Genomic DNA, 225,171 nt, shown 5'->3' with positions numbered 1-225,171 from the left:
TTCGCCCTCTTCTTAAAATTTATCTGAAACCCGTCTACCTCAAATCAACACGGTTTACTTAGCGGAAGAAATATAGGTATAGCATCGGATTCATCCGGCAAAAATCAGTGTAGGTACAACTGGTACAAATGGAGTATCATGTGGATCTCGCTGGAATTGTATCTGGAATGGTCGGGATGAATGTTGTGTGGTGAGGGCGGTGGCCCGGAGTGGGGAAATTAAGGTTAGATCAGCGGGGTGTTGAGGATTCCGGGCGGAACTAATTTTATTCAATCAGTGGAGCGAGCGGTTGGCTCGTTGGGAGGTGACGGCCACGATTCCCGGAGAGAGGAGGAGTGAGGCTATTGTGCTCTGCTGGGACAATGATACCCCCAGCAAGGTTGATGCTCTGCTGTCCACCAAATCTATGTCGTTTAACATAATGATAAGGACTTGTCTATCGCGTGGAGAGTTCTCTGGTTCGCCACCGGGACAGGAACTGCATACAACTGCCGACGTTTCGATGTCCGACTCGGCCATCGCCCTCAAGACCTATGAATGTCGAGCGAGAATTTTCCTCGCTTAAATATAGTCACTCTGGTTGTCAGGTGTCTGCTAATTGGTTGTCTTCAGCGGCGCGCTCTGATTCGCTAGCGTGTTTGTGATGATTTCACCTTGCCTTTTTGTAGATTAGAGAAGAAGATGCCTATTCCCTTCCATCTATTAGAAAAAAATACTGTCTTCCTCCTCATAAGTATTTGATGAATTTTATATCCTTTTTGATGCCAGTATCTTTCCCCGTGGGACGCTCACACATGGATATCAAAAGATGCCGCTGTATTTAAAGAGAGAGGGAAAAGTGAATGGCTTACCTCCTTCGAGGGTTTCATTTCATTAGCACCGAACCATTGTGATGGAAGACCACGTCATCCCGTTTTCAAATTCTCATTTTGACTTCAGTTGATTATCTTAAATTAATCACAATAAAGTTTTATATTCCCTTAATCGGGATAGCACTCCAGGGCTTGGGCGTTTTCGATTCCATTTCTTCGTAATAAGTTTGGGATTGCTTGTTTTGCGATAATTGGATTTTCAGATTCAAGTTTGTTCTCCGCTCCCTCTCTTGAAAAGATTCACAAAATGTCCATTTCAATCAATGGTTTTCTTTTCCCGTCCGAGGGCTGTTTTCGCTTGATCGATTCCCTCCAACCTTCCCTCTTAAAAATCTTTTCCTCATTAACCTTACCTTTCTTTGCTTTCATATCTTTCCCCACCAACGCCTGTGATCCTTTACGAGTATAATCCTCTTTTTTCTGCACTGGAGACCTCTCACCAGTGGTGCAGCTAGGAATGAAGGCTGGGGGGGGGGGGGGGGGTTTTGGTGCAACTAATCTTTGGGGTGTGGGGATATTGCATACCCACCAGAGCAAGTGGGAGTTGCGGGGGCCCTCCTCCTGAAAATTTTTAAGAATAATGGTTCTAAATGGCGAGTTTTACCGCTTTATGAGAGACATTTGAATAATCCTAACACTATTCTATAAGTAATACTAATCCATCAAGTAAAATGGATTAAACTTTAAAATTTCTCTTAGCTCTGGGGGGGGGGGGGTTTATCCCCCAAACCCCCCCCCCCTCGCTGCGCCAATGCCTCTCACCACTCTGAAGATATGTTCTCATGGAGTAGCGGATCCAGGATAGGGTCAAGGGGGGGGGGGCTAAATATGGGATAAACTCCCAGAAGTATTGCGGGTCCGAACAAAAATGACCATTTTATCTAGTATAAATTGGATGTCTAAAAGATGGATGCATTGGATGTACATAGATCCGCCACTGTTCTCATGTATTTTCAGTTTTTTCTCTTGCTGCGTCTACTAACTATATGGGCCTTTACTATCTCCAGGAATCACCAATCTTTTCAGCTGTCTACGCCCAAGCCTCCGCACGTAGCATCTGATGAATTGTTTCCTTACTTCAATACTTGTATTCTCGGCAGCATTTTTTGGGTTTCACCGCGTCGTGGTTGCGTTGGGGACAACAGTTTCTCCTGCATTCCAGCAGGCGTCTTCAGGTCGAAGTGATAATGCCGTGTTTTGGCCGCCACTATATAGGCAGCCCCGTGGTGTATGTTCTACCTGATTGGTCGCCTTGCGGAGAACATATACAATATAATCAGGGAGAACATTCACCACGGGGCTGCCTATATAATGGCGGCCAAAACACTGCATAATCATTTCGACCTGAAGAAGTCTGCTGGAATGCAGGAGAAACTGTTGTTCCCAACGCAACCACGACGCGGTGAAACCCGGAAAATGCAGCCTGCATTACCAGCGCACCGCGGAAGCCTTCGCACCAACTTGTATTCTCAGCTGTAAGAAGATGTATGACGTGGAGATTCCTTTACATTTGGTAACGGCTGGTGTCTTTAGATCTGCATCTGTATAATACCCTACGAGCCACCTGTAGGGTGTTTGGCAGGGGGTGATCAATCACCAGCATGCAATAGGATTCCCACATGCTCACCACACGGTACAAAAAACGTTACGCATGCTAACAAATTATACTACCACATTCATGAAATGGCAAAACATGCCAACTAATCATTAAGGTTATCTACGAATAAAGCTAGAACACACAAAACATGCCGTTAGAAATAATAAGAAAATTCAGAAACATGCATTTATGTATACACAAGTTAGTAGGTTGCATTATAAGTCATCTAATCAATTTGTGAGTTCTATTGCTGCCGTTATAGTCTCTTATTGATCTTGGAATAAAAGACATTCTGACTTCAGCCACCCCCCTGCAAACGCCTATTGGAGCGGCTGGTGGAGTAGTATGTAGATGTACTTGAAACGATGCCTCAGCCCTTATCGTGGTCAAAGATGGAGCCGTGGTGGAATTAACGATGTGGCGAACCTTTAATATCCCACCCAACCGCCACTCGAGGTCTCAAGAGGGGTGTGGTGCTGCTTTAATCTAAACCTCTTTCTGGAATCCCCTCCTTCCCTTATCTTCACACCCTCCACCCCCTCTTAATGCTACCTCCTTAATGTTTCCCTGTTATCCTTTTCCCCTTCCCCTCTCTTCTCCTCCTCTTTGTATGCTCGCGGGCTTGAGGGAGGATAATCGATTTGTTTACATGCGCCTCCGCCCGCTTCCCCCCTTCCAGCCAGCCATGGCCATACCACTGTCCTTTGATGCGATTTTCTTTTTTTTCTTTCATGTTTTTCCCCTCTTCCCATGTTTCCCTCTTTCTCTTTGCCCTTCCCCTCCTCCCACACGCCCTGAGATGGAGCGATGATCCCATCAGCAGCCCCCCTCGCGGCTGTGTCACTCACGAAAATAGCATCGTTTCGCGCGAATCGAGTGAAAAAAAAGACACTGAAAACAGAATGAGAGTTGTAGAGTACGAGTCCTCTCCTCGAGTTCGTGCCAGTGGCGAATGCAGATGGGGGACGCGGCGGCACCCCCCCCCCCCCCCTTGAGGGTCCGCCCCCCACATTGCCCAATATTGCAGAACCACAATTGTAACTTTTTTTACATCATAAAATAGCATTTTATGATAGGATGTCCCAATGCATGCTCCCTTTTGGTTTGGCCCCCCAAAATTTAGCCGCCCAAATCCATGCTCTCTAATTCCTAATGAGTTAGGACACAGCTTAAGCCCAAATATTGTCCAAAAACGTAGATTGCTGAATCACGAAAAAAAAACACTCGGAAACATCGCCTCCATATATTTCACTCCCCTTGGTCCGTATGCGTTGGACAAGCGAGCGACGGAGTGCGTGTGGTCACTCACGTTTCGCGCTCTGTTTCGTATTTGTTTTTATGTCCCCTCATCTCGTTTATTTTTATCCTCTGCGGTCTCTGCGCTTTTTTTTTGGGTCTGAAGTCAGCCACTGATGTGGTGCTGGCTGAATCGGACAGGTCCCGATAGGGACAATTTTTATGTCATCCATTTTTTATCCTCTTGTCACATTGTGTGCCGCATGGCTATACGTGTGGAAGGAAATGTCATTAATTTTTTAACTGTCACAAGGTTCGTGTTTAAATTAAGAGAAATGATAAAAATGTCTGTGTCAGGGCATTCGTGTTTTCAATTTGGATGAATTCGTTGAAAATTATGGGTCATATTCATTACGTTTTAGTGGCTGCATTTCATGGTGGTAATGATTTTATATTTCTGTTGAAAGGGTTAACTGTAAAGACCATGTGTCCAACAGCTTGACACCTAAGGTGAGGATTATAGTGTGATATAAATGAGCCAACATCGTACCTCCCTTTCTAGAAACGGTAGGTGAACTACACATTTTTTAACTAACATTAATAAAATGTTAGTTTTTCGAAAATTATGGCGGTGTTTTCCTCCTTAATTGTGTCGAAGGAAAGGTTTAGACAATTGCAAGGAATATTGAATGGTAGCTATCTAACTTAGATTCTTTATTATGGACTCCTCCCTTGTCTTTATCCGTCGATACTGTACCTAACATCATCATTAAGTCAACAATGCTAAGATTTATTACGGGCTAAGATTAGACAATTATAAGATTTGTTTGACGCAGCTCTCCATTCCTCTCTCTTATCCGCAAACCTTTTCATAGAGACGTATTTCTTCTCTTTTATGCCTTTATAACCTATCCTATATAACTCATTCGGTGCCGTCCTTTGCCCTTCATCCCTTCCACCTGTCCTACTGTGATTGTTTTCATCGGGCCATCATATATTAAGAGTCCTATTTAGACGTCTTCCCTTTTCTCCCATTCCTCTAAGCACTATCTCAATACTTACTCGGGCGATCCATTTTTATCTTAATCATTCATCAATGGTACCTCATTCATAATGCTTCTACTCTCTGCACCTGTAAACTTCCAATCCTCGCTCCAATGGAAAAACATATTCCATATTTAGCATATTATAAATTGTGTCCTCACTTCTACACTTGTTCCTCACTTACATACTCTATATATATGCAATGCTATGTAATTATATTTATGAACAATTTCAGTGATAAATACCTTTTATGTTGAATGGGGTTTTATTCTCTCCGTCGAAATTCGTCACTCAGCTGGCTGTATATTTTGGTCATATCCGAAAATCTGTTTGCTGATTTTGATGCAGATTGCATTTTGCAAATGGCGGCTTCGGTAGTGAGTTAGTATTTTAATGCTATCTCGCTGTGGAATCACTCCAACCTCCACTCCACACAGGTTGCGAAGGCACGTGAGAGTGAATTATTTGATCGATTAACGGGCAGGCGAGAAATTCGAGTGATGTCGGACGACAAGAGCCGATTGATAAGCACTAGAATATTCACGGACGAATTCCTCGCTCCTATACATTCTGGCTCCAGGAATGAACTCTAACAACTCATCATTACCTACTATTTTTTGGGTACTCAGGCTAATCTGCATTTCTCCTCATTGTTTTTCGGGTTAGCTGCGTCGAAGTTGAGTCCAGATGACGTTTCGTGGCCTACGCTGCAGACGTATGGTCACACGTCCTCATCGGGCTCCTGGGTGACCGGCGGCAGCGGCGAATTTTATACTTTCTATGTGCCACAAGAGAGTACGAAAGTTTTTTTGGACAAAACATTGCCTTTACTTTTAGATGTCACATATTTCTTGACAATTGGGGTAAAAATAATAGTGGTGGAACCATTATTTGCTTTAAACTGGAGCAAAAACCAAATCAGGATATTCCGCGGCCGGGCCGGCCGGCTGCGTTGACTTTTTATACATATCCCATCATTAAAAGCAAGGTAGCAAGTTGGAGCAAGATTTTTCTTTTGGATCATTTAGTCAATATTCAGGTCTTTCTTTCCATATGAATTTTACGATCGAGTCTCGTCGCCCTCATAAAGTTATTTTCCACTTTATGTCAAAAATAGTCCAAAAACAATGCACTTTTGAATGTTTAATTATTATATGAAAAATTGATAAAAATAATTAAACTATCCCTTATAATTCTTAGAAAAAGTTTATTCTCTTACAAAATATGCGTTGAAATTTATGGAAAACCATATTAACGGCTCACTAGCGAAAGTAAATACTCGATTTTTGCAGAAATTCAGAATTGAAATTTTTTATAATTTTTTCTCGTCATTAACGGCTTCTAATGATTTAATGGGTGAACCAAATATTTAAATAGCCATAGTTCCTTGATCCTTGGACATTATTCTATTGGACTGTACCATTTTTGTTTACCAAAAAAATTGTGAAAATTTAAGGTTTTGTCACACTTTTTTCGATTTCCGCCCACTGTGCGCTGGTCACATCAGGAAGGAAACATCGTCATAGGAAAAGCAATGGAGAGAAATGCAGTCCAGCGCGGCGAAAGCAGAAACTATGGCAAATTATTGCATCTACAAAGCGGAGTAGGAGGATGTTGGTATAAGCATCTGCTTATACCAACATCCTCCTACTCCGAGGCGAATTTTTTTTCAAAGCATTTTTTTCCTTTATGTTGTTATTAACACTACCGATATTTAACCCCGTTTAATCAAATAATCAGTATATCGATGGCAAAGTTCTAACAACCTGTATCTCAAAAATAACAACTTTTGAGGAGAGCAACAAAATTATTATTTTATTGTACTTGTACGCTGAAATGAAAAACATAAAGTTCATAAAACTGAAAAAGAAGCATTTATAAATGCAAACTAAGAGTTGCTTTTGCTTGTATTTTATTTTTTTAATGTTAATACACTTTGTTAAAGATACCTCTTTCAAACCGGCCGAATTTGAGATACGTGTTGCTAGAACTTAGCCAGCGATATGCATGGTGATAAAATTTGTTTTGTATCAAGGCATTTTAAGAAAGTAGTGCTTGCGTGTTCAAGGTAATAGAAGTTCGTGATACATATGTGTCTTCCTTGGAGGATTCTTGGCAATCCTGTTGCATGATTTGGCCTTTAAGCTTCCTTGGCTTAATAATCTAAATTGAAGACATTGAAGCGCCGGCCTCCAGGTTTCCAGTTGTGTCCAGTTCTGTGGCGTCGAAGCAGTTGTATTTGTGGGCGCCACAAATTCCGCTGATCCAGTGGATAGCAGGATGTAGTCGATTTATCTCATTTTCCAGATTATGGGTACCAAGTTTTGAAGCCGTTTCTTGAGTTTTGACCGCTCAGAGGTCAAACGCGTGGCTTAGTTAGATGCTTGTTTACACTTGCAACTAGTTTGTTAAGCCTTTTGGGTGAAGCAGATATTTATACGTAGGTTAACCAAAAAAAGAGAACAACTTAGGCATATTATCATTCATTATTTATATATATTTTCCAAGTTCGTGTATTCAAAGCATCTCCATTTTTATACTTTGGGAAGGGAAAAATGCTAATACTCTAAATTAGTATTTTTATCTCGACCTTGTTTATTGGCCTAATTTAAGATAAAGCTATGTGGCAAAAATTCTGATATCAATTCGAAGGTTTTCGTCATTTCAGTACCGACGCACGTTGTGCGTAAACGGTAAATTCAATTCCTCTGAAATGCAATAATAATATAACGAATATTAGCCTAATATGTTTAAGTGAGGCACTTATCCTATAGAATCTCGTTTCATATCGTATAGCTTTCGAATACATCTCTCTACACTTCCTTGAAAAATATCCAAAAAACCAACTTTTGATATTTTTTTCGATTTTGAGCCATTAAGCGTCGTCGCTTGCTTCCTAGTTTCGACATTTTTTGATTAAATAACGTGACGGTGATTCTCCGATACCAATTAGTGGTGTTCTTAATAATGAGTGAGCATCTGTATGTGACTGTCATTATATATATTGTGTTCATTAAATTCTGCCGTTATTTGTTGATTACATAGCTAAAAATCAGTGCTTTTCGAAATAACTCGGTGGAACCACTGCACAGAGAAAAAATACAACAGCATTGCATGTTCCGAAGCTATAATTTTTGTTCTACCTGCCCAGGTTTTGTCATAAAAAATCCTTCACTGCAATAAGTCAATGACCTGATTATAAGAATGAAACCCGGGTAGATATGATACAAATTATGACCGTGAAACGTACAAATTAAATGCATCATGTCACAATATCTCGGGTAATTCCGACATAGTAATAAAGTTTTCCCAAGCATTGCATGAAGCAGGTAACTTTGTATAAAGTCAGGTGTCCAAAGTTAGGTACACCAAGGATGAAATTTCATATGAAAGAATTATTTGGTTTTGCCGGAATTCGAACCAGGATCTCCAGATTGCCGTAATGGTATGCCAGCAGAGCTAGATGGTGAAACTGGTAGAACACATTAACGGAATTAGGATGATCCGGGTTCGATTCTCGGGTGAGCCTAGTTGTTTTTTTTACCGCGGGGTCGATTAGCCACCAACCGTTAACAAATAAAATGAAATGAGTGGCTGCAGCGCATTGTTGCATGTTCCTATTAGCATTTGTTAAAGCCCTTTATTGTTCGGGGGAAAAACGATTACCCATATTACCTATCTGTTTGGCAAAATATCACTTATATCCAATTATTAAAATTATGCCTATCATAAAAATATCCCTGGTTTGTACATAATAATGTTATGTCGTTGATATTGCATATCTGGTGCAGCGTATCGCTTGCCACCGCGCGAAATTACATCTCGCAGATTTAATTTCGTCACTCTTCTTCAATTTAGAATTTTGCTTCCATTATCATTGCCGGGTAAAATTTCCGCCCTTATGCCCCGCTTCAATATGCGAGCTCTCCCGCAAAATCATCATCCCGCATTATGACACATAAGCCAGTGGAGTGTGCTTCATTTTAACGAGGTTTCGAGATGGGTGGAAAATGCCTCCATTAATCGGACCGTTTTCAAAATACGTGTCTCGATTGGTCCACGTATTTCGCTGACACTCACACACAGTAACGTGTGGCGAGAGATGGAGCGTGTGTGACTTTCATTCAAGATGAAGTTCGATGATTAATGACGGTCGTACTTATTTTTTTTTTCGTCCGTGGGAATTATGTGTATGGAAACGAACGTGAAATGGTTCTAATCTGGCCCTCTGGAGTAATGCCATTTTGACGGGAACGTCAACTGTCGTTTTGGTGGATTAAACGATTCTCGTGGCGTTAGCCCCTCCCAACGCCCACTCCTGCGGTATCGCCGACAATCTGGTGTGTTCAGTGTGGCGGTTACGTGATTTAAAAAGTGTCGGGAAATGTATAAAATATAGCGTATAAATCTCTGCTGGCCGACCGCGTGTTCAGCGTTGCTCAACGATTAATTTATCTGTCTTCAGCATTTATCTGGCCCGGTTAGTCGTTGGCGTGTTTCTTTGGCTTCTTACTCTCCCCCGAAAAATATGAAATTTTACGAAACATGGAATCTACTAGGGACATGTAACGAATGCTTTCGCTGCTAATTTTTATCTGTATGAGTTCTTTCATCACTTAGTACGTAAACGGAGTGAATTTGAGTAATTAACATCACATAAGTCATGTAATTGGATGAAATTATAACCCTTCTTCTCCTCCGATTCTGTATTGTGTTCGTATTTTTCTGGTAGAGGGAATATAATGTGGATATTTTTATAAAATTTACGTGAAAAACATTTTACATTTATATTTTTATCTGATGCATCCACATTCTTGTAAATAATTCACCCTTTGATGGTAGAAAATCATCTCATTATTCAAATATTCTTGTCGAAAATCTTATTAATATTCCAAAAAATAATTCATTGGATATATGTTTCGCTTGGCCCTATTTTCAACGTTTTTTGACGCCATGGATAATCATTTACAATTCAAAATCAAAATTAATTTAGTCCATTTTTTTTTTGTATTAATCGATCCGGAGCCATTTGTTTATTTTTTCATTTCCAATATCGATGTTGATAATTTTAATCATATAAATACTTGTTCAACAAGTAGTAATAGGCTTTTTCTACGATCAGAAGGGTTATTAGCCATATGATGATGATGATGGCGTGACGTGGATTTGATAAAGTAAATACCGCCCTCCCCACCCCCGAAAAAGCCCGCTAATAGTATGAAAATAAATGGAAGCCCGGGGTGTACCTCAAGGCTCCATCTCGTCACCCGTCCTCTTCCAGTCTTTCCCGTGCCTGGACAAACCTCTCCCCCGCTCACTGCCTTTGTTCTCCTGGACAGTCTGTGAGCCACCGCTCATTTCATGCATTGTTGACCTCGACACTCCGTTATGAATCCGTCCTGGCCATTCCGGACCGTTTCACGTTTTCAGCACGGGTCGATCGCGAGTGGCACGTGACGTCGCCGCGGTGCATTTGGGAATTCGGAGTGGAAGGGGTGGTGGAAGGTGGGAGGGGGTTGTCTGTGCACGTGGTGGTAAAGTGACGCGGACGGTGTGTACCGTAGGGTGACTTTAATGCAATGTTTCTACTCCTTGTCCGAGTAAATATGAACAAGAGCACTCATGGTGTGTGCGCAGTACAAGGGGTGGGCGAAACGAGCACTTTCCTGTATCGAACACTAATGATCCTGGTACATTTCCGAACCAAGTACTGATTAGCGATTACTTGGTACTCGCGATTCCACGTACACTGCGAATTCTTTGCATTTACTATCCCTACCTGTATACACTTCAAGTAACGTTTCCTGTTCTCCTTTATTCCCGTGTTTCCACTGACTATTTCTTGTACTCTCTATTCCACGAAAATTTTTGGTCCCACGGATTGATGTAATTGTCGATTATGTTTGGTTTAACGCAAGATATATTTTCCGGATGAAAGAAAAGCATCTCTTTTCTGAAAAAATATTTAGGTTCCCGACCTGAAGAAAAAACAATGCTCTTTGGTTCTATATTAAAATTTTGGTAGCGAGGTTTTTCTTCGCATCGTCTGAATCAGCCTTCAGCTGCCAAGCAGCGAAAGATTAGTATAAATACGGTCACTTTGTTCTTCTGGGGTCTTTCGGTATCCTACACTATTGGGATAATGTGTGGCTAAGGTTAACAGCATCCATTTAATATTAAAGATATTTTGTAGAACTACAGGAAAACGGAAAGGGTTCTGAGTTTAGCAACAGTTGACCAACATTGATTAGTTAATTCAGTCGTCAGGATGGCCGAGCGGTCTAAGGCGCCAGACTCAAGAAATTCTTGCCCGCCATGTGGGTCTTGTGAATTCTGGTCCTCGTAAGAGGGCGTGGGTTCGAATCCCACTTCTGACAAACTTTTTATACCTTCGTACGTCTTTGTTTTTTTATTATGTATGTCGTTTAATATTTTCCCATTATTAAAGTTTGCGATTGCATTATTGCGCATGCGATTGCAAATTTTATTTTGGCATTATGGAAAATTTTCACGTTCTTAGGAATAGACGAATCGAAATACATTGCAGCAAATATCTTCTGGCTTCTTTTAACTGTGAAAAGTGACGGACCAGAAAAACGGTAGAGGGATGACTAATATTTCATCCACGGATTAAATGAAAACATTGAAGGAGTAGAGATTTTTTATAGATCACGCGTACATGATGAGCAAACTCTTAACTTCTAAGCTATGTATCATAACTCTCCCTTTACATAAGCTCCCTCCGTACTTGTTCTCATGTATCACGAATGCCACCGGCGAGGAATCAATTGTCTAGAACGGAGTTTGAACCCAAAGTTCCCAAGAAATATAATGAAAGATACACTGTTGTATATCCCCTAGACATAGTGTAATGTCGAAAACTAGGTCGGTTAAGTAAATTTCTGTGGAACTTACATCAGTGTATCTTATTTCAGCTGGTAATTGATCACCCCCTGCCAAACACCCTGGAGGTGGCTCGCAGGGTATTTTGTAGATGTAGATTATGTTTGCTGCCACCAAGTTCCACCAAGTATCGCCTACCAGCCTTAAATTGATCAAAATTCCCAAGTTCACGCCAGTTTTTCTACCGATTGGAACCACCAAGGCCTCTTTTTGCTGCCACTACCGAATACCATAGACCTATTGTATTTTGTGTCTTAATCCTTCCCAACCCAGAGCTACTTCAGGGAGAAATAAAAAATCAAGATTTTTCATTTTTAAAACTTGAAATTTTTCCATCAAATCATGTTTATCATGGTAGCTAAATATTTCGCCATTAAAATTTACACCGCAAAATAATGTGTAGTTTTGATATTCACCAAATAGGGCTGAAAATTTATACATTTTTTATGTTGCTCACAAGCAACATTGGGTTATTAAGGGTTAACTCGTAAAGTTGTGGTGACATACTATGGTCAAAATCGATTTTTCTGCCAAATGTGATGCATGACTTTCGCACCGACCTCTCCTTGTGTCAACCTTCTCCGTGGTCGACGCTTCAGCTATCCCGTAAAGCGCCACAACTCATTTGCCTCGCAACCGCGTGAGAGTCATTAATAAGGGAGGCTCGGACGGTGGTCCTCTTCCTTGCATAATCATGCGCATGCTTCAGTGTCCGTGACTCGTTCCTCCCCCACTGCCTGGGTGAGGGCGCCCTTTCTTTCCGCCCTCGTAAACCACCATCGACCGAGAGAATGCCTCGACGCGAATAATAATGGGGAAATCACATCTACATAATTCCTTCCGAGCCACCTCTTGGAGTGGAGTGCTTTCCCGGCGAGCAGACTGCGTGAAGAGTTCTCGGAATCGCGGCCGGCTATGGAAATGCATTTTTGCCGATATTCGGAAAACCGACTTGGCCATCGAGACGTTGGCAAAAATGCAGTTCCCGACCCGGTGGCGACTCCGAGAACTCGTCAGCCACCTCTAGGGTGTTTGGCAGTGGGTGACCAATTATATGCAACAGCATTCCCACATCCACTCCTTCAGCCAGTGGCGTAGCCAGGGGAGGGGTTCGGGGGTCCGGACCACCCCCCCCCCCCCCCGAAATATAAAAACACAATTATCTTCCTTCATAAAAGAAAGCAAAATATTGAAAATTCATGAATTTTAAAAATATTTCTTTACGAATGAAGTTTTTTCGATTATGAAAAGTGTTAAGATTAGTTTAGAACCCATTACTTGTATGCTGCATGCTGGTGATTGATCACCCCCTGCCAAGCACCCTAGAGGTGGCTTGCAGGGTATTATGTAGATGTAGATACTTAGTGCTCTGTTTTTCAAAAATTTCCTTCCCTGGTTTTGGACCCACTCCCGAAAGAAATTCCTAGCTACGCCACTGCATTCAGCCATTTTCTCATGACTTAAAAATCAAAAAAATGCGAAAAACTGCGACCCACTTTTCAAGAGCTAGTGACGTCAGTGGAGATTTAGCTCATTAGCTCTTCCTTGGCGGAAGTAATGACTCACTAGAGCGTTAATAACAGAATACCACCTGAGATGAATGCGCAAGGACGAGGAGTGACGGAGAAGTGGTGAGTCGCTGGGAAAAAGTTATTGACGTCATTAACTTATCGGGGGAAGGGTTAAGCCCGTCGATTTTTCGCCACGAGGTAAAAAGCAATACAAAATATTGGGGATCGGTTTGTTGTGGTGAATATAGTGCTGGCTTCTCAACTTGTGGTTCGGGGTTCAAATTCCGTGTTTGATGGTTACTTTTTCAGAGATTTCCCGATCCCTTTTTCAGTTATTCGTGTAAGGACACCTCCAAGTACAGCACTCCGTCCGTCGGATTGGACGTAAAGCTATGGTCCCCTTGACGCCTCTCCGTAAGAGCAGGCTTATGTCGGCACCGTGTTCTCTCCACCCTTCTTATAATATCCCTTCCTCATGGCCTAAGTTGGAGGAGAGATTAATTTGCTTCAACAGAATTACGGCTCCCGCTCCATATAATAATTGCTTGTGGTTTAAAAAGTTAAATAACCATCCGCTATTAATTCCGACAATTATAACTCATTGAGAGTCTATTTAAATGAAAGATCGTAGCACTCTTCCACAAGATTTTTTAATGCGTACAACGCGTTTCGGCTCACTGAGCCATCATCTGGTACAACACACTGCAAAACTTATGAAAATCTCCTTTATACCCTTGAGAAAGGGGGGTTGGGGAGGATTTGACATCTTTGAAGAAGGGGGTGGGAACAGGCGTACAGAGTAGAGACAGTGGGAAATGATACAACTACGGGATGTGGGGAACCCACGTTGGACGGAGGACTCTAGTCATAACTGTAAAATAACGACACGTGGGGAAGAACCATAGAAAAACGGGAGGGGGGTCGAGAAGAGTGAAAAAAGAGGGGGGAGTTAGGGTAAAAAGAGAGGCTGCGTGTCTTTAGAAAGGGAGAGGAGTAAGTAGCGACGCAGGAAAAGAGACGGGGGTGAGGAGTCCCTTTAGGTTAGCTGAGAAGGAGTGAGAATTATCGGGGGTACCGGGAGGAAATTGCCAAATATTGTGGAAAAGTGCTACGATATTTTATTTAAATACGTCAAACTTAAATAAATAATAAATAAATAATTTTATTACTCCACACACAAATTACATGACAATAGTAAAATTGAGTAATTTTAGGTAGCCGCGAAGGATAACCTGTTTGAGGCTACCATCCAAAATAATAATACATTATGCTTTACATAAAGTGTAGCTCATTTTGTGTTACGTTGATAATCTATACTAACAAAGATTAAGTGCGCGCATGAAAAAACAACTAAAGTAGTATTTATAATTCGTTAATTCATTTACATCAGTATTTTATAACAGTATTTGTTCTACACTTTCTTTAATGAGAAGCCAAGAATGTGCATTTTGCAAAAACTTTTTCAAAGACTTTGAAATTAAGCATGACTGGGGTAACAAATTAAAAACCTTTGGTCCTACGTACAAAAAAAATCGGTTAAGATGCGTTTGGTGGGGACATGGAGCAGGTAGTCCGAAGATGGGCGTGGTACACCCTCCGTTGGGTCTCTAATCCCGAACCCTTTCCTCGACGCGTTAGCCCTCGCTGCCCCATCTCTTGGACCCTCACAGCGGGGGGCCTTACTCCCGGAAACCGACCGCTGTGACTGCAATTTGAAAATCATTCAATCAATCCAATAATAAAAAAATGATTGCTTGCATCGTACTCCCGTTAATCGTGCGATCAAGTACGTCTTTGAAGCGTGTTTCTGCGATGAAAAATAACGATTTTGTTAACTTACCTAAACACGTGGCTGCGGACCACTGGAAAATGGCAACAGCGCTTTGGAATGGGCAAAAGTAGCGGGTTGTTTGAATGAGTTACGAGCATGATTTGGCCATCTGCTACCGCTCATTTGCACGCCAAGGCTTTAGTTAATTTGCCTACAGTTCCTCATAGTCACCAATAGATAACCTGCGTCGAGATAAAGGGTCAATTATTCCATAAGGCGGATACTTAAGGGTTAAAGCAGTCGAACTACTTCGAAAAGTCGAAAAATACCCTAGAGGTGGCTAGGCTGTGTGAGTTTTAGACGGTGACTGCGAGTCCCTTTACGTGTTTTATTATTACGTAAATTACACCTACCAGGGGTAACATGAACCTTGTCCCCTTGACAGCGAATACTTCAGAGTGCGTCATCAGAACCGAGGCTGTTATTATTGACCACAATTCACATATTTCAAACCTCATGGCTCATCTACATCTACATAATACCCCGGAAGCTGCCTAAAAGGCGTGTGGCAAGGGGTGTTAGGACACCAGCCGTCTACGCATGCAAAATGAAGTGCTCTAGGAAGTCGTTACTATTATTTATTAAAGTCCTTTATGGTTCGGGGGAAAATTGAATTCCCATATCTATTCGTTCGGTAAAACATCTCTCTTAATTTATCGCTTCTATCGGACCTGGAGATATTGTTCGGCTCTAATACTATTTTCCCCGTGTCGCTCTTAAGGACATCCATTCTCAATTGTTCAAGTAATCTTAGCCTTGCGCTCAGCCACCGAGTTCCCAGCGGCTCCCAGCCTAATTTTCTTAACATCAGCGAAACGCTATCTGTACGTCCGTAGCAGTTTTTGACGAAACGCGTTAAGAAAGATTAAGCGTTAAGAACATCGTTAAGAAAGAGCGCTGTGTTTCGCATGATCTACCTTTTCTGAATCCGTGCTGACAGCCATGGAAGAAGTGACGTCTGTCGAAGAAAGTCATGATATTGCTAACGACGATATGCTCAAGTATCTTGCTTATGATCGATGTTAATGAAATTGGACGGTAGTCGCCTGGGTGATGTCTGTTTCCCTTTTTAAATATGGGTGTAACGCTTGCAATGTTCCCATCTAGCGGTAACTCTCCTTCTGATAGAGACTTCTTGAATATAATCTCTAAGTAAGGTGTGATTTGTGGAGCTTACTCCTTGAGGAAACGCAAGGGTATTCCCTCCGGACCCGGAGATTATCTATTCTTAATCGATTGTAGTTGTTTCGTAATCCCATCACGCTGTATAGATATTTCTTCCATCGATTCCTCTCTACATGGGATTTCTAAATTAAATCGTCAGTAGTGTAGACACTTTCGAAGTGGGAGCTTAATGTGCTAGCTTTGTCAATATTTTTGGTGACAAGTTCACCATCTTTGTCAAATAACGAATCAACGGTTGAGTGTTATACCTGAAGCTTTCTCGAGTATGACCAAAATGATTTAGGATTTTCTTCGAGTACTTCTTCTTGTACTTTTACTTGAACTTAACTTTGCTTGAACGTTACTTAGAAGTACTTTTCTTGAACTTTCGCATTGATTTCTTAGTTATTGAACGTTTTGCAGCGTAATTTTTTTTTAGCTTCAAGTGCCTTCAATTTATTTCATGACGTAATGGACTGTACGCGTTGTATAGTTTTCTCTGCTTCCAAAGTTCCCTTCTGACGTTGTTGTTGAATTTATTATTTAATATATGAATTTTGGTTTTGAATTCCAGCGTACAGTTAAAAATATGAATAGTTTCTTTTGCTCTCCCGTATAGTAGTTTTTTAGATACTTGTTTTTAGAACTTAGCCATCGCTCTGCATAAGTTAGTAAGCTACAAATCAAGTCATCTAACCTATTAGTGAGTCCTAACACTGCCGTTATAGTCTCTTTTTGATCGTGGAAAAGAAGATATTATGAATGAATCTGTCCTCCAGCCTATATCACTTAATTTATTCATATATTCGGATCTTCTGTAGTACGTTGGCGCTCGTAATATATGGCTGAGTTCGTCGGAAAATACACTGCTCTTCAATTTATCATATATTATTATAGTATTTTACCGATTAAGGTAGGTTTCCATGGAGTACTTAATAAGTGATTTGGAAACCCCACTTTCCGTCCAGCGCTACCATCTTTAATTCACTGTAAGGCCTACTCCTTTTCAATCTATTTAAAAATCCTATTCTTTTCCTTTCCCTCCCTCGTTTCTCGAACATTATACCCTCTAACAACATTTTCAACATCCCCTCCGCGCTAAGTATTCGCTCCATCCATACATTCTGACTCCTCCTTATCTCATCCAAAAGCTGCCTCTCCTCGCCAGCATATCCAGCACTTCGTCGTTCCTTTTCCTCTCCGTCCATTTTACGTTCTCCATTCTTCTCCATACCCACATCGTATGTGTATCATGCAACAGTCACCCAAGGCTATCGTAACGACTTTTCACTTACCTGGCGGTTCCTCTTTGCACGCGTTCTAACTCTATTTTTTAAGCTTATTTCAAGAGGACCCCAAACACTGGCAGCGTATTCTAAATGGAGTCTTATGAGGGCGAAGTAGCTAATTTCTCTCACTAAAATGAAAAAGGCACGTGTGGATCTTTCTTGTGTGAAAATAAAATAAATGCGGGACAATCATAAAAATCTAAAAATGAGACAAAGTAAACTCTTCTGGGGGAATCGAATGAATTCAAACGAAAAATATTGGGCGAATATTTAGACGTGAACCCTAAGCCTTTCCGAATATTCGTAAGAGAGGTTCAGGGAAATAGCGCTGTTATTAAATCGCTGTAACAAATAATGGTTGAAAAACCCCAGCCAAACACCCTAGAGGTGGTTACACTGACAAGTATTCTTTGAATTTGTCACACATAAATGCACTCATTTACTACTCAGTCCTCTTTCAGCCATTGTGGCGAAGTTCTTTGTAGACATGGACTCTAAAGCGCTAATAAAAATGCACACCATTAATGACCATCCAGAATGGTCGTGCAATTTGCATTGTACAGGGAGGGTAGCAGGAATGAAGGCGATGCCGGAAATTCCGGTCTGGACTCAGCCTAGTGACTGTCGGTCAGGACTAGCTTTGGTTTCGACCAGGTAAAAAAATTGGCTGGTCTCAAGGATAACTCAAAAGCTTACATAATTTTTCCATAGGCATATGAGACAGTAATTCATACAATGAACTTTAACCGCCTTTATCGATATTCTGAGCATTAGTCGGTACAGTACAATAGTATCAATACTGTACATTGATACTAACTAATGTTACCCGGATCCTGGTGAGATATCGATCGAATAAAAATCTAGTTCTAAAAAACTAGTTCAAAATTCGCGAGCCTAATTGCTTGGCGCTAATCTAGGTGCTTGGCCATGGGGCCCCGAAGGAAAAAGATCTACTGGAAAAAAGGTCTACTGTCATTATTTCAAAGGCAGGGAGTATCAGATTTCAGTAAATTAAAGTCATTTAGATACATCTACATAATACCTAGCGACCCACGTCTAATGTGTTTGGCAATAGGTTATCAATCACGACCAAGCAGTATGCAACAGAATTCCCACATGCACATCAAATGGTACACAGATCGTGAAGCATAATAACGAATTATACCGAAAGTCCCGAATCGCAATCTAAATCGCAACTAGTTCCAAGGTAATAACCCTGGCTGAGGTCAATATCCGTAGTTTAATAAATAAGATTCCCGATTTCCACCATTTTACTCATCGTACGAAGTGTAACGTTATTATTGGAGCAGGAAGTTGGCTAACAGATGATGATCAGACAATGAGATCCTCCCAAAATCGTTCACCGTTAATAGGAAAGATAGAATTAATCGAGCTGGAGGCGGAGTATTTATACTCTGTAAAGAATCCAATCGTCAACCCAGCGGTAACCGTAACTGAGACCAGCGTGGAATCTGTGTGGTGCTCAATTAGTTGCCCAAAATCCAAAACCATATTAGTATGAACGTATTACAGACCACCAACTCAGCCTCAGGAGAAATTATTCTTGATTTATTAGCGACAAATATACCTCATCAGGTAATAAACGTGAGCACACTCGAAGGAATGGGTGACCATAGTGTATAACTACAAAGCTTTCTCTAAATACTGCTGAAAATTTTAATGAAGAACGTAAAATTTTCATTTTTAAAAGATCTCATATTGATCGTTTTAAGATTCACCTGGTAATTCTTTCCCCGCGTTTCAAGAAGCAATAATAAAGTTTAATGTTGAGGGTACCTAGCAAGGGCTTGTTGAGCTCGTAGCTTCTGGAATACGAAGCTACTTCCCAAGTAAAATAAAAAAAAGAAGGCAGCGAACCGAGATGGTATGATGCGGAAGTGAGAAAATCATTGAGGCGACAGAGAACGAGCAATGCTAAAATTAAAAAAGTCGGCATGAGTTTATCCGATAATGAGCGCAAGTTAATAAATGAACAATAAAGTTGTCCGAAGCCGCCACGTACGAAGCGTTCAGGAATGCATTCACGAATTTTAAAAGAAAAACGCTGGTAGAGGAGTTACAGGATAACCCAAGAGAATTTTTGTCTTATGTCCGGGAAGTGCAATGTAAAACGATCGATTTTCTCAACTTTTTTATCGATCAATAAGAAATTATAACGGCAGCAATAGACTCATAAGTAGATTAAATGACATGTAGTGTAGCCTACTAACCTATGTAAAACTTAATGCATGGTGGTGATCGATCACCCCCTGTCAAACACCGTAGAGTTGGCTCGCAGGTTATTATGTAGATGTAGATGAATACATCGTATTCAGCTTATTAATGAGATACGAGGGTCATTCAGTAAGTTTTTAGAAAAAGTTATAAAAAGAAATTATATTGGGTCAATTGTTTCATACTTTTCATTATAGTCTTCTAATAGCAATATAAATTTGTCAATCATTTTTCCAAGCATTTTAGGCCGTCTTGAAAATTTGGAAACATGCATTAATGTTTACATAAGTTAGTAAGCTACAATACTAAAGCATGTAATCTATTTGTGAGTTCTAATGCTGTCTGTACGGTCTCTTATAAATCGTGGAAAAAAGACATTCTGAACATGTCTGTTCTACAGTCTATCTCTTTTATATTACTTTAACGATTCGATATGTGTAGTATGCTGGCCTTCGTAAGATATGCCTACCTTCGTCAGAAAATACATTCCTCTTGAACGTATCTATTAGGTTAAGTTTGTTTTTCAGTCAGCGGTCTCATAGAGATTTCCATTCGAGTCTATCGATGAGGTATTAACACTAACAAAACTGACGTAAAGAATTTTAACGTACCTGGCAGCGTCTCTTTGAATGGATGGTAATTCATGGGATGCATTTTTGTCAACACTTAAGATTCCTTATCAACAAGGAACTTTTTTTTTCTTTCATTTCTCTGGAGAAAATACGTAAAGGTACTCGCAGTCACCGTCTAAAACTCACACAGCCTAGCCACCTCTAGGGTATTTTTCGACTTTTCGAAGTAGTTCGACTGCTTTAACCCTTCAGTATCCGCCTTATGGAATAATTGACCCTTTATCTCGACGCAGGTTATCTATTGGTGACTTTGAGGAACTGTAGGCAAATTAACTAAAGCCTTGGCGTGCAAATGAGCGGTAGCAGATGGCCAAATCATGCTCGTAACTCATTCAAACAACCCGCTACTTTTGCCCATTCCAAAGCGCTGTTGCCATTTTCCAGTGGTCCGCAGCCACGTGTTTAGGTAAGTTAACAAAATCGTTATTTTTCATCGCAGAAACACGCTTCAAAGACGTACTTGATCGCACGATTAACGGGAGTACGATGCAAGCAATCATTTTTTTATTATTGGATTGATTGAATGATTTTCAAATTGCAGTCACAGCGGTCGGTTTCCGGGAGTAAGGCCCCCCGCTGTGAGGGTCCAAGAGATGGGGCAGCGAGGGCTAACGCGTCGAGGAAAGGGTTCGCGGGATTAGAGACCCAACGGAGGGTGTACCACGCCCATCTTCGGACTACTTGCTCCATGTCCCCACCAAACGCACCTTAACCAAAAAATCTTTTAAACAAAGTCAAATTTGGTTGTGGTAAGGGCACACTCATTTTACTCAGGGTAAAGGGAGAAAGCAGGGACTGAAATATTTTAGAGTTGCCACTTCTAGCATAAAAACATCGTAGGACCTTATTAATATATATATGCCTCAACGGAAGCAAACGCAAATGAAGAAAAAGTGGGAAGGATCTCTCAAATCTGTCTTTTTTCAAAATAATACGTACAATTCTTTTTTGTAAAAATACGGCAGGTTTCAAGGAGTTTAAATATGCCTTTTATATATGTTTATACTTCCACCAATTGAAGCCTGAATCTGTTGAACTCATTGAGAGTCATATAAATTTGATCGGAAGGCCACCTATGAGGATATCCTTATAATTTGACGGCGCACTAAAATAATGGATGCATAAGAAAACTCATTGAACGAAATATTTTTGTTCTGTTAACAAATCCGTAAAAGAAACCACTGTAAACTCTACTGTCGACTGTTGGTGATCCTCATTTGAAATTCTCGCCTTTCCCGAGAGTCTCGACGGGTGTCGAGTAGTCTTGATGCGTCGAGTCTCGTCAAGACTCTCGATCCAGGCGAGATTCTCGCCGCGCCGAGAGTCTCGTCCCAACCCGCCGAGAAATGAAAGTCTCGTCTCGACCGCCGAGACGAGACTCGCACAGCACTATTTAATGACCATTGTTGTCAGTCGCCTCCTCAAGCATGTGCCATACCATAGTAATAACAAAAGAGTAAGGGCACATCCTTGAAGGACGTGTAAGATCCAGCCTATAGCGTGCATCGCTTCATGCAACTTTATACCACGACACATTTGGACTGAGATGCATTCGAGACTCGGAGGCTGCGCGCTAGGCTTAGATACCTCGAACAATTGAGAATGGATATCTTCAAGAGCGACATGGAGAACATAATATTAGAGCCCCACTATATTTCCAGCTCCGACCGAAGCGATAAATTAAGAGAGATATTTTGCCGAACGGATAGATATGCGAATTCCTTTTTCCCCCGAACCATAAATGACTTTAATAAATGCCAGTCGTAATTTCGTTAGTGCATTTCCTTTTTATGTGCAAATGGCTGGTGTCCTAATACCCTCTGCCACACACCTTTTAGGCGGCTTGCGGGGTAATAAACCAAAATTTCCCAATGTTTAGTAATTAATGTAGCATATGGAAATAAAATCTAATTGCACTTTGTCACAATTATTTTAGTGCGCACTACGTTAACAGAGACACAATCTGGTGTGTTACGCCTTAAAAAAATTGTGGATAAGTTCAATTACATTTTATTTTATGCCGATATATTTATAATTATGAACTTCATCACACCTGAATAGGTTAAATTTATTTTTGTGGCAAATCCATGCAAGGTTAAAACAATGGAAACAGAATGCAATGAGTCTCCCCTAGCCTGTGACGCTATGAATTTAATTAGTCGAAACACGTTAATTAATTACGCGGGGAGCTAGGTGGTTAGTTCTCCCTCGACACCCTAAGGAAATGGAGAATCTGATTCTTGCTTGCTTGCCCCTCTGTTCACAGTTGCTTGAACTTTTGTGTTCTGCGAAATGTTCGTAAATTCGTTTCGCGGGCAGTGATGTGTGTGTTTCGAATGATTAACTTCCTTCCTTGTACCCAGCCAACTCACTGGTCTGAATTCAGAAACATCCCTTGGATATGGAGTGAAGACCCCTTTTGAAGTCACCTGTTGGCGCTCTCAAGGGCCAAGATTCCAGAAGATAATTCATTCCGACCTTATTTTTGAGCTAATTAAGGTGCTTTTTGTCCACTGAGTGAGTTCATATAATGGTGTCGTTCAATAAGACCTGAAACAATTCAATGATGATTAATTCTTGCTTGCAATTTGTTACGTTCTGACCTAGCACATTGAAATAATTTCGTATTTAAATAGTAATATATTACCGTTCTCAATGGAATATGGGTTTAATATGCGCACTAAACGGTTATTTGAGTGTTCATGCATTCGTTTACATGGAAAAAAGGTCACATGATTGCTGTGACGTAGTAATCTATTGTTTTGCGTATTTCGATCATGCAATGTATGCAGCGTCGTCAATGTAATATTGCGTCATACGTGGATTACGTTGACCCCCGATGAGATGCAGAGGCTGGAGAAGTGTTGATAGAATCATTTTTCTCGAAGAAAATGCTGAAATTAGTGTTAGAACCCGAGATTTTCATAAATGAAGAGTAGGAATGCAGCAGAAAGTCAGAATAACGACGTGAAGAAAGGGTTGGAAATTTGACTGTAATTGAGCGTGGAGCAGCATGGTAGCGTAGCTGTGGCAACGAGGAGACGTGGAACTCTCTAATTGTCTCTGAAGGTATTCGAGGAATATCAATGCAGTAGAGGCGAGCGAATAGATCCCTTGGTATTATGGAGTAATAAGGTATGATAGGAAGCATCTTAGGACAGAAATATTTGGTTTATTGTGACTTTGTATACTATTGTGATGACATAATCGGAAAAATAAATTAATTACTCTTAATTTATATTTTTGTTCTATCTATATAGTATATTGAATCATATTTTATGAAATAAAAGAGAAAACAAATTTAATGGAAAAACTATGACTGAAAATAACCTTGTGGCGCAATAGACTACACAAGGAATTCTTCATCTTGTTCGCCGGGAAAAACTTCGATCCTATTTAAAGACTACACAGTTTTTTACATCTGCAAGTACCCATATTACCCGAAGCCCTTATATACTACCCCTTCCAAATTTTTTGCCGACAGCAGATTGCATTAAATCATTTAGTTAACAATTGTGCGACTTCAATAAGAGCATTGATTTCCACTTATATCAAGTACCAGCATGGGAATAGCTCAGTTATACTTACTACGCTAAAATGTGAAACTTACACTAATTTTCACCTCATAATTTGAATTATTGGCCGCTCGAGGGTAGTTTTCTCCGTACACATTGAATATAAAGTCGTCGTAAATCGCAGAATATTCGCAGAAGACAAATGAAAAAGACAAAAATAGAAAGAGTACTTCATTCTAAATTGGAACTAGTCCACTCGGTAGGAATTTGAAATGCACGGTTTCAAAGCATATCTTAAGGGATCTTATTAGGGCTCTTTCTCCGATTTTTTCTCTATATGTATTACCTAAAGCAGCATTTCTGCGCATGGTGTCAAATTACATTCACGAGAAGGAGAAACAAGGACAATCGGTCATATCTCTTGCTCGGGGAAAATATTTCCAACTTTAACGACTTAAAATACTTGGGGGTTAATTTCACATACAAACTTGATCATATTGATCAGGTGGTAGGGAAATCGTTTAAAACTCTCAATTGGATCATGAGAAATATAAAAGAGAGTAATAGAGAAACCAAAGAAATGCCCTACATGACTATGGTTCGGCCTGTGTTAGAAATATTCTACTTCAGTGTGGGATCCCCATTGTGAAAATTGATCTTTAAAGCTTGAAAAAGTTCAGTGAAAGGCAGCCAGCTAGGGAATCATAGAAGGGAACAGCTATGCTAAGGTGTTTAGGATGTAAACCTCTAAAAGTGAGAAGAACCATAAATAGGTTATGCGGGGTGTACAAAGCCTTTTCTAAAGAACGGGGTTGGAAAGAAATAGGTCTAAAGCTGGACTCACCCTTCTACGTAGGAAGGAAAGATCATAAATTCAAAATTAAGTTAAAAAACGGAAAATAGGTATTTTGAAAAATAAATCCGTCTTACATAGAGGGATAAGGGAGTAGAATGACCTACCTGAAGTTATTTTTAACATCTTTCCCGCAAATGCGAAAATTTTTAAGAATAAGTGCTCATCATGTATTGGTTAATTACTCTGTGGTTTATAAAGGAGTGTTTTAATTTGGGATAATCGGGTCAATGTTCATTTTTTAGTTGTATGATATCTAGAATCAATCTATTATTTTTTACTATAGGTGTCTTTTCTGTTTCTTACATTGTTATTAGATAGATAGATGTGTTATTCATTTGTGTAAATACAATGCTGCCACCAGGAAATAGCCTACTTCCAGCAATGTGTTGTAAGTAATAATAATTTTAAAATGGAATTTATGACTTTGAACTTTATTTTCTTTAATTTTTATTCGTGCAGTTTGAATCCCGGTCCTGAGGATTTTTTTCCCCTGGCAGTTAAAATGAATTCGTGTTTAAGCTTGTTTGGAATCTAACTAATAACTTCAGGCTTTACTTTGTGAAACCTCTCCATATTGGAAATAAAGAAAGAAAAACTTTGTAAGGTTCACAGTGAACCTTACAAAGTTTTTAGCTTTCTTTATTTGTTTGGAATCACCTTGTCACGGTGATACCACCTTGAAAAATATGTTTTTAAGGCCAAATTGATGCACCGTATACCCGTTTATGTATGCACTAACGTGCATTTGATTCCCTATGGTCCCTTGCGTGAGCATAAACCTAATCTCCCTGTTTGCCCAACCTGTCCCTCGTGGCTGCGAATAATCAATCGAGTTGTTAGGGTGACTAGGGACTCGGGGTTCTGTTGCTTGGGGTCCCCGATCGATGAAGAGGGGGTGTTGGGGTGACAGGGTGCGTCCAGGGTACAGGGAAAGGAGTTCGACAGTGTCCCCCTTGATGCACAGAGGGCGGTTGACGACGGTAACCAAACCCCCCACCTCTCCACGTCGTTGTCTGTCACTCTCCGCGTCACGGCAAGTTCACGTGAATAATTGACGGCTTGTTTTGGTCGACGCTGGGATGCCAAGTGTTGCGCCCTGCGGAAATGCCTTATCCGAATGAAATCGGACGTTTCACGAACTTCTCCTCGATTCTCTTTTGAACGATTCTCTTTGCTTACTCATCATTCTCTTTTGAACGCCTCTCTTTGCTTTGGTTTCTGCGAATATTTATGTGTGCTATATAAATGCGTAAACGCGGCTTTTGCTAACAATGCTGACGAGTCCGATAGTGATTTTTCTGTCAACTCTTTCGTTTTCATTTTTCACAAATTGTCAGAGAAATCAATGCACAAGTAAGGTGAATGAAGAAATTCTCTCATTAAAATGTCATTCAATTCTAAAATTTTTATGAATCAGCTCTGAGGTGTATTTAAAAGAAGCCAATTTTTAGCCGCCTTCCCCTGCTCCTGCGACGGAGAAGAATGAAAACATGAAGTTATTTATACAAAACAAACCTTCGTATGCATCCGTCTTCTTTGCATTAAAAAGCCTCAAATGCTTAAGTTGCGTATTAACGTCGCTAGGGCTTTCGTGAAAGCTGAAAACTAAGTGTTTTCTAACTTCTTGTCGATCCTGCTTCAAAAATTAATCCGCGTTTTCTGATCCATTCGTTAAATATTTAAAACAAACCACGGTTTTCATCTTCTGCGAAGGTACCTAAGTCATTACTTCTATTTGACATCATGAGTAGATATATTGCTTTATGAAATATATATTCATAGAAAAAGAAGCAACAGCTGAAGAGCTTATCCCGAAAGATGTGCTTCGAAACTTTCATCTAATATTCCTACAAAGTGGACTAGTTCCATTTTAGAATACAGTACTTTTTCTATTTTTGTCTTTCTCATTTGTCTTTTGAGAGTTATTGATGGATTTATATTAAAGGAGTTAAATTGAATACAATAGTTCAAATTCAAATTTCCAAGTTCTGGGGTATTTTTCATTCATAGGTCTAATGAGAATTTTCAGAGTAAGAATAATTGAGGGAAAAATTAAATCCTTGCATTGCATCAATCATTGCATGGATGATATCGCTTGTAATTATCCCATCTCAGAAAAGAGATCCTTTTGCTCAGGAAAAACTTGTACGAGACTCTTAAATCGCATTAAAAACTCACAATTTCTGGTGAAGTCTTTACTTTGGTGTCCAATCTCATCTCTTCCTCATTGTAGAAACTACTTCGAATGTTTATTCACGACTCAACAAGTTACTTCCCCTCTTTTCTCTCTCTTTCATACCCCCGCGTTTTATTCTTCTGTTTTTTAGTAATCCAGATTTATTGACTCCAGCTTCATAACATTCGCGGCTCACGAAAAAAGGAAAACAGACTTTATCTTCTTTGGACCTCTCCTTTGTTGACGCTCATAGGCCTGTATTGCTTGCGCAGGTGATTGTGTACGCACGGACGTTTTTATTTTTCTTTACCCTCCCGCCTGTCTTTTGTTATCCCCCCTGACTGTCGTTTGTCCGCCGAAAAGCCATGTGCCCGTCGTCCCTTCACCTAAAAACACGGCAGTGAAAACAGAAGACTGGCAAACATCGGAGGCGCACCGCGTTCAGGACGGACGAGAAGGGGAAATAGTCTTTTTAATCTCAAACCTGAGAAAGTAATTTTCATTAACACCCGCCAGTCTCCCTTTTCTCTCTTAATTCTTCGATGATATCGAGCATCGGTCGGTAAAATGAAAACAACCTTTCTCTGCAAACGTTTCGGAACATATTATATTGCATCGTCGGGACTAGGTACATACAAAGAATATTTTAGGTGACAAAAAATTTAATGAAACTGTCAACTCGCTCGCAAACAAACATAAATACCATTTAAAGTTACTCTGCCTTGTAATTTATGAAATGGTATATTATCTAACGGTTCCAATTTTAAAACAAAAACAAATGTCATCATGATTGTTAGAATAAGCAATTATATAACTTGTATTTTATGATGATATGCAATGTCCTGTATGTCGACTTATAGATTTCCTTTTTAACCCAGAGAATGCATTTCACTGCACATTGTAAAGAGTACATCATATCTTGTTAGAAATATTATCCCTGAAAAATTGTACTTATTCAATACAGTAGCAGTGCACTTCTGTTAATCAACAAGGCTATTATTAATTTCCCCAGGTATAATAATTCATTTCAAGCTTTTCGTCTCGTTGTTAAAGGTCCTAATAACTAGTCTAAGCAGTATCAAATCCGCAATATCGCGTCATTATCAAGTGTCCGAACCAAGATAAATTTTCTTAAGAATCATTAATTTAGTGTTTAAGGCAACAACCACGTCGCTTCTGTGTGCAAATAATGAGGTAGATAAGTAAACACGATAACTACGGCGAACATTCATTCAAACATTCATCAGATTCAACTCATTTTGCCTGAAGGAATAATACCGAAATAGCATAGACAGTTCATTCAGACTTAATCTGGTGGACTTATAGTATATTAGTAAATGGAAGGTTACTCAAAAATTTCCACAGGTGCCTATTTCAATTTCTCTACACGTCCGTTTAAAATCATTTTTATTTGTATTATCTTCTGGAGATGGCACTTGAATAACATAAAAATGCATTGGAACCGGACAGGAAGTAAAATTAAAATTTTTGCCGTTAAATTTTTATTTAAACGAAAAATTATTATAAGTATATTTTTATGAATGTATTTGCACGAATTTTATAAATATATTTTTCAGCCATTTTTCCAAATTTTAGAAGCGTCTATCTTCTATATTATTTCTATTGTATATATACCTTTTTCTCAACTTGTACGTAACCAAACTCTACAAATGAGGTACCAAAATGCACAGAATTTATCAGAGAACATGCGACGGCATATCTTACTTCCTAAATATTGCTATTGTTTCCTAAAATTGGTTTTTAAATAATTAAAAAAAAGAAAAAAAAACGGGAAATATTCTGGACGTTAACGGCGCACAAACTGATACATTTGTTCATTGCAACAATATCTCGCATTCTTTAAATAACTTTTATCAAAATGCGGCTGATTCCACATTCAAGTCTCCTGTTAATACGTTAAGTATGAGCCATCATGTGCGTTTAACAGAGGATAGTGTAATTACTTCCAATGTTGTGTTTAAAGAGGACCTCTGACCTCAATTTGTGCATGGACATTCCAATTAAATTTGTAAATAAGACCCAGCATTTTTTCTACATTTTAAAATTAGAAACGCGCCTATCCCTAAGTGGACCTGCATTGAAAAGAGCGGGGGAAGCCCGCTGGGAGCGGGCGCATCACGCTCGTATGTCTTAATTTTATTTCGTCGTAACATATTCCCCGAGAAAGCTGTATTTCTTACCTTTTTGAGCGATCGATCAGGCTTTTCTGCGTAAATTTCAAGTGAGGTTTGCCGTTTCAGCTTGACGGTATACATTCAGTTTTTTTTTATTCGGTCCACTGGTCGGCGGACCCCATATTCTGTTTTCTCTCCGCGGGACTTTTGGTCGTGATTTTTGGCGGTCGATCCCCTTTCGATCCATCGCCGCCGCTGCGATGGGATTTTCTGTGGCAGCGGCCAACCCCTTAATAATCGCGGTCTTCTCTTCCTCATTTCATTCGCTTGTGTGCCTGCGCGGTGCGTGGTCATGTGTCTGATTTACGGGCGAACCGCGTTCCGCTCCGGCTGAATGATGGATGGCTGGGATGTTGCCATCGGCGGTCGTGGAATCATTGCGAATCCCTCCCTCTCTCTTTGGAAATTCCCTCTCTCGCACATCCGCGTTCGCTTGTTTTTTCTCCATGTGGCGGGCGGATTAAGAAGGCGTACGACCTATGGGGACTACTTTGTTTAAAAGATTTTTTTGTACGTAGGACCAAAGGTTTTTAATTTGTTACCCCAGTCATGCTGTATTTCAAAGTCTTTGAAAAAGTTTTTGCAAAATGCACATTCTTGGCTTCTCACTAAAGAAAATGTAGAACAAAAATTGTTATAAAATATTGATGTAAATGAATTACCGAATTATAAATACTGCTTTAGTTGTTTTTTCATGTACGCACTTAAGCTTTGTTAGTATAGATTATCAAGGTATTAACACAAAATGAGCTACACTATATGTAAAGCATAATGTATTATTATTTTGGATGGTGGCCTCAAACAGGCTATCCTTCGCGGCTACCCAAAATTACTCAATTTTGCTATTGTCATGTAATTTGTGTGTGGAGTAATAAAATTATTTATTATTATTATTATTACACAGAGGAGGCCCTGGGGTCGTGCCGCAGAAACGTTTGTCTCTATCATGGAAGAGAAAATGAATTCGTTGAGGTAAAAATGGAACAGTTGTGTCCACCATTATAGTGTACTGGCAAAGGGATGCGTAAATACTACTACCTTTCAGTGACTGAGCAAACACGTAAGCTATTTTTTTAGGTGTGCACGGTGAAAGATTGATTTCTGTCACCTCTTCCATCGCTTTTCAATAGGGTGGTTTCCTATTATTTTTTATTGCCTAAATCGAAAGATTATTACTCCTGGAGTACATATTTCACGCTTTTAGATTTTTAAATGACGATATCCATTTTTCGCGATTAAATGAAAAGTGGAAATTTTCAAGCGCGCGAAAACGCGACGGCTAAGTAGGAATGATGGGAAAAGTCCGTGTGACGTATTTCTGGTTCCCGGAGCCGCCCTGTGAGGTGACCTTCGGGCGAGGCTTTAGCGCTGATACGACGCAGGCTGACATCAGGTAGCGCTTGGCTTAAATAAGGATTATTAATATCTTATCAAACGAAGGAAACTTTCCGACCATAGGCAGTTTTAATAGGTGATTATTAAGACATGTTTCCCTGAGCTCTATGCCTCATGCATGCATTGGTAATCTCGGACGATGTAAAACTCCTATCTGCTCGTATAGAAAATAGGTCCATGTGACGTCACGTGGAGTGGCATCGCATGGGCGCCAATCTGGCCTTTTTCAAATGCGGTTAAAATTGACCATTAACATTCGTCTAAACTGGGATTTCTAAAACCAAATAATTTGTATATTATGAATACACTAATGGTGGGTAACGAATCGCAATCAATGCATTTCGTTTTCCTTGATGAAGGAAACTACCCTATTGGTTTTCAAAGATTTCCGCTGCGAAGCGATGAGTGGAGGGCCATCGATTTAATTTCAATATTTGCTTCATGTTATTTACAATCGCGAGGAACAGTGTTGAATAGTTTTTTTATTGAATAGATCACTTTATCAAGAAAATAATTTTCGATCAACATCCCTGAGAATTATTTATTTATCTGTGAAATGCTTTTAGAGCATATATTATGATTAAAATTCCTGATTATAGCCAATTTCTCCCCCAGATTCGGATCGCTTTGATCGTCAGCGACCTCTGTAAACCCATTTCCATGCGCGGTGAGTGACAGCTCATGTAGTACCCAAAAGAAGTACCCTCTGTTGTTATATTCGTTAAATATGGCATCGAGGAACCACGAATATTACAATAGAAGATTCTCCAGTGGGCTTATACATAATGTTTCATTTTCAATTCATTTCAACTCAACACTATTTATTTCCCTTGCTGCCAGAGTACATAAATATTGACATAGAATTTTAGTTTCAGTACAAATGTATATCAAGGAATCTATCATAGGAAATATTTCTCTTCGTGGTTTTTTCTATAAATTACTAATTATATATATGCATTTTGATCATGTGGCCGACACGCAAAAAATAAAAATAATCTAAAACTATTTTCTTACTTGATGGCTTATGGTCCGGCATTCGCACGAGACGATTGTTAAGCGAGGGAAGTGGCAACAGAAATCAAGATATTGAAGTTGTTTCGGGTTTCCCACTGAGCGAGGCTCTCCATCTCTACCGGTGTTTCGATTGCCTTGTTGTCCATCGTCATCAGGGCTTGATGTAGCCAAGCTGTTGTTAAGTCCTGATGAAGATGGACGACACGCCGACTCGAAACGTCGGCAGAGATGGAGAGCCTCACCCGGTGGGAAACCCAAAACAACTTCAACATCACCATACGCCGTTCAAGCCTCAGATCTTTCTTAACAGAAATCAACCTTGCACTGCACACAGTTAAAAAATAGCATTTGTGTTCGCTTAGTAATGGAAAGGTAATTATAGTTCTGCATCCCTTTGCAAGTATGCTATTGTTGGACCGCTTTAATTTTACCGTAATGAATTCGTATTCTCTTGCCTGAGAGTCCTTTTGCACCTTTGAATAATTAAATTAAAACTCGTTTCTGCCGTTACTGGAGCGATCGTTGTTTTAAACAGTCTTTTTGTGCCTCTGATTTTTTTAATGGTAGGGATTGCTTATCTTTTTTACGTACAATAATGAATATTTGACGGTATGAATTTTTAAGTTTTCTGACACATTTTTCGCGTGAACCTTTCACAGCTTGATTGTGCTGACTCTCATAAATAAAAGACAATTTGAACGATGAAGAGCTTCGTGAACGGAGAGCAGGTAAACATTTTTTGAGCGCGAATTTCGCACGTAACATTCTCTCTGAAACTGTATCTTTTCATCGCGTTTTCATCCTGCCCCTGAATTTTTTCGTTTATTATCTTCGCTTGAATTTAGAGCACACTCTTTCCCTAATTTTATGGTGTGTAAAGAGTGGTATCCTCTTTGAAAAGAATGCGTTTCGTTGCTTAATAATTATTTGTTTCTCTTTCGCAGGTAAGAGCATCGGGGACACTGCAGTCAGCCCGAAAGTACCGTGTGGGAGGACGCCTCAATGTCATGTGATGACATTTTCGCCAAGGTTGGCTTTAACATAGGATTGAGGCTTTCAGCCCGTTGGGGTTTTATTGCAGTCTTTTCTCCCTCGCGTCGTCATCTTTGATGGACGGCGAGAGTCCAACATCTGGTACCATGATCCAAGGTACAATTTCCATGGGTTGTCAGGAACTTGAATAGAGAGGTCTGCGCATTGTCCCGGAAAGCAATAGGAATGTGTTTCCATTCCCAGGGATATTTTTTCTTGAGGTAAATCGTGTGAATTTACTGCTGCAGGGTCGAAATATTACATACTTAAATGAGTAATTATCATCTTACATGGGAATCAGATTGGTGTGCTAAGAAAGTGTTTTGGATTCCCACCCCGCGGGCTCGAGTTCAAATCCCGGCGGTTGCAGAGAATTTACAGAGACTGCCGTGTCCGTGCTTGAATTATGTCTGCAGGATATTTCAAGCGCAACACTCCGTCCGTCGGACGGGACGTTAAGCCGTGGTCCCCTTGGCGCCTTTCGTTTAGAGCAGGCTAATGCCGACGCCGGGTTTCTCTCCACCCTTCCTTACCTACCCTTCCCCTCATGGCGCAAATAACCTCAGCTTTCAGTGATCTCCTCCTAATACTATACAGTTTTCCTGCATCATATAGTGTTAATTGAACTCCATAACTTTAAAATCAATTTTGTGTCTGCGCTATCGTATAAATTCGCTTATCAACTCTTTATCTTTCTTCAACATACCGTCACTCTCTTTTAACGGAACATCACAGGAAAATATTTCTGTTTTTGTTGAACGGAAATATTTTACTGCAAAATTCTCGTAAATTATACTACAACTCGGAGTGAACCCGTGCAACACTAAGCCTACAGTGTAATTTCTTATTTCTAGGAATTGATGGTATGGTATTTGGAGGAGGCGACCGACAGCTGAGATCATTTACTGCATGAGGGAAGGGTATGGAAGGAAGGGTGGAGAGAAACCCGGCGTCGGCATTTGCCTGCTCTAAAGGAAAGGCGCCAAGGGGACCACGGCTTAACGTCCCATCCGACGGACGGAGTGTTGCGCTTGAAATGTCCTCCACACAACAGTCAAGTAGGGATCGGGCAGTCTCTGAAAATTCTCTGTCACTGCTGGGATTTGAACCCGAGCCCGCCGGGTGGGAAGCCAGCACTCTGGGAATTGATAGACCTTTTACTCACCAAGGATGAAATTCACCGTGAAAACATCATTTGGCTCGGCCGGGATTTAGTAACGTCATTCTCTTTATTTTTGCGAGTGAAGTAAAAATCATACCGAACATGTATGAGATAAAGAATGATTCATTGACAGTTATAGATTTTTTTCTGCTACCTAAAACTTTGGGAAATCTGTGAAAAATGTAAGTATTTTTTATTTTAGCACTCCGCTCCTCTTGATACTAAGTGAAATATGAAGTTGGGATGAAAATTTCGGAGCGGGGCACGTTAAATAAAGAGCCCATTTTTATCAGATGCCCTCGTTACGTCTTCTCCTCGTCCGCCCACGCGGGGGCGCTGTTCCTGCCGCAGATTCCCTTCGGACCCTCGCCGAGCAATCTCTCAAACCCAACATCCATCCATACACCCACGCTACCCCTCCCAAATACCCACCCACCCCTTCCGCCCACCTCCTCCCCCGTTTATCTACCGACCAGCGTATCTCCACCTGCCACGAGAAGGACTTTATTACTTACGGAGGGAGGGAGGGAGGGATTTTTGCGTCCCCTTCGCCCACGCACATTCAAACAGTACTCCCCCGCGAGCTTTTATGTCCAAGGTGGTTAAAAAAAAATCCCATCAAATTTTCTTTGTATATAAAAGATATTATATTTTTTGTGGTAGCCATTCTGGGGACATCTCTTTCACGAATCACGCAGGCCTCCCTACTCCCTCTTGCATTGAACTTCATTTTCTTTTCAATTCACTGGGCCAATTTGCGCCCATTCGCGCCCAACTATGAATTTGGTGTCTATAAGTCTAAGTGTATAAAATAAGTCTATCAGAAAACTGCTTAAATAAGTATCTTTGTACGCAGTCAAGCGCACGGAAGCAAAGTTATGTAGTACACCAACGATCGAATTCACCGCGGAAAAAATCATTTGTCTCAGCCGGAAACGAACCCGAATATCCCGATTACCGGTCTGGTGTGCTAACAGCCGTCCACCAAGCCGTCTTCTTCCAAAGCCATCTTCATCTATTTATATTATTAAATCTCTTTCTTTGCTATTTGCTATTATTTTTGTCGTAGGTAGCAATTGTTAGATCATTTTGTTAGTTTTTGTCGATCTAAATTTGAAGAGAAAGTGAAAACACGAAGCACGATTTTTCACTTGTTTAGTGTTAATTTCCCTAGCTTTCGAATGGAGAAGAAATAAATTATATGGAAATCAATGCTTGTTTATGATTAAAACACAAATGGTAATATCCACACTATTTTATTTAACACTTTACCGACCATGGTTTCGACACTTTGTGTCATCTACAAGGTGAAACCATGGTCGGTTAAGTGTCAAATAAAATAGTGTGGATATTTCCATTTGTGCCTTAATCATGGATATATCATTATTCCACAAAATTAAGCCTGAAACAATTTTATAATGCTTGTTTTTTCGTGTATTGATGGGAAATTTATTTCTCTGTCCGGTAGTTCGTTCGAGTGGGTGGAAAATGACGTCAATAATTGCAATAAGTTACGTCGGCTATATTTTTATAGACATGGAAGCGGTTTTCGTGTTTGCTTCCACAACGCCCACTGATTCTGATTCAAAGGGTCATCTCCCGCGGGTCTTTATGTGCCCGGCGAATGAAAAAATAATTGGCGTCTGTTTATTTTTGATAAGGTCACTTAATAAGAACAGAAGTGGAGTCGGCTTGATAAAATCATGTTTCGTTATCATGATGACCTGGGCTTGAAAAGAGATATCTTAAAATTTTATGAACTTGTGCAGGTGTGCAAATCAGTATCTACAGGTTCATGTCAGTGTGCACCCATAGTAAATCTGGCCATTCAATCCATAATGTTTAGCTAAACTTAAGATTTTTCGTATTTAAGGTTAGAGTGAGAGAATAATCCTAAGGATTATTGTCTCACAAAACGTTTCTTCTGCCTCCGAAGAATATTTGTCCCATTAACTACGTACTTATGGTTTTTTTGTCATTGAACATATTTTTCTGGTCTCCTGTTCGTTCGTAATTACAATCTTATTGTGTTTAAATTGATTTCACGCAAGTTGACCTTTTTTACCATAAGCAGTTACTTCCTTCAATTTTAATTTAGTCTCGCTTGTTATACGATTGTGAGCTAGAAAAATTTGCATGGCAATCGTTTTATCGTCTTATATCACATTCCTGTACACACTACTACGTAACTAATATTTTCAGCTGTTATATATGTTTATTTTTGCAGTGAAATATGCATTAGTAATTAATTCCCTTTTTTACTCATTCGTGAGCCTAATTTGTTGTCTAAGATGGATACGAATCCATGGGTTAGAAAAATATTGAAATTTCAAAAGATGAAGTTGTGGTTGATTGGTAATTTTCTCAGTTAATCACTATTTATGATATTTACTTCTCTAAAATATTTTAAAAGCATCATCTATCGTCATTTTGATTACTTTATTAAAAAAATAAAATTTAGAAATTTTACATTCAAACTTTCAGCAAGATAGTTCAAACTTTTAGAAATGGTTTGAGAATAATGTGGGATGCAGTGAAATATCCATTTACCAACTATTCATGTCAATTAAGAAACTTAAAAATCACTTGTTCCTCTCATTTGGACACGTTTAGGGTATAATTTTTATTTGTAATTTCTTTTCATTTGTGCATTATTTAATTCCGAGTGTATTTTACAAAGTATATTTACAATGTTCGGCGTGACATATAACCTCGGTTTATTTACATGCTTTCCTAGATATTCAAACATTTAGATAGTATGGTCTAAATTAAATGTGGGTTGCATTGAAATATTCTTCTAAACAGCTATTAATGTCAATTGGGTAACTTAAGAATATTTAATGCCTGTCATTCAGATACGTTTTATTTTATTTATTTAATGTCAATACCTATTATTTACACGTATTTGTCGAGGATATTTTGAAAAGAATATTTATAATGCTAGTTGGGACAAATTCCCTCGCATTAATATGCTTTCCCAGAATTCTTCCTTCCCATCTAAGTTTGCAGAACAAGATGGGTTATTTATGTCATATTTATTGGATTATCCGGAGCTGCGTTTGACGTCAAGCGAGTGGCCTACGCATCTTCATTACGCATGAAGGAGTTGAAAAAAACATGGACCCGGGCCGCGTGAAGCGCGGCTTGTTTGTATCCCTTGGCGAGATAAACCCCAAAATAAACTTCGCCGAGCATTTTGAATGTGTACCTGCGCCTTTTTGTCTTCCCGATCCTCCCTCTGTCCGGAGATGGATCTTATATGCCGTAATCCACGAATTTCAGGGGAACTCGTCCCATTCTATTTACTGGATTACCTTTTTTTACGGGGAGATTGCGCCACAGAAATTACGGTTATGTGCCGGGGAAGTGTTGCGGAAAAGTTCATGAAAAATTAAACTCGATCGTGAAAATTCGTTCATTTAGCTCCCATGCTGTAAGTTTTGAGGTTTTTTTCACGAAATCTCGTAGTTGTGATACTTGAGTTTCATCCGAATATCTTTTCAGGCCCTCGGAAATGCTACATTTGAAACTTACAGTTGACAAGCAAATTACTTTGACAAGGTAAAGAACTTTTCAATTGAACGAAGTAATTGCTTATAGTTAAACGAAGGCGCATCTCAAGGTATGTGAAAAATTAAATTTGATAATTAGGTACCATAAACTAACTTGAAACCAGCAAAATATGTTTAAGACGGAAAAAATGTAACAAACCGAAAAAAATGTGTTATACCAGGACAAATATTATTCGGGGCAGTGTCCCTTGGCAATGCTCCAATTGAAATTGACAGTTTACTAGCTAATAAATTTGACAAGCAAAACTACATTTCAATATAAGGAAGTAAATGCGTATAGCAAAATGAAAACATATTCCTATGTGAACTCCATTTAAACTCAGTATGGTAGTTACTATAAACTAACTAGGAACCAGAAAAATATGATAATTACCGAAAAAATACATGTGGTCATGTTACAAGGAAAAACTATTCTTCGGAACGAGAAACCATTTTTTTTAAGGAGGATGATGCCGTAGAAATGAAATGCCAGTGGTGCGGTTAGGTCGTCAGGATGAGTCTTGCTCCGCTGTCATGCGTCTCCCGTGTCAACGGTAAAGGGTGGACCTCTCGTAGTAATTGCAGGCTTGGGTCTTTTACGCCGCGATCCCCGATCATTATCTCTCGCGGGCCTTCTGCCGGACGTGGCCGGACCTACCTCTGGATGGGTGCTGACGCTGCTGACCCTTGTCATCTGCGTGGTCACCTGTTTCACTCGGACGCTACCCTCTCCACTACTTCCTTTACTTTACGAAAGAAGTGAGCTTTTCCCGGTGAAATGGCTGAAATTCTTCTCGGGTAGCCACCGGGTGAGTAATTCCATATCCAACGTTTTGGCAGCTCGCTATGGTATCTTCCTCAAGGGTGATGAGGAGAGGTGATCCTCTGTTACCCTGAAGACGGTAACTGTGAAGGCTACCAAAACGTTTTTCAATTTTTTTCGGTGAATTTAATTGGGGCGATGACTACATCCAACGTTTTGACAGCTTACTCTGCTACCGTCTTCAAGGCTCTAGAGAATTGGAGGAATTTTTCTCAGGTTTTTAAACGGGCATCTCTCTCTGCTAACGTCTTCAATGGTGATGAGGAGAGGGGAGATCTCTGAACCCCTGAAGACAGAAGCAGAGTAAGCCACCGAAACGTTTAGATGAACTCATTCACCCGGCTGAAAACCCGATAAATTTTTCTGCAATCACTTTACGTATCCTATGACCGTCTCTCTCACTAAACAAGAACGGTGTTTTGAAGGAATAATACTCTGTTATTTTATGTATTTGATTCTCTTGATATATTATCTATTTGCTTGTTTTTTGGCCACTGTCAATTTGCAATATTGCTCTACGTGGGCATTTTTAATAAAGTAATAAATTAATTATAACAAGGTGGCGAAAGGCTTTTAATCTGATCAATGCTGAAATAAATAAATACCAATAACTCTAATTAATACTGAAATAAATAAATGTCAAGATGACCCTCTTCAGTGGGTAGGGAAGTTACGCAGTAGAAAGGCTATTGAAGTTGGTGTTCCATATTTCGTCCTCGATAAAACGAAATAGAAAAAAAGTTTGTCAGAAGTGGGATTCGAACCCACGCCCTCTTACGAGGACCAGAATTCACAAGACCCGCTTGGCGGGCAAGAATATCTTGAGTCTGGCGCCTTAGACCGCTCGGCCATCCTGACAGTTGAATTTGAACGTGATTTTGGGGGTCTACGAACAACTCGTGGCGGTATAGGCCCAAATGATGACGACCATTATTACAAGCTTCGTAACTTATATATATAAAATATACTTGCATTTTGCTGGCCTATTGTTTAGATTCCATTATGTCGTCATTAATCAAATAAAATTATGATTTTCATTATAAATATTATATTATTTGTTACGCGAAAAGTGTTAAATAGGTCCATATTTCTTCTCAAATATTTTTATATCGATTTTATTCGGAAGCTGAGCTCTTGTAGTAAATAAATGGTCTCGTAACTTGAGAAAACGTAGGGTTGCTAAGTAACGGGTTTTCATTTTTATGTTTAAACTCAATAAAAGCTGGAACATCAATAATAATTCATAAGAAAAATACTTCATCTTTTTCTGTGCGTCTGCCTATTCATGATACTAAAATTAAATATTATAAATTATTATTTACGATTTCTCTTAGAAATATGGCCAGTCCAGCCGTTTGCATATTCCATATTTATATGGTTTTACTCCTATTGCGAAACATTTATTTTAATTTATGGTAATTTTACAATAAGGATATTCACATGTTTGACAAAGGAAATAATTGCCAGTTCTCTTTGGATTACGTTCATACTCGTTACACATATCAAATGAATATTATATCTTTCTGTAATAGAAGAGGTGGTGGCTTGGCGGAAATAATTCATCGTTGGAGGTGAAGGAATAAAAACTTTGTTTTTTTTTTACATGGCGATTTATTTTGTCCAACCATGGTTTCGTTACAGCGTAACATTTTCGATATTTATTTAGAGGTTTTATCAATCGAGGTTTCCATTATATTTCTGGATACGTTTCTGAATAAATTGCCTAATTCAAAGGCTCTATTACGAGAAAAATTATTCCCTCCCATCGGACAACGTTTTTATGTCTTCATCTTCAGTATTGCTTATGCCGCTCGCTCTTATCTCAATTTTTGTAAATTTTTGAACCGCTCAGTGCGGTTTTTGATGCCCGGGTCATTACTTGTATTCGCCCAATTATCGTTTTAAATATCCTCTTATTTTACCTTCGGAAGAGGAATTATATTCCATATTAACCCTTCCGTTACACTGCGGGGTAACTCAGTAACCCCAAATTATGTTGATGTATTTTTTGTGTTTGTTGATGTATTTTTTAATTTTTTATTTTGTCCCTTTTATATTTTTTGTATATTTACATCTACCACTTTGTCGTTATTTAGGTGACGAATGATTTTTTTAGACTTAAATTGTTTTTGAAAACGTTAATTACCAAAACAGTCGAGGCAGGCTGAGCGTCACATACAAAGTTTTGTACAAATTAATAATGTGGCTAGCATCGACTATCGACATATCTATCCGCGAAACATTTACTTAAGTAAGTTAGTATTAAATGCACTTAAAAGTGTATTGAATGAGGTACATATTCTGTTAGTAGGTACATTCATACAATAATTCGTATTCACACTTCTTATATGGAATGTCCTTTTCATCCTCACTACCCTATCACGCCCTTTGGTATAATTTTTTTAGTCTAAGGTTTCGTAGTTAGTTAACTTTTACTTGCACCACTTCTTTTTTACGCCAGGCGATTCGGATTTCGATGTGCTATCATCGTCATCATCAAGCGTAAATTAAAATGTGAAATTATTAAATTGGTATGAGTAAAAGTGAACTAATTAAGTAACCTCACAATGGAATACCGCAAACAGTTAAAAGTTTGTTTTTTGAGCCATTTTAAAACAAAGATCTATTCGTTATTTAGTGCTTTTTTTCTACACATAGATCGATCCTCGGAATGGTGCGAGGAACTAAATTTTAATTGGGATCGAGCCGACTTGTTCAGCGATATTGATTTTTCTCGCGGATGGTGAAGGGTCCCGGAGAGGCGAGTGAGATTCGCTGGGACTTTGGGAGTTGAAGAGAGGGGAGTGGAGGAGGGGGGGATCACGTGGAGGGGGGAAGGGGGTAGGGAGGGAGTAGGTGACCCCTCGCGCTGCCTTGCGCGCTTTGACCCCTTCTCGGGTCCCGGATTTCCCGATCTGACCCCGGCTGGCTCGCTCCCGTCTCCAGTGTGGTCTCTATGGGGATCTGAAAGGTGTCAGACGTCAAGGGGAATGCATATAGGAGGCCCGATTACATCCCACAGAAGGCTGATTTCTGATGCCACCTCGGTCGCATTTTGATCGGCTTTCAAATATGTCCGCAGCGCGGTGTTGAGTACAATGCATGAGGGCTCAGGGGAGCCCTTCGAGGATACAACGCACCGGGGCCGGGAACCAAGCCAGTGGCTTATACGCCCGATCACACGGGGAGGGGGAGGAGAGGAAGGGAAAAGGAAAGAGGCGCCGCCGCGATAGGAGTCCGTCGACGCCTCTGGGAAAGGAAAGGACGGGACGAGGGAAAGACACCTCAACGCTATAGAAGCGAATAGGGCCCTACTATTAGCGAAACCAGGCAAAGCCATTAATATCCCTACGATTTTGGAGAATTTTCCTATAAATGAGGAAAATCCATCGATCAAATCGTTGGATCGTTGGTGTTGAGTACAATGCGATCCAATTTTTTTTCATTGTGTTTCAGTATTGTTTTGGTAATTTATTTATATATTTTCATACCACCGAAAACAGCTCCAGTTGGCCTTTACATCGGGGCTTTTCAACAATTTTCAACAAATACACGTTCACGAACAACCGTGCCCTGGATAGCGGAAACTTACCCTGGCGGGACGCGAACCCGCAATCTCTTGTTCGGCAGTGAAGTCTTCTCGGAAACCCGAGAAAACTTCACTGCAATTTTTCGCCGGGAAAGAACCAAAAATTATATATATATATGTTGTTCGGCAGGTGAGGACATTACCCCGCCGCCACCGAGGCCGGCAATTGTTCGGAATAGTATTGAAGATTTATGAATTTGATAAATAAAATCATCCTGAATGTAAATTTCGGTTGACATTACTAATAATGGCTTCTTTCCAACCACTTCTACTATTACTTACAGAAAGATAAAATATTCATTTGATATCTGTAGGCATACTTAAGTAGCGGGGCATCCAATTCTAGGCGCCACGAATAAAACAAAAGAGGATCCTCAAGACGGCCTCTAAATGTGCTGTCACGCACAACACGTTTAATTGGGTTTACAAAAGTCGCCACTCCTGTCGCTTACGCACAAAATGATCCGAGTTTCACGGGGAATTAAGGTACAATCAGTGGCGCCGACTCCATGGGGCTTGAGGGGGCCCGAGCCCCCTCAAAAATTCGTTATGGGGGTGAGGAAAAAATGTGTCAGGCTTTTCGATTTTCCCCGGAGTGTCCAGGTATCGAGATTCGAGTTTTCAGGGTTTAATGTTGATCATATGACTCTTCTAAAATGCTTAAAAACCTTATAACTCACTACTTATAAAATTTCCCGCGGCCAGATCCCCGATTTGGGCCCCTCCAATATTTTTCATAAGCCGGCATCCCTGTCCGAGTTTCACGGAGAATTGAGGTGTAATTAGGCTGTTATTATTATTATACATTGCTGCAAGTAGACTATTGCCTGGTAGCAGCAATGGATGTACATGAATAACAAATAGGTGCATACCAAATTTCTATCTATCCAATATAAAGTTTAGAAACAGAATAGACACCCATGATAAAAATAATACACTATTTCTAATCTCATACTACTAAGAATTTAACATTGTCCCGATGAACCAATTTCAAACAATCCATTGTATGCATAAACTCTAATGTAATAAAATTAAAAAATGAACATTGACCCAATTTCACACTCTCCCTTTTAAACCAATATGTAATTAACCAATAAGTGATGAACACTTCTTCCTAAAAATTTTCGTTTTTGCAGGAAAGATCTTAAAAATAACTTCAGGTAGGTCGTTCCTCTCCTTTATTCCTCTATGTAGGAAGGATTTTTTCAAAATGTCTATTAGCCGAAATTCATACAAATGATGATGCGATCTATCAATTTCATGACTTTTAAATTCTATTCCTGGCAATTACGAACATTCTACTGCAAAATATTGGAAAAAATTGGATCGCATTGCACTCATCACCGAGCTACCGACATTTTTGAAATCCGATTAAAATGCGACCAAAGTGGCAACAGAAACCAGCCGTCTATGGGATGGAATTGAGCCTCCTCGATGCAGTCTTCTTGATATTTGCTTTGGTCATATATGTAACTAGTAAATGCGTTCTGAGGGTGTGGAAAAGATAAGACACGATTTCTCGGGTGGCCGGGAGAGTATGACTGAACTTCAAACGCTCGTTGAAATGGAGATTTCTATGCCTTTTTTTTCAATTGAGAAATAAAAATAAAATTGCAATTTAATGATATTGATTTCCTTCCTTCGTCGAGCATCCATCATACTCGACTGCAATATTCCGATTACTCCGCTAGAAAGTCGACCCTTCGGCCATTAATCCGTCAAAAACGTAGCATTGGAAATTATTCGCCAGCAGCCGAGTTTGTGTTAGGTATGTTTTTGTGAATATTGTTTTTTTAAACTCTATGTGCAAAATGTATGTATTCGTTTCCTTTTCATATTTTTGTGGCTATTTTTATCTCGAAGATCTGCTGGTCTTTAGAATTCTCACCAATACCTTTTGTATCCATCCGCCGTTGTCGAATCCTCCAACACTCCCTATAGACTGCGCTTTTCAAGCTCTCAGATTTCGCCTCTTTCCGATTCTTTTTTGTTTATTTTCATCTTTTTTTTCGTGGATTGGGGAAATCAAAAACTCTCGCTGGAATTCGAGGTCGTGGAAAATTTTCCTCCGCTTTCTTCCTCTTATTATTGCTCAAGACTCTCCGCTGATAACTTAGCAGTGCGTTGGTTCTCGAAATAGCATCTACAGATTCAGTCTTTTTCGAAGAAATTGAGGCGAACTTCAGGCGGCCCGTGACAACCCGGTCGCGCGTGATAATTATCTGTTTATTTTTAATAGACTGTTTAATGGGCATCTAACGTCATAATTATCGGTCAAACTTAATGTAAATAAATTATATATCATGTATCAATACTCAGACCTCGAATGAAACATCGCCCTTGAGGTATATGTATACCTTAATCCTATTAATTAAACTGTTGATGCTTATTAGGAAATTTATACATAATTTAGGAAACGTGCGATTATATTTTATTTCAATTTGTTGAACTCCCTCTATATTTCGCCTGAATCGGTTGAATCTAAAATACACATTCGTAAAACAGTGCAAATTCATCACCAAATAAATCAATATCATTAAGTTACAATTTTATTTTTATTTCTCAATTGAAAAAAAGGCATAGAAATCTCCATTTCATATCGCATTTTCAAGGAAAGCCTTTGTTTTATGTAATTCAAATATAACGAATCCTTGGGATGGAAACAAACTTATGATATATATTTTTTCCTTCTCTGCTCTCCTCGATCGTCGAAAATATGGATAATAATCTGCGGTATGTTTTTGCCAATTTAATTAATAACCTCCCAACATTTTTATTCTGTGTAATCCTCGGCTTTGAAAATATAGAAATATCGGTGTCTTTATTTTCATATCCTTTTCTTTCGATTAGAGACTGATATTCTTACTTTGGTCTTGCTTAGCACGTTTGCATGATGTTGATCTGCCTTGTTAGAATCTTATTTTGGTTTCAAGTAAGTGTTCATCTCCCCCTGTCGTTAATACTTAGTGAAATACGCTTAATAATTTCTCACAAATGGCTTTAAATCGCATTAGGGTATAGTTTTCCCCCACATCCATTTCCGTGGGGGATAAAATATTTTATACGCTCAAGTTAGCTATCTCCAGTTTCTGGTAATATAGCCTGAATACTATCAAGTTTCAGGTATTCCTAAATAGTTCCATGAAATAATTATTTGTTCATCTGTGCGCTGCTTCTTCTAGACTTCGCTATCAATACTATTACCATGGTTACGCAAGATCCCACGAGTAGTGAACGATAATATTTGGGTAGAAAATATGAGTCGTAAAATAATTGATAGCAGAAACTTACATCAGTGTTAACCAGATTATGACTTCGGAATTATTTCGTCATCAAGAGATAAAAGAACTGGAATGGCCCAAATAGATGAATGGATGTAAAAAAAATTAACTTATGGCCACTTCCTCCGTGCGAATATTGGGGCCAAGCTTGTTATTTCTATCGCAATCTGGTCGAGCCCTCAATTTTTTGCCACAGAGACACTCCTCCTGCACCCATAAAAAATAAAATCATTCAGATTTGCCCAAAACGTTTCCTGATAGCGAAAAAATCACATCGCATGCTTCGAAATACTTCGTATTCTATATCTTAAGATATCTGGAAAGTGGCATAAGTTCGCGGAGAGACCCCACATTCTTATCGCCTCGTGCGAGTCGGGTCAACGTTTGCTTAACGGCCCACGAGACGCCAACTTATCTGAGGTTATATGTCGCGCTTTCGTTCAGATCTTATGTGTGACTTACTTATTTCCTTTTTCTTCAGATGTCTTAAGTCTATGCACTCAATGGTAAGCGAGCCGTTGGACACGAAAAGTGGAGTGGGTGTTTATTTTTCTTGTGTGCATATCGGGTTTATTATGGAGGCACCCACTCAAAAGGTCGTAAAACATTGGAAGATTATCCATGGGATTATTTTTCCACCTTGGAAAAACTCATGCGTTTTTTCACTATTACCTTAGTAATTTTTTAGTAATTCCTTAACATTGTTGTACAGTGACGTTTTTAATATTTATAATTGAAATTATATGGTTTGAATTGTAAATTCTTGTATCCAAGTTTTCGCAGGATACAATCAGGCCCGTGCTGTTCCGCCGGGATACCGGGACGTATCCCGGTGCAGCCTCCAGCCTGGAAATCTTTGGCGCCCTCCTGTTCCGAAACTTACGCATTTTAAAGTCGGAATACCAACACTGAGAAGTTAACTTGATTTCAATTATCGATGGCCAAGTTCTAACGACTCGTATCTCAAATTCGGCCGGTTTGAGACAGGTATCTTAAACAACGTGTAATAACATTAAAAAATAAAATACATGCAAAGAACAACTCTTCATTTGCAAATGAATGCTTCTTTTTCAGTTTTATGAAATTTTAGTTTTTAATATCAGTGTGCAATTAAAAGAAATTAATCGTTTTTTTTTGCTCTCCTGAAAAGTTGCTATATTTGACATACGTGTATAGCAGAAACAATGCATTCATGTCCAAGACTTAAAATAAAAATTCCTTACATTAAAATACGTCCTACCTCAATCGTTTTATATCTCCATATTTTAATAAAATGGATTTTCAAGCACCAAAGCTATTGGTGGTTTCAGTTGATTGAAAGATTTCACAAGTGAATTGTATCGTCTGGAAGCATGAAATATAGACAGCAGTTATCTACTCACTTGAAATCACTTTGATTTAAGTGCACGCGGAATGATGCCGCCACTTAACCCTATTAGCCTAAGTAGATAGTTGCCTCGTGATGTATGCTAATTTAAAACTATCTTGTCTTGCTTATATATGTAATTTCCCCGCTGCAACAATACGCATCGTATAGTCTATACAGTGACGTCATGGAAAAATTAGCATTGCGGGAACGCAGTTTCCTTAACTTTCTTTAGAAGTGAAACATTACTCTGTGTGTTTTTTTTTAAGTAATTATTTATACTTCTTACTATTTTTTGTATTGTCTACAAATTTAAAAATTAGAAATTTTGCGACAACAAAATTTATAAAAGTGTTATTTGACTATTATTTCTTTTTCTGACCAATGCCGGAACGGCTTTCCGGCACAATGACACCACTGAGCTTATCTCATTTTTATGGTGCAGTTTATTACATCTTCAGGGACATCAATTTCTTCATTCAAGATTTTTACAGCGTTTTATCTCTTTTGAAATAAAATTAATGAAAAGGAAAAAGGAGTGTGTATGCCGTATAAATTCTACACCTTATCTTAAGCGTCACATGGTTTTCCACGGTATACTCATTTTTAGTCGAAGTAATTATAAATAATGGATTGACTGTATTCCCATTAAAGTATATCATGGTTTCGAGTGAATTTTTTAAATTCAGCTGTGCAATCGGATTTTCGCATCAAACCTTTCCAGGCACTCCTTTTAAATTTGACGCATTTTAGGATTTGTTCTTGATTTTTTTAAGTCTCACTTAATTTCCGTTCGTGGTCTTCAAAAAATTGTAGCTTTAATTGAAAATGTATTGTAACCGGTTGTACAAAAATAATTTAAGTAGGTATTTTTAGAAAAATGTCAGTTAATTTTAATATCTGCTAATACGTTAGAATTACACCAGATTAAGCCTGAAGAAACTCAATGTATGTATAGTGTTGTTTAAAAATATGTTGATCTGTTTTGGTCGTCGGATTTAAATATTAAAGTTTTTTACATAAATCTGGAATATTCGGACTGCAGTCAGTTCTGAATGCATATGCAAGTAATTGCATGCATAAGTTCCAAATACGTAAATACATAAATATGATATCCCGTGAAGGGATTTATCGAACTCGTAGGCACATGTGATAGGTCAACTAGCGTTTGTGGGTAGAAATGTATACCTGTGTATACTACGTAAGCAGACTAAAATGCGCTATAGGCATTTCGTTATTGCTCAAGATTACGATATCTTGGACAAAACCATTATTTCATTCTGAGTTAGCCAAGTTTCGGAAACAAAAAAATCTTTGCTGACAGTAACTATGCTACAATTGCCTCGTTTATCCTTGAAAATATGGCCTCAGAAAGAACTATAACGGATTGGAGTAGCAGAGGAAATCGTTTCGTCACCTGCGGAAACATTCGAGTATTCCGCAGCACTTGTATTTTTCGCCAGCGTGTTTCCAGGGATAACGAGGAAACTTAGTTTAGTTCCAGTCAAAAGGGGATGCTTTCATCGGCGTCAGCGTAGTAAAAACTTTAATATTATGGGTCCCGTTCCATCTATCATCGCGAAAACGGAGGCTTTGTGCTCAGCAGGATTGCCTGGAGTGACTGATTTACTCATTCGACGTCAATCCGAGCGTATTCGTGTGGAAATGTTAGGATGCGAAACCATCTCGTTCACCACCCCTGCGGGAAATACTCGCTAGGCGAGCGAAGTCGACGTTCAGTTCTTCTTTTGTCTTCGCAAATCGATGGTAAAAACGAATGCTCCTCGATAGCTCTGGGCGAGCTGCCAAGTGACGGGCATTATCCACCCGTCATGAAGAGAAGCATTATATTTTTGCGGGAAGCCCTATTATTGGTCGATCGTTACAACTGTCGGCGCATTTGACTGAAGGGAATCCCGTGGAATGCTTCATCTCCCAACTCCATTACTTTTTCTCCCTTTTTTACCCCATCTGCGATTGCCTTTCACCGCATAACTGACTATGAGTCAATGCTTTCTAAATCAAAGGAACACTACTCTTAGGAAAACTCTTAATAATGTTGTGAAGAGCCTAAATGAAGAGAATAAATGGGAATTTTGCCAACCATATTTTACTCATTATATAAAAAAAACTTTGCTCTTTTGATCTCCTGCTTAGTGCTTTTTAAAGTGATCGGCTAAGTGAGTAAGCCTTTAATTCTTAGTTTAACTAATATTAAATTAGTTATCTGTATAATTTTAATAAGTATGTAAGGGATCAAAGGAATGGCGACTGAAGAGTCTGATCTTGATTGTAGCTATCTATGGTGCGGAAACGTGGACACTAAGGAAGGTGGACGAGAGAAGATTGGAGGCGTTCGAGATAAGGGTGTGGAGAAGAATGGAGAAGGTGAAGTGGGCGGAGAGGGCGAGGAACGACCAAGTCCTGGACATGGTGGTTGAGGAAAAGCAACATCTAAATGAGATACGGAGGAGACAGAAGGATGGAGCGAGTACTTAGCGGGGAGGGGTTGTTGAAAACGGTGTTAGAGGGTAGAATGTTAGGGAAACGAGGGAGAGGAAGGAAGGGAATAGGATTTTTAGATAGAATGTAAGGGAGTAGGTCTCATAGTGAATTGAAGAAGTCAGTGCTGGAAGGAAAGGGTTACTCCTATTTTTTTACTTATTACTTCTTTAGGACCCCATGGAAGTCTACCTTAATTTGTATAATAATAACATAAATAAAAAATGCCAACTCATCATTATACTTACTGATCGTGAGTAACATAATTCACGTTATACTCTGCATCAGACATGCAAATTTTAGTTATTTTAATGCGGAATTAATATGCGTGACGCTTAAAATAAAATAAACGAGGGTTGGGTAAGCGAGGGAGAGGAAGAAGAGTTTAGGATTTTTAAATATAACGAAAGGGAGTATTCATTCTTGCGATTTTAAGAGGGAAATCAATGAAGGAAGGAGATACTGATAGAATACTTCTTAAATATTCCATGAAATCCTACCTTTAGCGGTAGAATACTTCCTTTAATGTGAAGGATTGATGAGGCTCAGGAATCCCTCATTTTTTATCTGGTTTGCAATAAAAATATCGGTATCGACTTAAAGTTATTTGAATATCACACTGCTCTTGTCCACCATAAACATACTCCTTATGACCTGTTTGAATTTTAAATGCTTTTACGAAGTTAGTTAAAAGTCACTTCTTGTCTTGTTCTCATAAGTCCAATGAGTTCTTGCGGCGTTCATGTGCCCGTAGAATTGCGACATAAAACGCGGAATTTTAAGACTTGCACAATATTTGAAACCGATGAACTACTTTCCAAGTGGTGCGAATAGGAAAATAAGTGCTAGTATTATCATTTGAGCGATATCAGTCATGATGTCGTTTCTATATTAAAAGAAAAAGATAGCTGACTCTTTTTTGTTGGAAATTAATGATCTCAAAGCCCTATTGTAATCAATTTATGATCCAATATATCTTTACAAAACTTGGAAGTTAACTTCTTCAAAATAGCACACATTCCTTCATTGGTTGTGGAAATTATTTACCCAGAACCTTGGTTAAATAACTGTGTAAGTACCCATTTTAATTATCATATTCAAAGAGTATATTTTCATTCTGATAGTCGATCGTGTGGCGAAAAAATGATCTCTATAAAATGAGGGGGGACCTGCATCACGTGTCTGCATAAAGTATCTGGGCGAATCCCCGGCAGGAGGTCATTAGGTCAACAACGGCGCTCGAAAAACGTGACCGGCGATAATGTTGGGCACTGCCTCTCCACTGCTTAAATCATGCCCCCCTCCCCCCCCCACTCAACCCCCCCAGTCCGGAAAGTCAAGAGGGTCTTTGATACATGCTCGCCCATTGGATGTCACTCTGGATATGGCGGCGATTATCCAGGAACTTATAAGCCATAAAAATGCCTTCTCTCTCTCGAGTGGTTAATGGGCTTCGCGGCCGTTTCACCTTGTTATAAGCCCGGCTTACTACTCTTGGATACCGCATGCTCCCGTTTTTATTCTTTTCCCCCCCTCCTTCCCCAGACCTGTGGGGCTGACATTATGGGGATAACCAAGGGGCAGCCCCCGGCTTCTCCCTACCTCTCCCCTGCCGGCTCATGCGACCCTTACTGTCCGATTAGTTCATCATTTTCGCCGCTGGCGCTACTTGTGCACTCGTCCGACGTCAGCCTTGCGATTGCATCGGAAGTAATGCGTCTTGGTGATTCATTGCGATAAACCACGTTTTTTTACAGTCTTTTCCTGCAGCGGAGGCCAGTTTTACTTATGGTATATCGTTGATCGAGTGTTTAGGAGTTGGAAAAACTCTCTATTTCGGTTTAAAAGGAAAATGGTGGGCAAAAGATGTATCGTGCCAGGTTGTACCTCTGGGTATGACTCTAACTTAGAAAGGTGCAGATCTTTTTGGTGTCAAGGGAAGAAAGACTACGAGCTGAGTGGCAGAGGTGCATTCCTCGTGATAATTTTATCGTCAAGTATCCGCAAGTTGTTTGTGAAAAACACTTTATTGAATCCGATATTCTTCGTGAGAAGATTATCACGGACAACGAGGGAAACGTCGCACAGTTGTCCGGATCGCGAAAACGTCAGACAAAAATCAGATTTTCGTTGGATGTCTTGAAAAATTGCTCCCTACAAGTTATTTGGCGAGCTATTTTCATTTATGCAGTTATTTTTACGAAAAAAACTATTATTTCATGCGATATCGTGGAACTTTAACTTATTAACTGGCTAATTGTAACGCTGACTGCATAGATAAACGGTAATCATGATAAAATATGAAAATAAATGATAATTAGTTGTATAGAATGAGTTAATATTCTTTCAAATTAGTCAATAAACAAAAAAAACGGCTAAAAGTAGGGTTTTTTGGTGCATTGACTTACGTTAAAGAGGTACGATTTCCAGATTTCGAGAGATTCTTCTGTATGGACTAAAAAGTAATTACTAAATTAGTGTCAAAATAGTATTTAAGTGACTCTTTTATTCTCATAAAAGCATGGTTAATTCCTCATAAATTTACAATTATGTATTATAATTGTTCAGCATCAGATTCTTCTGAATCCCTCCCATCCTCCTCTTCTCATTCACTCGAAGAATTTTGAGACTCTTGCAAGACCAAGAGATCACGAACCTCCTGCGGAAGATATTTAAGGCCCCGGCATTTGTTTAGTTCAGTTCCTAATGTGCTAATAAAAGGATCCGATATTAGGATCAGTCTCCGGAAAATATCCTCATTAGTTTGAAGTCGAGATATTTTTATCGCGTGATGCTCGCGATATATTCTAATGTCTTTATTGCGAGATTCCTGGGCCTCCTCCGACAGTTCTCCAATACAAAGAAGAGCCGACTCGATGTCATCTGCACCACTTTGTGCACAGTGGGTGGCATAAAAAACCAACCATAATGTCTCACAAAATTTTCCGCTGTATCTATACAGAACTTTTTTAATTTTACTGAATCAATCAAAAATCCGCAAGACAAAGACCTTAAAATTGTTGAGAAGTGAAAGATTAACTCTTCCTCTACTCCTGAAAATTAATTAACCATGTTATATCATGTGAAAAATACTGCATAAAGCAATAATAAAAAGATGTTATATTGCAACAATGAAAAGAAAGCATTAAAAAATATTGACCCTCGCCAGTAATTTCAGCCGATAGGCGAGAATTTTTGAAAAAGCCCCTAGCTGAGTTTTCATCACTGGATGTACCATATTTTGGCTTCGGCACATCTACTAAAAGGCCCATTCTCTTTTTAAATTCGTTGGTACCAATTAAAAAATAAGACTACTAGGACAATATCCCAGGGGACCCCATATCACCATTAGAATACAAGGAAAATACGAACCTGAGGTGCTTTGAAGGTTGCGAAATGCAATATCAGGAAAATCAACAATTTTGTCAAACCAAGTGCAATTCCGCTTCAAGTGCGATTTAAAAAATATGGCAAATGCTGGAATGCCAGCGAACTTATTCTTAGTGATATCCTCGAAAGGAACGACCTTTCCTTCCCGTGCAGTGAGCATCGAGAAATGATGCTTGCTGCCATCATTGTCCAGTTTTTTAATTTAAGGATGAGGCAAGCTGCACGGGTGGAGAATGCCGAGGTTGGCCGAGAGTATGCCTCCAGAAGGAGAAACTTAAGTTTTTGAAAAAATAAATGCTATTCATTTTAGCCTTGTAGAAATATCTTTTTTGATCGTTCACACCATTATATATTGTTTAACCATTCCTTTGCTTGTAGTGCCTGTAAGTATAAGTATGCCGTGTGTTGCTTTCCAGATGCTGAATCTACAATTACAGTTATCATAAGGATTAATATTTTCAGTTTATAGGAATTCATATTGGTATTTATCCAAGGAATGGAGCAGCTAATACAGCAGTGGCGAAACAATGGGGGAGGCGTGAGGAGATAGATAGGAAAAAAATTAACGAAAAGTAGAAAAAAATATGATTTTCGGTGGGTATTGGAAAAGAAAATTAATTGGCCTGAGCAATGGAACTCGAGAGGTAAATATTCGGTCTTAAGTTTTACTGTTGAGAGGACTTACTTAGCAGTTGCGCTTGTTACAAATAATCAATGTGAAAGCTGTAGCGGCAAAGTTACGCGAAAGCTTTTTGGCTAGGTCGGCACTCGTTTCTCCTCAACTATCTAGGAATAGTAAAGGGAGATTACCATTGCTTCTTTATTGCCGCTTCATTTACTAAGTTTTCAGCCTAATACTTCTGTCCATGCTATTGAGTACCTTACCGATATTCTCCGTTAACACTTCGCAGTTTTTCTTCCATTGCAAGGTAATTTCGACCGATGTCCTTTTCAGGTGGGTATATTATCTTCACACCATCGGCCTATTGGTCTTAAATGGCTCGCGGAAATGGGATCTACAAAAAACACACCTATATTATTTATCCCCGTGGGATTAAGCATTCAAACACCCGATTTCGTAGGCTATTTTATGACCGTTTACGGAAGCTACTGCACCAGTTTTCACGAATAAAGCTATTTTATATTCTTTAAAACTGAAGCGCGTAAGAGTGAGTACATGCGCGAAGCACGGCTTACAAAATTTTATAAATATAGTCCATCAAGTTACCTCACAGCCATATCAACCCATGTAATACGCCCGGAACGACCGGACGAGTGTACTGCTAGCGCTTGACGGCCGGTATGGGAACTAATCGGACAGTAAGGGAACGTACGTGGAGCCGCGGACGCCGGGGGCTGCCAAGGGGTGTACAAATAGGACGATCCATTGAACCTCGTAGAAAGTTCATTCCTTTTGCCGCTTCGATCGCTTTTTAAACGGTTTTCAAAAACGTCAGCAGCGCAGCGGTGAGTACCTACTGTGCGATCCATTTTTTTTCGTTTTTCAGTATTGCAATTGCAATTGCGAGAAATTAGATTGACAAGCAATGAATTTGATACATAATAATAACATAATAATGTAAGTATATCTTACGCCATAACGTTGTTTACATTATTTAATTGTAAATAATTCAGGGCTTTGGGCAGCCTCAAAGGTAACTACTCATGTTATTGAAGTTGTTTCGGGTTTCCCACCGGATGAGGTTCTCCATCTAAAGCCCTGAAGACGATGGACGACACGCCCATCGAAACGTCGGCAGAGATTGAGAACCTCATCCGGCGGGAAACTCGAAACAACTTCAACATCATCATACGCCGGGAAATCTTCAGATCTTTCGTACCTACTCATGCATCGAGACTGGCTTCCGTATATTCGAGCCATTTCTGATGTTGCTACACAAAAACTGGAATGTATATAGCATAGTATATATGTACACAAGGAGCATTTCATTTATGGCAGTTGGTGAAGAAATAAATAATTCTTGTTTCTTTTTTTATAATACATGAAGCTATATTGTATATACACTTGACATAGTTACAACAGATTGAGACGTTACGTGGTGGAAGTACGACATATTTAAATAAAAGTTGGCAGCACTTTTCCACAATATTTTTATGCGTACGGCGCATTTCGGCTCATAGAGTATCATCTAGTACAACTGGCACAAGGTCTTGTACCAGTTGTACTAGATGATGCAAGGGATACTTGGTTGAAATGTGTTACTCAGGGTTGCGCGAATGTGGAATCCCGCAATTGGTATTTAGAGTAGTACTCATTACTTAAGTGAAGTGATAGAACTGTCTTTATTCCATCTATTGTATGCAATATAATTTTAGAACTTTATGCATTTGCATCAAATCCAAAATCGGTCTAGGAGGCCTTTAAATTGGATTTATAAACAAAGGTTTAAATTACAAAGTGCAGCATAAATACTCATTAAATAAACTTAGATATCTAGTGTTGTATCACTAATGTGACTGCCTCATCCGGTCTTTAATGGACAATTGTTTGCGGTAAATAGGGAGATCGTGTAGTGAGACAGTTCTGCGGGTGTTGTAGACATGTCTAAATAGTTTCTGTGATTCGTTTCATAAAATGCAGATCAAAGCCAGTGAAATGGTTGCAACGCGGTGGCAGAATTGTTGGTAAATGGCTTTCGACATAGTTGCCCTTGCATATCCTACTCTCTCAACCGAACGACCACGAAGCAATTTCCTAACCCAAGAACCAAATTTGGTACGACACTTCCATGGCAACGAACCTTATTTCTTTACCTCAAAGTTTTGTGTCTGTGGACGTAAGCGCTGACTGAGTTCGCTCTCTTGTCCAATTTAGGAGAATGCTCCAGTGCTATGGTGGTGGTGCTCCATGGGATATCGCGGACGACTTGGGTCGACTTTCGCGGCGTTTGCTTCGACCTCTCGTTTAGGTCATCTGATGGGCCGAGACGACGCGACGGCGCCATTCATTTGCGAAGCGGCGATATCTCAAGCAGCGAGTCAGTCTCTTTCTCTTGAAAGGCCGCGATGGGCGATGCGCTATGTGGAGCTTCGATATAAATCGTCGTGCAAGCTCAGGTCAGACATTAATTCGATTTCGGTGACCCAGTCACATTATTCAGTATTTCCCCACCATCTCTCCGCTGACTACCAATCATGCTGCTGTGAGCGTGAAGGTGCACCAACGGAGATCACGCGATAAATAGTTAAGAGAGAAAATATTTTCATGTTTATAAGAATGATGATTGTATTGCGCTCCTTTGCCTGCCATTGGATGGAGCGAGCTTTTCGTTTGTTTTGTTTTGATTGTATCTTGTTGGTGGTGACCAGAGAGTGCGTATTGTTGCAGACTCTCAGGAGTATTTGTCGAGTCAACTTGTGTATTTAACCTGCATTCGCAATACAGTCCACTAATTTTAATGATAGGTGATTTTTTTCTCAGTTTTTGCGTACACCTTAATGGGATAATATTTGGTCCTTCATTGACTCCACTCGTGATCGTTTTTTAAATCCGGTGAGAGAATTTCACTGTCAGAGTAATCAAAATTTTGTGATGGATGACAGCGTCGTTAGTAAATAAACGTTGCTACTGCTAATTCGAGAGCATTGGTCATTAATGTACACAATGAAAAAGGTGGGGCCAATGGCGCTTCCTTGTGGGACACCTGATATCACTTTGACTATACCATAGCTAATTCCGTCAAAAACCACTTTTTGTGTACGATCACTGAGAAAGTCGCGTATCCAGTTTACTACTGTTTCGTAAAATCCGCATGAATGAAATTTGCATAAAAATATGTCGTGAGGTACCGTGTCGAAAGCTTTCTTAAAACCATTAATAATGTGTCAACTTGTCTTTTCAATTCACCAGATTTGAGAACGCCGTGAGAAGAAATGTGAAGAATTTTGTGCCCATTGATATTGTGGGAGTGTGTAGAGATGCATAAGATGTCAGGTGGAAGGATCGGCTGAAAGAGAGAGTGCATGCATTGGAGGTAGCAGCGTCCGTCTCCGATTCGGCCAACGGGATGGGAGGACCGTTAGCTCGCGTCCTTACGTCATTTGACCACCACCGCCCCCAGTGCGTCGGATGCCATTCTCTCCCTGCTCCACCCGGCGCTCATTCCGTCGGCAGTGAAGGAAGTGACCCACTCCTCGGGCTTTGTGTACAATGCGGGCGTGAATATTTCTCGGTTCGTCTAGTGTGGCGAGCGGAAAACGATTTGTAAAGACTATGGGCTGTAAACACAGCGTTTGCTTGTGGTTTTCTGTCTTCCAGCAAGTTCATTTCGTTATCATCATCATCATATTTTATTTTAGCTTTAGGGAAAAAGTACAAAAAAATTTAGTGTCATCAAAATCAAAGTATTGAAGGTATTTCGTAGAGACAAATGAAAGAAATAAAAGAAGAATTTTTCATACAAAGGTAATTACATGTATATAAGGAATGAGGAAGTTTGGTTCCTGCTAAGACTGTCAAAGCTTTACAGAAGGTGCTCTTGTTAAATTCATTGATCGGGTATAAGTTCAGTGAATTGAAGAACATGAAATAACATTTATTTCATGCTGCTCCTATGTTTTTTTATCCAAAAGACATTTAAAATAGTTAACAGCAGATAGTTTAAGATAGTTTAAAAATACAAAATTTAACATATAATTTTCAATTATATGTTTCATATAATTTTTTATACAACATGAGTATCAGTAATAATTTCGTCGTAGAAAGGTTAATTTCAGGAGATGAGCTGTGGATAAAAATGCTTTCCCTCACAAACATTTTACATTTATTTGGTTCCTTGATGACCAAAGTCTCAAAATAAGTATTTAATCTACCTCAATGAATTTACCCGAAGGTGGGTTTGTGTAGTGAGGGTAGAGCTCATCCTAGACTACACAATAGGGGTGTGAAATTGTACGCAACCAGGGCCAGTTGGTGTTTTAAGGTGCTAACTACCTCAGAAGCCGAATATATAGTCTACAATAACCGCTAATTATTGATATTAAAGTATCCCACTTGTTAGCGCAGGTTTCCATGGAATACTTAAGCAGCATTGTTGCAGCCTCCCTTCCCTTCATATCACTAGTGGTATGTTCCTTCATGCTACTGGGCCTGAACCAAAATGGTGACCCAAACTATGGTTTTCTTAGTAGGGTGCATTTTTGGTGTAGATTCATTTGTAAACAAAGCATAGATAAATATCAGTTAGATGGCGCAATATTTGTCCCTGTCGAATCGCATACAAATCATGCATTGTTGTATCCAAGCATAACTATCATTTTAGTGATTTATGTCTGCCGCACTCGTGGTTGCCCGGTGGTCACGCTCCGTCACGGGCGGTGAACTGGCTAACCGCTCTCCCCCGTGCCGCCGGCCGGTAGTTTAGTTCCGACAGCGCCCCAAACAAATTGGGCAAACTCCCTCGCCCGGTGTGCGGCTCCGTTTCCGGCGGGACAATCATCGGTTAGCGGCCAGAGTTGAATGCCATAAATCTCGCGGTATATTCCCCGTTCCATATCCTCGAAATTTCTCATTCTCAAACTATTATACCTGGCTCTACTCTACTTCCTGGTCCTCTATCGTTATTGCTTTCAGATTTAACTTCGCTCGAATTTTATGATAAAGGGTTTTAGATCGATCCAGTTGATGAGCAAATCTCACCCCGGCTTAATGGAATCGCATAAGTAGCCGCATAACCGATGATTAGGGTCGAGAGATGCGAATCTTACGGATGAATAAGCTAAAATTAGGATTGTTAACCGAATTATTTATCCGAGTTTGTGAAACTTATCGAAGTCATAACTTTTCAGTGCTATTCCTTCCATGTGAAAATTTTCTTTTGAAAATATTGGGAATTAACGTATCGCTTTGCAATAATCATTATCTTGAGGACTTTTTGAAATCCGTCCCAACCGACTGGGAATTTTGATTGAAATTCCCGCGAAAAGGCTCCATAAGTTATGTTTTCAAGGACGGACTTGTACCTCAACTATATGCTCCCCTTGCTACCATGTTTTGGTTAAAGTCATAGCTTGGTAGCCTTTATTTCCCATATTACGGGACACGGTGGGTGAAGAGAGGCAGCTTCTAAATGAGATACGAAGGGGACAGAAAGTATGGAGGGAATGAGTACTCAGGGGGAGGGGATATTGAAAACAGTGTTAGGAGGTGGAACATTGGGTAAAAGAAGGAATGGAAGGCAGAGAATAGAATATTTAGACAGAATGATAGGGACTAAACCTTATTGTGGAAGGCCTTTTAGGGCAGGGAGACTGCCGGAATACTTCTTAATAACTACATGCAATACGATTCGATGCTTTCCCGGCCAATTATGTGTGTAAACTGGTCTCAGAATTTCCACCGGGTTAATTCTTTCACATCGCCCGGGTCGATCTCTCATATCAAAGCTTTCACTGAATTTCGATTGTTCCAATTTTGTCGCTCTTTCAAGCCAAAACAGACATTTGGGGCTTAGTCATGTCATTATATTTACCACCCGACCGAATGGTCTCCTTGTAACTTTACTTTAATAATAATAATTATGTAATTTTATATTCCCTGAATTTTGGTTATCTCTTTGATGGTGCAGCGTTAAACCTAAGCCTCAAGTTATTGGCCGATATGAAGTATTTTTTGCCGTAGGCGTTTGCAGAAGCCCTCCACGTTATACGGAACTGAATACGAAAATCTCCTCAAGGATCCTCTGCCGGATTTTGAGTTCCTCGTGGGAGCGGTGCGATATAGTCGTAGCTTCTAAGCTATGTAATACCCATTTCCACTGTCGTGTACAGTAAAGTGTTTGATAAAAACCGATTTGAGCTGAACATGATTATTTTGCCGTTAACTCTATTCTAGTATGTTCATGAAATGTGATTGTAAATGTACGAATTTTTGTCGGGTATTGCGGTCGGGTTCAATTGGTATCACTAATGGTCCCCAGTACTCAATTTGCAAAATTTCATGCATGGAAAATTACCTTATTTCACCTCAATGACCCTGCAACGCAATTAAAATGTCCCCGGAAATTATATTCAGCTTCTCTCTTCCACGATGAGATGGATGGAGAATTATTCCGACTTTTTCGCTCTTTCTAGCCAAAACAGACTTTAGAGCCAATGTCATGTCATTATATTTACCACCCGACCGAATAGTCGACTTGTAACTTTACTTTAATAATAATAATGATTATGTTATTTTATATTCACTGAATTTTGGTTATCTCTTTGATGGTGCAGTGTTAAAACTAAACCTCAGGTTATTGGCTGGCCTAAAATCTATTACTGTGATGGGAAATAGTATCACACCGTCAGTTTTTCAACTATTGAAGGAAATATTTCGAAAATTAAAAGTAATTTCTTCCCTATCTAACAACTTATCGCACCAAAGGTTTTCAGATCTTTCTTTTCAATAGTTAATGAATAATAAAAATTACCTTAAAATATTCATCTTTAGACCATTATACGGAAAAAAAAAGTTCCGTATTAATATATTCTTTATAAAATCTCGACATTTTATGCCAAAACGGTTTACGAAAATCATTGGCCTTATTTTATTTCATCAAATATGTACATCATTTCCATCAAAGGGTAGACTTTACGATAATTATCCGTGTGTAAACATGGTAAGACATAAATCAGCCTGTAAAGCCATCACCACCCTAGAATTTCGTTTCTAAAGTCCCTCCGGATTTTCTTTCCATCATCGACGGCTCTCCGAAATCTCTCTTTGAGGAACGCCGAAATGAATTCCACCGAGCCGAAATGGAAATCCCTAAAAGAGATGTCGGAGATTTGGGAAATCCAACGGAGAGAGGAAAAAAAAAGGAGTTGAGGTTTGCGGAAGGGAGGGGAGTTATTCGCGCGCCCGTCCTTCGATTTGGCCTTCCCTTCCTCTTCCCACATTGGGTTCTCGACTTTTAATGGGATACTGGGTCGACTTCCCACGCGCCCCTGTTTCTTGGCCCGGGCCCATCAGAACCACGGCCCAACAAAACCCATTTTGACTTGCGGAAGGTCGGTATCCACGAATATTACGAAAGAGGAGCCTTTAGTTAGCCTCTATATATTTGTTGTCACCAAGGAGGTTGTAAATATATATACAAATACCTCGCCGGCCTAGGTGGCGGAGGGGTAAAGTCCTCGACTGCCAAACCGAAGATCGCGGCTTCTAGTCCCGCCTGGGTAAGTTAAGCTTATCCAGGGCATGGGCCGGTGTGAATGTCCTTCATTTGTCAATTGTTAATTCCCCATTGTAAAGGTGCTGTTTGTGGAGTAATGGAAATAAATAAATAATAATATCTGGAGGCGCTGTTTCCAAGTTTTTAGCGTGGTCAAAGTTCCGCCATCTTGGTTTGATAATTTTTGGATTCAGTCTCCGACTGATAAAAATTTGAGGTGGCTTAGTTTTGTTCTGAAAATGAACTACATAAATGGAAAAATGCTACCATAATCACTAGTATATCGCTGGTGATTGTCATCGGATTTTTCCCATCGTTCGCGATAATTCTATTAATATATAAACTCTGTGTCTGTTAGCCACTTTAATGGTGGGGATATCCTTGGAAATATACTTTATTACAGCAATTTTTAGATTTCCGTTTGCTATAATAACATTAAATTCCAGCATAAGTGCAGGTAAGTGACTAGTTTACTCTCGTAAAATTTTCAGCTGGTTGTAGAACGTAACCGTGGTGATTTTTAGCTGGAAAAAGGTGTTTGAGCCATAACTTCGCGAAGCCTGCCAATGGAGTAAGAAAAAAAGGTTTAAATTGTTCGTTCCATAGTTTATTTTAATGTATTAACGAGTTATGACCAAAAATTTCACAAAAATTGGAAAGAATTGACCCTATTGGGATTGTCAATATTTTGGTCGAAATGGGCGTGGGCGTGGGCGCGTCCTACCCAAGCACACCCGGCCACACTTCGCTCCAAGCTCGGAACCAGTGGTGCCCCCTCTAGATATTTATATCCTCCTTGATTGTCACCGACTGCACATTTAACCCATTTCCGCATACCGTAGCCATGTGTCTACACCCTACCGCGTTGGGAAAGTGAGGCTCTTGATGAAAAATTATGCATTATTTTGTTTTCATATTGTCACAGATATGCTGCTTAAGGTTTTATCAAACAAATACTATTCTAAAATGTGCATGAAATGTGATTGTAAATGTACGAACTTTTTTCGGGCATTGCAGTCTGGAGCAATTGGTATTTATGATCCCCAGGACTCGATTTGCAAATTTTTTGGCAAAATTTAATGCATCGCAATTACCATATTTCACCTTAACGACCCAGCAGCAACATTAAAATATTCCAGAAATTAAAATATAAGTTTATTTTTTGAAGCTGATAGAAATAATATCGCTCGCTTAAATAGAATATTACAAATCGGAATTTGATATGAACGCATATTGTCCGTAAATAAGCTGCAAGTACAAAAATAGCAGAACATTGAAAAGATGATTTTTAGCTTTCTCTGAGGATTAAATCCTTTTTCATACTGGCAGAAAATAATGTTGGATTTGGAGACCGTTACCGCCCAGTATAAGCAATGTGGCCATGGGATATTCTGAGAAAACTGTTGGATGAATGCATTATAAAACATTTAAAAGTATTACTTAAGACAAACTGTGGCAGCGAAGCACCATATTTTTTTCCAAATCGCAAGCAGGCATGTTTTTCTCGTCAGAAATGGGTTAAGCGGGTTTACAATAGTCGCCGCTGAGGGACAAAGCGATTCGACTTTCTCGATTAAATAAGCTGCATTTTATTTTATTCATTTATTTTTATTTTATTCCCAAACGGCTTATATCGGCCATTTTATATCGGGGTATTTAAAAAATTTAACAATTGAACATACACAAACAACTAAATCCTGAATAGGGGAAATCAACTCAGGCAGGACTCAAACTCGCGACCTCTTATTTGGCTGGCGAGGACTTCACCACGCCGTCACTGAGGCCGGCAGAATTTGGATGTTAACCAAAATGTACATTCATGATTATGTGATTTATCAAATTCATAACTCTTCAATACCCCTCCCCTTCATTATAAACACTGTACTGCAAAATATTGGAAGTACAGGCATCCCCCAAGTTACGTAAGAGATGCGTTCCGGCAGACTCTGCGTAAGTCGAAATTTACGTAAGTCGAACCTTTGCGTTAGTGCTTCAGAGATTTCGATCGGTGCGGTGAAATTCTCAGCGGAGAAATGCGCGGTAAATTCTCGGTGAAGTTTCGTTCAATTCTCTGCGATATTCATGAACTCTACCGCGTATTCTTACGTTATTAGATACAAAATCGATAAACATTAATATAGTCTGAGAGTTGCATCTCGAGCATTGCCAATCAAAATGGGTAATATTATTCCCAGAGTTGACCGATCGCGTGGATTCGGGAAAGTACGGTATCTCAACGCTAAATTACTAAACTGAATACTTAAATTGATTCATTATGTTATACTGCGATCTAAGGGCCCAAAGAATGCATTGTCTACCTACCTATAATCATTATATCTTCTGACTTTTATATATAACGTTGATCGATGAATCTGGTGGTTTCACTGTCACAGTAAATACACGTAGGAGGAGTGTCTAGGATTACTAGCAAATAACTCACAAAAATACCAGTAAATAACTATATTCTTAGATACATTCACGCACACATACACTCAATCTTTCACGCACGGAAACATACTTTCATTCTCTCATATCTCAGTAAAATAACAATAAAAATTTACTTCGCTGGAAACATCGAAGAGTATTTCCAAAGCACAATAATTAAAAGTGAGCTTTTATTCAGCCAACTCCGTCATTAACGTGCAACAAAGTAAGTGGGGAAAAGCTTTCAATGACGCAATATTCATTTACAGATGCACATAATATGAGAGAACGAGAAAATACAGCTTAATAAAATCTTCCGCCAGAAACATGTAAACAATTACGCAATTAATATCGTGTGTCAACTTTTTCTTAACTTTTTCGCGGCGTTCATTGCCAACACTCAAAATTTCAATGCCGTTACGTGGGTACTAAAAAATTCTTTTCCGCGATAAAGATTTCTGCTTGAACTTCATTTTCTTTTAATTCCACGGATGGAAATGTCAAAACTTAAGAATACAATTTTTAAATAGTTGAAAATCGGAGTTCGGGTGTGCATGCTGTATAACAAGTTGTATCGTACAGGAATGAGCGCAACCACATCCATCGCCAGAACTGCAAATTTTCACGTTGATTGCTGACTTGGGATTTATAAGCGATTTTTCTGCAGAAATTAATGAAAATTCCTTCGAGGAATGATAAGTATGGGTCACTTTGTTATTTTTAGCACGTAAAAAACTCGATAACTAATCGATATTTTTTCTACCATAGTTTGTACGTGCGAATATCTACTTCTTCGCGCTCGCATTCGAAAATTAACGTAATCATTTGAAATACGGCTATCACTTACGTAAGTACGGATTTACGTAAGTCGAGACGTACGTAACTCGGGGGATGCCTGTAAAGGGATCGAAAAACGCCCTTCGCCTCGCTGCCGTCATTTTTGAGAACCGATTAAAATGAATGCGACCGAAGTGACAGCAGAAATGAACCTTCTATGGAATGGAATAGTGTCTCCTCTATTCTGACCCCTTAGTCGATAAAGAGAATATGCATAAATCATGATGCGGTTTATCTGCGGGCACTTCTTTTTGGGTATTTTTTTTAGGATACCTAAGGTTTTACCAACGTGCTATTTTGATCATTACGACCATGAATATTACTCTTGGGGATTATGCAGTCAGCTAATGAATGTGACGTTACCCAACAAGCATTTCAATTGGTTTACAAAGGTCGCCAATCATTCGCCGACGGCATAGCGATTCTAATTTACGGTAAAGTGAACTATAATTGAGGCTTTCAACCAAAATGTATATTTTAGAGTGCATTAATTATTTATCGCGTACATTTTTCCCGCTATTAATAAATTTAAAGTCGATGGCAACTTTTCACTAATAGTAGTAGTATTTGAATTTAGAGTGCGTCGACGGCTAGGTCATTTCGCACCACTGTCGTGTCATTTAATTACAAAACGTATGTAGAAAGAGATCCATTGCATATGATGTCTTTGTACAAAGAGTGAGCGTGATTAGACTTTATTAAAAATATTTATTTCTCTGAGGAACTGAAATGTATAATTTAAGTTGGTAGGGTGGTCTCCTAAAAGGGCTTCTAGGTCTCCCCCTAGATTATTCCGTCTTCGCGCTTCGCGGTACTTAACACATTCTATCATGAAATATCTAATACTTAACGGGCACCTACAATCATCACATTGGGGAAGTTCCTTCTCTTCAGTAAAGAGATACGCATGGGTCAAAGGGCTGTGCTTTTCACTAATATTTTGACCGATATGCTGGAACGGTTTCAATACATTTTGCATTTTTTTCATCTGAACTTTTAAGTGATTAATATGTTATAATTTTACGAGGTTAAGTCTAAAACAACAAAAATTCTCTATTTGCTATGCTATTCCTCCCGAGGGTAAATACTCGATTTCGAACGTAAGGAATAAAATAAATAGCGGTGAACTCAGCGCTGCCCTGTGGACTTTTTTGAAAACTTATTAAAATGTGAACGAAGGGGCAGCGTGAATCTAGGTTCTGCAGGGACGGAGTCGGTCCTCCTCCATATGAACCCCTAACTGCAGAAAGACATTTTGGCTAACTTTTCAGGAGAGATAAAAAACCTTAGTAAACTACATGTATAATTTTTTTAACGTTTTTGTATTATATGACTAGGAATGTGGAACTTGAATATACTAATAAAGTAAGTAAAATATTTTAAGAAAGCTAGCTAGAGATATTTTTGTATTAAGGACATGTTCATTACCTGCCGTAAACAAGAATTTTTTAAGTAATTTCATGGAGAATAATCAGTGTGAAAATAAATAATTTTGTAAAAATTTATTTTAATGTAAAAAGCGTCATTATTTCAATCATTTCTCTGTATTTTAATGTGTAGAAAGTCCTTTTTAGGTTTTTCGGAATTTTCTATCTTTGTCAATTTTGTTTTTGTGTACCAGTTCAACATTTTACACACTTTTCAAGCCCCCGTACCACCATCACCTTCATGATGGAGAAAAGTTGTACCTTCCTAGGTGCCAATAGGTGCCTTGGACAGGAATACAAGGGATACAGGATGCAAATTAGTTGAACTGGATGTTAGTTTACGCGTCTGCCTCGGCTAGCGGGCAAGCTGTTTACCGCTGAAAGGGACAACTCAATATTGAAGGCGTTGTCATGGTAGTAACAATTCGCGGACATGTTTCCTTTTTAGCAAACTTTGAGTCTTTCACCTAGCTAGAACTTAAAGGGAAAAAAAAGAAGAAGAATTATTCAACTTGGACATGATGTCTTTCCGCAGTTAGCGATTCATATATAGCGAGTCCTCCCTATGCTTCCCGATCCGTTCGGCATTTTGATGTGATTCTGAGGCGACCTCCCACGTGCGGGGCCGGCTTCTTGACCCGGTCGTAGGAAAACCCATTCTGCCTTGCGGAAGGTCGATCCTGTCGCAGCCATAAAGCTGGCATTAATTCTCTTCCTTTTTTGTTGAGCACAGGCCTGGTTTTATCGGCCATGCGATTTTCATCATTACGACTCCCACGCTAGCCTCTCCTTACAACTTCGGCCTCGGCCGAATAAATGGCGGGGGGGATCCACGTGTTTGCCGTGAAACGAGGAGAGCCATTTACATACCTGCTCATCTGCATTTATGCATCGTAGCAGGACTTTTGAAGAGGGTTTGGAAGACATCGGGTGTGGAAGTTAGGTTTTTTTTAGGAAGGAAGTAGGTTAATTTTAGGATTTTTGGAATATTTCATCAATGTTTTTTGCTCAATTTAGGTTTTTTGCATATTTTATGAAGGTATTTGATAAATTTTGTCTAGGTTTTTTTTTAATATTTGATTAAGGTTTTTGTCGTATTTTATTTCGGTTTTGGGCATATTTTATTCATGTTTTAGCACATTTTAGGATTTTTGCCGAATTTTGGGTTTTTTAAATATTTAACTTAGTGCATTGGAATATTTTTATTTAAGTTCAACAGATGCAGGCGTTATATGATGGAAGTTCGACATATTTAAATAAAAGATGGCAGCACTTTTCCACAATATTTTAATGCGTACGACGCGATTCGGCTCACAGAGCCATCAGATGATGTGTAAGTGATGTCTCATCAGAAGTCTTGTACCAGATGATGGCTCTGTGAGCCGACACGCGTCGTACACATTAAAATATTGTGGAAAGGTGCTACCAGCTTTTATTTAAATATTTTTATTCAGGTATTTGATAAATTTTATTTAGGTATTTCAAAATTTTAATCTTGGTTTTTGTTGTATTTTATATGGGTTTTAGGCATTTAGGTATTAGGGTTTTTTGACACATATTACGTTTTTAGCGTACTTTATTTAGTTTTTTTGCATGTTTATTCAGTTATTTGATTGATTTTTTAAAGGTTTAAAATTTTTTTATTTGGGTTTTTGCCATATTTTATTCATGTTTTGGCATATTTAAAATTTTTTGCTTATAATAATTATGTTTTTGGTATACTTTTTAGTAACTTTTTTGGCACATGTTTGGTTTTTTGCACATTTTATTTTTTTCGCATGACGTTTATCGCTGATGCGGCTGATACCGATAATGGAAAAACACTCGTCTAATTACTGAAGTAGATTTTTCTTAAACTTTGACATCGAACCGTCAATAGATTTTCCTAAAAATATTTTAACTTACTAAACCTATCTGATGGAATAACCAAGATTTTTATTTTTACACAGAAATTTTAATTTGTACTCGCACAACGCGTTTCGTAACACCGTGGATTATACGGGTGCTGACATATGACTATACCACAGAATAAAGTTTATGTCTAAATTAATTAGCCTCCATTATTCCATCGTGAATGTTCAAAATTTCTAAAAAGTTACTCCTGAAGTACTCAATTTAATCTTGATAACCTACCTCTGTTTCGGGAAAATTCCAAGGCGTGGTAAATACGAATTACGGATTTCTTAAATAATAACAATAGTAATAATAATGATAAATGTTTTTCGCTTGAAAATCGCGAGGCACTAGGGTTGAACCTTTAGTAACTTGAACTTCTAAATCGCTCCAATTCTGTTTCAATGATTTAATGATTAATTTCAGTGATAAAAGTTAAAAATACATATTATATTACGCTGTCAAGCAATTCTTTTTCTACCAGTGTAAATTCTTCAGACCTGGAGGTAGCTATTTAAAGATGTACTCCTTTCATCAGCGAACCAATCGTGTCTTCACGAGAATCGAGCGGAGGAAAATGTATTCCTGCACAGACTCGTGTGATAAATATTGTATCTACTTACCTAGAATAGAGCTTTGCAGTAAAGGAGAAAACTTGTGGGTGACGAAGATACCTAATTGACTTCAGATGACCCGTGTGACGCAATAGTGAAAGGAAGATCATTTCTATTTGGCTAGACAGCTCGACGTTTGTGCGTATATGCATTTGAGATCCTCCAGAAGACGTAAATGCATGCCTATGGTTTCGAAAGTGAAGTGAAATCCTATAGCGAGCCATCTTAGAAGGGGTTTGTGTATTCAGCCTTAAAGGAAGTTGAGATCATTGACATAGATATTTTTTGCGAGCGGCGTTGGATGCTAGGATTGGTAATTGCACAACTGTGAAATGGTCGAGTGCCTAGTTTCTTAATAGCGCAGAAGTTTTATGATAGGATATATTTTTGAACCGGAGAAATATTGAATGGAATCCACATGATGAATGTGCCGTGCAATAACTTTCCTTGCTCGTGCCATCCACACGTGAACGGAAGAATTAATGACTTCCCAGAGGAAGTTATCCTTTCCTCGGTTTTACCAGCCATTGATTTATGCACCGATGTAAGTACCATGCTTTAAATAGATGCCTAGATTTGATTAAGAGAGCAGTTTCAATTCTTTCCTTTTCTTTTTAACTAGTGCATCAGGTAATTTGGAGCCATACATTTTATATTTTAAGTGAAATTTTGTAGTTCAAACTTAATTAATTTTCTATTTTTTTGTTTCCTTATTTTTCCAAGTTCATTGACTTTTTTACTTAAGGTTTCAAACATCCATTGTGTAGCAAATATTTACGGTATTTTCAAAACCGTCTTCTGATTGTAATTAGTTAATGGGTCCAAGGGCCGAAAACGGCATTTTTATTTAGGTTATTTGCGTTTAAATTGTATACTTTATTCATTCCATTATATTACATATTATATTAATTCAATTTTGCTATCGATAGTTGTGATGATAACGATCGATATTCAGCCACGGTTGTGACCAAATAGCCGAGCTTTTCCCTTCTAAATGTGACTTTTTCAAAAGAAAAGTAACTCCTAAGTTCAAATTTTTATGACAAAAGAACAATTCTTTGTTAGATTAAATACTGCACGTCTTATTTTAATATTTTGGGAAATGAGACTAAAAATTATTACTTCACCAAAACTCCTTTTTGACCACTTTCCGCTACTCTTTAGTAACGTGGAGTTTGCTTGGCATACACGTGGCTTTACGGTTGGCTCCGACGAAGTTCGCTTAGTAATTCTTCCAAAAGTTGTGGAATCTGAAATAGTTGACAAATCCAGTGAAAATCAATGCCGTGTAAGCGCTGAAGTGTAGAAAAGTAACTTTGCGATCCTCAGACATGAGCACAATATGTTTAGTGCAAGGCATGACTACAAGCTATGGCTATGGAGTCATTTTTGTTGCACTTGTGGGGGTACGTTTGAAGATATGCAACTTGTGTATGTTTTGTTGCCAAGGTTTCGTTTAATTTGTAGGAGAGGTTTGCTGAGAAGAGATGGTATGCTTCTCTTATGTAAAATAACTCATTTTTACTGATTTCAAAAGAAATAAATTTTGCGGAAAGACTCGTGATCGACGTTACAGTAGGTGTACTCTCTTTTTCGGCGTTGATTTTATAAAATATACTGATTTCCATCTATAAAATATACTGTTTCATCTAAGATGAAACCAGGATTACTTGGATCCACTGCGCATGCGTCATGAACTCGTGGTTGCTATTCGTCATGGTTTGGTGACTCGTCAAAAAATCGTCTATTCCTATGATTTCGTTCATTACGGACGATTTGAAGCATCGAATCATCGTTATGAATAAAATCACGTGAACTGAATCCACAAAATTACCCGAAGATCTCAATTTTATTTTTTATGTACTGGTGACGTTTCTTTTCAATATCTTTACGTGTTTACGTTGTGTTACCAAGGTTTTGTTTTGATTGGAGGACTGGATTATTGGAAGGAGATGAAAGACTACTATTTTGGAGTATAATTCCGTTTTATTAGTCAACATAAATAATGCGGAAAGACACTTAATCGACGTTGCAGTAAGTACCCATACTTGTCCCACTGAGTCAACGCCACCTAAAGTAAACTTAAAGTAACTTTAAGTAAGTTTACTTTACGTGGCGTTGACTGAATACAGACGCGGGACGAGGATTGTTGTACGTGCGCGTGGGATGGTCATTGGATGACGGAGGCAGGGCTGGTGGTCGTCTTGTGCCGAGATGACCACCACCTGCCCCTTCTCTTGGGGTCACGAGCGCTAAGTAAGAGGTCAGCAGGACCAGACGGGCCGATAATGTAGTCCCCTCGACATCGGGAGAGAGAAGTAGAAGATATGTGGGAAAATGGGGTGAATCCGTGAAGAATTTAATAATTTAAATGATAAAGAAGATTTAATCTCGGCTCCTAAAAAGTAAAAAATATTTTTTTAAATCTCCTCATATTGATGAGAAGGTGCTGGCTGAATAAGCTATCCTTATCGTTAAATACTTGTGTCACACGTTTGCTTCTGACTGAGGAAAAGCACATGGAATGCATTTGCATTTTTGTGTGACAGGAAAGATGTCTTATATTTTCAAGAAAAACACGATTTGTGTAGCGCTCATGAAAGTTTCATCTGATATTTCTCACGGTAACGCAGAAAAATAGTGGAGAACAGTTCCAAATTGAACTAAATCTCAGTACTTTTAAATTTTCTGGGGTCTTTGTCCTTAAGACTGGTTTTATTAAGCACCTTTTGAATGCATATTGATTTCTACTGTATTGTCCGAAAGGAATCTAGCATGAAATTAATATCAGTTTTCTTACCTCGGAAGCCGAATTACCAACGATGGATGAAGAAAGAAAGAAATGGCTGGTAGAATAGTGCAGGTGAAGAGGGCTATCTACAAAAAGAAGAATCTTCCTACAGTTGAGAATACAAGCATAGAAGTAAGGAAAAAATTATTCAGATGCTACATATGTAGTATGTTTCTCTATGGAAGCGAGGCTTGGAAGTTGACAGCAGCAGAGAAGTCAAGAGTGGAAGCATTCGAAATATGGTGCTACCGAAGAATGATGAAGATTAAATGGATCGACCGTATGAGTAATGAGGAAGTACTAAGAAGAGTGGGAGAACAGAGAAGCCTCCTAAAAACCTTTAGCAGGAGACGGACAACTTAGTTGGCCACATTTTGAGGCATGATGGCCTGATGAAGACAATCGTTGAAGGACAGGTGGAAGGGAAGAAGGGCAAGGGACGGCCGCGAATGAGTTACATAGGACAGGTTATAAAGGGTGTTAAAGAGAATATACGTCGCTATGAAAAGATTAGCGGATTGGAGAGAGAAATGGGGAGCTGCGTCAAACCAATCTTAGGATTGTTGACTAATGATGATGAATGCTTAAATATATAATAAATATAAATTGCAAGTAATTAACACACATTTTTTTGTTTTTTTTTTCGCGATGTTTTCACGAAGTTTTTTACCGCCATGGAAACGTGAGTGAACATGCTAGTGTCATACTTTTATTCCACTAATTACCTAAATTTACATCAATATAGTGATGATTACCGATTTCGTAAGAAAATAAAAGGCCAACGATAGCCACCCTACCGTAAAACTTTTTTTGGGTCTGAAACTGCTTCAAATCTTGTCGCAAAATATAACTAATAACCTGACGATGTAACTAAGTTACGAAACCCGGGTCGTGCCCTTAATTAAACAATCAGTGAACCTTACAAAGTTTTATTTCCTTAATTCCAATCTTGTCGCAAAACTAAGAAAACAGGTTTTTTTAAGCCTGCTTTCCCCAAAATCAAAAGTAAAATAAACAATGCTTCGTAATGACGACAAAAATGTAAACCTACCCGAATAAAAAATGAAAACCTGTGTCCTGGTTCACTACGTTGAGCCACGAAAAGAAAAAAAGCTACGGTCAACTTCGACTCTTTCGGCCAAGGTAGTGTGTACCCGCTTAAGTTAAAATAAGCGTGATGAAAATCAAAAGAAAAGTTCCGCTCACATTTACGGTAAAATTTATGGATTTTTTTTTCGCGCGATGGACTCTCTTAGCGCCGCTAGGAGAAAAATGTTTGAAGGAGGAAGAGTAGTCGGCTCTCAAGCAGTGCGGCTGGCGTTTTTCTCTTATTATTTTTAATTCGGCGAGTGCGCCAGCGGTGTTGCCGGAGCAAATTTTTTTTCACCGGGTCAACGAGGAAGGACCGAGCGTACGAAAGGGCTTACAAAAAGTCTCGTATTAGCGTATATTCTGGATGTGCATCGTAAATTGCTCGGAGGATACCCGTCACGCTGGAACGATTGCAAAGGGGATTACACCGTTCACGGACACGCGATAACGTAAGAAATATGTTAATTGCCTCCCCTTCCGGGAAAAGTCTAATATATATATATGCCGTTCATACCCGCATTTAGAGGCAAAAGTTTCGCCTCAATGCCTTCGCCATTATGAGTATCAAATGAAAACGTATCAAGCTCTCCTAATTGTCTTATATTCTACTATATCAACCAGCTTGTGTGGTTAAAGTTATCTCTTAATATTTATGTAATATTATTAAAATTGAGAGATTTTAATTTACGGAATATGATAATGAAATAATAAAAAGCTCATATTTATCATGTTGTTTTCGAGTAATCCTTATTCTGTCGACAGTTAAAACATATCTGTATGTTTAAATCATATCTATAAATTGGTATATTATTCATAAGAATTGCTACCACATTAATCTATTGACTTTTTTTATATATCCTATAGCTTTGTGTATCCAGGTAGTTTTACATCTCTGATTATTGTGCCTATAATTTGCGGTTACCAAGTTAATTGTTCGTGACACAATAAGTGAGTTTGGCCCGAGAGTTTTTTAAATGCCGTGTGCGGTAGGGTGGGCCGAAAAAAGTTTTTTTCCTGATAAAATTTGCCTTGTGCGGGAAAGTTGCAAAATGATATCAGGAACTTTCCCACAAAATATTTTTCGAATCGGATGATATTATCCACTGCCGCCGGAGCTCTAAATTTTAAAATTTTGCGAAAAATCGGGCTGATTTCAGAATCAAACGGTTATGAAGACTAATTTTATGCAAATATGGGATTATGAATAATATTAAAGAGTGTCTACATGTTTCTAGTTTACGAAAATGAAATTTGAAGTTTTTTTGACAAAATCTATCGCTCAAACAACCAACAACAAAATTATAGCATAGACCACCCATGCAACGCAACAAATTTTTGCCTACGTCGAGCATCGTTTCGAAAATTCCAGTTTTGGGGCTGAATTTCAGATAAAATAACATTTATTTCGATTGAATTTCATTTTTTTTAAATAAGTCATCATATGGTAGTAAATAATCCCGCAAAAAGTAATAAGGTAAATTATTTTAAATCAACATCAATCATAATGACGAATAACGTACCTGTGGAGCTATTTTCTACGTGATATTCAGCCAAGGCTGAGAGGGAGCATAACCTGAACACCAAGCGTTTCGCTATGAAACCACCCAAAACTCACCACGAGGAAGTGGCTACCACCGAGGTCCTGCCGTGTCCCCCTAACAGCAGCAGCTCATGTTAGACTGTTAGGTACGTGCATGTAGTATATTCTACCTCTGAAGTATACGGTCTTTGATTTTTGAAGCTTTAAACTAACGTAATGGAGCGCTCAAATTTGTAAAAAAGATCAATTTTTTCGTTCGGAAGAAATATTTTTTGTTAATTTCGGTTTCGTTGGGATAGCCTTTTGCTCTTTAATTGAAAATTGACGGCATTTATTTTTCATTTCGTTAAAGGAACTCTCATCTCTAGCTTATTTTTCTGGTCAAATGCGTGTTGTATGTTTAAAAATGTGCTTCCAACATGAATAATGCATTTCCCGAAAGCCTAAGCAAGCGTCCTGTGAGGCTATGTGTCTCGTCCGTTCAAATTGAGCGCAGCCCGCCTGTTGTGCAGCTGATAGCGTATAAGGCTGCAGGGAGCATTATTCTCGCTCCATACGAGAAATTATTTACTTTTAAAGCTGTGAGTATTCCGTGACTCTCATTTGAGGGAAACGTGGTTGCTCTCTGACCTGATAATTTTTTGCTCTTTGAAATATTTATTATTGTGATGTGTTAGGAATATGCGTAGTGGATAGACAATCGGAAAGAAAACGCGCTTGCAAATTTTCGCAAAATATTATAATCGCTAATATTCTCTCGGTTTAGGTTGGCTAATTGTGAAGAATATTGGTTTACCGGTACAGCTTCTGTGCGATTGGCGAGGCCATGAATGAGGATATTCCATTTCCCCTCCTTCTTAACACTCTTCACTCTAAATAGGTTTTCAAAATAGAATCCTTCCAATTAATTCTCTCTCGAGTATTGAACATGTCTCCCTGCTCTTTAAATGTCTTTCATCATACTCGCTTATTTAAAGTCAGGGACGCCGAATAAGTTTACTTCCTTCTTGCGCCATGTCCTTCTTGAACTCTCTCGGAAATAATATAAATAGGTCAATTACATGCTGAATATAAATATTGAATTCCTTCTCAATATAAATTTTTACCGCGTAAAAAATAAACAGTTGGACTACATTTTTCATGGTTACAAATTTCTTTGAATGACGATTTGGAGGAACATTTTCGTAAGATCTAATGAAACCCTCTGCTTTCGCTTTTTCGCGGAATTTTATATTTTCTTTGCTAATTTGTATGTTCAAACATTTTTCGTTGATGGGCCAGTTTGAATTCATTAAATCCCTACAGTTTCTGGTGTGGAATGAAGCGCTATAAATTGAATGGCGTGGAAATCATCAGTAGTGTTTGGATTTCGGTTTCTTCGGGTATATTCTTATGAGTAAATTTTTGGTTTGTTTCTGTTAAACAGAAAATAATATTGCAATTTTTTAAAAATGAAATGTTTATATAGCAACATAAAAAGAAAATTATCAACATAATAACAGATAAGTGTTGAGAAGAATTTTAACATAACGCATGTCATATTAAAGATTAGATTTAACATAACCCATTGACGTATAAAGAAAGACGCACTTACATATTTTCGTAAGGACTGCAGGAACGTTTTTTATACATTTCGTACGCTGACTGCGGAAAAACGTTATTAAACGTTTTACCATTGCACTCTTACCTCCTTCAGTTTCCCATATGTTTTTTGTTAGCCGGGTAGAGTCCAAGTGCACTTTCCCATTCTGTAGGGATCGCTAATGCAGCATAGGTCACCCCGACCATCCCAGAAAAACAAAACGTTTATAAACGTTCCCGCAGTCATAACGTTTAATATTACTATCGCAGGTACGGTCAAGTTTGGTTTACAAGGAGCTTTTTGCTAATGAGTATAAGAAAATTATGTTAGTATAAATTATTTTATTAGAAATTGTTTGTATTCATGTCAAAATTAAAAAAAAACTAGTTGTACGTTTCCACGAAAAAAATTTTAACGGGTATTAATAAAGGCCATCTTTCGGTTACTAATACACTTTGCTGAGCGAGAATAATTTTGGGGAAAATAGTTGGAGCCGAAAATCATTGCAATTCCGTCCCAGCTTCTCCCTATACGCCCTCACGTTTCTTTAATGCATCGCTATTCCACGAGTGGAGCGAAGCCTGTTTTTTTTTTAAGGGTTGATGATGGAAGAGGTACAGAGAGATTTAAAAAAATAGGTTCTCGCCGGGTAAACGTGAGTCTTATCAAGTTAATTGCTCCTGATTTATGACTCGTGAAACATTGAGGCACCGCGTGGTACAGACACGTCAAATATTTACTCGCCCGCGTAAACGCTCTTTCGGCAAAGCGTACGCTACGGTGATTAGAGCGAAGGAGGGCTCCGTGGCGGCATATCCAGCCGAGTTTCGAGCTGGAAAAAAATATCAGAATGTATGTCCGGTCATACCGGACCCTAATAAAAATGTGTCGACATGGGTTATGTTAAATACTAATTACATCGTTTTTTATCTTGGTGTGTAGGTCTGAACGCCCTTAGGATTAAATTCAAAATTTTTGGCAGACGTTTCCTATTATTTTTATACCTTCTTCAGGGCTTTATTTCCAATGAATATGATATGTTTTATTACAAAAAAATCTTTTTTTTAACTCTGAAGAAGGTATAAAAATTTACCGAAACTTTGGCCCAAAATTTTGAATTTAATTCTTAAATATATACATTAACGTTAAAAATTGAGGAATAGAAGGATCAACAATGAACAACTGCGATTATGGATTTCCACCAAGTTACGCCCGATAGGATTAATTAAATTGAATGAATTAATTTAAAAATTGAGGTCTAGAGAAAGAAAAATATCGCCTTAACTGATTATATTCTTCTGAAAACCTTTTTACGTTTATAGAATTTGGTGATTTTCTTTTTCTGTTGCTATGTGAACATTCCTGGGGACATCATCCTAGAACTTAAATAAATGTATATATATCCTTCTATCTTATTCAGGTGGGTGAATGAAAGGATTGCCAATGATTGCATTATATCTTGAGTTTAGTCAGCGTTTCTCTAAATTTATTTACAATCTTCAGGACTAGGAGGCGAGTACTCTCGTAGCAGCCAAAATTTGTTGTCAATTTGTTATTTCTTCTGATGTAAAAGATTTCATTTTTGAGGTACTGATATGAGTTGATAATGGTGAACTCAATACACTTTAAAAATTTAGAGATGATAGCTTATGAAAGATTTCGTTCTTTCCAGTGAATTATTGAAATGAAAGTTTATCTCAAAATATTTTTTTTCTGTTTGGAGAAGAGTCAAATATGGACGAAGCTCTGCACTTTATACTCTGATATTTTAAAAATGATATCGTGAGTTTAATTTAAGTAATCCGTTACCAAAAAATGCAAAATACGGCCAGTCAAGAAGGAGGTACTATCCGTTGTCTTAACGCCAAGTTTCTGGCAAACATTTGCAGGTAAATGTTCTGCACTCTTCTTTTTTTGGGGGTGCAGTGCCTTTGGATGTTTGCACAGCACTGCAAGAGACAAGGTTGTAAGGGCTCAAATCGACCCTTCCCTCTCATCGGCGCGAAAGGAAATTAAAATCGCGCCGTTTCGAAATTATCGACTCTATCCCTCCGTTAACCTCTCTCTCCGGCTAATTAGTCCACGAATTCGAAGGGAGCCGAATTAAAATCGCCGCGCTGAGTGGCATGCGGACTGGATGGTTCGAGGGACGGAAGAAAAACACCAAGTCCATCGTAGGAACGCTAATTGCTTGATATCCTTTTAAAAACGACCCGGGAGATGCCTTTTCGGAGTAGTGGTGAGGACGAAATAACGGCAAACATATGCACGGGGCTTGGATGGATGAAAAAAATGCATCGCCCCCGAGAATGATAGCGACTTCTTTGGGTTTTCGTTTTGTTCGTGTTCTGGTTGATGCACGCACACTGCGTGAAGTTCACGTGGCGTATCCATTCCTCTTTGAGCGAAATATTTCCCTTAAATTTAGGGGAATCGGGACATCGGTAAAGTGACCCAAATAATTGCACACACCGTGCAGACAGCTCACTATAGCGGGTAGAAATATGTATGATTTATGCTCAATCCGTGTGAGGCCAGAATTTGTCAGGATCATTAAAAATTACCGCTTGCTTTCAATATTTACCGGAAGTATGAAAAGGAAGACTTTCTTCTCATGATGCGTGAGCGAAATTGACTCGTTGATAAGACATTTTAAGGTCCACACGACCTCATATTTCTTACCCGATGGCGAATCCGAGAAATTTTCAATCATATTATCCTCCGGGAAAGTGCAAAATCGTATATTCAGTATACATCTTATCGTTATGTTCAATAGGTGCGGGGGTATATTGCTTTGAAAAGTTAATTCTCTTTGTCTATTCTGGGTGAGATGTAAGTGAATTCAGCAGCATCAACAGTTTTTTATGAAAATCGAAAGTATCTTCTCACCTTTACAGCAGCTATCCCTTCCTTGCTCTAATTATCTCGTTATTCAGGCTGGCATTACGTTCTACGAATCTTTTTATTCAGGCCGCAGCGAGCTCAGTGGGTGAAAACCCCACCGAAATGTTTGATAGACACACGCATTGGTGTACCTTCTCCAATTGAAACATCCAAAATTCATTCCCATTGGCGAGGCATCGGTGGTGCATTGGTAGATTGCTCGCATAGCACACGGACGGCACGGGTTCGACTCCTGGCTGATGCAAATTTTGCCTTGCAGTGATCCGTACGTCTCAGAAAATGCTGCGCTCAAATTTTCAAACCTTGTTGGCGCGTAGTGACCGGTATTAGGTATTCCTAACCGGCAATTGGGTGATCCTGGTTCGAATCTCGGCTTAGTCAAGCGATTTTTTCTCTCCTGCTAATCCGACTGTCATGTGTTCGAGTCTCGCCTGGATAAGTTTTATAGGCATTGCATAATAATCACGTGGTCATTTGGTTAAGACAGTTGAGGGTATACTACAGGGCACAGACCTGTGAATGGTACACTTACGGGATGGGAAGGTAGTGAAATCCGCCATTTAATGCAACTAGGCTACGTGTGGACATAATCCACAACTCCAATGTTAAAACCAAAATTAAAACGCTATGATTTTTTCTGAAGATCAACTGCAAGAAAAAGTGTGGAAAAAATTCGATCCAAGGCATGGCTGTCTGTGCTTGCAAAAACTATAATTTTCGACATCCTCGCCTGAAATCCTTAAATTTTTAATGTTATTGTTACAATCCCAAAGTCCTTTAAGACAGTTGAAGGGAGTCACGCGTGGGGAGATAACTCGTTTTAAGGTATGAGGAAGGATTCTCGGAGACGTGTTTTAGTCACGTTTGCATTCGTCACCTGGTCACTCCAGCGTGACTGGGCGTGACGAGGGGAAACTGCAAAACGAAGGGGTGTGCTACGCTTGGGACGACAACGGCGAATCTTAACAGTTGTGGTCAGGAGCCGTTTGGAGCCTATCAACCGAAGAAAGAAATATCAGCCATAGTTTTATTTGGAAGGAATCTGATTTTTTCACCGCTTTTTGATACCTCTTTTCGTGAAATGAACAAAGTAAATAGTTATTAAAATGATCAGTTACTCGGTGTTTTAGATGAGATACTGAGGAGATGGTAGGTATGGATGGAAGGGGTACCTATCGGAGAGGGGATGTTGAAAACAGTGTTAGAGGGTAGAATGGTAGGTAAACGAGGGAGAGGAAGGAAGATAATAGGATTTTTAAATAGGATGATCAGTGACGTAGCCAGGAATTTCGTTCGGGGGGAGGGGTCCAAAACCAGGGGAATCCGTGGGAAAATATTTGGGAAACATTGTACGAAGTAGAGGGTTTAAAACTAATTTTAACAGTTTTCACAATCGAAAAAAACTTAATTTCATGGAAGTCTTAAATGAATTCATGATTTTTCAATGTTTTGTTTTCTTTTGTGGTGAATCAAAGTAATTGCGTTTTTAGATTTCCGGGGGGTGTCCTGACCCCCCTCGCTACGCCACTGAGGATGATAGGCAGTAGGCATAAATGTGACTTTAAGGGGAAAGTGCTTGAAAGGAGAGGAGATAAGGCTAGAATACTACGTAAATACTCCATGGAAACCTACCCTAATCGGTAGAATATACTTAAAGAATAATAATAACCATACTCGGTGACTTTGTCAGGATAGTTGAGAGTAGAATACAAAGCCAAAGACCTGTGATTGATACATACTATTCAATATGAAATGGATGAAAGGTGAAAGGTAATTAGTATAGGTTGAGTTGCTATTTTCCAACTAATAAGCTTTCTAGCTAACAATGTTCAATCCGTTAAATGCTTCATGACGAATAACACGTTTTAAACTTATTTCGTCATCTCGAATTTTTAAGATTCTATAAAATAGTCCTTCAACGTTTTTCCTGTGTCTCAAATATTAAAGTTTAACGTCTCAGAAAATGCTGCGGTGAAATTTTCCAAATTTGCGATACAAGCAAATGTTGCCTTCAAAGACAATGCTTTGATTTTTACTGTACACCAGCTCTTATTTCCTGCATTATTAGGCACTTTGAACAAAACCATTTTTATGTTCGTGCGGTGAGTACGTGATAATCCTCTGGTATGAATCCTCTTAGTCTGTAGAACAAACAGATTAAGAATGTCTTTTTTTCCACGATCTATAAGAGATTATAATGGCAGCGATAAAACTCATAAATAGATTAGATGACTTGTAGTATAGCCTACGTAAACCTTAATGCATGTTTCTCAATTTTATTATTATTTCTAACAGCATATGGTAGTATAATTTGTTAGAGTGCGTGACGTTTTTTGGACTGTGTGGTGTGCATGTGGAAGTCCAATTGCATGCTGCACGCTGGTGATTTGTCACCCCCTGCCAAACACCCTAGAGGTGGCTCGCAGGGTATTATGTAGATGTATGCTGGTGATTGATCACCCCCTGCCAAACACTATAGAGGTGGCTCGCAGGGTATAATGTAGATGTAGATTCGCTGTTTATTTGGTCTTGACCGATCACACACAAGAATCGGTCGCAATTGACATCGGTCGTGACCGACCATTCGCGATTAACTCACGCGGGTGAATACTGAACGCTTTTCAACATCATTAATACGAACGGCTAGGCCCATCGCTATTCTTACACGGCTCGGCCCGAGCTTAACTTTGTGTATGCTCGAATAGTTACCCTTTTCTACGTTCTGTTGACTGGACTAATAGTATTTACTCGGGCTCCTTTGTGTGACGATGTGAAGGTCGAGATAAGAAGAAGCGAAGCTGTAAGGTTCTGTCCCGTATCTCCCTCGAGTGCATCATTGCGTCCTCTCGCAGTGCGGGAGGAGAGGAAATAAATACATTCCCCTCGTACAAAGGGAGCGATGCTTGCGCCGACCTTGATTGCCTCCGTTATCTCGCGCCTCGTAAACGCGAAGGCGCGAGGGAAATTGCCCGCCGAAACGCCTTTGCTGCTCTGCCCTGCACTGAGTTGACGAAAACGAGGTCGTGAGGAACACGGGCTGTGTTTAGCTTCTATTTTTTTTGTGATTGCATACTTGCCGTCTGATGATCCGCGATGTAGAAGATAGTGTGCATAGCGACAAGGCCGAAGCAACCAGCGGGGGGTGGGGGGGGGTGACAGGGTTTCAAACCCCCTCTAAATGTTGTCAGATTGGTAGACTCTCCTGCTGCACCCCTACTAAGGAATTGCATCCCTTCTCCGATTAAAAAAAACTGGCGAAATTATAATGGAATTTTTAACGGCTACCGTTGAGCTAGGTTAAATTTTGTACGGTACAGGTAGATTATAAAATATCTTTGATTTTAAGGGAAAGAAAGATGCGTAAACACGAGCATTTGGAATTGAACGCTTGTCTAATATGATCACTTAGGTATCATATATCAATGAATATTACTCCTCTTGGGACAGAATGTATCATTAACGATTTATCAACCACTTTTCCGCTGTTTTTTTCCTCTATTCCTCTGTTATTAATTAGGAATGCATCCATTAGGTATCTCCTCGGAGAAAACCGTATTTAATAATGAATTCTAGGGCGCAGAAGTTCTTATTTTTTAATCATACCACTATGTAAATTTCAATATACATCTAATTGCTGTTGCAATTTCTGCTATATTATGTGACCGACAGAAAATTCGAGAGAAAATATCAACAACATCTGAAGGATGACATTTTGTTTGTGTAAAGGTTTTTTGATATGTTTCCCATTCTTCCATTGGTCTTGAAATGTCGTCCCGGAGCGCGGCAATGATTTCTCATCCAAAACGTAATTCCGTGAACACGGAGTGGAACCCCGCCAGAGGTTGCGGAATGACATTCAATTTGCCGACGAAAGGCCAAGGCGTCCTGAATCCGGTTTCATCTATTCCTGGTGAATTTTCTTACTATCTGCTTGGTATATTTTTTTAGAAAATGTACTGCCTGTGAAAATAAACACGCGACAATGATATTTATGGTATACGTGATCATGAGAAGAAAATAAAAGAAATAGACTGCAAAATGGAGAGATTTTAAATACCATTCTTCCCTCGTACTATCAAGGATAGCAACGTTTTCTCAATTGATAGGATTAATGGCGTCACTTGCTAGGATGACTCATTGCATGTTTTTTCCATGGTTCTAACCTTGAATGTATTTTCTCCAGGAATTACTAACCATTAACAAGTTTTTTTACGAATAAGCATGTACATTTTGCTAGTTTGTGAAATATTTATATGACCGTGCGGTGTGCATTCCTCTGTTATCTCTCTCTTGCATGCTGCATGTTGGGGATTGGTCACCCCCTGCCAAACACCCTAGAGGTGACTCGCAGGGTATTATATAGATTTAGATTTAATACACTCCATCAAAGACAGTGGAATTCTGCTAGCAACAGGAAAATCATGGCTAAATTCAACGTGCGAAATAATGCCTGGAGTCGTTTCAGAATCTCCTCCAGCTAGTTTAGTGTTTTGGGAAATTGAGGAAGTCAGCTCGTGTAATAAAGGTACGATGATTTCCTTGTAAGGATGACTAACATTGACTCCAAATTGCGTAATGAAAGACTGGTGTCACAACGATCTATCTTATTTGGCCTTGCGACGGCTTAAAGGTCACACCATACACTCTTACGTTACTCAGTGAAGTAATTATAGATCTCTGCAGGTTAAATCTTGTTGGATTTGATAGTTAGAGCGCATTCTTTGATAAAAATTTTGATGGAAATTTAGGTATACATTGGCGGTACCTCTGAGAAAATGTATACAAGAGCACCTGTTGGTTACTGCGCTATAAGCCAAGATTGAAATGGCATAAAACCGAAATCACGTGATGGGTATGATGAATATGAGTGGTTGATAGCAAAAGTGACGTACTAGGACTTGCCTTCGAAGGGATGGGTGAATGGATCAGATTGAATAGCTAACCGAACGGGGTAATAATAAAGTAATGTTACTTTTTATCGAGTTCATTAATTAAAGAAATCTGTTACAATTAATCCATTGTGGAACTTAAATACTGATTTTAATAAATAATTCAAGTTAAATTAAAACGTGAACGAAAAACTACTGTATTTCAAACAAGCAGATTTCTATAATACGAATATTTTTATTTTTAGAATTCTCAGGGGCTTATGATATCCCCACATTGTTACGCAACTGGAAGACGGCCTTAGCGTTTTATTGTGTTTTTTTATTGAGATTAGGAATTTCATTACTGTTAAATTTGTTGCTCACGGGGAAGGATAAGTAAATGAAGTGTATTTTTTCAGCACTTAAAGAACTAAAAATTTATGTATCTAATAAAGTAAACATAATTATTCCAACCCACGCTTCTTTTTTCATAAAATGCGCTATACATACTATTAATGGCGAGAATTGCCATCACGCGGGGAAAAATAGTTTAAAAAATTAATAGTATCATGGTATTATTGAGGAAATATGCCTTTTGTCGCGCCAAATCAACCTGAAATAAAATGAGATATGAAGTGAAACACCTTGCACTTTCCACATAAAAATGTATTAAACTACAGTTGACATGATTCGCTGCACTGCTGCATTATCAAGACTAAACCAAGAAATTAACCGTACCAATATAAATACAAAATTACGCACTCGCAAACATTTGAGAAGGTGGGGATGGAAGGTGGGGTGGAAGGAGGGAGAATTGCGGGAATTTAAAATTGACCGTTGGTCTGGGATGAGGTAGGGGAAGGGGGATGGTGACTATTTTCAGGTGCTCGGAGGGTTTTTTTCCCCATTAGCTGAGGGAGGTCAAGGAGCGGAGAATGGAAGGGAAAAACATGGTCATTAGTAAAATATCTTTCCTACTAACGGCCCAAACGATGTATGTACAATTGTTCCCAAATGTCCTTTTTTTTTCTTTTTAACCCGTTGCAGCAATTCTGGGTTGAAATCAGCCTGGTGTCCATCTTCTAGGAGGTGAGCCGCGAACTGCGATTTCCCTTCCCTGTTTTCAAAGTCCCCGTATGTTCTTCTGCTCTGAGCTTCAGACTTCTCCCCCTCTGTCCAATGTAAGACGCCACACAATCTCCTGAAATAAAATAATATAAAAATATAACTAAACCCATCTCTTTTTCCGTGATAATAACCCATTTCTGCTCTAATTTCAGAGGAAATGCATAAGTTGGTCGTAGATTACGTCGATAAGAGTAGAGTTACGGTCGATTTTGAATCTACATCTACATAATACCCTGCGAGCCACCTCTAGGGTGTTTGGCAGGGGGTGATCAATCACCAGCATGCAGCATGCATTTGGACTCCCACATGCACACCACACCGTCCAAAAAACGTCCCGTATAATAACAAACTATACTACTATATGCTGTTAGAAATAGAATATAGAATAGAAATTCAGAAACATGCATTAAGTTTTACAGAGGTTAGTAGGCTACACTACGAGTCATGCAATCTATTTACGAGTTCTATTGCTGCCGTTGTAATCTCTTATTGATCGTGGAAAAAATGACATTCGGAATCTGTCTGTTCTACAATCTATCTCTCTTATTTTATTTATATGATCTGATTTTCCGTAGTACGTTGGCGTCCGCAAGATATGGTTAACTTCGTCAGAAAAGACAGTGCTCTTGAATTTATCTAAAAGGTTTAGTCTATTTTTCAATCTACGGTCCGACAGAGATTCCCATCCGAGTTTATCTAAGAGGTCAGTTACACTAACAACAAGCTACACTAGCAAACCTTCCTTTTGAAGAGTTCAGTCGATGCATGTTGTATTTATTTAATCTGATTAAATAGCGATCTGCTGTATCTTTTATAATTAGGCTGCACTCTCCGTTAGCAGAGCTCACCGTACGCAATCAATGCCAATGTGCGTACATAACACAGGAATGATGGCAACGGAAAAAATTTCTTACTGCAAGGTTGCCAAATTGGTTGGCGAAAAAAATAACCTCACTATAGAGGAAATATAAAAGAGATTTCTATGAAATAAACTGTATAATAATGTTGGCAATTATTATTCCATGCTTCAGTAAAATTCATTGCTTAAAATTATACGTATTTCCATATCAAAACCAGCTTTGTACTCATATTTTCCCTGAATTCAGCGGTGAGTTTTTTAACGTCGTATTTTCCTCGCAGTTGTTAAAAAAATGGGTTGGTTCTTTTTTTTCATGTATCTTCGATTTATGTTAAGTATATCTCATCTCATATCTCTTCTCTTCCTTGGATATCATTTCCGAATATCATAATTCTTATATTTTTATTGTACCGGCGCACGTGCCGTATTATCAGAATTTTTTAAGGTTCCATTACTATGAAATCCATTCGGAGATAAAGTGAAATTTGTCGTTTGCATTATTGAATGGCAATGGATATTTTTATTGCCCTCTGAAACTTCCCATCAATCATGCATCCCCGTGGATTTGAATCCATTATCTGTCCAAGTTTTCCTGTAAAGTTGTCTCTTCCTTTATGAAATATCATTTGGTACTCTTCCCATTTATAAATTACCCCTTATCTTCCTCAGTGAATAAGTGCGCTCATCATATAAATAATTTTAAACATTTTTTTATAATGCGCTCATCATGCGATCAGGCAGAGTTTCAGCTTCATCATATTTTTTCTGCGCTTCTTCTTCTTTGCAAACTTCTAAGTCCGCGAGCGAATTTTACAGCACTAACCTCCATTAGGAGAGAACTTCCACGTAGACCTTCCAAGATCCCTTATAAATTATTCTCTACCTTAGGGAATGACTTCTGAGTGCTGGAGATACAAGATGGGATGGGTGGAGTGAAGAAGTTCCCTATTCTTACCTTGAGGAACAACTTGAAAAAGTTTACGAGTTGCACATTAATGCCTTCTCTGCCTTGGTTCATTCTTCCTTTTGTTTCAAATGGTTTGTACTAGTCTATAGTAGCTGCCAGGTTCACCTTTGCTACGTTAGGGTATTGCTATATTTGATTTATCATTATTTATGTAGCTTTTTCCTCCCGTTCTCAGTATTAATCAATTGTTTGCTTTACTCCTGCGCAAGATTCAAACGGTGTATATTGAAATTTAATGTCTATACTTAATTTCTACTGAAAGAATAGTACTTCGTTGATGTAATAAGTAAGCTTCTCACTCAACCAACCTCCTGGGCTTCAATGACTGAACGCTAGAGAGGGTCAGCACACGCGTCACTGACTCAAACAGGCAAACGATCATTGTGAATACTTCACAAGCGACAACGTTGTTTTAATTAGGCGAATAATGAAGAAACTGATTGCTATTTATTCGTCCTTCGTCCTAATGTAAATCCCCAAATGAAAGCTTATTTTCTCAAAATCCAAAGAAGATGAAAATATTTCTCTTTTCCCGTTGTCATTGCTGTTGTTTTACCAGTTCTGCTATCTAGGAACTCGTTGCATCACTTTAGTCTGGTTTGCGAGTCTTAAATTAACTGTTATGATAGTCGCTCGAAAACAGTGCCTCGTCAACATTGAAGCTTCTGTAGATCAATGGTACGCTTCGCGATAGCATTACTGGAAAAACAATTATTACCGGTGGGTTAAGAGAAATATTTATATGTCCTCTTGTTGTTACGAAAAATTTAATTAAATTTTGGCATATTATTGTGCTTATATGAGTGAGACTCGAAACAGCGTCAGCGAAACTGTTGCCGTCAAAACCCAACGGACGCGGTGAAAACCCAAAGAGAATGCAGAGATCATGTGATCAACGCCGCGAAAATCTTCGAACCTACTGCTTTTACGAGTGTCACCCGCAATGCACAAATTGCGCGAAAAATCCACTGGGAAAAATCATTCGCCTTGGCCGGGATTCGAACCCGAATCCCCCCGATTTCCGGTGAAGGCGAATGATTTTTCTCTGTGGAATATTTTCGCACGGGGAGGGGATATTGAAAACTGTGATAGAGGGTAGAATGTGGGGTAAACGATGGAGAGAAAAGAATAGAATAGGAATTTTTTTAGATAGAATGAAAGGCCTTACTGTGAATTGAAGGGGGAGGTACATGAGAGGAGGGTTGACTGCCGGAAGACTTATAAAATACTCGATGGAAACCTACCACAATCGGTGGAATACCCTCGTAATATGTCGCTCAAAATAGGTCTACTTACTGCATCGCACCCATCCCACGTGGCCGTGTTACGTGGACGTCTCCGAGTGTGGGGAACGGGGTGGCGAGATTTAAAAACTCCTTCCTTATACGGACGTTATTTACTCTGGAGAGACGGCAACGTCGCGAAGAGCGGCTGGACGCCGAGGTCATCGGAAGAGCCTTGGGTCGCTCCTTCGCTCTTGCTTCTCCCGTGGAAGAGGTGGGCTCTCCGATTCATGTCTGTGAATCGATTCATTCGAGCGACTCGGTCTAGATATTTGTAAATCGCTCAAAAGAAGACAAATGAACGCGATGCGAGAAGGTTGATTTTTCGGAGGGTAAGGTTAACAATGAAATGATGTCACTTCTATGAAAATTATTAATCTTTGCGTTTCCATTAGACCTGATAAGCTGACAATTCATGAGAGCCGACCCTTTTTGGTTCATAGCTTGTGGAAAAGAAAATACTTCGAGTTGACTTCAAGCGATAGTTGGTAAGAAACAATTGAAAATCAAGTAGGGGCGATCTGTAAATTATTAGGCCATGGCTCTTCTTTACAAATACTTTAATTTCAATTCTCGGCCAGATTTATTGCGCTTCGTATTATTTTCATCTATATCTACGTACTATCCCACTAGCCGCCTCAATAGACGTGTGGCAGGGGTTGTCATAACGCCATCCGCAACCGATTATAAAGGAAACTTCAGTTCATCCTCAACCGGTTTCAATATATTTTGTATTATCTTCATATGAAGTGAAATTTAAGCATTGGTAAAAAAATTACCAGTAATTTATAATCTGCTAATACGTCAGAATTCCACCGGGTTAAGCTACCGCCGAAATGTCTCTCTGTAGAGGTGGACTGTAAATAAAATATCTTAATTCTATTCCGGCCTGTGTCAGGCAAACGAGCGCGTGTCTGATTAAGGCTAAGATGAATGGTGTAGAATCACCCCGTGCCACATACCCTGGTGGTGGCTTGAACAGAACCTTGCAGATTTAGATGCATTCATTCACTCATAGGAGACAGAAAGTATGGATGGAGGGAGTTCTTAGCGTGAAGGGGGTGTTGAAAACGGTGCTACAGAAAGTAATGCTGGGTAGATGTGGGATATAATGGAATAAGAGAACAGAATTAGAATAGAAATAGAAATAATAATAGAGAGGAAGAGAATAGAATTTTTAGATAGGATGAAAGGGAGTAGGTTTTGCAGTGAATTAAAGAGGGAATTGCTTGAAGGAAGGGAAAGCTTCCATTCTTTCTTTAGGTCTAACGAAATTTTCTCAATGTTCTCCCTCCGTGTCCCTTCCCGTAAAACACGGAACTCATCCCTTTTCCATCTACCTCTCTACCGTTTATCTGTGACTCAGAGATCCCTTACCTACCGGATACCTCTTACCTACAATTCCATCAATGCTCCTTCTGTTGATATAACATCATCAATTTCATCATTTACAACCGCCACCAGGAAACTTCCTCTTTAAATCCCTCCTCCTTTCTTCGCCCTTCCTAAACTAAAAAGGAGCGGATGAGGCGTTCGTACAAATATTACGTGATATCTGAGTGATTTTATTCGTGTTTTTTGCTGTTGTTGTTTCTTGTTACTCTTTATCATTTAACCATTTGTTCACAAATCCGATGTAAAATATCTTTTCAACTGTTTTTTGATTTAATGCAAATAAATAAAAATTAAAAAATGCTTCCAGAATGCTACATTGAAACCTACCTTAATCGGTAGAGGACGTTAACAATTAATTATGCATTTAAAGAAGTCTGCGACGGGTTAGATATGAAAAAATAAAATAGTGTCAGTATTTTTCAATCTTTGTTACAGTCATGAATTGAAACAAATTGTTGAACGAGACCATTTAGCGAGTTATTTAAAACTGTACTGATTACCTGGAATAATACCCAATCGCAGAGGTTCGAATAGAAACGGCGCACGTGTTTGAGAATTCATTTGTCGCAATTTTTTATCAATTATCTGAGAGGTCGATGAGATTCAAATTAAACGCACTCCTGTGATCATTCATATCAATAATTCGGTTCATGAGAATGAATCGTTCTCGGTGAACGATTCACACATGACCGACTCATCTCTGACCGACTCGTGGAGGTGGCCTGAGTTCGAATGTCGGGCACTCCACGGCAAACGCCGGAATGCCGTGGAATTCTCCCTGGGGCTGAGGCGGGGGAGGGGTGGGGGGCAGGTGGGAGAGGTAGGGCACCACGGGAAGGTGAGGGGGCGTGGTCGGATTATAGGAGGGCAAAGAAACAGGAAACCAAGGGCGGAGGATGAAAGAAAGGCTAACCGCCGTGAACAAGGTGCCTCCGCCGCCTACTAGTATAGGGGTGGGCTGACGGGGCCTGGGCCCACTTGACGCTCACCAGCGTCGTGTTTTTCGGCCCAGTTATCGTCAGGTGCTTCCGCAGTGTCCTAGGAGGTTATTCGGGTTTCCCACCGGGTGATTTGGGCGCCATCACCATGAATGTGAGTCAGCAATTCTAACATTGGTTTGACGCAGCTCCTCATACCCCTTGCCTTTTCATAGTGACGTATTTCTTCTATTTTTCATCCTTTATAACCTGTCCTATGTAACTCATTCGGGGGCATTACTTGCCTTTCTTCCCTTCCACATATTCCTCTTATAAACTTGCAAATTACGATTAAAAATTGTAAAGATTTTGGTTGCTTGTGAAGAACAATACGGTGGGCAGGAAAACACGAGAGTGTATGAATCAAATTGCATACATCATCTGTGGTCAACAATCCTAAGATTGGTTTGACACAGCTCTCCTCTCAATTCTCCTATCCACTAATCTTTTCACGCCTAAGTATGTCTTCTCTTTAACATCCTTCTTTACCTGTTCAATATATTTTGTTCGAGGTCCTCCTTTTCCGTTCATGTCACCCACATAAAACCCGGGCCTAGAAACGGTATTTTGCACCATCGATCGATATTTCTGTCTAAAATGCCTTATCCACGTACCGTGAAAACCTGGAAAAAACGTGAATTTTATAATTTTGGCATAATATAATATTGCTTATAGTGGGAACCCTGTATTTACTCTTCGTGCATTCGTACTCAATGCCTCAACTGTGTAAAACATTGTTTGCATAAATGAGCATTGTTTGAGTAAATATTTATGCATTTTATTTCTGTTTACGCGTGCTTTTTATTTCGATGTTGTTATCGAGGCGATGACCCAAGAGGACCCAGAGTCAAATCAGCGAGTCAGTTGATGGCCGCGAGATTTCCGCTTATCTCGAATGTTGGGGGGAACTCCTCAGCAGACGGCTTAGTTCTCGCGTTGGCGTGTTACATCAGTATCGCCACGCTTCGTAACACGTGGCTCGCGATGTCTGCCGTCGGCTGAGATAAGAAACACGTGCACGGAAGCGCGGCAGAAAACCATGAATCACATAGTTTTGCGGATAATTCAGAATGAGAACTCGGAAAGATCGTGGGGATCGTGTTGGTGTGGTGGCTAGAGCGCCCGGCGGGCTCGGGTTCGAATCCCGGCAGTGGCAGAGAATTTTCGGAGACTGCCCGATCCCTGCTTGAGTGTTGTGCGGAGGACATTTCAAGCGCAACACTCCGTTCGTCGGATGTGACGTTAAGCCGTGGTCCCCTTGGCGCCTTTCGTTAAGAGCAGGCTAATGCCGACGCCGGGTTTCTCTCCACCCTTCCCTTCATACCCTTCCCTCATGGCGCAAATGACCTCAGCTGACGGTCGCCTCCTCCAAATACCATACCATCGGAAAGATAGATTATTTGTACTCGTATGCGATAGTTGAAGTACTTATAATGGTACGACTTTTAACAGTCTCGTCATTATGTTATCCGTATTCCTTCTCTTCTTAGATTTTTGCACATGTCATTTACTGCATATTAGAGGAAGTTCTATATATCTTCACACTGAAAGTGGCTCGTCTCATTCAAATGTCCGGTTAAGTATTTCAAATCATACCCCTATTCAATAGGTAAACATTTATGATCGCTTCGCGATAATTGAAAGCCTTTCTCAGCAGTAGAGTTAATTCCTCCTCCTCCTGTCTTCGATTTGTATTTTGCAATTTTTCATATGAGAAATTGTGAATGTTTGCAACCTACATCTTTTGTATAATAATTCTTTTCACCATTATTTTGTAAAAAATATTACCTTACTTTTTCCGCTCGAGGCATTTTTCTTTGCAAATTCTGTGCCACAGCAATAGTCTCTTGGTGACCCCATGGAGCTGTGGCGCAGCGAGGGAGATTAACCTCCCCTCCTCGAAGGTTATAGAAATTTTTAAGTTTGATATTTTTACTTGATTGGATTAATATTACTTATGAACAAGTGTAAGTATGAATAAAATATCCCCCAGAAAGCCGCAGAACTCACCATTTTGAACCATTTATCTTAAAATATTTTCCGAGTAAGGGAAGGGTTCTCCGGCACCTTTCGCGTACCCTGGCGGGATTCCATACCCCTGACCCCCCCTATTAGTTACACCTATAACCCTCCCTAGCCTTAATTCCTGGCTGCTCTCTGCCGTAGACAGGTAAATGCTTTAAGGAACTCCAAAAAGCTTTGGCATGATTTTATTCCTGAATTTTTTTACTATTCGTAGTTGTTACAAATGCAATTTGTCATTGTTACTTAATTGGATTAATATTGCCTATGAACAAGTGTTTGGACGAATAAAATATCCCTCAGAAAGCCGTAAAGCTCACCATTTTCAACCATTTATCTTAAATGTTTTCTGAGGAAGGACCCCCGCTCCATACCCCGGGACCCCCAGTATTAGTTGCGCCTAAAACCCCCCTATTGTCTTAATTCCTGGCTGCGCCCCTGCTATGGACAGGTAAATGCTTTAAGGAATTCCAACAGGCTTTAGCAGGTTTTTATTCCTGTATTTTGTATTTGTTTACTTTCTGTAGTTGTTACAAATGCAATTTGTCATTGTTTCTCGGCGTCGTCGTCATGGTGACCAATTGGAGCGCTGCATCGGATGGTCACGGTCCGTCTACCCACCAGTGACGCGTCCTCGGTGGTCCAGCGTCTGCTCCTCACCCTCTGCCCCAGCTGCTAATGCGCATCCCGCTATTTCAGGAAATAAAAATATCTCCCATCGTATGCGGAGTGAAGGAAACCGTTTGATTGGCCCCTCTCCGAGAATGCGCTTTCTCTTGTCCCCGCACTTATTTTTTATAAATTCGCATTTGGATTTTCAATCTGAGGATTACGAACAATAGCACTTCTAGTGCTTACGATCAACATTAATACATCTTGCGTGTACTATATTTCTACCGACGAGTTCCTTTTCAAACTTCTGAAAGCGTATGCATGAACAATGAACACGCTTAGGTTTATTAATTGGAGGTTTCCACCGGTTAAGATAGGTTTACACGGATAATTTTACGAATTACTCGGCCCCCCCAAATTGGAATTTCTTTTCCTATGAACTATTACCAATATTGATGAACTAAGGCCTATTATCTTTTAATTTATCTTTTAATTCTCGCTACCTCGCTTATCCTCAGCACTTATCCTCCTCATTCGCATTCGGATTTTAAAATCCTTAGCCCGCTCAGTACTTGCTCCTTCCTAAACTTCTGTCTCTGTATTCCTTCCAGAAAAGGGTTGGCCTACCAAACTGATCTTACGGTCCACTCTGGAAATGGATTATAGCTCGCGGGCCACGTATAATAATAATGATAATAATAACACTGTATGACTTCATTTCATTCATTTCCATAATTCATAGCATACATTTAGCATCAGATACAATAGAATGAAATTAGGCACCCCAGAAGAGCATTACGCACCCTGTTTGGTTGGTGGGTTTGCTACCCGATACGCATGGCGGCACAGGCAAAGAAAAAATATCTAAGCAGCAATGAAGGTTTAAGCTCAGAAAAGTGTTCCTTATTACACAAATATAAAAAAATCAATGCAAAATGGCTATGAAATTCAAATTATTTTAACAAAATATTACGGATGCTGAATTGCTTGTACATTTCCCCACACTACGGGCCATATTTGAATAAATGAAACCACCCCCAATTTATTTTAATGCATGAAGTTTTCACAATTTGGGTGATGATGGGGAAAGAGTCAGACCTCGAAATGTTCAAATCCATGGCCATTTTATCGAAATCCATAACCATTGCATGAAAGCTCGAAAAAAATCAATCCGTTTCATCGATCTTTATTTACTATACTATATTATTATACTACCACAGCACGCGTGAACCAATCGGGTTACACCTGACTTCGGATGGAGTGTATATATATATATACTGGTAATATTTCGAAGAACGGCATTCGGAAGAAACCCTGAGGATGATCAGCAAGTCGCAGATCGAAACGTCGGGAGACATGGACGACATCAACCGGTGGAAAACCCGAGAAACTTTTCTGCAACTGATACGCCGGGAAAACCTAAGATCATAGATCTTTATTTACTTGGTTCCTCTTCCGTCTTCCTCCAATTTACCTCAACTTCACCAGGATCTCTTCCTTTGGAATGTGTGCCTCTTAGCTTATGTCACCACCGTCTCAAATATTTTCCCGAAAGAAAGGGGCCGGATGTGCACGATGGCGCGAATTTGGTTTCAATTAACTTCCCCCGTCTTCGCGTCCCGGGTCGAACAGACATCGCGACGCGTCGGTGGTGGAAGGCTCAGCCTCCCAGCAGAGAATTATTCACTCTCTTATCGCCTCCTGCTCTTTTTGGATTTATTCAGATTTTATCCGAAAATGGCACTCCGGCTTAGGGATGGGTCCGTCTGCCTTGGGGGAAATTTACAAGTGTGAATATGCAGCGAGGAATGTTTTTTTTTCATATCGTCATTCCGGGGGCCATTTTCCTAATGCATAAACATGACTTCCTCCACCACCACGTTGAGGGTAGCTCACAAAGAGCTTTCCTAGCAGTTCTTTCTTCTTCTATTCCATTTTTATTTTATTTTCGGAGCATTTTTAACGATGTTGGATTATTCCCGAATGTTCCATGTGCGCGTTGAGGATATATGTGTTTTTTTTCCTAAACCCGGGCTTTCAGCTTAAAAAAAAATTCGTACAATATGCAATGGGTGTCATGTCGCTTGCGGCGCGGCTTGTCTTGCCCATGGCTACTCTCATATTTTCCGATTCTCCAGTAAAATAAAAAATTTAGAGTGGGTATGCTACGTTGAAACAACACGGTGGATCTGTTGCCGACGTTGGTTATGATATTTTTATGGATTTAAAAGTGGAATGTGCTGGGGTATCCGATGGGTCGTCTGAAAATTCTGTTGGATAAAATTGGCTACTCCCTAAGTCTCTTCTGTGTGCTACATGTTTCAAAATAATTGCCGGCAGATGTTATGCACCGAGTAGAATGTATGTACAAATTGAGATAGCATTTTGAAAATCATGCCCGTGCAAAATACGCCTGCATTCATTTTACCATAGATTAATTAATTCAGCGGTTGGCACTAATTCATGGAGTTTTCTCCAATGACTTACCTAGCCGAAAAAATTAAGCCATAGCAGTGTTTTGCATAATGTCTCCTGGAATTTCAGTGCTGTATTTTTTTCGAATCCTTTGCCTTTGGATTTTTAATGTCACTCTCTTGGAAAAGTTATGATATTTGAGCATTTTAATTTTCTTGGACTCAAAAAACAAAGATATTGAGTGTAACACCTGATCTATATCTCTCTGCTGAATTCATGACTTATTGATTTTTCTTAGTTCTTGTGGCTTTTATTTGGATGGGTTGTTAACATCATTCTCAAAGGCATTTCAGTAAAATTCTTTTTTTTTCGGGCGCGACTTGGTGGAATTTACTCATCATTTTAAATGGTATGAATTGCGTTATTTTTCTGCATAGATTATTTCGAAACTTCACTGTGACCTAATGAGGAACTTGCATGGGTCGTAGATTGCTCTAAAAACTATTTTGAATAAGTCAAATGGATACATTAGCTCGCAAAAATACCTTCAGTTTCTCCATTCAACATCAAAAGAAATAAAAAAATTGCATTTAAAATCGAGAAAAATTTCTCTGAGCCGACCACTGCGCGAAGACACCCGAGCGTTGCCGAGGCCAGGCGTGACGTCATAGGTGCCTAAACAACCGTAGGGAGTAGGGAAATACGCTGAGCGCATGGTGTAAAATTTGTTTTGAGGGAGTATTTAGCCGCTCATCGTCACTTTATTTTGTTCTGTTATTCTTGGGAAAGTTTTCCTATTGCTATTGTGCCTAGATTATTACTTGGGATATTAATAATGCGGCATCGGGATGATGAAGTACAAGCGTTTCACTTCGTGTGTTTTGGTTATCAGAAAAATGGATGATAACGTTGCCACTCGTTCGAATAGTACACCTGAAATTCATCTACGTCTACATAATACCCCGCAAGCCGCCTAAAAGGCGTGTGGCATGGGGTGTTAGGACACCAGCCTTTTTTTAGGACACCAAAAATTGATGCCACGACCCTCATGGAATTTGTTAAGACAAATTATTGCTATACGTCGGCGGCAAATCGAGTTGTAAAAGAAACTTGTAATACTGGAGGATAACGATCGTAAGCTGTGCTGTTGACATTAGAGTAAGCTGTGCTGTTGAATTTGGCAACGCCGGATTAACGGAGAAGGTAGTCCTATCCGCCCTACGGTACGAATTCACAGCAAAACAGTCTGCACACAATCCACATGTGAGATCGCGAATCGGTTCCGCTGCCAACACACACACAAGCTACAACCTATTTCAATAATAAAGGTAAATCCATAAACAATATACTAGCATATACCATAATAATATAGTGGGAAATAGGCAAATACTATTATCAAAAACTGGATGTCACTATCACATTCTTATATTCATCACGTACAACTTACAATAACAGAACTCGTTATGATGAATACAACTATTTATTCACTGATTTAAACCCTTAAATTATCCCACACAAGTGACACAGGTGACATTTCTCACTACTATTCGTTGAAATAATGGAATAACAAACTTCACACACAGTTTTTATTTCAATAGCGTGATCGTGAAATGTCATATCTACGGTGAACAACGGAGATTAGCACGCCACTGACAATTTTTACACTACTGTTAGACATTTATCGATAGCGTAGTAGCACTTTTTACAATTCAATCACGATGGAACACTGATAACTCATGGCCGATATTTTTCAACCTTGTCAAACTTTGTGCATTACAACCACTGGCACTGTGATTATTAGCAGTAGCTTAACGGGAGATGTCACGTTGAAAATAACACTATTTTGGCACAAAAATGTTCCTAGATGTCTCCAATCAGCGAGCAAAAGTTGCATTGACTGGAATTCACCTCATAATACAAGCACAGACAGTCCTAAACGACGAATTCTCCGGTACCTACGAATAAACGGATGAAGTTATTGTATATAAAAGCTAAGCGGACATTAGTAAACATCAAAATCGTTCTAATTACATACTTAAATGAATGATATGCCGTCGATAACATCAACTTACAATTAACGTATCCTCTTTCCAATGGCCGTGGCTCAGACTCCTACAACGATGTTATTTAGGTATTATCAAATTTTTGGTTTAACTGCTCCAGTTTTATATTTTATGCCCTTACTCAGATATTAATATTATAAATAATGCAAAATACGAGGGCTTCCAAACCTCTATCGTCGGATATTTATCTTTAAATATAAAATATTCAACACGTCTAACAAACGAAGCTCTCACAACTGCTGGCAACCATTACATACAATCACAACAATAGCTTCGCGTGGTGTTTAGGCACCTTTGACGTCATCGAGGCTTCGTCGGCAGTGGCTTGGGGGGTGAGGGAGTTTTTCCCGCGCTTTAAAATTCGTAATATTTATCATTAAATATCTCGCGAAGGAAAACTCAGATTTACATGCGGTTTTCTTTGTTGTATTCAGAAAATAATTTTCTGTCCGCCTATGAAATAAAAAAAATTCATGCAAGTTCCCCATTTTCTAAGAGGATCGTCAACTCAGAAAGAAAACCTAACTCCTCTCCTTATTCACCCCCCCCCCCCAAGTTTTGAATGAGGATAAAGCCGATGTCTTCTATCAACAATGTGGCTTACGATAAAGATTCTCTTGGAAACTAAGGTCTCAGTTAAGTATTGCTAAAATAATTATTACTGCATCGATTGCATTCTGTAGTAATTTTTTTAGGTTAGAATGAACACTGTCAAGAAGACGGGCGATGTAAAAACGTTGGGAAAAGTAATGTAAATAGTAAAGTAGTGTGAAGTGTAAATTAATAGAGCCTTATTTTCTTTTGTATTACATCGTATGATGTTGGTAATCAAATTTATTTTCAACGACATGTTTTTATAGCTTTTATTTATATATTTGTTCATCAAATCAATTAAATATGGTATAACTTGAAGGGGAAGATAATGTTCTTCTGCATATTTATTTCTCTGAAAGCTTCCTTTTTCAACAATGAGGTCTAAAAATCGAACTCGGGTATTGTACGAGATTTAATTCAAAATTCATGAATTCAAGTTTCGTATTGTCCCATTGGAACTTAGCATGGGAATGGTGACTCTTGGAGACTTTCGTGCCGTTTGGGAAACCTTTCTTTAAGGAGTCAAACGACAGTGGTACGAAAACTTTGACCTTGTATTGAAGTCGATTATTTGAGTTTGCTCGCCGAGCGCCGTGGTTACGGGCAAACTCGAGAATTTCATTTCAACTTGTGTATTGTTACCGTGGGAATCTGCGAGAAACTTAGAAGCAGAGGCACCGCCTCAGAAAGAGATTCATTCTTCTTTTACGACAACGTTCTCCATTGTTTTTCAGATATCAGCTGAAATCCGCTGCAGCAGAGGAAAACACATCTTGAGAGCAGCCATTTGGGAAAAAGGATTTCATTTTCAATTGTGAGAGTGAGTATACATTCAAGTTAAAATTAAACCCATTCAATCATAAATACAAGAGGAGTTAAATTTGCTCGAACTATTCATGAGCTGAATGTTGAAATATTTCATTGCGCAAAACTAATTCAAGCACTCATTAGTGGAGACTTTACTCTTTTTCTAGCCCACATTCAGCATGCATAATAAAAACTCGATGCATAGATCGAGGCTTCATTACTATTCAATAAAACATTGATAAATTGTTTACTTAATTCTGTAATAATTTGTTTATTTAAAAATGACACTATCAAAAAAACATACAATGCGCAAATGTTGTGACATCTTATGTACTTACATAAGGAGATAGTGAGGGGCGTGTATCAATTGATCTCTATTAACTTTTGGATTACATCGCATGATAATTTTATTTTTTTCAAATAATTTTTTTCAATGACATTTTTCCTAGATTTTGAAAAATCATTTGTGTATCATCCCAAAAATATATTACATGGGTTCAAAAGGACGCTAATATTCTATTGTATATTTATTATCCTGCAAAACTCCTTTTTTAGCAAAGAGATCTAAATATTATGGTTAAAAGTGGCGTAGTTTTTCTCTTGTATACATTATTGATAACATATTCAAATATTAAGAGGTTTTACTGTGCAGGAATCACACATTTATCGCCATGAATTATTGAAAATCGAGTGTAGAAGTTTTGGGAATTGATGTTGACACCTAGATACTGTTACGATGATCGCTTGTAAAAGATAAAATTTTTGTGGATAAGCAAAGTTATTTTTTTTATCGTGGATGCCTATTAACTTCGATCATGTGAAAACGGAAACTGAACAAGCGATCGAATGCAAAAAGGCCAGATACTGTTGTTGGGCCAGTTGTTGTTGCTGTTATTGGAAAAGTTTTTTTTTCGGGAAATAACGAGAATTTAAGTTTTTAAACAAATATTTATTCGTATACATTAATGTTTTCACCTTCAACACGTGCGTATCATTACGTATCATGCCCTTGTTTCTGCGCTTCTGCCAATCCTTGAAAAAACTTCTCTAACTCGATCTTTGGGAGTCTTCAGGTCTGTCAGCGATCTTTGAATGGCTCATATGTTTTTAAAACGACGGCCCCTTAAGATTCTTGCGAAAGATCCACAGAGAAAAAAATCATCCGCCTTGACCGGGATTCAAACCCGGATCCCCCGATTTCCGATTTCAGTTAAGCTACCGAGGCGTCATTCTTCCCTGTGGATATTTTTTGACACTACCGGACAAGGTGTTACTGGACTGCTGAGCGTATGATGCTACAAGCAGTCCAAATCGCGCGCTCAGCGCAAGAGCCGGAGAGCAAGCCCGGACTTGGAACACATACTTAGAGGTGTTCGCTCTTGTCTAGTTTATCCCGGTCAAAGCGGATGATTTTTTCTCTGTGGATCTTTCGCACGATGTGCATTGCGGGTGACTCCCGCATAAGTTATCACCGAGGCTTGTCCCGGTATATTTTAAACCCCGTAATATTCTCTCTATTTTTGGGAGTAGGAAAAGTTCAAGCTGAGTGAGCCGTCTTTGGCGAGTGCTGAGGCTGGGGCATCGTTGCAGAATAGGGTAGTTTCCTTCATCAAAGAAAACAAAAGGCATTGATTGCGATTACTTACCCACTATTAGTGTATTCATAATATACAAATTATTTTGTTCTAGAAATCGAATGACGTTTAGACGAATGGCAATGGCCAATTTTAACCTCATTTGACAAAGGCCAGATTGGCGCCCATGCGATTCCACTCCACGTGTCGTCACAGGTACCTAGTTTCTATACGAGTAGATAGGAGCTGGAACAGACAGCTGGAACCAGAAATTCATCACACGGATTTTCCCAGCATTCCTACTTAGCCGCCGCGGTTTCATGCGCTTGAAAATTTTCACTTTTCGTTTAATCGCGAAAAATAGATATCGTCATTCGAAAATCTAAGAGCGTGAAATGCATACTCCAGGAGTAATAATCTTTCGATGTAGGCAATAAAAAAATAATAGGAAACCACCCTATTGGTTTTGACCAAAAGTGCACGAACAAACAATGATGTGTGAGCCGAAAATCGCCGAACTCATAAAAGAACGTCTAACTTTAGCGGTTTCCACAAAGTAAACAATGAATAGTACAGCTGAACACATTATCATACTTCCGGGTCATAGCCCAGTCAAAATAGACATTGAGCCTTGCATAAATTGCCAACAAGCTGAAAATTTCCAGGAGCGTTAGGGATACCACTCTAATGAAATCCTGAAAAGTCCCCATTGATCCCGTGTGTGCAAACATTTTTATTCGAGGTCAAAGGTCACAAAAATGGGTTTTTTGGATTTTTCGGCCAAACGGTTGGTTTTACGATAAAAATTGCTCAGATCAAAATTGTAGAGCAGTTAATTTTCTACAAAATTGTCATCGTACTTTTTTCTCTAAGATTTATCATTTCTGAGATAGAGCCATTCGAGCAATATGCGTGTTACGTGTCCAATAATGTTCAGAGAGCGCAATAATATAGTTATGCATATTACTGAGAATACAGTTGCGGGTAATTTATTTAAATTTATTTATTAAAAAAAAACTTTTTATCGTAAAACTAACCGTTTGGCCGAAAAATCCAAAAAACCCATTTTTGTGACCTTGAATAAAAATTTTTGCTCACACGGGATCGATGGGGACTTTTCAGGATTTCATTAGAGTGGTATTCCTAACGTTCCTGGAAATTTTCAGCTCGTTGGCACTTTATGCAAGGGTACCCTCTTTTTTTTGGGCAAATTTGACCGGGCTATCATGTGTATCAACAAGATCAAAAAATTGATAACCGGACTCTCCAAATTCGCGAGGAATTTAAAAAATTACTTCCCGTTATTTTCAGAACGCACAATCGTACGTTGCCGGGTCAGGTGCCTATTTCAGAGCAGATCTTAATGGGGTATCGCACCGCCAATGGTCGGAATAGAATGTAATCTGCGGCTGTTAATTGGGAACGTTGTTTGTACTCGGAGCTGTCGACGAGCCCGTAATTCAACTCCTGGGTGTTCTTTCGTAATGAAGCAGTTTCATTCGCTTCTGCTCCTGTGGCTTCGTTAGCGCCTCCTCACCTCTCGGGTCTCGAAATAAATTCTTGGCACATACTACCTACCATTCCTGCAAGTTTTGGTGAATCATTATTTTCATGCTTCTGTCATTAAATTAAGTCTCTAATTTGGTAGCCAGATCACAAATAACAAAATCGAATATGACTTGGCTCCTGCCCGTCATGTAAGATTATACCAGAATAAGTTTATTGTGATAGAAACATGTAACAGAAATGATAATATAGCCTTGATACTAATTGAAACATAAATAGGAATAAAGAATAGAAATATTATTTGCAAAAAAAGTTTTTATCGTGAAGTAAAAAGAATACAGAGCGAAATGTATACTCTATTGTAGTTTCTCTTAGGTTTTAACTACGAAACAAAAGAGAATATAGAGTTTGAAGAGATAGCAACAATAAAATTTTTAGCGTGGAATTGTTGATTGTTACACAAGCCATGAAGTATTTGACTTTTCAAAAATTACATTATAAATTTCCCCTCCTTATCTTTCTCCTCTTTCCGTTTAAGCTCCTTCTTCTTTTCCCACTTTTCCTAATTCTCTTCTGCTTCTTTTGTGTTTAAACTTTAGCCCAATCTACAATTCAATAAACTTTGGCGAAAACAAATTGGTTGTTATGACGAAAAAAAATTGGTTGTCATTCTCCTTCCTTTAAATGACCGCAGTGCCGCCATGGAATTTGCTAGCCATTTTATGGAACTAATCTCTATGCTTAATTGTATGTTCTGAATAACAATCGATATACAGTAAAAATCATAATTGAAGTGTCATAATTTTTCATCGTCATCTGTTTCTGAGTTATTCCGAATATTTTTAGCTTGATAGCTAATCGGAAAGAGGGTTAAAATTGAGTTGCAAGTTGCAACCCGGAGAAAATGACAAAGTAAGCGAGTTTGTAAGTACTTTATAAAAAGATTCTGAGGCAAGCAAGATGCTGTGGAATGACATCCTGATTTAATGTAAAAGAGAGATCGATACCTCCACATCATAAACGCTCAGCAATCACCCACCGAATCAAATCCGCTCATCTAATACTACTATCTAGATGAGCGAATTTGATTCGCTGGGCGATTGTTGAGCGTTTACGCAGTGGAGGTATGGAGATGTCAATTTTTTCATATGTTTATTTAATAATGTACGACGGTACGACCGTCAGGACCTTCTCAAGTTCAATGTAAATTTTCACTTCTCGTGCTTTCTCTTTTATATCATTGATAGCTCTCTTAATGAAAACAAAGGAAATATATAGTTTGAATACATTATATATATTTCATTCACCGGGCAGGAGGAATACATCAACATACTACCCCGAAAGCCGTCTAAAAAAGCGTGTGGCAGGGGGTGTTAGGACACCAGCCGTCTGCATATAAAAAGCAAATGCTCAAAATTACGATTAGCATTTCTTAAAGTTCTTTATGGTTCGGGGTAAAAATGAATTCCCATATCTGTCCGTTCGGCAAAATATCTTTCTTAATTTATCGCTTCTGTCGGACTGGAAATATAGTGGGGCTCTAATATTATGTTCTCCGTGTCGCTCCTAAATAAATATATTCTCAATTTTACTAACAATTTAAGCCTAAAATAAATGCAGACTGTCCTTTTTTTAAAAACCATAGGTGCCTAATAATTTATGAGTACGAAATTTATAGCTAATTTATTGAAATATTAGGTTTTCGGATGCGTGCAAAATGGCGTTAAATCACCAATATAGGCAGCCAGCATAACACCCAAGCAACCCCCACTGCAAGCAAATATCTGACCTCGCGTCTATTGTCTTCAGCAGTCATTTTTGGTCGCAGTTATTTTCCAACCGTTCTCTTACTGGAGTATTGGTTTCTCCTTAGCGTTATTTTTTTTGGCAATTGATGAGCTCATCCATATAAATGCACCATCCATCAGGGAAAGAAGTCATCCGACCTCTAGCTTCGCTTATAAAAAAAAGAAGAAATCCATCGTCGAACTTGTGACGTGCACCGAATATTTATTACCTATCGGATCTCCCACACGAGCGTGACTCAAGATTCCAATTTGCCCGAGCGTTATATCGCGTTTTATTTTTATACGCTCGCCGAATCACGAGTTTCGACCCATCGCGGGAGGGAGGTATTATGTCGACCTGGAATACGCGAGCGAGCGTAATTGAAATTTCCCTGGGCGATGAACGGGTCGCGGCAGAGCGGTATTTTGGGGGTGGCAGGGGGGAGGGGCGCCCCCGTTATTTGCACCTCGCCCGTTACACAACACTTAAGACTTCTCACTTTCCATGCAGATACCCCATTAAGGCGATCGACTTTAAACTAACTCGATTTGGATTGTAGCTCTCTACGGTGCGGAAACGTGGACACTGAGGAAAGAAGACGAGAGGAGAACGGAGGCATTCGAGATGTGAGTATGGAGAAGAATGGAGAGGGGGAAATGGACGGAGAGGAAAAGGAACGACGAAGTGCTGGATATGGTTGGCGAGGAGAGGCAGCTTTTAGATGAGATACGGAGGAGACAGAAGGTATGGATGGAGTTAGTGCATAGCGGGGAGGGGATGTTGAAAAAGGTGTTAGAAGGTAGAATATTAGGGAAACGAGGTAGGGGAAGGAAAAGAATAGGATTTTTAAATAGATTAAAAGAGATAACGGGGGCCTTATAGTGAATTAAAGAAGGCAGTGCTGGAAGGAAAGGGAGGCTCCCAGATCACTTCTTGAATACTCCATGGAAACCTACCTTAATCGGTAGAATACTATAATAGTAATAAATTCTATGAAGATATTATCTCATCATGAATGTGGCATTTCCTCCATACGTATATTTCACCGTGGGAATTCCCATTTCTAACGGTTATAGTGCGTAAATTGTGTAGACGATTAATAGAGAGTTTATTCAAGTTTAATCTCCTGGAATTTTTATATTCTATATGTTAAAAATACTGGCGACTTTCGCAAGCACTTTGAACATCTTTACACGACCTGTTTCAATACATTTGCTGTATTATCGTCAAGATAGATCGTGCAAAGAGAATCGAAGTATTTATGGAAAATTGCCTCAGACTTGAATTACCTCAACTAAAACTCAATTAAAACTGTCAATTTCATTTATTTTACGTTCCCCTTCCCGTTATTAAATGCTGTTTTACTCTTTACTAGCAATGGAAATGGTTCGTGTGATCCCAATGATACGGAATTTCACCTTTTGCTTTTATAGATGCAGAATTTTACCCGTTTCTCTAACCGTCTGCCACCGAACTGAAAAAGATTTTGTATGTTTCTCTGGGTTAGTGCTTTTTTCCTCAATATTGAAAAGATTTTGTATGTTTCTCTGGGTTAGTGCTTTTTTCCTCAATATTGAACCTAAAAGTTACAGCTCCAACTCGTGGCTTTCACCTTTGATGTTGACATTTTGTTGTTTGCTTTGAGTAGTAAGTGCCCTGCGGGGTCTTTGAATAACTAGGAATGTAATCCGTTGATGGGTTTTCGGTTTGGAATTGTGAGAGGGGAAAATTTATTTTCACGATCTTTATACGATACTGAGGCTGTAACCACCTTCGGAGGCTTAAATTTTCTTTTATCGTTTTGTGTTTTTTTTGCGAGGATGAGAAAGTATCTATCTAGAATGTTATTGGTTTGACTAAAGCTTCTCCGTCTCAATGGAATCTTGGTTGTTTTTTTTTTTTACATCGAGCACGTTTTCACTCTATGAAAACTTTCACGTAAACCTTTCAGTAAATTACGGAAGTCGGCCGCTGAAACGGTTTCGGGAATACTGTGGACGCTTCGGCAGATATGAAATCGAAATCAAGGAAACGAAGTATATACATCGTTTCATTAATCTTTCAAAATATGTTCTTGTTGCTATCATTACATCGACTGGCTGCCGCGTTAGAAGGGCTTTCCGTGCGCTTAGAAATTGCATTTGAAAATGCACAATTTTACTCAGGATCTTTAGAGAATACTTGCCTTATTATAAGAAAAAGGTTTATCATAATGCACACGTACATATACCTATAAGGAATCCGTGCGTGTATAATTTATATACGCACCGAAAGGTTTTTTGTGGAAGTTTGTCGACGAGGTATTATTTTGGAGGTATTTATGAGTTTTTATTATGCTCAAAATTGCGTTCGAAGAACATATTTTGAGTATGAGAACATATGAGAAACGCTATCCAGGGTCCTGAATTCCCATGGCAAATTTACCGAGGTTCAAAGGTACTAGATGTCAGGCCGTGAGTTCTTGATAGGCCATATTCCCTTGCACTGTCATCCATTATTCTATGCAAGGGCCTAACATCTAGCACCGACCTACCTGGGTGAAATTGCCCTGGAAATTAAAGAACCTGGTTAGCTTAGTAGTCTGAGCAGTAGCATACATTTTAATCTCGATCTTTTTCCAGTCGATAATGGAAAAATTTTATTCTGTAACATTCGCCAAAAGCATTTTTGTTTCGGATTGAGCGGTTGCTATTCTACCATTAGGAGCAATTTTTAGTTAAATATGATGACAGCCTTTGGCATTTTTTATGTCTCTCAATTTTTATCATGTTTTTCTCCATTCTTAGGATTAAATTCAACAAATAGACCGGCCATCTAAAACCTGAATGTCACTCAAATATGAATATTCCATTTTATTCCATCCTTCAATATCTCTCTGCTGAATTAATGAGTGATTTATTTTTTGTTGTTCTCGTGGCTATAATTTGGATGCTCTGTTACATTTGAATAACTCTCAAAGGCATTTCAATGACATTTTATTGTTACGGGCTTGACTTCCTGGAAATGAACTCATCGTTTAAAAATAATAAGTATTACATTGTTTTTCTGCATTGATTTATTTTAAAACTTCACTGTGCCCTAATTATCGAGACGGATCGTGATTGCTTCATAAGTAACGAAATGTTAGCATTGCATTTTATATATTTATTGAATTTCTTCCAAAAAATAGCACAAGTCTAATCACAAAGGCTTCATAATGTCATAGAAAACGATTAACGAATAGTGCGAAAAACATGAATAACAATGAACGAAATAATTTTCAGCAGTATTATCAAATAACAAACAAAGTGATGGTAGTATTCATTGGGTGGCTCGCGGAGTATGGGAAAATAACGATGGTGATAGTGGAGGTAGATGAGGCATGAAAAAAAAGCATCAAAATTTGGACGCTTTTTGTTACGTTTTTTAATTATTTACAAAAATATTAGAGATGCCACAAGAAATTGCTAGAAATAGAGGGGAGAGGGAGGCTAGACAATACGAGATGACATCCTCGCGTTTCTCCTGACTGAGACGGTATATATTTTTTTTGCTCCAAATCCACTCCATTGTTCCCTTTTCTCCTTCCACATAGCAACGAGTCGTGAACTTGGATATCGGATGTAGTCAATGGGAGGAAGCTTGCGTCACTACCATGAGATTCATTCTGCTCTTTGCGGGAATTCCTCGGCGTCAGGGACCACGTCGCAGTCTATGGCTTTCTTTCTCCGTCCGCCTCCTACTTCTTACCCAAGGATCTCTCCAAAATACCCCATTTTTTATCTCTCAGGAGAGTGCTGATGCAATGGAGTTTATGTTAGCGAGCGAATAAAATTTTCATTATTTATTGAATATTAATTTTTTCATTATTATTTTATTATATCATAGATATCATTTTATAAAATTATTATTGATGATGAAAACAATAATTTGTGTTTTTCATTACATTTTCTCTTTCGAAAATGATATTTTAACTCTCTCTTTGGCCTGCTCTGTCGAGGTTTCTATCGGTATGACAGAAAGGTATGGCGATTGTGCACAAATGAGTACTGAAATATTTTCCTCTGAAAAGACTTCATTCACCTGAAATATTCATGTTATTTCAGCTGCCAATATTGAATGTATTAGATCATATGCATTTTGGGGTTCATTTTTCCAATGCCGCTTGAAAGGGAATATATTATGCATGAATTACTCAAATTTTAAATTATTCGACAAAATTCGACTAATATTTGGTAATTTAGTGGAAATCATTTATGCAAGCAATGATGCATGCTAAAGGGTGACAAATAACATTTTTTAATATATTCTTTATAGTATACCTCTTTATTTAGTTGAACCTTATCATCCTATAAGTTTAAATTTATTGTGAGTAATGAGGAAAAACTCACCGTTTTTAATATATTGTAATTAATGAGCGCGCAGGTACTACTGATTAGAAAATATTGGGAAATTATGGGATTTCTATGAGCACATTTTTAGTGTAATATCAGGAAAATGAAGTCTTTTGGGAGGAGAATATTTTATTATTTATTTCTTCGCTATACCTTTCTCGTATTTAATTGTTTGACTCGGTTTTCACCACAGCCTAGTATCTTCGGAAATTTCATTTCGTATTCGTTCGAAAATGTATCTTTATTATGTTATCATTTCAATCCCACTAAATATTCAGAATACGATAGCATGTACCTCGCGCAGTCCTAAAATTTTCTGTTGGATGTCCCAAAAAAAAATATGTCTGTTCTCAATATCTCAGTCTCTAAGCCTAGCACGTAGCCTCCGAGTCTCTAGCAATCTGTGGTGATGATGATTGCGTCCTCGTTACTGCGGTTGGCTAAGCACACCAAGCGAGAGTCGAGGGAGAAGCGAACGAGGAATGCCAAAGTGATTCCTCGCAGTTCTCAATGTCAAGGACGCTATTTAGAATCCCATCGCTGCAATCTCCTCGGCGCTATCTTGGCGCGCGTCGGAATGGGCGAGGAGCCGTTCTGGGAAGCTCCGGAAATGCGTGAATTCCGGTGCAATAGCTTTCGTCCCTCATCCCCGGAGTTCTGACGGTTGGTGACTATAACAGGACCGCTTGCGGATTTGTATTCCCTGGAGTGCCTGGGGAGAGAGGGCTAGCTGCAATAGTAATAAGGAATTTTCATTGGCTACTTCGGTCTGAGATAGCGATAAAACGAGCGGGAATTCTCGCTCAATATACTTCCTTCTTTCCATCGCCATCATTGCATTCAATTTTTTTTCAACGAACGAGCTTCATAATTTTGGTTTCTGCCTGATCAAAATGGATAAAACCATGTTGGTCACTATTCTAAATTATCGCGGTGATTCTAGGAGCTGAATATAAAGGAACTTCAAGTGATTAAGAAGGATAATACTTAAGACGTGTACGCTCAATTCCATGAAGAGCGGATATGCTTACGCCAGCGTGGGGACTTCATGATTAAAAGAATTTATTTGTGCCTATTACCTTAAACTTTTCGTATTTGCTCCTAAATATAATGCTTCTACTTGTGATGAATTATTTAAAATCTAAATAAGGTGCATTACATAGAGATTATTCAATTCATGATATTTTCATCAATAAGTTTCCCAGCCATTTGAGACAAATTTTGTTCTGTTAACATGAAGATGATGTATTTTTAATTGTATTATTGCAACAATAAGATAATAATTCAACAATTATTGCAATGAGGCACCTAAGTTTTATTGAAAGTAAAACATATTATAAAAGTTTTTGTTACCAAAACGACATTTTAATTTAGACTAAAATTTAATTATTTCACGAATGAATTTATATTGTCATTATTGCGTAGGTAAATTTGGTAATTTTCCAATAAAAATTCTTTAACACCATTCCATATCCATTGAAAATCTAATGTTTTTGATCGGTACTGAAAAATAAGGAATTATTTGGTATTATTTTTCATTGTAATTTACATAAAAATGTCATTTCTCGATTGTATCATCTCTGCCGCGCTTTGGCCAACTGTTATGTGGATTACCGCTAGTCTTCTCCCTTGGGGCATCGTGTGGTGTGGATAGAATTCCGGAAGAAGAAAGGGGGATGCGCGAATTCCAGGACTAGGAAAGTGGTTGTGAGTCTCGTGAGGAGCCGGCATGAATCACTGTCAGCCCGAAAAGAGAAGGGTCGGGCAGTCGCGAAGACGAGGGTGCTGCAGAGGAATAGGTCCGAGGAAGAAAGAGAAAAGATTGACATTTCGGGTGTGGTCCTTGGGGTCGCTTCGCTTTGAATATTTTTAAGTCATGTGCGTTCTCCTATGTTTACATGGTACATTTTTACTCATCTTCAAACGTGGGTGACATCGAACCAAACACCGCCCAAATATACCACTCCACATTTCATAATAGGGTAGTTTCCTTCATCAAAGAAAACGAAAGGCATTGATTGCGATTCGTTACCCACCATTAGTGTATTCATAATATACAAATTATTTGGTTTTAGATATACCGGTTTATACTAATGGCAATGGTCAATTTTATCCTCATTTGAAAAGGGCCAGATTGGCGGCCATGCGATGCCACTTCACGTGACGTCACAGGGACCTAGTTTCTATACGAGTAGATAGGAGTTTTACATCGTGTGAGATTACCAATGCATACATGAGGCAAAGAGCTCAGGGAAACATGTCTTAATAATCACCTATTAAAACTTGCTAAGGTCAGAAAGTTTTCTTCGTTTGAAAGGTATTAATAATCCTTATTTAAGCCAAGCGCTACCAGCTAGCAGGGTGCTCTGCTACCTGCTAGCATCCTGCGTCGTATCAGCGCTCAGAGCCTCGCCCCAAGGTCACCTCACACGGCGGAAGCGGGAACCAGAACGACGTCACACGGGAGTTTTCCCGGCATTCATACTTAGCCGTCGCGTTTTCGAGCGCTTGAAAATTTTCACTTTTCATTTAATCGCGAAAAATAGATATCGTCATTAAAAAATCTAAAAGCGTGAAATACGTACTCCATGAGTAATAATCTTTCGATTTAGGCAATAAAAAATAATAGGAAACCACCCTATTGTTGCAAGGTCTATTTTTTATTTTATTGTTTAGCCAACCCATCGGAAACGCTTTAAAAGCTATAGACTTCTAAAAAAAATATTACTTCGGTTACTCGGAACGGTTAATTCTTTCCTATTTCTTTGATTTTTAATATTTGACATTTATATAAACCAATTTTTTTGTGTCGTGCTTGTTAAATAATAATTTGAGCATTGAAATAGGGATACACATAAAAATATTATTGTTTTGAAATTCGTGTGAAGGTTCCCGCGGCGATCTTCATGATGGCTGCCAAATTCCTGGTAGTCCAGCCGCTTTTGTCGTTTTTGATTGTCAACAGTTTCAAAAGCCATCCTGCTTTCGTCTTCTGGTCGAGGGCGAGAAGTCTTGATGTTTCACCGCCTTATACATCACTGGCCGCCCTTCCCCTTAGCGCTGCTTAATCAGTACTCTCTTTCACACGTTGCTTATTGGGTAGCCAGCCTGAGGAAGGAAAATTATGTTTAATAATAATTTGAGAAATATAATCAAGGTTTACGTAAAAATATTATTACATTAAAATTCATGCTAGGGGTGCAAAAGGGTCTGATAGGAAAAAACAATCTTCTCATACTTGAGATCTAAAAAAATTCGGCAAATACTACATGAAATATTCTCTTTATTGTAATATGAAAGCTATTAATTTGAAATTAAATGATTGAGGCTCCGTAAAACACAAAACAAAACGAACTTAATTTTAACAGTATAAAATATTTTGTCTTTTTTTTTAAGCGTCTGGGGGGGTGGGCTGGTACCCCTCCCACTGAGTAATAGAGGAAACTTTCTACTAAGTATGTGCATCGAAATGTACGCTAAAATTCACATATTAAATGCATTGCAGGAGTATTGGCACAGCACTGCACTGGGTGCCATATGCCACCCGTGGGCGTTGACGGGTTAAATCCGCCTATGAATTCGTGCGTAGGTTTCCGCGGCGGAAAATCTTTGCATTTAATTACTACTGTCTCGTATTATTTGAAGTACGGTTTTTTAGTAACATAATGAATTGTTTCGTTCCCAAGGGATGTGGAGCTTGAGACGTAGTAGTGTTTATCCCCATCACCTTTTATCTGAAGGTGAGTGCTTAACCCACTAGCCTCATCTCATCTCGTCTCGCGTCACGATATGCACTAATGTTTCACTAACCTTTCTCACTCTTTAATGGATGCTTATTCTTTTAGTTCGAGTGGAAAAACATTCTCCTACTTTCACCCGCTCTGCTTGTCCCAAGGTCGCTCCCCCGTAGTGGCCTAAATTGAATTCTTGTGTTCATCCTTAAAGCTATTCACGACTGTTTACTCGGTATCCTATTATTTTCTAGATTTTCTTCTGTTTTTTTAGGAGCATGAGTTTCGTAAGACCATTTTCAACCGCTATCTGCAGCTTAATACCCTTACGTTACCAGCATGTTTATGTTCTTAAGCTATACTTCGTATTCATCGCCGTTGACAACAATACTTTTCAAAAGTAATGTGTATGTAACATGTAACTTCGTTTTTAGAATATTTGTGCTATTTAGCTGTTCTTCATGTTTATTGCGGTTGACGGAAATACTTTTCAAAAGTACTGTATGCAACTTAGTACGCAGTTACGCAAAACGGTGGAAGTAATTGACACCAAGAAGAAATTCTCCGCGAATATCAATTGTATTCGCCGGAATGCGAACCCAGACGTCTCCATTGCAAGTCATGCATACAACCCACGACGCAGCAATGACTTTATTGAAAGTAAACGAGACAAATTTGAAGGATGCAATAATCATTACCCATTCAGGACGAAACTGGGTAAAGTATTGTCTGGATTTTTAATTCAAATTATATCGTATCGTATTTCGGATTGATACATCGCTTAATTTTTTGCCATAATGATGAAAATTTTAAATTATGCTACTGATTCAATCAATTTTATCTGCTACGGACATTTTCCTTTGTTTAGATCGTAAACGAGAGAGATATAAATTAGCGCAATGAGCCACGATAGCATAATAATGCCCCCTTAATTGAATCCGAGCGATATGGGAATAGTTGCGTTAGTGACAAAGTTAGAAGTTCACCCGTGCGTGAGTCAGATGCATCATGAGGTTGGAATGACGAGGTCGAAGGTCATTCATTATCCCGTCCTGCGATGGAAAATTCGCGCCTGCAATGAATTGCAACAGCGCGTTTCGTTTGTTTCTCATCTGCATACACGCTAATTGATAAAAATTATGATAAATGAATTTTCAAACACGTGCGCCGTTTAATATTAGAACGACTGCGATTGGGTAATATTCTAGGCAATCAGTACAGTTTTAAATCACTCGCCAAAAGGTCTCGTTCAACAATTTATCTCATTTGCTGCCTGTGACGAAGATTGAAAAAAACATACTCTCGTATTTTTTTTCTTATTTGATCCTACGCCGAATTCCTTAGCTATATTGTTAGTTATTAAAGAATTCTACCGATTAAGTTAGGTTTGCATCGAGTACATCTACATCTATCTACATCTACATAATACCCTGCGAGCCACCTCTAGGGTGTTTGGCAGGGGGTGATCACTGATCAATCACCAGCATGCAGCATGCATTGGACTCCCACATGCACACCACACCGTCCAGAGTATTTAAGAAATATTCTGGCAATCTCTCCTCCCTTCATGGACTCTCCTGTTAAATTCACAATAAGACCTACTCCCTTTCATTCTATCCAAAAGTCGTATTCTCTTCCGTCCTCTCCCTTGCTTATCCGTCATTCAACCCTCTTTACACCGTTTTCAAAATACCCTCCCCGCTCAGTACTCCCTCCATCCGCACCTCTCTCATGCCTCATCCCATCTCTGCCTCTCCTCACCCACCATGTCCAGCACTTCGTCGTTCATCCTCCTCTCCGTCCACTCTACTTTCCATATTCTTCTCCTCACTCAAATCTCGAACGCCTCCAGTCTTTTCTCGTCCTCCTTCGTGTTCCTCTTTCCACAACGTAAAGCACTGAGCGCAGGGTATAGCGGGAGTATGTTACTAGGAAATGGTGCTGGCCGTACTACGGCGGGGTAGCGCTGCGGATTGCGGGGTATCATAACTCATACACGCTTACATATATCTCAAAATATTAAATAAATTTGGAAACTGAACGGCTCTTATTACAAGTATTAAATAGGGGTAGAGGTATAATGCCCAAAAAAATAAGTTTGCGTCCTAAGTACTTAGGACACGTGGGACATGGGTTCCCGTTATTTTGTCGCAACCAAAGTTTAGGACATTAATATAAACTTCATCTATTTCATTTTGGGACATGTAAAACATATTGTTTCCGATTGCTTAACATTTTCGGCTAGCTTATTCAAATGACATCGCCACCTCATGACATGCGGGTGTCCACTCATAATTTGTTTTTATTTTTATTTTTAAATTATGAAAGAATGGCGAAATGAGGAGCTTTTTTTCGTCATCATTTATCGTCACCCACGTACACCATATCATTTTTACGAATTGGCATTTCTGGTCTGAGTTGAATATGGTTGCTGTTCGTTTAGTTTTAAGCTCAATGGGATACTCACTAATTGATGAAAAAACGCGATAAATTAATCCTCTTATGCGTTCGCCATTTAGCATTGGAACGCCTGCGGATATCTGCGGAAAGGGGCGATAATCTAGCTAATCAGGACAGGTTTAATTCACTCGCGAACCGCAATATAGCCGCGTGATTGGATAGTGCTGTAAAAGGCTGGAATTTGCGATCGCTTTATTTGTTTAAAGAGGATACCAAATTTCGGGTTAGATTGGATCAGCATTGCGAGTTGTTTTTAGCCGCCTTTTATCTTCGTCTAATTTTTGCGGATCGCCGTGGTAATGGTCCAATATTTATTCTGTCTGCCAATGCATTAAAGCTAATTTGGTGGTCGGACAGCGATTTATGCGCGGAAAAAAATATCTGTGCTAATTCGATTCTTGTTGTTTTCTAAAACTACAGCGCTAGAGAATAATTTTGCTAAACGCGCTTTTGAGCATAATGCTAAATGCTAAATGAGCATATTTGGCATTTAAGTATTTGTGGTTTATATTTATCTAAATATGCTATCATTCTTTGAGAAAATTTGTACACCTTCGTAAACCAACGAGCGTAAGAAAAAATTAAGTCATTAACTATATCATCTCCAAGCCAACATTTGTTTTGGCCGTGTGATGTCATCAGTCCTAATAACATGATCCAATTAACATGTCCCATACGAAAGTAGTTGCTTCCCCTCTATCTTGTTGGCTATATTTTTTCCAATGCTATCATTTTCATAATTGCGTCACTTCTAATTCTATCGGGCCTATTCTTTCTGCAGCTTCTATTCATGTGGTACCACATAGTCGTCAATAACCAATTTCTCTTTATTTCTTTCTTTCTTGAATGTCCCACGTCTTTGCTCCATATTTTGTCGTTCTTTCTATCATTGTATGCATCCTTACTTTCGTTTTTCTGCTATGTTTTTTGACAGTTCTTCCCTTCGTAATTTTGTTATTAATATTTTGGTTAGTACTGCTACTGTTCTGGGCTACTACATCGTCATCGTAAGTCAATATTTTAAAGATAGATTTGACGCAATTCTGCATTCCTCTCTCCTATCCACTAGCCATTTCATAGCGACGTATTTCATCTCTTTTACATTCTTCATAACCTGCCCTATGTATGAACTCATTCTTACCTAGGGCAGGGCCGTCCCTTGCCCTTCTTTCCTTCCACCTGTCTCTCTAAGGTTGTTTTCATCAGGCTATCATGCCTCTTAATGTGGCCAACTAAGTTTTACCGTCTTTGCTTTAATGTTTTTAGAAGAATTCTCTTTTCTACCACTCTTCTTATGTCATTGCTCGTTATTTACTCGATCGATCCATTTTATCCTCATCCCTTACAGTGAATTGAAAAGGGCATTGCTTGAAGGAAAGGGAGGCTCCCAGAATACTTCTCTATTACTCCATGGAAACCTACGTTTATCGGTAGAATAATATAATAAAATAAATTCTTCGATAGCACCACGTTTGGCCAATACTATTATATTTACATTTATTTATAAATAGGTATATCACATGGGTGCGTCCTTTGAGAGCTAGGATTCATCCTCCCGTCAGTCTTATTTTTTTTGACGGAGAACTTTCATTCTGATGGATTCCCGCGTTGTTTCCCCGATGGCGACCTCAAGTGTTTAGGTTGAGGGCCGCTATTCGGGGGACATAAATCTTTCCTATCCTTGCCGCCGTCGTCTTGACACTTCTTCATTCCGCGTGGACGCGACGAATTTGTATGCGGAGCGCAGCGCCACCCTCCTGCTCCTCCCCCACCCCGTCCCACCCCCACTTCCCCTTCGGAATCTGCTCTAGAAAAACTCTCGCGCCCCCCTCTTTGTCTTTCGTTCCCTGAAGACCACCCTCTCACTCCCAAGCAAAGTCTTTACGTCCTCCAACATCTTTCCATCTCATTCCGCTTCTCCCTTCCCTGTTTTTCCATCCAAGTCATCCAACACCTCCCTCTCTCTTTTTATTTTGCGCTTAGCTTTATTCGTCTGTTCATCTGTTTCATGAATGGTGTATTGTTATTCATTTTTAAACCACTTTCCATGATGAGATCGGTTTCAAATTTTGCATACTTGCATTCTTCTGATGACATTACGATATTAAATAATCGGATATTTGAAATATTGTTACTTAGTAATGCTCTTATTAATTAACTAAAGATCAAAGATTCGAATCCTTGAATATTCTATTGTTTTCCTTACATTTTTAAATGTTGTTTACATGTCGTCTCTTCGTGTCTTGCATAGGTTAAGGCTTTGCTATTTCGCACTTCGTATGAGAAAGTTTTTGTTAGCTTTATAGACCTTTATTTTGTGAAATTATGAACATTATATTTAAATGTAAATTAAAAAAATCAATTTAAAATCCAGGTGAATGAGAATTGGTACGCAATTTTGATTTTTAAAACCTTATCAGCACCCGCGCCTTATGCTCCTCATTTTTTTACATTTAGAGCATATTAAGCTGTTTTTTCAAAATATTTTTATTTTATTTTTATTTCCATCCAAGTTATCCAAACCTCTCTCTTTCTTTCTCTCTCTCCCTCTCTCTCTCACTCCCACGCAAACACAAAACTCGCTCCGTGCTTCATTCGCTCGAGAAATGTTGGCGAAAAAATCGTTTTAAGGCGTCTGCGGTGCTGGAGGGATCCACCCTTTCGCCAGCGGTGCGCATGTAGCTGTATGTTTGGGGTAAACTAATGGTGAGTTTTTAAAGAGGCTGGAACAAGACACGAATAATATAGTGCAGAATTTTCCGGTGAAGAAAGACTTGATCAGTGAACTTGATAAAATACATAGAAAAGTTACGTTTTTCGTCAAAAACTGCTTAAGAAAGGGCGTACTGAAAGCGTTTCTCAAATATTTAAGAGCCTCTAGAGACTTGCAGGCTGCGCTATAGGCTTAGATTGCTCGAGGGAATGCGAATAGATATTTTTCAGAGCAACACGGAGAACGTCATATCAGGACCCCACTCATAGGCGGATTTAGGGGGGCACTGGGGCACGTGCCCCCCCCCCCTCCCAAACGCTTAAAAAATAGACTAAATTTTTATACTGCTATCATTACGTTCGTTTTGTTTTGTGAATTTCGGAGTCTCAATCATTTAATTCCATGTTAATAACTTTCATGTTAAAATAAATAGAACAACTTAAACAGTAATTTTTTAATGTTGTTTTTAATCTCAAGTATGAGAAGGTCGTTTGCCTGTCAGACCCTTGTGCTCTTATCTTCAGTTATTATATGTTATATGTGTCAAATATTTGTTTTAGCTAAGTGTTAACACTTGTATACTAAATGAATGTGTGATTGTTACACTTGAACGCGAAAACGTTATATGTCTTGTATTATCCATGGAGAATCCAAAGGCTGCAAAAGGGGATTTGAACCCCGAACCGTTCGATCAGACGCAAATAGTGGACATACTGAAGAGAGAAAGAAAATAAAAGAAAAAGGAGGGAAGTCTCTTGCGATTTGCCACGAGTGTCTAATACGTAAGTGAGTGGAGGGGGTGCCCAGGGATAAAAAAATATATATATTATTAAAGGAGACCTCACCAGAGCCAAAATCGCTCCCAAGAAAGTGGCGAGCTTTCGAAAGCGTCCTTGAGTTTCTTCGAGCTTGTTTTTTGCGTCAAGTGTTTCTTCTTCCATTGAAGCGGGACATATTGATTTCATTTCGCTCCTCTTTTCATTCTTCAATGGCGATAATTTTAACTCTAAACGAGGTAACTAATTCGCCGTTTCAAGAGGCTTGGGTTTATGTAACTCCTCCAAAAAATTAACATATATTTTTAGGAGCTCGATTATTTATCTCCAAAACGAGCCTTTTAGTGGATAACTAGTCTCGCATTCCTGAATGCGTCGAACTAGGTAGTTTCTGTGTTAAGAGGTTTCATTATTTACCTGCTGATAGCAAAATCTTATGAGTCGTTTTTTGGTAGTTTGATGTGGGTATGGAGAAGAATGGAGATGGTGAAATGGACGGAGAGGAAAAGGAATGACGAAGTGCGGATATGGTGGGTGAGGAGAGGCAGCTTTTAGATGAGATACGGAGGAGACAGAAGGTATGGATGGAGTTAGTGCTTAGCGGGGAGGGGATGTTGAAAATGGTGTTAGAGGGTAGATTGTTTGGGAAACAAGGGAGGGGAAGGAAAAGAATAGGATTTTTAGATAGATTGAAAGCCTTACAGTGAATTAAAGAAGGCAGTGCTGGGAGGAAAGGGAGGCTTCCAGATCACTTCTTGAACACTCCATGGAAACCTACCTTAATCGGTAGAATACTATAATAAATAATAAATCTTTCAAGGGACGAAAACGTATGCTGGAATTGATCAATCGATTAGGGGGCGTGCACTTCGACGCAGGATTCCGCAGTTTACCGCAATGTCTGATGTTTATGGAAATGCCTTTGCTTTAAGATTTTGAAAGGCAATGTGCTGAAATCGAATTATTTTGAACACATAACTAATATTCTCAGCACATTAGAGGAAAAGGACAAAGTAGCAAGGACATCAGGAAGCGAATTGCAATAGCAAAGGAGGCGTTCATGCGAGGATCGCTATAGAAGAGTTTAAAGAAAAGGTTAGGGAAGAGTTTGATCAGGAGTGTAGCTCTCTACGGTGCGGAAACATGGACACTGAGGAAAGAAGACGAGAGAAGATTGGAGGCATTCGAGATGTGGGTATGGAGAAGAATGGAGAGGGTGAAATGGACGGAGGGGAAAAGGAACGACGAAGTGCTGGATATGGTTGGCGAGGAAAGGCAGCTTTTAGATGAGATACGGAGGAGAGAGAAGGTATGGATGGAGGGAGTACTTAGCGGGGAGGGGATTTTGAAAATGGTGTTAGAAGGTAATATGTTAGGGAAACGAGGGAGGGGAAGGAAAAGAATAGGATTTGTAGATAGATTGAAATGGAGTAGGCCTTACTGTAGTAGACCTGGAGAAGGCAGTGATGGAAGGAAAGCGAAGGTCCCAAATCACTTCTTTAGTACTCCATGGAAACCTACATTAGTCGGTAGAATACTATTATAATAAACTAATACTCTCTGGCGATATGTGCCCAGAAAATGGCTTAGTTTCCGAAATCGTGTTTGGTTAACATTAAAAGAAGTGCTGAGCTTGCAATTGTGACATATTTTTTGGAAATTTTTGGCTGATTTATTGGTTCTTTTCTAGAGAAATAATGCGACTTTAAAGCTAAATCAATGACTGCGTCAGAGTTCCTGTTAGGATGCCCACAATAATTGTACTACTTCCGAACAGAAAGTTATGGTAGAAGTGCCTAATTTGCTATTATGAAACGAAATGTTTTAAACTTGTATTTTATGTAAGCATTCAATAGATCATCCTGCATGAATATCGTCGGCAGTTATCGTAAGGTTTTACGAAAAGTAACTGTAACGCTGATTTAAAATGTAAATATTTACTATTTGACATTGTTATTGATACACGTAACTGATAACATTTTTTTAAAAGTAGTTTCAACTCAGACCAACTACTTTTTTTCTGGTTCTCTACCCATCTATGGTGTTTGCTTTAAAATTTTGAGAATCCGGTGAATTAAGGAAAGTGGGCCCTATTATGTCTTTCGATCCGAGCGAATTCCCTTCCGCACCGCTTCTCGTGTTAATTGAGTGCAAGGGTGGAATGTTCAAAGGCTCTCTGTCCGCCTAGTCGCAAGAAGCAGCGATGGGACCTCGCACACAGGCTGAGGAAATGGGTTTTAGAACGGAAAGGGCTCTGTGACCCCTGGCGGAGAGCCAGGATTTTAAGGGGCTATTACGTAGTATCATGAGATATTTTTTAAATAGTTTTATCAAAATAGTTGTGTACTTTTTAATTTATAAATTATATTACATTGACTCCTAAACACCTCTTCAGTTTTTTCCCTTGATCTAGAAAGTTATATCCCGGTCAAGCTGGTGGTACAGGCTGGAAACATAATGAAGATACATTTTTGTATGTTCCACAAGAGTTTTTAATACCGACCCAGGTTTCGGCAGTACACACTGTCGTTATCAAGGTCAGTGACATCTACATCTACATAATACCCTGCGAGCCACCTCTAGGGTGTTTGGCAGGGGGTGATCAATCACCAGCATGCAGCATGCATTTGGACTCCCACATGCACACCACACCGTCCAAAAAACGTCCCGTATAATAACAAACTATACTACTATATGCTGTTAGAAATAGAATATAAATTCAGAAACATGCTTTCAGTTTTACATAGGTTAGTAGGCTACACTACAAGTCATGCAATCTATTTACGAGTTCTATTGCTGCCGTTATAATCTCTTATTGATCGAGGAAAAAATGACATTCCGAATCTGTCTGTTCTGCAATCTATCTCTCTTATTTTATTTATATGATCTGATCTTCCGTAGTACGTTGGCGTCCGCAAGATATGGTTAACTTCGTCAGAAAAGACACTGCTCTTGAATTTATCTAAAAGGTTTAGTCTATTTTTCAATCTACGGTCCGACAGAGATTCCCATCCGAGTTTATCTAAGAGGTCAGTTACACTAACAAGACTATCGTAACGACCTTTCACATACCTGGCAGCTCTTCTTTGCACGCGTTCTAACTCAGTTATTAAGCCTTTTTCATGAGGGTCCCAAACACTGGCAGCGTATTCCAAATGTGGTCTAACGAGGGAAAAGTAGCTAATTTCTCTCACTTTGTCGTCGCACTTTCCTAATATTCTTTTAACAAAACCCATTTTACGATTAGCTTGACCGGTTATTTCTCGAATATGTTTATTCCACGATAGATCATTATTGAGTCTAACCCCTAGATATTTCACGGATTCAACTGCCTTTAACTGGGTGCCCCGAATGATATAGTTACGCTGTGGGGAGTTATTCTTCTTCCAGAAATTCATTACGACGCATTTTTCCAAATTTAATTCTAACTGCCAAGCATCGCACCAAGCTTGGATAGCAGCAAGGTCATTCGTTAGTTCATCTATATCTTTGCTGGAACGGATTTCTCTGTAAACTACAGCGTCGTCTGCAAATAATCGTAACTTACTCTGCACTACTTCGCCAATGTCGTTTATATAAAGAAGGAATAGGAGTGGGCCAATGACACTACCCTGAGGAACGCCAGAAGTCACTCTAACCTCATTGGAGACTGCACCGTCTAATACTACTCTTTGGACGCGGTCGCTCAAAAATTCTCTAATCCAGGAAATGACATCTTCGTCTAGACTATAAGATTTCAGTTTTAATATTAACTTTCCGTGGGATACTTTATTAAATGCCTTTTTGAAATCAAGAAAAATCGCGTCTACTGGAATGTTGTCTTCCCCGGAGACTAAAATATCGTGGGCGAAAAGCGCTAACTGAGTTTCGCACGATCTGCTTTTCCTGAATCCATGTTGAGTTCCCATTAATAAGTTTTGCGCGTCCAGGTGTTTCATTACCGAGCTGACTACGATGAGTTCAAGGATTTTGCAAGAGATGGACGTTAAAGATATCGGCCTGTAATTAGATGGCTGTTCCTTGTCTCCACTTTTAAATATTGGCGTTACATTAGCGATTTTCCAGTCATTAGGTACTTCGTGTTGCTTGATGGATTTACTGAATATTAACTGCAAGTAATGGGCAATTTCTGAGGCTAGTTCTTTATATACGCGAGAAGGGATTTCGTCTGGACCAGGTGATTTATTTGGACTAAGCGATTTCAATATATTTTCTATTCCGAGCGTACTAATGTCAATAGGTGGCATCTTATGTATACAGGGATTGTCATCGGTCTCGGGAGAGTTTTCGGAAGGCTCCGTGAACACGCTCTTAAAGTAGGAATTTAATAAATTGGCTTTATCGTAACTGCTTGTCAACACATCTCCATTGTCGTTTCTCAGCGAACATACGGTAGATCGTTTACCTTGAACTTCCGTAACATATGACCAAAATGCTATTGGGTTATCCTGCAACTGCTCTACTAGTGTTTTTCTTTTAAAATTCGTGAACGCATTCCTGAACGCTTCCTTCGTGGCGGCTTTAGTCATCCTATATTTTTGAATTATTAGCTCGCGTTCATTAGCGGATAAATCCGTGCTGACTTTTTTCATTTGACAAGACAGTGTGTACTGCCGAAACCTGGGTCGGTATTAAAAACTCTTGTGGAACATACAAAAGTGTATCTTCATTATGTTTCCTGTCAACAAGTTCTACCAAATATCGCCTTCTAACCTTAAGCTGGTGGTACAGGTTGTCTGCGTTTTCATTTTTCACCTGGAAAGGAAAAATTTCTCTTGTGATCCAAAGGGAAAAAAATGTTGTCCTATTAGAAATCAATAAAAGCATACAAGCGTCTCCGTCGAGCTTTTCGTACCACTTATGTTTTCCCTTTTTGTGCTTTTATCGTATCTTCAGTGTATGCTCAATGGTATTTGAGGTGTACCAACCTTAGAGGAGCAATTTACTCAGAATTACAGGAAGACTGAAGTAAATAAAATACCTACCTTAACGCGGTATGTACGAAGATAAAAATGTGGCAAGTTTTCAATTGGACCTATTTGTGTAGAATATTTTGACCGAAAATTATCATTTGTTCATAATTTTATGGAAGGGTAATATAAATATTTAACAACTGCAGGGGAAAATATCAGGGAAAAAACCATTTAAGGAGGTTAAATGTTGCCTTTGGAAAACTTTGTTTTTTAATAGTTTTCCTGCGCATATATTTTCGAGTATAATTAACGGCGACTGAAAGTTTTGCTTGCATAACAAGTAAAATATCGCCCCCTTTACCCTGCTATGTTGGCAAGAATCATGACAAAAACCAGAAATCGGTTGACTTAGTGTACGAAGAATGGAAGACGTCACCTACCTGATTTTATTCTCGAGACTATGTAAAACAGAACTTTTATTATGAGCTTGCATTACGAATGACAAATAAGAGAAAGTATAATGTGGGCATACAAGATTCAATTGCGTGACCAAGATCCAAAATATTGTACCTGGACGCTGGACCAAAATTTCTAATCCCGCAAGAACTGTGCGAAGGCGTGCATAAAGTGCCGTGCTCCTGGGGAAGATCATATGTTGGTGAAACATGCCGAGGAATGGCGACAAGGAAGAAGGGCCACAAATCAAAAACTACTGCACTTGTTAGCCATTGCGGAGCATGTTTAGAGTGAGGCAGGCCACAAAATTGATTTCGATAAAGCGAAGATAGTGGCAAAAGAGAGTCGCTACTACCCCAGGCAGATCAGTTAAGCATTAGAAATCCATAAAACACCAAATATTAACAGGGACAATGGCTAACCAATCAGCAACGTTTGGAAGTTTAACCATACTTTACGGAAGCCAACATACTACGGAAGATCAGATCATATAAATAAAATAAGAGAGATAGATTGTAGAACAGACAGGTTAAGAATGTCTTATTTCCACGATCAACAAGAGATCATAACGGCAGCGATAGAACTCATAAATAGATTGCATGACTTGTAGTGTAGCCTACTAATCTATGTAAAACGTAATGCCTGTTTCTTAATTTTATTATTATTTCTAACAGCACATGGTGGTATAATTTGTTAGTATGCGTGGCGTTTTTTGGACCGTGTGGTGTGCATGTGGGAGTCCAAATGCATGCTGCATGCTGGTGATTGATCACCCCCTGTCAAACACCCTAGAGATGGCTCGCAGGGTATTATGTAGATGTAGATGAAGAGAGTACTGGCCAATCAGCGCACAGGAGGGCGGCCAGTGCTATATAAGGCGGCGAAAAATCAACACTTCTCGTCTTCAACTCGAAGGCGAAAGCAGGATGGCTTTCGAAACCGTAGTCAACCAAAAACGACAAACACGGCTGGAGATCCCGGAACTTGACAGTCATGGTGAGCAACGCCGCGGAAACCTACGCACGAATTGCAATGACTTAATCCACTGTTTAGTTTGTTTTTGAGGCCGGTCTAAATATTCCGAAGGACGGAAATACACGAGTGCTGAACGAAAATTAAATATGGACGTCTACTGCCTCTGAATTATGAGCAAGTATCATAAAGGTTAAACAGAAATTGGCATTGTACAGATTATTTCAAATTTCCTCCTTCCAAAAATGTGCTTTCCTTGAATATTTGTCCTTTCTATCAAGGCCACTTGTAGAAATTGAACAACATTAGATTCTGACCTCGTTACCTCTCAGGGTAGTTATGTAGCTATAGGGGTCATTCTGAAGAAGCAAGTCGATGTATCACCTGAATATTTCACTAGATTACTGGAGAATGGAGATGGTACGGTAGTCTCAGTAGCTTAACTGGCGAAAGCACTCGACCGGAAATTGGGAGATCAAATAAAAAAGGAAGTCATGTTGCCGTACCTATTATAGATTTTTACCGACAATTTTCCCTCTTACTTTCAAGACGGGTAACATCTCGGATTGAAGGTTTTCATACCAGGGATACTGAAGTGAATAACAATACATATCATAACCCAGGTATGATTCCCATGAAGATTTCTCCACATCACAAGCGTCTATATCATAAAAATATTATCTGGATATACATTGATAAACTTTATAAAATAATAATGGCTTAATAAATAATTTATATCATTCATAATAATGATACAATTAAAATAATATTTTAATGGAATGGAAAGGATGTAGGAATAACCCCTGATATGCTATAGACAAACGATAGAAATCGGTTTACTCGGTGTTATGAGAATGGGGGACGTCACCTACTTGATTTGATCATCAAAACTGTGTAAAACAGAACTTTAGATACGTGCCTACGTTATAAAAAAGATGAAAACAAAAATTTTCGATTAAAAATAATGATATTTTTTTTGTTTTTAAAAAAGGTAATCTTGTTGACCGACTCTGTATATTTTTCCTAAAATTTCCCTTTTAGTTTCGTAGTGGGAAATGTTTCGGATTTGAGGTCACGCTGAAGTGCATCGCGTGATGACTCTTCCGAATCGTTCGGGCGATTGAGAAAGCGAGGGAAATGCCGGGGTCTCCTCCTCAGGAGCGATAAGCATCCTCAAGGAAAATCGCATATGTATCCAGCCGTTGCTCTTGACCTTCGCGAGTAAATAATCGAGCTCTTTAAATAGCCGTGGAAGGACCCGACGGAGATAGCGAAGACTGTGGCATCGGAGACATTTTTCCTTCTCCCAGCGAGCTTATTCTTTTGCCGATCAGTGTGGAAAACCAGCATCGTGACCTTTACGGAGATTATGCGTGTGCGGGCACGTGCTTGAGCATGCGTCGGATGAGAACGTGTTCTCGCATGCAATTAAGCATCGTGCTCTGACGCATCGATTAATACAGTAATGGACGTGTTAACCGATAATACATACTTTACTCGTACTGTGGTTATCAATGTTTCCCCGTATAAATAGTAGTATAAATAAGATTGTAAGAAAAAAATTAACACTATAATTGATGGGAGAACAAAAAAATCACGCTGTAGCCATCGATACTAGTCGATAGCATCATAAAGTTTGTGTAACTGTGCTGTGTTTTTTTTTTGTTCAACCATGAAATATCTTGATGACATATGTTGATAGAAAAAGCTAACGTTATAAGCTTCAACAATATTTTGGTACGGATTGGGTATTAAATTGCATCCTTTTATTTTATCCAATTTTATTATTATTATTTTCTTCGTCATAAATTATATATTAGTTCATTACTATATAGAAATTTATTAGTGAATATACAATTAAGATTTTTATGACATTGATTTTTTTGATTCGTCACATTTGTATTTTTGTCACATTTAAATTTATTTAGAAATTTTTCATGTCACCCATACACTGCACCCATATTCAACGTTGACACCTCCAGGCAAGACATTGGTTTTGGATAAGAGGAGGAGGTGGTCTATGCACTTAAAATTCGTAAAATGTTATAATTATTATTACAAATATTCTATTTCTCCTATTTCCCAACGCATCGAACATTCTTTTCTCGAACACGGCTTTTAATTTCTTTCGCATCTATTTGTATTTTAATGCTTTAATTTTTATGCTTAAAGTCAAGGATATGAGTATAGGGAGCACTTCTTATTGCGAACTAGTGGAGTTTTAATAAGGAAAGGGAAGAGGCTTGGGAGATTCGAATAATAATCCATGAAAACCACTTGAACAGGTGGCATAGTTAACTATTGTAATAACAGAGGATGCAAAACCCTTAACCCTTTCTAACCCAGAGATGATTCTGGGAGAAATCAAATTTCAAGATTTTTCATTTTGAAAACTTGAAAATTTTACAATCAATGATAATTATCCTGGCAGCTAAATATTTCGTCATTAAAATTTACACTACAAAATTATATTTAGTTTAGATATCTCCTAAATAGAGCTGAAAGTTAAAACATTTTTGATGTTACTCAGAAGCAACATTGGGTTTTAAAGGGTTTAGTATCAGATAGTGGCTTATGAAAAAGGTATTTATCTCCATTATTTTCTCGTTTATTTAATTACGCTTGGTTCAATGAACAAGGCTAAAATAGTGTGACCGATGTTTTTCTATTCATTTCATCGTAATACCTCCGGTTTTGCGAAGAGATGTAAAATCAATTCCTCAATTTGAATTTCAACGGCGACTCAAATAATCCCTGGTGTATTGAAATGTTAACTCCATCGACCAGGTGCAAAGAGGAACCTGGAATTGCTGCATATGCAAATCTCTCTATGTACAGGATTTCTTGATAGTATAACGCTCCGTGAAAACCCCTTCAATTCTCCAAAAGCGTTAAGCTCTCTGGTTCATCTCGCTGGGAGAAGCTGCTATGTATTTTTTTAGCTACGGTAGACGCTATCAATGTGGTTTATTTTAATTTGAATTCCAGTTCCTGGCTTTTTGTATGATTTATGAGACAACTCTTTTATTTTTCTCGTAAGATAAGTTTGCTTTTATGTCAGTATGAATGCCTAGAAACTTCAGAAGTATTGAGTACTCTCGAACAAAATATTCTGGTTCGAAACGTAGCCTAACACTTCACATTCTAACGTTGAGCTGCGCTCTCCCCATTCATAACTCGCTTACTTATCAACTACCTCTGTAGTGGGACTCATTCAGCCCATATTTTTCCTCTATTCTTCTTGTATGCAGCAACTTTCGCCTTTATCATCCACTGTGTACCTTTCAATATCTTTCGAAAGATACATCTCCTCTCAATACATATAAAGAGTATTCCCTTTCGTTCTGCTGTCTATTTGTAGTAATATGGTCCCCATAATCCTAAATATGAGAGAGAAAAAACATTCCGTAAATCGCCGAAAGTAAAGTCGTACAAAATTCAGTGAAAGCTATCGTATGCAATGGGGACTTTATTTTCTTAAATTATACACTTTTGTAATTAAATTGTATGCCATTGTAAAAACTAGATCGTAACTGTGGTTTTCCCGACTGGACATAATGTATTTTATTGTTTTGAATGTAATTCAAATGTCCATCATTTATTGTGCTATTTTTACTTTAGATATTTACTTTAGGTATTTGTCCCTAAAGAGTCTTATGGACGGGTGATCGGGGCCAAATACGAGTGAGCTTTTATTGACGACGGTAATAAATATCATAAGTATATTATGCAATCCAAGACTATGAAGATATAACTGTACAATCGTATACATAACTAAACGCAACTTCAGCAAAACGATGTCCGACGATAATTTTAACTATCCAATCCAGGTGATTATGACCACGAAGAACGATAGAATTGTGTGGTAAATCACTTTTATAAGTACCTTGCGAGATGCGCACTATTTCACTGAGAATATAATTCTTAGTGTACAATGCAGATTTGCTAATACACAAGGTAGTTTCTCGCTTTATTTACTTACGGTTGAACGTAAGAATTCCCATGAACCTCGTCCATAACCGTGTATCGTGCGTCATTTGTTTTCAATGCGATGCAGAAACGAATTCATATTCGGTTACGCAGATGTATTTAAATGTTCAATGACGTGTTTTTGTTTCATTTGAACACAGATTTCATGAAAAATGAGGAAAAAACAGTAGATTATATTAAATTGAAAATCTCTTTGCACCCATCCCTTCCTGCCTAAGACGCCTTCGACCAGCGCCTACCATTGGTCGATGGTTTATATTCCCGGATGATCTAATTCGTTGCCTAGATCATAGAGATATTATAATCCTCAGGAAACCTCATATCGCATGCATCGTTTGCACACATGTGCAATCGTTGTCATTATTATTTCATGAAATGAATTTTTCCTTTCCCTGACCTCCATATGCAATATTAAATGGAATATCTTGGAATATGTCTTGAAAAAATTCCTCTTCATTTTTTTTTCAAGAATTACATTCCAAAATACTGATTCAATGTTAAATTATATTCATTTTTCTTTAGCCAATAAGTGTTGTGTGTTGCTCAATTGGAGATAAGCCACCCCCTGCCAAGCACCCTATTGGTGGCTCGCATGATGATGTGTATTCTTGGATATCCACAAATGTCAATAATCCTGAAAGTACTAATTTTTTCAAATATCATTCAGGTGGCCTTTGAAGTGCAAATGAAAGTCTTTTTTATTTTTTTTCTGGTGACAGCGGAAAAATGACATTACCAAAATCGCCCGCTTGGAACCGGAAAGAGAGAAAATTGCGGGCGCGGATGGAAATGTCATATTACGGGGAAAGGGCGGCGGAACTGCTCTTTCTTAAAAACATTTTCTCCTGGTCGAAGATTCCCGTATTCCGCGCGCGAAACTGTTTGCATTTTGGCGCTTAGCACTCGGTCCTCTCTAGTCTGCTTCGCGAAAGGTCAGCGGCGAGAGGATGTCAAAAAACTTCACCGCGAATACAGACACCGGATCTTTCGGCGCGCTCCCCTGGATTCCGCCAAAACGTTCCGATTCTAATGACGCAGAATAGCACCGTGTTTATCGCACCATTGCACGCGTGGACACGGTAAAATAAGGACTGCCTATGCTTCCATGGAGCGGTTATTTACTTCACTACCCGAGTTTATATTCAATAAATTATATACTTATTCAATAACTTTTTTATTTTTGTTTTAAAAGCATCATACAATAACGTTTTCACCAGTATGAGTATTGCAAACATTTATTGTCAATATTGAAAATATTTACTGTCAATATTGCAAACCTTTTTTTGTAACAATCAATTTACATTGAGTGTTACAAAAAATGTATACAAGCAGGTCATAATTACCTATGCATTTTGAGTTCTTCGGAGACTCATACGGCTATCAGAAAGTTCTCCACCTTTTACTTATATTATTTTTGAAACTAAAATATCAATTTATCATGAGAGAATACATATAATTTAATTCGTAAATTATTACGATGTCACCTGTAATTTAATGAATTATTAATATTTCACATTATAATTTTATAGTTGGAAAAATTAAAATATTAAATAATATTTTATTCTATTGATTGATTTTTTAAGTGCCTGAGTGAAGGTTATTTGATACATTTTTACATTGTCAATGGTCTGCCGAACGAGGCGGTATTTTTGCCATTTAGGATGAAATTCGACATGAAAAAGTCGTTTGCCTTCGCCGGGATTTGATGGTACATTATTATTTTTTAGTGTCGAATTTCAACCTTGGTTCCGATAACTTCGCACGTGTGCTCGCGACTGCGTTAAAGATACTTTGTTTCATAAAGTCCTTTGAAGGCAGTAGGTATTTGATCGAAGCGAGACAAACCCTTCAATTAGCTAATATATTCTCACTCGATGATAATATTCATCTCGTCCCTCTCCTTGCTACCTCAGGGAACACTGTTTTTCCTTTCCCCAATAACCAGAATCCGACCCTCTACGATGCACAGATATTGCCTCAGACAGCATGTGCTTGAAGTATGTAATAAAGGGAATAAGGCTCTTTATTTATTGAAGTTACAAAAGAAAAATCTTTCTGTTTCTACGAGAATTATGCTTGTCACATGTGTTATCTTCTCCATTATTGATTATTGTATAGTATACTATTGTAATGTATACTATTCTATAATGACTTACCTAGTGTATTTGAAATGTGTCTGCAACGGCTAATTAACTCCTGTGTTAGATTTATTTTTGACTTACGTAGAGATGAACATTTGCCCAAATTCTACATTGATCCGAATTGGTTACCTCTTCATTGCCGAAGGAATTATGTCTTGGGAGTCTTTTCTGTTCTCCTTATTCCAAAATCAGACTCCTGCATACCTGTACGAATTATTCATCCCCCATAAAAAAGTAAATGGAATTTCCACCCGCCATGTTTCTGACCTTCAAATTCCTCAAGCCCGCACCAACATATATTTCAAATCTTTTCATTTAACAGCATCTAGATTCTGAAACTCTCCACCGCCAAATATAAAGACGTCACAATCACCTAAGTCGTTTAAAGGAAGGCTGTACTCCTATTTGAAGTCTAAGGCTTAAGTTAGTCTCCTCAACTTATTTAAGTTATCATTTTAAACTTGTAATGTTATCAAAACTTTCTACATAAATATGCGTATATGTATCTGTATGTTCATTATGATATGTGTTAAAACTTATATTTCGTGTAGTTAATATTGCATATCCTACATCTTTGTCTAAATATTTACTACTTGTTAGCCTAGCAATAATCTCCTTAGTGCCATATTTTTGTCAAATTGTCATTTATTAAGAGTAGAACATTTCCTGTATTTTCTATTTTTTTGCTCTCATAGGTTTTACATAGAGCATAATAAAAATATCCATTCATTCATTCATATTAGAATTGCAGTTTCTTTATAACACTCTGTCCAACAAACATATGTTTTAGGCCAGGGTAAAGGCAACCACTTATCTGTTGGTAGTACTTGACAACGGGGTGATTGCAGTGGCATTAATGCAAGTGCAGAATCTCTTAATCCAAAACCCTTTTTGTAATAGTTGACCTCGTCCGAAGCGTAATCGGCGAACGTGCTCCATCATTTTTTCGTCGAGGGATTAGGGTACACGGGCGTTTTCCATTAAATTCAATCCTTGCTGCTATCCCGGCTTGTTTGTTTTACCGGTCCAATTAAGCTTTGGATCTGGTGCGTACTAAATCCGCTATTTTGGCCATTCGCAAACAGAGGGCAGGTAGGTACTCTGCGTCATCTTTCTCTTTTTTTGTCCTATTCAATCCCACTTTTTTATCGCCCTTACGTAGCAGACTTCCAGCGGGTTTATGAGGGATGAACCTCATCCAAAATAGCAAAAGAAATCCCACCTTTAGCTGTTTTGCGGTAGGAGTAAGATATTTAGCGGAGGGTGCTTAAACCTTCTGCCCATGCTCTGTATTTTGGGGATGATGTTCTCACGAACTTTGATGACGTGTTCAGACGGTTAGGATATAACGTAAGACTAATGAGACACTTCTGATTATGAGTGTTTGTTTGAGCATTGAAATTCTTATGCAGGGGAGGGGGCATGCTTGTATGATTTTCAAATTGCTCCTTTTAAAACTACCTTCACTGGCAGAATAATTTATTAACGATGATAGTGATTGATTATTTGGTGAATAAGTCATTGTTTCATCACTTTTTTGGCATCTACTTATCTCTCGTATTTATAATAGGGAAAACCTCACATTTGAAGCCTCTCTGGATTTTTTTTTAGATTCATAGTATATGAATGGTGAAGTGTTAATTTGTCGTTAATTCCCTTAAAATATTATGAATTTATTTTGAAGAAAATACTTAAGACGGGTCAAAAATATTTTTAGCATATTAATGCAATCTAGGTAAAAATCTCGTATTCAACGTATTTACTAACAAACCTAATGTTGTGTAATTTTCAGATGAAAAAATTTGTTAAAAGCTATCTACATTTTTGCGAGGGGTCTGTAATTTTCTCTGATGTAATTTTCACCCTAGATTCGTCCGTTATGCAAAAGATTAAAATTTATCTGAAATTATACACTTTCAGACTAGCACATGAGTATATGACGGCAGGGGTGGATTCAGGATTTTTTCTGGAGGGTGGGGGGGTCGCCAGGGTCTGACAGGCGAACGGTCTTCTCATATTTGGTATTTCATTAAAAAGTACATGCAAAATTACTATGCGAAATATTCTCTGTTTTAGTATAAAAGTTATTAATATGAACATATAAATGAGTTACAAATATAACAACGGCATTTTTATTTTATATTTCTTACCGATGATAACGGCACTGCATGAAAAATCTTGTCTATATTTTAATCTAATTAATATTTAATAATGCCGGGGCCTTACCCTAATCCGTCTATGTATGAGGGAGTATATCTTCGTAATTTAGGAATTAAATTTATTCCAAAAATATATCCAAAGAAATTATCACAATAAATAACATGAGATGTTGAGAGTAGCTTTCCCACAATTACGATAAAATACCATTCTGCATACAAAACTTGGGGGGAGAAAAGATCGATATAGAATTTAGATCCAGTGGTGTCATGGTAACAAAACAATTAACAAAAGACAAAGTAGTCGAATAGCACTTTTATCAATTTTGTTGCCTCAAAATTTCTAATGTATACATTTGTAACCAAAACAAAAATTTAGTGAGAAAATGTAAAAATGACTTGGAACAGACAAAGAACACAGAGTAATGCTTCATTTCTAAAAATAGGTAAGGGAAGTGCGTTCCGGCACTGCTAATTTTGTCATGACCTCACTGTTTAGATCTTAAAACCATGCATTACTATCGTGGGTTCATAGGATATAAGAAAGGAGAGTAAACTTGCTGTCTTCATTGCTCGTTTTCTCATGTCCTGGGTGACGCTTTGAGGCAGCATAAACGGCATCTTGGCTCCGCGAAATGTCATTGTGTGCACTTGGTCGGGGCTTAACGAAACATCTGTTTGCGTCGAATAAATGTTTGCCGATTTATGTAGAGGAGGAAAATGATGGTGAGGATCTGAATGTACGATTAACCAGACAAATATCTCTCAATGTGGACTTCACCTCCAATCCGATATGGTGGCCCTATTACATACTGACCGCCGCCTCGCAAATAGTCAACAGAACGGAAGGTACCGACGAAAAAATGATTTTCCTTGTTTATACCAACCCATATCAGCACCTGCTTTTCTCGCGTATTTTACATTTTCAAAGTCCTCGTGCTCAGATCCTCTCTGAAGTACTTTTCTTTGGACACCATATGACTGAATTGACATTGATTATTGATTTTCTCCTTGAAATGTTGACTTATACTCCCTTCTCTTACATGTTGATGAATTTATTCTGATAAAATAAACTTAAGACAGGTCACGGAGCGACTTTATTTGCGTTTCGTTGCTATTAGCGATTCTCGGATCCGGTGTATCGACTCACAAACTTAATTCTGCGCCATATTTCGGGTATAAATATAGATACGTAATGAACTGTTCATATTTTAAGTCTTACTAGACTTTAATCCTGTTTAAATGTTTACCCAAATCCCATCCCAGGTCTCATCTCAACGCAGAAGATAAATGTTTCGTAAATAAATATTGACAGACGTAAATTAAAGATATTTTTACTGTCTCAGGAGAATTTTCATTGTGAACTATGAAGTGGTTCTACAATCGTAAATTAAGCTAATTTTATTATCTTTTCCCCGTATGGTTCTTCTGGAATCCCAATTCGTCCATGAAAGTTGTATGTACTTGTTTTCTTATTTCAAATTTTCGAGTAGACAACAATTATCTTTTAGCAAGGCTGTTAGTTCTGTTAATATTTGCGGTAAGTAACTCTAGGTTGCGATGAAATTGCTGTCGCTTCAATTGCAACTCTACCTTTGTAAGTCCAGTTAATTTAAGTTGTAGCGAACCCTAAGCGAGGAATGAACAAGAATACCCGCCCATGTTTCAGTTCGCTGGATATTTTATATTTTACCTCAATTTAGTTCTCATGGAATCCTGGTTCTATTCCATGTTAACGCGTGGTAGTTTTCATCTTTCCGATTTTAATACTTCCGTGGAAGTTGTGAATTCTGTTGTGCTATTACCCTTCATGCGTATTCATCTGCTCAGAAGCCAAGACTGAGCTCTTCCTTGTATTCCCTCTATGAAATACCCACCTCTCTACCCCATCCCTATATAGGTCTATCTAACTTCCGCATCCGTAGTGGGGACACGATGCCGTGGCGATACGAGCGAGGAAACGTCATCGCAGTGTCGGTGCGGCAGTCGTGGAAGGTGTTGAACAGTGACGCTTGCTTCTTATGCACGCTGTGCGCGTGTGGTTATAAGACTACGTCTGTCCCCGCGGGTCTCGTTGTCAAGGCGGTTCCGAGTGTGGCTTAAATGGGGGCGTTTGGGTAGGATTAGCCACGCCTACTTTGACCAAATCATTCGCAATCTCATAAAGCTCCATGTGTACTTTGTACTTTTTGTTGGGTCATATCTCATTAATGCATTAAAATACACTATCGAAAGCACACAGTAAACCTTTTCTTCACTCGGTGCAAAGCATTTGCTATCTCATAAGGGTCAATGCGTACTTTTAGGGGAATATTTTGGCCATAACATGCCAATACATTAAAATACACCATCGAAAAAAACACGATAAATCCTTTCTTTACTTGGACCAAAACATTGGCTATCTCTTAAGTGCCAATGCATAGTTTTTGGTTGTGAAAAGGTTACAAATGTTTGGTTATAACGCAATACTACGTTAAAATACGCTATCGAACGCACGCATTAAACCTTTTTTTTATTGCTTTATTGATAGGTTTCGTGAAGTCATGTCCCAAACATCTTTTCCCTGGAAAAGTTATTACCAATCACCACGGTTACGTCGTACGTTTTGTTAGTGTAACTGACCTCTTAGATAAACTCGGATGGGAATCTCTGTCGGACCGAAGATTGAAAAATAGACTAAACCTTTTAGATAAATTCAAGAGCAGTGTCTTTTCTGACGAAGTTAACCATATCTTGCGGATGCCAACGTACTACGGAAGATCAGATCATATAAATAAAATAAGAGAGATAGATTGCAGAACAGACAGATTCCGAATGTCATTTTTTCCACGATCAATAAGAGATTATAACGGCAGCAATAGAACTCGTAAATAAATTGCATGACTTGTAGTGTAGCTTACTAACCTATGTAAAACTTAATGCATGTTTCTGAATTTCTATTCTATATTCTATTTCTAACAGCATATAGTAGTATAGTTTGTTATTATACGGGACGTTCTTTGGACGGTGTGTTGTGCATGTGGGAGTCCAAATGCATGCTGCATGCTGGTGATTGATCACCCTCTGCCAAACACCCTAGAGGTGGCTCGCAGGGTATTATGTAGATGTAGATGTACGACTAATTCTGCTGAAAGTAAAATTTTACTAGGGTAAACGGGCCATTTCCAAGCACTTCTAGTAGTTTATAATTTTATTGTAGCCAGTGGAAACTAAGCGTTCACGGACCAGTCACAATTATAGTACAATAGTATGTTCAGGAGGGTATCACCACCAGTAAGTTGTCTAATGGGACGCAGAGTTTTTACATTAATGGTAGGGGAGAGTGGGGCAAAACCGACCTGCTAAGCTTTTTCATGAGAAAATTGGCTTTCTGCTACTAATATTTACACAAAATTAGCGTAATTGCAATATTTACTATTTAAAGAAATAAAACACTGATGCATTATTCTTTACTGATACAGGTTAAATTTTTTATGATTTTTTATCTAATACTGACAAAAGAGGGGCAAAACCGACACCCATATGTTTTACTTTAAAAAAAGTTTAAAAATGCTGTTTTTAGGAATTTATATTACAAAACTCACTGTTTTTACAATGCACAGCGATATTTATTAATTAAAAATAAGAAATTAACACTGTGTGAATTTAGATTTACATTTTAGGAACAAAAGTCACATATGACACTGTCATCTTCTTCTTCACTATTAGCGCACGCCTCATGAGCCCATCCTTAACAGTTCAAGCACTGAATCCACCCCTCCCTCTCTTTAGATCTTGAATATAATTCATTGCAAAATACGCATGCCGCCTCGTCTCCTAGTATCACGAACAATCGGGAAATCCGATGAAAATCGCCGGCTAAATACAAGTGATCATGGTAGCAGTTCTCAATTATATAACTTGGTGCATTTTCAGAACAAAAGTGAACCAACTCAAAATATCAGTCGGAGGCTAAGTCCAAAAATTGTCAAAATAAGATGGCGGAACTCTGGCCACGCTGAAAACACGGAAACAGCGCCTCCATTGCTCGCTGTATTTCACCTTGGGGAGCAGTCTGCTGTTCGGTCGCCGTCGCCAAACACGTCTGCTCCGCCGTTGGAAGTAGCGCCCGCCTGCCAGCCAATGAAGGTGGCGCGGAGCATTCTTAATTAGCCCGCGTTCCTCTGCGTAGCATCGCCGAATCTATCGGCTCTGCTATGGGTGTGGGATATCCTACGCGAGCCTCGCTCGTCAATTGTTCGCGACACCAACAGATCAATGCTCTCGGAATGCCTAAGCGTTCGCATACTTGAAATAACCATCTCCCAGTTACACTTCTGATTCTCGCTGAAGCCTAACTGTTATTCTCAGGCATTTGCGAGTGCGCAGATTTGTTTGATCGAGGCATGTAAAATATCTTGATCGATATCGTACAGGTGACTATTTTCTCATCAAGTATTCGAGAAAAAAACGACAGTTTTCCTCTAATAAATTGTTAGTTCAAATCCTCACAATTTTTTCCTGAGGTATTGTAAGAAGAGAAAAGACTTTTTTCATTGAAATCACTCCTTAATGTCGAACATTAACGTAAACATCAAATTCCTAGTTTGCATACTACTCAACAAATTCATGTTTTCTTGAACTCTTTCTGGGGTTGCTTTAGCTAACTATAGGGCTATTTTCATTTCAACTACAATATAAAAATACTAATTTCTGATGCAGTAATATAAAAACGTGCATTTATAGCTGTATTCGATTTCATGGTACTTCTCCCAGGGAATATTTTTTCTTAAATCACCAAGGTTACGTTGTAGGACTAGCTCAGCTGAAAATAAAATTTTACATTTCCAACTAAATTACAATAGTTGCCAAGGAATTGGCATTAATGTTGGGTGAAGCTTTGAATGTCAATGAAAAATATGTTTTCCCTATTTTGCCTCATTTAACCGCTATTAACACAGTGTCGTTTGAAGTTCAGTCGACTAAACTAACAAATGTAGTATCTTAATAAAATAATGATTTCTTTTTTCAATCAAAAAAGACAAGTATGGAAGTCAATTTTTTTTATCAGGCCATTATGCTTCATAATGTGGCCAACTACGTTGTCCCGTTTTCTCCTTAAGGTTTTTAAAATATTTATATTTTCTCCCATTTTTCTTAGCACTCGCCTATCGTTTATCGTGAAGTATTTCTCTTTGGGAGACCGGGATTGTATTGTTTTCATTTTCGTATTATTTCGTTGTCAAATTATTTTTTAGTTTGCATCATGTTTATTTTTGAATCCTTTTTCCAATGAGTGAACTCAACATAAATTAAGTTACGTTCAAGTCTTTTTTAGGTCCACCATAATCCACCATATTGTTTCCAAGCGTAAATCTTCCTGTTCCAATCGGAATTTTATCAATTCTTTGGTCGGGCGGAGTGAGTTTTAAGTTTGTATAGTTTGATTGGTTTCGAAGGTGAATCGTCGCGCGATTCTCACCGCCGCCGAGACCTTAACCTCCGTTAGCTGTGAGCCCGAGGCTTGTTTGGCGAGTAACTTGAAGAGAGATGGAGACTGTCGATCACAGCTCACGCGAATTTCCGTGCCGTAATGAGAATGCGAAACCTTCACCCTCGTCCCTCATACCGCCGCCGTGTCTTCCATGGCAACCTTCGATCCTTTGCCCATTTTAAAACGATCGAGAGGAGCTTCGCATTCCATTTCGGAGATGGCACCACTCTTTCTACACTCCTCTGACTTCCTGCAATTAACTTTGCCCTTCCCCTGAACTTCTAAAATCTTGTTATCTATCTTTTATCATCACCATATGTCGACAATCCTAGGATTCATCTACATCTACACAATACACTGCGAGCCACCTCTAGGGTGTTTGGCAGGGGGTGATCAATTGATCATTCACCAGCATGCAGCTTGCAATTGGACTCCCACATGCACACCACACGGTCCAAAAAGCGTCACGTATACTAACAAATTATAATGCCCTATGCTATTAGAAATAATATTAAAATTAAGAAACATTCATTAAGTTTTACATAGGTTAGTAGTCTACACTACAAGTCATGCAATCTATTTATGAGTTCTATCGCTGCCGTTATAATCTCTTATTGATCGTGGAAAAAAAGACATTCTGAATCTGTCTGTTCTACAGTCTATCTCTCTTATTTTATTTATATGATCTGATCTTCCGTAGTATGTTGGCGTCCGTAAGATATGGCTAACTTCGTTAGAAAAGACACTGCTCTTGAATTTATCTAAAAGGTTTAGTCTACTAGGATTGGTTCGCCTCAGCTCTCCATTCCACTCTTATATCCGCTAGACTTTTCAAAGTGGCGTCTTTCCTCTCTTTTACATCTTTTATAACCTGTCCCTAGTAACTTATTTTGAAACGTCCCTTGCCCTTATTCTTGTCCACCTGTTCATCTACGGTTGTATTCATCAGGTCGTCATCATTATCATTAGTCAACAATCCTAAGATTGGTTTAACGCAGCTATCTATTCAGTTGTCTTATCCGTTGGCCTTGTTATAGCGAGGTATTTCTCATCTTTTTACATCCTTTTCAACTTGTCCTATGTTAACTCATTCGAGGCCATCCCTTGCCCTTCTTCCCTCTTCCACCTGCCCTTCTGCGATTGTTTTCGTCAGGCCACCATGTCTCATAATGTGGCCAACTAAGTTGTCCCGTCTTCTCCTCAAGTTCATTTTAGAAGACTCCTCTTTTCTCCTACCATTTTGAACATGTTCCTCATTACTTACTCGGTCGATCTATTTTATCTTCATAATTACCTATTCAGTGGCTCCACATTTCGTATGCTTCCCCTCTCGACTTTGGTGTGCCTATCAACGTCCAAGCCTCATTCTCATGGAGAAGTATGCCACGAGAGAAACATGCAGATACCTACCTAGTGGTGTTGAAGCAATTCAGGGTTTTCCTGAATCTCAGCTAATGCATACACTCTACCTCATAATATTAGAGAATTATATTGAAAACGAGATGAACCCTAGGAATGGGAATGTGTAAAATCTCTTATCATTCTCGACATTTTTACACAAACATACACTTTCATCCTAGTAACAGAGCATTGCGTTATAACTCGTATCTTGATTACGTAAATGTGGTATGGATAGATATGAGTATTTATCGGGGAAGGGATGTTGGTAACAGTGTTAGAGTGCAGAATGTTAGGTAAACGAGGGAGAGGAAGGAAAGGAATAGAATTTTTAGAGAGAATGAAAGGCGTAGGCCTTATTGCGAATTGATGAGGGAAGTGATTGAAGGATTACTCCCAGATTACTCTATGGAAACCTACCTTAATCGGTAGAATACTTTAAAAGAATATTTTATCCTTGGTCGCAAAACTTCATTTGTGTGGAAATTTGAAGAACTCTATATCGCAAAATTCAACCTACTCGTTTAAAATATTTACTGCTTGCGTGATGAAATACTCTGTTTTATATGAATCTCATGGTTCAACCATTTGCGTGCTCTGTGTTGACTTCTCGGACTCGCCTTTCTAACGTTCATACCCTTGACAGCCGACAATTGAGTCTTCCTCTTCTGGCCTTCAGCGTTGATGCCATACGGAACTAACCCTTTCTTTTCTCGTCCGATTCCCACGGTTTTATATAATGACTTCACGCTACGCCGATGTCACACGGCCGTATTTCGTTAACTCCCAAGTTTCCTTCACAGCTCATAATTTTTACCTCCAACCTTTTCAAGGCGAATAAACAGTTCCTTCAACTTTTGAAACTCCTTGCCATGGGAATTCAGGGAGTGTTGTCTTAAGATTTGAGTAGATTTAGACGACGCCGAGACGTGGATGATAATGTACATTGTACAGTATGTTTTAATGAACTGTCTGTGTATGAGCCTGTAGTACTTCAAAACGCTTTACTATTCGACGTTGTATCAAATGGCTCTTACAAGGAAGTCCCTCAAGTGTTAACACCGGATCTCGTTCAAATGTTGCAAGGTGATAGGAAATGGATACTCATGAAATCACTCATGTATTGTTTATAATTCAGCTGCCAACGCTCAATACTTATTGAGATATTAGCGACATAAAGCGCCAGGAAAATTCATCTAAATCAATTATTTAGCTAAATCTGTACAACCCGCAGCGCGACAATAGCCACTTTAAGACTCCGTTGCTAGGATGAAGATCTCCGACGGTGCATTGTTGTGTTGTGTGTTGCCTAATTGTAGGCGTTTTCATGGCACATTTTTGTCGCTAATATCTCGAAACATATTGAGCATTGGAAGCTGAAGAAAAACTACACCTCATAGCTATCCATTTCCTGTCACTTAGCAAAATTTGAACGGTATCTGGTGGTGACACTGGAGGGACTTCCCTTGTCAGACTATCTAATCAAGATATTTTTGCTTGATCATGGGACGCTCCACTCTCCCACCAAACATCTATGCCGAACATTTTTTACTTCTGTGTTTTGCGACAGTATATTGCGAATTCTCCGATTCTCATGCCAAGCGTTTGACTTCTGTTTTTGAAATTTTTCATCACTCTCATCTCCTCATCAACTTGCTCATCTAGCAATCTAAAAATATTCCCTTTTTGAATATGGATTTGGCGTAAGTAAGTAAGCATCAGAGTCTGATGGGTGGAGCGATTGGCTTCTGGTCGAAGGATCCTGAGTTCAAATCCGGGAGATATGTTCTGATGATGAAAGGTGGCCCCTGACTTCAAATGCGTGAACTTCGCACGCATGAGTTTTAATTCTGGAATGAGGTTTTACCCTCGCCCATCCAAAGCAACGTTGAGGTTGGAACAGAACCGAGAGCTTGAGATATTATTTAGTCGGAATCTTTGTTTTTCTTGTAAAGTATTTTCAGAAAGATTAACAATGCACGCCTAACAGACACGAGAAATTTTTACCTTGTTCTACATAGCTTGTCTTGAGTTCTTTGGAATTCGTTTTGTATCTGCATATTCTTACTACCCCGTAGGTGATTTCTTTTAACTCGTTGCGTACTGGGGTATTTAAATTCCTAGGAACGTCGATTCTGGGTGGAGGTGTTGAGATTGGAAATATGTGCCTATTAGGGCGTAATGCCTTTGGTTTAAACATGGTTAAAAAGCTAATGTTTAGAATATAACTTTACCCAATCAAACATTATGATGCATTAATTCATTATGAATAACGAACAACAACTGAAAACGTACTAACGAATACATATTCTACGCTTTAAAATTGTTTAGGTTGACGCGCCTAAATGACGAGAATCTTCGTCATCCGTCCGGAACGTTCGGGAAAAAAATGACGAGAATTCTCGCCATCCGTACACTTGATCGTAACGAGTTTGTCTCTTAACTGGAAGTTATAAAAAAACAACTTCCACATCCACACATAGTCTCCTTTAACCGCGCATCGCATCAGGGCGATTGCCGCCAAGCCGATCGTTCTGAACCGCCGTGTAGAGTGACAAATATTTCAGATCCACACCATGCGTGATGCCACGAACTTGTTATTTTTTACAACTTTTCCTCTTCTATTCTTGACCTTGTTCAATTAACTTTTTATGATGTTTCATGGAGTTTAGGTCAATTGAAACCAAGCTATAGCCAACGTTTCGATTTATGTAAAATCATCCTCAGGGCTATGAAAGTGAAAACATGAACAATATAAAATACAAATATGACAACGATATACAATAGTTTTACATAAAAATGTTACGACCGCGTTTTTTTACAGTAATATAATTTAAAGTATACACATATATATATAAGAATAGAATAGAATACACGAAAAATTTTGACATACCTCTTAACTTTGTACATATTTATTGATGTTATGTTACTAAGGTATTGCAACACCTAGTACACCTACAATCAAAATTAATGGTAACTAGGTGTAGTAACATAACATCAATAAATATGTACCAAGTTAAGAGGTATGTCAAAATTTTTTGTGTATTCTATTCAGTTCTTATATATATATGTGTATACTTTAAATTATATTACTGTAAAAAAACGCGGTCGTAACATTTTTATGTAAAACTATTGTATATCGTTGTCATCTTTGTATTTTATATTGTTCATGTTTTCACTTTCATAGCCCTGAGGATGATTTTACATAAATCGAAACGTTGGCTATAACTTGGTTTCAATTGACCTAAACTCCATGAAACATCATAAAAAGTTATTTTTTACGTCAATTTCCGCCCTTTTTTCCAGATGGTCGCGACTCTGTTGTCCTTTCTATCGATCTCCTTCATTCCATCCTCTTTTGAGTCTCTTCACTCCGCTAACACCTTCTTAACATCTCCGGACGCACTTTCATGAACCAGCACCCCTTTGGCTACCCTTAACCCTTTCATCTTTTTTCACGCCCTTGTCCTTTGAATTGGTTTGAGTCGCTGTGTGGGATAAAGAGGGACGCTGTGAGGGTCCTCTTTATCATTAACGCCTTATCATGAGAACTAAACGTGGAACGTTAACTTCCATCTTACGGATACAATCAACTGAGCAATAGTTTCGACCCGTAGGAAACATTTGATTGAAATCACTTTTACATGTTAAATTGTACACCTACAAGGAGACAGTGGGGAAATAAAATGGAGAAAAGTAACTGGGTTAAAAAATATATCGCGCTAGTTAAGTAGTATTTTGAGACAGGCCAGTGTGAATGAAGTTTTTTTAAATAATTTTTCAACTCTGGGACGATGTTTTTTACTGTAAGAGTTATAGTGTAGGTAAGGTCAGCTGAAATTTTTGAGCATATATCAATGGTAATAACAAAACTGTTTTTTCAAATCATTTGTTAAATCGTAAACAATGTTTCTGATTTTAAAAAGGCTATTTCAGAAGTTGTTGACTAAGGTACTAAACTGGATTTTATTAATAATTTGAAATCATGACGTATACCAAGGTGTCCGATAAACATCACTGAAATTATTTGAGTGTTTTTGTATTTTTATCCACCTTCTTACTGTTTCACGTTTTTATTATCCTTGTCATCATTTCGATGACTCAGCATGCCTTGTTTGTTGACACCACTAAGATTTACAGTTATATATCCTCTAGTTAATGGTTCTATGAGTGATTTTTCTGTCCCATAGCATTTAATCAGCGATGGGAACATCTGCTAGATGTAATATATCACTTGCTCAACGGGCTCTATCTAAAATTTCATTTTATATCGAAGTTAAACATAGAAGTTCCACGAAAGAGCGTTCGATGGCTGCGCCATATATTTGGAAAATATACGCCCCCAAGGCAACTTAACTAGGGTATTACGTTGATGCAGTAGTTCCACTTGAACAGTTCTTCTTTCGTAATCCTATTACCTCCTAATTACACGTTGTTCTAGGAGCTTAGTGGTGTTTTGTGGCTGTGTATGGATGGATAGAACCCGTAACCGTCGCTTTTGAAAAAAGTGATGCCTTCGAAGTTTATGTGGCGTTCTTCGTGTTCTGAGCTAAACGTTCCTCAACTTTTCTCCCCGTTTCGCCCTCATTTTTTTCTCCGCCTTCTCTTGTTTTCTTCCTCTCTCGCGCTTCCCTTGGGGCCCAGGCGTGGTCTCCGCGGAGGTAATTTTTTTCACAAAAGTGGTGGCGGGGGGAACTCTTCGATCGAACCACTATGAACCCGCTTCGTTCTTCCCGTCTTTAAGAAGCCACTATTCGGGCCCACATTTCTATTCGTTTCCTACTACCTCGGAAACTGTAGCGCAGGAAGACTTAATCCGTGAACTCAATCAAATATAAAAGAAAGCTGCGCGATTTGCTAAAAAAAAAATCTGCTAATGGGGCACAGAAATCGTTACGCAGATTTAAACCAATTAGGCTGGGAGATTCGGAAGACTCGGAGGCTCTGCGCAAGGCTTTGATTGCATGAGCAATAGAGAATCTTTTCGAGTAGCCGGGATAGCATCATATTTGAACCCTACCACATTTCAAGCTCCGAAAGGAACGATAAATTCAGAGAGATATTTTGCCAAACTGGTAAGCATGTGAAATCGTTTTCCCCTGGTACAATGAAGGACTTTATGATGTGATGCTTTCCCGGGGAATGATTCTTCTAAGATTGCATCGCCTCATCGATTTCATGTGGATTGCATCGCCTCATTCGATCTATAAAACCTATTCTCTTCCTCCATTTCCCTGGTTACCCAACATCTTTCCCTCAATCAATGTTTCCATACTGACCATACGCCCAATATTTCCTCATTTCTTTTCCTCTCCGTAAAAAATCAATTTCCTCTAGACCCTGGGGTCTTACAACTAGAGGCGCTTCTTTTATGCATTCAAAAATGAATTATACATCGCTCTACCCAATGCAGAGCAAAATTAAACTTATTGGCAAAATAAATCATAGCCTAAATATAACGCACGTTTTAAATTATAAAAATCATTGTTTCTTTGTTATCCTGTTATTATTATTTTTGTATCATCCAGTTGTCATCCAAACCCTCATAGAGAACGAGATACTAATCAAATTCGAAACGTAGCAAAAAATTAAATTGGACAACCTATTCATTTAATAGTGACCCTATTAGTTGGGTCAATCTGATTAGGGATCGCCAATTGCGTATTTAGTATGAATCAAGTCAAGCATATTGAAACAGATACTCTAAAACCTCCAACAAAATAACGTATCAAAACGATTTCCGGCCGCTGTTATGAAATGGGTCTTAATTAATGAGCCCATTTAATGTTTCTGCAATGGCCAATCCTGATGGTGGCAGAGAATTTTCAGAGACTGCCCGATCCCTGCTTGAATGTTCTGTGGAGGACATTTCAAGCGCAACACTCCGTCCGTCGGATGGGACGTTAAGCCGTGGTCCCCTTGGTGCCTTTCGTTAAGAGCAGGCTAATGCCGACGCCGGGTTTCTCTCTACCCTTCCTTCCAAACCCTTCCCTCATGGCGCCAATAAGTTTAATTTTGCTCTGCATTGGGTAGAGCGATGTATAATTCATTTTTGAATGCATAAAAGAAGCGCCACTAGTTGTATGACCCCAGGGTGTAGAGGAAATTGATTTTTTTACGGAGAGGAAAAGAAATGAGGAAATATTGGGCGTATGGTCAGTATGGAAACATTGATTGAGGGAAAGATGTTGGGTAACCAGGGAAACGGAGGAAGAGAATAGGTTTTATAGATGGAATGAGGCGATACAATCCACATGCCGAAATGATGGAATAGATGAAGTCAGGAAATAAATTTTGTCAAACCTGTTGGCATTATTGGTATTCTACTGTTTGAGGCAGGTAAACATGGATCAATTTGTGAATGCCTTTTCCCCTAATAGAACTTCCCTCTTCAATTCCCATTAAGACTTAATCCCTTCCATTCTACCTTTAAATCATATTCTTTTTCTACCTCTTCCCCGCTTACATAACCTTCATTCCTTAAATTTCCTCTCCCCGATATTCGCTCCGTGTTCGGGTGTGACACTAATAAATTTTTATGGCTAAAATTTGAGTTTATCATAGCAAGGTGTTTCCTTCAACATTATGTTGAAGATAATTTTTTATTCTCTACGTACACGACTTGGAACCATTATTTAATTTGCAAACTCTAGCTTTTCTCTTCCCATAAACAGTGAAACAACGATTTATGGCGTTCTTCTTTTTCTTTATTCGTATTTGACATTTTTCGACAGTGTTTTTACGCGCCAGGAAATATGACATGCCTCTTATCAAAGTTTTCTTTTAGTGAACAGTTCATTTTTTATTTAGTTACTTCCCTTGTGATGTAATAAAGGAGCTGTGCGAAAATATTTTGCTCCAATTTATGGGAATACATTGGCATTTTATTTGTTTTCCATGTCATTGTTGCTCACGCTTGGTTACGATGGGGTGTCATTACTACTACTGGGTTTTTTTCAATGTCACGGGCACGAATGGGTTATCTCGGCGTTATCGCGTTAATAGGTTTTGTTTGAGAGTGAGCACGTACTCGCCACTCATTTCATCATTTTATGGCTCTGCTGCATTCCTTTTCAGTTTTTCCTCGTGGATCTCTTTCTATTCGATTTCCATGGTGGGTGGGCATTGCTATCAGAGAGTCGGATGACTCATGGGGATTCATTTCAGGATCATCAGTGAGGGATAAACCCACTGACCATATATCGACTGCAATTTTGCAAATAATGAGTGAAAAGAAGGTCATAGTTGAAGAACTAGTTGAACTACAGAAGAAGTGGAAGAAGAACATAGTTGATAAAACGTTTTTTTTTCGTCCAGATATCACTCACTCCCCTCCCCCAATTTGTATTGTACATAAGGTAGAGAAATTTTCAGTATTTCACCTAGATGTTGGCATAAAAAGTTACTTTCCGAAACTTTGTTCTTTTGGCCGGAGAATGAAATTTTCCGAAATCACGTGTATCTCTTTTTAGCCCATTTCCGCCCACCGTAGACATATGGCTGTTTCCTACCAAATCGATCTTATGAGGCTTTTGAAGAAAACCCGCAGTCCTTTTTGCTATCGAAATGCCACAATTATGTTTTTGAAGCGTGAAATATTAAGTGCGCAACTAAGTTCCCACTGTTTTTTGTAGATGGCTCAACAATACAGGTAACATACTGGAAACGTCATGAACCAAGCTTGGACAATTGGCAAACAAACCGTTATACGACAATGGTGAGTTTCTTATGGCGTCATATCCCAATTGTTGCGTGAATATGTCTGAGTTTTTGCCATGTAACCGTCATTTGCGGGAAGTGTTTATTTCCTTCTTTCTCTCGAAGAAAACGGTGACTGAAGCACATCTAGAGCTCCAAAAAGTTTACGAAGATGCTGCCCAAAGTGAAAAAACGTGCCGTGATTGGTTCCGTTGCTTCAAAGATGGTCTTTATCAATGTTGACAACCGCCCGGGTGAAGGAAGACCAAAAACCTTCGAAGACGCTGAATTGGAAGCATTACTCGATGAAGATCCATGTCAAACTCAAGAAGAGTGTAGTGTATTACGAGATACCCACGGAGCCGTTTTATGCAATAGCAAGGAACTTGAGTTCCTTATGATTCGACAATGTGATTTTACAGCATGAGAACGCTCGAACTCATGCTGTCAAACTCGTAAAAACATACCCCCAAACGCTCAAATGGGAAGTCCTTACCCACCCACTACATTACCCAGATATAGCGCAGTCTGATCGTTACTTGTTCCGTTCGATGGTGCATAGTCAGGCTGATCAGCATTTGCGCTGATTAGAAGAAATCAAAAAATGGCTTGATTCATGGATAGGCTCAAAAGATGCACACTTTTACTGTTAAGGTATTCGAGCTCTGCCACAACGATAGGCAAAAGTTATAGCTATCGATGGACAATACGTTGAATGACTCGTTTATAACGATTTTTTCACAATTAAGTTGTATTTTCATGTAAAAAACAGCGAGAACTCAGTCGCGCACCTAATATTATTATAACTTTCCTTCATCCAAAACTATGTTTCTCCTTAAGATTCGTCCTCTGTATCAAGGTCACTTGAAGAAATTGTACAACAGTACATTTGACCTCATTACCAGTCAGTGTAGGTATATGGCTACGGGTCATATTGAAGAAACAAACTTATGTATTTTCAAAAGATTTATCTAGGTTACGAAAGACGACCTTAGAAGAAACGCACCAAAATGACTTCACACTCCCAAGCCGCAAGTTTTCTGGCCAGAAATGGGTTGAGTATTATGGGCTAAGTTATATTGGGCGATTGTGAAATGTTATGTGCCTATGGTCTGTCGTTTCATTTTAACCCGAAGCCAAACTTTATAGCTAAAGGTGGCGAAAAATCCAATTATGTACCTCTTAATATCGAAGAGCGTATTAAGTTTCTGACATCTCTTGCAGCTGCTGTTATTTGAAGCTACTCTGGGCATTTCGAAGCACCCTCCCTATATCTCTTTTTTTTAATAATATTATACCGATTAAGGTTGGTTTCCATGGAGTATTAAAGAAGTGATCTGGGAGCCTCCCTTTCTTTCCAGCACTGCCTTCTTCAATTCTTCTTCTTCTCCATCTTCTTGGTCTTCTTTTCTTCTTTCTTCATTGCTGCTGGTGATGATGATAAGTCTCTGCAAGGATTTCGCATGTTGACGACCCCGAGGACCTTGCCGACCTCGCTGCCGCGACCGACACCCGCCCTTTGCGGACGGGTCCCGGTCGATGAGATTCCGAGGCTCATTTGGTTGTACTCCATGTTGTCAGGGAAGAGATAGTTGGTACGGTTTCCACTTCCATTCAAACAGTGTTTTTCACGTGACACCATCACGTGGACTACCTTTCGTCTGGCTCCTACCCTTCGACCTATCTGGCATGGGTGGCCCTACCGGAAATAATTTAGAGTTAATCCCGCCAGTGCAGCTCTAGGAGTCATGGGAACGCGCAAGCCTTTCCACCGCGACAAGGTTGTAGCCCAAGGGAAAGGGTATCTCTTATTACCTCTGAAATTGAAATGCCTCTCATTTGACTCAGTGAACTTTTCACGAGTGCAGGTTCATCGCTATTTGTTTTAAGCCTTCAGTTAACTGTTGAGTGATTGAGCGGAGAGGAATACTTGTCCGAAATATTTATTTTCGCTTACAGCTAACTATTAATTGAATCGCTATTCAGGTCAGAGTAAATGACCTCTTTCAAAGGTAACGCTAGTCACATCGAGTAGTAATTGTTGTTTTTTTTTGCTTCAATTGAAACACTTCCGCGTGGCCCGCTTTTTCATTTCAATATTTCGACTTCCGTAATGGGAATGAAATGTTGATGTCATGATATTTCAATTATGAAACGATATCCATCGTCACCTCAGGAAAGCAAAATGATTTTTCAGTGGTTATTTCATATTTTGGGAAATGTCATCACTTCGGCGTGGACGATTTGAAAACTAATTATTGTGTGTTATTTCCAAACAGTTTTACGTGGTTCGCGTCCCGGCAGAGGAGAAACAATTTTAGGTTAAAATAATGATCGCGCAAGTAGAAGTAGTCTCATATTTATATTTGAGGAATAGGGTATTTTCCTTCATCAAAGAAAACGGAATGCATTGCGATTCGTTAACCGCCATTTGTATGTTAATAATATACAAATTATTTGGTTTTAGAAATCCCAGTTTAGACGAATGTTAATGGTCAATTTTAACCTCATTTGAAAAAGGCCAGATTGGCGTCCATGCGATTCCACCACACGTGACGTCACAGGGACCCAGATGCTATACGAGTAGTCGGGAGTTTTACATCGTCTGAGATTACTAATGCCTGCTTGAGGCACAGAGCTCAGGGAAAAATCTCTTAATAATTACCTATTAAAATTGCCTAAGGTCGGAAAGTTTCCTTCGTTTGATATGATATTTATTATTAATCCTTGTTTAAGCCAAGCGATACCTGCTAGCAGCCTGCATCGTAGCGGCGCTCATAGTCTCGTACCAAGGTGGACTCACACAGCGGCACCCGGAACCAGAATGACACCACAAGGGCTTTTCCCAGCATTCATACTTAGCCGTCGAGATTTCGCTATTACTGTAATCGCGGTAAATAGATATCGTCATTTAAAAATCTAAAAGGGGTTTGAATTTCATTTATTAATGGTGTTAGTTTCTATCTATGGGCCAACTCGCGGTGTGAGGATTTTTATGTAAGAGCGGCCAAGGGCTCCACACGGATTCCAGGGCATTTTGATCTGTATCCAAACGCTTTGATCTCTGTGCCACCAAGCTCCCTCGTAACTTTCAAACTCGTCGTTTGCTCTTTCTTAATCATTATAGCCTCTTGCGTTAGAATAATTCCCTTCCTGATACCCTTATCACAGGAAAAATAGAGAGTACTAACTGCAGGTAATTTACGCTAAGTTGCCTTCATAAAAGTATGGATGGTGCCAAAATATAGACCCGTTAAAAAATCTTGAGTGGAATGGTATAAAATGCGTTCATTTTCTTCGGTATTGATGAAGAGAAGCTTACTAAGAATCCACTACTAAATTGCAATTTAAACATATTTTTTTCTTTCCGCTTAGCAACGTTTGAAAACTTCGTTCAGGGATTCCTAGAGCGCACAAGTTATATCAGTAATGTGTGTTATTTTAAATGGAGATATGCAGCGACTGCAGAGCGATTTATTTTCAGTTGGATAGTTCTAGCAGTCCGTAGAATAGCCCTTTGTTTTTGACAGATGATGATGATGATGATCGTAAGTGAAGTGGCCATCATTGTAAATTTTTAAGTATAAAACTATTTTATTGCAGACAGTTACGATTGATTACGCATGACTTATATTAATGTATGAAATTCAGCCTGATGCGCTTGCTGGAACTAAAATGTTTGCAATCTGCTCCTTTTCCTGCTATTGGATGAAGTGAACTTTTCGTTTGTGTTTTGTTTCGTTTGTCTCATGTTGGTGCTGACCAGGGAATGCAGATGGTTACAGACGCTCATGAGCCATTATCGAGTCCACTTGTGCATTTAATTTTCATTCACAATACTTCTTATTTTCTTTGAAGATTTTTTTTTAATGTAAGGCATACTCCCTCAGCGCAAAAAAAAACCTTACGCAAGGGGCTAGACAAAATAGGGAAAAGGACGGGCGGGGTAAAATATTGGGTTTCTTCCCCGAAATCACGGCGTCTTTGCGTCGCCTCCTCCTTTTTGTGCGAATCGGGAATTCCCATTCTTCGTCCAGTTTGTGACCCACTTTGATTCCCCCAATCGGGTCGAGTCGTCTTATATTCTCGCGAACGGAACATCCCTTCCCTCTCCCCTGAGCATCTCCCGCTGCCAGAGGAAGTCGAGTCGGCCTGGCTCTTTCCTGCTCCCAACTTCCCCTTCCGCTGTGCGTCTCATCGTTGTGAAAGGTCGTCCGTGTCATTCCCTTGTCTCTTGAATCGCAGTGAGAACAACTTTCGATGCAAAGACCTCTTCGTTCGGCTTCTTCTTTTTATCATAAGTGATTGGCCTCTTGTGGGAGAGATTGAATAGGTCATGCAACAAAACTAAAGTACTCCCAACTCGCATTTTCAATATTATCAATGACAGAAACTTTGTTTCTTCCACGATGTATATTTCTTTATTTCGACCGGTTTCGACTTTTACACCATTATCAGGTACAGAAAATATACGTATATATTCCATTATTATATCAAGTAAAGAAAATACGTACATTTTCTGTAAGTGTAATAATAATAACTGTAATAATGGTGTTACATCCGAAACCTGTCGACGTTTAAAAATATATATATTGTGGAAGTAAATAAGTATATGTTATTGATAATATGGAGCCCTTCCACCAATTACACGCTTCAAGTTTTGGTTAACTCGCAATATTCACGTTTAAAAAGTTATTTTGGTGCTGAAGAATTTGCCACTCACCACATAGAATCGAACTGGCATAACGTTCAAGTAAAACAAAATATAATTATTAACTGTCTGAAAATTTGCAAAAGATATGCTAGGTTAAATGCTGTAAATTGCTTAATGCTAGGATAAATACTGTAAAATATCTTAATTCTCTAAAAAAAGAACTGAAAAAATACTTACACAGCACATGGCTTTAGCTTGGAACGACATGTGAATTATCGTGCCTCTTCCCAGATCTGAGTTCAAATCTCACGCTTTGGAGCTAATATTAAAGCAGAAGCACTGTATCCTTCGTAGAAAGGTCCATTTATTTTATTTGCTGTCTTTCCTTTCCATCCTTGACATCTACTTGTCCCTCGACCGTTGTCCTCTTCAGGCCATCATGACGCAAAACCGGACTGAAATAGGTTTTTTAGTCTTCCTATCAACGATTTCATTCTTATAGGCTTCTATTCTCTCCTAAATTTCTTAAGATTTCGTCATATCTTACTCAGTCGATCCACTAGATAGATCATCATCATTCTTCTGTAGCATCACATTTCGTATGCCTCCTCCTTTTGATATATCCGCTGCTGTCATTTTCCATTCCACACTTTAGTAGAGAAGCATACTTTAAATGTAAGTCCTGATAAATTTTTTCCGTACTTCTATACTTAAATTTCCCGTTGTAAGTAAATCTTTCTTTTGTTGAGTTACAATCTTTGCCTGGACTATTCTACTAATAATTTCTTCCGTCCTTTCTTTTGGCTAATATAATTGCCGTGTGGCCAAAATAAAAGTAGTAATATATCCATCATATCTTTTGTCAATGTTTATTTCAATAAAGGCCAACCTACCAAAGGTCAAATTACCAGTATTAAGGCTTGGGTATCCTCTTCATATTGAAACTCCAAATAATGGACCCCAACTTTCTAAGGTGCGTGTACACTGCGTAACATGTTATATAAACAAGCTACATATCAATAACATGTTTTACGGAAAAGTTACAAATCCGTGTAACAAGTTATATGTAACATGTACATCTAACGTGTTACAAAACAAAAATTCGTGTTGTATAACAAGTGTTTGGTTTCCCTTACGAAGTGGGAAAATGTGTAACATGTTACTGAAAAGAGGTGAGACGCATGGTGGGGATAGCCAGTTGACGGTTGGGCTAGGAATGAATCTATAACATGTTATTTGTGCATTTTTGGCCCGATGGACTCTTGTTATAATACAAATGTTATATAAAACAAATGTTACAAGTAACTCGTCACATATAAATGTTTATACAACATGTTTCACAGTTTAAATGCAGCCTTATGTAGTTGTCCTGGTGAAGTTACCCAGGCAATATCCAGCAGATGTTTATATTTCTAGCGCTTCATTTTTTTGTAGCATTTAAAGCCGGATGTGGTTATGACGATTATATTATGCACGAATGAGTCCCGCTTCGTCCTTACCTGACGGTTTTATTTCCGTCACGTATCTTAAATCTTTCGAGAATTAGATCATTCCAACAAAATGCATGCGTTTGCGTCATTCCAAAACGTTCGGACTCTTTTGAGGGAAATATTCCACAAAGCACAAAGCTCCTTTCAGTTCCGCGAATTCATTTCTTGTGGCTAAGGAGGAAGGATTACATTCCTTATCCCTGTTTACATAAGTTGGAGCGGATTTTGGGAATACCTTAAGTTGGAGCAAAGGAGATTCAGACAGACCGGCAGATGCTTCGTTTTATGGCATTCCTGAAAATACAATTTTATCCTCGAATCCGCAATGTTACGATCGATAAATACAGCTCCATCGGCATCTCAAATATCTTCAATTTAATTCGTTTTGCTTGGCTTTCCATTTGAAGGAATTCCGATTTATTTTTCCGGTGGCTGTCTCATAATCATCGTAATTTTTTGGAAAAATTTTCGCGCTTAATGAATGATTTTTAAAAAATGATTCGTCTAAGTGGCTGCCTTACCTGACGGTTTTACTTCCGTCAAATATCTTAAATCTTCCAATCATCCCTAATTTTACAGCCAAAAAGCATCAGTGTTTTAAAATTCAACATCCAATTTGCTAGTTTCTAGAAAGGATGTTGTTGGTATAGTATTGAGATTAAATTTTTAATCTTGAATACTCGTTAAATGTTTTATGCCTGTAATTGTTTTCCAATGTGTTTTATCCGAACAGCATTTGGATATCCCATTTCGTAGTCATGAAGTAATTTGGATCATGAAGTAATCAGTACTTGCATTGAGGCAGTTCTTATTATGAGATATGTAGGTTGTGGATGTAATTATGCGCTGCTACTGTTCTTTTATCAAAGTGGCATTAACTTGATGTCAAATTGAGCATTTCCTGTGCATAATACAATTTCTCGGTAACGATAACGAGCGTTCCAATTTCCCAGAAATTCAATTTGATTTTTCCCTGCCGGTGAAAAGGAAGTTCTCAGCGTTTCCATAATACGTTCCATAATTGTTTCCTTTGTTTGGCTGAATGCGTTTAGATAACATTGGCTTTTATGTGGTCTGGATGTTAATAAGTTTTAAATTCCACAAGCAAACCGAATCGAGTCTCGTATCTATGAGCAACGACATTCGGATCCAATATTTGGGTCTTCCTACACAACTCATTCATATCTCTTTATTTTTTAATTTATATAATGTGAAAATAATGTAATAATATTTTTTTATAATATTAATAGCTGTTTCAGGTTAAATGGGCGTAATTTCTAACATATTATTGAATTAAACTCCACTGCCAATTTTCTGGAAATACTTTTAATTTTGTATTATCTTTAAGAAGAAAAATCCTGGGAAAAATGTTTTGAAACCCGTCGTGAAGTTAAATAAAAAGTATTTGCAGAAAATTGCTTCCTCCATTTAATTTAATACTTGATAGCAATAATAGTAAAATATATTATAAATTGTCCTTTTCGTAACACTGAGTATATTTTAGAGAAATAATAGACGATTAGTAGACTAATTATAGTTGAGTAATTACTATACCCGGTGAAAACCAGGTCTTTAATCGCTATGATTACCTCTTGCATATTACCTTGGTATCGAAGAAATAACGAGGATTTACGCTTATTTTTACTCCAGATGTATGACTCAAAGAGAAAATAAAAAAAATTTTAAATTATTATTTTTTCTTCTCATTACAGGCTATCAACCGACTAGAAGCTCTGCCAGGAGTCAACATTCCCGTTTGGTCCGTCCTTGAAAGGGATATGGAACGCAATCGTAAGTTGAACTTGTTGTCATCTCTACTTTCGTGCATGCTCAGCAATGGAAAAGGTATTTTTAACGCCTTTGTTATCCTACGGAAAGGGCTCAGACGTACAAATTGGTTTACTTTGTTCGAATTGGTTAGTGAACATGTTTCATTCTCTATAAAATGTTTCATTGGGAAAAAATAACTCTGGATCTGGAATCGAACCATCGACTTGCGCCTTACGGGCTGTGCAGATCACTACACTATCTGGGTTCTCCAATTGCCATGGCAATTTATCCCACGTTCAACGGCGCTAGATGTCAGGCCGTATCTTCATGGAAGACCACATTCCCTTAACCCGTTTTTGCCCATAAGCAGCCTAAGTTGCCAATGGGCATTAATCGGTTATAAATACCCTATCAAAATACCCAGTAAGGATTATTAATACCCTATCAAAAGGAGGAAACTTTCCGACCTTAGGCAATTTTAATAGGTGATTATTAATGGATGTTTCCCTGAGCTCTGTGCCTCATGCATGCATTGGTAATCTCAGACGATGTAAAACTCCTGACTACTCGTATAGCATCTAGGTCCGTGTGACGTCACGTGGAGAGGCATCGCATGGGCGCCAATCTGGCCTTTTTCGAATGAGGTCGAAATTGACCATTAGCATTCGTCTAAACTGGGACTTCTAAAATCAAATAATTTGTGTATCATGAATACAATATTGTTGGGTAACGAATCGCAATCAATACCTTTCGTTTTCTTTGATGAAGAAACTACCCTAATCCGGCGTCGGCAATAGCCTGCTTTTGTCGAAAGGTACAAGGGAACCACGGCTTAGCGCCCTATCCAACGGACGCAGTGTTATATCTGAATTGCCCTCCACACAATTCTCCACCAGGTATCTGAAAGCCTTTGAGAAATCTCCACCGCTGCCGGGATTTGAATCCGGGCCTGCTGGAGGGGGTATTTTTATTCTTTAGTTCCCATTTCTTGTGTTGAGTTTCTAGAGTTCTTGATTCCCGATATCCTTAGATTCTTTGTTACAATGGTGGACTTTACATTGAAAATTAAATTTATTACCTTTTAAGGTGGATTTGCGATAGTATTTTTGTGATGATTACCTTCTGAAGGCGACTATAATTTGCGGAAATGTTTATGATTTTTGCAACGTTATTGCGGAAACGTATTTCGGTTAGTAAACTATTTTTAAATTCGAATACTTTTTCTACCTACTCAAATTATTCCGCAAGTTCAAGACGAAGTGGTTTTCATAAAATAAATTAATTTATGTATTTCCGACTTTAAAGAAAAAATCCTCCCCTAATGTCTGCTAAACCTGACCCACCATTCGTCTTGCACCCGTATTCTGTTCGACTTCTGTTACGTTAATTGCAGTTACTATCTCCGTGTATCACATAAGCTGAATCCTTTTCAGCCTCCACTCCTTTCATCTGCCCATATCGACCCCTTTCATTCAAATACCAGCCCGCATTTCACTCCGAAAGCCAGTAAGGGCCGACTCTGTGTGCAATTTGTATCCTACGAGACCCTCAAAGGCCATTACGTCAGTTAAGTGAGGTCGAGACACCGCCATGGCGTGCTTGTATAAAAGGATTTGTAAAAGGCCAGCAAATAGCACTGGACGGCCATAATAATTTTTTTTCGAGCCCTGATACCATTCCTGGTGATTCTAATGTAAAATGACCTCCTGAATCCGAAAATGCCATCCGTTACCTCCATCACTAACCATTTTCGGGGGAAGACCCCCTCTTATTTCTATCACTTGGCGATAATTTGGAGGGATGAGAAGGATTATTTTAGCATTTATATTTCCTATCAGGTTTTTGAGTGGAAAAAAGTTCTAAAATATGAACATTTATGGCAAGGAAGTCGACTTGGGGGGGGGGGGATTCGTTTCCGTAAATGTCAAAAAAAAACAAAGACTATAGTTTGACCTGGAGTTTGGCGCTATGCGGTGGAGGAATGAAAAGACGAGACGTTCGAGATGTGGGTGTAGAGGAGAATGGAGAAGGTGAAGTGGGCGGAGAGGAGTAAGAACGAAGAGGTACTTGTATGATCTTAGGTTTTCCCGGCGTATCAGTTGCAGAAAAGTTTCTCGGGTTTCCCACCGGTTGATGTCGTCCATGTCTCCCGAAGTTTCGATCCGCGACTTGCTGATCATCCTCAGGGGATCGTCCGAATGATGGCTAGAGGATGAAATGAATGTGGCTAGAGTTCGGAAGATCCCCTGAGGATGATCAGCAAGTCGCGGATCGAAACGTCGCGAGACATGGACGACATCAACCGGTGGAAAACCCGAGAAATTTTTCTGAAGAGGTACTTTGTACCTTGGGTTAGGAGAGCAGATTAGGAGGAGATACAGGGTTCGGATGGAAAGAGTAGCAAGTGGGAAGGCGATGGTATGGTATTTGGATGAGGCGACCGACACCTAAGGTCATTTTAAGGGAAGGGAGGAGATAAACCCGGTGTCGGCATTAGCCTACTCATAACGAAAGACGCCAAGAGGACCACAGCTTAGCGTCTTATCCGACGGACGGAGTGCTGTGCTTCAGGTGCCCACCAAAAGGCACTAAAGCAGGAATCGGTCAGCCTCTCCACCGGATCAGGTTTTTTATACCTGAAGTTTCGATGCATCGTCATCAGGGCTGATGAGTGTCCACAACCTTCGGCCCTAATGAAGATGCGTGAGTGGATCATCTAAACGTCGTCTATGGAAAACATGACCCTGTGGAGGACCCGATAAGATTTCCTGCGACTAGTACGACTTTTAAGCCTACGAGCGATAATAGCATATTTACATTTATTGCCATTAGAAAAAATCCCCTGACCTGGGAAACGAATCGCGGGCCTTTGACTTTCCGGGCATCTGCGCAGTTATGGCGCTATCCAGGTTCTTTAAGTTGATTGTTTGAGGCGTTACTTTATGGAATTTATTCATATTGAATGAAAATTAAATTATATTTTTTCCATATTAAAAATGTGGAAAAGAATGAAATTTTATATGTGGAAAAAACATTAATTTTAATTCAACAGCTCTTTAATTTCAATGGAAATTTTACCGAGGTTTATATTTCTATATGTTAGGACCTCGCGGTCATTAAGGATAGCAATGCGGGGGAATAAGGACTTCAATTCCCATAACAATATTATTTAGGCTCATGGTGTCCCATTTTAGTGTATTTTTGCGGGGTTGTGGGGTTGCAGTACAAGTGTAGTTGTACTAGTATAATGTATGTTTGAAAAAGTACTTACGTCAAGTTTCTAGATATAACACGGTCGAGAATCGGGGTGGTGTGGTGGCTAGAGTGTTGGCTTCCCACCCCGTCGACTCGGGTTTACATCCCGGCGGTGGCAGAGAATTTTCAGAGACTACCTGTTCCCTACTTGCATGTAATGTGGACGACATTTCAAGCGCAACACTCCGTCCGTCGGATGGGACGTTAAGCCGTGGTCCCGTTGGCGCATTTCGTTAAAAGCAGGCTACTGGCTACGCCGGGTTTCTCTCCACCCTTCCTTCCATACCCTTCCCTCATGGAGCATGATCGTTTGAGCGGAAGTAATGAATTTTTTTTAAGGAGTGCTGCGGAATGGTGAAGTTTACTGTTTTATTCGGAGTTTGCATCGATGTATACTTTTTATAATATGTTTTGGTTTTTCCCAAACTTCCGGGAGCACATCCGACGCCCACGCATTTGCCGGAACGGATTCTCCTCAGCCCTCCTCTCTTACCCTTTTTGAGTCTTCCAATCCCTCACCTCCCACGCCCTCTCAGCTTTTCCCTTTTCATTTTCCGAGTGAAGTGACCCGAATGTATATACATATGTATTCGCTGTCTTCTCTTTTCTGAGTCACTTGAATCCCACGCCTCAACGATAAAGTCGACATTTACGTCACTTCCTAATCCTGTACCCTGGCTTAACTCTCGAGTATAACCATTTCTTGAGCCGTACTGAGTTCAGTGATATAGGCATCCCTTTTCGTTCTGCAATATACTGTATATACGGTGGCGCATCCAGGGGGAGACACAGGGGGCACGCCCCCCCACCCCCCACCAAACCGATTAATTTTAGCAGAAAAGTATTAACCTATAAAATGCATGAATTCTCTCACACCAATATGTTTTAGCAAAACAGCCTCCCTACTACCCTTCAACTGTGTAATTTTAAGTGCCAAAATAGCATAAAGTGTGATTTTTAGAGATACATGTTCAATGTCCGTATTTTCCCCAGATAGAGGTTCCACCCCCATGACCTCCCCACAACTCATGGTTCTGATTACGTCCCTGCTGTGGGCCGCCGGAAAAATGTGAAATATTTTAATAAGCATAAATAAACGTAATTTTAAGTTTCTTTAAGATTAAATCTTGAATAAATTCTTCATTACTATTAACAGCATTTTTGAAGTAACGGAAATAATAAATATATGCATTCGTTACCAAAACAAAAAAAATAATAAAATGTAAATAATAACTTGTAATAAATAATACAGAGAGTAATTTTTCACTTCTAAAAAAAAGTTAAGGAAAGTGCGTTCCGGCACTGCTAATATTTCCATGATGTCACTGGTTTTATGCTACATTTATTCTTTTGCAATACCTCGACGTGTGGTTGAAATTTGAGCATCGCGCGGCGCCAAATCTTTTCACCTCATCCCCTTCCCTCCCCGAATCTTCGTCCGTGTACACTTCACACTTCATCCTCGACATCAGCCCATGCAGATTCCAGGCATCGCCTTTCAAGCTGACATTCCCTTTTCCCCAACCCTTCCTCTTCGCGAGCGATCCTGTCAGCGGTATTAAGATTGCCCTTTTCAAACACGTCCCTTAAACCCCTTTCTCACGACCCTGTGACACCCCTACTAGAGAATCAGCTCCCTTGTGTGCATTTACATTTGGGACATCTACATTTGAATGGCTTTTCGGACCAAGAATAGCAAGAATAAAATAATATGCATACTTTTTCGCAAATGTATTTCGCGACGAGACAAGCTCAGAAGCTTATTGCATCATTTTTAAGGCTACCGTGCAGTGTGCAATCATTGGTATATTTGTAAAAAAATGAGGTCTGGAAAATTTTCGGCGTACCTACTGCTTCAAAGTTAACTATACTAATATTATTGCTGTGAAATTATTCTACCGGTTGAGGAAGGCGTTAATTGAGCACCTGTGTCCTCCGTTTTTCATCTAGAAGCTTCCTCTCCTCACCCACCGTATCCAGCACTTCGTCGTACTTGCGTAAATTCACCACAGCCGGAGAGGTGGTATATATACGCACCGGAGGTTGGACGAATCAGGGGTATATAAGCCCGCTAAAATTGAGGATCGTCGTCGTCGTCCTCCTCCTCTCCGTCCACTTCACCTCATCCATGTTTAGGTAGGTTTGAGTGCATTATGTAAGAAGTATAATGGTAGTCCCCTCACCCTTCGTGGAATTTCCACTTATATTCACTATAAGACCTACTCCCTCTCATTCTATCTAAAAACCCTATTCTCTTCCCTCCTCTACCCTCGTTTACCTATCATTCTACCCCCTAGCAAGTTTTCAATATCCCCTCCCCGCTAAGTACTCACTCCATCCAAACATTCTGTCTCCTCCGTATCTCATTTAGATAATGCCACCATGTCCAGCACTTCGTCGTTCCTCCCCCTCTCCGTCCACTTCACCTTCTCCATTCTTCTCCGTACCCACATTTCGAACACCTACTGTCTTCTCTCATCCTCCTTCCTAAGAAATCATGTTTCCGCTAAGGTATTGCATATGGCGTGAAATAATTTCCAGGTATTGTAATATGATTTCAGAAAGTGGAGCCTGAGATTTTTTTTTATAGCCGACATTGGTTGTTAATCCACCTTCATGTCTCTGTAGTCCGTGAATTTTCTCATGGTAGTATTTATTTTAGGATAGCGTATTGAGTAAAGAATATTCGTCTCTCGCGCTCGCGTTTTATCTTTGGTATGTACCACCGGGGGCGTTACGATAAATGTTTGGAGAAAATCAATTTCCGCGGCCTTTGCTTTCCTCAAGGAATCCGTGAGTTTTTCGCTCATTTTTTTGCTGCTCTTTTGTTTTAAGGCGGCTATTCATCACGGCTGCTCTTAACCAAAGCAAAACGCGGCCTTTTTCAGCGTATACTGCTACTACTCCATGTTGTAATGTTTTTACAAAATCCAGCTAGTTTGTTTAAACAGTAATCTCGTTTTAACCTTTAATAGCACGTAATATTTAAGCAATATGCTAGAAGAAAAATGATGCTAACTTAATTTCGAATTATGGAGAGAAATAATTAGGTAACATTATGCGTTTACTCACGGTCTGAAATTGCTTCATTTCTCTCCAAAATGCAATGATTCTGTTTATTTTGCTTACTTTATGAGAATACCTCGGTCGTTATTCGGTAGAATGTTTTCTGTGTAAAATGAAATTGACGTGGTGCACAAAATAGTATGCATATCATTAGCAGGCTATGGTCAATTATGCAGCCATTTCCATGTGAACGTCAAAGATATTTGGAGGACGAAATGCCTAGCTAAGATCAATGTTTTTTTCTTGTGTAGAATCTTCTCAACATTTCTTTCAATCAGTAGTATTTTCAATCAAATTGCGTTGTTTGCTCTGGTGTCATGGTTAACAAAAGATATTACGGTCAAATAGCTCTTTTATGAATTTTTTGCCTAAAAATTTCTTATATATGCATTCGTTTTAACCAAAACAAAAAAAATGTAATAAAATTTAAATAATAACTAGTAATAAAAAACACAGAGTAATACATATTTCACTTCTAAAAAAAGCTAAGGAAAGTTCGTTCCGGCACTGCTAATTTTGCCATGACGTCACTGGTTGCATGCTACATTTATTCTTTTGCAATATTTACGTTTCACAGTAAAATAAAATTAGAAAATATTAAAGTTTGCCCTGAATCATGTAGGTATTTTTCATTTATCCGCATAAATTATAGTTACCCATCTCGGTTAGCGTTTTCCACTAGTCTCAAAAATCCCTGTTAAATTTCGCATTAAGTCCTTCAGCCCTGCTAGCTGTGTAGTATTCACACTTTCTTTCTCAGTATCGCACAATCACTTTCTCTCTCATTCTTACGTACAATCGTTACGTATGGTGTTATATAAAGAGTCAGTAATTAGTTTTTGAGACTAACATGCATTTGGTGGCCGTAAATACGTGATTTAATGAACTCGAGGACATTTGTTAAAAATATCTGGAACGTAGTAAATGTGGGCACCTCCTATTAAATAATGTAATCTCGACTCGCGAATTAATCACGAATAATGAGCGCATCGTTGGGATTCAAGTTGATGTTTATGTGCATCTATGATATTAAGGATGAGATGATTCGTAAAATTCACGTCTCGTTAGCTAATGAATTCATGTCGTGTGCCATCTATGTGCGTGTCGACTGCCGCAGGTTTTGGAAACACTTTGAGAAAATCATGACGATTTCGTGAATAATTGTTCTAAATACATGCTCTTCAAGGAGAATATTAAGTCTAGATGCCACCTTCTATTTCCCGAATGAATGCTAGCGAACTGTAAATTCAACCTTTGACTCTGTTGTGCCTATTTTTTGGCGTACAGGTCCGCGTATTCCAAGTCAATTGTTTTTGTTGGCGTCCATTGTGAAAAGAGTATTCATTTCATGCAAGATCCAATTCTCTTTGATTGTTGGCGCCTTATTCTGCTCGTCTTGTAGATTCAAACGCTTTTCCAAAGACGGGCTTATTTTATTTCTAGAAGTGCATGTTCTTGTTATATTCAGGAGCCATCTTTGAGGATCATGCTTGAAGCATTAATGCAAGCGTTATAGATATCTGGAATGAGACATATTGGAGGCTACGTGTTATATTTCCTTTTGACAGAAGTTCGCAGCTAATGCTTTGATTGCCTCTTTGACTTTTTACTTGAACGAAGGAAGCGCGGGGACTCGCATGGTCTTTTATGAAGCCTGTGTGACATTTTAGCGCTGGCATTTTGATATATTTTTGCAACCAAAGGATTGACATTTATTTTATTTTTTGCCTTTGTGTGAATATGGATAGGGTATCCGTTTGAAATGAGTAAATTTGCCAGCTGCGGTGATCCAAATAATTTCTCCCGTCAGAGATTAAACGCCCACATGTATCGCATATTTTGAATGTTTAAACAAATTGATGTGAATGAAGTTTAGTTTCCTAAAATGATGTGTCCTTCCATCCCCTTAGAATTCGTTGGGGCCATGCAATACCTTCTTCCAGCGATTATTATTATTAGTATTATACATTGCTGCAAGTAGGCTATTGCCTGGTGGCAACATTAGATGTACATGAATAACAAATGTGTACATACCAGGTTTCTATCTATCTAATACAAAGTTTAGAAACAGAATAGACACCCATGGTAAAAATAATACACTAATTCTAATCTCATACAACTAAGAATTTAACATTGTCCTAAAAACCAATTTCAAACAATCCATTAAATACATTAATTCTAATATAATACAACTAAAAAATGAACATTGACCCAATTTCGCACTCTCCCTTTTAAACCACTATGTAATTAATCAATAAGTGATGCACACTTCTTCCTAAAAATTATTATTATATTATGATTATCATGCGGACATCAGTTTTAAACCTGCAATTGGTTAATATGCCGGGAATACCGGGACTTGCCACGGTAATAACTTTACGGAGTCACCCGCAAATTTCCGGAAATCGAGGGATCCGGGTTCGAATTCCGGTAAAGTCGAATGATTTTTTTCTCTGTGGATTTTTCGTGCAATTGGATACATGGAAAAGTGAATGATTTTTGTGGAAAAGAATGCGTGAGATATTAAACGCCCAGATCAGTTCTTTCCCGAACAAGTATTTTGTGATCAACCTTCACTGCTGAAAATGAATATATGTGATCTGAATAAGATTTATTTCTTTCGCTTATATAATAGCGACTAGTTTATTGGAAAGGAGATAGTTTAGTTGTAGTTTACCGTACAAAATATGGAATTAATGTCAAAATTAGCCAAGTTAAAAAGTTTTTTAGAAATCAAAAGTTCCAATTCTTACTTAAATGTAGCTGGTATAAATAATATGCGTTACATATGCTAGGAATTGGTAACACAGCTGCAGTTTGATCTTTTTGTGCCATCAAATGTATGCTAAATTGAAGCATCCTTGTACGTCAAGTTACAGCCATATTGTTATTATTAATTCCTTGATGGTAAAACCAATGACGAATTAATAGCCATTTCGCAATTTGGTCAATTCCGAAGATACCATATTGACAGGGTGAGCTGCCGCATGGTAAAAGTTGAAGTTAATAAAATTTTGAACGCCTAAGTTCTGAGTTAAAATTAGGTTGGCTCATAATTTCGAAAAACAGTTTACCTGAAAATGTTTATGGCATCATCATCGGTATTTATCAATCCGGTGAAGATAATTTGGCGGAATAACATGCATTTCGAATAAATGAAAGCTATACCTCTGTTATTCCGTATGAAATTTATTTGTGATCGATTTTGAAGTATAAGATCATCCTCACGAACCGCACAAGAAGATTCTCACTCCATGTGAGTCTCCTCGGTCGCAGATAAACTTTATGTTTCATAAAAAAACGTTTTGGCCTCATTATAATCATTCATTGGGTTAAAGATGTAAACATTACTTCAATCTACGTATGACAGACGAATTAAGACGGTGTCGTAACCAGAAAAACTATACCTACTTCGTCAAATTGTTATTTTTAGTGATTAAGAGTAATTTACAATGTTTTGCAGTAATTTAGAATAAATTTCTCTAACCTTAACTTAAGGGTGGCTGGCGATATTTGGTGGAACTAATAACATTGTCACAGATACACAATCATTATATCTGTGATTATTTTCCCGAAATTACTCTTAATAATTAATTATCGTAATATATTTTTATAGCTCTATAATTTGTTTATACGTGTCAAAATTATATCCCTATTTCATTGTAAGCCCTAAAGAAGGAAAATAAACTTCCTAAAACTCTCCGTCGGAAAAAAATGCTTTTCTATTATTTTTTCGGCGCATGGCTTACACTCCAAGAATCTCATTTACTATAAAAAAAAGAGTTCAAGAAAAGAAGTGAAAAAAAAACTCTTTTTGTCGAGCATATTCCTCGAATATTCGCCTGGCAAAATCGATTCGACGAAGTGGGTACAGTTTTTTTTTCGGCCACGACGTACTCTTCATTTGTCCCTCATACGTAGCTTGAAGTAATTTTAAATCCTCTCATCCAAGTTCTCAATAAAATTTTTGGATCACGGGGCATCACATAAATCATCGGACAATCCTTTCCACTTGCTAGTAATCATCGTTGGCACTTCATCGGGATGATTCTGTTGGCTCGCTGCGACGAAAGGTTTGCTCTCTGATTTCCGAAGGACACATTCAGTTCACGGCGATAGGCATTTGTCATTCTCCGCACGCGGAGGATTCTCATTGTCTTCCGGATGCAAGCCAAGGTTCCAGGGGTTCTCAAATAGGACGCCGTTGTGTTTGTTTAATCTTGTGACCCGCATTGAGCCGTCATGCATTAAACTGGTCACAATTGTTTGTTACCAAAACGACTTTGAAATATTTTCCCGTACGGCTAACAATGGCTTGAACAACTAAGGATGAAATTTTTAAAAAATGGTGTCCTCAATTTTCCTTCGTAAGAATTAAAATTGTCCTAATTTCCCTGCTGATTTCGTTTTGGATCTTTCACCAACCCTACTGTGGAGTAACTTTATTATGATATTAGCCAATTAAACTGAGGATCTTGGGTTCATCCAATGTGGGTAGTTGCAGTGAGAAAGGTATTGAAAAATATAATTTTAGCTTTTAATTGTCAGCCGTAGTGATGTGAATATCGCTATTGTGATTCAGTACAAAAGTACTGATTGCAATAAGTGGATGGAATGACAAAGAAGTCCCCTAACCATTAAAAAACATTTCCTTGCGTTTCATTCGGGTATTTCAAGTTCTGGGGTGAATTTTGAAGTTATAATAAACAGCGGACTTGATGCCGCCCTATTCCAGTCCAAACCGTATCTAAGCCCGTGATTTATGCTTTGAAAATATAATTTAATTGTGTATGAGGTCATGTGAGCACTGTGGAGTAAATTATAAGTCATTTATCATAATTTATTCGTCATTAGTTAAGGTTTCTAACCAGAATAAATTTTATACTGCTCATCAAGCTTCGAGTTACTCAACGGTACGAAATGATATTCTCGTCGCAATTTGTTGACTTAACCTCCCACCAACAGCGTTGTCTCTTTTTCCCTAGGTTTTCCACGTGAATTATATTGCGCGTCTGTCTCTGCTTCAGCATATTTTAAGCGCTTAAATTTACCATCGAGGCGTTATGTCCCTAGTAACCGCTCTTTTATGGAGTCAATTTCCGCCGAGCCGTTGTAGGTACGTAATTGAAATTGTCCTTGTGTTTATGCAACCCGCAGGTCACGATTCTGCCTCGGAATTTTTATGTACACGACCAGCTCGCTCTGTTTTCGGCTCATTTGATTCCCTTTCTGAATTCGCATCCACACGCAAAGGCTCTTGTTTGGAACGAAATAGAGATCTTCAGTGTAACAATGCGAGTCTATCTAAAACTGCATGGTATCACAAAAGTGGATAGTGAAATTTACCAATGAGCAGTAGATGAAGTGAGTGAAATTTAAATTGACCGACAGATTTTTTAAATTATTTATGATGTAATTCTTGACCACATTTTACACACTCTTTCTTTGCATTTTCTTCGTCTGTTTGTCTATTTCATTTCGATGGAATTTTGTATTTTATTTGTATCTATATCTCCACTGTCGGATCGGCTTGAAATGTAGCACACTTTCTTGCTTCTGATAACGATACATTGATTTTCTGATAGTTGAATTTGGGGAAAATCAACTATAAGAAATTTTTATTCTTTTTCCATAGCGCTCCAATTAATTAACTAAATTCTCATGTTGAAAAATAGTTTCACATTCTCTCAATCATTGGCGTTAGTTATAAATGTTTTGGAAGATATCTCTTTAAGAGCACTAGTTTAAATCGATTAGATGATTCGTGGATCTCTCCATTTCCCGGGTTTTCCCCGCGTTTTGTTTTCAGAGGTGACGACAGTTTCGCCAAGAGTCCACCAGGCGTCTTCAGGTCTAAGTAATGATTTCCGTGTTTTTTGCCGCGCATATATAGCTCCTTCCTCGCGGCCGCGGTGTTGTTGGCCGGTTACCCTTGCTGCTGCGCCGTGATTGGCCGGATTTATGGACACTCTCTTCCAGGAGTTGACTATGTTATATTCTTCTTCTCAATTGATATCATCACTTCGATTTACTACTAAGTAATAAATGCACTAAATAGTAAAAAAAACTAAGCTTTTCATCGCTCTGAAAATAAGGCATGGGTGTTGATTAGGTTTAGATATTAATGTTGCCTGCCAATTTATTCTAACCCATCAGGATCGTTTATATTCATAACTAATATAACTAGTCAGCACTCGAGACGATAACATTACTCATTTTACTCGCCGTGAAACCACAAGATTTTTCTTCTGGTACTTTGTTATTTCAATACTTGGGGATAAATAATAATTTAAAAATCATTCTTGTCGCTAATATCGCTATCTTGTCTACGCGTCCCAGGTTTACGAGAATCAGTGGCTTGGCCAGGTATTTCGTGCGGGGAGGGGGGGTCCAAAAGGAGGAGGGAACATTTTTTAAAAACAGGGTATTAAGTAGAGGTTTTAAACTGATTTAACTCTTTTCATTATCGAAAAAAACTTCATTTGTTGAAGAAATATTTTAATGTTTGGAAGGAAATTTCTTAGCTTTTCTACAAAAACACACACTTTATTGCCGACTAGTTTCGGTTACACTGTACCATTTTCAAGACTGAAAATCTCTTGAAAATGGTACAGTGTAACCGAAACTAGTCAGCAATAAAGTGTGTGTTTTTGTAGAAAAGCTAAGAAATTTCCTTCCAAACATTAAATATGGAATTCTACAAAGTAAAGGCCTCAACAATTCAGTGTCGCAGGAAATATTTTGTAAATTCATGATTTTTCGATATTTTCATTCTTTTATGAAGGAAAACAATTGTGTTTTTATATTTCGAGGGTGGTCCGGACCCCCCGGATGCCCCCTAGGCTACGCCACTGGTGAGAAAACATTATTTGTCTCGTTGGAATTGCACTGGCTGTGTAAGTAAGCGTATGCTCACTCATTCTCAACAGTGCCCGTGTTCTTGCGTTAATTTTATTTTTTAATTTTAGAGTGACACATTCGCACGTGTACCTTTCCTCGGGAGTGTATGCATCATGTAAACAGGCTTTTTGTCACTTTCGGAGAGTGATTTACCTCTCCAAAGAACATAAACACCTTCGCAGCCCAGTACTCTTCCAGATGAATTGCTCGTTCATGTCCTATTGCTTTTTGCCATTACCTGCGTTGCTTCATCGTGTGTAGTGTGTTTTGTCTCGGTCTCCACTGTTTATTTGTTTTTTTTTTTTGAATGGCATGCTTTTGCTTTTTTTGCTCCATAGAAACTTTGCCGTTTGAATTTATCACTAAAATTTTTACGATTTTCAACTTTATGTCGCTGAGCTGTAATTAAACGGACAAATACCTTTTTGATGGATTCTTTCATCGCCCCGACGCGGAGTTGAGCTGCGCCTCTATGGTGGTATAATTTCCTAACAGTAATGACGATAGCATTTACGATCGTCCTTCTATTGAATCGTGAATGTCTTTAAATTGAGTCTTCCGTCTCCAGGCTGTCTGCATTTTCTAGCAATTTTGATATCTTTGTGAGGTGCAGATATAGTCGCAGAGTTTCAGTGCTAGAAGCGAGGAATATTAAACAGCCCATGGTGCTCGTAAGGGTTCAATTGCAGGAAATACATTAGTAGGGAATAATAGGAGGTTTATACTTTAGCCGTTGTCTTTGAAGTGAATTCTCTCAAAATCTATTTACTGATATTGTCAAAAAAAATTAAGTGTTCCGGCTAACCACTGTAAAGGTTGCTGTTAGCAAAATATTGACAAATTAAAACGGCGTTTTGAAAAATCGTTTTATTCTTCAAATACAAAATGTAACAACTTCTATAAATGAGGCATATTTTGTGTGGAATCTGTAATTTTTAGCCATTATCTAAACATTTTTAGTCAAGAGCCATGGAGCACTGTTCACTTTTCAAAAACGCTCATCCTTAAAACGCTCATATTTTTTATTTTCCTATTATGTTTGCTCAGCTTATGCAGGGCCTGATTTACCTTCAGGCAAAATAGGCGCGTGCCTAGGGGGGTCACAGTCTAAGGGCCGCCTTCGGTCACCTCATGGGAGTGGCTATGCCTTATCATAAAAATCGGGGAGGGGGGGGGACTCAAGTGAGGAGGGACGCTCAATGGAGCGGTGCCTTTAGCGTAACATTGGGTAAATCCGGCCATGCACATTTGCTAAAAGGTTTATGCAGCTGTATAAATCGGCATTCGCCTTTGGAGTAACAACTACTTGCCCCAACTTCACTAAACTTAAGCTTTAGTTTTATTAAGGTGTAATAAAAATTGTCGTACTAGTGTGTCGCATATCCGAATTAGATTCGGGGGTTACAAATAACTGTTTCCCCTGAGATATTGTTAAAGATAAATATTTAGTATAATTTATTCCATGATTCTTCTCGCTTAGTCAACGATATCATAGATTTGAGGAAAAATTAATAATCTAGTCTCACGTGGAAGTTTTTTTATGCCACCATGATAGACTTCATCATATGTTATGTTATTTACGGCGTGACTTAGCGAAATTTACTGATCATTTTTATAAAAAAATAAGAATAACTTCATTATTCCTTATGGTTTTTTGTGAAAACTTCACTGTGATCTGAGTTTGGAAGGGAATCTTCATCAAGACGAAACCGAGGTCGCATTGAAGTTTTGTAATAAAGATGTTTGAAAAAAATAAAGCTTTTATTATTATTTTGAAAATTTAAAAGCCTTTACTTGATATTAGCCTTATAATTTTCCTGATGAACGAACACCCTTAATATGTATTTTACATGTTCCTATTATGTTTGTTTAGCTTTTGGTACCATTTCCAAAAGAAGTAGCCCACATATTTTTAAAATGTGTTGCAGTTATATATTTAACTGAACCTATGTGCCTTAATAGTAAGTATTAATTGGCACAACGCTACATTTAGTGTACTTATAATATATTCCTATTAATTTACATCCTAAATAATGTTTGGCTGGCAATTGAAATTACTTTTTAATTTTTCTTTAATCTTTGCATCATCGACTTGGTAACTCAAAGCGTAATCATTGCATCGTTGAAACCTTGTAAGTGGAAACCGTAAGGTGATCAATTCTCAATTTTCAACGTGAATTAATCATTAATGAGTGTCAAACTGGATTTAATTGAAGTGGCAAAACTTCCGACCTCGCGCAAATTTGTTTTACTTTGGGTTATTAGTCACTGTTAAGGTTGTCGCATTCCTGTCCTGAGTGCGGTTGGCTGTAAGAAGAGTAATTTTCCATGGCAAATGATTAGTCTTCGTTGGCACATGGGGTTTGCTAAGTGCGCTTCCTAAATATTTTATCACGTGCGTGGACATACTCGACGACCAAAGTTTTCCTCCTCAGGTGTTGATGTTGGCTTAAATCACGGTGATAACTCCCTCGGCGAGAGGAGGAAGAGGAAAGATAGATTATAGTCAGTACTTTTCCACAGGTGCGTTATGGAAGGATTTCATTTTTCTGCGGACGCGCATTCCCTGAAGTGAATAATTGGTGCGGGTCGTCGACCTGGTTCACCTACGTGAAAACTTAGTAAGTTGTTTGCAGTAAGAATGAAGTGGGAGAGCCTCGAAATATACGCAGTTTTAAGGGGGGTACAGTGGCACGTGCCCCCCCTCCAACAGACGCTCAAAAAAATGTGCAAGATTTTTAATACGTTCCCATTATCATTACGTTCGTTTTGTTTTGTATAATCAGCGTTAGAGTTAAATGTAGAGGGTACGTGACAAGCTTTTCTTTCGCACTCCAATTCAGGTATTTATTTAAGGAGTTGCTCACATACAGCATTTCTGCCAATTTATAGTGACGCAGTAACAAACATAAAATTTTAACCAAAAAAATTGAACAGAGAGCAGTGGCATAAGATAGTAAAGAACAAAACAGAAGGCACGAGGAAAGGGAGGTGGAGAGGGAGGTTTATTTATTAGGCGAGGAATGGGACATGGCGAGTTTGATAAATGAGTTTAAGGGCAGAAAAAACGGGTCAATATTGTCTGGTAATGAATTGAGCAAGGAGCAAAGGCGGTGTTGGAGTGAGCGCTTAACGAGGGATAAGCGTATGGAATAAGGAATGTGTACGAGTGGGTCGGCAAGGCACTCTGAAATTAATGGATGAAAGCAAATCAGGACAATCAATGTGTGAATTTAGAATTTTGTGAATAAGTTTTAAGTCTGTTTTAATGCTTTGTTGGGAGAGATCAGTCATTGATAGGGAAGATAAGAGTGAGCTGGTGGACATGTCACGCTAGTGGGGAACTCTGCGTCTTACGATTCTGGCGAAGAAGCTTGGTATACTGTCAAGAGAGGTGAGGCAGGAGGGGGCTGCGATGGACCATATGGGAGAGCAATATCCGGTGACTGGAAGGATAAATGCCGAGAAATATGATTTTAAAGCTGTGGGATCGGCTATTTCTGTGTAGCGGTAGAGGAGGCCTAAAAGTGACATAGCTTTGCTCTTGATTAAATGAATATCAAAAGTAAAGTGAAAAAAGAAGGTAGCGAACCGAGATGGTGTGATGCGAGAGTCAGAAAATCATTAAAGCGATAGGGAACATTGCGTGTAAAAATGAAAATAATCCCTGTGATGTACCCGCTATTGATCGCGAGTAAATAATTAAAAAATATAAGCTGTTATAGAAAATATGAAAGAAAACCGACGTTATTTTATATGTAAATTATCAATACGTATTTTCATATTTATAACTATTATATTAAATTAAAAAAGAAATTACTTACAGTAATTGCTTTATGTTGTTCTTAATTCAAAATATAATGAGACAGTTTGCATGTCAAACCCATGTGCTCCTGCCAGAAAAAAATCCAGGATCATGGGAACATTGTGAAGGAAATTTTAATAGCGGTGAATTTAGATTAATTTGCCTATGAATGTGCGTCTTAATCAAAGAAACTCGGTTGAAGTGTTCGTCTCTTGGATGGCTCATGCTATTTACATCGTCCATTTCAATTAAATGTTTAAACTTCACTCCCAACATTTATTTTATGCAGTTTACTTAACTTGATGTTCATTCTGGCCTAAATGGTGAAATTAAAATTTTGTGCATAATAATTAACAAAAACTTGTGTAATGATATAGTGTGATTACTCCCCATTTTACACCCATTGTCGGGGAAAGGTTTCCTATATTTTTCATGTAGGTAATTTTAAGAATCAATTATTGAGCTATTGTTATTGTTCTTTGTGTAAGTGTTTAGTCCTTCCATGCAGTGAACTTTACAGCAGTAGTTAACGCTTTGTATTAAAATGCTGGCGTTATTAAGTTAGTTTTAATACATTCAATAAACGTTTTTTTTCTTTTCATAAAATGCTAAATTATATTATTGAAAACCAATGCCAACCTACTTTATTGACGACCATAAGAGGATAAAATTCAGTTAGCAATCAAAGGTTTACGTTGACTTTCTTCTGCGTGATTTCTCAAGCTCGGGATTAGTTGCGCAGAACATCCACTTGTGCGTCATCTAATCCTCATGTTAATTATTCTCCCGCTTGGTGAAGACTTTCGTTGGCTTTCATTGAAGTACCCGTCGACCTTCCCATTGAAATTCTCCCACCTTCGAAGTCTCCATCTTCCCTCTCCCAATGCTCCACTGGATATGTTGGTCTCTGACCACTTTCCTGTCCATCTTTAAAAGTGTTAAGCTTCTTACAATTCCCCGGCAAATTTCTATTGCATAGAAGCTGGATGCGCCGTATTCGGGTGTCCAGCCGGAAGAAAGTGTGCATCTTCTCCAACTTCTCGAGTTCCGAGCGTTCCTCGTCATTAGGGAATGATTCTTCGATCATTCCATCTTTCCCTGATGACAAGGAACGTGTCGGACCTCGAAATGTTGTGAAAAACGTACACTATCAGCCGGAATGAAACCTGAGAAAACTTTATTCAGTCTATTCATCGGGAAAGCACCAGATCTTTCTTGATGATTAATTATAATATTATTATGGGGAACCTGAAAAATTTTTCGAAATGCCAGCTGGTACAGGAAAAGGAATTGGCTCTCTCACCTCACTCCAACATAACTTTCGTGTAGAATCTACACCTCCATCATACCATGCGAGCCACCTCTAGGGTGTATGGCAGGGGGTGATCAATCATCAGCATGCAGTATGCAAGAGGATTACCACATGCACACCACACGGACATAAAAATGTCACCCTCACTAACAAATCATACTTCCATATTCATGCAAAGGCAAAATTCGCCTTCTTCTCATGAAGGCTTTCTGCCAATAAAGCTAGAACACGCAAAATAAGCTGTAAAAAATAATAAGAAATTTCAGAAACATGCATTAAGGCATACATAAGTTAGTAAACTACAATACAAGTCATCTAATCTATTTTTGAGTTCTATTGCTGCCGTTTTAATCTCTTATTTATCGTGGAAAAAATGACATCTGAATCTGTCTGTTCTACAGTCTATTTCTCTTATTTTATTCATATGATCTGATTTTCCGTAGCTTGTTGCTTTTTGTAAGATACGGCTAACATCGTTAGAAATGACACTGCTCTTGAATTTATCTAAAAGGCTTAGTCTATTTTTCAATATACGGTCTGACAGAGATTCCCATCTGAGTTTATCTAAGAGGTCAGTTACACTAACAAGACTATCGTAGCGACTCTTCACGTACATTGCTGATCTTCTTTGCACGCGTTCTAACTCTTTTTTTAAGCCTATTTCATGAGCGTCCCAAACACTGGCAGCTTATTCTAAATGGGGTCAAACGTGGGAGAAGCTAATTTCTCTCACTTTGTCGTCGTACTTTCCTAATATTCTTTTAACAAAACCCATTTTACGATTATCTTGACCTGTTATTTCCCGAATATGTTTATTCTACGATAGATCGTAAGTGACTCTAACTCATAGATATTTTACGGATTTAACAGTCTCAAATTGGGTACCCAGAATGATATAGCTATATTTTGGGGCGTTATTATTTTTCCAGAAATTCTTGCTTGCAGAAATGCTTCTGCTGTTTTTTTTATCAAAACGTGATCTCAGCGAAGTTATGTTGTAATTTTCCAAAAGAATTTTTCTTCCCGAAGTAACCTACCTGCGGCGTTATCGGAACAGTGATTTTTAAGTCATCGTCATACTATCCAGATTTAACGAAAAATTCCTTCCATTTGTGGGTTTTTATACATTCCTTTCCTGAAGTGAGAAACCGCATCAGTTCCGCGGTGTCCGTGTTTATTTTCATCCTGAACACGAATGTGAGATATGATGGCTGTGGCTGATGAGTACGGCATTGCTCTCGTGATGGCCGCAGGAGGAAGCATTGGTTTAGCGATCGGGTGGAGACGTGAGATAAGTTCGCGGAACACTTAGGTTTTCCATGGGAAGTCCTCCGTCCATCGCCACATCCACCGCTTGTTAAAAAATTTCCGCTTCCTCTGGCTTCCGTCCGACGCGATCTCCTCTGCCCAAACAGCCTTGCCTTGTGGCGGGTTACGAGGAAAAGCGATCTCGGAACGTGGTATTTTTATCGGCAGCGAATCATGATTGAATTATAAGCTTGCTGAAATGAAGTGTGAAAAATTAAATATAATGGTGATGGTGTCCAGTGGCGCAGCGAGAGGGGGGTATTTGGGGGATAAGATCCCAGAGCTCAGAATTTTTTTAAGTTTAATCGATTTTACTTAATTGGATTGATTTTACTAATAAAACAGTGTAAGGATAAATAAAAATTTCCCCCAGAAAGCCGTAAAACTCACCATTTTGAACTGTTCATCTTAAAATTCCGCAATTTATTACTCTCGCACCTACCGCGTATCCTGGTGGGTATTCAATACCCCCACACACCCCGGTATTAGTTGCACCTAACCCACCCCAACCTTTAATTCTAGCTGCGCCCCTGATGGTGTCGTATTTACTATAAGCGAATTTGGGATTATATAAGTCCTTCCTTAGAATTTCTTGTTTGACACATACAAATATGTCGAGGCAGGATTCGAACTCGCCACCTCTAGGTTTTCAGTCGGGGACGTCACCCTGGTACCACCGAGGCCGGCAAATTGTATAACATCTCCACTATAGCATAATTTTAAAATCAATTCGTTGAGGGCTAAGTTATTGCACATTTTATTTACTGCAGGGCTCATAAGATATCCATTTGGGAAACTGTACTAATACTGTATCCATTCACTCCACGTTTGGGTGATTGGCAGGGGGTGACCAAGCACCAGCATACAACATTTAAGACGATCCCCGCATATTACATCAGTATTACGTATATAAGTTGTCCACAATGCTCATAACTGAATAAATGCCTTGTTCTAGTGGGACCATGTCACTTTATAGTGCAACCACCTACATTTTATCAAAGATGGAGACGATAGGAGATATCAGGAATCATAATTATTTGGAAAGATTTCATTAAGTGCGATGAACGTAATTAATGGCAATTGTTTCCTGCTTCTCCTTTAAGTTTTTATTATCTTTGCATAATTAACCTCACTGTTATTACTGACCTTATGCTTTATATGCTTAATTTTAATTGTTAATTAATTGTTTTTCGTTTTATTTCGTGCATGCTTGGTGGAAGTTCCCATTACTTGAATATATGTGCATGGATTGCATTATATTTTTACAATAATTAAATATTTTACAGAAATTATGATGGTGAAAACTCACCCCAGCCAAATTATCCTGTGAGTGGCTTGCGGGAATCATGAAATATTTCGAATTACATTTTTTTAACTCATGCTTTTCGCTATCTCATGGAGATGCATTAAATGTTTTATGGACCCGAGAATTACAAGAATCTGATGCAAAATTTTTTCCCAAAATTTATCGAGCAGTGAAATCATTCTCGTAAAATAGTCAAACATAGTGCAAAGGTAATGTAATGAATCATATATCAACAATTCTTTTGACATTGAGGAAACATTGAAGCGTGACATTTGATAAAAATGAGCGAAGAAAATTACATACAATACAGTTGCTATTGCTCCAAGAAAAATTCGCTTTATGCCCTGTGAAGTTTAGACATGTTTAAATAAACACTTGAAGTTTTCCACGATTATAAAATGAATTCCAAATTTTATGATCATGGAAAATTACAATTTTTTATTTCAATATGGAAAATTCCTCTCCGGAATCTTGGTAATTTATGTATAGTTGTTGCTCTAATGTAGTTTTGTGGCGAATTTCATCCCCTGCCACATACCCTTGGTGACACTTAATAGCTGTTAATAAGGTCATAGGATGTTTTTACCCTCCCTCCCAGACCAATGACGATTGTCCCACCGCATCCAGAAGATCGCACAGAATTTAAAAAATAAACTAACTCTCTCCCCCCCTCCTTCTTTCCGCAGATTCCCCGTCGCGTCACGCCGGCCGGGCCACACCATTGGCGGAGAGCGCTGCGACCACGGCGCATGCGTCATCCAACTGACGAAGCCGCCCCGAAGCGTGCCCAGCAGACGAAGACGACGACAGTCCTACCTCGAGCCGCGTGGTGGATTGGTGGTGCTTCAGAGTGCGCGGCGGTTCCGCAGAAGCGTCTTCGGCGACGACCCGTCCAGCGGCCGCCATGTCATCGGAAGGCGACGGAGACTCGTCCGCGGAAAACGAGCGGACGACGACCGGCGGAGAAGGGACCAAGTCGGGCGGGAAGTGCAAGGGGTCCAACGGTGCCCCGCCTCAGGACCCTCCGTGCGTTAAACAGCTGAACGAGAAGAGGACATGCGTGGTGCTCCCTGACCCTCCCTCGACCTCGTCCGCCAAGGATTTTCGCGAGAGGACCCTGAGGTCCATCAAGGCGGGCCTCGGCAAATTGTGGAAGAGGCGGTCCATCAACATCACGGACTACGACCCCAGCTACAAGGTGGCGTACTTGGGGAACGTGCTCACCGGATGGGCGAAAGGTACGTGCTATTATTTTGCTTAAATATTCACAGGCGTCACAAGGTTTCTCTCGAAGACAGCGTGATATTACGGCGTTCGAATATTGATCTTAGATTCACGGGTTCTAATCCGTTTTTTGCTGTTATTTTTATTTAAATATGCATTTAATTGTTATACTTCTGTAGATTGTTATACTTCTGACGTCTCTGAGGATAGTTATAGAAAAGATATAGTTATAGAACCAACGTGATTAGATTGTTATGGGGAGCAAAGCTACTGACTGACTATTTCACTGTTAACTACTTTTCAACAGGTTTTGTTACTTGGTGTCGTGATATTGTTCTTATGGTACCGGGTTCTAATCCTTGTGCTCCCGTTATTTTTATTTAAACATGCATACGATAGTCATAGGGAGTATAGGTATCATAGCTACTGATTTTGCTCTTTCACTGATGTCCACTTTTTAAGTTGTTATGTTACCGATCGATTGGTCTCGTGATATTGATCTTATGGTGCCGGGTTCTACTCCGTGTTATTATTACGTAGGTTAGTATTAGGGAGTTACTTAGGTTATTTTTACGTAAATATATAAGTGATTGTCATAGGTGGAGAGGTCGCAAACCTAACGTTTTAGCTCTTTCACTTATATCTACTTTACAACTGGTTTTGTGACTGATCGATTGGTCTCGTGATAATGGTCTTATGGTTCCGGGTTCTAATCCGTGTTCTGCCTTTATATTTATTTAAATACACACATAAATATCATAGGGAAGGAGTTATCAAAGCCTCTGACTTAAATGTTTCACTGTTATCTACTTTCAACTGGTTTTGTACCTTATCGATTGGTCTACCGATCAAATGTAAGTAAGTGATTTTTTTGAATATGCACGAGCGTGCAATTACGTAAGAATCAACATTTATTTCTTCTCTCCAGTCTCTACGAATTGCACGTGGAAAATTGTTTAACATTTTACGTAAGTAATTGCGTAAAGCATACATATATCATCAGGGTACCACTTCGGAGTTGAGACAACATGGTACGGCGTCTTTTTCCGTAATGGAAGGTCCCTGGTTCATATCCGAGCTTTGCCTTTAGTTGTGTACAGCGTATACTTCATTTTCCAATCGTGATAGCAATTTAGTTTTATTGATAGACGAAATCAATGGTGAAATATTACATTTCTGCAACAGAAACTGGCATATTACGTGATTTTACGTGATCCTTTATTTTGATCCAATTTATCTGCGGATAAGTGACGGTATAGTTAGTTTCGATAATCAGATCTGTCAGTTTATTTAATAGGTTAACTACATGCGTGTTTATTATATGATAACACTTCTTCCCACGAATTGGTTTTCAATGCTACGAAATCTTGAGAGAGACCATTATTTGTATCCGTGGGCGTAATTCCCTCAATGATCTCAGAAGTTCTTAAATAATCCGGCTACTTCTTTGAAATTGTGCACGTTTTTTTTTCGTCGCCTCCGCTATAAATTTCAGAATCTAAGCATAAATGGGGTTGCGGCGGAAAATGTGTTATAAAAAAAATTGGATGATGATTGGGGAGTTCTTGTGTTGTATTGATGAAAAATGCGATATATTTTACACGCGCATTGCCTCCTATTGCCTCCTTGTCATGTGTTATCTTCTTTTTTCTTTGCTTAATAAATGAAGTACTCCGTAGAGAGCACAACAGGAGTCTACTGCCTGTAAAAAAAACAAGACATCCGACTTTGAGTGGCTCCATCGTATAAACGAGGGGATCAATTTCAAAGCAACAAAAATCATACGAAAGAGAATTTATTTCTGCGTTGGATCATTTATTTTTTTAAAATTTCCGCGCCGCGTGTGCTTAATTTTTTCTAGTATATCTGCGTACTACCCCGCAAGCTGTCTCATTATATGTTAGTTAGGACACTAGCCGCTGTGAAATAAAAAGGAAATGCTGTAACAAAGTTCCACCTAGAATTCATTTATGTCCTTCATTGTTCGGAGGAAGAACGAGTTCATGAGAGTTCGCTGGTGTACAGGAATCATAGCTTTGGTTCACATCCGCATGAATCCTTTGGATATAACCAACCAAAATCTTCTTGGTGATATTCTTGTGTACCAGAACATCGTATTTTGTTGTAATAGGATGCCTGAATGTTGAAATTCATGCGTCTATCTCTAGTCTTGCTCTTCCTATAAAATGAAGCTGTAGATTCATTTAGGATGTGCAGCCTTTTATTGAAATTTGTATTTTTTATGGTTGCTCTCGCAATTTTTTCTTGCATCTCGGCAGTATAGATGTCGTGGTTACTGCAGTGGCAAAAACTTTAACTTACTCCACTTACCGAACACCCTTCTGATTGCTAGCGAAGTACCCAGCAGATGATTTGGTATGGTAAAGTGGGCGTATAACAGCATTCTAATGTATTTACACTATTGATAGCGTCCACCTATGATGAATTTTTTTGGCCGCTTGAAAAAAGTAGATATATATTACGAAACATGGCTACGGAACATGCGGCTGTGCGTCCCACTGTCGCTTCCGGGTTTCCGGTCGCTTGGTAGCTTTTGATGACATTGTTCATCCTCTTATCTTGGTGGTGGCTTCAGGTCACAGGTTTTTTCACTTAATGGAATTTAAGGTGTAGTTAACTTATCATAATCTGTATGACCTAATTAAATCCTTGATTCTCAAGTATAGCACGCGCTTAATATCTACATCTACATAATACCCTGCATGCCACCTCTAGGGTATCTGGCAGGAGGTGATCAATCGCCAACATGCAGCATGAAAGAGGACCGCCACATGCACACCGCACGGTCATAGAAATAAAACGCATAATAGCAAAATATATGTGCATATTCATCCTAAGACAAAACTTGCCAATGATTAGTAATTCCTATAGAAAATCCATGTAATATCAGAACAATTGAAGTGAAATTTTAAAAAAACTGCAATGGGTCGCCCTAGCGAATGACGCCATTAATTCTATTGATTCGGTTATAATATATGTTACAATTTTCAAATTTTTCGAAGTGATTTGATGCACGCTAAACATAAGGTGTTAGAGTTCTCGTTATACATAATAATTAAGTGGTAGATACGTTATATGAGTAGCTTTCTATCTAAGTGATTCGACACGAAGGTTGGTTTGGATAGGTGAGGGTAGAGCTCACTCCGGACTAAGCCGCAGGTTTTGTGAATTTCACGCATTCAGGGTAGGAGTGCCAGTCCGTTTCTGTGGGCCACCTCGCACCTCTTCTTTTTATGCGTATCCGAAGGCTTCACCCGGGGCTCGAACCGGGGATCCCTCATTAGGTAGCCAAGAGCTCTACCCGCTTGGCTACCACGTTCCCCTATAATTACTTATATCTTTATGCCCATAAATAAGAAATCAGTGAAATGACAATGCTGGCGATTTTAAATGTTTCAAGATTATGAATTTTAGTAGTCAGGGCCCTGCGCGTTATACTTGACTTTTTGTAGTCTTACGGACGACAGCCAAAGGATGGCTTGTCTGTATTACGGCGCGTCATACTGCAGTATAAAGGGTACAGTGAAATCCAAAGCCATAAATCGTGGAAACATGACTTTTTTGAGTTTGAAATCTAATCCTTGAAAGTGTTGAGCTCAACGTATTCGATCTGAAGATGTCTCCGCAGTAGGAAGTGATACAACTTAAGTGATTGCAATTAGGGAACGGGAAACCTAGAAGAATAAATTGAAAAAGAAATTGAGCTTCAATGACAATTCCTTTGACTCTACATCAACTGGAGTCGAGGGCATCAGTTAAATTCCGAAATACGCCTTCTCCTTGAACTCAAGTTAGATGTTTGTACTAGCGATTCCTTTCATCATTGGCCAGTGTTTAAAATATCCGGGGTCTTATTCTCACGGCTTTGTGGCCGTTTCTCGTGGTAGGGACTTCCTTCATTATATGAGTGAAGTTTTTAATGAATTGCCTTGGTGGTATATTTTCTGCTAGAACTTCGGTACTCTAAGCCTCGGGCGTAAAAATTTTTAGACAATTTTTTAACCATATTCTTGGCTCTATATGTAAGCCATTGAAGTATATGCTTGGTTTTATCAGATATAATATTGTAGTTAAAATTTCATAGCAGTGATTCACCGGATTAAAAAAAATAAATTGCTCCTAGAACGGGAATCGATATCATAATCCAGTCATTTAATCCTAAAATAATCGATTCCTGATTTTAAATTAATCACGCAAATTAATCTCATTCATTCCTATCATATGTGCGTTGGCGGTGTTTCCATAAATAATATTATTCATATGTGGTGCTAAAGTTCATGTGCATGTTTTACAGCCGAATATAAATGTTGGTGTTGAGTGTTTACGAGACCATGCATGAACCTATAATAATACATAAAATACCAACTCCTCAAATTGTCTCGTACCCATGTTTTTTTGGGAGAGCGATTTCCCCGATAAACCTATTCGTTCGCTTTTTTGTTAAATAAAATCTCATATTAAATTCTCTAGGTTTAACTGTCAGTATTTGCTGTCTCGTAAAATTGAGTCATTTTCGAAATTTATTTTGCTGTGATAATTTAACTTTAAATGCATGGTGATGCGTTTTATTGTTGTTTTTATGTGGTAATATTTTTTTGGAATGCTATAAATCACTGTTGGAACTTTTGGACGAGAGAGACTTTACTGCACTTTTTCAGAAATAATAGATACACAAATGGAGTGATTTTGCTGTCTCGTATTCTATCGTAACCTATCAAGATCTCTAAGGTAAATGTTGCATAACCATAAAAACGGCGACCAGTCAGTACACTATTTGGAATATTTTTTTGGAAACATGTATTGGAATCATTTTTTTTCTTAACTATAAAGTGCTTGCGTTAAATATTGTATGTTGGTGTAAACTCACCCCCTGCCAAACACCCTAAATTTCGCTGTAAAAGTACCGTGTTCGTGTATCTTATTTTTTATGTTCGAACAATTACAGTAGTTGTTAAATTAAAAAAAATTCTGGGTAGATAATCTAGCTATACATATCTATATTTAAGGGTATCTCTTTAATAATATGTATCACCACAGGCAGCGGAATACCCAATTGATCCAAATCATGATATGTTGAGGGTATCGCGTAGAACTCATGATGATAAATAAGGTCTATAGAGATGGCTAAAAGGGTACAACTTTGTTAAATAATGTACGCAGTGATTCTACGGGGTTTCCTTCTATGCTTATCAATTTTTTTGGGCAATATTTCACCTACAGTCAAAATCTCCGCGGATGCCTACATGGATACTTCTGCCAAACTGTTAAGTATTTTTAATACCGATACAAAACTATTTTTTAATATTCTTCCTCCAATTAGTAGGTTCCATTGCGCTACTTGTTAGTGTTACAATGTGCGTTGGTAGTAGGGAGTAGAGAATGTGTAGTTTCACGGCTGAGGTTCGTCATACTGAACGATGGTTAGCTTGCTTTTAAATCTTCGCATCGTTCGCTGTCATGGTGAGCGTGTGTTTCTGCGAGGATCAACAAGTTGATTCGTCTGGCCCGCCGCGTGGTCTGCCGTGATAGATCGACAGGTTGCGCAACACAGCCGCCTTCTGCCTCAGATCACATGTGACAATTGAAGCGCGTGGCCCGCGGCCCCGAGTCGCAGAAAACGACGTTACGTCATCCTCACCAAACCTTTAATTTACCTCTTAATGTTCTGAATGTTTAGACTAAATCTTTTGAACAAATAAAACGCTTATTGATTTCCTTAGGGTATTTTCGTTAACTTTCGTCATGATAAACGCTAGTCCCAACCAGTGGCGCAGTGAGGGGGTTGGGGGGGGGGGTTTTGGGGGTTAAACCCCCACCCAAGAGCTCAGAGAAATTTTTAAGTTCAATCCATTTTACTTAATTGGATTGATATTACTAATAGAATAGTATAAGTATTAATAAAATATCCCTCAGAAAGCCATAAAACTCACCATTTTGAACCGTTTATCTTAAAATTCCGCAATTTATTAATCTCGCACCTACCGCTTATCCTGGTGGGTATTCCATACCTCCACACACACCGGTATTAGTTGCACCTGAACCCCCCCCCCCCCCAAGCCTTAATTCCTAGCAGCGCCCCTGGTCTTAACTTCGTTAGAGCACTTCATTTTTATGTGCATATGGCTGGTGTCCTAACACTCCCTGCCACACGCCTTTTAGGCGGCTTGCGGGGTATTATGTAGATGTAGATTCAATCAATTTTAGAATCATTACTAATCTTCTTCTCCTTTAAACATGGTGTCATGACTGACAGATGTAGTCAAACACAAACGCACGTCCCACACTACATGGCTGCAGCCGTGAAATATTCAGTGTATATTTCTTGTTTCCAGCATTAGGCGCATTAAGGAAGGATGTTTGCGAGAAACAATTTTGGGGGTGTTTTTATCCAATTAATGTTGCATTATATTCCCATTGTATAAGCATTGGCTTCCGTATAGGAATTTTATAGTTTGCTTTTTTGTGACTACCTCAAGATTTTGGTTTAAAAAATTATTAATGAGTTGCATAAGGAATTAATTAACAAATTATATCGTTAGGTATTTCAAAACGCTTCGTTTTCTTCTCATTATTTAATTTTTAGATCCGTTTTTTTTTTAATTTTCTGCCATTCAAACAAAATAATTTACCCTAACAACCGGACATCAATATTGCCTTAAACCATGGATGCTTGGGAACCTGTTTTTACCTAACACTATTGTAAATAAAACTCCACTGCTTCAATAATTTCAAAGCAATATTTTATCTTTCACTACCAGTTGAAATTCTATGGGTCCTTTCGCTAGTCTAAGACAAGAATATCTTCATATTTTTCTAATGTTTTGGATTTTTTTGTTCTTCCGTAACGGTAATTATTTTAAGTAAACAAAATAAAAATATAATTTTTAGACTATGGATTAAAATTCATATTGATGGTCGATATTCCATAATTTGTCTTTCTATGAATATTGATACTTGAGTTCATTTTAAATACCTAATTAATTTTATAGTGCCGTGAAGTCGGTGAAGAGGTCCTCAGGACCACCGAAAAAATCCAAAACAGCCCCGTTATATGCAATATTTTTTTATGCCTAAGTCTACACCTACATTATACCCTGCGAGCCACCGATAGGGTGTTTTGCTGGGGGTGACCGATCACCTGCATGCGAGAAGACTCCCTCATTCACCCCACACGTTCATAAAAATCTAACGCATAGTAAGAAAATGTCCGTGCACTTTCATGTTGTGGTAAAACTTTCCAAGGTTAGAAATTCCTATAGTAAATCCATTCAAGGTTACTTCTAAATGTATATAATTCCCCGCTAGCCACCTCTAAGCTGTTTGGCAGAGGGTGATCAATCACATACAGCATGCATGAGAACGCCACATGCTCACCGCACGGTTAGAACAGTGGAAACATTCAAACATGCTGTGAATGGCACTAGCGAGTTACGCCATACATTTTAGTAATCAAAATATCATTGCTATCCTTGATATTACGAAGAAAGATTGGCATTTTTAATGTCTGTGATCTGTAGTCTATCTCCTTTATTTCACTCTCGTGATCATGTCTACCGTAGTACGACTGTAATCGAAGGATATGTTTCAGTGTGGATGCTAGACATGGTTAAAATGCATTTATCCTGTGAGCGAAAAGGGCCACTGTCGGAGTGTGCGACGCAGGGATGGATGAATAAAAGATCATTGCATGGGCGCATGTTCCGCGAGCAGAGGGCACGCGCCATCTGCTCGAGGACCCAAAGGATCACTTCACACGTAGCGCTCTAGTGGAGAGGGGTCGTGCCCCACTCCACGTGAATATCCGGGGCACTCATACACACTCTCGTCGTTTTAACCTGAATCGCCTATGCCCTATTGTAATGAACCTTTTCCAACGACAAGAAGAGCTATCGGTAAAGAGAGAAGCAAATAATCGATCGGATGCATACATGTTACTTCAGGTGTACGCCAAGGAAGTGTTATAGGCCCACTTATGTTATTTCTTTACATTAATGTCATCGCCACCGTGGCCTCGAGCAGAATCATTTCAACGTCAACTATCGAATACCGAAATTCTTAAATACTTATAGGTCACCATTACTCGGAATCATATACATAATATCCTACGAGCCACCTCTAGTGCCTCTTTTCCCCTGCCAAACACCCTAGAGGTGGCTCGCAGGGTATTATGTAGATGTAGTGTTTGGCAGGGTGTAACCAGTCACCAGACTCTAAGAGGATCCCCACAAAAACCCACGCGGTCATGAAAATATTACGCATAACAGCTAACACCTTTGACGGTGTAAACCTTTCCTGAAGATATATCCTTTTCTCGAGATTTCATCACCATACTCTTAACAAGGTTTAATTCTAACTCCCAAGTACTGCACCATTCATTTACGGCAGCGAGGTCCTTTTCCAATGCCTATCTATCGCAATCTATCTACATCTACATAATACCCTGCGAGCCAGCATGCATTGGACTCCACATGCACACCACACCGTCCAAAAAACGTCACGTATATTAACAAATTATGCTACTATATGCTGTTAGAAATAATAATAAAATTAGGAAACATGCAATAAGTTTTACATAGGTTAGTTGGCTACACTACATTTACATCTACATAATACCCTGCGAGCCACCTCTAGGGTGTTTGGCAGGGGGTGATCAATCACCAGCATGCAGCATGCATTTGGACTCCCACATGCACACCACACCGTCCAAGAAACGTCCCGTATAATAACAAACTATACTACTATATGCTGTTAGAAATAGAATATAGAATAGAAATTCAGAAACATGCATTAAGTTTTACATAGGTTAGTAGGCTACACTACAAGTCATGCAATCTATTTACGAGTTCTATTGCTGCCGTTATAATCTCTTATTGATCGTGGAAAAAATGACATTCGGAATCTGTCTGTTCTGCAATCTATCTCTCTTATTTTATTTATATGATCTGATCTTCCGTAGTACGTTGGCGTCCGCAAGATATGGTTAACTTCGTCAGAAAAGACATTGCTCTTTAATTTATCTAAAAGGTTTAGTCTATTTTTCAATCTACGGTCCGACAGAGATTCCCATCCGAGTTTATCTAAGAGGTCAGTTACACTAACAAGACTATCGTAACGACCTTTCACATACCTGGCAGCTCTTCTTTGCACGCGTTCTAACTCTGTTATTAAGCCTTTTTCATGAGGGTCCCAAACACTGGCAGCGTATTCCAGATGTGGCCTAACGAGGGAAAAGTAGCTAATTTCTCTCACTTTGTCGTCGCACTTTCCTAATATTCTTTTAACAAAACCCATTTTACGATTAGCTTGTTCGGTTATTTCTCGAATATGTTTATTCCACGATAGATCATTATTGAGTCTAACCCCTAGATATTTCATGGATTCGACTGCCTTTAACTGCGTGCCCCGAATGATATAGTTACGCTGTAGGGAGTTATTCTTCTTCCAGAAATTCATTACGACGCATTTTTCCAAATTTCTAACTGCCAAGCATCGCACCAAGCTTGGATAGCAGCAAGGTCATTCGTTAGTTCATCTATATCTTTGCTGGAACGGATTTCTCTGTAAACTACAGCGTCGTCTGCAAATAATCGTAACTTACTCTGCACTACTTCGCCAATGTCGTTTATATAAAGAAGGAATAGGAGTGGGACTACAAGTCATGCAATCTATCTATGAGTTCCATCGCTGCCGTTATAGTCTCTTATTGATCGTGGAAAAAATGACATTCTCTACCTGTCTGTTCTACAATCTATCTCTCTTATTTTATTTACATGATCTGATCTTCCGTAGTATGTTGGCGTCCGTAAGATATGATTAACTTCGTTAGAAAAGACACTGCTCTTGAATTTATCTAAAAGGTTTAGTCTATTTTTCAATCTACGGGAGATTCCCATCCGAGTCTATCTATCCGTATTGATCTCCAATAATATCGATGCCCGCACTGCTCGTAGTTACATTCGTATGTCTGTCGTAAACAATGTTTGTTTTTGGAAGGGTAATGGCATCGGCAATGCTTTTCAGGGGCGCAGCTAAGAATTAAGACTAGGGGGGTTTTGGGCGCCACTAATACTTACGGCTGTGGGGTATTGCAAACCCACCATGGTAAACAGTAGTTGCAGGGGCCCTCCTTCCGAAAATTTTTAAGAATAATGGTTGAAAATGGCGAGTATTACGGCTTTCTGAGGGATATTTGATTAATCCTAACACTATTCTATCAGTTATACTGATCCAAATAAGTAAAATTGATAAAAATTAAAAATTTCTCTGAACTCTGGGGGGGTTTTATCCCCCAAACCCCCCCTCGCTGCGCCACTGATATGTACTTTCATTCTTTTGCGCAACAGTCTTCATTTTTTCACGTGTATCCGTGAGTGTGAAGGGGTCTTTCTCGCCGTGACTCACCGCTGTTATTTGTCTGGAGAACAGCGGAGGCGCCCCCTGACGTCACATTGCCGCCCGGACGTCCGCCGTTTCGGTGGCCGGGAAGGCGTGACGAGGGTGACGTCACCAACGGGGGCGAAGGCGCATTGTTTTGAATTCCACGGCTCCCGTTCTGTTTGGCTGCAAGTGCATGACTCACTGGGAACACTCACCCTATGTTTTTTTTGCATAAGATTTTTAAGGCATCAATTACGAGTGGCCCCGAAATCTAGCAGTTTGTACCGTCTGCCTTTAAACCCCCGTGGTCGTGCAAGCTAATGACTTTTTCGTACTGGAATGAGTTCCAAGAGATCGTTCAGGGTTTCCGTGACCCCAAGGGTGCCGAGGTTCTCCGTTTGAGAACTGAGATGACAGTTAGGTTCTTCCCATGTCAAAGGATTTCAAACTAATGTGACATTAATGCTCTCCGTTAGTATGGAGTCAGTTCACGGACCCTTGTGGCGATGATCGTCATTTGACTTTTGTTGCTAAAAATAGACTTGCATTTCGTATCCCAACCATCCACGCACTCTGCTTCAAAGGTTTTGGTCCGAGTTCTTTTTAATGCCATATCTATTCTAGTAGCAGTTTTGCCTCTTTCGCTTCACGTAATGACAATAATTTAGTCATAATAGAGCCTAATCATTTACTAGCAACGTATCTGGGTGAAAGAGTGTAGGTAATATCTAAAGCATATCGGGTATTGGGAATACGCTTGTGTTTGGGATCCTCCTGAAATAGGCTTAGAAACAGAGATATTGCTATCCTTATTAGTACAAGGAAAGAATGACATTTTAAATCTCTCTGTATTGCAGTCTATTTCTTTTATTTTATTCTCATGATCACGTTTACCATAGTAAACGGTACTATTATTACGTGAATCATATCCGTCGTTTACCGGTAAACGACGGATATGATTCACGACGTCTGAGAAAATATCATCTTCGAATTTCCCAAATAAGTTAAGCCTATACTTCTATCTACGCTCCTGTAGGGCACAAGTGGGGTTTAACATTCTACATGTATGTAGAATCTCGCACTCAGACAAACGCCCATGATCTGGCTCGCAGGTTGTGGCGTAGATGCAGGTATCATTTCTTCTCCGGCGGATTTGATTGTCGTTAGCCTGCCTCCTTCGAGTTCTTCGCCCGAGGCCGTCGCCGCGCCGCCCCTACCAGCGCACCACGTGTCGAAGCGCCTCGTTGGCATTCTGCCGCAGACGCCCATCTAGCCATTCGCGCTCGGACGACGTCAGCGAATCCGCGCTTGCAAATCGCCTCTTTTAATGAGCGTCTCCATCTTTCCGCCGCCTCAAACCCTTTTCTCCTCACTTCCCTCATTTAAGGGTGCTCTGCTCTGAACTCTACGATCCTCACCCCATACCTCAGGGACACACCGCACCCTATCCTGTCTATCTATATATATGTATACTCACGGCACCTTGGGCGCGGCTCAGTTCCTCATACATGCGACGCGAGTGAAAGGTCTTTCAACTGCCTTCCTGTCAACTGCGAAACCTCCTTGTGAGTGTGTTGGTGACGGATTCCTGCCGACGACGCGCTCTTATGCGTGAGATGGTACGTTTAACCCGCCCTATTACGACCTTACCGTGATTGAATTATAAATATAATATTCTGAGGCCTTTTTGGAACTATATCTACGGCTATATAATAAACTGCGAGTACCCTCGAGGGTGTTAGCGTTGAGTGATCAATCACCAGCATGCAAGAGGAACTCCACATGCGCTCCACACATGTACAAATACGATACCCTAGCTACTATATCCTACTATGCAAATGAACCTGAAAAATGTTGTTAAAAATCTGCGTACAAAACTACATCAAGATGCGTAGAATAAAATCGCTATGTTAAGTGAAACTGATATGTCTTTGTTAAACCGACCTTAATGTGTACCTACTGCAAGATGGCATCATTATCATGACACCTTGATGATTACTCTTTCAGTCGAAGCCTAGGTCGGTATAATGAATATCTGTGGAATTCAACGCAGTGACTTTATTCTATATTTTATTATTATTAGTTTTATATTATTAAAGGAATTAGGATTCTATTACTGCTACTAGTTAAGGTAGGTTTTCATGGAACTTGATTTGCGAATCACCCCGTTTTCCCTGCTCCCCAAATTGAATCTTCAATTAACTTCAATCCAATATAAAGCCTCTTCCTTCTTATTCTATTATTAAATCTTTAACTCTCATTCAGAGTTTTACTAATTTAGTACTCTACCGGTTAAGGTAGATGTGCATTGCACATAATGCGAATCGCACTGCCTTTCTCCTCCCCATATTGAACGTGTGTGGCACGGGGTTATTCCACACCAGGCATGCAGCACTCAATCTAGCCTTAACCAGAAACTTGCTCGTTCGCCGGGCAAAGACCAAGCGCTGAGGACAACGACACGCGGTCAGAGAGTGCTAAGGACACGAACATGCTACCATCTAAAAATAAAACTAGTTAGTAATATATAAACGAAAAGTTGTCTTATAAAATGATCCATTCAGGAATTATAACACGCCAAAATTTATGCAAATAGTTAGCAAATACATATGTAGGAAGTTATTGATTATTACAACGAACCAGTGGCGTAACAATTTGGGAGTTGAGCGGATAGATCCCCCCCAAAGCCTCAGAGAAATGAAAAAATGTTTAAAACTGTTGTCTAGTTTTGACTCATAATAATTAAAGTTAAATTTTTAGTGCCAAAATGATTTAAAATGTATTTTCAGGCATGTCAGTAAAAAAAATTTCCCAGATTTTATCCTGGGGTAGGGGTCGCCATCCTGTCCCCCCGGGGCATATTCCTAGTTCTTCGAGGAACTTCTAAAATATTACCTTCTTTGTGTACTGCCATTGTTTTGCAAATTACATGTGTATCCGACGCTCATCATAAAGCCCTCTTTCGACTCGGGTAAGATTGCCAATCCCCCACTTAAAGTAAAACATCTTAAGTGAAACAACTCGAGTGCCATGACTGTTTTCTCCATTTCTTTTTCTCTTGCGCGAACCCTTTTTTCTTTCCTCTCACTTTTATCCCTTCCGGACCCTTACACGGAGTCGAGATGAGAATCCCCTTCTTGTCCAAGGGGTTCTTTACCCTAAAATCGTTGCCATATTTTTGTGCGGGGTAGGTATAAAAAAACGGGAGCGGAAGCAATTTTTTTAAAGCCCTGGCAGAGGGTTTGACGGAGGACCGACCCGTGGGGAGATTACTCTGGTGGAATTACGGCCCTGCGGAGAGTTCAAGTCGATTGGAGACTGTATCAGCGCTCCTTCACTTACGAACATTATTCCCTCCTTACGAAGGGATGCGGTCTTCTCACTTTTTTCATCCTTATCTCTTGCCGTCTCCTTCATCTTCCTTATCGGCCCTTAATCATGCGCCGGTCTACTTTCATCCGCGTCCTGGGAGCAGTAAACGACGAACCGGCTTTTATTCCCGTAAGACGCGTGGTCCCGGGTCTGCATGAGCGCGGTATTATAATGTCATTATTTCCTCGCACCATAGCACGGTCCATCGATTAATAAAACTAATGGCGTCCCTCGCCAGGGTGACTCATTCCATGGTATATGATTGTGTTCTTTCCCTGCCTATTATACTGGTGAAATCTTATCCGGTTTTCCACCGGGTGAGTTGCTTGCAGGCCGACGTTTCGATGGCTGCCTCTTCCATCGTCTTCAGGGCATGTTTTTATTTCTTCATTGTACTAACCTTGCTTGGATTTGCTGTACAAATTACTTACAGCCCTTTCCTAACGGCTAAATATATCATATTTTACATCTACATAATACCCTGCGAGTCACCTCTAGGGTGTTTGGCAGAGTAAACGTTTTACATGCGGTGTTTATGTGGCGGTACTCTTGCATGCTGCATGTTGGTGATTAGTCACCCCCTGCCAAACACCTTATAGAGGTGGCTCGCAGATAATTATGTAGATGTACGTTTCTATCGGACGTAGAAACAGTATGAGGTTGTATGTAAATGTTATTTGACCAAATGCTTTTGAAGGGAGTTTACCCTAGTATGCACTACGATACATATTTATTCGAGGTTAAGAAATTACGGCTGGTATCCCAACAACCCCAAAAAAAATGTTTCATTTAATTTATTCATGCATTCTCAACACGTTCAGCTCGATGGACATGACTGTTCGTCCAGGCATCATTTCCATGGGATCGAGGCACGCCTTCACAGATCTCTGAAAGACCATCTACATCTACATAATACCCTGCGAGCCACCTCTAGGGTGTTTGGCAGGGGGTGATCAATCACCAGCATGCATTTGGACTCCCACATGCACACCACACCGTCCAAAAAACGTCCCGTATAATAACAAACTATACTACTATATGCTGTTAGAAATAGAATATAGAATAGAAATTCAGACTCCCATCCACCATTTTTGAAGGGGCAGAAAAACCAATCCGTTTTTCATGGCTGCATTCAAAAACTGTTCCGGTTTAAATGTGTTTAGGCACAGTAAGTTGCACTACAACCAAAATTAAATTATATTCACCGTGAGAATCCACCCTCTGTCACGTACCCGGGCCGTCTTTTTCCTTACCCTATGCTTGTAGGCTGTGGGAAGTGTTTTTATTTCTCCATAGTTGGCTCGAGGCAGTCTCCGTGGTCGCATTGGGATAAACAAAGGACAAGCGCGACGCGATGCCGCCAATTCGCCCCTCCCCCCCCCCCCCTCCTCATCCACCCTCCCTCCAATGATGATCAAGTGCACGACACCGACGCTTTTGCCCTCTGCAGACCTCCAATATAGAGAGAGCGGTGCATGCTGGGTAGTCGATGTGTTTGTGTCCCGCGTGTCTAGAGCGTGCTGTTTGGGCAAGACTGATTGGCTGGCGATCACGTGACACCTCGCCTCCGTCTTCGTGCACTCAGCCGTGCGCGGCGTGGCCGTCTTTTGTCATACCGTGTGGTCGAATACTTATACATACACATTAAGGGGAAATTCTTTTCCATAGAAGAGACCAGTCAATTTCCCAGAAGCTTGATGTATGTTGTCTCAGTTTTCTTTTATTTTTTTACACATTAATTCAGTTGTCAAAAATGTCCGCCGCGATGCATTTCTTTTGCATAATTTTAAGCTATGCTACTATTCTACATCTGCATCTACATAATACCCTGCGAGCCACCTCTAGGGTGCTTGGCAGGGGATGACCAATCACCAACATGCAGCATGCAAGAGGACCGCCACATGCACACCGCACGGCCATAGAAATATTACGCATACTAGAAAAATAAACATGCTTATTCATTTAAAAAATTTCTAATGGTTAGTAATTCCTAGTGCAAATACATGCAAGGTTAGAACTATGAAAAAACCTGCAATGAGTGATCCTAGCGAGCGAGGCCATTAATCCTATCAATTGAGACAACGTTGCTATCCTTAATAGTACGAGGGAAGAATGACATTTTAAATCTCTCTGTTTTGCAGTCTATTTTTTTAAATTTTATTCTCATGATCACGTCTACTATAGTATGATGGTAAACGAAGGATATGATTCACGTCATGAATCTATTTGAATCATTCATGCGAACGAGGCATAATATTTTGGTGTAATAACATGGAGACCATGGAAATCTTATAGTCCTTCGGGTGAGATTATAATGAAAGGTAATAAACATTTAAACGAATTATGTTGGGAGCCAATAGAGAATCAATAGGGGCTGCCCTTATGCCGATCAGATGTGTAGGAATTCGTCTTTCTGATAAAATATAAAGGACTCCACTCAAATAGTAAGAGCTCGGGCGGTAAGATTTCTCATACGCCTATTGAAGGAAGAAAGATCTGAGGTTTTCCCGGCGTATGATGTTGTTGAAGTTTATTCGGGATTGCCACCGGATAAGGTTCTCCATCTCTGCCGACGTTTCGATGGCCGAGTCGTCCATCGTCATTAGGCCTGATGACGATGGACAATCCCGAATAAACTTCAACAACCTATTGAAGGAGCTTGAGGACTAGTTTTTAGGTGAAGATTAGAACCACAGGTTCCGGGCCAAAAACGTTTTGGCCTCGACTTTGTCTTTAATTGACACTACTTAGAGGTATTCTAATCGCCGTTGCATGTAGTCTGTCCAGGAGTTGTCCTTTTTTACTGATTACTAGGCCCTCTATAGGGAAAGCATGGTAGCCTTGTGGGTAGGGGACTTCGTATCCCGTGTGAGTCCTTCGGTCATCCCCTAACAAAATCCTCGAGGTACGAGATGGTCCACGGAATGGAACCGACCTTCCTACCATGAATGTTTAAAATGCGTATGTCTGTAGCTTAGTTAGAGGTGAGCTCTACCCTCGCCTATGCAAACCACCCTTCCTGTTCAATCACTGAGGGAGTGAAGCCCACGATTGCTTCTGTGATTGGTCAGTTCTTGAGCCTTCACAAGTTTAAATAATAGTCATAATCTATGTTTGTAATCGCATTTAAAATTATCCTTGCTGGGAGATGCCTGCTGGAGTATCTCCCCAATGTCTTATCGTTTCATTCCCGCTGCCCTCGGACGTATCTTACGGTGTAACTCGGATTAACGGCCGAGAAATCGATGGGGTCACTGTGTTATTCTCAGCGGTAAATAACTCTGCCCTTTGACATTTCGTTCATGACTGGGAACAATAGGTAGGCGCTACTGTATGGCGACTTCTCACTTCGAACCCGATATCAATCCGGAGAAAGTATATACATACTCAGTATTTGCTGGATCGAAAGCATTTTATTTTTTAATTATTTGTTCTTACTTGTGAGTGATTTTTTTAGTCTTGAAAGCCTGAATCATTTGAACCGACATTTATTTTTGTTATTTGATTGTATATTGATTTCAATTTTCCCTAATATTTTTTGTCCAATTCGTCAATTTCGTCCAATCTACCATTCTACGAAGGATTTCTCGAAATGTCCTTCAAGTCATAAGCAGTCATTTCATTCTGAAAACTATATAAAAGATCAATTCCTATATTTGAAGGTCTTTAAGACAATATGGTACCCATCCTAGTACTCGCTGCAGATTCGCAACGCAAAATCAATTATCATTTCAATCTCTCGTGCAAGATGTAGTGCCTACATGTTTTTGTAAAATATTTCCCAAAGGATTAGGTTATTTTTTTTACTCTAACTGCTATTCGCCGCTCCAACGATTGCTAACCTCGGTGAAAATTGTGCATGAATAAATTAGATACGCGAAAATTTACTTCATGTATGTATTTTATTCCGTGCAATCTTCCCTGAATGATTAGATTATTGAATTCGTTCCACCGGTATTTCACCGTTCCATCTTTTGTCAGTCGCATAGTTTTCATGCATGAGTATTTAATTTGTTAATATCATTTTGTATATTTTTTATCCGTACAATATGCTTCCTACAAGATAAGAACAGTATATTGGTGTTAGTATTGCTCTCCGTTCAAGCTTTGACTTGCTTCATAGTTTTCATGTATGCATATATTTCATCCGTGTAAATATACTTCCTGAATATACAAAATCGTCCTAAGCGATACTTTGTGGAAGTTGTCACTTATAACAATTAATTTTCATTCCATTGTTAGAACCTTTATAATGTAACACTGTTTTTATTCCTCTCAATTAAATTCGACCCGATTATCGTCAGCTCAGTGCCATATTCTTATTCTAGTTCGAGCATCGCTCTACATGGATCAAGAATGGATTTTACAATTGTGTAAAATTATTGATAAAAATCTTCCATAAGTGATTATATTCGTGCATTGATTTTCTTCTGACATTCGACTGACCATCGATTACTTAGGCGCGTAGTTATGTACAGGGTTATCAAAGAAGAATGTTGCAGTTGTGACCATGAATCAAATGAAAACAGAATTAATTACTCTGTTTTATTTCGAATATGTCGTCTAAAACTGTTTTTCACAAATTAATAAATTTCAATAGCGCATGATCAGTTGCTCGACGAAAGGCGTTGGCCTACTCCTAACGGAAGTCGCCAAGTGGACCACGGTTTAACGTCTCGTTCGACGGACGGAGTGCTGCAACTGAAGATCCCACCTCAAGGCAAACAAGCAAGGATCGGGCAGCCTTTTAAAATCTCTGCCACCACATCCCTGCTACCTTCCTCTGAATTACTGAAACCTCGCCATTCTTACATGAGGGGGTGAGAAGACAAGGGGTACAAGTGATTTTTTTCTCAACGGAGTTAGATAAAGTTAATTGTTGGAAGAAAAACACAAACATTGGTTGCCAAGGGATACGATTGAGTCTCAGTTCTGTGCTGACGTCGAGTGGAAAATCAAATGCACTATATGAAATATCTAATTTATCGTATTTGATTGGGTTGGAAGCCAAGGGGTACAATGGATTTTTTTCTCAACAGAGTTAGGTAAAGTTAATTGTTAGAATATGTACACAAAAACCTGGTTGCCAAGGGAAACGAGTGAGTCTCTGTTCTGTGCTGACGTCGAGTGGAAAATCAAATGCACTACTGATTGATCTCGTTTGTTTTCTATACCTAATTTCTGTTCCTAACTCTGTATAGAAAAGAGAAATCACCTTGGCTTCCAAACCACTCATATGATATCGCTGTATTTTTAACCCGTGTAAATACCGTTTTAACCCCCTGTATCCGTCCTGGGGGTGGTTGGGTGTCCGCGGGACTTCTCTCTTCCTCGCAGACATCCATCACCGTCCCAGCCAACCCCTTCCCTTCCCCCGGCTTATGTCCCCCCTCCCTCTTCCCTCAAACTCCCCCCTCGTCCGCTTTATCCCTGGCGGATTTGATCCGACAGCAAATTGCCGCGCCACAAATCATCGCGGCGGCGGCGGCCGACGTCCCATCGCCTGGTCCCGCGGCCGCGCGCTCTCGTCCTGCCCGCGCTGCCGCTGCTTTTCGGGGCCGACGACGCGCCGCGGTTTCGCAACGGGATGGCTGGGAAGGATGGGACGCGCACTGCTGCGGTTCTCTCTCCACACGGTCGAGGAAGTTGCCATTATTGGCGCAAGGTTGCGCCGATTTTGGCCCAAAAGTCGTTTTTCGCGCGAGGCCTTTTCACACCATCGCGTACATGGAAATCTATAAGTGGATTCCTGTAAACGTAAACTAAACGTAGGTAGTCCTCGTAGCGAGCATTTCGATGGCTAAGTTACAACAACACGTTTCTCAAAAATAACAACTTTTCAGGAGAGCAAAAAAAATATTTATTTTTTTAAATTTATATAATTTTAATGGACATTAAAAACCAAAAATACATAAAACTGAAAAAGAAGCGTACATTTGCAAACGGAAAGTGGTTTTTTGCTTGAATTTTTTTGTTTATTGGCAGTACTAGCAGTATTTACTCAGACCGGCCAAATTTGGATATACGTGTTGTTAGAACTTACAATTAGCCATCGATATGGGATCCGGCACTGGTAGGCTTAATCCATGAGCTTAGTAAAATACAAAGGAAAGCTGCGCAATTCGTCAAAACTGCTATGGGCGTACATAAACCGTTAAACGGATGTTAAACGAATTAGGATGGGGCGGCCACAGACTACGCGATAGCTTTAGATTAGCTTGCTTGAGCGATTGAGAAAAGATATCCTTCAGAGCGACACGAACAATATCATGTATGATTTCCACTCTATATTCTGGTCCGACAAACGATAAATCAGGAGAAATAGTTTGCCGAACGGATAGTTATGGGAATTCGTTTTTCCTCCATACGATAACAAATGCTAGGCGTAGTTTCGTTACAGCATTTCCTGTTTACGTGCTAACGACAGGTGTCCTAACACCCAATGGCGCCGACTCCATGGGGCCTGAGGGGGCCAAAGCCCCCTCAAAAATTCGTTATGGGTGTGAGGAAAAAATGTGTCAGGCTTGTCAGTTTTCCTTGGAGTGTCCAGATATCGATATTCGAGTTATCAGGGTTCTAATGTTGATCATATGGCCCTTCTAAAATGCTTAAAAAACTTAAAACTCACTACTTATAATTCCCAGGGCAAGATCCCCGGTTTGGGCCCCCCAATATTTTTTGTAAGCCGGCATCCCTGCTAACACCCCTTACCGCACGCCAATTGAGGCAGTTTGTGGGTTAGTATGCAGATCTAGATGTACTACCGCGAATATTGCTATGGTGAATTCATCAGTCGCCCACTAAATTTGTTGTCATCCTCCGCATGAATTTCAATAGGTTTAAAACATTCGCCCCTCGCGCCGCTGATAGGCGGATCGATCAGATGTTCACGGTAAAATGGGATTTTAGGAGCCGAAATTTCTATTCGTGCTGATATCACTCACTCTCTCATTATGTCAACTAGTAGGGTTAGGTGAGGGTATAGCTCATGCTATATTGAGTCGCAGGCATACAAATAGTACACATTTACGGTCGGGGGGAAGTCAATTGCTCTTGGAACAAATAGACTTTATACTTTTCTTCTATTATTTCATTGCCCAATCGGTATCAGGACGCATTTGCACCCTTTTAATCCCTTGAAAATGGTAGTGAAGTACCGTAAACCTCAGTAGGTAAGAGCCCAGTTAGATTTTTCGCTGTCATTTCGAATCATTGAGTACGAAAATAGATCGGGGATGAAGCTTCAGCGAGGAGGAGGTGGACGTTCTCCTTGAGGTACACCTTATATTGTGTATCTGTTATGTCAAAACTTCGGCTTACGATATCAGCACTTTGTTACCGCAGTAGTGTTCGATAGGGCTACTCAGAGTAGACCCCAGTCCATCCAATGGAACCTTAATATTTGCTGCCATTGGCTCTTTTTGATATTTTCTCTTTTGCAGTATGGCCTTGAGCTTAGAGCGATCATTTGATTCTAAATATTTACAATTTTCAGTATTTCTATTCATGAGGTCTACCGTCCAAACAGATCCAAATGTTACAAATGATACATAAAATATACAGAAACCGTTTATCGCCGTGCAAAATACTTAAAAATATCATCGAGTAGTATTTCTTGTGCTTTTTTTCTAAAATTAGTACTACCCTTTTTTGCGCGTATAATCACGATACCCAACTTTGAGCAATACGCTTACATGGTTCGTATATTAAGAAACAATACAATAGCATTTGAGGGACAAATGGCAAGTTAAAGGGACAACTATTACTTTTCCAGTGTAAGTGAAGGAGAAGGCGGAATTCAGGCTAATAGTGAGCGCGTACAGTGCACACTTATTTTAGAACTAAACCCAACCGATTATTGACATCGGGAAAATAGTCCGGATTGTCAACAACAATTAAAACATACTGTTTTTATTTTGTTTTTCATTTTTTTGCACCTTTTTTTGTTTTTTTTATCATTAATATTTATGTATTTTTATTAAATTTTATTTTTATTTATTTATATATTTTTATTTTTTTTGCAAGTTTTGGCTAACAGACATAATTATGATTCATTTCCCGGTGGAATTCGGATCGCACAGACGCCAGTGACACGAGTGGCGACTTTTGTAATTCAAATTTGAAAACGCGGTAGGTGAACGCGTACGTTGAGGCCAAGTCGAGAATCCCATATTGTAAGATTTGTGCTAGTAAAAACCCTGTGAAATACGAATACCCGAGCGAGAAAGAAAGTCTTTCGCTGTCTACTTTTTTTCCCGTCATCAATCCGCCCCTTCGCTCGTGATCCGTGAAGGCCAAAGCTCTGCTTAGTCCGCCCTTGAAAACGATTCGTTGGGTCGCCTCCTAAATTGAGAACGAACCGACTGGGGAATGAGTTTGACGCGTGCTGTAAACACACACACAGCATATCATGGTCGGTCCTTGAACTCTACACCAAAGTGTGAAGGTTGGCCTGCCAATCGTTTGAATCCCCCATTTGAATTCTGCCCTTTAATTTTTCCCGGGGATGTATCCCTACAGAATTGTTATCGTTTCTCTATTCTAGATTGGGAGATACAAAATTTATTATCTACAGTAAAGTTTCCCTTAAAAAGTAGCATATCCTCCAGCTCGACCGGATTCATTTTGCGACGGATTTATTATAATTATTTATTGAAGCATTCTACAGATTTAGGTAGGTTTCCATGTATTATTTAAGAAGTATTCAGGCAGTCTCCTCTCCCTTCATGGACTTACCTATCGAATTAAAAATAATGCCTACTCCTATTCATTCTAACAAAATATTCCTTCCTTCCTCTCCCTCGTTTACCCAACATTATTCCTTCAAACACCGTTTTTAACACTCCTTCCCCGCTCACTGCCTCATCACTAAGCTCGAGAAGGATGAATACGAACTCAAATTCAATTTCTATAATAATAATAATAAAGTAATTATTTTAATGCTAACGTCGCAAAGCTATTTTTAAGCGTCTTACGTGATTTGACTGATTTCACATGGTTCGTATGTTGAGAAACATGTAGGAGATGCACGATGGTGAGCCTGGATATTTGCTTTTATGATAAGTACTGTGTTAACACGAATATTATAGTAGTATTGTGTAAAAACGACGTTTATATTCAAGCAACAATCAATATTTTTCACAACACAACTGATGCAAGTTCCTCTATTTAAGTTCTGATTTTCTGAAGAATAGTAAAGAATTTATAATGCGAGAAGGTATTTTATATATCCGTCAGTTGATGTGGTAAAAGTTGAAGCATGTTTTTGAAATCTTCATTGCAATGACTTGAAAATCGTGTCTCGCAGCGACCTCCTTTATATCGTTACATTTTGTCAACGAATGCATTTTTTCCTCCGAACATATCCTATTGATTATGCAGCACCATATACAGGTTGTCGTGGCAAGTAAACAGATCATGAGTGTAAAAAAATGCAAAACAGCCGAGTTTGAGGAGCTCTACTGCTCAAAGAAGCTACCAAATCCCATGATACAAAAAGCTTAAGAGAGACATTTATTTCTACATTAGATGGTACTCTTAAAAAATTCTAGGCATCGTCGTGATTCTTGTACTCCATTTAATATCCAAAAAGTACCTATCTTTGCGCGTAAAATCACGGTGTCCAACTTTGATCGTTTGGCATTGCCATATTTATCGTTCTAATAAGCTGTAATTTTGGTACAAGAAAGTAAGATCTATATTTAACTGCTTGCAGGAAACAAATTGTTTATATCTCTAAAAAAAAGAAGTTTTATGCTACGTTAACCTGTGCAAACTTCGAAACCAATGTCCCAATTTATAATTTATTGATAATTTCTTGTGCTGCAGAGTTTAAGTAATGTAGATGCTTTAAAAATTATTAGTAGCTTGCTCAGCAGTTGTTGTCTCCCTTCTTCGAGTGGATCCCATGATCATACGCCTCGATCTCGTGATACAAGCATATTTATTCTCAGCGAAACATTCGAAAACAACTCAAGCTATTTTATTACCCTCCACGAGCATGGAAAACCTTCCAAGTCGTTTGAATGAAAAAATACCCTTTGTTTTCTTAGCATCTAGTTCACGTCTAAGAAACTATTTAGAGTGATGGATTATAAAATAATTATTTTTGTCAAACAATTCCTTTTTTAAAGCAGTTTTATTTTCGGGTCTTGATTAATTTCATATTTTCACTAGATTTAATTTCACTTTACTCTTCTCTCCACCCTCATACGAAAAGAATTATAATCTCTAATCTTTCATTTTAGGACTACGGAATCAAATTTAAGTCAGTTAAATTTAAAACCGTTTTATACGGTACTCTACCCATCCTCATTTTAATGCATGTTTTTCAAAAGGAAATGATTTTACGTTGTGATATTTTGGTGGTATTGAATGTTTTGCGAAAATAGGTCAGTCGTTGTCACTTCGGTTAGGGGTATTTTCTAGTTTAGTGCTCGCTTGAGCCTTAAACGTATCGGATAGTTGAAATTCCGCGTCCTCCTTGGGTTTCTTGCGAGGATTTCGGGTCATAGAAGACGCCTCCGAGGTGACTGTGGGGTAAATCTCATCTCAGAGACTCCGCGAAAGCGCTCGCAAATCTTCAGAAGAGGAATCTCAAACTTGGAACGTGGCGCGATCAAGTAATTAGCGAGGCTTAAAAGCCCTCCAGATCGGGGGGACTACTTCAAATCCCATCGCAGTTACCTTGACTATCAAGTGGGGAACGAAGATCACGGTGGCTCACATGCCGCTATACGAGTTACGTCCCAGTCAGGGCTCACCCGTTCGTTTCATTGTTGTTTTTACGACGGAGTCGTGGAAAACATTTTATGCCAGGGATATCGGAGTGGATTTTTGGCATTATTGGTTGGATCTGTGGGTTTAATGCTGGCTGATAAACAAGGATTGCTGTTTTATGCATCTGAAGAAGCAGAATTTCGTCGACATCTGTGGCGTTGGGTAAAGTACTCGCCTGCTAAATGGTGGTTGCGCGTTCGATCCTCGCCTGGGTAGGTTTTCCTCATCCAGGGCATTGATGTTTGTGATCCTTTAAGGCCGTTTTACACGGGGCACGGAATTGCGCAGGTTAGAGCTGCATTAATTTCTAAAATGGCGTGGAATTGCGCGAATGCATGAACGAAAATAGAACAGAGGCTATTTTGCCGTCTCGCATCCACGCATTCTCGCATGTGTTCTAGCAATTCACCGCTTTACACGACGCAGTTTTGATTGCGCCGACGCACGTACGTCAGATTGCGCAATTCCGTGTACCGTGTAAAACGGCCTTTATCGTTGAAATTGGCTATATTTACCGGTTGCAAAATGCCTCAAATGCGATGTTTTCGAGGCGATGAAGATAAATAAAATTTTAAAAACATCCTTGGGATTTTTACCCATCCATTAATCAATGAAACGTTTTTTCTCGGGGTCACAATATTCTACGCGTACCCTTTCCTGTGAGAAAACTTGTCCACCTTCATAAACGGGGTAATTATGAACTCTTATTGCAATAGCTTTTCATATTCGATGTCGCTAGGATTCCTACCGGGAATATGTCTGAAATTTTAGAGTGTAATATTCCATCGCATTTGATAAGCACAGTAAAGGTTTTTACTTTATTTATCCACGTAATATATTTTATGAATAATAAATAAACTTAATAACTGGCTTAAAGTATCATTTAATAATTTAAAGTTCATTTTTTAAAATATTATTTAATAGAAATATTCAGAAAAAATAACCAACTGGGAAAAATAATGAATTTCCTTCATAAACATATAGAAACGATTAAGTTTCTTGATAAATGGTTTCTATTTTTTGTATTAATTCGTATAATTTTTAATGAACAAAATTCAATTGTTTAAATCTCAAATGACATTTTTCGTTTCTTATTTTCCTGTGGGATAAGCTGTCCTACTAGATATGCAGGCAGGGTCATGAGCAAATACATTAACATTGAATTTTTCATGTGAGATATGGATTCCTTCCAGGAATCTGGTTGAAAATTTCCTTATACTCTCGGCTTTATATCGCTATTGTTGACGAAAATCACGTGCTGATTGTCACGTTCTGTGTAGAACCCGAATCTGAAATGATTTAGGTTTTTTAGTCGCATTGATCACATTATTATTATCTTCTGTTGTATTAAGTGGTAAGGTATATGATGCCGAACATTAAAAGGGCATAAAAATGTGCAGTCGGATGCTGAAATCCCAAAATTTATTTTTATCCTTAGCCACCGCTGTCCTATTCAAATTGGTGTCTCTGCGCTGAGGCGTTCTTGGCCGATTTTCGGAAATTGAGGGCATACTCCACTAGAAAGGACGTCGTTAAGTAGGTGAATGGAAGTCGCCAAGAGCCCAATACTGCTAGTTTGCAATGAACCGAGCTTTAATGGTTTATTGGAAATCGGTAACAATCAACGCGAGGGGACGTTTTTTCCTGTGTCCCAATTGCTGAGATCTGCAAGGAATGGTACTGGCCATTTAATCAATTTCTTAATTCACGTGAGAGTGCCGTAATAAGTAGCAGCACTCAAATTTTAGAGCAAAACTTCATTGGGAATGGAAAAAGTAGCAGGACAATACCTTGTAATGCACAATATAATCTTGTATAATGTTCTGCCAAAATTCTGACATCATTTGAATTTAGGAGTGAATTCTGTCGGATAAATTTTAGAAAATTTATGAATCTAAACGTAAACAGCTTTTTAATCAATTTTTATTGATTTTTTAAGTACATCAGTTATAACTAGTGCAACTCAATGTTGGGATTTTGTATATCTTCGCAGTGATTGGTTTTTATTTAAAAGAATTGGGACCTTTTCCACTATGAATTCATTTTAAGGTAGTTGACGAATTTTTAACGTTGTCAATGTGATTTTTTTTCATTTGCTTCAGACGCTGGAGATATTTACAAAAGTTAAATTAAAACTTCATAAATGTATATTCAAATTTTATAATGCTTTCGTAGGCCTAAAAAATTAAACTAATTCAATGGAAGTCAATACATTTGTCTAAAAGTGGACAATAGTTAGACAATGGGCATAGTAGATACCTAAAATTCTGGTTAGGATTTGATGGTAACATTTTGTCAATTATTTCATGAAGATAGCGTCCATTGTTTCTCAAACAATGGAAATAATTCAGCGGTAGTTAGTATATTTTTTCAAATTCAGAAAAATACGTCTAAAATTCTGGTTAGGTCTCTGAAAGTGACAATGTGTTAATGATTTCATGGAAATGACTTTTACTTCGCTTTTTTGCACAATTGTTTTACATTTTAATCGGCCTTTTCTCGAAATTAATTTTTTTTTCTCTCGTTTATTTTTAGTTCCTATGTTATACACAATGGGATCTCATTACTGTAATATTCGTGGCTATGCACCTTCCCGCTTTGGCACCAGCGTCGCGTCCCCCCTACCCCAAATATGCGTGTCCCCGTGACACTTTAATGCGAGGATACGCGTAAAACTTCGGGAAGGGAGGGAGATGGTTCCTTAGCCCCTTGCACCGTATCCTGACCGGGTTGAAATAGGGACAGCGTGCACCCGATCAATACGCCCCCTGGAAGTGGGATGAACCTTCCCCTTTCGCCCCCCGCACCCGAGACACGTAGGTTGGTGCCGTGATCGTAGTTGCACGTCCTATATTGCACCAGGGAATGTATCCACGGCAGAATGGGGTCAACTGCCTCCTGCATTTCTCATTTTTGTTTTTTCCTTCTTTTATTCTCCAGACGTGCCCCACTTCAAAAGGAGGTCCCTTCTGCAGTTTTTTTTCCTTTTTATTCCGTAGTTTCCAACTTTTCCCGCGCGATGTCTCCCCTTCCACTCTCTAGTCGCGATGTCTATGCGGTTGAAGTTACGTTTTACGAAGGTCGAGATGTGACAACTTTTGCGTCCAAATGTTCCTTCGGTTCGTCTCCAAGGAATCGCTTCGGAGTGACTATGCATTCCTCCAGGAAGGGTACTTTAAAAATGGAAGGACTGCGTGAATCAAACCTTTTTTTATGAGGTTTGCAGTATTTGCGATTTCGGGACATCCGACCTCGAATCCCGGTCAGGGCAAATGTTTTTTTTTCCTTTCTTTCAGTTTTACTTATCAAATTGTATCACATCCACTCGAGAAATGGAAACAATTCAAATTAATTTTTCTGAATTTGGACAATAATTTATGCTCATAGAATGTACTTACCCTAAAATTCTGGTTAGGTTTCTGGAAATAACTGTGTTAATTTTTCATGAAAATGGCATCTTCTTATGTTGGTTTCTCGAGCAATGTAAATCATTCAGCTAGAGTCAATGTATTTGGTGACTTCGAAAAGTTAAGCCACTCTTTTGTTCGTTTTTATTTCCTTCAATATTCTTTTATTTTGGAAGATCCGATTTCTAATTTCCGGCCATGGCAATTGTTTTTTCTTCTTTTTATTTCTCGCACCTAAAGTACACTTGTAGTTGACTTCGTTAAGTTATTCAATTGGTTGGTCCGCGTGGATTTCCTTGAACAACAAGCGTTTAAAGTTCTGCCTTTAAGCCCGCATAAACATCCTGTCATATGGAATTCTATATGTAGCAAGACAAACCGTATTCTCAGCAAAAGCCGACAAAAGGAAAAAGATTCGCGTAGTTAATATTGTACAGTACAGCACAGTAAGTAAGACATTGCAACATTATCTCTGAATTCATTTTCGCGCGACCTGTTAAGTTGTCACAGTATAATTTTCAAGTGCATCATGTTCTGCCAAGTTATGCCTTAAATGTATCGTAGGTACTGCTAACGGAGGTTTGTGAGAGATTCAATATTCCCATTTCCCGACTCTTGAACCTCATCCTTCCTCTTACCCCCACTCCTTTAGCAGTAGAACGTATCCAAGGAATAATTTGGCTTCCCGTGACCCACTGAAAAATTGTTGTGACAGCGAAACGTGTCGCGTGAAAACAAAATCAGTGGAAATGTTACGATGCCTTATTTTACTAATATTAATAACCACAGAGAAAATGTCATCCTCCTTGACCAGGATTCGAACCCAGATCCCCCGATTTCCAGTCTAGTGCTTTTGTCAGTTAAGCTATCGAGGCATCATTCTTCCCTGTGGAAATTTGAGGACTATACCGGACATGATGGTATGGACTTCTGAGCATATGATGCCACGAGTAGTCTAGATCGTGCGCACTCCGCCACAGCCGCAGGGCAAAGATCTTAGAGCACATAGAGATGTTCTCTCTAGACTAATTTAAGTATGCCGGGACTAGCCACGGTGATATATGTACGGAGTCACCCGCAATGCACAAATTGCGCGAAAAATGCAAGGAGATTCCACCTTGTCCGGTATGGTCCTCAAATTTCCACAGGGAATAATCACGCCTCGGTAGCTTCACTGGCTAAAGCACTCGACCGGAAATGTTGCTACAATAAAAGGTAGAACAAAGGGGAATGTGAAAAATCATGTTAATATAGCATTATCTTCTGCAAACCCTCCTCATACTCACTGCACTAGTATTGTTCCTAAATGTGGAATTGCAGATAATAAATTAGTAATAACAGTAGCTCCTCAGAAATATATTTGTCCTCATGGTAGTACATATCCTATAAATGCTGTTCCTATAACTAAGTATAAAATAATTACTCCTACTGATCATGTATGAATATATTTATATGATCCATAGTAAATATTACGACCAATATGTAAATAAATGCAAATAAAGAAAAATGATGCCCCAGTAGCGTGGGGATCCGGGTTCGAATCTTGGTCAAGGTGAATGAATTTTTCTCGGTGGATTTTTCGCACAATTTGTGCATTGCGGGTGACTCCGTAAAGATATCTCCGTGGCTAATCCCGGAATTCTTAAATTAATATTAATAACTTCCACCATATTATACCACCACCAAATATCATACGATATAATTACTCGGTCGTTAGGAAAAAATATATTTAACAGTGTAACTGACTTCGCATCTTTCTTTTTATCCGAAAAAGTGTTTGTTTTTTGTCTGTCTGTCGGAAAAGTGCTTTTGAGTTTATGAATAGTGTCCATAGCACGATTAACAGGTGTTCTTGGAAGGAAGCCGTAAACTATTTTCTCCGAATACGACCGTGGAAAAGTTTTCCTTCGCCCTCCAACTGAAATTAAAAACTTAGCAAACAGTTCCGCCCCCATACTAGTCCATACGTCTCTCTTCCATGAGGAGGCTCTCGATGTAAGATTGTTGATGGGTGGCGAGGGAAGAGAATGATGTCAAGTTTTCCCTGAAATCGTGAAGTTCTTGACTAAAATTTTTTTACTAATTTATTCTCGTCACTTAGCTTTTGCAAATTTGTCGATGGAAACTAGACATAGACATAGCTCAAGTGCATATTCAATTCTCAATTAAAATTTTCTCTTCTTCTTGAAAGAAAGTCTGGCACAATAAAAACTATTCTATTTTTACCTTCAACGCGCTTGTTTTCGGTTTTTCCTTTGTTTTCTGTGAATCTACATTTTTTCCTTCTGCACTCTTCCCATCAAATCAACATTTTCCGTAATATTACACAGTCACTACTATTAGAAATTGCGTACAATGTGTGATCAAAATAATACCGGACTGATTTTACTCTGCGTAGAACGTTCACCGGATCGAAACGAAACAAAGTGCACTATCTTGCGACACATCTGACGACTAAAATGGAAGACACATCGGCAACTGGAAGAAACGTAGGCTAGGCGTGTTGTCAGCCAAGGCAAGGGTGACAATTTTGACCAAGATGTATCTGTCGGAATAAACAATTTATAAAATCAGTCCGGTCTGTTTTTGATCACACCTTTTAAAACAACGAATTTTCAAATGCGAAATCCATAAAATATCACGGAAAGCCTATTTCTTCCGGCCGCCAGTTTAGCAAGTACAGTGAGAAGATTGTATTTCAGAATTTTTATGAACGTAGGTAGCCACGAATATTACTATTGAGGATCCACCATCTCGTGTTTATTTTTATTAAGTCCCTAGCAATTTTCTGCTAAGTATTTCATTACAGCTTTTGGCGTAGGGATTTATATAAAGTGAGTGAACACAAGGTTTAATATAAAGTTATTACAGCATATATTGCTCTGTATACGATGCTTTTTTGTTACGCAACACAAAAGGGTCTTCAACTTAGCATATTCCAAGGCTAAAAAATCGTAAGGAGGTGTTTTTATGTTCGTGAATACGCGATTCAGATGATACACTTTTGGCAAGTATTTTTGTGGAATATAATTTGTAGTTAAGGGATGTGTGTATTTTTCTGCCATTTGCCGCAGGTATGTAATTGTGTCGAAACCTCACAAGCCACGTGGCGTAGAGGGATCGCGTACGCTTATCGCAATAAATGGAATTTGGAATTCTCGTCACTTATCTTTTGCAAATCTGTCGCTGGAAATTAGATGTAGATATATCTCAAATGCATAGTCAATTCTCAATTAACATTTTCTCTTCTTTTTGAACCAAAGTCTGAAACAAAGAAAATTATTCTATTTATACTCACAACTCGCGTCTTTTCTGTTTATAAGCTTGTTGCTGGAACAATTCGCAAAAAACTAGAATCGTTCCAAAAGAAATCCATCCGTTTACTCCTCCGTCTCATTACACTATTCAACACATAAATGAGAGGGCGAGGAGCCTATGGGTACAAATGATTATTTTTTTTAAAGAGAGTTAGGTACAGAAATTAAGAAAATAAAACGAACGAGGCTAACTAAATATTTATTGGTGCATTTGATTTTATACTTAAAGTTTTAAAACTTTTTAAGTATTATGTTCAGCCGTCACACACACACAGTTCAATGAGATTATATATTGAAAAAAGGTACGAATTACTGCGGAAAATTCAATCCCCCTATTTTAAAATCAATCAACACGTTTTCCTAGTCACGCATCAATCTCGTCAAGAGAGAGCCTTGGAATATCTTAGCGTTTCCTCCCTCCGTCGAAACCGTTCCTGTGGGCGACTTCCGATGCTTCTCCCGCTTCGAACCCTTGAACTTGCCAACTGGGGTGTCTGCGGGTGGGGGGGAGGGTGGAAAAGTTGTCGGCCGGCTCGTGATAATTTGTCGACGCTTCTTCCGCCCTTGCTGGGGCTCTTCGAGGTGTTCCGGGGCGGCAATCCATTCTCTCGCAGGGCGCTAAATCACGGGAGAAGTGAGGGGAACCTGAGGGCAATTTAAAGTCCCTTTATCACCCACCCCGATCTGACCTCCCCCCCCCCTCATACAGGGATTACTACTTGAACCCTCTTCACACTTCCATCTCCCTTAGGCACTTAGCTCCCTGGTCGATTTCCCTTCACTATAAGCTTGCTGTTTGAACGATACGCAAAAAAACGAAGAGTCATTCAAAATAAATCCATCCTCTCACTCCTCCGTCTCATTATATTAATCAACACATCATAAATTCATTTATTTCCATCACCCCATAAACAGCACATTTACGGCCTTTACAATGGGGAATTAACAATTTACAATGAAGGACATTCACACAAGCTCATGCCTTGGAGAAGTGTAACTTACCCAGGCCTTAACCTGGCGCAGGGTTTGTACTGTAACCTGTAACCTTACCCGGGACTCGAACCCGCGACCTTCGGTTTGGCATGCGAGGACTCTACCCCGCCGCCACCGAGGCCGGCGTTCAAATGAAATAAAACGAACGATACTAACTAGATACTTAGTAGTGCATTTATTTTTCCCCTCGATCCGAGTACAGAATGGAGACTCGCTTAACTGACCGGCCGGCGAGAGTTGTCCGATGACAGCGCAAAAGGAGGGGCGGAAAACCCTGCGCCAGCACGGTTTGCAGCCGACCGCCTTCCCCCAAACGCACCTCATACCCTCGTCTAGTCATCCAACGTTGTCACACGCATATGAAACACCGAATCAAGCCTGAGCCACCAAATCAAGCCCTTCCTTCGAATCATCTAGAAACAATCGATTCTTCCTTTGGATCCTTCACACTCGTCGTCCCATCAAGCTTCTTTCTTCACGGAACCCTTTTGTTTACATGTGACGTGGGCGTTTCACATTCTTACCTGGCAACCATGTCCTCTACCCCGAACTAGACCATTCTGCCTGTCATCGGACGACTCTCGGCGGCTGGACTGTTTACCCCTTGCCTTCTTGGGTTTTTCTATGTTTCTTTTATCAATTTCTGTACCTGAATCTGTTTAGAAAGAAAATTAAATGTACCCATTGGCTTCTTAACCCATCTTATCAGATACGCTCGAAAATCTCATACAATTTCATTTTTCGTGTTGTTAATACTTTCAAATCTAATATGAAAGGGACTAATATACGATAACACGCTTCTAACAGAAATTTGGGACTACGATCCAAGTATCCCAACTTCAAGTACAGAGCCTAAACAAATTACTCTCCTACGAGTCCCCATCTACACCTCCTTCTAATCTTACTTATGAGAGTAATTTTTAATCTTCGAAAAAAAGATGAAAAAGAAAAAAAAATATGTACTCGTAAGAAAATATGTTGAATTTCGCATTCGCGAATACGTCTAAAAGCAAAAAAAAATAAGAAAAATATTAATTATGATTCGTTATTTTTAAAAATACAAATGATATGGGAAAGAAGAAAAAATAAATTACCAATACTCGCATGTCTGTTTACAATAATTTATTTAACGGCATGCTATTTTCGCTCCGCTATATATAACTCCGCTCTTTTCCCCGAACTAGAAATGACTACAATGTGTTAGAGCTATAGTGTTTTCCTCCTACGGAGGTTCTAAGATGATGTCCTCGTGGTCGCTATGAAATATATCTGTACTTAATGGTTCAAACAAGTGGTCCACATTATTTCAAATGCGAGAACTTTACCTTGTAGCGTCATATTGCTCATCAAAATCGACTCTTGTATTTGAAATCCATCCTTATTTACGGAAGGTTGAGAAACTAACCTCAAGCTTTTAAATAACCTTCCGCATTTCGTAATGAGACTTGGAATTGCGAGCTGCATTGAAGCTACCGAGGTGGTTGACATTAAGTCAGTATCAAGGCATTTGATGAGGTAGGGAGAAATAAAATCACCTGATCCTGTCTCCGCTTGTTTTAGTCAAACACAAAACTAAGTAAGAGTCCTTCACCCGTCTCGGCCCGTCTGCTGAATTCGTGGACGTTGAAAGTTCTCTCTCTCCGTTGCTGAGTAATGACTTTTGGACATGAATGGGAACAGCAGGCTAGTCGGAATTCGATTTGTTGGCGTTATGCCAGCGCGCGTGCCTGAATAATTTGCGACGTAATTTTCTTTTTAAAAAATCAGCTAATCACCATCTGGGTGAGGTTACCCTCTCCACCACATTATGTAAATGGGTATTTACGTAGCTGAAAATGATTTGCGCTATGTTTGCTCTGCGTAAAACACTATTGCAAACTTGAAATGAAAGTAAAATGAAAAATATTTTATAAACTTTTTTTTTCGAAAAACAGTAGGAAATTCACTCAGAAGTAAGAAGTATTTTTTTTAATCACTCGGAGAATAAATAGTGGTTGCTAATCGGGTTTATTTGAAATGAGTGAAGAAGATCCTTTGACGTGAGTAAGGATTGGGATGCCGACTTAATCTAGACTTAATCAGCACCCACGCATTATTATCCGAGTGATGAAAAGCTTACTTTTTATCGTATTTTTAATGTTTTTGGAAAAAGCGCGTTTAAAAATCCTTTTTATTACATTTTTATTTACTTTTTTATTTATGCTTTTTTGTTGGAAACGGAGAAAAAAAACAGAGTAAGCAAAAGTTAAGAAAAAGCTGGTATAAAAATTCGTGTGCGAAATGAAATTGTTCTCTCAACGTTGATTTTGAATTTCTAAGTTTTTATGCAAATTTGCGCAACCAGGCGATACATTGAGGATTAGGCTTGGCATGTTTAAAAACTAAAATGTCAATCGGTAAGCCTCTTTACCTTCTTTAATAGCCGAATGTGATAGAGTTTGAACTCGAAAAAGACCCGTATTTTTCCGTCACTCCATGTTACCGTTACTGTTTTAGCGCTCTATTCTGATAGTGAAAGGTTGATCCAGATCGAGTAGATGAACCAAAACTCTAATGTGATCACCCGTGAGCTCATCACTCACGGAAAGTGGGCAGAGGATTTAGTTTTTTAAATATTTTATCTAAGGAATTAAGTCAAACAAATTTGCTGAAGTTAATGCCTCCATGCAATAGACGGGATAGGAATACATCTACATAATACCCTGCGAGCCACCTCTAGGGTGTTTGGCTGTGGGCGATCAATCACCAGAATGCAATTGGTTACCAACATGCACACCGCACGGATATAAGTGTTACGCATACTAACAAATTATACTACCACATGCTGTTAGAAATAATAATAAATTTGAGAAACATGCATTAGATTATACACAAGTTAGTAGGCTACACTACAAAGTCATCTAATCTATTTGTGAGTTCTAACGCTGCCGTTATAATCTCTTATTGATCCTGGAGAAAAAGACATTCTGAATCTGTCTGTTCTACAGCCTGTCTCTCTTATTTCATTTATATGATCTGATCTTCCGTAGTATGTTGGCGTCCGTAAGGTATGGCTAACTTCGTTAGATAAGACAACTGCTCTAGAATTTATCTAAAAGGTTTAGTCTATTTTTCAATCTATTGTCTGACAGAAATTCCCATCCGAGTTTATCTAAGAGGCCATTACACTAACAAGACTATCGTAACGACCACAAGAAAGAATACTATGTCCTGGTGTAATCAACTGGTAGCTAAAGGTAACAGAATAAAGATTTTCTTGGTAGCTTTCTTGTGGTCTTTCGCACCGGGAGTATTCCGGCGTAAGATCATCGGGTTGACAGTTTGTGATAGCGGGGTTGGAGAGAGGGGTGGGTACATTTTACGGTCTTATCCTTACGGCCAAAGACATCTCAAGCGGCAACGTGACCCGTTCACTTCTCCCGATGTTCACGGGACGGCGATTTTCGTCCCTTAAGGCAGGCGATATAGGTCGAGCCATTTCCCTCCCTTACACCCACCGAGATCCTCTGCCGCTTTTTACGACTTTGATAGCATTGCGTGTGCCATCTGCAGTAGAACTTCGACAAGTCTGCGTGCCTCCGAAAGTGAAAAAAATGTCTTTGAGTGTGGCAATGCAAGAAATGTGGATTGCGGTGTAAAAAGCTGTACTGAAGGGATCACGATAGGTTTTGCACAGTGGAGTGTGGCTTATTTTTTTGTGAGTCCTCGATTTTAAACTCTTAGCTCGAGCTGTATGGAGTATAATCAGAATACAAAAAAATATTAGGTCGATTGTTCAAAATTTAGGGGTAGCTCACAGTATTTAATGCAATAAAAATTAAATTTCCCAAACAGACCAAGTTTCATCCATTCTATCGCTAGAATGAAAATTTTTCAATTCCTTCGGTCAAAAATTCACTTCCCTTCTAAGTCCGAGGAACCGTTTTCAAGGAATAACATATCTTAGCGTCCAACACAGCCGCGCCAATCTCTTGAGAGCCGCAGTCACGATCATCTGTTCGGTCCCGCACAGAAATCACAATAGCTTGTGCAATGCATATAGATTTTTTTTTCGGCGATGAGATATTACTTTAAACTATCGCAGTTACTGTTCAGTTAATTCCTTACTTATTTTTAATCTTTGTTATTTTATAGACTGTGAAACATCTATAATTTTTCCTCTGATGTAATTACCATGTGAATGCATGGAATGGGAAATTTTCGTATGGAAAACTATAAACGTAGAGGAAATTCTTTTCCATCACAGGACGTAATATCCCACTTAAAATTTCGGCTTAATCCCGCAGTGTCTCAGATGGATATAGAAGTTTTATTGGATATTATTTAATGAGGACCAAAATATGTTAATGCTTTACATTAATAGTTGACATAAGGGCTGCGCGAAAATGTACATGACGCCGACATTTGAATTTTTTACCTTCTCAATGCATCACGGATTCCATTTTTATTAATGCTTAATCTCATTTTTAAAGTTAACTTTTTTCCCCATTAATCCCAATTCTCACTCTTGGCATTTTCAATCACCTACATTGATATTTTCGACCTAAGAAGAACAAGTGTACTTCCCCGCGTTGCTCCTCATTGCCGCGTAAGAATGAATATGTCTGTGTTGAACAGTTCAGAATAAAAAGTCATTATTATGTGAAGCGATTAAGTGCTCTAAATAAACAAAACGAGATGACTTCATTTCCTTCCGACCCGCAAGATAGCATCCCGCCAGTGCTTTATCCACGATTACTTCTGTGGCTTACTGAAAAAATGAACATGAAGTTAAATATTCATCTTCCGTGAATATAAAATTTATAAATAACTCCTCGAAAAGAGAGCTGCCAAGATAAAATTTTACGATGATAAATGGCGGAAGTATTGGGGAATAGTGACTCTTCTATCCTCTTTGCAAATTACTTAAAATACCAAGTATATAGAAGCGTGCCCTAAAAGGGTGGACGTTGGTAAGTTTAAAACTAATTTGATAGAACATTTTCGTAAACATGAATGATAATTTGGAGATAATATTCCATTAAGTGAAGCCTTTATTATTGTAAATTGAACAAATTGGTCCATTCATTAGAGGTGGGAATTTCGGTTCATTTGGTGGATTCGGTTCATGGGTTTTGATTAGTGGCAATGAATCTGTTCTTTAAATCGTTCATAATGAACCGTGGGAATCTCGAATCCATGTGAATATCGAATCCATCTGAATCTCGAATCTGTGTGAATGTTGAATCCATGGAGAATACATTATGCATGCGTAATCAGGAGCGGATCCAGGATTTTTTTCTTGGGGGAACAATTACTGTGGTAATTTTCTATTTATTTTGATATGAAAGTTATTTAAAATGAAATTAAATGATTGAGTCTCCGTTATACACAAAATAAAACGAAATTAATAATAATCTTGCTAAAAATCTTGTCTATTTTAAAGCGTCCAGGGGGGCGCGAACGATTTGGATTCGGCGTTCATTTTGAACGATTTGAATGGAAATCGCAGATTCAATTCATTCGGTTTATGCCCTTGAATCGTTCATTTTGAACGATTCATTCATGAACTACACAGCTCTATTCACATCTTCTATTTAGGACTTGTATTATTTTAGCATTATACAATTTCCACGTTGCGTTCTTTCTATTTAAAATTTTAGGATTCTCATCAAATTTTAGTAAGTAGTATGAACTGTTACCCAAGGTACTAAAGTTGACGTGGTGACTCTGTTGGGATCTCATTCTCTGTTGAATGTATTGCAATTTTCATCCTATTTACAATTTGATGAGACTACTGGTTGCTGTGCACTGTATACATTTATAGTCTAATGATGCAGTTTATCGAAATAAGTATGATCATTTAATTTAGCTAAGAATTTGAAGAATTGCAATTCATTTGGCATTGTTTTACTAGAAAAGCTAGATTAGGTTAGCTATAACTAAACCCTAGTGATCTGCAAGGCGTTTCTAATCAGCAGGAAGAGCTAGTGATTTGGGTAGATTTTAACATTTTGTATTTCGTCTTATCTTATTCAACGTTGCAGCAATAAAGACCACAGGTGGTACCTACTCAGCGAATGAAATGAGATGACTTCATTTCCTCTCGACTCGCCAGATGGCATCCCGCGACTGCTTTTATCCAGGATTACTTCTGTGGCTTACTGAAAAAAAAATACTTCTTAAGGCTCACGCCGAAAGACAATTGCTTCGTCGCAGGTTCCATGTAATTAACCTTTGCTTCGGATAAGTTACCGGGGGCAACGCAAATATAGATCGAAAAAACTAGACATAATCAGCGAATCTGAACTGAAAACCGCCTTTCATCTCTATAATCATTTAGTTAGGGGCTGGTTCATTTGACTCCAAATAACATTTCTTTAAAGTTATTCGGTCGGTGGAAGGGAAAGGTAAGTTAGGACGAAAAAAAAAGGTTTGATTCGGTAGTTTTCTCCTAAATTTGCATCAAAATTTTCGCAAATGTTGCCGCCTACTTTTCATGAGTTGGTGACGTAATTAGAATTCTGGTTCATCGTTAAGGTAAGGAATCTCTTAGCCCAGCCCTCGGTGGGTTAATATATTCTCGGATGTTCTTAACGAGGTCGGTCGGCGACTTTGGGGGCCCCCATAACGCAGATAATAGTGAAGCGTATGTGAAAAAGAAAACTCAGATCCCTTGAGCCAAAGTTTTTTTGCTATTATAAAATTCGAAGTTTTCATTAATTTTTTTTATTTAAAGCATACTCAGTGTAAAAATATCATATAAAAATAAAAAAATAAAATAATATCATAAAAAAGGTGTCAGAAGAATAAAGAGAGCATGATGATTTTTTGAAAGGGATGTTCCGAAAAGGTTATTTTAGAGATTTTTTTTAGATTTCAGCGCATTTTCAAGGGAAAAATTCACTAAATAGGTAATAGAACGGTAATAAATTGTTAAATTTTATAAACTGAAAAATTCTCACCTTTTGCAATATTTTTTCTTACGGAATTGCTATTTTTTATTAACTTTTATCTTGTTTTTAACAGCAAGAATAGCGTCATAATCCATTTCCGGACAATCAATACCCTAAAAATTTTCCAGAACCTCCCCCGGTAAGGAGCCCAGACCGAGGGCCCCCAATCACTCCAGACCGCCCCGACTCTTTCATACGAGATAAAAAAATGATCCGCTAACGACGGGGATAATACGGGGATCAGCTCCTCCGTGCAGAACCAGCGTGTTTCCGATGTCTGCAATTGAATTTTATCCGCACGCGTGTGAAGGGAGCGGTGCGAGAGAAGTGGGATCGGAGAACACGGACATTATATGGGGCGAGTTGGAGAAGTGTCTTCTTTCCCTCCGTGTCTCTCTTCTTTCCCTTATGGGAATTGCGTCGATTACGAGAGAGGCAAAGGGCCTTCTATGTAAGAGTGGCAGAGCAGAGGGAGGGGCAGATTGGATCGGGGGAACGAGGTTGGGCGAAGATTGTAAGGAAGGCGACGACGGGAGCTGTTAACGGCCCCTCCAAAAACGGCCTCCTCGGATAACAACCTCCGCGCCAAATTTCGCCCTCCACTCCAACGGCAAACGGATTCGTTCGTCGGCTCGAGATGAAAAGGACCGGTTCGATAATTGCACACTGCTCAATGGAGACCCACTTCCCCTCGCTAACATTTTATTTATTTTTTCACCTTTGTGCTATCTCACTAATCTTCCGATTCAGGTCGGTTGGCACGGATTAATTCGATTTTTTTAATTCTACCGACAATGTTCGCGTATTAACAATATTACTATGTGCGGCTGTTTTGTGTTGGTTGAACAGATATTTGTGCAATAAATATCTCAAAGCCGATTTAAAAAAATACTTTTTTCTATCAAATATCTTGTTATAAAATTAATAAGTAGAAGTAATCCTTCTTCTGAAGAACCAAAAGCGAATTACTAAGATGTCTCTATGTAAGACTCCAGTAACCAATACTTTTTTTAATTAATTAAATTATTAATAAAAAAACTAGCTTCGGCTGTTAATCTGTTTATCGATGGAATCTTGTCATTCATTTTTATCCCACTTACCATTGTTGGTTCGGGGTGAAATTTTGGTCACTTCTTTATTTCTGATGGCAATTTAATATTGAATAATAATATGAATAACATTGAATTTTGTTCCATTGCGCTCTAATTCATTAACTAAATTTCCATATGGAAAATAGTTTTAAATTTTCCCAATAGATAGTCATGCGTTTTTTCGCAGAAATTCCTTAGACAGCTCTGGTTTAATCGATTACATGATTCACCGCTAAAAAGTGGAAAATACTAATAGTGTAATACATATTTTTTAAACTCGCTTTCTCCGAAAATAGTAAAAAAAAGTGCGCTGAAAAGTAAAAATAAGCTTTCCATCACTTAGGGAATAAAGGGTGTGTGCTGATTAGGTTAAGGCATTAATATTGCGTGCCAATATTTCCTCACCTTCTTCTACACTCATTTCCATCGGTGAATTTAGGGGGGAACACGGGGGCACCTACCCTCCCCCCCCCACCCCCAGACGCTTAAAAAATAGACAAGATTTTTAATACGGTTATAATTACGTTCGTTTTATTTTGTATTACGGAGCCTCAATCATTCAATTTCATGTTAATAATTTTCATGTTTATATAAAGAGAATATTTCCCACAGTAATTGCTGTATGTTTGTTTTCAATCTCAGATATGATAAGGCCGTTTGCCTGTCTGGACCTTGTGCCCCCCCCCCCCAGAAAAAATCCTGTATCCGCCCCTGCTCATCTCTAGTAAACGTAATCTGCACACACGTTATACTTTCCGAGTAATGTAAAGATTATTTCTTTTACTTTCGAGTGGATTTTATACTGATTTCGGAGAAAGCGTGTTTATAATATTTTTTTCCTTTTCCATGAGTCTCACTTTTGTACTCCACGATTTTATTCCACTTACCTTAAGCCTCATTTGACGGAGCGGTCATTCCACCGCGTTCACATTCTATCATTTGGAACGCACTAGTGGTAGACACTAGTTTATTCAATTGGCCTCGTCTCACCCTAATTCCGAATGGTCCACTATTACCCAATTCAATGGCCTTAAACTTTCTCCAATACCCTGATGATAGCGATCTATTGATCGCCTACCTTGATCTGTGATTTGTCCCAGGCCCCTTACGGGAAGCGGATGTATTAGGGTCAATCCTAGCATCCATACTGTGTCCTTCGCTTTATTCCCTTCCAAAAGTAGGACGCCGTGTGTTCGCGATACCGCTACCGTCGTCAACGTTACTCGCTTCTCATCTCACAGGTGTTCTGCACAAAGGAAATAAGTCATTGGTTGCGCGCATTGTCTTGGGATCCGTTCAGAGATGAACATAAGTTTCGAACATTCGCCAGTGCAATGACCCTTCGCAATGAAAGATATAGAGATCATATAACGTAATTGAGGGGGAAATTGCGTGGTTGGCATACCAAGGGACGCATTATGGCAAGGCGTACGACGATATGAGTTGCAAGACTGTTAGGTCTTCAATTCCTACTGTAACAACTTGCCCTAAATGTTGATGCTGCGCTGGTGAAGCAGTAGAGTCATCTCCCATACGCTGTACCCCGTTTATACTCATCAGTTTGTACAAACAATAATTTCACTAACTGAATCCTTGATTAGAACAGTGCCTTCAACAGTTTCACGGATTATAATTATTGCGGCAATTAAATCAATACGTTTGTGACTCCCTAATTTTATCGCAAATAAATTGCGAAAAGTTATTCCTCACTTTCATGAAGATAGTGCCTTTTCTTTCGCTTAGCCGTGAGAAATTATATCGATCGAGTAATTTTTGGAAGGATGTAAAATGGCTGTTTTAATTTCAATTTCTTCTCAAAGTCATAAATCGATTAAGTAATCGTTTAAAGAAGTTTTAGATGTGAAACATTTTTACGGTCAGGTCTGCCTCCAGCTTGAAGTCGGTAATTCGATTAAAAAAAAATCATTGCTTGCTTCTGAAAAATGCTCTAATTTCATTTGCGTGGTGATTTTAACAATTTAAAATGAAACTTAAGGATCGTGAATACTTTTCTATCAATTTATTCGCATAAAATCCAGCTACCTTTCGCCTGTACAACATTAACGATGCTTGTATCTTACATTAATTCAATTTATTCGTGGAAAATCCAGCTACCTTTCGCCTGTATAACATCAACGATGCTTGTAGTTTATATTTATTCATTCATTGGTGACGCGATAACTGTCGACGTTGACATCCGGTGACAATCTGTCGTTAGTTTCCTATATATTTTCCTGATATTGGGGCGTCTATCAAGTTAAACATAAAATTACTATTATATGCCAGATTAAATGCAAATCTCTTGCTCGAAAAAGTCCGACGAGGTGAATATTCGTATCCGTTTAAATCGTGCATGAAGGTATAATAGGTATGAAAAAAGGAGTCATAAAATCGATTATTTCTGCCGAGTCAAATTGTCCCTCTCCTTTCCCAGATAAAATATTTTTCTGTCAACTTCCCACGTGAATGGAATAATAGGAGTCGAAGGGAATAGGCGGTGGTCTATCGCTCTGACCTACTCCTTGACATTCTACCCACCAAAGCTTCATAGAATGCATTTCGTCTTTTCAATGAATGACTCGACAGCCTCGCCACGACAGAGAGTCAGTTCTCCAGCCTTTTAGACCGCACTTCGCTTGAGTGCTATTTCGAGTGGATCTTTCCTCTTTTCTTCCAATTTCAATTTTTAATGAATCATCCAAGTTTCAAGGTGAGCTGGGACCTCGTCAATACCTTTCTCGGCTCTCGGTGAGCTGGATGTAACGTACCGTGAGACCAATATGGAGACCGTATATTTAACCCGAGATAGGTGACGCCCAGATAACTCAATCCGGGCGTCAATAGGTATATCAATATATCAGTTATAGTAACCCAGTGGCGCCGATCCCATGGGGCTTGAGGGGGCATGAACCCCCTCAAAATTCGATATGAGGGACGAGGAAAAGGTGTATCAGGCTTGTCGATTTTTCCCAAGTGTCAAGTTATCGAGAGTCGAGTTTTCAGGATCCTAATGTTGATCATGTGACTCTTCTAAAATGCTAAAAAAAAACTTAAAAACTCACTATTTATAACATTTTCCCGGGGCAAGACCCCAAGTGTGGACCCCCAATATTTCCTTGTATAAGTTGGCACCCCTGGTCACACTAATATACTTACTTTACGACTCGACGTTTTCAATTCCTCATTTCCCATTTTTAGAGAACTTGGGCAATTGCTGTGTGGAATATAGACCCTATTCCACTCCTCTGCCATTTTACTATCCAACCATTTTCAATTTCGTATTTACTGCACTCACTCCACTGAAAGGTACCGCATTGTTTGATTTGGGAGGTGAGGCTAAAGGTCATTGCATGGTAATCCACAGAACATTCAATGGAACACTTTTAGGAAAAGGGACTTTTTTTTCGTTGGGGGCAGTGTCCAAGAAGTACATCTGTATTTGAGCTAAGGACCTTTCGATCGGTTACCAATTTTTCTCCCTAGCTAGGCTACCAGGACCTACTCCTCACTTAATGTTAAATGTATCATCTTCATTATAACAAAGTGGCTTTGTTGCTCTGTTCAATCTCAAAACAAATTAGAACTTCATATACTCCTGCGATCTTCCGAATTGGGTAAATGTGAAATCAACACAATTTTTAGTAGAAATCAACAAAAATAATCTATTTCCTCTTCATTAATGGTTATTTTTTTAAATTGTGTTTGTCTTTTGGATATACCTAGTTACTTAAGGAGCTGTTACTGTACTAAACAATATGCTGTGTGTGCCTTTGTGTATCATAGGTTTAACAAAGAATATTTTCTCCTTTCAGGTGAAGGATGTTTGGAGAAGCCCTTGGCAACGCTTTGGAAGAATTACTGCAGCAGTTCAAAACCAGATGTGGGAATGAAGGTACAGTTATATTCTTTAATTAGTACCATGTTGGTCGTTTTATGCATGACAAAATCAAAGATCAAAGGCAGCAAGTACTGGGACTCAACTGTTAGATAAATGGTTATCTACAAAAAAATCAGTAAATTATTTTAATATGTGTAAATGATCATGGGGTGGATACATATCCTTTATGACACAACATTGTCTTAATTTGATGAGCTATTTCCATTTTAGAAAATAAGTTTTTAATGCGTACTAAAAAAATGTTTTTCAAAATAAATTCACTTTATGCCTTCGACTATCCAATCTTTAATCTTAATTACTGCTGTTGTGTCAATCATAATTTACAAACATTCAGACTGTGATACATTATTTAGCCGTACAAACATTTTCATCATCCAAAATAAAGCAATATGAATTATGCTAAATCTGAGATGTAATCTTGTTGACCTGCCATCAAGGAAAGTAGGTTAACTGAATCTTAAAGCCACTATCCCTAAATTTCTATCTAATCCAGTTTTAAGAAAAACAGAAATTCTTTCAATAAAAATACAAATTACTTCTTATTTCTAATATGAATTAGGGATTATTTGGGTGTTCTTTAGATATATGTAGTTATATATAAGGTGGTGAAGGAGTTTTCCACAAGGGTATAAAACTATACCTTTTTATGCGAGAAATTGATAAATATTTTCTTGCTGCAGTCGTTTAAGAGGATACATATTTCTATCTTACCTAGTCATATTTTTTTTCTTTTTGTTGATGTATTACTCATTTAAAACTCTTGCTATCATGTTAAAGCGTTCAGGTTAAGTTAAGGAGACCTTTTTTAACATTTGCCTGAATGTTAAGTATAAAAATCATTCATCTGAGGAAACACTATGCAAGAAATATTTTAACTATGGACTCAAAGTTGGTAACTCATAATGGAGTGGAGTCTGAGTGCTCATTATGATTCTAGTGAGGTCTTGTAATGCCAGCGTAGACCCCAGTATAAGTTTGAGTCAGGATCACGGCTTGTCATGTTCTGAAATACAGTATTAATTATTAAATGTCCGCTCTTTTAATTTCATACGCACAGGCCCAGGCTTCAACAGCTCTTACTATTAATTATCAAATGTTCACCCTTTTAATATTATTTATTTATTAATGTAGGTGACCGTCACTTTCAAATTCACAATGACACCCTAGGTCAATGTGAGTTCAATTGAAAGTGTGGATAATGGCAAACAAACTGTTTTTTTTACTTCACCATGATAGAAAAATCCCACCATATGCTCATAAAATTGGACAATTTATTATATTGAATGCATTATGTGTTTGCAGGTGACTGTCACCCCATCAGGCTTGAAGGCAGTGACTCGTGAGCACGGCTTGACAGAGTACTGGTCTCATCGTGTCACATACTGTGCAGCGCCCCCATCCCACCCGCGGCTCTTCTGCTGGGTGTACAGGCACGAGGGCAGGCGCCTGCGACAGGAACTGAGGTGCCATGCGGTGCTGTGTTCCCGACAGGCCCACGCTCAGAGAATGGCCGAGCAACTCAGGGCAAGATTGGCTCAGGTTGGTACAGTATTCCATTAGATGTGGTTTTTTATTGTCTGTTAAGCATTTAGTAGAATGTCAATGTCAATGTTCACATGGGAGTACTTGGGATTAATCTTCCGTAGGAAAGGCATCTTTTAGATGAGATACGAAGGAGACAGACGGTATGGATGGGAGGAGTTCTTAGCGGGGAGAAGATGATGAAAATGGTGTTAGAGGGTAGAATGTTAGGGAAACACGGGAGGGGAAGGAAAAGAATAGGATTTTTAGATAGATTGAAAGGGATTAGGCCTTGCAGTGAAATGAAGAAGGCAGTGCTGGAAGGAAAGGGAGGCTCCCAGATCACTTCTTTAAGGCCGTTTTACACGGGGCACGGAATTGCGCAGGTTAGAGCTGCATTAATTTCTAAAATGGCATGGAATTGCGCGAATGCATCAACGAAATTAGAACAGGGGCTATTTTGCAGTCTCGCATCCACGCATTCTCGCAAATTTTCTAGCAATTCACTGCTTTACACGATGCAATTTTGATTGCGCCTTCTCACGTACGTCAGATTGCACAATTCCGTATACCGTGTAAAACGGCCTTTAGAACTCCATAGAAACCTACCTTAATCGGAAGAATTTTACAATAAATAAAATAAATTCTTTGCAACTTTTTTCTAACACATCCACTGGAGCCATGGAATTCTCTTCCTTACTACTTCGTCCATTTTCTTCTGATAAATGCCCAATTAGAACTACTCTTCCTGGTTTAGTTTGTCCTAATACATTGAGCCCTTGCTTGAGATGCTTCAAAAAACTGCATTACTATAGCCATCTTCTTCTAAAAACCATTTGAAGAATCAGAAAAAGACATTGTTTCTATAGATGTATTTTGCCTCATTTCAAAATAGTTGCTCAACTAAAGGCATTGGGAACGATTTCAACCCATTTTCATATTCAAGCACAGGCCATTATTTTACACTCTCTGGCCTTTTTAGAAATGTGGATTTTGCAAAACTATGATTAATATTATTGCATTGGATTTAGCCATATTTTAGAGTGAAAATATCCTCGACCTCACATTTCCCATTTTTTGTAATTTTGCACCATTTCTTATGGATTTTTTTTTAAATCTGATAATAAATTCATATGATTTCACATCATGAGCTCATTGAGTTCCTAAGCTTCAAATTCTATTGGCTACTTTTGATCTGACAGTATTCTTTCTCTCTTGATCACTTCCAGGCCCTCTCAGAATTTCGTCGTGACAAGTTGGTGAGGCAGAAAGCACGCTTATCCTTGGCCAACGGAGTTCACGATGACCCTGGCCTTCTCATTCCACGGAGGAGGCTCCTCCTGGCGACAGGTGCTCGGAACTACAGACCACCCCTGGAGAGGTCAAAGTCTGCACCACGGCTCACTGCCATTGAGGAGGGTCTGGAGGACGAGGAAGTCGCCGAAGTGAGACCCATCACTATTGCCACCATCCCATCGTCAAGGGTCAATGGAGAAGCAGCTGACCAGCCCGAAAGCGATACTCTGAGGAACAGGAAGAGACAAGTCAGCTTCGCTGCTGAGGAGAGGATACCAGAAGTTGAGGAAGAACCCTCGGAAGTGTTCAATTCCAAACAGACTTTAGACTTAGACGAAGAAGAGCTTACCCTCAAACTCCCGGAGAACATAACGGAACTGAACCCAAACCCTGGTCGAACGATTCCCCCTCCAGAACTGCGACGTTCTCAGACGTTTCCTCCTCCACCTCAGCTCTTGTCGGATAGGCAGTCGTTATCGGATGCCGGTGATTCTCTCTCGGAGGGTGAGGAGGAAGAAGGCAAGGCATTGTACGAGGAGGGTTACGGAGAGGCAGAGGAGGAGGAAGAGGGTAGACTCGGTGGTAACGGACAGGAGGAGGACAGTGTTAGTGACGAGAGTGGCTATGCAGAAGAGACTGCCAAGGAGGGAGCGATGGAAGGAGGCGGGGCAAACGTGGTGATCGACAGAGACTCGAGTTTTATAAGGGTGTGACTCCGTATGTGTTGTAAGCGTGAGTGATTGACTTTCGTTCCAAGTGAACACTTATATGTTGGATTTTTCACGGGTCTGCTGCAGAATTGAATCAATTCAAATTGCTGTGTGTGCCTCTTAAGGTGTTGTTTATCAGCATCTAGGGTTTTCTGATTTGTGCAGGGCCACTGAAAGTGGAGAGAAAACTAAAAAGCAACAACATCTCTCACCTCAGAATCTCTTAGTGACTTAGGGTGGACTCCTGCCCCTTCAGTTTCATGCATTTTAAATGTGTGATGGTTTAGAATCTGCGTTTGAACATTTTGTGTGTACATAAGTGTATCATAGTATTCCTTAACATTTGGTTTGCTTTTGCAAATCAATTGGTATTTTTTCAAAGAATTCTTCTCATCATTTTATCACTCTTATCCCTTATCATTTTGCTTATACAGAAGCTTCTATTTATCATCTTTTCACCTTTGACTTTGTGGTAAAATTAGACCTATTTCACCCTACTGAAAATTTATTGGTGTGATTTTGGCTGCAGCATTTTTAGAGGGCTTATTGTTAGTTTTATCATGTAAGAGAATAGAAACTGCACACAACTTTGTGTTTCACAAAGATGGAGTAAAGCTAACATGTGCCTATTTTCATTGATGTTGCAGTGCTAGTGTTGCATACTTTCAATTTTAATTGGTTATAAGATGAGTGCAAGCACTGGAGAATCAAAAGTACATTGATGTCCTCACATATGATAGTATGTGAATCATGAATTGAATTATAGTATGCATTATTGACCTGTTTTCTGAATGCGCAAGATGAGCCCCTAATCTTGAAAAATGGAACGCAATTATTTGTAAGACATTTACAAAGTGTGAATTTCAATTAAATGTAGAATTGGCTTCTTGATTTTGACTCTATGGTGTAATATTTCACAGATTTCAGTTTCTCTCTGGCAGAAAAATCTTAATAGAGGAAAAGATTTAATATACATGGTGCTAGTGAGTAGCAACTCAAAATTGCATGTGATCACATCATATCATAATTGATTAGGAAGCAATTCGTGTTTAGATAATTGAATATTGAACAGTATCCAATTTTGTTAGCTACCTGAAGGATTAAATGAGTTCTCACTGCAAATCAAAATGTGTTGTGTGTCTGCACTGCAAATCATGTACTTTCATTGCATCTCTGTTATTACCATATTATCAGCCTCATTTTCCACATCTTCATTATTTGTTATTATAAATGTACATATGTGAAAATGTCAGCTATAAAGTCATTATTCATGAATGATTACAGTTCAACATTATAAAATAAATATTTTGAAATCTAAGAAGTGGTTTTTCTGTCTTCCGAACAAAATAAAACCCCATTTTTGCTCATCCTTATGTTAATTACATCAATTGTATGTACATATTTCTGTGGGTATATTCACAGCTTCATAATTCAAAAATGTAAATTTATCAATAGATTTTTGACAGATAGATCACAATATTATAATATACTGTAGGCCTATGGTAAAATGCCAATTTTTCTAAGATTTATGACAAATTTAGGTTATAAATAAAATGAATAATTATGGCCTTAACAAGGATATCCTTGGCTCAAAGTTTCTCTAGTTTAAAAATGATGTGTTTTCAACTTAAACATCAGAAATATTTTTAAACAATTAAAAAGTTATGGTACTTTTTCACACAATTTATATAAAACGACCGGTTTTGTCATGGAGACGACATCTTCAGGTTCAGAAATTGTTATTTTGTTGTTTATTTGGTTGCTATTGTGCGTTGGTAGGGGAGGATTGTGTTGGGGTTGGAGCAATACTCAATTTC

General features: G+C 39.0%; 1 protein-coding gene and 2 non-coding genes across 3 annotated transcripts; 2 read left to right on the top strand and 1 right to left on the bottom strand.

Annotated features, from left to right (window-relative positions):
* Nucleotides 1-11,011: 11,011 nt before the first annotated feature.
* On the top strand, nt 11,012-11,126 carry Trnal-caa. The gene is made up of 2 exons: nt 11,012-11,049; nt 11,081-11,126. It is a non-coding gene; the product is annotated as a tRNA-Leu (tRNA).
* Nucleotides 11,127-38,776: 27,650 nt separating this feature from the next.
* Nucleotides 38,777-38,891, bottom strand: Trnal-caa. The gene is made up of 2 exons: nt 38,854-38,891; nt 38,777-38,822 (listed from the first exon to the last, which is right to left on the bottom strand). It is a non-coding gene; the product is annotated as a tRNA-Leu (tRNA).
* Nucleotides 38,892-97,358: 58,467 nt separating this feature from the next.
* On the top strand, nt 97,359-224,284 carry LOC124161247 (protein FAM43A). Its single transcript, XM_046537530.1, has 6 exons — nt 97,359-97,442; nt 153,404-153,482; nt 175,100-175,651; nt 219,742-219,821; nt 221,130-221,366; nt 222,578-224,284. Exons 3-6 carry the CDS (start codon nt 175,318-175,320, stop codon nt 223,355-223,357), a joined length of 1,431 nt encoding a protein of 476 aa, XP_046393486.1. The 5' UTR covers nt 97,359-97,442; nt 153,404-153,482; nt 175,100-175,317; the 3' UTR covers nt 223,358-224,284.
* The last annotated feature ends 887 nt before the right edge of the window (nt 224,285-225,171 follow it).

This window comes from Ischnura elegans, chromosome 6, assembly GCF_921293095.1.
Source record: "Ischnura elegans chromosome 6, ioIscEleg1.1, whole genome shotgun sequence".
NCBI classification, from domain to species: Eukaryota; Metazoa; Arthropoda; class Insecta; order Odonata; family Coenagrionidae; genus Ischnura; species Ischnura elegans.
The sequence above is the reverse complement of the archived record's forward strand: the minus strand, read 5'-3'. Positions and strand labels throughout refer to the sequence as shown.

Bases quoted from the DNA above. Each gene is read 5' to 3' on its own strand.
- LOC124161247 (XM_046537530.1), top strand. From the start codon at position 175,318: ATGTCATCGGAAGGCGACGGAGACTCGTCCGCGGAAAACGAGCGGACG. The intron at 175,652-219,741 runs GTACGTGCTATT...TTCTCCTTTCAG, and splicing joins GCTCACCGGATGGGCGAAAG to GTGAAGGATGTTTGGAGAAG. The intron at 219,822-221,129 runs GTACAGTTATAT...ATGTGTTTGCAG, and splicing joins AACCAGATGTGGGAATGAAG to GTGACTGTCACCCCATCAGG.